General features: G+C 44.6%; 6 protein-coding genes and 1 long non-coding RNA gene across 9 annotated transcripts; 2 read left to right on the top strand and 5 right to left on the bottom strand.

The window, feature by feature from the left end:
• The first annotated feature begins 26,901 nt into the window (after window positions 1-26,901).
• LOC120999540 (angiotensin II receptor associated protein) lies at window positions 26,902-39,163 on the top strand. Its single transcript, XM_040430506.1, has 5 exons — window positions 26,902-27,009; window positions 31,819-31,853; window positions 34,343-34,457; window positions 34,539-34,755; window positions 38,530-39,163. The coding sequence occupies exons 1-5, from the start codon at window positions 26,983-26,985 to the stop codon at window positions 38,622-38,624; spliced, it is 489 nt and encodes a 162-aa protein (XP_040286440.1). The 5' UTR covers window positions 26,902-26,982; the 3' UTR covers window positions 38,625-39,163.
• Window positions 39,164-71,552: 32,389 nt separating this feature from the next.
• MTHFR (methylenetetrahydrofolate reductase) lies at window positions 71,553-97,493 on the bottom strand. Of its 3 annotated transcripts, XM_040430526.1 has the most exons (14): window positions 97,378-97,471; window positions 92,108-92,202; window positions 91,743-91,800; window positions 88,520-88,758; window positions 87,559-87,797; window positions 86,966-87,076; window positions 86,689-86,882; window positions 86,245-86,495; window positions 85,247-85,381; window positions 84,978-85,158; window positions 73,875-74,057; window positions 73,130-73,231; window positions 72,929-73,048; window positions 71,553-72,454 (listed from the first exon to the last, which is right to left on the bottom strand). In XM_040430526.1, the coding sequence occupies exons 4-14, from the start codon at window positions 88,735-88,737 to the stop codon at window positions 72,257-72,259; spliced, it is 1,932 nt and encodes a 643-aa protein (XP_040286460.1). In that variant the 5' UTR covers window positions 88,738-88,758; window positions 91,743-91,800; window positions 92,108-92,202; window positions 97,378-97,471; the 3' UTR covers window positions 71,553-72,256. The 3 variants fall into 3 exon arrangements, with proteins under 3 accessions (XP_040286460.1, XP_040286465.1, XP_040286454.1); XM_040430531.1 differs by lacking the exon at window positions 92,108-92,202 and having other exon boundaries at window positions 97,378-97,413; XM_040430520.1 differs by lacking the exons at window positions 91,743-91,800; window positions 92,108-92,202 and having other exon boundaries at window positions 97,378-97,493.
• Window positions 97,494-97,678: 185 nt separating this feature from the next.
• Window positions 97,679-159,158, top strand: CLCN6 (chloride voltage-gated channel 6). The gene is made up of 23 exons (XM_040430536.1): window positions 97,679-97,759; window positions 113,002-113,061; window positions 116,244-116,309; window positions 117,858-117,923; window positions 118,875-118,941; window positions 119,111-119,217; window positions 119,297-119,423; window positions 134,202-134,269; window positions 134,458-134,516; window positions 139,685-139,817; window positions 139,983-140,096; window positions 143,092-143,258; window positions 143,337-143,463; window positions 147,990-148,119; window positions 148,211-148,364; window positions 148,444-148,603; window positions 149,782-149,888; window positions 150,581-150,767; window positions 151,524-151,681; window positions 153,668-153,824; window positions 153,951-154,058; window positions 154,665-154,790; window positions 158,401-159,158. The coding sequence occupies exons 1-23, from the start codon at window positions 97,679-97,681 to the stop codon at window positions 158,479-158,481; spliced, it is 2,610 nt and encodes an 869-aa protein (XP_040286470.1). The 3' UTR covers window positions 158,482-159,158.
• A 3,701-nt stretch (window positions 159,159-162,859) lies between these two features.
• LOC120999589 lies at window positions 162,860-185,746 on the bottom strand. The gene is made up of 3 exons (XR_005778574.1): window positions 185,734-185,746; window positions 184,471-184,476; window positions 162,860-163,401 (listed from the first exon to the last, which is right to left on the bottom strand). It is a non-coding gene; the product is annotated as an uncharacterized LOC120999589 (long non-coding RNA).
• LOC120999579 (natriuretic peptides A-like) lies at window positions 169,109-173,679 on the bottom strand. Its single transcript, XM_040430537.1, has 3 exons — window positions 173,479-173,679; window positions 171,540-171,863; window positions 169,109-169,224 (listed from the first exon to the last, which is right to left on the bottom strand). Exons 1-3 carry the CDS (start codon window positions 173,593-173,595, stop codon window positions 169,186-169,188), a joined length of 480 nt encoding a protein of 159 aa, XP_040286471.1. The 5' UTR covers window positions 173,596-173,679; the 3' UTR covers window positions 169,109-169,185.
• Window positions 185,747-196,613: 10,867 nt separating the features above from the next.
• LOC120999596 (natriuretic peptides A-like) lies at window positions 196,614-199,855 on the bottom strand. The gene is made up of 3 exons (XM_040430556.1): window positions 199,637-199,855; window positions 198,609-198,897; window positions 196,614-196,815 (listed from the first exon to the last, which is right to left on the bottom strand). The coding sequence occupies exons 1-3, from the start codon at window positions 199,751-199,753 to the stop codon at window positions 196,799-196,801; spliced, it is 423 nt and encodes a 140-aa protein (XP_040286490.1). The 5' UTR covers window positions 199,754-199,855; the 3' UTR covers window positions 196,614-196,798.
• A 60,880-nt stretch (window positions 199,856-260,735) lies between these two features.
• On the bottom strand, window positions 260,736-261,852 carry LOC120999605 (C-type natriuretic peptide 1-like). The gene is made up of 2 exons (XM_040430568.1): window positions 261,760-261,852; window positions 260,736-261,035 (listed from the first exon to the last, which is right to left on the bottom strand). Exons 1-2 carry the CDS (start codon window positions 261,850-261,852, stop codon window positions 260,736-260,738), a joined length of 393 nt encoding a protein of 130 aa, XP_040286502.1.
• Window positions 261,853-288,358: the final 26,506 nt, after the last annotated feature.

The following is a 288,358-nucleotide window of genomic DNA, read 5'->3' on the forward strand; positions in this document are numbered from 1 at the left end:
CCTCTTAGTAGTTTAGAGATAAGGGTCATTAGATGGCACAAAGTGAAAGTGAAAGTGCCAGTCATTCAGCAAGAAAAACAATTACAGTAACTCTTTGTGACAGAACAGCTCAATATTTTTAATAAAGGCAAATTGAAAAAAAAATATTCTAGCCAAAAATGAGTAATATGCAATCATTAAAAAATTGTGTCCGAAGGTGTACATAGCCTTTAAAATGACAGGGCTTAAAGGGGTTCTGCAGTTTGTTTAAACTGATGATCTATCCTCTGGATAGATCATCAGCATTTGACCGGCGGGGATGGGACCCCTGCTGATCAGCTGTTTGAGAAGGCAGCGGCGCTCCAGCAGCGCCGCGGCCTTCTCACTGTTTACCGCTGGCCCAGTGATGTCACGTCACAACTAGTATCAACTGGCCTGGGCAGGGCTAAGCTCCATTCAAGTGAACGGAGCTTAGCCGCGCCCAGGCCAGTTGATACTAGTCGTGACATCACTGGGCCAGCGGTAAACAGTGAGTAGGCCACAGCGCTCCTGGAGCGCCGCTGCCTTCTGAAACAGCTGACCGGCGGGGGTCCCGGATGTCGCACCACCGCCGGTCAGATGCTGATGATCTATCCAGAGTATAGATCATAAGTTTAAGCAAACTGCAGAACCCCTTAAATTTCAGTCCCTGTCCGGCCCTGCTGGCTATTTTAGATGTCACCAAGCGTAGAGCACTTTCATGAGGGGACTTATAGACTATAAATGCTCCTTTGGAATACTACGAAGAAAGGGATGCAAATAAGCTTTTAGCAAGCTCTGCCTCTTATGCCAGCAGATGCAAGGCGGCTATCCTATAAGTCAATGTTCCGCTCTTTAAATAGGCCTTGAGACATGACTCTGATAATAAATAAGCCAGCACCTCATCCGCAGACAGCTTCTTCGGGGTGATTGCCCCTCATCAGTGGAGAACAGAGTATACTGGCTTAACTGGGTGAGAGGCCTAGGATTTGGGGGGTACTATCTCTCCTTACAGAGAGTGCCTTAATCAGCATGAGGAGACATATAGGCCATACATGCACCATACATGGCCATACATGCACCATACATGTTCATGTCTCAAGGCCTATTTAAAGGGTCGAACATTGACTTATAGGATAGCCGCCTTACATCTGCTGGCATAAGAAGCAGAGCTTGCTGAAAGCTCATTTGCATCCCTTCTTCCCAGCTTTCCCTGAAACAGATAAACCTAAGAAAGCTCTGAACGCATTCTTAGTGGCTGAGCTCAGCAGAAATTGCTCACTAAGGGCTCATGCACACGACCGCGACGTGCTTTGCGAGCCGCAAATTGCAGATCCGCAAAACACGGATGCCGCCCGTGTGCATTCCGCAATTTGCGGAATGGAACGGGCCACCCATAATAGAAATGCCTATTCTTGTCTGAAAAACGGACAAGAATAGGACATGTTCTATTTTTTTTTTTTTGCGGCCCCGGGAACGGAGCAACAGATGCGGGCAGCACACGGAGTGCTGTCCACATCTTTTGCGGCCCCATTGAAGTGAATAGCTCTACACCCGTTCCGCAATGCGGAACCAAACACACATTTGTGTGCACGAGCCCTTAGTATTAGGCTATTTGGCATTGAGCTTCCAAATTTAAGAGTCCAGCACTTCATGTCTCAAAGAAGTGACCTGACGATAGATAAGTCTGTGTTGGGATAATTCCACTACATATGAACGATCTGATACCCAAGCCAGGGGGAATCTGCTGTGCTTCACAGACCTAAAGTACCCCGACTATATGAGGGGACGCCGTCAGCTGTGTGTGCAGGATGCGTTCTGGGAGACAATTAGTTATACTGACACCACTGTATCCTGGGTCACAGATCAAAGAGGTGGTAAAGAAGGCACCGCAGCGGAAATCATATATAACAGATGACATAGTGAGACCTGGAATAAATCAAATTACCCCACTCATACTAAATATAGGGTGCCCCCTTCAAATTCTATTCAACCCTTCCTAGTTATATTTGTTCTTGCGGAATCTGGGTGTCAACCAATGAAGCCACCATTACAAGATGCATTGGTGGAAACCTCACCTTTTCAGACTCCTCAATGGCAATTCTGCCTATTAGGCCTCTTTGAGACAAGTGATATGGAGCTTTCTGTGTTTTCTGAGAAGATTTTTTCTTATGGATGTCATCAGTTTTATGCATTTTCATAAACATGAAGAAATACTGAAGAATAAGGGCCCGATTACACAGGGGCAGGAAAGTTGTGTGACATTTCATGTAATGAATGTCAATGAAATTGCTATGAGACATGCTGTGCCTGCGATGCAACAGTCTCAAAAAATCCATCCATCATCGCATTTTTCTGTGACTGTCGTGTTGCAGTCGCAATACCGTATTTGGCATGTCCCATAGTGACACCATTGAAGTACATGACGGGTGTATTGGTTACTTTTCGTTTGCCCCCAGCTCAGAAGCACAACTGAATGGCAGCCTTTAATTCTGCCACAACTGATCACCCACCATGGGAGTCCAGCCCCAACTGCTGAGCCCTCCCATCATCCTCACCTGCGAATATAACCAACTTCAAGTACCTCCCACCGCCACAAACGCACAGACTTGACCCCTTAAAGAGAACCTGTCACCTAGAAAATGCATATTAAACCGCCAGCAGTACCTTATTGCAGCCTGTAGCATGATTATAAAGGTGTCTGTGTCTTTTCTGTACAATGCAAAGTACCTGTACAAAGGTACTGTTGGCGGTTTAATATGCATTTTCTAGGTGACAGGTTCCCTTTAATTCTGTGCGTCCCTCCACATTCCCAAAAAGGTCTCTATCCCCTCTTGTATGGCCAAACTCTACATATCCAGGCCTACTGCATTTAAATGCACTCCATCGGACCTCCAAAAAACCCCAACACCCTTCTCAAGCTCCATATGCCTTACCGCCACTGCCCCATTCCTGGCCATAAAGCGACCCATCACCCGGTTAACTTTAACTCTAGGCCTATTCACAGCCTCCACTGATCTGGCACTCCTACAAACCTTACTCGGAACTATGTCCGACCATACCGTCACCAATTTTGGGAACAAAGCCCACAACCTCAACATGTCAAACTTAATGTCCCTTACGAGTTCCCAAAACCGCCACCACTATAGGAAAAAGTTTCAACAACAGCCCTTTTCAACCCAACTAACTGGCCATCCACCAGCACACCATTGACCCCCACAATAAACACCAAAACCGCAACCCCATGCCGCATCCGAAAACAGCCCAAAATCAAACGAGTCCACCACCTCCCCCATGAATAGAAAGCGACCGTTATAACTCTCCAGAAAGGAGCTCCAAACTAGCAAGTCCGCCCGCAATTCCTTATCCAAACGAATGTAATGGTGTGGTGCAACTACCCCCACCATCGCCCCCGCTAACCTTCTGCTAAAAACCCTCCCCATGGGCATAATCCGGCACGCAAAATTAAGCTTTCCCAAGAGTGATTGAAGCTTGCGCAAGTTTATCTTTTTTAACCGCCGTGCCCTCGCTACTTACCATTTTAAGTCTTCCAACTTATCCATAGGCAGTCTACATTCCATCCTAATCGTATCAATCACTATCCCCAAAAAACTAAATTCTGTGACTGGCCCCATCGTCTTTTCCGTTGCCAATGGAATCCCAAACTCCCCAAACAACATACTCAAAGTGTGCAATAACAATGCACAAACGCTCGTATCCGGGGGCCCAATACAAAAAAAATCGTCCAAGTAGTGAATGATGGATGTGAGCTTGATAAAGACCGTAAAGGAATTGAAAATTTATCCATTGGAATCCGTGGCTTCTCTATTTATCGCTGGATTCACAACCTTTCGCGTCCACCACCGCCCATTGTAAAAATGAGCTAAACGTCTCTAAATATGCTCATGACAAGGAACAACCCATCGGCAAAAAAATCCCCCGTACCAAAAACACCCCAACAAATGCAAACAGTCCGGATGCACTGGCAATAACGGAACGCAGCCTCGATATCCGTCTTTGCTAGTAACGCTCCGTTTCCAAACTTCTTAACCCACGCCACTGCCGCGTCAAATGAGGTATAAACCACTGAACACAAGGCAGGGTCAATACCGTCATTGACCGACAATCCCTTTGGATAAGACAGGTGATGAATAAGTCAAAACCTAATCACCTCCTTTTTTGGGACCACCTCCAGTAGCGATACCCACAAATTCGCTAGCGGTGGTTCCGAAAACGGGCCCGCCATCCTACCTAGCATGACCTCTTTGTTAAGTTTTTCTGCCACTACCTCCGGACAAGGGTGTTGCTAGGTTAAAACATTCGGGGCCTGGGCCCCTGATGTTTTGTCCCAGACCCAGAATGTACTGCCTGCCAGATAGATCCAACTGTATTGCCATCCTCAGGATGGCAATGCAATTGAATCTAATGCCTTGCAAGAGCTGAAGGACCTGTGATGACATCACAGTTCATGTGATCAGTTCTAAATGCAGTAGTAGAAAAAGACCTGTGATGATGTCACCATCATGTGACCAGTGCAGGAGAGGATGGCTCAGCAGTGAAGAGAAGTCCTGGGAAGAAGCTGTGGTGAGGTCTGCTACATGAGGAGGGGTAAGTGAAGGGGTAGATTACTCAGTGTGAGAGGCAGAGCAATTTTGGGAGTTGTAGTTATTTAACTGGGACTGTATGTTAGGGCTGAAGTTATTTACGTGGGACAGTGGGGTGGAGTGATGTTATTTGCATGGGACTGAATAATGAGGGGTGATGTTATTTACATAGGACTGTATGTTGAAGGTGGCTGGGTAGGGGGTGATGTTATTTATGTAAGACTGTATTTTGGAGGGGGCTGTAGATAGAGAGGGATGTTATATACATGGGACTGTATATTGGAGGGTGCTGGAGAGATGGTGTGATGGTATTTACATTGGACTCTATGGCGGAGGAGGGAAACAATATTATTTACATGGGACTGTATGGTGGAGGGGCTGAGGAATTATAATTTCTGAGGACAGTAAACAGAGGAATATAACTACAGTGGGCACTGCAGGGGGCATTATAAATACTGGGGGCGCTTCAAGGCGAGCATTATAACAGTAGGGGGCAATTTAAATACTGGGGGCCCTGTGTGGGCATTATAACAGTAGGGGCCATATAAATACTGGGGCACTTCAGGGTGAGCATTATAACAATAGGGGGTATTATAAATACTGGGAGCACTGTGGAGACATTTTAAATCCAGGGGACATTAAGTGTTCTTATTACTACTGGGGGCTCTATAGGAGGGACTTATACAAACCGGATTCCAAAAAAGTTGGGACACTAAACAAATTGTGAATAAAAACTGAATGCAATGATGTGGAGATGGCAAATGTCAATATTTTATTTGTAATAGAACGTAGATTACAGATCAAACGTTTAAACCGAGTAAATGTATTATTTTAAAGGTAAAATACGTTGATTCCAATTTTCACGGTGTCAACAAATCCCAAAAAAGTTGGGACAAGTAGCAATAAGAGGCTGGAAAAAGTAAATTTTAGCATAACAAAGAGCTGGAAGAGCAATTAACACTAATTAGGTCAATTGGCAACATGATTGGGTATAAAAAGAGCTTCTCAGAGTGGCAGTGTCTCTCAGAAGCCAAGATGGGTAGAGGATCACCAATTCCCACAATGTTGCGCAGAAAGATAGTGGAGCAATATCAGAAAGGTGTTACCCAGCGAAAAATTGCAAAGACTTTGCATCTATCATCATCAACTGTGCATAACATCATCCGAAGATTCAGAGAATCTGGAACAATCTCTGTGCGTAAGGGTCAAGGCCGTAAAACCATACTGGATGCCCGTGATCTCCAGGCCCTTAAACGACACTGCACCACAAACAGGAATGCTACTGTAAAGGAAATCACAGAATGGGCTCAGGAATACTTCCAGAAACTATTGTCAGTGAACACAATCCACCGTGCCATCCGCCGTTGCCAGCTGAAACTCTACAGTGCAAAGAAGAAGCCATTTCTAAGCAAGATCCACAAGCTCAGGCGTTTTCACTGGGCCAGGGATCATTTAAAATGGAGTGTGGCAAAATGGAAGACTGTTCTGTGGTCAGACGAGTCACGATTCTAAGTTCTTTTTGGAAATCTGGGACGCCATGTCATCCGGACCAAAGAGGACAAGGACAACCCAAGTTGTTATCAACGCTCAGTTCAGAAGCCTGCATCTGTGATGGTATGGGGTTGCATGAGTGCGTGTGGCATGGGCAGCTTGCATGTCTGGAAAGGCACCATCAATGCAGAAAAATATATTCAGGTTCTAGAACAACATATGCTCCCATCCAGACGTCATCTCTTTCAGGGAAGACCCTGCATTTTTCAACAAGATAATGCCAGACCACATTCTGCATCAATCACAACATCATGGCTGCGTAGGAGAAGGATCCGGGTACTGAAATGGGCAGTCTGCAGTCCAGATCTTTCACCTATAGAGAACATTTGCCTTCTTGCCTTCTCTGTCTTTCATGTATAGAGAGAACCCTGGTATTGATATATCCCAGTCATTACTGAAATTCTGATTCAACATATTTTTCCCTTAAAATGGTACATTTTCTCAGTTTAAACTTTTGTTCCGTGATTTATGTTCTATTCTGAATAAAATATTAGAAGTTGGCACCTCCCCATCATTGCATTCAGTTTTTTATTCACGATTTGTATAGTGTCCCAACTTTTTGGGAATCCGGTTTGTAGATCCACATTATTTCTATTAAGAGCATTATGGGGGGCCTTATTACTACTGAGGGGTCTGTAGAGAGCTGTATTTATCCACTGGGATAACAATAGGGGGTCCTTATTTCTACTAGGGGCTCTGTAAGGACATTATTAATACCGGAGGGCTCTTCTAATAATGGAGGCACTCTTGGGGAGCACTATCACTGTTGGCGGCACTGTAGGGGCAGTATTACTAATGAGGGCATTCTAGAAAGAAATTACTATTGGTGGGACTATAAGGAGTACTATTACTATGGGGGGCACTCATTTTTCTTTAGGATAGTATTTGGGGGTAGAGAAAAAAGAGGCCAGGAGGGTCACTCCTGTGGCAAAGGGGCCTTGAAATGACCGCATAGGAGTATATTCAGCCTGGTCCCCCACATACAGATTGTGCCGGGCCTGAAGCAGGTAAGTGTGCTTGACTGAGTGGCGGCCCACAAATACCTCGGCTCCTGAGTAATTATCTTGGAGGAAGCCCATTCCTCGCTCTACAGAAAACCATAGCACCGTTCCGGTGCACCGGGAAAGTTTAGGGTCGCCGGGCTGGGGGTCATCCAGGACTTGTTTCTCCCGATCCTCAATTGCTGTCTTGTACTTCCACTGGCTCTGGGCGTGACAGGTGATTTCAAATGGGACCTCAGGATTGAGGTGACCGGACCTGGGTTCAGTCTAGCTGGGCAGCAGAGTGGAAGCTTCGGCCACCTCCGCCGCACCTGCGGGCGTGCGGAATGAGGTCTCGCTGGGCCTAGTAGTAGTGTCGGGGACCACCGGGCGCGGTGCAGGGGCAGCTACGGGCTGGACTGGGGCCTGAGGGAGCGGGACTGCTTCTACCTGATGTTGCGGCCGGGTGGTCGGTTACGGTGCCTCCTGCAGATCATCGTTGGCAGTCGCGGCTGTCTTCGGAACTGCGTTTGGCTCCTTAGAGGACGCGGCTTGTTCCTGGGCCAGGACGTCGGTCGCTGGCGATGGGGCACTTGGCGGTGCAGACACTTCCAATGTCTGCACGACTTGAGTGGCAGTGGTTTTCGCAGGAGCAGGCTTGGCCGTCTTTGAGGACATCTGGGTCGCTGGCTCGGCAGATGCGGAGGGATCCACTGCCTCTGGGATCGTGGCAAGAGTCGAGGGGCTGCTCCTCTGGACGAATTGGAAAACCCGGATCTCCGGTGGGTACTTGTTCCCCGGTTGAGTCATTTCTCCCCACTTGGGTCGTGGGAGCGCCATCTTCTTTGGCTGCTCAGTCAGGATGAGTGCAGGAAGTGAGGGAGGAGCCCATGGGGAGGATTCTTCACTCCCTTGGCTCATATTACAGAGTTCTTGTTGGCCAGTCTTTAGTTTCCCCACTTCTAGGAGGGCATAGTCATCATTTTCGCGCTCTTGAAAGCCATGAAGACACTGAGCCATTAGGGGAAAATTGCGGATTAACCCTTGGAGTGCTGATGCGCACAATGCAGCATTTTCTGGTCCCGCAACAAAAGTAATAAAGTCCATTTTCATGGTTTTTAACACAATTCTTAGGCCTTGGAGTAATGTTAGACACACAATTCGATCCTGTTAGGCACACAATTCGATCCTGTTCTAGTGACGCCAAAAATTGCAGTGACCAAGATACGGGTAACGCTGACGCCACTTATGCAGTGAGCCAAGATACGGGTATTTAAAGTTCTGTATTTGTTCGTGATGCTAATTGCAGCGTGCGTAGGGTACTATCACAGGGCCCTTTCAAGGTGTTATAACGCACGTCCCAGATTAGGAATGCCAGAGTGGTGTAATGGCCTATAATGTCTCTATAGGGTGGTGATAATTGTGTCAACGGTGTCTCCTACCTGGGTACAGCTGGACTCCTGGCTCACTTGCAATAAAATTGAGTGTAGTGATAGTAGGAGTAATAGAGGAATTTTGCAGAATAAACAATGTCAAGACCTTTAGATGAAGTTCAAACGTTTCTTTACTGAAGATAACTTTTATCCAAGCCATATACAGCTTTGGTCTCTGGTACAAGCAGGTTTTGGCAATCATTGGCAGGAATAAATGCTTCTGCTTTATATGTGGGGAGATGTCAGGATAGGACGTCTGCTTTGTAGCTCTGTAGCTGTGGCAGGAATTAATCTTCTGCACTTTTCTGTACCTTCTGATTTGTGGGGACAGACTAGCTGAGGAGGAATGGCTTCTCCTAGGTCTCTGGACTTATCTCACAGATAGATTCTCAGGGGATGCTTTCTTCCTGGAACTCTGGAGATTGTCTGTGGTTCTCTGCTTCTTTTCATCCAGCTGAGGCTGCAGGTGCTCAGCCTGGGTATATGATCAGGTCTCAGCCGAAACAAGATCCTTGCTGTCTTCCCTATGCAGGGGGATCTCCTCACACACACACCCTACCTCTAACAGGGGGTGGGCTACCCTGACTCTAACTTCCTTCTCCACCCCTGCTGCAGGATGTAGGAACAGTCCACACCTCCACAGAGGGGGACTAAGCTGGAATAGTCCATTCCAGCTTAGATATACTAAACTAGAGCTTGTACCTGGCCAATGCATTGCTGCCACCTGCTGGCAAACCTAGAAAATTACAGGAAACAATGGAATTTAACATGGTTTAAGATGCACATTTGTGAAGACATAATATAAATTACATCAGATGACAATATACAGATAGTAGCGGGTAGAGGCGTGTAGCAACACAACTCTGGGGTGTTACACACGGACTGCAGGAGGATGTGTTTAATATATGACGAGGCGTGCACCTTGTCATAAATTAGGGATATCACAACTAGAGCAGAAAGTGTCGGTCTTGATAAATCTCCCCCTATATCTCTCTCCCCAATGGATGCAGATTTAGGGCTCATTCACACGACCGTATTAATGGGTCAGCATCCGTTCTGCAATCTTGCGGAATGGGTGCGGACCCATTAATTTCAATGGGGCCGCAAAAGATGCGGACAGCAAACCTTGTGCTGTCCGCATCCATCACCAGCATGTCCTATTCTTATCCACTATTGCAGACAAGAATAGACATTTTCTATATAGCGCCGGCCCTGTGCGTAACGCAGAAAATATGGAGCGCACACGGCTGGTATCCGTGTTTTGCGGATCCACAATCTGCGGACTGCAAAACATGGCATGGTCGTGTGAATGCACCCTTAGGAAACTGGGAAAGCTTGCTGACGACACTTAGGCCCAGTTCACACAGTGTTTGGTCAGTGTTTGATCAGTGATTTTGATCAGTGAGCCTAAACCAACTGCAGGTCAAAAACCCAGAACAGGAGCAAATTTTCCCATTACACCTTATCTCTGTGTAGGTTCCATTCCTGGTTTCGGCTCACAGTCATGAATGAAAATCACTGACCAATCACTGATTGCATGAACTGTGGTGCCAAATTATAAAAAGAGAGTCTGATACCAGTAATTGAGGGTCTTATTAACATCACTACTCCAGTTTTTGGCGTAAAAAGGTAGCAACATCCCTTTTTGCGACTTTTTAAATGTCTGTGTGACAATATTTTGTTGCATGGATGTTTTTAAGCTGTCCACACCCTTGGGAGTTGTGGGGGTTGGGCTAGCACAACGGCCCTGGCAAACGTAGGCTTCTTGCACACGACCGTATGGCTTTTCCAGTATTTTGCGGTCTGCAAAAAACGGATCCGCAAAAAATACAGATGACGTCCGTGTGCATTTCATTTTTTGCAAAACGGAACAGCTGGCCCCTGATAGAACAGTACTATCCTCGTCAGTTATGCGGACAATAATAGGACATGTTCTATCTTTGAAGGGAACGGAAAAACAAAAATACTGAAACGGAATGAATACGGAGTACCTTCCATTTTTTTTGCAGATCCATCGAAATGAATGGTTCTGTATACGGTCCATATATACGGAACCCAAAAAACGGAACGTAAACGGGAAAAAACTTTCGTGTGCAAGAGGCCTAACTAACATTTACACCTAGAAACAGGTATAAAAGAGGAGTGAAAATGACTCCAGTAGGGGCTTGCCTAGTTTTCACTCCACGGACTGCTGGAGGATGCGCCCTATTTATGATGATGCCTGCGCCTAGTCAGAAATTAGGGGCTTCCTCCGGCAGTGCAGGGACTGTCAAAGATCAGAATAAAAAGCCGGTCTTTGATAAATGACCCCCATTGTTTCCAGAGGTTGTTAGCACTGGGATGTGTGACATGAAGTCAAGACCATGGGATCAGGGGTTTTCTAGACCTCACTGAAGAACACTACCCTCAGCCGATCCCCACCATGAATGGCGCATAACAGAAGACAATAGATAGCACTCATCCTCCAAGTCAGACTGCCGAGCTAATGTCCCTTTAACAGCAGTTACACGGCTCTGACACAGTGATGCACATTTGTTGTGATTGTGGTTAGTTAATGAACAAAAGGCAGCTTTCTTCCTATCAGTCATGGGTTGTGTTAGGCTGGGGGTGAAGACATCAGATGACTTCCTCATATGCAGAGTACACAGCAGTAAAGGTTAACTGTGCCCTGCTGTGTTTTGTATATTTATTAGTGAAGAATATTTAGCAGTGAACCATCACCGACAGTACTGCCTCTGTGGTTAGGATTCCAGAACCTGGAAACAGTCAACAAGCTGCTATTGACAGATGTATTGTTGTGAATAGTGTCTGGATGGAGTAATGTTAGGGTCGTGTTTACATCTGCGGCAAGCTGATCCGTTACAAATGCCGGATGTTCAGGCCATTGCATACGACATCACCGTCGGACCTCATTACAGTCAGTGGGGATCTGGCAGTGAACTATAGAATCCGGCAATGCTGGAACAGCCTGCCGGATCTACTGCCGTAGACGTGAACACGGCCTAAAATAGGTTTGTCCAATCCTATGTAAATAATAAGGGGTTTTGCCACTTCAGCAAATAGCTTTTATTATGCAGAAAAAAGTTTCCATGGTTATGACCACCCTTTCTTGCACACTATATTTTTTTTATTTGGGGGCATGGTTTGTATCTACGTCTTTTTTAAGCAAAAAGCAGATAAAAAAAAAACTGTTCAAATGTTTTGAAAAAATGTCTCTAAAATAAAGACTAAAAAAACATGACATGCTAAAAATTGCATGGCTTTTTTTTCATAGCAAATGTTAAGGCAATGGCATTTTTTCAGGAAAACCTGTTGAAAAAAAAAAGTCTCAAAGATGCCTTTTGATATGCTAAAACTACATATCCAAGTAAGTGTTAAACATTGCCATACTAAATTTGTTATGAGGTTATTGCAGCTCCTCTGGTCACAAATTGCAGGGATGTGAAGGGAACCACAGCAGGGATCCTACCGCTAGTTGCATTACACAGCAGTGCCCTTGTGTTTCCAGCTGTGGACCCCTCTCCCATTATTGGAGAATACCCTTTGGCCCCTTGCAGACGAGCGATCCGGATTATGTCCGGATACTTTCCAGATGCGTTCAGTTAAAAATGCGCGATTTCGCAAGCAAGTTCATTAAGTTTTGCCTGCGATTGTGTTCAGTTTTTATCGCACGGGTGAAATTGATTCGTTTTTCATGTGCGTGATAAAAAACGGTAGGTTTACAAACAACATCTCTTAGCAACCATCCGTGAAAAACGCATCGCATCTGCACTTGCTTGCGGATGCTATGCGATTTCCACGCAGCCCCATTCACTCCTATGGGTCCAGCGTTGCGTCAAAAACGCAGAATGTAGAACATGCTGCGATTTTCACGCAACGCACAAGTGATGCGTCAAAAACAACGCTCATGTACACAGACCCATTGAAATGAATGGGTCCGGATTCAGTGCGGGCGCAATGCGTTTGCATCACGCATTGCACCCGTGCGGAATACTCGCTCGTGTAAAAGGGACCTTAGGCATCTTTCACACAAACGATATGGATTAGCTCCGGATGCGTTCAGTAAAACTCGCACCATTTCACAAGCAAGTTCAGTGAAAAATGCATTGCACCCGGACTGCATCCGGATTACATGCGGATGCAATGCCTTTTTTTAACTGAAGCCCCATTCACTTCTATGGGGCCAGGGCTGCGTGAAAAACACAGAATATAGAACATGCTGCATTTCTCACGCAACGCAGAACTGATGCATGAAGAAAAAATGCTCATGTACACAGACCTATTGAAATGAATGGGTCAGGATTCAGTGCGGGTGCTATGCGTTCACCCGTGCGGAAAACTTGCTCGTGTAAACGGGGCCTTATAGAGAGTTTTTGTATAATTATGATTGCACTATTAAGGCAAATTTACAATTGGTTTCAATGTAAATCTTGTTCATTTTGTGCTCATCCGGACCAGTTACATCTAAGGCCTCATGCACACGACCGTATGTATTTTGCGCAAAAAATACAGATGACGACTGTGTGCATTCTGTGTTTTAGGGAACGGAACAGCTGGCCCCTAATAGAACACTCCTATATTTGTCTGTTCTAGGACATGTTCTATTTTTTTGTGGAATGGAAATACTGACATACGGAAACGGAACGCACACGAATGCGGACCATATGAGAATCCATTCACTTCAATGGGTCCGCAAAAAAAACGGAACGGACACAGAAAGAAAATACGTTCGTGTGCATGAGCCCTAATACAGATAAGTGGTGCCAATTTTTCATGACACCTTCCAGTATGGATGAGCAAATAGACTTCGGATTCGTTTGAATACTATACAGAGTGAGCGCTCAGTACAGTATTAGAATGTATTGGCTCCTATGAGCCGAAGTTATAACTTTGTGAAGTCTCGCGAGACTTAGGGAAATAACTTCATAAATTGATTTCTACTGTAAAAAAAACATTTCCCGAACTCAGGTTCGATTCCAAGTGATACCTAATAACTTCGGCTCATAGGAACCAATACATTCTAATACTGTACAGAGCGCTCGCTCCGTACAGTATTCAAATGAAGTTTAATGTGAATCGACTTTGGATGTTTCATCAGGGGTCGATTTGCTCATCTTTACCTTCCAGCGGCTGATAATGTGCAGCTTCCTAATGTATAGACTAAGGTCAGACACACGTGTCAGACTGAAGACCCCTGGGCGCTGGGATTATGATGTGAGCAGATGATTTTCAGTGGGATTTGCTAATTTTGCGCTTCGCTGATTCTGTGCTCTCAGGACAATTTCATTTTTTTAGTCCAAGGAAGTGAAATCAAATCCAGGTTATTAAAGTCCTCTAAAGCGGCCATTGTATTAACCATTGTATTCATCATTCTATAGAATTTTCTGCAAATACTACAGGGTTTGTCTTTCATCGTAGCTGGTAAACCGTGACCATGTACAAGGTCACTAATATCATAAATAGGACAGCCTAATAGGATTCTGCACATTTAAAGGAGACGTGTCCCTTTAAGGCCTCATGCACGCAAGTTTTGCTGCCGTTCCGTACATTGGGGACCGCAATTTGCATTCCCCAATGCAAGGGCAACGTCCGTGCGGCGGCCGGGACCGATCGAGACCCATTCAATTTTAATGGGTCCGTGATCCGTCCACACTGCAAAAAAATAGAACATGTTCTATTTTTTTGCGGTGCGGAGGTGATAGAGATGTGTGAATTTTATTCTATATTTTGTATCTCTAGGACTATAACTAGTTAACTTTTCTGAAGCTGTTACAAACTATTTCTTCCTTTGTCTCAAGGAGCCTCTCCTCCTCCCTTTGTTCAGTCAACGTTGAGTGCACACAGCTGGGCTGACTTCTCCTCTGGTTATAGATGTATAGGGAAAAAGGGGCAGCCTGCTCCCTCAGAACCAGGAGGGGACAGACGACACTCAAACAGCCTAGACAGCAAACCAAAGAAATCAGAAACCAACTTATCTTATCTGAGCAGGAAAAGCCAATCCTTCACTCCTTGCTTCCACAGCCTGACAGAAGCTATAACCCGCACGGAACACTGGGAGGGGAGTAATTTAAACCAACGACCCCACCCAGTGCACCTGAAGGGAGGCGGTTCTAGCACGACTCCAAAACAAAACAAATGACTAGACACGTGCTGCTAATCTGGCAGACCTCCGTACATAGTCTGAGCAGGGCATGACACAAGTGTTATCTTATCTCCTTTTCCTTCTTAGCCATTAAAATCATGGCATGTGCCTCAGGAAGGACCGCCTCCCTGAAGGTGTATAACCGCCTTATTTATTGTAATAAACATGGTGATTGCATTGACCAGCTTTGTGTCAGCGTGTGTCTTTCCACGCGTGGATATATATTAACCCCTTGAGGGTACCTTGATTTGGAGCACTAGAGTGTATCTTAAATGCTTTAATTAAAGCAACTTCAACAGTTGGTGCCAAACGTAGGGCCCCATATGAAGGGAGCATCAACAGCCGACACATAGGGGCCCACAGAACCTGACGAACAGCATAAAGGAGATGACCGCGGTTTTAGTAGACAAGGTAAGAAAACCCATTTATCTTACCTGCCTCTCTGCTATTCAGTTCGTCACGTCATGTGGTTTAGTCTGCTGTATAGTGAAGCCCTTGTAGTAGTCGGCTGGAATGCTGAAAGTCTGGGGCCTATAGACCCATAGTCTTTATTGACAGATCACTCTGGTGTGTTTATGTGTACATGTGATTGTCTGAGGAGTGAATTGAGCACGGACGGTTAAGACCACAGGCAAAGGAAGGGGAAAAGTGATCTCCTGGTTTGGACTAGAGGGCATTGTAGTGCCGAGGTGTGGGACAAAATTCCGGCTGGCCTGATCAGGGGCGGACGATTGGTCCGCCTGACCTGAGGTGCGGGGGAAGTCCCTGGCTGACTAGTCGGACGTGATTGATAGTCAGATTTGAGCCAACCAGAGGGAGGGTAAATCCTTTGTCTGTGGAGGAAAGAGTTAACCTGTTCCCTTCTCTGTTTTGTGTGTGTCAGCCTGAAACATTGCTGTTGAAATGGGCCAGTCTCATGAAGGAGGAGAATATACATTTATACAGCTCCCCCAGCTAGTAGCCAGGAAAGAGGGGAATAGATATGTGAAAAACTATAAGAAGTTGATGAAGATTACAGGATGTGATATTAATGGAGAATTGAAAGTTAAAATGTGGAAAAGAATGTTACAGAGATAATGGGGGAAATTGAGTGATGAAGGAAAAAAGATGCACGTGTGTACTGTGGGACAAGATGAGCCACCACCCAAAAATGGCGCTCAATAAACAAAAGGTTTCACAGCCCCCCATTGAAAAGTGCCCTCCCCCAATCTGTAGTGTCTGCAGACAAACAAAATCTCGAAGTCTCAGGAAAGTTGGATGGCTCCTTGAGAGATAAGAGTCACGGAGGAGGGGGGCTAATTTTCATCCCCCAGATTTAACAGAGAAGCATATAGTCTGCTAGGCAAACTTTCCTTAGATAAAAGATGCAGGCAATGAAAAGAAAAAAAAAAAGCCTTGGAATGGGGGAGGGAATATGCTGTACAGAGTAAGTAATGTAATGTGTTTAATAACCTTTTGCAAGACGAAGAAAGGTGAAGATTGCTTAATAATTTTCTTTCTTCTTTCCCAAGCAGCTGACCTCCAGCTTTTAACAAAAATCTTTATATATGTGCAAAACCAATTAAGACCACATGGCATATAAGATGATTTGGGTTTAACAAAAATTATTGTATGATTGTAACTTGTATGCTGTCTTGTTATAAGATTTTGATTAATCACAGAGTGAAGACCAGAAGGCGGAAAACAAGGCAGAACAACAACATAGATCATCAGCAATTCTGGGGGTGGTGTGTATATCTGTTTCCAGGAAAGCTGTGTTTGTTTGTGCTGCAAGTTTTATGATGAAACAAAGAAAACTGTGTGGCTGGGATGAAAGCCATAAATGATTCAGTGGAATGTGAGTGGGTGTGGCTTTGAGTTGTAGTTGAGCTGTGTGTGCAATTTATACTTCACATAAGGGAGTGGTTATGAGCTGTTTGTGAAAATGAATGGATGATGGCTGTAGCAAGAAATGCACAAATGAAAAAAATGAGAATGTGTATGGAGTACGATATTTGTTTTTATATAATATGCGCATTGGGGATTTTTATTTTATTTTTCTTGAAATATTCTGTGTTTTTATTGGTGCCAAAAGTGTTGATTGAGCTCTACATTTTTTTAAATTGAAGTCAATTAAATGTTTCTTATGGGCCCTTCATGTGTTCATGTCTGTATTGTCAGATCTGTTCGTTTCGATGTTTGTAGTTATGTGTTATATGTTAAATGTTCTACTGACATCAGATCTGTCCTCATGAACATCTGAAAATAGACTGACTGAAAGAGGGAGGATCACACCGTCTGACTGGAAGGGGTGGACTTAGAGGGGAGGGAGAAGGACAGGGTGGACGTCACAGACAACGACAGCCCTTGTGCCCATCCCCTAGTTACAAGACACCCCCATGAAAGATGAGAAGTCCTTTGTTTCAGTCTATTAAATTCAACATTAGCGAAAGCTGGGTACTTCTGTAAACCAAAATGTAGAGTAACATCAAACAGCATTGGTGGTTCAGTGGTGCCAACCACCGGTAGTGTTCCTCAGCATTGCCCCAGCCCTGATGCCAAACGGCTCATTGAAGTGAGGAAAAAGTAAGTTTGCCACCCTATAATGGTCCTGGGAGATGGACCTGCAGAGTCTGCGGGACCCAGAACCCAGAAGAGAGAGAGAGAGTTGTGCTGTGTGTGGTACTCCTCATCCACAGGAGGATTGCATTCTGTGATGACCATGCCTGGTCACAGTATGTCCCCACAGACACCCATGTTTTTGTCATGAGGACGACACAAAGACAGGTGAGGGGGAAAAAGTTAGACCAAGATTAGGAAACAGACAATCCAGTATCGGTTGTGCTTTTAAACATTTTAGCAGCTTCAAGTCTGGCCCCAATGATAACCCTCACTCTGGGTGATACAGAAGTAGTACCTTTTTTGATTGATACTGGAGCAGCCAAGACAGTTGTGAACAGCAAACATGTCCTCCCCTGACTTAATCTCCAAAGACACCAGTCTTCGGGTAGAAGTGGATGGGAAAGTAGTACACTCCTCTTTTTTAACAGAACCCATCCGTATTAGGCTACTTTCACACTTGCGCTTGATCGGATCCGTTCTGAACGGATCCGATCATATTAATGCAGACGGAGGCTCCGTTCAGTACGGATCCGTCTGCATTAATAACTTAGAAAAATTTCTAAGTGCGAAAGTAGCCTGAGCGGATCCGTTCAGACTTTCAATGTAAAGTCAATGGGGGACGGATCCGCTTGAAGATTGAGCCATATGGTGTCATCTTCAAGCGGATCCGTTCCCATTGACTTACATTGTAAGTCTGCACGGATCCGCACGCCTCCGCACGCCTCCGCACGCGTTCAGCTGTCCGCCTGGACGTGCGGAGGCGAGCGGAGCGGAGGCTGAACGCCGCCAGACTGATGCAGTCTGAGCGGATCTGCATCCATTCAGACTGCATCAGGGCTGGACGGAAGCGTTCTGCTCCGCTCGTAAGCCCCTTCAAACGGAGCTCACGAGCGGACAGCAGAACGCTAGTGTGAAAGTAGCCTTAGATTTGCCCTTCACCGAGAAGTGCTTGCCCGTTGGCTGTCAGCGATAACGCCCCTTGTTGCCTCCTGGGTACAGACTTGCTTGCAAAAGTACATGCCAGCATCTCATATCAGGAGGACGGCACTGTAAAGCTTACAGGTGCCCTCAAGGACCAGGAACTTCGTTTGTTGGCCATTAGTGATAAAACTCCCTGGGCCATGTTTGTAGAGACTTTTTGTTTGAAAAAAAAGGGAGATTGTATCCCCTTTAACACTTTTTTGTACTTTGTGAAAAAGAAAAATGAGAAGAGTAAACCCACTCCACTGTGATTGATTTGGCAAATGTTTTCTTTTTAGCACCACTATATCCAGACAGTAGGTATTTGTTTGCCTTCACACATGAGGGTAAACAGAATACCTGGGTGGTGCTGCCCCAGGGAGCCTAGAACTCACCCAGTATGTATACTGCAGACATGTCACTCCTGCCCTTTTTTAGCTGATCATGGCTGAAAGAAAAAAAAAGAAGGTAACTTTAGTTTTGTTGCATTACTGCTACCTCCCTGGAGTGAAACATTTGACCTCTGAACGTAAGAAGGCTGTGGAGGACATCCCTTTTCCCAGAAACATGAATGCACTGAGGACATTTTTGGGCCCTGTTTATTACTGCAGACCTTGGATACACAAGTTTGATGCAGCCTCGTTATGATTGTTTGTCCTTTAGTCCCTTCCGCCTTATAGAGGAGGTGGTAGATGCCTTTTATGCCCAAACCTGGCAATTTTGTGCTCCCCCACACTGGGCCAATCAGATTATCACATTTAGATTGTATTGTACAGAAGTGAATGGCCATGCCTCAGCTGTCTTCACCTAAGTGCATGGCCAGCAACAACGCCCTGTGGCATATTATTCAGCCAGATTTGGCCCCGTGGCCAGAGATGCCCTTTTCTGCATCAGTAGTTGTACAAGCCATGGTTGATGAAAGCTCTGGGATAGTCCTGAACCACAAAGTGACAGTGATATTACTTTTTTCCTAATGAAAGTACAACCCAAAAATATTTTTGTTGTCCGCTATTTGAGAATACAGTGTTCCATTTTATTGCCTGACAATGTTGCTATCCAAAGGTGTAATACTTTGAATCCAGCCACCCTGTTGCCTCTGGAACAAGGGGGAGGGAAGAGTTAGGGCACTTAACCTTTTATTCCAGAGGAAGAGGCTCACGACTGTTTGCAGATGATGTCATAAGGGATGTGGTGAATCAGCCATTAGGTAATTCAGATCATGTGCTCTTTGTGGATGGATCGAGGTATGGCCAGGATGGCAGGTACTACACAGGTTGGGTAGTGGTGATTAAACATGACACTCTTGGGGGGAAAAAAAAACGTAGTCCTTACCACCACACATGTCTGCTCAAGAAGTGGAGCTAAAGACTCTAAAGATGGTTTGCAGATATGCAGAGGGAAAAACAGCCAACATTTACACTAATTCCAGGTATGCCTTATGGGATGGCCCATGACTATGGGCCCATTTGGAAAGCCAGAGACTTCCTGACCACTTTAGGTAAACCCATCGAAAATGGCGAGGCAGTGAGGTCTCTGATGGAAGCCCTCATGTCGCTAACTCAGTGCTTCTCAATTATTTTCTGTCATGCCCCCCCTAGGAAGAAGAAAACATTTTGCACCCCCCGCGCGACTGTAAATAGTATCATTTGTCTATAAAATTGTAATAAGTACACCTCTGCATAACACTGTATCCTTATTAACGTATAAGAGAATAAAAAAAGAAGTTTGTAAAATACAAAGATTAAAAGCATAAAAATGAGCCACACTTACATCAGTTGTGGAGCAATGGCAATAAGGCATAGATGGATGAATGCCCCCTACAGGTCGCGTTGACGCGTTTCAAAGCATAATAAAAGCCTTTTCATCAGAACACTGACCTTTTTTGGCTGAATCGGCGGTGTCCCCTTTGATGTGTGTTCAATTCCTTTCTTTCAGGCGTTTTTCTGTACAGAGGATCGATTTCCGGGTCTAAAAGTCACACTGGCGGGTTTGGCCAATCAGGATAGAGCATCATCCAGGGTACTGCCTTCTAGTTCGTATACTTTTTCCTCTTCCATCCCCTGGTTACTATTTCTTTTCCCCTTTTCAGTTTTATTATCAGATTTTGTGTTTGTCCTACCTCCTCTCCTTGACCCCTGCTCTTTATGTTCTTTCTGTGCTTCAGCTCTTGTTTTCCCACCTGGTGATGCTGCGGATGTATCTTTGCGACTCTGCCTTGATGACATGCCGGCGTCCTGCTCTTTTTCCTCTGTGAGTGGCACTAGGAAACGGCGTATTGATTCCTGTATGTCTCCACGGGTCCTCTGCATGTGTCACGTGCGTTGGCGGTCACGTGGTCCTCCGCGTCGGGCTGCTACTGGGGCTGCGCTGGCACAATCTCTAGTGATCGCGCCGCGCTGCTCCCTCTCTCCAGCCGTAGAGTTGCTAGGCAACCGATGCCGTGTGGGACGCCGCTTGCGAGTGAGTCGCATAATCCGATCTGGACATCCAATATGACAGTGTTTGCCGAGGTCAAACGAGCCCCCCTTTACGGAGCCTCGCGCCCCCCACTATTTGAGAAGCACTGCGCTAACTTGAGTGGTGGTGATAACAAAAAAAAGTCACTGTAAAACAGACTCAGAGGAGGCAAAGGGAAAAGCCACGGCAGATCAGGCGGCAAAAATGGCTGCCAAATTGCCTAGGCAGACCCCTGCCTTAAGTGGCCACAGCTCAGGTCCCTGAGACCTTACAGAACCAGGTGGGGAAGGAGAAAAGGGACTGGTTGATGGAAAAAGGGGGGACTACAAATGAGGAAGGCCTAATACAGTTCCAAGGGAAACTCTGCCTTCCCAGGTCCCTCTACCTCACGATGGCACAGGCAACCCATGAAATGACGCACCAGATAAAAACTGCTATGTGTGATTTAGTACATTGCGCATGGTACGCCCCAGGGTTCAGCACTGTAGCAGTTAGATATACTGAAGGATGTAAGGTACCCCAGAAACACACATCTTGCCCTTTGTATCTGATTCAACGCTTGCAGTCTACCTTCAACTACCCAACGCGGGCATGTATGAGTATGTATTGATGCGTGATGACTTGTTTTCAGGATGGCCAAAAGCATACCCAAAGAAGCAAAGAAGATTATGACCGAAGTTGTATGCAGGTATGGGGTACCTGAGACCATTGAAAGTAACAGAGGTGTTCACTTCACAGGTGAAGTGATAAAGAAGATAATGAAGGTTTTAGGTGTAGAACAGGCCTTACATGCTTCGTACCATCCACAAATCAGCGGTAGGGTAGGGAAAAAAGGAACTGAACGGGACACTAAAGTTAAAGATTCAAAAAGTTATGAACAGAGTGCCTGCTGGTAGCCCTCTTTTCCGTAAGGTATACCCCTAACCATAAGACAGGCCTTAGTCCCTATAAGGTCCTTTTTGGGTCAGGCCCTAGGACAGGATTGTATTTTGCACAGCAGCTCCAGATGCAACATGATTGACAGATTATGTGATCAGTTTGCACAAGCATTTGATTAAAATATATTCTTGAGTTTTTGCTTAACTTCCAGATCTTGATAAAGTACCAGGAACCCACCCACTTGTGTCTGGACATTAGGTGGTAGTAAAAAGACATGTTAGGAAAGTCCTTAAACCCTGGTTTGATGGTCCATTCCGAGTGTTGATTAACCACGAGTACACCAGTGAAGCTCAAAGGAAAGCCTACTTGGAGTCATTTCAAGAAAGTGTTGAGTCTGGAGACCTGAAAGGATGATGTTTCTTGTTTCCCCTTGTGTGACTGCTGATCCTGACTCAGCAAGGCAGTTGAAAAGGCAACACCAGATAATGACTTCCAGTCTCCCCCCATATGATATCAACACAAGTTAGGGAAAGAACATCTGACTTCCCCGTGCTCAAATCCAGTGTCATGGGAGGCTGTTCACTAGGAATGGCTTGTCATGGAAGCTGGTGAAGAGGATGTCGGATCATTGGGACAGATGTTTAGGTTTAGGGAGAGAATGAAATTCAAGGGGGGACTGATAGAGACGTGTGAATTTTATTCTATATTTTGTATCTCTAAGGCTACTTTCACACTTGCGTTCGGAGCGGATCCGTCTGGTGTCTGCACAGACGGATCCGCTCCTATAATGCAAACGCTTGCATCCGTTCAGAACGGATCCGTCTGCATAACTGTTTTTTTCAGATCTGATTTTTCACTTTGTGAAAACTCAGATCTGACAGTATATTCTAACACAGAGGCGTTCCCATAGTGATGGGGATGCTTCAAGTTAGAATATACTAAAAGAACTGTGTACATGACTGCCCCCTGCTGCCTGGAGGCACCCGATCTCTTACAGGGGGCTGTGATCCGCACAATTAACCCCTCAGGTGCGGCACCTGAGGGGTTAATTGTGCGTATCATAGCCCCCTGTAAGAGATCAGGTGCTGCCAGGCAGCAGGGGCTAGACCCCCCTCCCTCCCTCCCCAGTATTCTATTCATTGGTGGCCAGTGCGGCCCCCCCCTCCCTCGTATTATATTCATTGGTGGCCAGTGCAGCCCCCCTCCCTCCCCAGTATTATATTCATTGGTGGCCAGTGCGGCCCCCCCTCCCTCCCCAGTATTATATTCATTGGTGGCCAGTGCGGCCCCCTCCCTCCCCAGTATTATATTCATTGGTGGCCAGTGCGGCCCCCCCTCCCTCCCCAGTATTATATTCATTGGTGGCCAGTGCGGCCTTCCCTCTCTCCCTCCACAGTATTATATTCATTGGTGGACAGTGCGCCCCCCCCCCCTAATTAAAATCACCCCCCCATCATTGGTGGCAGCGGAGAGGTCCGATCGGAGTCCCAGTTTAATCGCTGGGGCTCCGATCGGTTACCATGGCAGCCAAGACGCTACTACAGTCCTGGCTGCCATGGTTACTTAGCACTTTTAGAAGCATTATACTTACCTGCAATGTCTGTGACCGGCCGGGCGCTCCTCCTACTGGTAAGTGAAAGGTCTGTGCTACAAGCAATGCGCCGCACAGACCTTTCACTTACCAGTAGGAGGAGCGCCCGGCCGGTCACAGACATCGCAGGTAAGTATAATGCTTCTAAAATTGCTAAGTAACCATGGCAGCCAGGACTGCAGTAGCGTCTTGGTTGCCATGGTAACCGATCGGAGCCCCAGCGATTAAACTGTGACTCCGATCGGAACTCTCCGCTGCCACCAATGATGGGGGGGGATGATTTTAATTAGGAAGGGGGAGAGGGGAGGCCGCACTGGCCACCAATGAATATAATACTGGGGAGGGAGGGGGCCGCACTGGCCACCAATGAATATAATACTGGGGAGAGAGGGGGGGCCGCACTGGCCACCAATGAATATAATACTGGAGAGGGAGGGAGGGGGGCCGCACTGGCCACAAATTAATTTAAAACTAGGGAGGGAGGGGGTTAATTGTGCGGATCACAGCCCCCTGTAAGAGATCAGGTGCTGCCAGGCAGCAGGGGGCAGTTATTACACAGTTCTCAGTATTTTCTAACTTGAAGCGTCCCCATCACTATGGGAACGCCACTCTGTGTTAGAATATACTGTCGGATCTGGGTTTCACGATCTAACTCAAATCCGATGGCATATTCTAACATAGAGGCGTTCCCATGGTGATGGGGATGCTTCAAGTTAAAATATACCATCGGATTGGAGAAAACTCTGATCCGATGGTATATTAATAGGGACTCCTGACTTTACATTGAAAGTCAATGGGGGACGAATTTGTTTGCAATTGCACCGTATTGTGTCAACGTCAAACGGATCCGTCCCCATTGACTTGCATTGTAAGTCAGGACGGATCTGTTTGGCTCCGCACGGCCAGGCGGACACCCGAACGCTGCAAGCTGCATTCGGGTGTCCGCCTGCGGAGCGGAACGGAGGCCAAACGGTGCCATACTAATGCATTCTGAGCGGATCCGCATCCACTAAGAATGCATTGGGGCTGTACGGATCCGTTCGGGGCCGCTTGTGAGAGCCTTCAAACGGAACTCACAAGCGGAACCCCGAACGCAAGTGTGAAAGGAGCCTAAGACTGTAACTAGTTAACTTTTCTGAAGCTGTTACAAACTATTTCTTCATTTGTCTAAGGCCTATTGCACACGGACGTTTTTTTTTCCCGTTTACTGGACGTTTTTTGCGTTCCGTATACGGTCCGTATACGGAACCATTCATTTCAATGGGTCCGCAAAAAAAACGGAATGTACTCCGTATGCATTCCGTTTCCGTATTTCCGTTTTTCCGTTCCGTTTTAACATAGAACATGTCCTATTATTGCCCGCAAATCACAGTCCGTGGCTCCATTCAAGTCAATGGGTCCGCAAAAAAACGGAACACATACGGAAATGCATCCGTATGTCTTCCGTTTCCGTTCCGTTTTTTGCTGAACCATCTATTGAAAATGTTATGCCCAGCCCAATTTTATCTATGTAATTACTGTATACTGTATATGCCATACGGAAAAACGGAACGGAAAAACGGAACAGAAACGGAAACACAACGGAAACAAAAAACGGAACAACGGATCCGTGAAAAACGGATCGCAAAACACTGAAAAAGCCATACGGTCGTGTGCAATAGGCCTAAAGGAGCCTCTCCTCCCTTTGTTCAGTCAACGTTAAGTGCACACAGCTGGGCTGACTTCTCCTCTGGTTACAGATGTATAGACTGTGAAAGAATGCTTAAGCCAATTATTTAACTAGATAATACACATGTATACTCACTACCTATAGAAAATCACCTCCTTGAAGTGTCACATATGACGTATGTAGTATTGAGGTTAGGAATAGTGTTGAGCGCGAATATTCGAATCGCGAATTTTAATTGCGAATATCGCCACTTTGAGAATTTGCAAATATTTAGAATATAGTGCTATATATTCGTATTCACGAATATTCTAATCGCAAATTTATCACGAATATTTTGAGAATTTATCGCGAACATCGGCACTTAGCAACATCCCTAGCAACCAATAGGAAAGTTGCCTTTAGGAGTAGTGTTTTTTTTCGGATTGCTGATTTTCGCAATCAAGAAAATAATGACTGGAGATCAGGAATTTTCGAATATATGACGAATATTTGCCCAAATATTCGTGAAATATTGCGAATTCGAAAATTGCCCTTGCCGCTCATCACTGGTTAGGAAAACCACCGTTACAACATGGCGCGGACCCATAGATGTTTACACTCCAAAGTTTATGAGCTAGTGCATACTGCGCAGAGGCCAAGTGTTATCTTATCTCCTTTTCCTTCTTAGCCAATGAAATCATGGCATGTGCCTCAGGAAGGACCGCCTCCCTGAAGGTGTATGACTGCTTTACTTACTGTAATAAACCTAGAGATTGCCTTGACGAACTTTCTGTCAGCGTGTGTCTCTCCACGCGTGGATATTAACCCCTTGAGGGTACCTTGATTTGGAGCACCAGAGTGTATCTTAAATGCTATAATTAAAGCAACTTCAACAGAGGCACGGACAGAAACACCACGGAAGCACTCTGTAGTGCTTCCGTGGGGTTCCGTGCCTCCGTTCCGCACCACAGCTCCGGATTGCGGACCCATTCAAGTGATGGGGGGAGCACATGGCCGGTGCCCACATATTGCGGACCCGCTGTTTGCTGGTGGCAATACGACCGCGGCCGGTGGAACGGCCGTGTGCATGAGGCCTAAGACTGCATCTCTCCGTGGTGCATGGCTGGGAAGTTGAAGGCTTGTGGGCCAGTACATCCCAGGCTAGGAACGGCAGAGATCTCAAGTCTCCCGGAGGTTCAGGGAGTCTCCCTCTATTAGATAGCGGCTCCCTGACACCCGCATGTGAGACAATATATCCCGGAAAGGTTTATCTCAGTCAGATAGCAGAGCAGAGAGATAAGAGAAGTGACAGGACAGAGTTTAGATTACAGGTTGAATTAACCCTTTAGGGTCAAATTGGCTTCTCAAGGAGATATATATGTTAAAGGCATCCCTTCTTCTGTCTCATTCAGTAGCTATAGAACTATTGAGAGAGATGTATTTTTTTTAAATACATTTACACATTTAACCCTCCATTTTAATTATATTATTTACCCCAGTGTTAAATTCACCCCCCCCCCCCCCCCCCCCCCCGATGCTTTAATCATATACATAAATATGATAATTTGGGGCAGGGAAATGAGCCCCGTCCTCCACACCATAGAGCAAAGTGTGCAGATACGGCATATGTTTGGAAAATGTAATAAAAAGTTTGTGAAAGAAAAAAAAATGAAAACCTCCCTGAAATGAGTTTTTGCAGGTTGGGATGTCTGGGAACGGACTAGGTTAACCCATGGTCACACGACCAATGCCTGGATCACACCTACTGTATTCACACAAACATCAATAACTCAATAGACTTTACACTGTCCCTCTCCTGTCAATACCCGATCTCTAGCTCTGTGATACCCGTTACACCCTACTGTAACAGCAGTAACGACTAGCACTACAGGGGGTCAAAAAGAGGGACATTCGGGAGGCATCCGATCGCCATTTCATCCAGTCACACGCATGTACACGGCCGCTGTGGGCAGTATCGGTGAACGCTCCACAACCTGTGCTAGCGCCACAGCAGGACGCCGTCGCCGAGCAACGGGCCCCTGGATCACATGACCCCCGTGTGGCCCACGTGACTTCGCCTTTCCCCACAACTTCGGAGGTCACGTGACGCGTCTGATCATTGCACTCGAGTGCGGAGACATGGAGGTTCCGGCTCTCAACCTGAAGGTACCCGGGGGCAGCCAGTACCAGGGGAGGAGGGGGGTCCCTGCATATATTCCTGTGCTAAGCTTTATAAACCCTCTGTATACCGTATACTGCCATACGCTTCATTATATTTATGGAAGGGGGTGGGGTGTGGTGACTTTTGCAATTTGCACTTTTGCTATAGAAATCTGTAAATTCAAGTACTTTGTGACTTAGAAGTGGCGGGATTTTCTTCTCAACCCCTTGCAGACAATTCCTGTTGTCATTTTGTCATCATTTTTAACTTTTCTTTGACAGTATGTAGACTTTTGAGGGACAAGTCGTGTGTTTTTTATTTTTATTGTCGCCATTTAATGCACTGTATCATCCTATGGGAGGGCACACGACCAGAAGGGGTTAAGAGTTGGGCATTTTTCGTGCAAAGTTGCACGTAAGTCACGTGACAGGATGAGACAAGATTTGCGCCGATAGTCCCATGACCCCACCAGACTCCGTGCAGTCCCAGCCTCATATAGGTAGTGATTTATATAGCAATTGGTGCAACTTTTTTGTCCAAAAAATGATTTAAATATGAGACGGACAGAGGGGTAAATGTCTCGCGTGCCATCTACGTGGGCTTGGATCGCGCTGTTAGGATATTCGCCACACGGTATCGCCAGCTGTCTATATCTCAGGTCAGCATAGGTTTTCGTAGGGGCAGACGATGCAAATGATGCTTTATGTGTTAGGATGTGGTGGGAAATATGTGTACACTTGTATACGAGGCCGGAGCGTCAAATATTCTGGATTATGAGACCATCCTAGAAAATAAAATGTTCACTTTTGGGCCAGGACTAAGTCACAGGTAGACCCTAACTGATCCCCCCATAGACTAACCTAGAAGTCGCTGGAAGACCACCTATAATCTGCTGCCGTGTGCGGTCTCACAGCCCATTATCTCTGACTAATGTCCGATTTCTCGTTTTGTTCTCCTGATTTATCCAACTGTGTGAGTTCAGTCAGACTGAAAGAAATCCAATGTGAATTTGTATTTTCATTGGCGGGACCCCCAGAAAATGCAGTGTGACCCTCTAGATCAGGGATAAGTAACCTCCGGCGCTCCAGCTGTTCTCAAACTACAACTCCCAGAATCCTCCTTTCACTTCTATGGGAGTTACAAGAAGAGCCAAGTATGTGTGTATGCTGGGAGTTGTAGTTTCACAACAGCTGGAGTGCCGAAGGTTGCTGATCCCTGTCCTAGAAGTACGTGCTGGTCATGATCTTCACTGTAGGTTATCGCATGTTTATATTTATATATATTTTTTATATTTAGTCTTTAAACTGGATGACTGCCCACCACACATTTTCCCCCCGGGGTCACCAATCTCCACTACTGACAACCAGAGGCACATCCATGTGTGACTGATATAGAGGTCTCTACGTACACACATTTGCACTGGTGTCTTTTTTGGGGCTGTAAAAACGCCAGAATGGCTACCTGCACACTGGTGTGGGCGGTCCTGTGGAAGATCCGCATGGATTCGTGTGTGTTTCCACACCAAAAGCTGAAGGTGTTGCTTGCGGTTTTGGGCATGGAATTGACGCAGATCTCACCCTTAGGCCTTTTTCCGTTCCGTTTGCGGAACCATTCATTTGAATGGTTCCACAAAAAAACGGAATGTACTTCGTATGCATTCCGTTTCCGTATATCCGTTCTGCTAAAAGATAGAACTTGTCCTATTATTGTCCACAAATAATGTTCCGTGGCTCCATTCAAGTCAGTGGGTCCGAAAAAAATACGGAACACATCCGTATGTCATCCCTTTTTTTGCGGATCCATGCCCACTTTGCCCATGTGTTTACAAACATTACTGTACAAATTACAGTAAGGGTCCATTCACACGTCCGTAAGTGTTTTGCGGATCCGCAAAACATGGACACCGGCATTGTGCGTTCCGCAATTTGCGGACCGCACATCGCCGGTACTAACATAGAAATGTGCTGTCTGCATCCGTTCCGGCCCTATTGAAAATGAATGGGTCCGCACCACGGATCCAGACAATTCATACGGATGTGTCAATGGACGCTAATGATTAAAAATGTTATGTATCCATTTGCGATCCGCCAAAAACGGATCGCATACGGAAACCATACAGATATTTTTTGCAGAACTACGGAACAGAAACAAAACAACGAATACATGAAAAATGTACCGCAAAGCACAGCAAAATACATACGGTTATGTGCAAGAGGCCTTACATTGAAAAGGGCGACAATCGCATCAAAAATCACAAACATAATTGAGATAATTGTAAATCCGCACGGAACAAAAAGCAAAGTGTACATAAGATTTGGCTAATACTTTGTTACGCTGCGGTTTTTCTGCATGAGAATCTGCTTGGAAAAAAACATGCGTAATCCACAACGTGTAGCGAAGTATTCTTTTTGCCAGTTTTTTTATTTTATTTATTTTGTTGCATTTTTCGCACAGTTACTACATTTACTACCTTTTTTTTTATGCCAGGTTTTGTTATAAAGTCACATGACCCAATTTTGTGACTCTTTAAATGCCCATGCTACAATATTTTGTCGCACACTCGTTTTTATGCTTTCCTCGCCACTTGGGAGTGAGGGGGGCTGGGACATTGGCCCTGACAGATTTACTAACGTTTACGCTGCTATGCTGTTATAAGCGGAGGGCCCCAGGGTTACGGTCACCTTCCGTAGTTCATACAATGACTATATTTGCCGCCATTTTGCATGTGCACTGCCACGGACGAACCTCGAGCCTTTTGTTTCTCTTACTTCCTCAAACAGCACATTACAGGAAATAAAACTGAACCTTACACAAGCCAGCGCTGGTTAACGACGGCCCAGTCACTGACCCGGATGTCTGCTCCCACACTGTGCCTGTCCCTGAAACTGCCTGCCGGATCCAGCAATCCGGACGCAAATGGATGGCATTTGTCAGACTGATCCGGATGCGGATCCGTCTGAAAAATGCATTAAAAAACCGGATCCGTCTCTCCGGTGTCATCCGGAAAAAACGGGTCCGGTATTTTATTTATTTATTTTTTGCATTTTTTAAAGGTCTGCACATGCGCAGACTAGAAAACCGGATCCGTTTTGCCGGAACGCTTAATGCCGGATCTGGCACTAATACATTTCAATGGAAATTAATGCCAGGTCCAGCATTCCGGCAAATGTTCAGGATTTTTGGCCGGAGAGAAAACTGCAGCATGCTGCGGTATTTTCTCCGGCCAAAAAATGTCAGAGGGACTGAACGGATTGCTCTTCATTCAGAATGCATTAGGATAAAACTGATCAGTTTTTTTTCCGGTATTGAGCCGCTAGGACGGAACTTAATACTGGAAAAGAAAACCGCTAGTGTGAAAGTACCCTTAGTTATCTGCTTATCTTGGATGACATTTTGGTGCTTTGGAACCGATTACTCAGCTTACAATGGTTTCCCTGGAACCAATTAATATTGTAACTTGAGGGACCACTGTATATGGATTCCCAGACAGACAGAGACTCACTTTGTCATGCTCCACCCCTTCAGACCCCCCCCCCCCCCCCCCTAGGCATAATACAGTGTATCAGATTGATCCTTGGTTGTCTTGGCTCTAGATATTGATGACTTGTCCTTAGGTTAGGCCATCAGGATTAGATTGGTGGGGGTGCTGGGTGTCGCACCCCCACCAATCAGCTGGTCTCAGACATGATTAGGAGCTGAGCTGTCTGCCTCTGGCTTGGTCCACCGAGATCAGCTGAGCAGAGGGGTGGCGGGTGGCAGACCGGCACCAATCTGATATTGGTGATCTATCCTGAGGCTAGATCATCAATATATAGAGCCTAGACCTCCCCTTTAAGAGATTCTATAACAAACAGAAGAGCATTTAGACTCGGCAACTGTTCATCTGCATTGGCTGAGAGGGCTTGGGTTGGCTAATGTGCTTATAGTGTGTTGATACCCTAACGAACAGAATAGCTACCGTATCTTATAGATGCCCTCACATTAAAGGGTCTGCCGGCAAACAAATGCCCTGAAATCCGGGTATTTTATAGTTTTCCCGTTTGTTATACAATTCCTAAATGGCAAAGTGCTAGTCAGCAGCTGGACTGAGCTTCTCCACATATACGGAGGCTCCGTCCAGTCTTATACAGGCAGACGCGTAGCTTTTTCCCACCTTGTGGACCCCAGTGACGTCTGACCCGAGCCCTGTCCGAGCGGCTCATGTGCAGCAGTAGGTCCTCTTCCTGGAGGTTTATACCCTTTGCAGATTTCTAAAGTTTTCTTGTGACCGCCCTATACTATTACTATACTATAGGTTCCTTTAAGTACGTTTCTAAATTGTTCCTCCTTGTAAAGTTACCACATGATGGTTGCAGTCAGAAATCCATGTCCCCTTACACCACACCTGCCAGGAAAAGATAACGGCACTGTTATGACTCAAGAGCTTGCAATCCACAGGGTTTGTCATAAAAGCGTCAGTAGTTTTGTAACCATCATAGAACGGTGCGGCCATTATCAGGAGAGTGAAACAGCACTGCTTCCTATAATGTCTTATGGTCAGCTGTAGATGCACTGACTAATGCTTAGCTTGTACACAGCAGCCAATTGTAACAAGCAGAGCTGCAGTGTAAAGTATGGTAGAGGTAGAGGACTAGTCCTGATGAGTGGAGATGCATTTTACAATACCTCAGACTTCAACAGAGAATGCATCTGTGCTGGCGTCACTTTAATATCTTTTTTTTTATTTTTATAAAATGAATAACCTAAGAGAACAAATCAGATTGTATTTCTCATTTGTAACCTTTTTTAAGTTTCTGTTTCCTCTTGTCTTCCAGGCGATTGTCTTTGTGCACTGGCTGCTGACCGTATTGTAAGTATTCATTCTGTTTATGTTTGAGCAGAGGGCATATGTCTGTGTGGACTGGCGCTGCTCACTGATGTGCATGATGCGGGCACAGTGTCTGCAAGTAATGGAGGGGCTTGTCATCAGGGCCACCGACAGTGTACTGGTCCAGTATGCTCCTATAGTAAGTTATCTGCAAACACTTAAGGCCTTATGCACACAGCCGTATGTTTGGTCCGCATCTGATCTGCATTTTTTTGCCGCTCAGATGTCGACCTATTCATTTCAGTGGGGCCGCAAAAGATGCGGACAGCACACCATGTGCTTTCCGCATCTGCACGTCCGTTCCGCGGGCCTACAGAAAAGAGAGAACATCTCCTATTGTCTGTTTTACGGACAAGGATAAGACCTTTCTATATTGAACTGAAAAAGAAAATGGCAGCATGCACACGGCCAGGATCTGCGATTTGCGGACCTCAAAACGCATACGGTCGTGTGCATGAGCCCTAAAGGGGTTGTATTCTTTTTTTATCCTCAGGATAGGTCATCAATATCAGATCAGTGGGGGTCCGATTGCCAGCCCCCTTCGTGATCAGCTGTTTGAAGAGAACACAGCGCTCGTATGAGCACTGCTTTCTCTTCTCTGTTTACCTGCTCGCCATTGCAACTGCAGCAGTGCCATTCTCTTTAACAGGGCGGATCTGTAGTATTCACTTGAACAGGAAGGAGCTGTCCCATTGAGCTGTCCCAATTGCGACGGCGAGCAGGTAAACAGAGAAGAGAAGGAAGTTTCTCATATAAGAGCTGTGTTCTCTTCAAACAGTTGATTGGCGGGGATGCCGGAAGTCGGATCCCCGCCAATCTGATATTGATGACTTATATTGATGACCTATCCTCAGGATATAAGTGTCACGGCCTCTGTTGTGTGCGCCGTGACACAGTTGCCATGCATGCTGTTGCCTGCAGCAACGTGTTGTTGCAGCATGTAGGTGGCTCCTCCTTTCCCATGGGTCCTTCCCTGTCTGGTGCCGGAGGGGTTAATTATCTGGCTGATGTGGATTTAGGTGTGTCTTGGGTGTGGCCTCTTGGCTCTTTATATGTTGTGTTGTAAGCCTGAGGTCAGTGGCCCTTCAGCCTTTGTGAGAGCTGGGGTGCTGCTCCTAACCTTATTTCAGGGATCTTTAGGGCGACTCTGGGTCTGAGGTTCCTGTGTATGAGCTCACCTACCATCTGGGTCTGCTCATACGGTTAGGAGTCAGGGCCAGGATTAGGGCGGCTCTAGGAGGTGACCTGCTCCCTTTTCCTGGTGTTCTGGCCTAGCTGCTTCCCCGTTTTCCTACGTTATACGGTGGGGAGTCCCCACCGACCACCGTAACAGTATGTCTAGCTAGGAGGCCCTCCCACTGGACAGATGGTATATCCAGGATAGGAGCAGCACTCCAGCTCTCACAAAGGCTGAAGGGCCACTGACCTCAGGCTTACAACACAACATATAAAGAGCCAAGAGGCCACACCCAAGACACACCTAAATCCACACCAGCCAGATAATTAACCCCTCCGGCACCAGACAGGGAAGGACCCAGGGGAAAGGAGGAGCCACCTACATGCTGCAACAACACGTTGCTGCAGGCAACAGCGTGCATGGCAACCGTGTCACGGCGCACACAACAGAGGCCGTGACAATAAGAAAGTGGACAACCCCTTTAACACACGGCGAGATTTATCAAACTTGGTGTAAAGGAAAACTAGCTTAGTTGCCCATGACAACCAATCAGATTCTGCCTTTCATTTTCCAAAATAGGCTCTAAAATAATGAGGTGAAATCTGATTGGTTGCTATGGGCAACTAAGCCAGATTTCTTTACACTTTTGATAAATCTCCCCCTCAGAGTGATGTTTGTGGGGCGGTGCTTGACACCAAAGAGAATTCTTGTCATGCCCCTCCCCCTCGGTCCTAGGCATTTAATGTTGAAAATGCTTTTTTTTTTTTTTTTTTTGGTGCAGTTTTGATACAAAGGGGTGTGGGTTAGTGACAACAGGTCATGGCCTGATGCATCTCTGTGCACCAAAAAAGTGCACCAAAATTTGGTGCATTTTTGGAGTAAAACTACACCAACTTATAGGTGGTGTAAACTTAGACAGTTTTTTGGCGCATGGACAGAATTCTAGCATGAATGTGCTGCAGATTTTACGATGCTCCAAATTTATAAAGGTCTATGTGCCAGAATAGTAAATATGTCTAATATTAAAACTGTGATTCATAGACGGCTTAAAGTGTGACAACTGTTAGCAAATCTGCCCAGTGCCCCAACAATGCCTGCAGTGATAATCTAGAAGACCTCTGCTTGCAGTCAATGAACAGGAACATTCTTGTCACCCAGAGGCCAAAATCCTGTACAGCGATCTGGTTAAACCGTGTGGTTGATGATGATAACAAATGCAGTCCGAAAAAAATGGTGGCATTGCCCAGAGCAGCTGGGAATTCTGTAGGTAATTGTCTCGTCTCTATGTTTGCAGTGCGTGTATATTGCCTAGCTGGCTTCCAAATGCCTATTATCTGTCAAACTTCTCGGTCTTGGCTATGGGCGTCTGGGCTGTGGCGCAACGAGACTCTGTGGACGCCATATTTATGGTAAGACCAGAGTAATGTAAATCCAGATGTTCAGCATGCTCTGCACTGCCATATACTGATCGCTGAATGCTGTATTTGCAGTTTATGGTGGGACTGGTGGTCACCATTGTGTTAGACATCCTCCTCCTCGCGCTGTTTTTTGCTGGTGCAGAACAAGCCTCTGAGAAGACGCCCCTAAGGGACCTTTTTCGATTTAGCGGTGGAATGGCCATCTTAAGCCTGATCCTCAAGCCCTTGTCCTGCTTCTTTGTTTACCATATGTACGTGGAGCGAGGGGGTGACTGTAATATCAATTTAGGTAAGTGTTTGGTTGTATGTTTGTGAGCGTCCATAAGAACCGCCAGGGGATTATGGGTAATAAGATGTTTTACAGCCTTAAAGGGAACTTGTCACCATGAAAATGCAATGTAAGCTGCAGGCAGCCGGTTATAGAGCAGGAGGAGCTGAGCAGATTGATATATAGTTTTTTTTAGGAAAAGATTCAGTAAAACTTGTATTTTATACATTTATATTCCTGCTCATTCTGGGCTTTGAAGTCCAGGAGGCGGTCCTATCAGTGATTGACAGCTGTCTCTGTATACAGTCATAGAGGGAGGGCTGTCAATCAATGATAGGACCACCTCCTGGACTTCAAAGCCCAGAATGAGCAGGAATATAAATGTATAAAATACAAGTTTTACTGAATCTTTTCCTACAAAACTATACATCAACCTGCTCATCTCCTCCTGCCCTATAACATGCAGCGGCAGCTCGGATAGCATGTTCACTGTGACAGGTTCCCTTTCAAGGGGTTTTGTGGATTTATGTTAATGAAGTCCTCCAACTTTTTGATACTTTCAATTCCTCCTCTCCATTTTCAAGATCTGTAATTGCAGTCAGTGAATGAAAACATTTTATACTTATATATACATGTCTTGGTAGCATACACTGGGATACAATTCAGTACAAGAGAGATTAACACCCCCTTCCCCCCTGCTTCTGTGTCAGCTGGATGTGATCAGAATGAGGTGCGACTGCCCGTACGCGGCCATGGTCATGCCCACACATCGCAACTAATGGTCGCAAAATTTTGGGGTAAAATCTTATGCCCATTGGTTGCCGCAAGAGGACGTGGCTTGGTTGCATGTGACCAACCGCACCATGGGGTCGACACTAAATGTAAACCATTAAAGGGGGGCCTTTTAAAAATTGCATGCATCAATATCTACATCATACCTGACCGAAGTAGGTGTGGATATATATATATATATATATATATATATAATTACTTAGGGTACTTTCACACTTGCGTTTTTCTTTTCCGGCATAGAGTTCCCTCCTAGGGGCTCAATACCGGAAAAGAACTGATCAGTTTTATCCCCATGCATTCTGAATGGAGAGCAATCCGTTCAGGATGCATCAGGATGTCTTCAGTTCCGTCTTTTTGACTGATCAGGCAAAAGATAAAACCGCAGCATGCTACGGTTTTATCTCCGGCCCCAAAAAAATGAAGACTTGCCTGAATGCCGGATCTGGCATTTTTTTTTTTTTTCCATAGGAATGTATTAGTGCCGGATCCGACATTCAAAATACTGGAATGCCGGATTTATCCTTCCTGCGCAGACCGAAAAAAATAAATGCCGGATCCTTTTTGCCGGAAGACACCGGAAAGACGGATCCGGCATTTCAATGCATTTTTCTGACTGATCAGGCATTTTTAAGACTGATCAGGATCCTGATCAGTCTTACAAATGCCATCAGTTGGCATACGTTTTGCTGGATCCGGTGACGGAACTGCTTGCCGGATTAGTCTGCCGCAAGTGTGAAAGTAGCCTTAGAGAGACCTCTTTGTATTTGCTGATTTTGATTGACAGCAGGCCTCCACAACATCACTGCACTTGACACTAGTCAGGAGTAGACATGTAGCCCTCAGAATCTTTCAGTAGTGCAGTCTCATCCTTTGGGCCTTTCTTCTGGTAGGTCTGTCTTATGCATCTTCTGACTTTGGGAGGATGTCCATGAACTGGGATCCTAGCCAATTGCTGGAATGAAGTGGTGGTAGAGCCCTGTGGCTGCTCCATTTTTTAGCTTGTGGATCCTTGCCTGTCAGTGACATGTCATCTACCCATTAATATCATTACCCCTCTGCTGTGGACCCAGGTCCTTTGTCTTTCTGTCGTCCCATCACCCAAGCACCAGTGATCTCTACTTACCTGCTGGTAAAAAATTCATGCCCGGTAGTTTAGACCTGAAAAGCTCAGGACATGATTACACGCTGATGTTCGGCCTCTCCTATTACAACTGCTCCACTAGACACGGAAGAGTTTAACCTTCTTGTAGTATGAGTCCTCCTACAGTCCCACTCAGATATTAAAGAGGATCTCTTACCAGACAGGCCCTGTAGTTTTGAGGGGTTAATATGATAAACCAAACGAATGGAAAGCCAAAGAGTAGCCAATAGAAGGAATGGAGCAGCGTTACACATGCTGGACCTCCGCTCAACTCATACTGAGGACACACTACCCCATCCTTGTGATCAGCAGTCAGAACCTCAGCGATCAGACACTTGTGCACCATTTAGTAATTAGGGGATAGGTTTAAAGCTTGGCACAAATCCTTTATATATTACAGTACAGCTCCAAGTATAGGGGCTGAGCGGCAATAACACAGGGTGGACAGGGTGCCGCTGTTCTTGGAAGAAAGCCTCTAGCTATGTTTAGAATTTTGTCTAGTCCATAATAGGTGAGTTAGGAGGCACAACGATTTACCATCTGATAGGAACCAAAGCAGATTAGATCAGGTTTAGGCTTTATGCACAAACGTATTTTCATTCTGTGTCCGTTCCATAAATTTTATTTTTTTTGCGGACCGTATACGGGACCATTTATTTCAACGGGTCCGCAAACAAAACGGAAGTTGCTCCCTGTGCATTCCGTTTCCGTATGTCCATATTTTCGTTCCGCAAAAAAATAGAACATGTTCTATTATTGTCCGGACAAGGATAGGACTGTTCTATTAGGGTCCAGCTGTTCCGTTCCGCAAAATACGGAATGCACATGGATGTCACCTGTATTTTTTGCGGATCCGTTTTTGCGGAGCGCAAAATACATACGATCGTGTGCATGAGGCCTTACCAAGAGAATTATTTGGCAGTATTCACCCCCCTTTGAAGAATCCATGCAGGTAGAAGTAGCAGCCACCTACACTGTTTAACCAAATTGGTTGAGAGGGTCTGGAATAGCGACTTGGCATAATCCACTCACCTGCTTTCTGGTAAACGGCCCCTTTACAATGCTCAATTTTCTGGCAGATTACTAACGAGCGTGCGTACGAACACGGTGTAAAAGGTGCTGCCGATTACCTGATAAATAAATGAATAAACTCTTGTTCATTGGGTAATAGGATTGTTGGTGACACCTAAATCGACATTAGCTGGCAGCAGATTGTGCCGCCTAAACGTCACTCTGCTGCCGGCAAACAATGGTTTTGTATGGGGAGGAGATGACTACGTGTAAATTCAGAGGTCTCCTCTACTGGGGAGCAGGAGATTGTGAGGAGCAGTGTAAGAGTCTTTACATCTAAGACTTTGCATTGTTTTTGTAGCTTCAACTTGTTCTGTCTCCTCAAACACTCTTGATGGCTGAGTCCATGTAAGGTGTAAGTAAAGTTTTTATGTAGGAAATTCAAAGCCTCCCTCCATCTTCCACTCAGTTGTGTGTCCCAGTGCTCTGGCAAGGTGACCCAAACCATGGGGCATCTGCAGTAGGTCAAAAAATTGTATTGGTAAAACCAAAGCGTTTTGGGATCCTACTGATATGTTCCTCAAGTCGTACAATTAACCCTGTAGGATTATAGGTACGACTTGTCTTAACAACTGTGTAAGTATTTGCGGTTGTATAGACATACCAAGCAAATATGGGCCCCATAACAAAATATGGAACAGCTCTTCTCTCTTTCTGATTATTTACAGTAACCCCAATCAACCATTGCAGGTTTGGTGGCTGATCAACTTTGTGTTAACTGGATGATCCGCCCCATGCTTGGAATAATTTTGGCTGCATTGCTTAATTTGCCTAATTTTTATTGCTTTCAGGCTTCCTCACAGTCTCTCGAGATCGAAGTGCTTATCAGACGATCGACCACACGGATGCGTCAGCTGAACAAGACAAACTTCCCTCCCGTTACTGAGAGATCATCTTTGGCCTTCAGACAAAAACCAGTAGGGAGCACCAGAAAATTGTAGAAAGCTGGGACCATTCAGATGTGTGCGCTCATTCAGAGTGATTTTTTTATTGCGACCCGAAGACCACTTTAAGGGATTCTCTTTTGTACTAGTTAAGTCCGCCATTGTTTTGGACTAAAGCAGCAGTCGTGCGTGGGAAATTGTGTTGTGTTTGCTCCTTTAAGAACCACATCCCCAAAAATATCATAACTTCTATTGGGGACACATTGACCCATGTGTATCAGAGTCTGTACATAAGATGGCTTCTGTACTCGTGTAGGTTACTGAAAGGCGTACCAGTAACTGTTGGGAAACCTTCCCAACCCAGCAGCTGGGATATGACGTGGTAGATCTGACTCTGCTCTTATTGCTTTGCAGTTTCCTACATTAGCGACTTGTGTAAAAGGAGACAAGTCTCCAGAGTCCTGCTCCTAGTCTCGTATATGAAACTGGTAATGACGACAACTGTTTCTCATGGTAACCAATAGGATTAGGGCTTTTATTTTCTAAACAGCTTTTACATGGAGACCACCGGTGGTCACCTATGCATGTTACATAATTTCATGTTTTTGTTTTTCAGTTCCTTTTAAATGACCGAATGCATGAGGGTACGACCAAACGGTGCTGCAGTCGAGTACTGCTGCAGTCGTACGGGCTGTGACTGCCTCTAATTAATCTAATGAGGCCGCACTGTTCAGGGGGTCTGTTCTGTTAGCGACCGCGCTGTATTGAGGGTGCTGTGCGGCCATTAACAATACAGACCCACTGAACGTTGCGGTCTCATAAGTTTACTTAGAGGCAGCTGTGGTACTTGACAACAACATGCAGAGTCACAACCACGATGTGACTGTTTAGTGTGGTCAGAAACAAATGCTTATGTGTCGTGAACTAAATTGCTGATTCATTAACAAATTGCCTAACATATTGAACAGCAGAGAGCAGCCATTTTGTGTCTTGAGCTAGTATTCATGAGAACTCGCAGCAGACATTGCATCACTTTCCTGAGGCAATCTAATAACTTATAGTCTACAAGGCCCAAAGGAGATGACTCACCAAGTCTGGTGTAGACGTGCTGTCTAGCATGGGCTAATATTCCCCCAAGGAGCATGCACCTAATGAGGAGCACGGTGTTAAAGAACTCCAAATAATGTGAAAAACTAAATTTTTTACTGGAAAGCCATGGCCCTGTCCTGAAAGAAATGAGAAATGGCATTTGAGTAGAAGATGGGTACATGACGCTCAGAGCAAACCAATTCACTTTATACAATTATGCCAGAAAGCTGTCTTCATAAATCTCCCCCTTGTCATGTGATGTTAACAGAATAACTGTCTCCGCTATTTGCAGACTACGGGTGCATTTTAGGATTATCTTGATTATGATCTATTGATTGACCTTTCAGAGAATGTAAATTGCATATTTGTTACCTCACTGTGCCTTCGGTCCAATGCGGGGTCATGAGCACCGATTGACAATAAATAAGGCCACTCTCATTTAAAGAGACCTTTTAAATGGGCTGATGCAAACTTTAGGGGGGGGCAAAGAAATGTTAGTACTGCCATTCATCCCCCATATACAGGGTGAGTAAAAAGTCTCGGGCACCCTTTTATTTCAGGAACGAATGGGAAAATGAAATATCTGGCTGAGAGAATCTATCTTTTAGGCTATGTCCAGAACATGGCCGCTATTTTGCATAAAGGGCAAATTTTTCCAATGAGAAGGTAAATCAAAGACTAGAATTTTCTCAGAAATCGATTGCCGCCATCGGATTTGCAATATCTCTTGTGGTTCAAAAGTCATCAACACAGAAAGTTCAAAGTTTTGTGCTCAGCAGCAGAGACAACACACTGAACACGTTATATAGCTGTGTATCACAGGGAACATTCCTCGTTGTTGTTGCAACTCTGTGTTAAAAACTTCTGAACCACAAGAGATTTTGCAAATCTGATTGTGGCAATCGATTTCTGAGAAAATCCTTTGATATGCTAAATGACCCCCTTCCCATTGGAAAAATTTGCCTTTGATCCAATACGGTGGCCATGTTCCGGACATAGCCTAAAACAGGCATGCCCAACCTACGGCCCTCCAGCTGTTGTAACACTATAACTCCCAGCATGCCCAAACAGCCTACAGCAGGGCATTGTGGGAGTTGTAGTTTTTCAACAGCTGGAGGGCTGCAGGTTGAGCATGCCTGGCCTAAAAGATAGGCCCCCTCACCCAATACTTGCTGGGGTATTCAGATATTTAATTTTCCTTTTCGTTGCTGAAATAAAAGGGTGTCCTGTGACTTTTGACATGCTGTGTAGATTGCATATTGCTGGCAGCACATTCCTGCTTACATGGGGCTGTGTGTTTCCGATAAAGGCTTATTTTTAATGTTAACATTAAAGGTTCATTGAGCAGTTGATCACTGGTGTGTTTAGATGGATCGATGATCTGCCGAACAAATATTTGCACTAAAGCTTGTCCCCGTACAAGGATCCTTCAGATGCCACAGACGTAACCATTTTCCACGTGATATGACAGTGACCAGCGAACCGCGGTGCTCATAGTGCACTTCACATACTGCCACATATATTACAATAGAAACCTTCAGCTACAAGATTCATCTACATAAAATATGTGACTACTGTAGTCTCGCATGGTGATTTGTTACGTCCTTTGTAAATTTTCTCTTTTGATTGATGCATTCCTTTGTATAATGTTACATAACTATATATATGTATAATATATTTTGTGCCTTTGAAAAGAAATGAGTAAAAATCTTCTGAAATGGAAAATATTCCTGCGGATATATTGATTAAAAATGACGAAGTCTATGTCGATCCCTTAAACTCACGATTAAAGTGAACCTGTCCTCAACTTTGTGCTGCCCATACTAACAGCAGCATAGAGTAGAGACAGGTGAGTTGATTTCAGCGGTCTGTCAATTATAAGTTAAAAGTAAGTGGTTGCCAATAACCAATATCACAATCATTGCAGACTGAGCCTGGAAGAGAGTCACGGCCACCTGAGAAGAGTCATAGTTATTCATGAATTCCTGCTCTCCCTGCCCACCTGCTGATGACTGACAGTCTTCTACCTAGTCTTCTCCCTTTCTGTCTAGGAGAGAACTGCCAATCATCAGCAGGACTCCTCTCGGGTAGATTTGACTCTTTTCTAGGCCTGGACTGAAATGATTATGATGCTGGTTCTCAGCAACCACTTACTTTTAGCTCATGAGTGACACACCGCTGAGATCAGCATTTCTATCACAAATTTATGCTGCCCTCAGTGAGGTTAGCATAACGTTGATGACGGGTTCCCTTTAGAGAAGCACTCCGGGATTTTTATATAGGCCATCTTTTGCGGACCCATTGAAATGAATGGTTTCATATACGGAATCAAAATACGGTCCGTATATGGAACGTAAAAAACGTTTGTGTGCATGAGCCCTAACTCTCAGGGAAGGTCCACACCAGGGTATTACGAATGTATTATGCATCCTTGAAGATAGATTGCACTAAATACAAAGCAGAGTCATTAAATTGAAAAAATCATTCACATACACATAAAATTACAGATTTAATTTTGTGTTCACCCCCCCCCCCCCCTCCAAGAGATGAGTAAAAAATTACAAAAATGAAATACTGCTATCAATAAAAAAAAAAGAGGAAAATGATAAATAATTGTCTATGTATCTTGTTTCGTGTGCTCTACAGAACCAGGATCGGGTGTGTTTTCTCTTCCTATAAATATTTGATGACTATTGTTTTACATTTCTGTAAATTTATCCAAAAAAAAAAAAAAAGTTAAATCAGCTTTTTCAAGTCACCAGAGACCCTGTCCGGATCTCCTAAATCAATATTCCGCATGTCTGGCCCGTGGCTGATAATTACCACATCTCTGGCTAATTCTGACCTAAAGGAAATGTTATCTCGTCTCTTATCACGGGGTGAAATAATAAGGCCACTTGTGGTTTCTCTTCACAGTCAGCTGTCATAACGTCCGAGAAAAACGCTCGTTACACGCCCATTGTGCTGAATATAGCGGAGCGGAACGTCCAGGGGTTCACTAATTATTAGGGCAGAATGAGACAGGCTCATGTTTCTATCCCCATGTTGAAGCTGTTTTGTGTTTATTTTTTAAATTGCCCGTTGTCTTTTAGATAAATCCCTGTTCACATGTGCAGTAAGATAACATAGTAGATGTCAAACACTGAGGAAAATATTCTGCTAAAATATTAGAAAAAACCTTCAGTGCATCAGTTCTACAATTTTAACATATAGCTGTAACCTTTTGCGTTCCGTATACGGAACCATTAATTTCACTGGATCCGCAAAAAAAACTCAGTATGCCTTCCATTTCCATATTTCCGTTCTGTTCAAAGATAGAACAGTCCTATCCTTGTCCATTATGGGGACAATAATAGGACATGTTCTATCAGGGGCCAGCTGTTCCGTTCTGCAAACAACGGAATGCACACGGACGTCATCCGTATTTTTTGCGGACCTCAAAATACTGAAAAAGCCAATATGGTCGTGTGCAAGAGGCCTAAATCTGAGCCAGCCCTTCATTTTACTTGTTAAAAGGTATCTTCTCTCCTGTGGCACTCTGCATTGTGTTGTTCATCTGTTATTCTTCCTGGAATTCTATGAACACTTTGAAAACTGGGTGTAAGGCCTCATGCACACGGCCGTTGTCTGGGTCCGCATCCGAGCCGCCGTTTTTGAGGCTCGGATGCGGACCCATTCACTTCAATGGGGCCGTAAAAGATGCGGCCAGCACTCCGTGTGCTGTCCGCATCCGTTGCACCGTTCCGTGGCAAAAAAAATATAGCATGTCCTATTGTTGTCCGTTTTGCGGACAAGAATAGGCATGTCTACAATGGGCCGCCCGTTCCGTTCCAGAAATCCATAAATACCAGATTAAGTGAAGCATAACTTGATTTTCCTGTCCCCTGATGCAAAATCTGTGCTTGGGCCTCCAACCACATAGACTATTTATAGTAGTACATCTACCTCCCTTTATCGAATCCACTACAGTAGGAGGTTAAGGCATCATGCACATGACTTTATTTTTTGGTCCGTGTCCGATCTGTATTTTTTTGCGGATTGCACATGGACCCATTCATTCCTATGGGTCCGCACAAAAAATAAATAAAGACTGACGCAACACTGGTGCAGCTGTGTTTTGCAGACCACGAAAACGGGTAAATACTTGGAGTCTGAGCATCAGCACTTTGTCATATGTGAAGATTTCCTAGACACAGGGGCAATGTGCGGAGTCATCACATATTAAGCAGGATATGATGCAGCAGAGCTGACAGCGCTCATAAGAAAGAGCAGCCACACGTTGTTGCAGGCCAGGAACTTCTGGGAAAGATTTTGGCTTGGGACATAAATCAATATATGACGGCCTGACAGGAATGCTTCTGTGAGCATCTGCCAACTGACAGCCAGGGCTGGAGGTGCTCATCTGCCTCCTGTAACCCTCCCCTCCTCTCCTTAATACATATTTAAATGTCCACTATTGTGTCTGCAGTCTTTTGTTCTCTGCTATCAGCCACTGGGGTGTGGACACATGGTCACTGATGAAGACTGTTCAAAAAGATTGCAACATGCTAGTAGAAGCAGACGTGACACGTTTCATGGAAAATAGGAAATTGAATTCTAGTAAAGAGCATTTCCCCTTTAAGAAGGGGGTGCAGTAGACTGTTCCTTCATTTCTGCCTGTTCCTGGAAAAAGCTGAGTGACACCCGATATAAGGACCAGCTTTCCCAGACTTCTGAATGGCATAAATGCAGCTCAGCGAGTACTGAACTGCTACACTAATTAATGAAAACTGGGTGACTATGGATGTGAACACCATTGGGGCTGAGGCACGCGTCCGTGATTCCAGCCGAGTCCACTCCACCATTTATTTTTTAGCTACTGTAGAAATGTCCTATCCTTGTCTGCAAAACGGACAAAAATAAGACGTTCTATTTTTTTTATTATAATTTTTTTTTTTTGGTAGGGGGGCTGCGCAACGGACGTGCGGATGCGGACAGCACATCATCTTTTGCGGTTCCATTGAGATGAAATGGTCTGCATCTGTTCCGCTACACAGCAACATGAAGACTGCGGTGTCTCTTTATAAGGCCTCTTTCACACGGGCGTTGCGGGAAAATGTGCGGGTGCGTTGCGGGAACACGCTCAATTTTTCCGCGCGAGTGCAAAACATTGTAATGCGTTTTGCACTCGCGTGAGAAAAATTGCGTGTGTTTGGTACCCAAACCCGAACTTCTTCATAGAAGTTCGGGCTTGGGATCGGTGTTCTGTAGATTGTATTATTTTCCCTTATAACATGGTTATAAGGGAAAATAATAGCATTATGAATACAGACTGCATAGTAAAATAGCGCTGGAGGGGTTAAAAAAAATAATTTAACCCACCTTAGTCCACTTGATCGCGCTGCCGGCATCTCCTTCTGTCTCCTTTGCTGATTGTAGGAACAGGACCTGTGGTGACATCACTCCGGTCATCACATGATCCATCACATGATCTTTTACCATGGTGATGGACCATGTGACGATTGGAGTGACGTCACCACAGGTCCTGTTCCTACAATCAGTAAAGAAGGAGACAGAAGGAGATGCCGGCAGCGCGATCAAGTGGACTAAGGTGAGTTAAATTATTATTTATTTATTTTTAACCCCTCCAGCGCTATTGTACTATGCATTCTGTATTCAGAATGCTATTATTTTCCCTTATAACCATGTTATAAGGGAAAATAATAATGATCGGGTCTCCATCCCGATCGTCTCCTAGCAACCTTGCGTGAAAATCGCACCGCATCCGCGCTTGCGGATGCTTGCGATTTTCACGCAACCCCATTCATTTCTATGGGGCCTGCGTTACGTGAAAAACGCACAAAGAGGAGCATGCTCCGATTTTCACGCAACGCATAAGTGATGCGTGAAAATCACCGCTCATGTGAACAGCCCCATAGAAATTAATGGGTCGGGATTCAGTGCGGGTGCAATGCGTTCAACATCCGCGCGGAATACTCGCCTGTGTGAAAGGGGCCTAAGTGTGACACATGACATGCCTCAGCTGTGATGTTACAATCACAAAAAATCCAGCGCTGTTTGATTTTTGGTCACACGCGACTTCGCCATCATAGACCACAAAGCAGGTGGCTTGCGACTGTGACTCGCCAGCAACTCGGTTGTGTTGTTGATCAAATCCAAAACAGAATGGGAGGACGGTCAGCGAGTCCAAGATGTGCGGCTAGTGACCTGCTATGGGCAGGGGTGCACCTTGTCTTTCTGCTGCCTGAGGCAAAAGCTGAAATGGTGCCCTAACCCTTTCTCCACAATTAAAGCACTCATTGCCCATGGCCATTCTGCTGCCCCCCTCTGGAGCTGCCTGAGGTGATAGCCTCACCTGGCCTCATTGCTATGGGAGGAGACCATGTTTTCTGTCTGCTGTGTGTCCCTAATTCCTCCCTGTATCTCCAGGTATGTTTTAGCGCTTACATACAGAAGGAGAATCACCTCCGATAATCTGGTCCCAGATAAAGGACCCTTTCACACGGTCGAGTATTCCGCGCGGATGCGATGCGTGAGGTGAACGCATTGCACCCGCACTGAATACCGACCCATTCATTTCTATGGGGCTGTTCACATGAGCGGTGATTTTCACTCATCACTTGTGCGTTGCGTGAAAATCGCAGCATCTTCTATAAGTGAATGGGGTTGCGTGAAAATCGCAAGCATCCGCAAGCAAGTGCGGATGCGGTGCGATTTTCACGCATGGTTGCTAGGTGACAGTCTATTCCCTGTATTATTTTCCCTTATAATATGGTTATAAGGGAAAATAATAGCATTCTGAATACAGAATGCTTAGTAGGTGATCAATTGAGGGTTAAAAAAAATAAAAAATTAACTCACCTTCTCCTCTTGTTCGCATAGTTCCCGGGCTCTTCTCTACTTCTCAAAAGATGAACGATCGGCTAGGACCTGTGGTGACGTCAGATCACATGCTCCAATCACATGGTCCATCACCACGGTGATGGACCATGTGATTGGAGCATGTGATCTGACGTCACCAAAGGTCCTTTAGCCCACAGCTCATCATTAAAGAAGTAAAGAAGAGACCGGGAACTACGCGAACAAGAGGAGAAGGTGAGTTAATTTTTATATATATTTTTAACCCTCAATTGATCACCTACTAAGCATTCTGTATTCAGAATGCTATTATTTTCCCTTATAACAATGTTATAAGGGAAAATAATAACATCTACACAACACCTAACCCAAACCTGAACTTCTGTGAAGAAGTTCGGGTTTGGGTACCAAACATGCGTGATTTTTCTCACGCGAGTGCAAAACGCATTACAATGTTTTGCACTCGCGCGGAAAAATCGCGGGTGTTCCCGCAACGCCCGTGTGAAAGAGGCCTAATGGTTTCACACACAGCTTTATGGAAAAATGGTGCTCTAGTTTTTGTTACAGTTTTTTGAGCCATGAATTCCAAGTGTTTTTTTTTTTGGCTGGGGGTGTTCTATTATTCAAGTCCTATAGAGAATTTTTTGGGAAAATGTCTGAAAAAATGCCATAGACCCAAAAAATACAAAAAATAAATAAATTATACTGCATTTTATATTTCATTATTAGCTTTCAGCAAACATACACCTTTTTTGCAAAACGAAAAAAAAATTGCTTTGCGTGAAACCACCCGCAATGATGTTTTTTGTACAATAGATTTCTGGGCAGAATCTACCAATAACTGATGCAGTTTGTTTCTGCAAGTGATAAGCGGCGCCACCTCCATGGCCGTCCTTGTTGTATAGAACTACACAATGATTACAAATGACCTCTGCACACACCCCTGACCATCTCTACATAAAACCTGAACGGATCTGGTCCCTGGTGACTACCACCATGATTTCACTTTCATATCCTTCTCTTAGAAATGTTCCTTATATTAATTGTGGACAAGACCACTTCCTGAAATACTCTGTATTGCTGCTTAGCCTGTGACCCCGCCACCTCACATCATGACACCGTCACATGCCGCCCTGTCCTCAATATCATCATCATCATCATATGATTAGCGTACTCCTCTCCTGAAATATTCTGTGCTGCAGGGAGATACTGCTTCTTCCACTATGAGTATTCAGTCTCAAAGTATGCCAGCAAATTCATCTACTGAAATACTCTGTGCTGCTGTCATTATTCCCATAAACTGATTGGTTACAGCATTCTATCTTCATGCTCGTCACAATTATCTCCACCTACAGGGACATTCTCTAGGGTAAGAACGCCCTAGTGTCAGACAGTCATTAATTTTCCTCTAATTTGGCCTTGGGACAATTTTAATATATACAGGACTGGAGATCTGTATCTTGACTCATGGATAAAAATGATCATGAATGGGTCCAGTATGGAGAGGAGGGGTACAGGTAATGTGAGTGGACATGAAGATTTAGATTGTCCCATACTAAAGGCTTCAATAAAGCATTGTGTTTCTATGGATTTCGAAAAATGTATTTGCCAAATCCAAAATGTTAAATTCTGTAGCAATGTCTATAAAAGCATAAAATTCGATGGGAAAACTTAAAGGGAGTCTGTCACCTATGTTCAGCAGGTCTAACCAATGCTGAGGTACTGTTGTGCTCTATAACTTCATTTAAACCATACCTTTGGTAGCTTTTTTACCAGGGGCGGATTGGCCATAGACCTTACAGAGAAATTTCCCGGTGGACCGATGTCCAGGGGACCGCCTGGGCCCTCGTCACAGCCGGCCAGTGGAAGTTTTTGGGGCTGTATTTTGTGATGGACTGTGGTATTTGGCTCTGTTGGGTTGGTATAATGTGCCACAATATGGAATTGCTGGCCCTGCTTTCCAACAATTTGGACTCGATTGCAAAATGCGGCCACTTTTAGTATTTTTTTTCCAGGGCCAGTATAAGTTCCCAGTCCGCCCCTGTTTATTACCATTCTCGATCCCCTGAAAATGAAGTTTGATATGCAAATACCCATCTGGGTGATATCAGACCCACGTCTTCAATGAGCCCTCTTCTGCCACTTCCCGTAGCTCTGCTCCCTGAGTCTGGTTGTACTGCGCATGCGCCATGCCAATGTTCACAGTAAGTACTACAGTGCACAGCCAGATCCCCATTCTGCCTCTGTACAAGATTTGGAGAGAGGAGAAAGGAGACATCACAGGGGGAGGACAACAGTGACACAGCAGGCCAAGAGAACAGAACTGAAAGCACAAGCGGGAATACTGGCAGCAAAAGTAGAGGAAGGCTTGGTTTCTATGAACGACTGATAACACCCAGATGGGCATTTGGGGCCTTATTTACATATCAAACAAACTTCATTTTCTGGGAATCAGAAACAGCAATTAGGGTTATTGCTGTATATTTAACTTTTATTCTGTCTCCTCTTTTAAATTGTCACTGCCCAGTCTTGAACCCAGGACCTTCTGTATGGGAGCAGAAGTTCTAAGCAGTAAGCCACGGATGCCACTGATATTAAGAGGAGGATTTTCTCTGACTAATCTTCTCTGTATGGGTATGTTTTAAGACGATAAAAGCAGAAGTATAATTATATAATGGCGTAAAATAAGTGATAATCACAAAACTGTCCATTATAGGAGTACAATTAAATAATTTAATTAAACAATTAAATAATAGAAAAAGTGTTTACGTCAAATGACGGACCCCAGTGACTGTAATGCGATCTGTTGGGTTTCTATACCAAAACCCAGCATTTTATAGGATAGGAAAACACAGCATGCTGCTCTATTCTGTCTTGTATGTTTGATGGAATCTGAGACAGATCCTCTAGTTTAGATGTGGGTGAAACCTAACATTGACTTCTGTGCATGTAATCAATCCCCCCATCAGTCACAGTATACTTGCTCTCTGATTGTCACATATGAGGCTCTTTTTTGAAAAGATGATCACTGGCCCATCTTATCTCCTCTGCTCCAAGTTAGACAGTTTTAGTGAAGCCATAATGCTGATGTTTACCAGTGTCCGGATCACAGCGAAAGATCAGTCGCACCAAACACCAAAAATAGTAAAGTCTCCATGTTACACTCTCCTCCTGTCCATATTGGATCTTTATCATGAAAACCTGCGGAGCTCTTCTCTACCGATACCAGTTACACTCTGCAGTAATAGCGACTGTCTAGAGAGGAAGATCTAACAGATTTCTGTCAGATGGAGAAGGGGAAAAGACATTTTCCTCACTGACTGTTGCCATAAACCCTCATCTTTACAGAACAAACCAGTATGACAGACTGCACAGTTCAGGAACATTAGTGAAATACTGTAGGTGGAGGAGATAGATATTTTTTTCCTGGCTTTGCGGGTATTTTCTTCTCTATAAGAGCTCATTGAATTATACCTGTTCACACATGACGTTGGTGAAGCATTTTATATTAAAAACAACAGGAAAAAAGAAGTTTGATGATAAAAAAACAAAAACATTGGTGTCAAATAACACCTGTGTTAGGCCTCATCCCCGAACCACACCCTCTTTTTACCCACATAGCAATAAAGCTACCAAAGGTATGGTTTATGTGAGGTTTTAGGGCAGAACAGTATCTTAGCAATGGTTGTAGATGCTAAACATAGGTGACACACTCCCTTTAAAGTTTAAACATATTATATATATATATATATATATGAATATATAAGATGGCTGTCTAATAGGTTGTACAACTTCCCCATGGGTTACCTGATGAAATGAAAGTCTTGCTCCTAACAATGTTGGCGTCATAGTGAGGATCGGCCGCTGTGACTGGGGGCTCTTCTAAGGTTACCCCCGACTCAGGTTACTTGTTGAGTTGATGGGCAAGAACAATCAATGAAATTCAAACCACGAAATGTCGATGTTAACTTAAACTTTTGACTTAGCAAAGAAGCTGAAATTACGGGCAGAGCACAAAAGGCTCCGGCAACACAAAACCCATCTCCTTCTGAACTGTCACCAAGATGGAGGAGTAATCACCTCTTCTGGAGGAGATCTTCAGGGCGTTAACCACAAGTATTGACATCTGCCACCATTATGCGTGTGGTGGGTCAATAATGATATACAATAAAAATGTTATGAGACAACCCCGCAGGGTGCTGAGGTAGCAGTCACACCAAGGTCTTTCTACCATAAAAGACATCACGAATATAGGATGCTTGCCAAGAATTGCTCTGATATACAGCCTGAGTAAAAGTGTAGATGTGCCGCCAATCACCAGCAGAGGGCAAACACGGATCTGTGATGTGGCACATAAAATCCTTGTTTGGTGGCAGCACATCAGTCTGTGTGTGAACAGGGATCTACTCCTGACAAACAATGAAACTGCATGGGGATGAACAATCGCAGTAACAATCATTTATTCCCCATACAAGAGCAGATGATTACCTCCTATCTCAGCTCTGAAATGGGCCTTCAACCAGTCACTCAAATCTGTCTCACCTGCCAGAAAACTGATCTGCCGCATCAGTCACGATAATGGCAGCACGGAACACAATTCTATTATAGGGAACAGGAAGGTTTTATTTTACAATGTTCAAAACAGATGAGGAAGATGAGAATTAGTTCTCACCTTGCAAAGTATCTGTGGGTGACTCCATCTTGTTCCTGCTCTAAATATGTAAAGAATTGTTATAACATCTCACCCACACACTGTTTCAAGTTCCCCCGCTGTGAGTTAGGTTCGCTTATCTGTCCCAGGACAGATTCTGGAAATCCCCCAGAACTAGGACAAACGTTCTTGTTTTATTCAGGGTCATTCGGCACAACCGCATACATTCTAATATGTGACTGATTAAAACCTATTCTTTTTGCTTACTGCACGTCCACATACCCTATAAGGCTGTTCCGGTAGTATGTGTATGAGCACCAATGTTTATCTTTATGATTGGTTTAACGCTGTTGTTATGCAAACTTTTCTACTGCCTATATAAGGCCAAGCGATAGCATAATAAAGTTAGAGTATTTCTCAGTGATACCTGTGTGTGTGTCATGTTATTGCCGGCTGAGAAATATCTCTCCTGACGTCAGTGACATCAAACCAAGGTGGTCGTAGAGGTCCAGAAAGGTCTAAATCCTTTCAGGTGTAAATGGCCAACGCTGTCCAAATTCATCATATGCAAGAAACCTTTTACACAGACTGACAATCTGCCCAATTATTGAGCGTTTATGGAAACACTCATTCTCAGTAATTGACCTGTGTAAGAGGTGTTGGCGATCATGAATGGTCGATCATCGGGTCATCGTGCCTTTTAGCTGGCATCACAGGAGCTCAGGATGAATGATAAATTTAGTGCAGGGATAGACGCTTTTGTCTAACTTTCTACCATATATTTGCTGACTTCCTTTTCATCAGAATTAGGGTTCATGCACACGGCCTTTGCCTGGCCGTGCCTGTATTGCAGTCCGCAAATGGGTCCGCAATATACGGGCACTGGCCATGTGCACTCCACATCACGAATGCAGACCCATTCACTTGAATGAGTCTACAATCCGGAAGGTCCGGTGGGGTGTCAAAATAATGTTGCAAAAAGTCACCTCTTAAGCCACACCGAATTTCTGCTAAGCCACACCCCTTGGTAGATGAAGTGCAATGGATTATTCTTCTGTGATTTACTTGCTTTATTATACTTGCTTTGCATTCAAAATCAAGAGGCACCAAATGCTATATTTTGCACTTGTTTTTAATTGTATTGGATGTGGTTTGTTCTATATGGAGAAAATATTTCAATAAAAAATAATTGAAGCTCTTCAGAGGAAAGCGGGAAAACTTGAATGCACCCTAATGGTGGTATTACACTGCCTGATGTTGGGGCAGTGTGAACGCCGATGAATGATAAAAAATCCATCGACACTCATTTGTACTGGCCTGACTACAAAGGCCGATGCAAACAAAATGTGGGAGGAACGATTCGTATTCCTATGAAGACTTGTTCCTAATAATTTACTAATAATCTTGCGGCCGAATAGGCCCTTAAAGGCTATGTACACCTTTGGAGGCAATTTTTTAATGATAGCATTTTACTCATTTTGGTCTAAAAATCATTTTTTTCAATTGGTCTTTATTAAAAATATTGAGCTTTATTAAAAATATTGAGCTGTTCTGTCACAAAGGGTAATTGTTTTTCTAGCTGTATGACTGGTACTTTCACTTTGTGCCATCTAATAACCCTCACCTCTTTTTTACTGAGAGGTCATAAACACTTATTTAAGCCACACACTTATCAGTAAGATAAGAACTGAGCGCTACAATGAGTGTTTATAACGTCAGAGAGCAGAGATAAGGAGCCCGTCAGGTGAGCTGGCTGATGGAGCAGAGAGAAAATTCAGATCCCTCTATTAGAGCATCTCATATTTATAATAAAGATTTATAATAAGATTTATAATATTTATAATAAAGACCAATTAAAAAAATAGTTTTTCGCTCAAAATGAGTACAATGCAATAATAAAAAAAAAAATAATGCCCCCTATGGTGTACATAGCCTTTAAGAATAGCAATGTGTATTTATGCATGATGTTAAAACATTGCTCAGGTTCAAAGAGCTTACTATTATTCTAATACAGAATTCCAGAGTGTTCGGTAGATTTACGGCATTTCTGTGAACAGGAATAAAACACTTTTTCATAGACTGTATGTAAATTGCTTTGTTTATGATCCATGTGAAGAGAGAAATCAAATGAGAAGCCAGATGGTCCGGGATTATCCTGAAGTTATCAAACCGAATAGAGACAATTAGCATCATCTTGCTAAGTGACCCATTAAGATATAATCTGTGACCTCTAGTCCACAGGGGGCACTAACAAATCCAGTCAATGGATGGTATTATAATACATCCAGCCTGAGGTATTATAAAACACCTGACAATGGAGATCGGAATCAATAGGAGTAGTCCTGTTAGCACAGCCATATACAGTCAGGTCTATAAATATTGGGACATCAACACAATTCTAAATTTTTTGGCTCTATAGACCACCATAATGGATTTGAAATGAAACAAACAAGATGTGCTTTAACTGCAGACTGTCAGCTTTAATTTGAGGGTATTTACATCCAAATCAGGTGAACGGTGTGTGTAGGAATTACAACAGTTTGCATATGTGCCTCCCACTTGTTAACCACTTCCCATCTGGGCCCTTTGCCCCCTTCCTGACCAGGCCAAATTTTGCAAAACTGACATATCTCACTTTATGTGGTAATAACTTTGGAACGCCTTTATTTATCCAAGTCATTCAGAGATTGTTTTCTCGTGACACATTGTACTTCATGATAGTCATAAATTTGAGTCAAAATATTTCACCCTTATTTATGAAAAAATCCCAAATTTACCCAAAGATTTGAAAAATTTGCAATTTTCTAAATTTCAATTTCTCTGCTTTTAAAACAGAAAGTGATACCTCATAAAATATTTATTATTTAACATTCCCCATATGTCTACTTTATGTTGGCATCATTTTGGAAATGTCATTTTATTTTTTTAGGACGTTAGAAGGCTTAGAAGTTTAGAAGCAATTCTTCAAATTTTTAAGAAAATTGCCAAAACCCACTTTATAAGGACCAGTTCAGGTCTGAAGTCACTTTGTGGGGCCTACATAGTGGATACCCCCATAAATGACCCCATTGTAGAAACTACACCCCTCAAGGTATTCAAAACCGATTTTACAAACTTTGTTAACCCTTTAGGCGTTCCACAAGAATTAAAGGAAAATGGAGATCAAATTTTTAAATTTCACTTTTTTGGCAGATTTTCCATTTGAATCAATTTTTTTCTTTAACACATCGATGGTTAACAGCCAAACAAAACTCAATATTTATTACCCAGATTCTGCGGTTTACAGAAACACCCCACATGTGGTCGTAAACTGCTGTATGGGCACACGGCAGGGCGCAGAAGGAAAGGAACTCCACATGGTTTTTAGATGCCATGTCCCATTTGAAGCCCCCTGATGCACCCTTACAGTAGAAACTCCCAAGAAGTGACCCCATTTTGGAAACTAGGGGATAAGGTGCCAGTTTTATTAGTACTATTTTTGGGTACATATGATTTTTTGATCATTCAATATAACACTTTATGGGGCAAGGTGACCAAAAAATTGGTTGTTTTAGCACAGTTTCTATTTATTTATTTTTACAGCGTTCACCTGAGGGGTTCAGTCAAGTGACATTTTTATAGAGCAGATTGTTACGGACGTGGCGATACCTAATATGTATACTTTTTCTCATTTATTAAAGTTTTACACAATAATAGCATTTTTGAAACCAAAAAATTATGTTTTAATGTGTCCATGTTCTGAGAGCTATAGTTTTTTTATTTTTTGAGAGATTTTCTTATGTAGGGGCTCATTTTTTGCGGGATGAGGTGACGGTTTTATTGGTACTATTTTGTGGGACATACGCGTTTTTGATCACTTGGTGTTGCACCTTTTGTGATGCAAGGTGACAAAAATTGCTTGTTTTGACACCGTTTTTTTTTTTTACGGTGTTCACCCGAGGGGTTAGGTCATGTGATTTTTATAGAGCTGGTTTTTACGGACGCGGCAATACCTAATATGTATACTTTTTTTTATTTGTTTCACTTTAACACAATAATAGCATTTTTGAAACCAAAAAAATGATGTTTTAGTGTCTCCATGTTCTAAGAGCTATAGTTTTTTTATTTTTTGAGAGATTTTCTTATGTAGGGGCTCATTTTTTGCGGGATGAGGTGACGGTTTTATTGGTACCATTTTGTGGGACATACGCGTTTTTGATCACTTGGTGTTGCACCTTTTGTGATGCAAGGGGACAAAAATTGCTTGTTTTGACACAGTTTTTTTTATTTATTTTTTACGGTGTTCACCCGAGGGGTTAGGTCATGTGATATTTTTATAGAGCTGGTTTTTACGGACGCGGCAATACTAAATATATCTATTTTTTTTTTCTATTTTTAATTTTTTTTTTATTCCTTACTTGGGATTTTTTTTTTTTTTACATGTGAAACTTTTTTTATTTTATTTTTTCAACCCTTTATTTTTTTTTTTTATTTTACACTTTTCGTCCCCCATAAGGTCATACAAGACCTCTGGGGGACATTTACTTCACTTTTTATTTTTTTTTACACTGTTGATTTCTCCTGTAACTGGGGCTGACATAGTAGCCCCAGTTACAGGACAAATGCACCCCTATAGAGGCTGTACAGCAGCAATCCTGCGCTGTACAGCCTCACAGCAGGGCTGTGTGAGGTCTCTCAGAGACCTCGATCAGCCCTGCTGCACTCTCCGGTCACGGCGGTCACATGACCGCCGGGCCGGAACAGGAAGCGCACAGCGCTTCCTGCTCTGCAGACACAGCGCTCGGTGAGCGCTGTGTCTGCAGCGATCGTGAAGGCAGGGACACCTGGGCACTGTCCCTGCCTCCTCTCTGGGTTGCCCCGCTGTCAGTGACAGCAGGGCAACCCGATCAGCAGCTGCACGATTAGCGTGCAGCTGCTATTTCTGACAGGACGTTTTAAAACGTGCTGTCAGAAATAGACGTCCACCCATAGGACGTTTATATCCTATGGGCGGACGTGAGGCGGTTAAGGGACCAAAAGGAATGGGACAATTGGCTTCTCAGCTGTTCCATGGCCAGGTGTGTGTTATTTCCTCATTATCCCAATTACAATGAGCAAATAAAAGGTCCAGAGTTCATTTCAAGTGTGCTATTTGCATTTGGAATCTGTTGCTGTCAACTCTCAAGATGAGATCCAAAGAGCTGTCACTATCAGTGAAGCAAGCCATCATTAGGCTGAAAAAACAAAACAAACCCATCAGAGAGATAGCAAAAACATTAGGCGTGGCCAAAACAACTGTTTGGAACATTCCTTAAAGAGAAGGAATGCACCGGTGAGCTTAGCAACACCAAAAGACCCAGAAGACCACAGAAAATAACTGTGGTGGATGAGCTAAGAATTCTTTCCCTGGTGAAGAAAACCCTTCACAACAGTTGGCCAGATCAAGAACACTCTCCAGGAGGTAGGAGTATGTTTGTCAAAGTCAACAATCAAGAGAAGACTTCACCAGAGTGAGTACAGAGGGTTCACCACAAGATGTAAACTATTGGTGAGCCTCAAAAACAGGAAGGTCAGATTAGAGTTTGCCAAATTACATCTAAAAAAGCCTTCACAGTTCTGGAACAACATCCTATGGACAGATGAGACCAAGATCAACTTGTACCAGAGTGATGGGAAGAGAAGAGTATGGAGAAGGAAAGGAACTGCTCATGATCGTAAGCATACCACCTCATCAGTGAAGCATGGTGGTGGTGGTGTCATGACGTGGGCATGTATGGCTGCCAATAGAACTGGTTCTCTTGTATTTATTGATGATGTGACTTCTGAAAAAAGCAGCAGGACGAATTCTGAAGTGTTTCGGGCAATATTATCTGCTCATATTCAGCCAAATGCTTCTGAACTCATTGGACGGTGCTTCACAGTGCAGATAGACAATGACCCAAAGCATACTGAAAAAACAACCAAATCGTTTTTTTTAAAGGAGCCCCCCCCCCCCCCCCCCCCACCCCCCCCCCCCCCCCCCCCCCCCCCCCCCCCCCCCCCCCCCCCCCCCAAGTGGAATGTTATGCAATGGCCAAGTCAATCACCTGACCTGAATCTGATTGAGCATGCATTTCACTTGCTGAAGACAAAACTGAAGGGAAAATGAGCCAAGAACAAGCAGGAACTGAAGACAGTTGCAGTAGAGGCCGGCAGAGCATCACCAGGGATGAAACTCAGAATCTGGTGATGTCTATGCGTTCCTGACTTCAGGCTGTAATTGACTGCAAAGGATTTGCAACCAAGTATTAAAAAGTGAAAGTTTGATTTATGATTATTATTCTGTCCCATTTTTTTTAAGTGGGAGGCACATATGCAAACTGTTGTAATTCCTACACCATTCACCTGATTTGGATGTGAATACCCTCAAATAAAGCTGACAGTCTGCAGTTAAAGCACATCTTGTTTCCTTCATTTCGAATCCATTGTGGTGGTGCATAGAGCCAAAAATTTTAGAATGTGTCAATGTCCCAATATTTATGGACCTGACTGTATTACTGTCCATATAGGAGTAGTATTTAGTGTATTTCTTGTAGATAGATGGTAGTATTATAGTAGTTTAAACTCTTGTACATTAGGGCAGTATTATAGTAATTATATTCTTTTACATAGAAGGTAGTATTATAGTAGTTATATTCTTATACGTGGGAGGAAGTATTATAATGTTATGTTCTTGTACATTCAGGACAGTATTATAGCTGCTATATTCTTGTACACAGATAGTAGTATTATAGTAGTTATATTATTTTACAAATAAGGTAGCATTTTATTAGATATGCTCATATATAGGAGGCAGTATTATATTAGTTATAATATTGTACATAAGAGGCATAATAGTTATATTCTTGTACATAGGAGGCAGTATTATAGTAGATATATTCTTGTACATAGGAGGCAGTATTATAGTAGTCATATTCTTGTACATAGGAGACAGTATTGTAGTAGTTATATTCTTGTACATAGGAGGCATTATTATAGTAGATATATTATTGTACATAGGAGGCAGTATTATTAGTAGTATATTATTGTACATAGGAGGCTGTATTATAGTAGTTATATTATTGTGCATAGTAGGCAGTATTATAGTAGTTATATTATTGTGCATAGTAGGCAGTATTATAGTAGTTATATTCCTGTACATAGAAGGCAGTCTTATAGTAGTTATATTCTTGTATATAGGGAGCAGAATTTTTGTAGTTACATTCTTGTACATATGAGACAGTATTATAGTAAATATATTATTGTACATAGAAGGCAGTATATTTTTGTCACGGTCCCTCCTGTGACAGATGTCAGGAGATCAAAGAGACTGGCTACACATGAGGGAATCTAGCAGCCTCTTTGGTTACTTGCTTCAGTTGTTGTTGTTGCTCATAACCACACCCCTTGTTTCAGGTGTAGCTTAGTGGTCATCACACCTCCCCTATATAGTCTGACCTCACCCTTCTGGCTGTGCGGTTGATAGCTTTATTTGGGTTTTGGAAGAGTTGGTGTGTTGTCCTCTCTGGAGTCCGTGCTCGTCCATCTCTTCAGAAGTTAAGTGTCTTGCTCCTTTGTAAAGTGCTGACAGACTGCCTTTAAAATATCTGCAAATGAAATACTGAGAGGTTTCCACCTTTTATGTCGGTTTCAGTAGTAGTGACTGGAATTCAATTTTATTTCACAGCTAGCCTAGAAATTACCATCCCCTACAACCAGCAGAGGTGGCCATGTTAGATGACCAGAGCTACCTTCTGCCTCAAGCCTCAGCATCATCCCTGCATCATACCCATGTTGCCCCTCACTCCAGTATTATCAGTTAGACAGAATTACATTGTTTACTGGTCTGGAGGGAAAAATTCCCCGACAGTCGCCTTGGAGAAAAACTTGTGTTCTGTCTAACTGCTTGAGATTGCAGAAAATGAGGGTAATTTCCTTAGAGTGAAGGATTCACAGCATCCTAGGTAAGATTGTGTCATTATTCTGAGGAGATGGGAATGCAATAATCTGCGGGAGAAGGCACAGAGGAGCAGTGACAGCATGGAGGATGAGTCTCAAGCTGCAACCATGACCAAGGATAAAATCAAATACAAGCTAAAAGGAAATGTGGTGGGGTCACTGTCAGCCATATTGGAGGCTGTGGAGAGCTGTCTTTAGTCACCAGGTCACCCATCTGCATAGAAGAATACACCATCAATCCTCTGCTCTTAAAGGGGTTGTCCCACAAAAAATATTCTACAGTTTTCAAACCAGCGCCTTAATCTGAATACTTTTGTAGTTGCATGTAATAAAAAATTTAGCATAGTCACTGAGTTCATCTATAAAATGTATCTGTGTAGCGCCACCTGCCTATTTCTTTGACCTGCTCACTGAGAAGGCCGCACATGCTCAGTTTCATCCTTCAACTGCCTCCTGAGCTGTGATAGGGAGAGCATGGACATGCCTCCTGAGCTGTGATAGGGAGAGCTGAGACACGCCCCCTGAGCTGCAGCAGATTGGACACTCCCCTTGAGCTTTCAGCTTGATATAAATCTAGCAGAGCAATGAATGTGGAGATCTCTGGATCCATGTGAGGTACAGGGCTGGTTCTAGATTTGTTAGAAAGCTACACATTGTAATGTACTATATGATGTATGATTTTAATTTTTTACATTTAAGTCCCAGTTCCTCCCAGTTGGCCAGCCCCTAGTAGGTTTCGCTTGTTAATCTTCCTTGACATTGATGTTGAAACGCAGTCTACGCGACACGCTTAGAGCTAACACTTTAACACTCTTCCATTCATATAAAAAAAAAAAATATATATATATATATATATATATATATACAGTGCTGCCCATAATTATTTATACCCCTGGCAAATTTTGACTTAAAGTTACTTTTATTCTACCAGCAAGTAATTTTTTGACGGGAAATGACATAGAAGTCTCCCAAAAGATAATAAAACGATGTACAAGAGGCATTATTGTGGGGGGAAAAAAAAACATTTCTCAGCTTTTTTTTTACATTTGAGCAAAAAATACAAGATGTTCCGCACTGTGGAAAATCTCAGAGGACGTGGTCGGAAGCCAAAAGTGACACCTGTGCTGGCCAGGAGGATAGTTAGAGAGGTGAATCCAAGGATCACCACCAAGGCCATCCTGGTGAATCTGGGCTCTGCTTGTGGCAATGTCTCAGGCAGACAATCCAACGGACACTGCACAATGCAGACCAAGGAGGACGCCACTTCTCCAGATAAGGCACACAAAAGCTCACTTGGCCTTTGCAAAAACTCATCTGGACAAAGAAGAAGACTTCTGGTCTTCTGTGTTATGCTCAGATGAAACAAAAATGTAATTGTTTCCTTCATTTGGCGAAAAAAAGGAGAAGCCTTCAACCCAAAGAACACCATCCGCACTGTCAAACATGGTGGTGGGAACCTAATGCTTTTTTTTTTTTTCAGCCAAGGGACCAGGGAACCTAATCACATTAAACGGCACCATGAAAAAAGAGCAATACATGAGGATTCTCAACGACAACATCAGGCAGTCTGCAGAGAAACTTGGCCTTGGGCACCAGTGGACATTTCAGCATGACAATGACCCAAAACACACAGCAAAAGTGGTGAAGAAATGGTTAGCAGACAACAACATTAACGTTTTGGAGTGGCCCAGCAAGAGTCCAGACATGAATCCAATTGAGAATCTGTGGAGGGAGCTAAAGATCAGGGTGATGGCAAGAAGACCCTCCAACCTGAAAGATTTGGAGCTCATTGCTACAGATGAATGGGCAAAAATACCTGTGGAGACATGCAAAAAGCTGGTCTGCAATTATAGGAAGCGTTTGATTGCTGTAATAGCCAATAAAGGCTTTTCTATTGATTATTGAGAAGGGTATGAATGATTATGGGCAGCACTGTATATACACTGCTCAAAAAAATAAAGGGAACACAAAAATAACACATCCTAGATCTGAGTTAATTAAATATTCTTCTGAAATACTTTGTTCTTTACATAGTTGAATGTGCTGACAACAAAATCACACAAAAATAAAAAAATGGAAATCAAATTTTTCAACCCATGGAGGTCTGGATTTGGAGTCACACTCAAAATTAAAGTGGAAAAACACACTACAGGCTGATCCAACTTTGATGTAATATCCTTAAAACAAGTCAAAATGAGGCTCAGTAGTGTGTGTGGCCTCCACGTGCCTGTACAACGCCTGTGCATGCTCCTGATGAGGTGGCGGACGGTCTCCTGAGGGATCTCCTCCCAGACCTGGACTAAAGCATCTGCCAACTCCTGGACAGTCTGTGGTGCAACGTGACGTTGGTGGATAGAGCGAGACATGATGTCCCAGATGTGCTCAATTGGATTCAGGTCTGGGGAACGGGCGGGCCAGTCCATAGCATCAATGCCTTCGTCTTGCAGGAACTGCTGACACACTCCAGCCACATAAGGTCTAGCATTGTCTTGCATTAGGAGGAACCCAGGGCCAACCGCACCAGCTTATGGTCTCACAAGGGGTCTGAGGATCTCATCTCGGTACCTAATGGCAGTCAGGCTACCTCTGGCAAGCACATGGAGGGCTGTGCGGCCCTCCAAAGAAATGCCACCCCACACCATTACTGACCCAATGCCAAACCGGTCATGCTGGAGGATGTTGCAGGCAGTAGAATGTTCTCCACGGCGTCTCCAGAGTCTGTCACGTCTGTCACATGTGCTCAGTGTGAACCTGCTTTCATCTGTGAAGAGCACAGGGCGCCAGTGGCGAATTTGCCAATCTTGGTGTTCTCTAGCAAATGCCAAACGTCCTGCACGGTGTTGGGCTGTAAGCACAACCCCCACCTGTGGACGTCGGGCCCTCATATCACCCTCATGGAGTCTGTTTCTGACCGTTTGAGCAGACACATGCACATTTGTGACCTGCTGGAGGTCATTTTGCAGGGCTCTGGCAGTGCTCCTCCTGTTCCTCCTTGCACAAAGGCGGAGGTAGCGGTCCTGCTGCTGGGTTGTTGCCCTCCTACGGCCTCCTCCACGTCTCCTGATGTACTGGCCTGTCTCCTGGTAGCGCCTCCATGCTCTGGACACTACGCTGACAGACACAGCAAACCTTCTTGCCACAGCTCGCATTGATGTGCCATCCTGGATAAGCTGCACTACCTGAGCCACTTGTGTGGGTTGTAGACTCCATCTCATGCTACCACTAGAGTGAAAGCACCGCCAGCATTCAAAAGTGACCAAAACATCAGCCAGGAAGCATAGGAACTGAGAAGTGCTCTGTGATCACCACCTGCAGAACCGCTCCTTTATTGGGGGTGTCTTGCTAATTCCCTATAATTTCCACCTGTTGTCTATCCCATTTGCACAACAGCATGTGAAATTGATTGTCACTCAGTGTTGCTTCCTAAGTGGACAGTTTGATTTCACAGAAGTGTGATTGACTTGGAGTTACATTGTGTTGTTTAAGTGTTCCTTTTATTTTTTTGAGCAGTGTGTGTGTATATATATATATATATATATATATATATATATATATATATATAGTAAATATAAGTCTTTAGACCCAAATGTATTGCATCCAGCTTTCCTAGATCCTGTACATCCTGGGAAATCTGACTTTTCACACAACCATATTCATTTTGCAGTCGTCAAAATGAGGATATTAGCCGTGTGCATCCCAAAATTTACACGGGCCCTATTATAGAAATGGCTATTCTTGTATGCAAAACGAACAAGAATAGGACATGCTCTTTAATTTGCAACAGATGACCTCCATGTGCTGTCTGCATTTTTTGCGACCACATAGAAATGAATGGGTTTGTGTGCGATCCACAAAAAAATGCAGATTGGCTGTGGACTGAAAAAATGGTCGTGTGAATGAGGCCTTACTAGCAAGATTTGCCAGTCATTACTCTGGGTTGATAACCATTATAACCACTGTAAGGGTAACTGCACGTGTTATGGATTCTGTATGTTTTTCACTCTGATTTTCGTAAGCCTGGGCTCAGCACGCATGTGGAGCCTGCATGCCCTGAATTTAATGGAGGCCGGTATGTCACCAGTGGAGGTACAGTAGTATTTAGTGTAGGTTCCTGTCCTGAAGAGATCACCTTGATGCTGGTGGACAGGCACAAATAATTTTGTACAAAATGTATTTGCAAGACTCTCACATTTATAATGTAGCATAAGCATCACTACATTTTCTATAGCGAGTATGGCACTTGTATTTACTTTATTATTTGTGTTTGCAGAGCGCTGTTGATTTGTGTTTGCTGTTACATATAAAAATATGCAACAAAAACTGCCATAGTGGCGATTTTTGTGTTTTTATGTGGTTTTGGTGCTGATTTCATGCAGATTTTCTACATACAAATCTGCACCGTGTTCAGGTACCCTTAGGCCCCTTTCACACGAGCGAGTTTTCTGCACGGGTGCAATGCATGACGTGAACGCGTAGCACCCGCACTGAATCCTGACCCATTCATTTCAACGGGTCTGTGCACGAGAGCGTTGTTTTTCACGCATCAGTTCTGCATTGCGTGAAAATCACAGCATGTTCTGTATTCTGTGTTTTTCACGCAGCCCTGGCCCCATAGAAGTGAATGGGGCTGCGTGAAAAACGCATTGCATCAGCAAGCAAGTGCGGGTGCAATGCGTTTTTCACTGATGATTGCTAAAAGATGTTGTTTGTAAACCTTCCATTTTTTATCACGCACGTGAAAAACGCATCAAAACGCATTGCACCTGCGCGGAAAAAACTGAACGCAATCGCAGACAAAACTGACTGAACTTACTTGCAAAATAGTGTGAGTTTCACTGAACGCACCCTGAACGCATCCAGACCTAATCCGCAACGCCCGTGTGAAAGGGGCCTTAGGCTGCCTGCATACGATGCAGATTACCGGTACTTGTTTTTTTTTCCTGCACGGATTTTGTTCAGAACAACCGAAGCCTAATACAGTATCAGCAAAGTGTATGAGATAAGACAAACCTCATGTACACTCTTTTTTTTCTTAGCTGTGGAAACTGACCTGATGTGCAGATTGGGAAATTTGAAACATGTCAATTGTTGTTGCGTTTTTTGTTTTTCTTGAGTGGATTTCACCCCTTTCATTGGAATGCTGAGATCTGCAGAAAATATGCATCAAAACTGCACCAAAAACCGCATAAAAGACGCACCAAGAATGCAATAAATAGGGCAGATTTTCTGCATACAAATCTGCACTGTCCACAGGCAACCTTACAGCTCTCACATGGACTACACCCAGCTTTCCCAGGATCCTGAAATACACATACGTTTTTACAGCAACATAGGAAGCATTACTGTAGAGTTAGGCCTCATGCACACGACCGTATTTTGTTTCCTTGCCCGTTCCGTTCTTTTTGCTGATAGGATGCGGACCCATTCATTTCAATGGGTCCGCAAAAAATGCGGACAGCACACCATCAGTATGTCCGTTCCGTAGCCCCACAAAAAAAAGAGTGCATGTCCTAATTTTTTCTAGTTTGCGGACAAGGATAGGCATTATTACAATGGATCTGCAAAAAAAAAAAAAAAAAACGGATGCCATACGGACGTCATCCGTTTTTTTTGCGGACCGCAAAACACATACGTTCGTGTGCATGAGGCCTTAGAGTGAGTTCACGCACTGATAAACTTTTCCAGAAGTAATTCCACATAAAAGTGTGCAATAAAGTCCACAATGCAGAATCCATTTGAGCTGCATTGCACAGCAATGAATGAAAGCTGCCCTGAAACTTAGCGTCACTTCCACCACAGATAGGCATTCTGCAGACTTCAAAAACTGCAGAATATGCAGCCAGGGGTGCACCACCAATGAGGCTAGGTGAGGCGATCGCCTCATGAAGCACCAGTTAGGGGCAAGAGGGGGGCAGCAGAAGGGCAAGGGTTAAAGAGGACCTTTCACTACAATAAAAAATCTAAACTAAGCATACAGACATGAAAAGCGGCGCCCAGGGATCTCCCTGCACTTACTATTATCCCTGGGCGCCGCTCCGGTATTTTCATATGTTCGGCTCAACTGGGTGGAGCCTGCCGGCTCCACCCAGTTGAGCCGAACATATGAAGATACCGGAGCCTATACCGGGAGAACGGAGCGGCGCCCAGGGATAACAGTAAGTGCAGGGAGATCCCTGGGCGCCGATCTCCATGTCTGTATACTTAGTTTAGATTTTTTTATTGTAGTGAAAGGTCCTCTTTAAGTTAAGAAATTGGCATTGGGGAGTGGGGGCGCCCTTTCAGTTTTCGCCTCAGGCAGCAGAAAGGCTAGGTGCACCCTGTATGTAGCTGATTTTTAGACTGAGTATATGTGGTTGGTAAAACCCCATTCACTCACATACAATGTACTGTAGGTTGTTGTGGAATCTCTGTGCAGATTCCTCAACCGAAATTCTGGCGCAATTCCGCGCTGTAGTAGTCCTATCAAATCAGTTTCCCTTTAAGGTTGGCCTGTTCTGTGTGATTCACATGCTAGTAATGCACAGGGAAGTGCGTTCCGCAGCGGTTTCACTTTCATTGGGTTATTTGTATCAGAAGAGGAACCAAAACCCAGTCAGTACTATCACTGAACACACAAGACTGCACTTCACAATCCAGCTCAGGCAGAAAAGAAGAACTGCGGTGGTCCGACCTCACAGTGTAAAAATATTCTAAGAAAATCCATGCAATGCCAGGAAACAACCACAAGAGGGCACTGAGGGGAAAAAATAAAAAAAAGGGGGTTTTCCAGACTTGCGTAAATAACATTTAGCAACTTTCCGCCATATTTTGTTTCAGTTTCTCAACATTTAAGACATCTGCTTGTTGTCAGTGAATGGGAAAATTTTTGCTCGCATCCAGATGCTGAAACCCTTGAACTAGTTCTTCTCACAGCTGAGCGTTTGTTACATTTGCATCCACAAAAGTCAATCCTCTGTGACCTAAACACATCAGCAGCAACTGCCTCAGTTTGTTACAGTGCATCAGCACAGGTAAAATGTATCGGCCTAAAGAGTCCAGAGAATGGTCTAGACTGGATACAATTGTAACAAACCCTCAGTTGAGAAGGACTATGGTTCATGCACCCGACCGTATGTATTTTGCGGTCCTCAAAACACGGATCCGTAAAAAAATAATAATACGGATGACGTCAGTGTGCATTCCGTATTTTGCAGAACGGAACAGCTGGCCCCTAAGAGAACAGTCCTATCCTTGTCCGTAATGCTGATAATAATAGGACATGTTCTATTTTTTGGCGGAACGTACAGAAACGGAATTCACACGGAGTAACTTTCATTTATTTTGTGGACCCATTAAAATGAACTGTTCCGCATATGGTCCGCAAAAAAAAAAAAAAAACGGAACGGAGACAGAAAGAAAATACGTTCGTATGCATGAGCAATAAGGACTCATGGCCACGAGGGTACTTGCTCAGTGCCCCTGCTGCGGTCCACAAAGCACGAGCACCAGCCACGGGCACTCCGTGCTTGGACACGGACCCATTGACTTGATTCGCAACATATGGCCACAGATAGAACATGTTTTATCTTTTTGTGGTGCGGAGGCACAGGTCAGAAGCCCACATTATCACTTGGTAGTGCTTCCGATCCATGCCTCCGCACCGCAAAAAGATAGGTGAAGCCCTATCTTCGGTCGTATCTGGCAATGGGTCCGCATCCATTATACGGAATGCACATGGCCAATGCCCATATATTGCTGACCAGTGGTTTACGGTCTGCAATATGGGCACCGAGTACGCTTGTGGGCATGAGCCCATAGAATGAAGGATAGTGGGGGTCATCTACAAAGACCAGCTTTTTACACTGGCCTTTGTTTCTCACTGCACTGCCTGAAGATTTCCATAATTTAGGACAAGGGGTGCGCGTCAAATTAGGCGCACCTCTGGCAGCCCATGTGCCTGGAGTAAAAACGACTGCAGCCCCTGACTGGAGTAATGTTCACTCCTCTTTTACACCCGTTTTCAGGTGTATATGACAGTAAGGCCAGAGACGCACGAGGGAGCTGAATGCATTAAATTGGCAGCATGAGGTCCCATTCTGGCCTTACCGACAGGATCACACAGCATTAGGGCTCATGCACACGACCGTATGTATTTTGCGTTCCGCAAAAAACAGATTTGCAAAAAATACGGATGACGTCCGTGTGCAATCTGTATTTTGCACAATGGCTGGCCCCTAATAGAACAGTCCTATCCTTGACCGTAATGCGGACAATAATAGGACATGTTAGATTTTTTTTGCAGAGCGGAAATACGGACAGCACACGGAGTAACTTCCGTTTTTTTGCGGACCCATTGAAATGAATGGTTCCGTATATGGTTGGCAAAAAAAAAAAAAAAAAAAGGAAAGAAAAAACGTTGGTGTGCATGAGCCCTTATACTGACTTATAATGCTGTGTAACCCTAGGCCAGCTGCACAATCCGCAGCGTAGTACAGCGGCAGCTAAGTGTATAGGGTTACACAAACCTCATGTACACTTTGCTGAAACTGACCTTCATTGCAGATTTCCAAATTTGTAGCATGTCAATTAGGTTTGCGGTTTTAGCTGCGGATTTCACCTTTTTCAATGGAAGGGTGAGATCTGCTGCAAATCTGCAATTAGAAACTGCGGATATGCTGCAGAAACGCACATAGAAATTCGTGCAGATCTTAGGTGCGTTCTCCCGCACTCGTGTGCAGGCGGCCTGGATTGTATTACACGGACACCATTAGTGTAAGGGCTCATTCAGACGACTGTAGCCGTTTTGTGGCTACGGAGTGCTCCCTGAATGAACTTGCCCAGAGAAAGAGATACCGACTGGGTGCACAGGTGAATGCATGAAGAGGCCGGCACACTGAAACGAACCCGCAGCGAGGTGGTGCAAGCAAAATGGACTGAGGTTTTTATAACCCTGTTTTTGATGTGTTTTACCTTTTTTCATCCAATAAAAGGACACTTATTTAATATATTCCTGGTTATATATCACATACTGTATATGGATTACATGGACAGTGGAAGTCCAAAAAATCTGGATAAAGAGCAGCTACTAATAATCTGCCATTAAGAGAATGTCGCTAATCCTAAATCACATACCACGCGCACCCCGAAAATAGTCCTCCTTCCACCAGGCATAGACATGTCGCACACATGCCAAAGTTACAATGTAGCCCTAGTCTAATCTCAGATACTGTAAACTACAACAGCAGCGACACCTTCAGGACATAAAGAGCTACTACAAGTCGCAGAGAAACAGACATTTTTTTCGTTTTGGTGCTATACCAATTGAGAAAGGGGAAAAAAAAACAGGTTTAAAAAAAAAAAAGCAGTTGATTACAGCAGGTCTGACAAACGTACTAATTAATCCATGGACAACGGGGTGCTGTTTATGGACAACCCGGCATGGTTCAGCCTTAACCCCTTAATGACCAGCCTGTTTTGGGCAGGATCAAGCTTTATTTTTTCATTATCACTTTCTTACCGATGTAGTCATATGTTGTTGTTGTTTTTAAGGGAACCATTTTGGGTTACACATAACTCAATAACTTTTATCAACTCTTTCGGGGAGGGGGAATAAAAAAAATAAAATAAAAAACTTCTGCTATTGACATTTTACATATATAAACATCTATTACTAACTGAAACGTAATTGCTGTGGGGCATTGCAATTTTATGCATACGAGGACAGTGCTGGTAGTTACAATTTGAGGTGTTACTTACCTTACAAAATGGCAAATATCAAATCAAGTATATAACCAAAAAGAGAAAAAAAAAGAGAAGATATGTATCTATTAAGGCTACTTTCACACTTGCGTTTTGCACGGATCCGTTCAGAAAATACAGCCGTCTGCATCCGTTCAGAACGGATCCGTTTGTATTATGTCTTCTATAGCCAAGACGGATCCGTCTTGAACACCATTGAAAGTCAATGGGGGACGGATCAGTTTTCTATTGTGCCAGATTGTGTCATAGAAAACGGATCCGTCCCCATTGACTTACATTGTGTGCCGTTTGGCTCGGTTTCATCAGACGGACACCAAAGCGGAATGGAGACTGAACTGATCCAAACTGAGCGGATCCTTTTCCATTCAGAATACATTAGGGCAAAAACTGATCCATTTTGGACCGCTTGCGAGAGTCCATGACGGATCTCACAAACAAAAAGCCAAAACGCCAGTGTGAAAGTAGCCTAAACTGGCTGACCTGTTACATGTGCGCTCGGCAGCTGAATGAATCAGTATTGTTCCCATGTCCATATGTCCCCGCATTACTGAGAAAAATGAAGTTTTAATATATGCAAATGAGGTTCTAGGAGCAACGGGGCGTTGTCGTTACACCTGGAGGCTCGTACACTGTCTGTCTATATAATATCTGTGAGGACATGGACCCATACAATTTCCAGGGAGGGCGGATTCCTTGGATTCTATGCAGAGGCCTCACAGCCGGCGGTAACATTCCTTCCATAAGCGCGTCATGGAATTGTAGTTACAAAGGTTGTCTTTCAATTCCTCACCACATTCAGTATCTCTGCTTGCAGTCCCTGACTAAAAACATTCATCGTCACATACAGAGGGTGAAAACCCTGTACAGACCTAAGACTTCTCACAGCTGAGGGTCTGTTACAGTCGTAACCAGCGTAGACAATCCTCTGTAAGCTAAATCCATTAGCAGCCAGAGAGTTTCACACAATGTATGGATTTAGGTAAAATGGATCCGTCTGGAGTCCAGGATTTAACAGGACTGTAGTAAACTATGAGACACACTAGGTCGGTACACGTTCTCAGATACTGTACGAAAACAAGGGTGTCCTCATTCACTGCAGGCAAGCAGAGCCTCCTCCGTGAGGACAATGACTACAACCCCACAAACAATACACACGCTTTTATATACATTGTGCTATAGAGAAGGTAAACTAATAATTAGAGTTCTGCACTCCAATTGGATCCAGTGGGAAGGAGAATACATCCTCCTTTTAGATTTCCTTCCTAATCTTCTGCTGGCTCCGGCTGAAAAACCTGCCTTAAAACTTACTCCAGAAAAACTCTGTGAACCCACCCTGACAGATTGTTGGAAAGAAGGATGGGGGGGGGTTGTTGTCAGCACTAGTACCATAGTTAGGGTGGGTTAACATCAGTTTGCCGTATATACTAGATCAGGCATGCTCAACCTGCGGCCCTCCACTGTTGCAAAACTACAACTCCCAGCATGCCTAAGCAGCCTACAGCTATCAACCTACAGCAGGGCATGGTGGGAGTTGTAGTTTTACAGCTGGAGGGCCACAGGTTGAACATCCCTGCACTAGAGGAAAAAAAAAAGATACAAAAAAAACCAAAAAAAAAAACAGTTCTTGTATCCTGCAGAGTCCGGTAAAAAATTTTTTTTTTTTATAATGGAACTCTATGGTGAATGGATGCCACTGTATGGCATTAGTCTGAGACATCTGTTTAACATATAAGTTTTTTGCATACGTTAACGGATAGGAAAAACGTGAACCCACCCTTGAAATGCTGCACCATATGCCCAGGCCCCTCACACTGAATCTACTTACCTTGCTCCCCCCGACACCTGCGTCACTTCTTGTCCCTGCTCGCGGATGAAAACATCCGGTATCGGGGGGAGGGGGGCGGGGGGAAGAGAGAGGCCAATGGGCAGGCAGCGATGGGGGGCGAGCCTCCCTGGTTTTCATCCGCACACGGGGAGAGGCACGGGTTTCGGGGAGCAAGGTAAGGCTACTTTCACACCTGCGTTCGGTGCGGATCCGTTTTGTATCTGCACAGACGGATCCGTACCGATAAGGCAAACGCTTGTATCCGTTCATAACGGATCAGTTTGCATTATTCATAAAAATAAAATAAAAATCGAAGTCAAAATGGATCCGTCTTGACTTTCATGGAAAGTCAGGACAGATCCATTTGGCTCTGCAGCGTCAGGCGGACACTAAGACACTGCAAGCTGCGTTTTAGTGTCCGCCTCAAAAGCGGAACGGAGACCAAACGCAGTCAAATTGATGCATTCTGAACTGATCCTTATTCATTCAGAATGCATTGGGGCTGAACTGATCCGTTTTGGGCCGCTTGTGAGATCCCTGAAACGGATCTCACAAGCGGACCCAGAAACACCAGTGTGAAAGTAGCCTAAGTATATTGTATGTGAGGGGCCCGGGTGTATGGTGCAGCATTTCGGGGTTGGATAACCCCTGTAATGTCAGAATCGTTGAGTCTAACCACTGGAATTCCCACTGCTCGCTGGGACACAGAATGCCTCCACAGTGAGGGACGAGGAAGGACAGTATGACAGATGGGCGAGTATATGTGCAACCCGCCCTATACAAATCTGTGGGAGAAATAGAATTAGCCGAGTGAGTAATCGCCGGTCAGACCCGCACTGATCCAATATTTATTGCATATTCTGTGGCTAGGAGAGAAATGATAATCGTGAGACAATTATTCTATTGCAGGGCGAAATAAAGTCACATGAGTAAAACAAGCGCCTATCCATAATCTAAATTCATTGTCGGAGAAAATATAGCAGGTCATTTAATACAAGAGCTTAAAAACTGATTTCTGATAACTTTCCTGTAAGAAAGTGAGCTTATACAACAGACAGGAGATCATCTGGTGCCTTCCACAGTATGAAGACTTCACGCACAGGACGGACTATTCCTCAGACACCCACAGACCACTGCCAACTCCCCGTTCCTTTGGGTTCAGTCATGGCAATGGGATGCACTGGGTGTATTCTACAACTTTCCTATACGGCAGACGAGGCTGAGAATATAAATAAGTATAAAGTCTTCTGGAAAGCTGCTAAAAAAATATATAAGAGTCTTAATCTGGAGACCGTAGCGGTTCATATAAACCGTATGCACAGAGCCTCAGCTCCTATTAATATACCCATTCATCCAGGTCACCTGCACCCATAGGACGTACAGGGGTAATTCCTGTAGAGGGGTGTGGAGATTACTGCACAGCCATCTATCAGACCATGATCCAGAAGGACGTGGGGGAGGACCCATACTGTTCCATACTTAAAGAGGTAGCAAGTGCGGTGTCGATGGCCTTACAGTCACTGCTCATTGGGATTATCAAGTTCTTGGAACGTGTCCTCAATCACCTGCCACAAGCAGTTCTCCAGGGGGAAGTCATTGTCCACCAAGTTCACCAAGAAGTAGTTATCATGAATGTACTGGATGATCATGCGTGATGGAGACTCCTCTTCATACAGTTTAGCCCACTGCTCAATCCATAGGGCAAAAGCTTCATCCTGCAGGGGGGGGGGGAAATTGAGTAATTTTGTAAATTCTTATCCTGTACTGATCCGTTACATCCTGTATTATACTCCAGAGCTGAACTCACTATTCTGCTGGTGGAGTCACTGTGTACATACATTACTTATCCTGTACTGATCCTGAGTAACATCCTGTAATATACTTCAGAGCTGCACTCCCTATTCTGCTGGTAGAGTCACTGTGTACATACATTACTTATCCTGTACTGATCCTGATTACATCCTGTAATATACTTCAGAGCTGCACTCACTATTCTGCTGGTTGTTACTAGAAGCCAGCAGCAAACTTGCTAACAGACACACCAGCTTAGATCCTGTAACACAAGTGATTTTCCCTACATCAGATGACTCTTCTCTAAACTCAAATTAGCAAAGCAAACACCTAAGAGGCTGGGAATGCTGGGGGATTTAGTTAGACTTCTTTTCTTAACACACTCCCACCCAGCTTACCTTCCAGTACATAAAGCTGACTGGATCCACCACTGTTGGCTGTATGATCTCACGGCCGGGAAAAATGCCCCAGGTCACGGCGTTTGGCTGCATGTCCGTGGAGTTTGTGATGTTTTCACCCTGCAGGGACATAAGAATACGTAGCCTTTTTGCCGATTCGTCTGGACACCATTAGCATTAGAGTCACACACAAATCCATACCTGTACATTCACTATATGGTAGTTGACACGAGGTTCGTATCTTTTCAGCACTTTGATGAGAGCCGTCACCATCTCACTGGAGGTGAAAAACTCCAAGTACGCCTGTGCAGATAAAGCCATAGGTCATCAAATATACACAACTTACTTAGTCTTACCCAATTATCATCCTACAGCTCTGCCAAGATCTATAATACAGCCTGGACCCACTCAGTGCCCAGCAGATGACAAGACATCTGCTTGTGAAGGTCCACCCAATGGGATTTAGAATGGGTTGGATTTTGACCTGAACATATACAAACAGCTCCCACGTGGAGTAGTAATCACAGTCTGCTTTTACTTGAATGGGGCTGAGCTGCTCAAAGACTAGGTGACATATGAATTGGTCATCATTCTGCCTACGAAAAGCTGAGCGAAGGCCATGGCACTCACACGAGCGCCGCTGCCTTCTCAAAGAGCTGATCGGCGTGGGTCCCAGCTGTTGGACCCCCACCGATCAGATACTGATGACCTACCTTGAGGTTAGGTCATCATTAAGATGAAACAGAGCTGCAATGCCAAACAACCCATGGACTGATGTGGCTAAATTTTTGGAAGGAAGCCATGTTTTTTCTAATCTTATAAGGCAAAAATATCACCATCTTTACAGCTGCCTGCTTGCACTGAAATCTTCCAGCCTCTAAAAGCAACATTCAAGTAATCAGTGGTCATGTCTCCTCCACTTTAAGATTCTACCACAGCTGCCTACCTTCTGAAAGACGTAGCCTCGGCTTGGCCCCCATCCCACTATGGGGTCCGTTGAGGGTTTCCCATTCACATTAGGCTGGGAGTTAATGGTCAGAACCCCCCTTTTATTAACTCTCTCCAGTTGGTCCTTTAGCAAACCGGTTTCTTGAGCCAGGGGGTCATCGTTCCAAGGAAGGCAAGTAACCTGGAAAGTATACAATGTAGCGTTAGATGCCTTCACCACTCACAAAATATAAAAGGAAGACTGGCATATCCTTCAAAGTTGTGTTACATGACTTAAAGAGTTAGTGTACTTACACACAACTTTACATAAATCAATAGTACAACAAGCGACCACGAGAAAGTAAAACTAATATGTTTTAACAGTGAGAAATGCTTAGCTCTAATGTCATAAGCCGTTCCCTTTCTCATCTGCACTTTCCTTCTCCACCTCCCACTACTGACCCCTTTCCCTTGGAGATTTCATTTACTATGCTATTGTACCCGATGCTGATATCATGGTATCTGTTGTATCATCATCTCTCAACGCACGGGGTCTGAACGAGCCACGGAAAAGATCCCAGGTTTTATCACTTCTCCACAAAGACAAAGTCTTCATCGTTTTCTTCCAAGAATCTCATTTTAAAACGGGTAAGATCCCTAAATTACCTCCCAGACGATTCTACCAATGTTTCCACAGAACATATACAGTCAGGTCCATAAATATTGGGACATTGACACAATTCTAAAATTTTTGGCTCTATACGCCACCACAATGGATCTGAAATGAAATGAACAAGATGTGCTTTAACTGCAGACTGTCAGCTTTAATTTGAGGGTATTTACATCCAAATCAGGTGAACGGTGTAGGAATTACAACAGTTTGTATATGTGCCTCCCACTTGTTAAGGGGACAAAAGTAATGGGACAGAATAATAATCATAAATCAAACTTTCACTTTTTAATATTTGGTTGCAAATCCTTTGCAGTCAATTACAGCCTGAAGTCTGGAACGCATAGACATCACCAGACGCTGGGGTTCATCCCTGGTGATGCTCTGCCAGGCTTCTACAGCAACTGTCTTCAGTTCCTGCTTGTTCTTGGGGCATTTTCCCTTCAGTTTTGTCTTCAGCAAGTGAAATGCATGCTCAATCGGATTCAGGTCAGGTGATTGACTTGGCCATTGCATAACATTCCACTTCTTTCCCTTAAAAAACTCTTTGGTTGCTTTTGCAGTATGCTTTGGGTCATTGTCCATCTGCACTGTGAAGCGCCGTCCAATGAGTTCTGAAGCATTTGGCTGAATATGAGCAGAATTCATCCTGCTTCTTTTGTCAGCAGTCACATCATCAACAAATACAAGAGAACCAGTTCCATTGGCAGCCATACATGCCCACGCCATGACACTACCACCACCATGCTTCACTGATGAGGTGGTATGCTTAGGATCATGAGCAGTTCCTTTCCTTCTGCATACTCTTCTCTTCCCATCACTCTGGTACAAGTTGATGTTGGTCTCATCTGTCCATAGGATGTTATTCCAGAACTGTGAAGGCTTTTTTAGATGTCGTTTGGCAAACTCTAATCTGGCCTTCCTGTTTTTGAGGCTTACCAATGGTTTACATCTTGTGGTGAACCCTCTGTATTTACTCTGGTGAAGTCTTCTCTTGATTGTTGACTTTGACACACATACACCTACCTCCTGGAGAGTGTTCTTGATCTGGCCAACTGTTGTGAAGGGTGTTTTCTTCACCAGGGAAATAATTCTTCGGTCATCCACCACAGTTGTTTTCCGTGGTCTTCCGGGTCCTTTGGTGTTGCTGAGCTCACTAGTACGTTCCTTCTTTTTAAGAATGTTCCAAACAGTTGTTTTGGCCACGCCTAATGTTTTTGCTATCTCTCTGATGGGTTTGTTTTGTTTTTTCAGCCTAATGATGGCTTGCTTCACAGCTCTTTGGATCTCATCTTGAGAGTTGACAGCAACAGATTCCAAATGCAAATAGCACACTTGAAATGAATTCCGGACCTTTTATCTGCTCATTGTAATTCGGATAATGAGGGAATAACACACACCTGGCCATGGAACAGCTGAGAAGCCACTTGTCCCATTACTTTTGGTCCCTTAACAAGTAGGAGGCACATATGCAAACTGTTGTAGTTCCTACACCGTTCATCTGATACTCAGGAGGTAATCTTTAGGTGGATACAATCTAAACAAGTAAGATTTGCTTGTTTAAATCCCCCTCCCCCCCCCCCGCCCTTTTTTGAAATATGAGATTTGTAAATTAAGCAAACTCAGGCTGAGAACATTGCAATGCCACTGCCACAGAGGCCCCCTAGAAATGGAAGATGGGTTACTGTAGGTTCTGGTAGACTGTGCGTTGTGGATAGAAGACATGTCCCACAGTCTGTGGCTCTCCATAATTCATTTGCAGCACTTTCAGAGTGCAAGAGCAACATGGCGGATGGCTCAAGCACAGTGGGTGAGAAACAATCATCTCCCATGCCTAAAGTATGCAAGACTGCAGCCAAAGACAAAAAGGAGAAGGTGATGACGGATAGTAAGCAGCTGTTGGTGGGCAATTCCATCATAAGAGGTGTGAAGTTTGAGGAGAATGGTGTTGTAAGAGGTCTCCCTGGTGCTACCGCTAGCAGGGATCCTTAATATTGTTAGGCAAGCAAAACAGGAAAGGGAATTGGATGTTATTGTCCATCTGGGGACAAACAATCTGGCTTGCAATGAGGTTTCAAAGGTGAAAGAAGCTTTTCACACACTTGGAAAGGATATACGGGAGGTTGCATCAACTGTTTCATTCTCTGCAGTTTTGCCTATGCATAACCTTCAGCATGACAGGAAGATGCGCATTAAGGAATTCAATGTATGGCTTGGTGAATGGTGTCAGAACCAAGGGTTTGGCTTTGTGTCTCATGTTAGCTCTTGTTGGAATGGAAAAGAACTGTACAAGAAAGATGGTTTGCATCTTTCTCTCAAAGGAACGAATGTCCTCGGTGAACAGTTCCAAGTATTTGCTAAGGAGCATTTAAACTAGGAAAGGGGGGCAAAAGAGTGATAATCCAGCAGTCCGACTGCCCCCCGGAACAATGCCAGAAGATGCCAGTAGCACAAAGGTTAAGAAATTACAAGCTCAGATTCTTATCTACAAATGCTCGCAGTTTAGGGAATAAGATCAATGAACTTGAGGCTATAATGGGATCTGAGAATATAGATGTAGTGGCTGTTACTGAGACGTGGTTCAAGGGGAGTAATGACTGGGATATATCAATACCAGGGTTCTCTCTATACAGGAAAGACAGAGAAGGCAAGAAGGGGGAGGGGTGGCCCTGTATGTGAAAGACAGCATAAAATCTAATTTGATACAAGTTAGCGAGAACAATTTAGAGTCAGTTTGGGTTACCTTGCAGCTTGATAATCATAAGGTAACTCGTGTAGGTGTGATATATAGACCACCGAGCCAAGTCAAAGAATTAGATGATCTACTAGTTGAGGAAATAGCTAAAATGACATTGAAGGGGGAAGTTATCATTATGGGAGACTTCAATCTTCCTGATGTAAACTGGAAAACCAAAATAGCTAGTTCTGCCAGGAGTACAGATATTCTAAATTCCCTACTGGGATTATCTCTACAGCAAGTAGTTGAGGAGCCAACCCAGAAGGAGGCCATTTTAGATTTAGTATTCACAAATGGGAATTTGGTATATGATATTACTGTAGGGGAAAGCTTGGGATCTAGTGATCACCAGTCAGTGTGGATTAATATAAGTACAGTGACTGAGTCACACCACACAAAAACAAAAAAGTTTTAGATTTTAGAAAAACTGACTTTTCTAAAATTAGATTAGTGGTATACGAGTCCCTATCAGATTGGAACAGTTTCATTGGAGTCCAGGAGAAATGGGACTACTTAAAAGAGGCACTATTGAAGGCAACAGAAAATTGCATTAGGCTTGTCAGTAAAAGCAAAAAAAGGACTGTGGTACTCAGCAGAAGTGGCCAAAATCATTAAAAACAAAAAGATAGCATTTAGGAATTATAAAAAACAAAACAAAACGAGGATGACAGGCTAATTTACAAGATTAGGCAGAGAGAGGCCAAACAAGTTATAAGAGCTTCTAAAGCACAGGCAGAAGAGAAATTAGCTCAGTCAGGGAAAAAAGGCGATAAGGCATTCTTCAGATACATAAATGAAAAAAGGAAACTAAAACAAGGAATTACAAAATTAAAAACAAAAGAAGGAAGGTATATGGAAGAAGATAAAGAACTATCTGACTGCCTCAATGAATAATTCTGTTCAGTCTTTACGAAGGAAAATGAAGAAAAAGGACCTCAGTTAGGAAAGAAGACTAATGAATATTTTGATGCATGTGTCTTTACAGAGGAAGAGGTTCTAAGTCAGCTGTCTAAAATCAATACAAATAAGTCACAGGGGCCTGATGGGATACACCCAAAGCTATTAAAAGAGCTCAGCGGTGAACTAGCAAAACCATTAACAGATTTATTTAACCAATCACTGGCAACAGGAGTCGTCCCAGAAGATTGGAAATTAGCAAATGTTGTGCCCATTCACAAGAAAGGTAGTAGGGAGGAATCGGGCAACTATAGGCCAGTAAGCCTGACATCAATAGTGGGGAAATTAATGGAAACCATACTTAAAGGAGAGGATTGTGGAACATCTAAAATCCCATGGATTGAAAGATGAAAAACAGCATGGGTTTACTTCAGGGAGATCATGTCAAACTAATCTTATTGATTTTTTTGATTTGGTGACTAAAAGAATAGATGGCGGAGGTGCAGTAGACATCGCTTATCTAGACTTCAGTAAGGCTTTCTATACTGTCCCACACAGAAGGCTTATCAATAAATTGCAGTCTTTGGGCTTGGACTCCCATATTGTTCAATGGATTAGGCAGTGGCTGAGGGACAGGCAACAGAGGGTTGTAGTCAATGGAGTATATTCAGACCAAGGTCTTGTTACCAGTGGAGTACCTCAGGGATCTGTTCTGGGACCCATATTGTTTAATATCTTTATCAGCGAAATTGCAGAAGGCCTCGATGGTAAGGTGTGTCTTTTTGCTGATGACACAAAGATTTGTAACAGGGTTGATGTTCCTGGAGGGATACACCAAATGGAAAAGGATTTAGGAAAACTAGAGGAATGGTCAAAAATCTGGCAACTAAAATGTAATGTTGATAAGTGCAAAATAATGCACCTGGGGCGTAAAAACCCAAGAGCAGAATATAAAATCAGTGATACAGTCCTAACCTCAGTATCTGAGGAAAGGGATTTAGGGGTCATTATTTCAGAAGACTTAAAGGTAGGCAGACAATGTCATAGAGCAGCAGGAAATGCTAGCAGAATGCTTGGGTGTATAGGGAGAGGAATTACCAGTAGAAAGAGGGAGGTGCTCATGCCGCTCTACAGAGCACTAGTGAGACCTCATTTGGAGTATTGTGCGCAGTACTGGAGACCATATCTCCAGAAGGATATTGATACTTTGGAGAGAGTTCAGAGAAGAGCTACTAAACTGGTACATGGATTGCAGGATAAAACTTACCAGGAAAGATTAAAGGACCTTAACATGTATAGCTTGGAAGAAAGACGAGACAGAGGGGATATGATAGAAACTTTTAAATACATAAAGGGAATCAACAAGGTAAAAGAGGAGAGAATATTTAAAAGAAGAAAAACTGCTACAAGAGGACATAGTTTTAAATTAGAGGGGCAAAGGTTTAAAAGTAATATCAGGAAGTATTACTTTACTGAGAGAGTAGTGGATGCATGGAATAGCCTTCATGCAGAAGTGGTAGCTGCAAATACAGTGAAGGAGTTTAAGCATGCATGGGATAGGCATAAGGCCATCCTTCATATAAGATAGGGCCAGGAGCTATCCATAGTACTCAGTATATTGGGCAGACTAGATGAGCCAAATGGTTCTTATCTGTCGACACATTCTATGTTTCTATTTGGATGTAAATACCCTCAAATTAAAGCTGACAGTCTGCAGTTAAAGCACATCTTGTTAGTTTCATTTCAAATCCATTGTGGTGGTGTATAGAGCCAAAAATGTTAGAATTGTGTCGATGTCCCAATATTTATGGACCTGACTGTACATCAGCGAGCAGGGGTGTCAGCATGGCCATCCATAAACAACTTCCATTCAAGCATTCTGCCAACATTGCTGACCCTGGCGGTCGTTATCTATTTGTCAGGGGCTCAAATGCGGGTTCACGGGTGACACTGGCAAATTTATATGCCCCTAATAAGGGTCAAGTACAGTGGCTCATTCAGACTCTCAAACTACTTCGTACCTTGAAGAAGGGTGTGGTTATTTTGGGGGGTGATTTTAACGTCCCACTAGAGCCAGAACTAGATTACTCTAAGTGCACATGTATCTCCCATAAACTCCTAGGTCGATTACAGGGAGCTTTGAAACACCTGGGAGTAACAGATGTTTGACGAACACTCAATCCTTCATATCACGACTACACATTTTACTCTCATGTGAGGTCTTCATACCACAAACTAGACTCTTTACTTATGCACTGCCCATATCTCACTTGTCACGATAGCCAGCATTGGCAATATCACTTTTTCGGATGATGCCCCGATCTTTTTTTTTCCATATTTTCTTAAAGGAACTGCCCCAGAGAGAATGGAATTGGCGCTTAAACGACACGCTGATTGCTGACCCCTCAAATATATTGAAGCTTAAAACCTCCTTGGAAGAATACTTCAAATTTAACAATGCCGACCAGACTTCGCCTTCAATAGTGTGGGAAGCGCACAAAACGGTAGTCAGGGGTGAGCTTATTGCCCTAGAATCCCTAATAAAAAAAGAAACGCTTAATGGCTTTGAACACTCTGCTGTTCCAGAGTTCCAAACTAGAAACCTTACATAAACAATCCAAAGCCAAAACTATAGCACAAGAGCTTCTGAAGCTACGCACAGAGCTGAAGCACCTCCTTAATGTGGCCTCGGCCAAGACCCTCCTTCACTCCAAATTTAAAGCAAATGTGCATGGGGATAGGGGTAACAAATTAATGTTGGCTCTGCTTAAAGAGGACCTTTCACTTATAAAAACAATGTGAACTAAGTATGCTGACATATAGAGCGGCGCCCGGGAATCTCACTGCACTTACTATTATCCCCGGGCGCCGCTCCGTTCTCCCGTTATGCCCTCCGGTACCTTTGCTCCTTAAGTTATAGTAGGCGGGTCTTCCCTTGTCCTGTGGGCGTCTCCTTCTCTTAGGCTGCAGCGCTGGCCAATCGCAGCGCACAGCTCACAGCCTGGGAGAAAAAAAAACTCCCAGGCTGTGAGCTGTGCGCTGTGATTGGCCAGCGCTGCAGCCTAGGAGAAGGAGACGCCCACACGACAAGGGAAGACCCGCCTACTATAACTTACAGAGCAAAGGTACCGGAGGGCATAACGGGAGAACGGAGCGGCGCCCGGGGATAATAGTAAGTGCAGTGAGATCCCCGGGCGCCGCTCTATATGTCAGCATACTTCGTTCACATTGTTTTGACAAGTGAAAGGTGCTCTTTAAACGACAGCAATCTGACTCCTTTATACATTCCATTAAGGACACCAAAGGTTCATTGCACAAAACCACCTCAGAAATTGCAAAGGCCTTTTGCACCTTCTACGCTGAGCTATATAACTTACCTCCTTCTGTTCACCCACCTCCAACCATCATCCCGGAGGCCACTAAAGTATTTCTTTCCTCCCTTGATTTACCAATCATCTCCATCTGAGCAATTAATTGCACCCATCACAGAACTGGAGGTGCGCCATGTACTAACCTCTATCCCTTCAAGCCCAGGACCCGATGGTTTCTCCATTCAATAATATAAAACTTTGGGGGATTAGGGTATCCCTGACTTTACAACTCTCTGCAACTACCTTCTTAAAGAAGGCTCCCTCCCGCCCTAGGCGTTAGAAACTCACATCACAGTGATATATAAAGATAAAAAAGACCCATTAAATTGTAGCAGTTACCGCCCAATTTCCCTACTGAACACGGATGTTAAATGGTGGGCAAAGATACTGGCACAACGCCTTCAAACAATTCTACCCAGCATAATTGACAGGGAGCAGGTTGGCTTTGTCTCTGGCAGACAGGGCAAAGAGAACACAATACAACTACTACGTCTGATAACCTGGGCACAAGAATCTCATAAACCTCTCGCACTTCTCAGCACTGACGCTGAAGAAGCCTTTGACTGGGTTAGCTGGCATTTTATGTCGGCAGCATTGTCAAAATTTGGCATACTGGATCAGTTCATACGGCCAATTCTTACACTATACACAACTCCCTCTGCCAGAGTCAAGATCAATGGTACCTTATCCCGCCCCTTCCATATACTTAATGGGAAGAGGCAAGGGCATCCACTATCACCGGCTCTAATCGTAATAGTAATGGAAACCCTGCCTTGTAAAATCAGACAAGATCCACTGATTCAAGGACTTACAGCTGGATCACACAAGCATTTAACAGCTGTCTTCGCGGATGATCTCCTTATCATGACTTCTAACCCACAAACCTCTTTCCCTAGGCTTTTATCCATTTTTAATGAATTTGGCTTCATATCCAATTTTAAAATAAACTATAGTAAATCAATCAGTTGCCCTCAACATCTCCTGTCCCACTTCCACTGTTAATGCACTGAAACGATCCACTCCCTTCACTTGGGTGTCGAAAAGTGTACAATATCTGGGAATTCATATATCAGCAAACCCTAAAGAACTATTCGCCCTTAACTACACCCTGCTCCGGCAATTGACACGTTCACACCTCAACGCTGGGTTCACACCTGAGCGTTTTACAGCGCGTTACTACGCGCTGTAAGACGCTCTACAGGCAGGAACCAATGATTCCCTATGGGCATGGTTCTCACCTGAGCGTTTTACAGCGCGTACGAACGTGCTGTAAAACGCCCTACGCCCCAAGAAGTACAGGAGCTTCTTTGGGGCGTATGGACGAGCGTTCCCGTACATAGACTTCCGGGAATGCGCGACAATGGGAGTTTGCTTGTTTCCGGAGCCGCGTATGGAAACGCCCGATGAAATCGCGCATACAGAGCGCAACAGCGTACGCTCAGGTGTGAACCCAGCGTAAGTCCCTAAAAATCCTGTTCATATCCTGGATAGGTAGGAAAAATTAGCTTAAAACGAACATAGTTACCAAATGTATATATTTACTTCAAGCCCTCCCCATCTGGCTCCTTCATACTTTCTTTTCTGGCATACATAGGATGTTTTCTTTTTTTTTCTTCGAGAGGGGGAGAGGTCTCGCAGAATTGTGTATTCCCTCCTGATGAGGGAGAGAAGATTTGGTGGATTTTGGCTTCCAGACATCCATTTATATTCTAAAGTGGTGCATCCACCGAACCTTTGCACGCAGTTGGAGAGACATCTCCTAACCAACAGGGAGAGACTAACCCTGTGGGGGATCCAACACCACTCATAATGACTCATCCTCACCACTCTTACTGAAGAGCGTGATGGCTGAGTGGTCAAAGATTTATAAGACACAGGAACTTAGGTTCCCTCACCCTAACCTACCTCTGGACCTACTGCAGCCCTATATTCATTCAAATATGACGGAGCCCTCTGGTGTACGGCCTCTCCTAACTAATCTTACGTTCCGTGAGGTTTGTCTGCCGGAAGGCAGGTTAGACTGGGAAAAAATTCTCACCCTCCCCAGGGTACAGAAAGACCCATTCTTACATCTTTTAGACTTTCGGAGGGACATCAGGCGTCTCATCATACCTCCTGCCCCCCACAGAGGCATCCTGGATTGAAAAACTACTGGTTGTAACTCAGCTCCCTAGACGGTTACTATCCCTAACATATAAGGTCACTCCTATCTTCCTTACTACCAAAACTATACTTCTTAGAAGCATGGAGAGGGAGCTCTCAACCAAACTCTCAGACCCAGAAAAAGCTTTTATACTTACTAATTCACATGGATTTAAATAGATGTATTAAAATACAAGAAAATTCATACAAATTGTTAACTAGATGGTAGAAAACCCCGGAATATTTACACATGATCAACTCGGACATCTATGATCTTTGTTGGAGGTGCGGGCTGGAAGTGGGCTCCCTCTCTCATATTTGGTGGCACTGCCCAACCATAAAATCCTTCTGGGCTCAATAATAAACAAAATATGCTCTACGAACATCACATTGGACCCCAAACTGATATTATTATGGTGCCCAAACAAGACCATCACTCCATCCAAACATAACCTCTCCACCATGCTCATTACAGCAGCTCGCCTACTCATCCCATATTTATGGAGGAGTAGCTCTGCCCCTACTACATCAGCCTGGATTGAAAAAGTAGACCAGATCTACCGCTTTGAGGAACTAGCCCACTGGGAAACTCATTCACATGTGACATTCCTGAAAATTTGGAGCCCTTGGAAAGTTTATAGGGAATTTCATTAATAGTTATCTTTCTCCCTCAATTGACGTAGACACGTTTCGGCTCAATGACAAATGTATCTCTATAGTGATCTCCGGTCTCCATATTTGCACCTGGAACCAATGTCCAGTAAGCTCTAGACACGCTTGACCACCATCCCTAAACACAGATTATACCATCCTCTTTTCCATCATATGCCACCAACTGCAGTAGAAGGTCACTCCTTCAAGACGATATCTCCAATGGTTTTCCCTCCTCCCTTCCCACACACATCCTTTCCCCCACACCCCTCCTCGTTTCTGTTCTAACACTTCTACACACCACTCACCTCTCAGACCTAAAAGGTATACACTTGCTCGACTAAGATGAGCTGTTCTGAGGATCTTTGTGATACCCCCACCCCCTCCAAACCTCGAACTTACCTGGAGGGCTAGAATAGCACTTGGCTAAGAGCTCACGGATAGTATGTACTCTCCAATTGTAATAACCATTTGCAATACTGCTGTTACTAGTGTATGACCATATGTTTGTGATATGTTTGATTATATCTTTTAATAAAAATTAAAAAAAAGGCATATTAGTGGCCAGAAATAGTGTTATTCCTTATATACACACACTCTGTACTATTGAATAATGCAAAGTTTATTGATAGGTTAGATATGCTTTAAACTTACTTTGTGGCCATTAGGGTTAGGATTTCCCATTATGTAACAGGTAAAGACTTCAAACACACTCTCCTCGCTGCTCAGCTCCACTCCCCACATCTTCAGTAACTGATCCCGGGGTGACTTGCTCTTCAAGAAGAAGAGGTAATAATCCGTCAGCTCGCCGAAGGCTGGAGAGGAGGAGTTTCCCCTAAAAAAAAAAAAAAAAAGAAGGTTTCTAAGTTTTATTCACATGGAAGGATGAAGAAAATTGCATTTTCTTTGGTCAAGATACAAACCAACGTCCATTGGGGAAGTCGTCCCACTCCTGTGTTCTGTGAATGTAACTCTTAGGTCGAGAGGCCCAGAAGATTGGACGGACGTCTTCTTCTCTCCTTTTGGGGTGAGCGCTTACCGCCCAAGGCATAGGTCGTCTAAAAAGAAATAAACCAGCAACTTACTCCACAAGGGAAAAGCTCTTTTCTAATGGTTCTAGATGCTCTACAAATATCGGTTAGCATGTCTAAGGACAGACAGGTCAAATCCAGAATTCCTATGTAGGCAGAATTGGAATATTCAGGTTTCTGTAGCACAGGGCAGCCACTAGATGGGGCAAACTGAAGACAGCTTTACAGAGGTTGACTGAATTTAAAAGTGTAGCAAATCCACTGGATATACTATGAATGTCTGATAGGTGTGGATCCCACCTCGGGAACCGTCACCTGATGAGAGAGCAGAGACCTTTTCATAACTCTCAGACCTTGTTGGAGGGGCCCAGTACAGGGGACACTAATAATCCATTGAAGTGTATGTTGCAGTCAGGGGTCAACAGACCTCATTCTATCAATGCATATATGGAATATGCAGTGCTATACCACAGGGATACCCTCCAGTGTTAGACAACCCCTTTCCATATGCCCTATAATAGTGTATAGATATCATAAAGTGGTGAATGGGGCCAGTCCATCAGGACCTCTCCATTTTCCATAGTAGACAGCTGCTATAAAAAAGTGAATCCTACTCTGGAGGACTTGGAATTATATGGCCACCCAGTGATTTAAAAAGGAGACCATGTAATATTATATTCACCTTGCAAGATTGCCCTCAGGCTAGTCAGTGGAGCTGGGAGATACAACAGGAATAGAACCACTAGAACCCCCTGCAGATCCTACAAAATTCACAGCTACAGCATTAGAAGGTAAACAATGATGAAACGCATGTGACACTGCTGTACCAATGACATTCTTTCTCCTACAAATACTACATATAGGACATTCATCATGTTCCTGACACTCACCTCGGATCCTCCTGCCACAAGCCGAGACGCCTGAGCACATCTATGGTGGCTACTTCCCGGTTGAGAGTATAGAAATGTAACCCATGCACCAGACCGCTGTCCAGCAGCTCCCGACACATGGACACAACAAGGTCAATACCATAATTCCTAATGGCTGCATCGTTGTCTTTGATTGGCTCAATGACATCAGTGATTTCTTGCGGTACTTCAAGTTTGGAAAGCTTAACCAGCTGTCGTAAGGAACCATAACCCTGAGGGAAGAGGACAACATGTGTTTTTTGGGGGAAGGAAAGCATCAACGTCATGTTCTAATATGTCTGGTTGACACTGGAGACCAAAAGAGATTATCCAAAATGGCCAATGCCTTCCGACACCAACACTAAATGGGTCATGCCTATGAGATGTTTAAGCAGCACAACCCTTAATAAAATAAGATATACACACCTGGATTGGAAATATTCCTGGCAGGATGGGACATGTGATACCGATGGCTCTACAATCCTTCAAGAACTGTAGGAAGTTCTCAGACCTGAAGAAGAGCTGAGTGATGATGAAGTCGGCTCCAGCATCCACTTTCTCTTTCAAGTGTTGGAGATCGGCCTCATAGCTCTCAGCCTCGGGGTGCCCTTTAGGATAACCTGCATAAACAGAGGCAGCCGCATGTTACTTTCACTCCTATACATGAAAGCCATTGTTTATCAGATCTAAGAAAGAGAAATACCAGCAACACAGATATCAAAGTAGTCGTCAAATTCATGGCGGATGTGTTTCACTAAATCGATGGCGTAATTAAATCCTTCTGCTTCTTCCTCCCACTCCTCACCAATGGGATCTAGAACACAACAGAAAAGCTTCACAATTCTTGTTCATATGGTTCAATATTACAATTATACCCTTGTACATAGTGAGGTACTTTAGTAGTTATATTCTTGTACATAGAGGGCAGTATTATAGTCATTATATTCTTGTACATAGAGGGCAGTATTATAGTCATTATATTCTTGTACATAGAGGGCAGTATTATAGTCATTATATTCTTGTACATAGAGGGCAGTATTATAGTCATTATATTCTTGTACATAGAGGGCAGTATTATAGTCATTATATTCTTAAACATAGGGGCAGCCTTATAGTAGTCATATTCTTGTACACAAAGGGTATAATAGCAGCTCTTTTACATAGAGGCAGTATCATAGCAGTTGTATTCATGTACATAGGGAGCAGTATTATAGAAGATATATTCTTGTACACAGGAGGCAGTATTATAGTAGATCTATTCCCATCAGGGTAAGCATAAGTAGTAGTTTAACACACCCCCTCGAAGGGCCATTATATTTTTCAGCCCATTGCGTTTTGCCTTATGAAGATGTCTTGTTATCTCCTCCTTGGTTTGGGTACAACAAGTCATGTGCAGAATGGTCTCCAGTCCACAGAAATTTACAGCTGTACTTGCAATGGTCATTGAAGAGGTTTCTTGGTCTGAGCCAGGGTCGCCAGCAGGGTGCCAAGTCACATCGATGAAGAGGGGCCCCCCAGAACCCATACGATCAAATCTGCAATGAGAGAAGTAATCAGATAAAAGCTTGTATGACCTCCATGAACCCTGACTTCATAATCTGATTTTATTTTCTGATTGCATATTTATTCTATTTGCTGAACATGATTATGGGGGCGGCCATCTTGCCTGAGCAGTTCTTAACAGCAAAAAAATTGCCATGGGCCATAGACACAATGGTCAGGAGGAGACCTAATTTACTTCTATGAGAGAGTCTCCTAGGCATGCTCTGTGACCTGTGCAGAGGTCACTGTACAAGCAAAGAATAGATAAGCTTTCAAAATCATCTACTGTGGATGGAGGATCCTGTCTTATCTGTGCACAGAGGAGATATCTGTCATTTTAATCCTGCCTGTAATGATAAGCATGATAACTGCAGTAAAGTGACCTGTACAAGAGGTACAATGAGTATCTGTAAAGGCAGAACAACATGGGGACAGGTCTGCTCTCCTATTAGCCAAATGTCACACAAATATTGTGCCTTTTGGCTACTAGGAGTGATTGAGAATAAAGCAGATACATAGTTTAGTGGTACAGTGAATTCTTGATGAAAGCACCTCCTCCGCCGCCCTGTCTGTGGCGGACATGCTGCCGTAGGCATATGTTGTCCTTAGCGGCCTTCTGTCAGTCACTGCTGAGAGGGACGAGGAGGCACTTGGGAAGTACTCCTCCCATGAATACACAGAGGTTCCCCCCGCGGTACATGAATCCCTCACAGACCTGGAGATGAGGTTGACAGCACCACTGGCTGTTCGTGGTGGGAAGAACTCCAGCGAGAACCACTTGTCTCCAGCTTCAATGCGTCGATGCATTTTATCCCGCAGCCGTTCATGCCGCTCTACGTCAAGGACTGGAGTGGAACATCGGGAGCTATCCTTGGAGTTATCTGTGCTGCTACAGCTGGTGCTGCTGCCATCAAAGCTGTTTGCCTTCACCATGGTGAGCACTAGAGAACAGACCTAGGGAATCACAAAAATATAAACTATAATATAACTAACAGTCACCATTAGGGGCTGTTCACATGGTGTCTTCAGCCAGAAGAATTTGGTGTTGATTCCATGCCAGAAAGCATCCAGGCTTACCTGGGAACCTATCTTCCAATGTTTTAAATGGGAGGTCGTCGTTTACAACTGAAACCAGAAAGGACACGTCCTTTCTTGGCATGGAGATGGCGCGCTGCTACTGGAAACCATGAGAACCGATTACCGCACTGCTGTCTGGAAGTTTCTGGCACAGAATCTGCACCAAATTCTGCTGTTGAGAGGTTCCATGTGAGCGGCCCCTTATAGACTCCCCAGGGGTTGTCACCATAAAGGGGTTGTCCGGGTTCAGAGCTGAACCTGGACATACCAAGAATTTCACCCAGGCAGCGCCCCCAATATGAGTATCAGAGCATTTCATACTCCGATGCTCTCCCTTGCCCTGCGCTGGATCAAACAGGGCAAGGGCTTTTTTTTTATTTAAAACAACACACTGCCAGGGAGAGGCTTCTGCCCAGCAGTGTTTCTGGAGACACCACCAGCTGTGATGGGCCGGCTTTAGCGCTGCCCTAGCCATTTTCAGGCTGGTGACGTCACTGGGCTAACTGGGAGAGCCTGGTACGTCACCAGATCTCCTGAAAATGCCTTTGCCCTGCGTGATTCAGCGCAGGGCAAAAGGAGAGCATCACAGCATGAAATGCTCCGATGCCAACATCAGAGAGGCTGCCCGGGTGAAAATATGGGTTTGTCCGGGTTCAGCTCTGAACCGGGACAACCCCTTTAAAAGGGGTTGTCCACTTTTTAGTATTGATGACCTAGCCTCAGGATAGGTCATCAATATCAGATCAGCTGTATAAAGAGAAGGCAGTGCTTGTACGAGCTCTGCTTTCTCTGCTCCGTTTACCTGCTAGGCGCAGCAATTGCAGTGGCGAGCAGGTGTAATTACAAGTATGGTGTCCCCATTCACTTCTATGGGACGGCTCTGTCTGTTCAAGTGACTACTACAGAGCCATCCCATAAAAGTGAATGGGGATGCCATACTTGTAATTACACCTGCTCAACGCTGCGGCGAGCAGGTAAACGGAGCAGAGAAAGCAGAGCTTGTACAAGCACTGCCTTCTCTTTATACAGCTGATCGGCAGGGGTGTCTGACACCTGCCTATCTGATATTGATGATCTATCCTGAGGACAACCTCTTTAAGTAGAAAATATATTCAGTCGTGGACCTGGAAATGCTGTACACTTAGGCCTCATGCACACGACCGCAGTTCTGGTCCGCATTTTATGTGGATGGGATGCAGACTCATTCATTTCAATGGGAGCGCAAATGATGTGGACTGCACACCGCGTACTGTCCCCATCCGTATGTCCATTCCGCAGCCCCATGTTCTATACTTGTATGTATTGTGGACAAGAATAGGAATTTGTAATGTATTGCAGGGCTTGCGGAAGGGGAAAATACGGGATGCACACTGCAGGTATCTGCAATTTCCAGATCGCAAAAACCAGATACGGTCGTGTGAAAGAGGCCTAATAAAAAGCTATGAAAATTATAACCTGTAGAGCTAATAAATATGAATGCGAGATTCCAGCAGCGCAGAGATGGAGGAGGATAGGACGATCAGACCCTGGGCTCCAGAATGTTGGATTATTTCTCGTTTTCCGGACTCTGGCATCTTGCGGGTCCTATGAGAGCTGTGCACTAGCCATTGTGATGGACTGATCTCCTGATGCAGGAGAAAGGACAATTTTCCAATCGTTTATCTCCTGGGCTTGTACTGGTGGCGTTAGACTTTAGCCGCAGAGTCATCACATTGCCAGGGTCATGTGGTTCATACATACGTTACTAGTGACACATGGGAACTGTCACTGGAAGCCTCAGAGGAAGCGACCCAGGACAGTTATCTGCAGATATACCGCTCCACTGTGATAACACCAGGTAATCTAGGACTCAGGTGACGTGTCCCACGCAATTAAAGGGAACCTCCACCTACTCACCAGACATGGCCAGGGAGCCACACCTGGACCATGAACCATCTTTTTGGTCTCGGATATGCCAACTTGGCTCTAGCAACCAATCACACTTTATCCATTGCTCATCGCCATTGCCCCAGCCCCTAGAATAGCTCAGCCTATGACCCCCTCCCCCCACAGGACACTGCGGTAATACCAGCACAGGACGGGTCTAATGCCCCAGTGGAACATCGCGATAGGCTATATGTTGGAAGTTTCGCCCATATCACAGACGCCTGCCTTTTGCAGCTGCTTACACTGCAATTCCATAAAACGGTTATTAAAGCAATAGCTGCCATGTTATACAGAATGGTGGAAATCTGCTGCTAGGAGAGAAAATGCCCTAAATGTATTAAATGTCTGCAAAAACATCAGCTGTGCCCCCCAAATATGAAAGGGGTGATAAGAAATGGAGCCCGACTTGGCCAACTAACTGGGACCTGGGCACCTTGCAACGACCAGGCTGCGCCTGCACCCACTGTCATGTCCCTTACAGCAAATTAAAAGGGGTCTGCACCATTTTTTGGCAGCCTGGCTCATGTATACAATAATGAATAGGAAATGTGGACCCCCAACTGCTTACAGCAGTGTAACCCCGACCTCATCATAGAACATGTGTCCTTGGTGTTCACAATTGCCGGTCCCAAAATGGAGCAGAGGGAAGAGGCTGCTATTTAAAGCGCCCGGTGATATCTGATCTTCATGTTCTGACGCCTCAGCCCTGAAATGTTTAAACTGCTTATCTGTGTGGCCCCAGGGACTTCTAAGCACTTCTCTGCTCAGGTATTTGCAGACGTGGAGGAAGGGGGGAAAGGGTTAATCAAACAGCCCCACAGAGAATTATGTAACCTGTTACTTATACAGTATCTGGGCCACAGGTTCCTCCAGCCATAAATGGAAGGCAAAGCTGCCGGAGGCTACACAGGTGCGAGCGAAGGACAATTACTAACCGTACAATCCCACTACCGCGGCGGCGAGGTATTCTCCTGTATAATGGCTCTAGCGAGTCTAGATTAAAAAACTCCCATGTCAGTGAATGGAAGCATCATGATTATGTCTGTATGGCTTGTTACAGTCTAAGGGTCCTTTTTTTTTGGTGCAGATCGGATGCTGACCCATTAATTTCAAAGGGGCCACAAAAGATGCGGATAGCACACAGTGTGCGGTCTGCATCCGTTGGATGGCCTCGCAAAAAACAACAACATGTCCGTTCAGCAGACAAGAATAGGCTTTTCTAACAAAGTGCGGGCGGGATGTGCTGATCTGCAAAATGCGGAACTCACACAGCTAGTATCCGTGTTTTGTGGATCCCTACATCCGCATCAGTAGATCCGAAACGGCCACCAGTGAAATGAGGAAACCCAACATTTTTAGCAGGCAGTCCATGTTCAGCATAAACAGGGGAGTAGCCTGGTGGGAAACAATCTAAAAGGGGTTGTCCTGAGGATAGTTCATCAATATTAGAAAACTGGACAACCTCTTTAAGGTGTTTGAGGACTTGCTTATCGATGACCTATCCAATGTCAGATTGGTAGGGGTCCGACTACAGACATCCCTGCCAATCAGCTATTTATATCAGTTTTAGCGCCGGGACAGGCGCCAAGAACTACACTGCTCCATACACCATATAGTGGCCGGGCCTGGTTACTGCAGCGCTGTTCCCATTTATTTGAATGGCCGCTACACAGTGGATGGAGCTGTATAGTCCGGAGCTAGTGACAACAGCTGACTGGTGGGTGGCCACGAGTCGGACCCTAACAATTTGATATTGATAATCCTAAACAAGTCCTGGAAAACACTTTTAAAAATTGTAGAGACTTTCTACGTAAAAGAGGGACATGAGAAACAGACCCCCCCCCCCCCCCCCCAATTACATCATATGCCCTAATGAGGTATATGGGACTTAAAGGGGTATTCCGGTAGGTAAAAAAGACTGATGCGGCCACCTGCATGCATGCGTGCGGTCGCTCTATTGATTTCTATGGGAGTACCGGAGATAGTGCTCCACTATCTCCGGAACGCCCACCGATCTGATAATTATCCCCTATCCTGTGGATAGGGAATAACTTACCTACCGGAATACCCCTTTAGGCCTCTTTCACACTACTGGGTTTTTTTTCCCCGTTTTGAGGGCTGTTTTTTGCGTTCCATATACTGAACCATTCATTTCAATGGTTCCGCAAAAAAAAAGGAATGTATTCCGTATTTCCGTTGAAAGATAGAACATGTCCTATTATTGCCCGCAAATCACGTTCCGTGGCTCCATTCAAGTCAATGGTTCCACCAAAAAACAAAAAAAAACGGAACACATACGGAAATGCATCCGTAGGTCTTCCGTACCCGTTCCGTTTTTGCGGGACCATCTATTGAAAATGTTATGCCCAGCCCAAATTTTTCGATGTAATTACTGTATATGCCATACGGAAAAAACGGAACGGAAACACAACGGAAAAAAAACAAAAAAAACGGAACGGATCCCTGAAAAACTGACCGCGAAACACTGAAATAGCCATACGGTAGTGTGAAAGAGGCCTTAATGTAACATTTTCCCTTAAAAAGGGTTCACCTTTGTCCAGTGACTACTTCACGCGTGATAATAGACTATACGGTAAAGGAAACATTCAGCAGAGCCCACTGATGATAACAGGTATCCAGATGTGCCCGTTCTGTGCATATGGAAATGGGTTACCGAAGTGAACACTCTTTAGGGTAGATTCAGTTTTTTTGGCGTGGGTTTCTGCGTGGATCCGGTGCCCAAAAACTGTGCCGAAACAGCCTTCCACTGTTTTCAAATCGGAAGCCACGCCGCAGTTCATGCGGCTGAGGATTTTTCCGGTGCAGTTTTCTGGACTGCGCCATGAATGTACACGTCCATCCGTGGTCCGGCGGCAGGAGCCTGCTCATGGTTTAGCTCCAGTCAATAGCGCTAAACCGTGAGTGGAACTGCACCATTCAAAATGAAAACCCACGTCAGAAAAACGGCAGTGGTTTATGCAGCCGATTTCAAAACCCTTAAAGAACACATGTATAGGCACCTACCTACTATCAAACATCCAAAAGTGTAGCATAGGTCAGTAAACGAAGACACTGTGGGGCACACAACCTACCTGCTGATCTGACACTACTCCTCCAAGCAGCTGAAGAATCCGCAAGGCAACCACGAGGCGCTCAGCACCCCCCTGGGGTTTATTTAAGGATCTTGTGCTGCTAATGTGGTTAATAACCAGCGGCCTGACAAGCTGTACCTACAGGTCAGGTACCCGGGAACATCACAAGTCACAGAGCCGCAGGGTGGCAATAACCAGTAGTCACAGCGGGCGGCACGGAATTACAGCTGGTAGATTCCACTACGATATCGTCATATCATTGCATAATCATCAGTGTTACTGGAGAACTAGGTGAAAAGTCAACCAGTTCTGCGGGCCAAGTCAGGTGTGGTCAGATGCAGCCAAACACAATCACTGCCCAGACTGTGCCCACAGCGGGTACACGCCTGCGGCTATTTTATACGTTGATCTTGGGCTCATGTAAGCAGCAGGGGAACATTCATTGCAAGTCTAGACATTGCTCTGTGCTCTCTCCGCTCCTGATGGTTTGCTTCATTACATCAGTCTAGACTGGATTCAACAGAAACAAACCCTCAGCTATGAGCAGTATAAGTCTATGGGCCAGATTTATCAGTAGGATACGCCTCATTTGTGGCGTGAAAAAGTCGCAAACTACGTAAGATTTTTAGCGCAAGGTGCATTTCTCCGCCGGCCTTGCCACTTTCCCGAAAAGGGGGCGTAACCAGAGTGGGGCCAGGGGTTCCACCACAGTTAACATCTATGCCAGTTTTCTGGTGAAGAAGAACATTGAAATCTATGGATGCTGCGCCTCGTCATAAATTCGGCTACTTTCATAAATGTGGCAGTGCAACAGCCCGCCGGAGTTCTCCGGATCTGGGCTAGTCGGATACTGCCGTTCACTGCTGGAGTTCTCCGGATCTGGGCTAGTCGGAAACTGCCATTCACTGCTGGAGTTCTCCGGATCTGGGCGAGTCGGAAACTGCCATTCACTGCTGGAGTTCTCCGGATCTGGGCGAGTCGGATCCTGCCACTCACCGCCGGAGTTCTCCGGATCTGGGCTAGTCGGATCCTGTCGGAGTTCTCCGGATCTGGGCTAGTTGGATACTGCCATTCACTGCCGGAGTTCTCCGGATCTGAGCTAGTCGGATACTGCCGGAGTCCTTTGACTATAATGGGAACTGGCGGGAATCTGGCTGTACCCGGGCAAAAACTGCTGCACGCAGTGATAATCCTGTGCAACACATTACAGTCTATGGTGTCCGGCAGGAACGCGCCACTATCTGGATTGCTCTGCCGCATGTGTATAAGAAGCATTAGGCGCAGCATCCAGCAGCACACCGGGGTATCATAGCCCAGCGCATGCTACTGGGCCATGATAAAGCTCTCCCTGCACGTTTCCAGCCTGTGGTTGTAAAGAAGAATGTTCTCATTTGCTAACAGCAAGCAGAGATCTTGAAACGAGGAATGAAATATACTAGAAAGTTGCATGTTTCATTTATAAAAAAACAGGATAAAATATATAGAAGAAGGCAGGGATCCTTTCCTTGTAGTTGTCACCTTCCCGCCACCCACAGAGGAAGACACTTTAATGTGACTTCTTGCTGCAAAGCAAGAAAATTTTTAAAAGTTTATGGGATATTTTTTTTTTATTGAACACCCCCTTCCCCAATAAGTATAGAAGGATGCCGATTGGATGCATGCCTATAAATCTCGTGTATGAAGTGGCCCTTTAAGACGTAAAAAATCTGTGAGGGCTCATGCACACAAACTTATTTTTCTTGTGTCGGTTCCGGGGTTTTTTTGCGGCCCGAATGCGGAGCCATTAACTTCAAAATGTAAATGTGTGCAAAAAAGATAGAACATTCAACATGTCCTATTCTTGTCCGTTTTGCGGACAAGGATAGGCATTGTTAAAAAAACAAATGCAACACTGATATCACACGGATGTCATCCGTATTTTTTGCGGATCTGTGTTTTGCAGACCACAAAATACATACGGCCGCGTACAGGAGCCCTGATTCTATAACAATCGGGTGCACTCCTACGATAGAAGCACTGAAGAGCAGCACCGCGACTATCAGAGCACCCCGGCGTCCTCTGAGGGTGTCTGGGCCTGTTTTAAGGGGTCACTGACCCTAAATTACCCAGCTTATATATGTACAAGCAGCTAGATGTATGTGCAAGGATCTCAGCACTGAAATAAAGAAAAGATGGAGGCCTCCCAGGTCAGTCGCCTTCATATGGCCAGCAACACAAGAAATGCGACATTTAGATTTACGACCCCTTTAAGAAATTGGGCATTGCAAAATCATGTGTTTTTATAGATTCTTTGGTTTAGTAAACAGGACGATGCCTGGCAACCATGTCCGGCTCAAGCTGCCAAGTTTTCCCTTCACAGAATTGTTTAAACCCACGGCGCCAAGACAAAGAGTTAGGGCTGGATTACACCGACAATCATTGGTCAGATGGGCGTTTACACACTCAGATCTTTTGTTATACTCACCAGCTATTGGTCTCATTGGACAGATATTGGTCAGATAATCTGTGGTGCAATACAGCCGCCAACAAGATCTTAGAGGCAGGTAACTAGAAACCCTGGTTTCCATAAGACCGAGTTAGTCAGTGAGGTCGGTGCTGCCCCTAGATGGGCATTTAAGCAGTTCTGTGCCCCACGACGAGACCAGCCTAGACCCAGGGTATACAGAAGAGGCCGACCTGTGACACCGAGCCACACAGTCTGCAAAACTGGTGCAATGGGTATGTGACAATCCCTACATCTGCACCCACTGATCTGATGACAGCAAGCAGAGGTAGTGGGGACTTGAGACACTAATATATGCAGAGCCTTCCATTAGACCCCTGCACACAACAAAAAATGAAGACAGAAAACCGTGCGCTGACCGCATCCGTAAATCCGTTCTGCAAGAGAGATAGAGCGTGTCCTTTCTGAAAACAAGAATAGACATTTTTAACATGGGGTGGGGGGGGGGGGTCGTGCAGAACGCACACGGTCGGTATCAGAGGACTGCGGACAGCGTGTGCGTACGGCCTTACACAATCATATCACCGCTCTCACACGTCAGTGTTTGATCCGTGATTTCCATCAGTGATTAGAAGCCAGAGCCTGCAGAGATAGGCTATAAGGAAAGATCTGCCTCTGGTCACGAGAAGTCCTCATGCACAGCACAGAGGAGGGGGCGGGGGATGCAGGACCCCAGCAGAGGGACTGAGCCCCAAAATCTCAGAACTGATGTAATGAACCCCCCAAAGTGCAGCTACATGCCATTGTCTGTCATTCATTCATGTCCAAGCAGCTAATCTGTGGAACTACAAGCACCAGCATGCCGCAGATGTCACATGCAGTATGACATGATGGTACTTGTAGTGCAGCAGGGACTGCAGACCAGGATCCAGTGACATTCATCCAATCCCTCGTAGCCTTGACACAGTAAGAGGGGAACGTGCAGCAGCCCCCGTTAAGAGCATTAACCCCCTCCATCCCTGCTCCCGTTCTCACCTCCCTAGCTTCTGTCTCCACACAGCCGACCCACACTCGCTCCCGAGCCGCGGGGAAAGCGCATTAAACCTCTCGTGACGTCATCAGGACACAAGCTGCGGGACACATCACGTGACCAGACAGGCCATCCACTAACACCGCCTCGTTCGGGGCGGGGCGTTTCAGACGTAGCTTGTACGAGATATTAATCACGTGAAAAGATGTGGGCGTGTCCTGCGGGCTGCCTGTAGGGGGCTTCTAGGGACCGCTGGTGTTGTCATGTGACAGTCGCCTGTCTTGGAGCAGGGGGGTTAACAGAAAGATGGCGACGTGCGGGGGTCCGGTGTGCTGCTGCTGCTGCTGCTGCTGCGGGGACCGGGAGAGCCGCACCCCAGAGGAGCTGGTGAGAGTTGGGGAGCAGGACATAGGTGACATGAGGCGCCTCATGTATCAGCATAATGATGGGTTCTTTGTCATCCTCATCCCGCATGACGCCCAAGTACCTTCTCCCATCATGTCAGGCATCAGCCCTCATCACCTACAGCTGCTGTCCCTGCACACATGGTTATACACCTACCTGCCATCACATGCTCATCCACCAGCCCCTGCCCATCACATGCTCATCCACCAGCCCCTGCCCATCGCATCCTCATCCACCGGGCACCTGCCCATCACATGCCCCATACACCTGCCCATCGCATCCTCATCCACCGGGCACCTGCCCATCACATGCCCCATACATGCTCATCCACCAGGCACCTGCCCATCGCATCCTCATCCACCGGGCACCTGCCCATCACATGCCCCATACACCGGGCACCTGCCCATCACATGCCCCATACACCGGGCACCTGCCCATCGCATCCTCATCCACCGGGCACCTGCCCATCGCATCCTCATCCACCAGCCCCTGCCCATCATATTCTCATCCACCAGCCCCTGCCCATAAACCAGGCACCTGCCCATCGCATCCTCATCCACCGGCACCTGCCCATCACATCCTCATCCACCGGCACCTGCCCATCATATTCTCATCCACCAGGCACCTGCCCATCACATGCCCCATCCACCAGGCACCTGCCCATCCCATCCACCGGCACCTGCCCATCATATTCTCATCCACCGGGCACCTGCCCATCACATGCCCCATACACCAGGCACCTGTCCATCACATGCCCCATACACCAGGCACCTGTCCATCACATGCCCCATCCTCCGGGCACCTACCCATCCCATCCTCCGGGCACCTGCCCATCACATCCACCGGGCACCTGCCCATCACATCCTCATCCACCGGGCACCTGCCCATCACATCCTCATCCACCGGGCACCTGCCCATCACATGCCCCATACACCAGGCACCTGTCCATCACATGCCCCATACACCGGGCACCTACCCATCCCCATCCACCGGGCACCTGCCCATCACATCCTCATCCACCGGGCACCTGCCCATCACATCCTCATCCACCGGGCACCAGTCCATCACATACACCGGTGGCTTTGCTCATTATATGCCTCATATTCTGGGACCCCGCTCATCACATCTTCATACACAGTGCACCTGCTCGTCACATCCTCATCCACTGGGCACTTGTCCGTCACATCCTCATACACCTGGGCTTTCCCTATCATGTGCCTCATACCCTGGGCCCCTGCCCATCACATACTCATACACCAGGCCCCTGTCCATCATATGCCCCATACACCGGGCACCTGCCCATCGCATCCTCATCCACCGGGCACCTGCCCATCGCATCCTCATCCACCGGGCACCTGCCCATCGCATCCTCATCCACCAGCCCCTGCCCATCATATTCTCATCCACCAGCCCCTGCCCATAAACCAGGCACCTGCCCATCGCATCCTCATCCACCGGCACCTGCCCATCACATCCTCATCCACCGGCACCTGCCCATCATATTCTCATCCACCAGGCACCTGCCCATCACATGCCCCATCCACCAGGCACCTGCCCATCCCATCCACCGGCACCTGCCCATCATATTCTCATCCACCGGGCACCTGCCCATCACATGCCCCATACACCAGGCACCTGTCCATCACATGCCCCATACACCGGGCACCTACCCATCCCATCCTCCGGGCACCTGCCCATCACATCCACCGGGCACCTGCCCATCACATCCTCATCCACCGGGCACCTGCCCATCACATCCTCATCCACCGGGCACCTGCCCATCACATGCCCCATACACCAGGCACCTGTCCATCACATGCCCCATACACCGGGCACCTACCCATCCCATCCTCATCCACCGGGCACCTGCCCATCACATCCTCATCCACCGGGCACCTGCCCATCACATCCTCATCCACCGGGCACCAGTCCATCACATACACCGGTGGCTTTGCTCATTATATGCCTCATATTCTGGGACCCCGCTCATCACATCTTCATACACAGTGCACCTGCTCGTCACATCCTCATCCACTGGGCACTTGTCCGTCACATCCTCATACACCTGGGCTTTCCCTATCATGTGCCTCATACCCTGGGCCCCTGCCCATCACATACTCATACACCAGGCCCCTGTCCATCATATGCTTCATGTACCGGGCACCTGCCAATCATATCCTCATCCATAGGGCCCCTGTCCGTCACATTATCATACACCAGTCACCTGCACATGGTCGTAGACCAGGCCCTTGACCGTGGCACTTGCTTATGCATCAGGCTCCTGCCCGTGGCACATGGTCGTACACCAAACCGGCACCTGCCTATAATGTTCTCGTACTGCTCATCACACATGGTTATACACCATGCTCCTGCCTGGTCCTCATACATGGGTTCCTCCTATTTCCATATACATTGAGTACCTTTACATCACATCCCTTATACATTGGGCACCTGCCCAACGCACAGGGGCATGTGCCAATCACTTTCTCATGGGCGTCAGGCACCTGCTGATTACATTCTCATATCTGAGCACTTTCCCAACACTCCCTCACATACACTGAGCCCTTGCCAGTAACACTTGTCATAAACCAGGCACCTCGAATGTGGGGAGCAAATAAATTAGTCGGCAAAGCCAACAAAATACCTTTTCCTTACAGATGAATAAGGGCTGACTGCAGCGATTCCAATTCCACTAAACTATAGACCGACTGCAGTGTTTCCAGTAGACTGTGAACTGATCGACTGGCCAAAGTGTTTACCAAAGATGTTGTGATCTATGTTCTGCAGTCACCACTAGAGGGAGCTACAGAGTTTACTGTGATGCCAGTGTGCTGCAGGCACCCAGATTGACTTGTTTGGCCCATCTCGCACTTTAGTGGCATGTCTTTCTGATATTCTCCTGATGTCTAATAGGTGTAGGTTCTACCTCTGGGACCCATGCCTATCTCTAGAACGGGGCCCCCACAGTGAAGGAGAGCTCACAGTGCAAGCGTGGCCACCCTCCTTTAACTTCTATGGGAGTGGTGAAAATAGCTGAGCACTGGCTCGGCTATTTCCAGAACTATCATAGAGGTCCATGAAGAGGTGGCCGCTCTTCATCGATGCGCTCTCCATTCACTTCAATGGGAGTTCTGGAAATAGCCAAGCGTGCTGTCTCGGCTCCTCTTGGAACTCCCATAGAAGTAAGTAGAGAGCACATGCACAGTGCGCTCTCCCTCGCTTTGGGTGGGCCGTTCTGGAAATAGGTACAAGTCCCAGAGGTGGGACCCACACCTGTTGGACAATGGTGGCATATCCTAGTGATATCTGACCAAAATGCGAGATGGGCCAACCCCAATAAGTCTAATGTCTATGCACCAGGTCATTAGACTAATAAACTCACTTCAAGTCTGAAAATTTAAAGCACACTTCTACTTTTAGATAACATTAAAGGATAACCTGCCATGTGTGTGTACATGAGGATTATCACTGTGGCCTTTATATGAATGGTATCTGCCAGGCTCGATCTCTGATTCTTAGCTTTGACTGAACAGGTGGGTGGAGACCAGCTGCTGTGATGTCTTCCCATAGAGTCATAGACTGTACAGATTCTGCTTCCTAACTTTCTCTCTCACACACACACTCAGAAAAGCACCATATAGGACACTACAGAAAAGTACTGATGAGTACAGATGTGAATAAAGCACTTGAGATGAGATGTAAAGCATACTATAAGCTGCAGCAGTCTAGGCTTCTCTCACTGCAACTCGCCCTTCCTATCTCCATAAACATCTATGGGGTGATGTAATCTGATTTTTCAGTGAGCCGAAATGTCTCCTGATGGAATTGGCAGAAAAGTCAGAGATTTAGTTTAGGAAGCGGATGGGGGCAGGAAAAAGAGCTGATGAAAAGGGGAACGTAGCCTTAGGCCCCTTTCACAAGGGCGTTGCGGATTGGGGCCGGATGCGTTCAGGATGCGTTCAGTGAAACTCGCACCACTTTGCAAGCAAGTTCAGTCAGTTTTGTCTGCGATAACATTCAGTTGTTCAGTTTTTTCCGCGCAGGTGCAATGCGTTTTGATGCGTTTTTCACGCACGTGATAAAAAACGGAAGGTTTACAAACAACATCTCTTAGCAGCCATCAGTGAAAAACGCATCGCTCCAGCACTTGCTTGCGGATGCAATGCGTTTTTCACTGAAGCCCCATTCACTTCTGAGAGGCCAGGGCTGCGTGAAAAACGCAGAATATAGAACATGCTGCGTTTTTCACGCAACGCAGAACTGATGCGTGAAAAAAAACGCTCATGTACACAGACTCATTGAAATGAATAGGTCAGGATTCAGTGCGGGTGCAATGCATTCACGTCACGCATTGCACCCGCGCGGAAATCTCGCCCGTGTGAAAGGGGCCTTAGGCTATGTCTACCCGACGACATTTGTCGCGCGACAATTTTTATAATGATAGTCTGTGGTGTCGCACTGCAACATGCGACATACTGATTCGAGATGGATTTTTCTGCGACTGTCGCAGTCGCAGCATGTTGCATTGCGACACCACAGACTATCATTATAAAAATTGTCACGCGACATTTGTGCGACAGAATGTTGCAGTGTAGTTGTGCCCTATCTGTCGCGCGACACATGTCGTCGTGTAGCCCTAGCCTTATACCTATGAAGATTAGTTATCTTCTAAGGAAGCATTCACACGACCGTGTTGGTTTTGCGGTCCGCAAATCACGGATCCGTGTGTTCCGTATGTCTTCAGTTATCTTTCCGTTTCCGCTCCGTAAGTCCGTATAATACGGACGTGGTGCTTCTGTGTGTCATCCGTTTTTCACGGTCCGCAAAAAAATGAAATGGGGTTTTCTAGAATGTTTTTAGTCCATGGGTCAGCAAAAAACATGACATACGGATGCATTTCCGTGTGCGATCCGTTTTTTTTACGGACCCAATGACTTTCTATGGGGCCACGGACCGCAATATGCGGCCAAGTATAGGACATGTTCTAAAATAAAAGGAACGGACACACGGAACGGACAGCACTTGGATGACAATGAAAGGCATTCCGCAATTTTTGGGTCCGTGCATTGTCCGCAAAAATTGCGGAACGGATGCGGAACGGACACGGAAGAAAAACACTGTCGTGTGAATGCTCCCTAAGAGATGGGCCTCTTTCACACTACCGTATGGCTATTTCAGTGTTTTGCGGTCCGTTTTTCACAGATCCGTTGTTCTGTTTTTTGTTTCCGTTGTGTTTCCGTTTCGTTTTTCCATGTGGCGTATACAGTAATTACATAGAACAAATTGGGCTGGGCATAACATTTTCAATAGATGGTTCCGCAAAAAACGGAACAGATACGGAAGACATACGGATGCGGCCATATATAGAACATGTTCTATCTTTCAACGGAACGGAAACGCGGAAACGGAATGCATACGGAGTACATTCAGTTTTTTCACGGACCGTATACGGAACGCAAAAAACGCCCCGCAAAACGAAAAAAAATACGGTAGTGTGAAAGAGGCCATAGAGTGGCACCTAGTGGAGGTACCTACCCTATAGTCAAATGTCTGATCCTTTAAAGGGCTTCTGTCACCAGAATTATTGTAGTGAAGCAGGTTGACCTGTGACAGTCTTGGTCCCATCCCCATCTGAGGCTTTATTTCTGAGAAAACTGAACTTTTAATATATGCATATGAGCCTCTAGAAGCAATGGGAGCATTGGCGTTACCCCTAGAGGCTCTGTTCTCCCAGCGACTGCTGCACCCTCTTCATTTCGATTGACAGGGCCAGGCAGTGTAAAGGTCATCAAGCCTGGCCCTGACTTCTCGTAGTCTCGCACGTTTGCCATGCGCTGCACTGTGCTGACAAGGGTTGAACACCCCGAAGCAGTTGTCTGTAGGTGGGTTTCCATCACAAGAAGGCTTTTGGTTTGACTAATATCCTTAGTCATGCATAGTCTGTTGAAGGGTTGGGCATTGATTATAGGGTAGCTACCTCCACTAGTTGGCACTAGCTTTCTATGTCTTGGAGGAGAACTAATCTGCATATTCTTTGCCTGGCCTATAAGACTGTCTTCACCAGCTGTGCTGCTCACCATAAAGAGAAACAGCTTCTTCCCCCCCCCAATCCCTTATACACCTGATATGTGCTGATTGCACCCCTCACACATGACACTCCCCCATCACGTTGTTGTGCCTGACATCCATCCCAATCCCCGTGTACCAGATACAAATGCCAACACCCAGCATCCACGTGATACTTATCCACCACCATCTTTATATGGCTGGAACCCATACAGTTACAAAAAAAAGGTAGGTGAACCCTTTGGAATTACTTGGATTTCTGCAATTTTGCTAATAAAGTGTGGTCTGATTGTTATCTAAGTCACAATTATAGACCATCACAAACTCAACAGTTGTAACGTCCATGTCTTTATTGAGCTCAGGGGGAAAACAGGGATTGAAGAGCTGTGTTATTGACTTCTCCAAGAAACATTTCACAAATGTAGGTTTCATTGGTGCTTTTCCCATTAAATAAAGGCACACAAAGCCTGGTTACTGACAAATGTATTCTTCTCAAGAAAAAAAAGATTAGTTATGGTGGACTATGCCTTGCTGCAGATGACACGCATGAAGCTGGAAGAGGCTAGAGAAGCATTGCTAAAAACCTTGGAGTACATCAATCCATGGTTACACAGATTATCTGCAGATGGAGAGAGTTCAGGACTGCTCTAGGCTCCTTAAGGTGGGTTTAGATGGGCTGATGGAGCAACCGATAGTTGGGAAGGAAGCGTTCCTTCCAGACAGTCGGCTGCTCACTCAGTGAAGGAGACTGCGCATTTACCTGCAGCGATCTCCTTCACAGTATGAGGATGGGGGATCGCTATAGCAATCCCTCATCCCCAAACAGAATCTTTGTTTCTGGACAGCAGATCGCTGTTTAGACCGCACAATCTGCTGCCCAGAAGTCACGATCGGTGGTGCCTGCATGAACGACAGGATCACCCGATGAAGGAGTGTTTTGCTTGTTCATCGGGGGCACATTTAGAAGGCCAGATTATCGTGAACGACCTTTCACCGGAACTCATTTATTCCTGATAATCTGGAGGATTATTGGTTTGTGTAGATCCACCTTTAGAAGTTGGTAAGATCTTGCCAAGAGCTCAACACCAAATCCTGAGGTACGTAAGAACCCAAGGCTAATAGCAAAAGACCTACAGAAGATTCAACATAGCACTATTAAAAACCACTGAACAAGAATGGTGTTCATTGAAGAATGCCACAAAGAAGGCTGCTGCAGTCCATAAAAACATTGTGACCCATCTCAAGTGGGCCTAAGAGCACCTGGATGTTCCACTGCGCTTCTAGGAAAACTTACGGACAGGTGAGACAAAAGGTGAATTCCTAGGTTTGGTGAAGGCATTTTACAGGAAAATGTGTGGAAAGGAGCCCATGATCTAAAATTGAAGAAATGTTGGGTGACACAACAAGACAGTGACCAAAGCACACACGGAAATTACCTAAAGAATGGTTGAAAAAGAATAAGTCTGGTGTCTTGCAGTGTCCAAGTCCTGACCTTAACCTTCAGAAGCTATGGCCTGACTTGGAGAGGGCTGTGCATGCAAGTCATCTCAAAAATATTGTGGAACTGAAAGAAATTAAGGAGGAATGTTAAAAAATCCGACGTTGTGCAGATCTACAGGAAATGTTTGGTGGAGATGATTGCTGCTAAAGGGGGATTTGTTATAAATTCATAGGTTCACTTACCTTTTTCCTTGCACTGTGGATGTTTTCTCAATAAAAGACATGAACGGTACAACTGTTAGGCCCCTTTCACACAAGCGAGTTTTCCACGCGGGTGCAATGCGTGAGGTGAACACATTGCACCCGCACTGAATCCGGACCCATTCACTTTAATGGGGCTGTGCACATGAGCGGTGATTTTCATGCATCACTTGTGCGTTGCGTGAAAATCGCAGCAAGCTCTATATTGTGTGTCTTTCACGCAACGCAGGCTCCATAGAAGTGAATGGGGCTGCGTGAAAATCGCAAGCAGGTGCGGATGCGGTGCGATTTTTAACGCATGGTTGCTAGGAGACGATCGGGATGGGGACCCGTTCTTTATTATTTTCCTTTTTATAAGGTTATAAGGGAAAATAATAGCATTCTGAATACAGAATGCAAAGTAAATTAGGGATGGAGGAGTTCAAAAATAATGAAACTCACCTCATCCACTTGTTCGCGCAGCCCGGCTTGTCTTCTTTCTTCTTCTTTGAGGACCTGGGAGGAAAAGGACCTTTGGTGACGTCCCTGCGCACATCACATGGTCCATCACCAAGAAAAAAAATGATTAGTTATGGTGATGGACCATGTGATGAGCGCAGCCAGTGACGTCACCAAAGGTCCTTTTCCTCCCAGGTCCTCAAAGAAGAAGAAAGAAGACGAGCCGGGCTGCGCGAACAAGTGGATGATGTGAGTTTAATTATTTATTTTTTATTTTTTTAACCCCTCCAGCCCTATTGTACTATGCATTCTGTATTAAGAATGCTATTATTTTCCCTTATAACCATGTTATAAGGGAAAATATTAAAAGCTACAAAATGACTAAACCAAACCCGAACTTCAGTGAAGAAGTCCGTGTTTGGGTCTGGGTACCACATTCAGTTTTTTCTCACGCGCGTGCAAAATGCATTGCACTCGCACGGAAAAAACTGAAGAACGCAACGCAATCGCATACAAAACTCACCCCACTCGCAGGCAAAATCGCACGATTTTCCCGCAACACACTTGCGTCCTATCAGGCCCTCACACGCGACGCCTTAGTGTTTTATTAGATTGTGTTTGGCTAAAATTGTGACTTAATCACAATCACTCCACATTTTATTAGAAACCAGTGCAGAGATCTAGGTATCTCCAAAGGGTTCACTTAGTTTTTCTTGCGTCTGTATTATGACCTAGATTTAGCCTGCGCGTCTCAAGCCATTACAGGAGCCACCCTTTTCCACCACGCCCTCGTACTCCTCCAGTTTTATGGGATGTATAAAAACATTTGCTACCATCTGCCAGGATTGCTCATGGTCACGCCTTTCTGCCATTAGCGAGGCACAGAGACGGGTACACAGTCGCGGGCAGTGCCAGGTGGACCCGCTGACCGCTGCTGTAATGTTTGACTCGACTGTTTATTCAGCTTCTTTACAGAAGAAGTGGCTGCTGATCTGAGGCACGTGAGTCGTGTGCAGACTGCTTAGGAACAGTATGACGGGTTTCTTCATATGTCACCGTTTTTGATGTTATTTGTGGACTTGCAGGATTTCCACTGTTATTATGGAAAATTGTGGCAGAAAAACCCATTGTGATGGCAATGTGTAAAGAAACCCCGAGGAAAGACCCCCAACCATTATGGCATTGTGTCACATAATAGCAGCCATGGATGTGGTCACATGGTGCCTCCTGGCCAATCAGACTTATAGGCGCACATGATTAGCATACAGAGCTCCCCGGCCTTAAGAGTGCGGGCCCATTGTTCACACTGAGGTGAGGGGTCTTTCTTCACAGAATCACCTTCAAATAGTTTCAGTTGGTTTAGACGGGTGACTTGTTCAATGTCTTTTTGAGGTAAAGAAGGGGCCCCCAGCTTGGGACCCTCCCCATTGACCATAACAGAGCTGCTGCAAATAGTACAGTCCTTATCAAAAGTTTAAGACCACTTGAAAAATGGCAAAAAATCTTATTTTACATTGTTGGATCTTAACAAGGTTCCAAGTAGAGCTTCAACATGCAACAAGAAGAAATGAGAGAGACAAAAGATTTTTGGAGCATTCAATTAATTGAAAATAACGATTAAACTGAAGGCTGTTTTTCAGCTGATCAAAATTTTAGGACCACGAGCCTTTAAAAGGCCAAATCTGTGCAAAGATGTGGATTCATTGTCATTTTCTGTCAGGTAGTCACACGTTGTCATGGCAAAGGCAAAAAAACTCTCCCTTTTTGGACGTGGTCGGGTTGTTGAACTGCATAAGCAGGGTCTCTCACAGCGCGCCATCGCTGCTGAGGTGGGACGCAGTAAGACAGTCATTTGGAATTTCTTAAATGATCCTGAGGGTTAAAAAAAAATTTCATCAGCACTGAGCCGGCAGGGCCGGTTCTAGGTGAAATGGGGCCCTGGGGCGGAAAACAATAAGGCCCCCCCCCCCCCCATGACACTTGCTGACTTTAACGTCACTTGGTAGCAGCACATCTCTCCTTCCCTCCCCCCCAAATGCACATTTCTCCAGTCCAAACAGAACCAGGGCGGGCTAGTACACTGCTGGCACTGGGACGGGTGAGATGGTGCCTGGGATGGATCCAATCCAGTTTAATCAACCAACCTACCAGTAACTCTCCCCCCCCTCCCCAAATGCACATTTCTCCAGTCCAACCGACTCCAAACAGAACCAGGGCCGCAGGCCGGGCTAGTAGTACACTGGGAAGGCCCCCGGACGGGTGAGATGGTGCCTGGGACTAAGTAAGTGAGTGGGAAACTGGGAATGGATGGATAATGGATCCGATCCAGTTTAATTAACAACGTCAGCCAGACGCTAGACGTCAGCCAGACGCTAGACGTGCCTGCCTGTGCCGTGCATGCCGCTGCTCCAGTCTCGAATCTCTTAAAGAGACAAGCAGCGCAGCGCAGGCACAGCGGCCGGGGGCCCCTCCACTCCAGACTCCAGTCCAGTTTTAATTACATTACGGCGGCGCCACAGGCACACAATAGAATTATAAATATAGTAGTAGTTGCGGCCGGGCCGGCGCTGGGGGCCCCTAAGGAGTCGGGGGCAATTTTCCCCCCTTGCCTCTATGCTAGCGCCGGCCCTGTGAGCCGGAGGATCCAATTGGCTGTCCGTCAAGACACTGGACAATCCTCGACCCAAATTAAGGCCCTTACTGGTGCTGACTGCAGCCCAATAACCATCAGACGGTATCTGAGACTGAAGGGCTTCAAAAACAAAAAAACATCTTCAAAGACCTCGTCTCCTTGAACGCCACAGAACTGCTCGTTTGGACTTTGCAAGAGAGAACCAAACATGGGACATTCAAAGGTGGAAGAAAGTTTTATTCTCTGAGAAAAAATTTAACCTTGATGGTCCTGATCGTTTCCAACGTTACTGGCATGACAAGCAGATCCCACCTGAGATTTTTTTCTACGTGCCACAGTGGAGGGGGCGCCATAATGGTCTGGGGTGCTTTTTCCTTCAGTGGAACAATGGAGCTTCAGGAAGTGCAGGGGCGTCAAACGGCCGCTGGCTATGTCCAGATGTTGCAGAGAGCATTCCTCATGACTGAGGGCCCTCGTCTGTGTGGTAACGACTGGGTTTTTCAACAGGACAACGCTACAGTACACAATGCCCGCAGGACAAGGAACTTCTTCCAGGAGAATAACATCACTCTTTTGGCCCATCCTGCGTGTTCCCCTGATCTAAATCCAAGTGAGAACCTTTGGGGATGGATGGCAAGGGAAGTTTACAAAAATGGACAACAGTTCCAGACAGTAGATGGCCTTCGTGCGGCCGTCTTCACCACTTGGAGAAATGTTCCCACTCACCTCATGGAAACGCTTCCATCAAGCATGCCGAAACAAATTTTTGAAGTGATAAACAATAACGGCGGAGCTACTGATTACTGAGTTCATGTTTGGAAGTTGGATTTCTGTTTTTGGGGGGGGTTTAGTTTTTTTGGAGATGTGGTCCTAAACTTTTAATCAGCTGAAAAACAGCCTGTTTCAGTTTATTCGTTGTTTTCATTAAATTAAATTCTCAAAAAATGTTTTGTCTCACTCCCATTTCTTCTTGTTGCATGTTGAAGCTCTACTTAAGATCCAGCCATGCTAAATAGTATTTTTTGCAATTTTTCAAGTGGTCTTAAACTTTTGATCAGGACTGTACCTCCTATGAGTGATCCCGTAATGGACTGTTCCCGCTCTTCCTGTGTAATAGGACACTGTTGCGGCAGTAAAATGGCTCTGGATGTGTAGGTCTCTTGCCTGTTTGATCTGCAGGGGTAAATGCACACGTTCAGAATTTATGTGCGGACAATCCGCACTGAAATCTGCAGGTGTTCACAGGAAAATCCGTGCGGACAATCCGCCTGAATTGGTGCGAATTTTCCACATGCGGATTATAGTCTCTCCATTGAAGTGAATGGAAAAAATCCGGTCAGGAAAAATAAAATAAATTGACATGCTGCTGATTTTAAAATCCGAACTGTAGGTCAAAATCAAAGCTGAAAAAATCTGCTTCATATGTATGAGAATTTAAAATTCTCATAGAATACAATATACATGACCTACGGTGCAGATTTTATGCACGCAATTCTGATCGTGTGCATTTAGCCTAAGGTGCGCAGTCCCTTCCACTCAACCACCAGGAGCTGGACTACTGGTCAATATTCCTTTCAGTATTAAAGGGTCAGTAACTGTTAGGATCCCTTAGGCCAGACCCACGAGCGAGTTCAATGTGAGTAACAGTGTGGCAGTGTGAATTGCCGTTCTGACCTCCGCTCCTCTGACAGGATTGCATGGCATTACAATGATTTATTCCGGCCGTATCATGTTTCTAAAATCGTGGCTCCGCCAAACATGGATACTGGCCGTGTGTGTTCCGCATATTGCGGAACGTCTGGGCCTCAATAGACTAGTCCTATCCTTCTCCGTGATAAGGACAAGAATAGGACATGTTCTTTTTTTTTTTTTTTTTTTTTGCGGGGCCGCGGAACGGAATGCGGCTCGGATTCAGACCCAAGTAACCTTTGTGTGCATGAGGCCTTATGTGTGCAATCTCATCAGAGGAGTGGAGGTCAGAACGGGAACTCACACTGCCAGTTTCTCACATTGAACTCGCTCGTCGGTGTCTGGCCTTAGGGAATGACCTGACGGTGCAACTCGCCGCATGCAGCAGAGCCATGCCTTTACCACACAATCATATGGTCATTGGCAGCCACAGTTGGGCTTGGTTTGCAGGCATGTGACCGGCCGTACCCAAAGTGAGAATTTCTCCGGTAAGTCCACTGACCTCTCTCTAAGGCCTCATGCACACGACCATTGTGTGTTTTGTGGTCTGCAAATTGCGGATCCGTCAAACATGGATGGCGTCCATGTGCGTTTCCCAATTTGCGGAACGGCTTGGACAGCCTTTAATATAACTGCCAAGAATAGGACATGTTATATTTTTTTAGCGGGGCCACGGAATGGAGCAACGGATGCGGACAGCACACGGAGCGCTGTCCGCATCTTATGCAGCCCCATTGAAGGGAATGGGTCCGCATCCGTATCTGTTTTTTTTTTTTTTTTGCGGATCCATTGTAATAATGCCTATCCTTGTCCGCAAACTAGAAAAAATAAAACGTGCACTATTTTTTTTTTGCGGGGCAATAGAACAGACATACTGATGCGGACAGAACACGGTGTGCTGTCCACGTTTTTTGCGGACCCATTGAAATGAATAGGTCCGCATCCTATCCGCAAAAAAAACATGTGCATGTAGCCTAAGGCCTTATTCAGATGTCTGTTTCCTGTAATGACATCTGTGATCGGATGGTCAGTGGCTCATCCATAAAGAATCTGAGCATTGGTCCGTGTGTCATCCGTATTCCAGAGCATCTGCTAGTAGAGGTCCATGAAAAATCACTGACACAATACTGATGCCATCTGTGTTGTGTCGGTGGTTTTTCACTGACCTATAGACTTCAGTGGGCATGTTTGGTCCACATCACGGAGGAAAGTAATGCATGTCTCAGGTCACTGGAAATCAGTGATGTGTGAATAAACACATTAAAGTCAATGTGTACGTGTGCTCTCCTTGGAGAACATGGACCGCACATGCCTGTGATTCACTGATGTATGAATAAGGGTCCATTCACACGCCCACAGTGTTTTGTGGATCCGCAAAACACCCGGCCGGCACCCCAATAGAAATGCCTATTTTTTGTCCGCAGCTGTGGACAAGAATAGGACATGTTCTATTTTTTTGCAGACCGGAAGTTCGGGGCACTGTGTCCTGTCGCATCTTTTCCGTCCCCATTGAAAATGAATGGGTCCGCACCCGTTCCGCATAATTGCGGAACAGATCCGGACGCATTCTACGGACGACTGACCCTAAGGCGTTTTTCCACACGAGCGTTACGGATTGTGTCAAGATCTCTTCAGGAAAAAAACTGATGGTTTTACATGGAAGTTCCGTCAGTTTTTTCCTGTGATTGCGTTCAGTGGTTGCTTTTTTTTTTTTTTTTTCCCGGATGGATTTGATCAGGGTTGCATGCGTACAGCTTCTAGCAACCATCAGTGAAAATCTGGATTCCTTCAATTTTTCACACAAGCCCCATTCACTTCTGGAAGGCGTGAAAAATCCATAGTATGGAACATGCTGCGTTTTTTCCTGAACGCAGAAATGATGCATGAAAAACGCCGCTCATGTACACATACACTTTGAAATGAATGGGTCAGGATTCAGTCCGGATGCTGTGTGTTTGCTACATGCATCACATCTGGACAGAAAACTCGCTCGTGTGAAAGAGGCCTAAGGCCTAAGTGTTCATACAAGACATTTCGACCATCTTGCATTATCTCTTGTCTGCACTGGCTGGGAGGGCACTAGAGAGGAAGCCTTGTCCACTGTGAAGGCATTCAGAATGGCATCTCCGTCTATTTACTCTTTACTTTTTACATAGAAATCTGATTGTTGTTGTGTGGGCACAGCCTATGAAGGAATGCTGATTTGCAGGATTCCTCCAAGACTTCTTGTGACTGATTCCGTTCATAGCTGCAGGACATGTTGTTTGATGGCTTCCATAATGTGCAAACAAACTTGACATTTCAAGTGCTGCCATGTTGGAGCAGTTCCCGACAATCACAGTTAAGTGTAAGTGGCATCCCCCGGGGTATACTACAAGTAGGCACTTGGCACAGGGGCATTACTATGGAAGGAGAAAGCAAGAGGGAGAAAGGTGATCGACCAGGTGACTAAAGGTGGTCTCCATAGCCTCTAAAATGGCTGCCAATAGTAGTAAACTCCTGTCCTTGTAGGAAGGGCAGCTCTGGAGCACAAACTGCTGCTCCCACAAGGGAAGTATTGTGAACTCATTTACACTTGGTTAGGTATTTGAATTTTAAGAAAATATGGCAACCGGTGATGACCGATCAGATCATTCTTGGTTTCATGGTGCGTTTACTGACAATATCTCTACCTTCTCTCCTTATATTTGCCTTTCAGACTATTTTGGGGGAGACGCGTGAAGAAGATGAGGAGATCTTACCCCGTAAAGATTATGAAGTAAGCATCACGGATTTATTAAAGACCCCGACTCTTTACTGTCACCAGCCCCGTGATGCATCACTTGCAGTCTGGCCCATAGTCGGTGGCATCAGAAGTAGGCAGGATGGAGGGCTACCATTCATACAGTGTACATACCTCCTATACAGTAAGTTGTATACAGTGGGATGCGAAAGTTTGGGCAACCTTGTTAATCGTCATGATTTTCCTGTATAAATCGTTGGTTGTTACGATAAAAAATGTCAGTTAAATATATCATATAGGAGACACACACAGTGATATTTGAGAAGTGAAATTAGTTTATTGGATTTACAGAAAGTGTGCTATAATTGTTTAAACACAATTAGGCAGGTGCATAAATTTGGGCACTGTTGTCATTTTATTGATTCCAAAACCTTTGGAACTAATTATTGGAACTCAAATTGGCTTGGTAAGCTCAGTGACCCCTGACCTACATACACAGGTGAATCCAATTATGAGAAAGAGTATTTAAGGGGGTCAATTGTAAGTTTCCCTCCTCTTTTAATTTTCTCTGAAGAGTAGCAACCTGGGGGTCTCAAAACAACTCTCAAGTGACCTGAAGACAAAGATTGTTCACCATCATGGTTTAGGGGAAGGATACAGAAAGCTGTCTCAGAGATTTCAGCTGTCTGTTTCCACAGTTAGGAACATATTGAGGAAATGGAAGACCACAGGCTCAGTTCAAGTTAAGGCTCGAAGTGGCAGACCAAGAAAAATGTCGGATAGACAGAAGCGACGAATGGTGAGAACAGTCAGAGTCAACCCACAGACCAGCACCAAAGACCTACAACATCATCTTGCTGCAGATGGAGTCACTGTGCATCATTCAACCATTCGGCGCACTTTACACAAGGAGATGCTGTATGCAAGAGTGATACAGAGAAAGCCTTTTCTCTGCCCACAGCACAAAAAGTGCCGCTTGAGGTGGGCTAAAGCACATTTGGACAAGCCAGCTTCATTTTGGAATAAGGTGCTGTGGACTGATGAAACTAAAATTGAGTTATTTGGCCATAACAAGGGGTGTTATGCATGGAGGAAAAAGAACACAGCATTCCAAGAAAAACACCTGCTACCTACAGTAAAATATGGTGGTGGTTCCATCATGCTGTGGGGCTGTGTGGCCAGTGCAGGGACTGGGAATCTTGTCAAAGTTGAGGGACGCATGGATTCCACTCAGTATCAGCAGATTCTGGAGACCAATGTCCAGGAATCAGTGACAAAGCTGAAGCTGCGCTGGGGCTGGATCTTTCAACAAGACAACGACCCTAAACACTGCTCAAAATCCACTAAGGCATTTATGCAGAGGAACAAGTACAACGTTCTGGAATGGCCATCTCAGTCCCCAGACCTGAATATAATTGAAAATCTGTGGTGTGACTTAAAGAGAGCTGTCCATGCTCGGAAGCCATCAAACCTAAATGAACTAAAGATGTTTTGTAAAGAGGAATGGTCCAAAATACCTTCAACCAGAATCCAGACTCTCATTGGAACCTACAGGAAGCGTTTAGAGGCTGTAATTTCTGCAAAAGGAGGATCTACTAAATATTGATTTCATTTCTTTTTTGTGGTGCCCAAATTTATGCACCTGCCTAATTTTGTTTAAACTATTATAGCACACTTTCTGTAAATCCAATAAACTTCATTTCACTTCTCAAATATCACTGTGTGTGTCTCCTATATGATATATTTAACTGACATTTTTTATCGTAACAACCAACGATTTATACAGGAAAATCATGACGATTAACAAGGTTGCCCAAACTTTTGCATCCCACTGTATCACATGTACAGGGCCCAGGAGTTTCTCATTACTCTTCAAGCATGCCCCCAGGACTCTCATCTTGGTGCCCCCTCCATCATTGAGTTCTGGCCACCACCTTCCTCTTCTTGACAGCTGGGACTTGACCTTTGGCTGAGTGTCCATGACGGTTCTGGAGGTCTAGAAGAAAACCTGGGGGGCTATTTCCTAGTACACAGTAATTAATCCCACAGTAATCTGAGCAGGTGAACTCTGTTACCACTAGAGGGAGCTCACTGCATACTGATTTATCATTGAGTGCATTGACATCTGTATAAATCCTCTAAAAGCAGCTACATGCTGATTTTTTTATTTGGGGCTCATTCACGCGGTGGACTTTTTTCGCAGATTCCATCAGCGGGAGTCTGTGCTACCATTCATTTGATTGTGGATAATTTCCATGCTGGTTTCCACCGCGTCAGGGAGGGACATGTTCCTTCTTGGAAACTGCTGTGAGTGTCCACGAGTGGACTAGCCCTATGGTGTGGAGCGTAAGCTGTGGGAGGATCCACAGCATGCAAAATGCAAGGCCATGGGAGAAACCTGAGTGGGTCAGCCCTGGATTTTTGCCGCGGTTTTCACAGTGGATTTTCTTTAACGTACCCTAAAAGAGAATCTACCTTTGGAAAGACACCTGCATTAGCCCCCGATGTTGTGGCCTCCCAGCCTTGACCCCTGTTACTAGATTATTAGTTAATTATGGAGCTAGAGCGAAGCACTAATGAATATTCCCTTTTTACATTACTGTGGAGTTCCCCTTTAACTCCATATGACTCATGTTGCTTTTACTGAGCTGCAGAGAAACCAGAGACCTCTTATCCTTCCCCTTTTTTTTTTTTTTTTTTTAAGCGACCTTTTATAATCTATAAAGATTTGTATTAAAAACATTAACACTCCACGTCCTGGAGAAAATGACTGAAAACCATTGTACGGTGAAAATATTGTAACTTGAAAAGCCACTATGGCAGGGCTGGCCAACCTGCGGCTCTCCAGCTGTTGTAAAACTACAATTCCCACCAGGCCCTGCTGTAGGCTGATAGTTGTAGACAGTCTGGGCATGCTGGGAGTTGTAGTTTTGCGACAGCTGGAGAGCCGCAGGTTGGTCATCCCTGCACTATAGGTACTCACGGTTGCCCCTTGAGGCTGTCTTCGGCACAATGCAGGTCTCCAGTTATGGCAGCCTGTACTCTGATTATGGCTCAGCGGACACAGACTGTCCTGAAGCAGAACTTCCTCTTATGAAAACGCTCCCAGTGCATTATGGAATTGCTGTATACTGATCTGTATACTGAAGAGTTGTGTTCTCTTTTCATTGGCTTGTGTATTGTGTTCATTCTTTGGTCTTTGTCTCTCTATGCTGCAGAGTTTGGACTATGACCGATGCATCAATGACCCCTACCTGGAAGTGCTGGAATCTATTACCCGCAAGGTAACACAGCGCAGAACGCGTAGAGGAAGCATCACCTATGAACGGCAATTGCTTAATAATTTTCTAGTACATGTGTTCCTACACAGGAGAATTGCCGTACTAGAGATACTGGGAAGACGTGTAGTATTCAGCCCCCAGAACATATAGGACAGTGATGGCGAACCTTTTACAGACAGAGTGCCCAAACTGTAACCCAAAACCCACGTATTTATCATAAAGTGCCAACACAGCAAGTTAACCTGAATACCAATGTAGTATATCTTCCGTGTACTTTATAATTTAGCTATAATAATCTGCCTACATTCAATACGCTGACCGTGCTGTTCATAGTGCGCCCTGCGCTGATGAATGGCAGGAAAAGTCTAAGGCATACTGGTACACCATAGACTATTACCAGGGCGTGGGTGCCCACAGAGAGGGCTCTGAGTGCCGCCTGCCATAGGTTCTCCACCACTGATCTAGGCTCTTTTACAATAGTGTGAGTAGTATACAGGCGGCCATAAATATCGCCTACGGTCCTAGGCCAGTAACACAGAATTAGATTTCGTTGCTGCTACAATTCTTCACCATCATCATTTCAACATCTCTCTTTGCTTTTGATGAATGGAGTTGTTTCCAATGAGAGGCCAAATAAGGACAAGCATAGATTGTTACAATGTATCTGTGTATTCCTGTAGCTCTGGCCTCTACGCTGATACAGTGTAACAATCCCTCAGCTGACTGAGCAGGACTAGGTCAGCGTGGGCTTTTGGACAGGGATTGATCTGATTTGCGAAGGACAGGCGAAGATCTTGTAAATGACGAGGAACTGGATATACAGGGGTTGTCTCACTTCAGCAAATGGCATTTATCATGTAGAGAAAGTTAATACAAGGCACTTACTAATGTATTGTGATTGTCCATATTGCCTCCTTTGCTGGCTGGATTCATTTTTTTATCACATTATACACTTGTTTCCAGGGGTTATGACCACCCTGCAATCCATCAGTGGTGGTCGTGCTTGCACATTGTAGGAAAAAACACTGGCCTACACCTACTCCCACAGACCCGACCACCAGAGAGGCCGGCGCTATAGTGTGCAAGCACAACCACCACTGATAGATTGCAGGGTGGTCGTAACCATGGAAACGAGCAGTGTATAATATGACGGAAAAATGAATCCAGCCGGCAAAGGAAGCAATATGGACAATCACAATACATTAGTAAGTGGCTTATATTAACTTTCTCTACATGATAAATGCCATTTGCTGAAGTGACACAGCCCCAATGAATCCAATGTCAGGCTAGGTTCACATCTGCGGCGGAGGTTCCAACAGGAGCCTTCATCACAGATTCCGGAAAAAAATGAAAATTTTGTACGGCAAAATGGTGGTCCTCACGATAGACATCCAGCGGACTCCATTATAGTGAATGTGATCCATTGGGAATTGGCATTTGCGGGATCCGGCACTTCCAGTATTGTTTCCATGCCAGAACAGTATACCGGATTTCCAAGCATGTGTGGACGTCGCCTTATTCTGCTGTTCTTTTTTCTCTCTCTACTGACAGAGGTCCCGGCGGTATGAGGTGTTGCGATGGATCATGGTGTTTGCCATTGGCGTCTGCACAGGACTGGTACAAATCTTTTTTGTGTTTTTATTGTTTTTTTTTTGTTTTCCTTTCGATAATTTCCAAAATTATTTGTACGAGCACCACGGCCCCTTCAAACAGCTGATCAGAATGGGAGCCTGGAGTCGGACCCCCACTGATCTGATGTTGATGACTAGGGGTGACCTTGGAACCGAACCCGAGTTCAGTAAAAGGTTTTTAACAGTAGAAATTAATTAATTAAGTTATTACTTTGCGAATACATTCTAATACTGGTATCGCTTGCTCCGTACAGTATTCTAACAAAGTTTTATGCAAATCTAATTCGGATGTTTTATCCATAGTCCATTTTCTCATCCCTATTGATGACCTATCTTGAAGATAAGTCCTCACTCTTATTAAACTGGACAACCCCTTTAAATATAATAACTCTTAAAGGGTTTTTATGACACTGGATAGGTCATCAGTATCTGATCAGTGGTGGTCTGACACCCTGGACCCCCACCGATCAGCTGTTTGAGAAGACAGTGGCAGTTCTGTGAGCACCATGGCCTTCTCTCAGCTCTTCCTAGGCCAGTTACATCACATTCATCGTTCACATGACCTAGGAGCAGTACAGCCCCATAGAAGTGAATGGAGCTGCAATACCAAGCACGGCCACTATACAATATACAGCGCTGTGCATGGTGAGCTGCAAGAAGGCTGGGGAGCTCACAGGGGCATCGGTGCCTTCTGAAACAGCTGATCGGCGGGGGTTCCGGGTGTCAGACCCCCACCGATCAGATATTGATTATCCTGGGGATAGATCATCAGTTAGAGATGGTCTATGTCCCATGAATGTCTTATTAGTTGGGTCCCAGCCGTCGGACTGATGAGATATTGATATGTCATTGATGTTAGTGGAGAGAAGACTCCTTTAATAGTGGCTGAGTAATATGCATTTGTTTTACGTGCTGACATCTCTTTCCACGTGCACAGGTTGGACTATTCGTGGATTACTTTGTTCGCCTATTTTCTCAGTTTAAGTTCCGAGTGGTACAAGACTGTATCCTTCCCCAGAGTTGGCTCCGTGGGGATGTAGTCACACACGTTTTTTCTACTTCATTGGGCACCATTAAGTATACACGCCCATGGTTTTATATGCAGAAGGACCTTCTATAAAGGGGTCAGTGTAACCCATAGCATAGTTAGATGTTTCCTTAACATAGTGCCAGCTGTGGAGGACTGTACAGACCGAGGATGCCTTGCCCTCTCCCTCCTGGAACTACTTGGGTTCAACTTGACTTTTGCCTTCTTTGCAACATTATTCGTCCTCATACAGGTAATTTCTCATAGGCAATAAAGCAATATAACTTTAAGGAACAGAGGGTCATAACTATGTCTTTGTCTATGTTACTTAGCCTGTGGCAGCCGGTTCTGGAATTCCGGAGATCAAATGTTATCTGAATGGTGTGAAGGTCCCTGGTGTGGTCCGTCTCAGGACACTCGTCTGTAAAGTTCTGGGGGTCTTATTCAGTGTGTCTGGAGGTAAGGACGGCAGCATCTCCTGGACCGCACAGGCCACATTAACACAAGGTTATTCATTTAGGAGCAAAAAAATAAATATGGCCTTTATACCCTGAGTATATCTCTCTTGGGTGAGTCTGCAGTGGAGAAGGATTTGGATAATACAGTGCATTTGGAAAGCCTTCAGACCCTTTCACGTTTTGTTATGGTGTTATATTGCATTGACATAAGTATTCACACCCTTTAATCAGGACTTAGTGTAAGCACCTTTGGCAACAATTACAGCCTCCAGTCTTCTTGAGTAAGATGCCACAAGGTAGGGTTGTTTCGGGTATCGAATTTTCGATACCCAATCGATACTTTTGCCTGGTATCTACCTCGATACCAGGATACCAGTCTCTCCCTTCCCCCTGTGCCGCTGCCACCAATGAGGAGACAGGGGCGGGCACTGCGCCACCAATGAAAGTAAATGTTTAATACAAATCCCAAAGGCGCACCCGCCTCTTGTATTAAATGTTATATTAAAATTATATTATCCTTGGTGGCGCAGTGCGCCCTACTCCACAGTATTAAAATCATTGGTGGCGAAGTGCGCCCCTTAGCCTCAAACCCCCCCCCCCCTCCCCCAGTGGCCACAGGGTCCCCTCCCCTCCTCCTCATTGGCGGCAGTGGCAGTTCCGATCGGAGCCCAAGCAGTGTAATCCTGGGGCTTCGATTGGTTACCATGGCAGCCAGGACGCTACTGAAGTCCTGGCTGCCATGGTAATCTCCCTGCTGCTGTGTGCACTATGCACAGGGCAGCAGGGAGAGTGTGAGATCCTATTCACCCTGATAGAGCTCTATTAGGGTGAATAGGACAAGGGATTAAAAGATCCCAGGTTCTAGCCCCAAAGGGGGAAATAATTTCCCAATTTTACATATGAAATATATAAACAATAAATAAATAAACATATCACATATCGCCACGTCTGATAAGTCCAAACTATTAAAATATTTAAAAAATGTCCTATGCAGTGAGTGCCGTAACAGAAAAAAAATATATAAAAACTGTGCGATTCGCCATTTTTTTTGTCACCTTGTCGCCCTAAAAAATAGGATCGGATTGTTCTATTATGGGCCGGAAGTTCCATAAAATGCGAAATGCACGTGGCTTTTTTTCGGTGTTTTATTTTTTTTTACGTGGTATCGAATGGTATTGAGTATCGCAATACTTTTTTATGGTATCGAAACCGAATCAAAATTTTGGTATCGAAACAACCCTACCACAAGGTTTGCACACCTGGATTTGGGGATTTCCTGACATTCTCTGCTGATTCTCTCACGCTCTGTCAGGTTGGATGGGGACCGTCTATCGACAGCCATTTTCAGGTCTCTCCAGAGATGCTCGATTGGGTTCAAGTCTGGACTTCACTCCTGTGCTGTTTTGGCTGTGCTCTTAGGGTCATTGTCTTGTTGGAAGGTGAACCTTCGGCCCAGTCTTGGGTCCAGAGCACTTTGGATCAGGTTTAAGAATATGTCTGTACTTGGGGGCGGAGCCTGGCAGCAGAGCCGGATGCAGGCGTTTTAGAGAGCTCTGCTGCAATCCGGGCTCAACCGAGCTACAAATAGCACAGGGAAGATGAAACAAGCTCTAAACCTGGGGTCTGTTATGATCCCAAGATGGCCGCCACGCGCCAGACATCTCTCCCGGCGGGAACTGATGGAGACTCAGAAGCCGAGGAGGACAGAAAAAGACTTACCTCTATCTAGGAGCTTTATGAAATCTTTGCTAGCAGAAGCGCTGGTGCCCATCCGCAGCGACCTAGCAGACCTAAAGAAAGATATGCATCAGCTCAATGTCCGGATGGACGATCTGGAAACAGCACAGAAAGCCTCACTGGACTTTCATGGTCGTGTAGCAGGCAATTTGGATAACACTCAAGCGCACGTTAACTATCTCTACTCACTGGTTAAAGATCAGGACAACAGAGCACGGCGCAATAGCATACGCCTGAAAGGGATCCCAGAGTCCATCAGCGCAGAAATACTGGCGCAAGAGGTGCAGAGATTTTTCATGTGCCTATTACCTGATCTGCCGACTGACCAATTTGAGATGGACAGGGTGCATAGAGAACTTCGGCCGCTGCCTAAACCCCAAGATCCCCCTAGGGATGTTATTTGTCGACTTGTGCACTTCCAAGTCAAAGAACAACTTATAATCGCAGCGCGGGCGAATCGGTGGGCAGAGATAGAAGGAGTTCTTGTGGCCTTATACCAGGACTTATCTCCCATGACGCTTAGAAAGCGGAGACAACTAAAACCTCTCTTGGAAGTCCTGAATCAGAAGAAGATTACATATAGATGGCTATATTTTTGGTTTACTGATCAATACGCCTCACAGAAAACAAGTAGTCAGATCTCATGCAGACTTGCCTAGAGTGTGTGACGCTCTTGGAATACGTCAGCTGGATATCCCTGACTGGTGCCCCGCACAGAATATCTCTTCATTACCACCTCTACCGGCCTAAGATTCGTGGCAAGTGAACTCTCGCCACAGAAGCATGCGACATCAGGCTAAAGCTTTGACCAGATTCGAGCTGTGTGCCGCGGGAGTGCCAGACCACTGAACGGCGCAAGAAGGGTCAAGTATCATGTACTTTGATATTAATGTGTGAATTGACAGGTTTCCATATACACTTGTCGACCCACACAGCAAGTAAGCATTGTTTGCTTTTCACTACTAGTCTTCTCCTTTACCACAAACGGTTAAAATTCTCCAGACTTGCTAAGTCTACCTTAAGGAATTATATCCTTAACATGTGACGACACCTAGTGGCAGTTATATGTTATTACATTTTGTAAGTTACACACTCAGATTGTTGATAACCCATTACAGCTAGCTCGGGAGGGTGCCCTCCCCGAGTTAACTGACCGGTTTAAGAGTTAATTGCTTTCAATACTTTTTATCAGGTATGTTCTCATTACCTTCAATGACTGATGTGATTACATGTTTAGATCCGTGGAAATGGATCAGTTGTTCCCCTCCCTCTCTTCCCTTGTCTTTCCTACCCCCTATTCCCTCCACCATATACACATTGAGATCTCTAGCTAGGTCTTAGAGATATGGACCTATCTGCTTTAACTATGGCTAGTCTAGAGACTTTCCGCTCGGAAATGAAAAATTTGCTGAACACCAATACGGCAAAATTATTCCTCTCCACAAGATATAAATTTTACGCTCACGGAAATAAGGCCACTAAAGTACTTCTGTCCCAGATTAAAAAAAGGAAAATATCCTCTTATATATCCAATATTAAGACGTCAGAGTCTAACATAGTACGCAAAACCAACTTGATTGCCCAGCAAGTTTGTGACTTCTATAGTCAATTATACAATCTACGAGGGGCCCTTTCTCCAACTAGAAGAGATCATTTGAGGCAAGCTACTAACCGTTGGCTAGATGACCTAAATTTACCAGCTTTAAAAAAAGAACAGGCGTTATCCCTAAGTTCCCCTTTTTCATTAGCAGAACTACAAACTGCTTTAAAAGAATCACCATTACATCAAAGCCCAGGTCCAGATGGGTTCCCAGTCTCATATTATTCTACTTTCAAGGAGATTCTACTCCCAATCTTTTTAGAAACTTGTAATGAAGCGAGGGAGAGGGGGGCCTTCCCTAAAGACATGCTGCAAGCACAGATTTCTATCATCCCCAAACCTAAAAAAGACCACTCACTCTGCGCAAACTACAGACCTACCGTATATCGTTGCTAAATAATGATCTTAACCTCCTCAGGACCGCCGTACGTAGGATTGCGTCTTTGCGGCGGTCCTGTTTCTCTGGGTGGACGCATCGGTGCGTCCTCTCGCGAGACGCGAGATTTCGGGCATTGCCGGCCCGCGCATGCGCATCGCGGGCCGGCAAAAGTTAAAGAAGTATTTCGTCACCAGCCTGCCAGCCAATGATCGTGGCTGGCAGCCTGGCGATTTTCAAAAAATCAAATCAGAAGCCAGATAACAGATCATATTAGTAAATATGATCTGTTATATGGCTTCTCTGCTCCTCTGCTGGTCCTTTTCGTCGGTTGGATCCAGCAGAGGAGCAGACATCACTGTGAGTACACCAAACACTACCCTTAGCCCCAGATCACCCTCCATCACCCCCATCATCCAAATTAACCCCTTGATCGCCCCCTGTCAATCACTTAGTGAAAGACAAAAAGTGATCAGTGTAAACTGTCACTTTTTTTTTTCACTAGTATTGGCTGTTAGGTTTTAGGATAGTTTAGGCCCCTTGGTTAGGTAGTTAGCGATCGGTTAGCGCCCAGCCCACCGCACCGCAGTCACTGATTCGCTGATTAGCGTATCGCTAATCAGCATTTGTACTTTTATAGTATCTGTAAGTGATCAAAACTGATCACGGTCAGATCTATAATAGTATTAGTGTCACTTTAGTTCGCCCTCCACCCAAAACGCAGTGTTTGCCCGATCAGGCCTGATCGGTCGCCCACACGTGCGTTCACCCACACCCGCCCCGCCGCAGTGACAAAAAAAATTTAGTTTTTTGATCACTGCACAATCACTTTACACGCACTGCGGCGATAAAAAAATCAGTTTTGATATTTTTTATCAACCGCAGCGGCCTCCGGTACTTCGCTAGCCTCCCCTTTGTAAGACAGGCTTGCTTTTTTTCTTGGGTAGTCTCAGGGAATACCCCTAAATTTAGTAGTCCAAATGGCAAACAGGGGGTATTCTTCTGAAGAGGCCTACAGGATTCTGACCCAGTCGGATGAGGAATGGGAACCCTCATCTGACGAATCTAGCGGGTCAGAATATGAACCTGTAGAAAGCAGTGGCTCTCTGACCCAAAGTTCGGACGAGGAGGTGGAGGTCCCTGATAGAACCAGGCGTACCCGGCCCCGTGTCGCTAGACCACAGGTTGTGCAGGATCCGTTTCAAGAGCAGCAGAGTGGGGCTGTCGCTGCCGGATCACGTGGTGAGGCATACACCAGCAGCGCAGTCCACCCTGGACCTAGTACCAGCACTGCCGTACAACGTGGTGACGTGGCGAGCACCAGAAGGGCAGTTGAAGCTGGTACGGTGGCACGTGCAGTAGTTACCCCGTCGCAGCCACCGCGCAGACAGGCCCGTAGAGCCCCTAGAATCCCTGAGGTGCTGGCAAACCCTGATTGGCAGTCACCAACTTCAGCCGCTCCATTAGTTCCCCCTTTCACCGCCCAGTCTGGAGTTCGGGTTGAGACGGCTCAGATCGGTTCGGCCCTGGGATTTTTTGAGCTGTTCTTGACTGCGGAGCTCTTGGACTTAGTCGTGGCAGAAACAAATCGGTATGCCACACAATTTATATCCGACAACCCGGGAAGCTCTTATGCCCAGTCTTTCTGGTGGAAACCAGTCCAAGTTTCCGAACTTAAAATTTTTCTGGGCCTTCTCCTCAACATGGGTCTAACTAAAAAGCATGAATTGCGGTCATATTGGTCCACGAACCCAATTCATCACATGCCCATGTTCTCTGCTGCTATGTCCAGGACACGATTTGAGACCATCCTCAGTTTTCTGCATTTTAGCGACAACACCACCTCCCGTCCCAGAGGCCACCCAGCTTTTGACCGGCTCCACAAAATTCGGCCCCTCATAGACCATTTCAACCAGAAATTTGCAGATTTGTATACCCCCGAGCAAAACATCTGCGTAGACGAGTCCCTAATACATTTTACCGGGCGCCTTGGCTTCAAACAATACATCCCAAGCAAGCGTGCCCGGTATGGGGTCAAATTGTATAAGCTCTGTGAAAGGGCCACAGGCTATACCCACAAATTTCGGATCTATGAGGGAAAAGATCAGACCCTGGAGCTGGTCGGTTGCCCTGACTACCTGGGGAGCAGTGGGAAGACAGTCTGGGACTTGGTGTCACCCTTATTCGGCAAGGGGTACCATCTTTATGTGGACAATTTTTACACAAGTGTGGCCCTCTTTAGGCATTTGTTTCTAGAACAAATGCCTAAAGAGGCATTTGTTTCTAGACGGATTTGTGCCTGTGGCACCGCGCGAACTAGTCGCGTGGGCTCACCCCAACGGCTCGTTACCACCCGTCTTGCAAGGGGGGAGAGGGCTGCCTTGTGTAACGAAGAACTGCTCGCGGTGAAATGGAGAGACAAGCGTGACGTTTACATGCTCTCCTCCATTCACGCAGACACGACAATCCAAATTGAAAGGGAAACCCGTGTCATTGAAAAGCCCCTCTCAGTCCACGACTATAATGCGCTCATGGGAGGGGTGGACTTCAATGACCAGATGTTGGCTCCCTATTTAGTTTCCCGACGCACCAGACGCTGGTATAAGAAGGTGTCTGTATATTTAATTCAATTGGCTGCCTATAATAGTTTTGTTCTCTACAGTAAGGCTGCGAGAACAGGATCCTTCCTCAAATTCCAGGAAGAGATCATCGAGAACCTCCTTTATCCAGGAGGTTCCGTGGCCCCATCCACCAGTGTAGTTAGCCGTCTACACGAGCGACATTTCCCCAGTGTCGTTGCTGGTACCTCAACCCAACCGCCACCCCGAAAAAAATGTCGTGTCTGTAGCAGGAGTGGAATAAGGCGTGACACCCGCTATTTCTGTCCTGACTGTCCTGACCACCCTGCCCTATGCTATGGAGAGTGTTTCCGGAAGTACCACACACAGGTACACTTAGCATAGGGATTGCATCTCACAGGACAAGCACACAGGGCTATTAGGGCCCTTTTACTCACAGCTGCTGCAAACCTCTCCTTTCACCTGGGATAAAGTGCATAATGTACTTCGCCACATCTTTGGGCGATTTGCGCTTTGCACATTGTCCCATGGGGAAGGAGAGGTTTGTTCTATAAAGGTAAAAAAAATTAAACAAACAAAAAATTACCGGTAAGTAAAAAAGTTAACGTTCAGTTAAAAAAGTAAAAAAAAAGTTTCTATGTTCTGTTTAACAGTTAATAAATTTATTGCGTTGCGGCCTGGTTTTTTCTTTTTTGTTTTGTTTTTTTTACCTTCCAGGTGGACCAACCGATCGACTAGCTGCAGCACTGATGTGCATTCTGACAGAAGCATTGCGCTGCTGTCAGATTACACGCAAGTCGGTGTATGCGGCGCTGCAAGACGAGATTTCTCCTCTGCAGTAAAAGATACGTTTGCCGAGGCATATGAGCTGAGGAGGTGGCGGTGTTCATATACTTTGGCAAACACTTTGTATATATAAAAAAAAAAAATCCCGGCAAGGATTTATTCATCCACATCGATTGATGTGAATGGAGAAATCTGGTTTGCCAGGGCATACGAGCTAAGTGGGTATGGATGTTGGGCGGAGCTCCTATGTCCTGGCAGACGCCTTTCCCCTCCTTTTTCTTTTTTTGGCAGAGATTTTTTCATCCACATTGATCGATGCGAATGAAGAAATCTGTGCCGTTCATTTTTTTCTTTCAGCCCAGAGGCTGAACGGAAAAAAAAAAAATTCATTACCCGTATGCTCAATATAAGGAGAATAGCAGAAACTCCTAATGCTGGCCATACATGTAATGATTGCGGAGACCCTCAAATGCCAGGGCAGTACAAACACCCCACAAATGACCCCATTTTGGAAAGAAGACACCCCAAGGTATTTGCTGAGGGGCTTATTGAGTCCATGAAAGATTGAAATTTTTGTCCCAAGTTAGCGGAAAGGGAGACTTTGTGATAAAAAAAATCAAAAAAATCAATTTCCGCTAACTTGTGCCAAAATTTTTTTTTTTCTATGAACTCGCCATGCCCCTCATTGAATACCTTGGGGTGTCTTCTTTCCAAAATGGGGTCACATGTGGGGTATTTATACTTCCCTGGCATTTTAGGGGCCCCAAAGCGTGAGAAGAAGTCTGGTATCCAAATGTCTAAAAATGCCCTCCTAAAAGGAATTTGGGCCCCTTTGCCCACCTAGGCTGCAAAAAAGTGTCACACATGTGGTATCTCCGTATTCAGGAGAAGTTGGGGAATGTGTTTTGGGGTGTCATTTTACATATACCCATGCTGGGTGAGAGAAATATCTTGGCAAAAGACAACTTTGTATAAAAAAAATGGGAAAAGTTGTCTTTTGCCAAGATATTTCTCTCACCCAGCATGGGTATATGTAAAATGACACCCCAAAACACATTCCCCAACTTCTCCTGAATACGGAGATACCACATGTGTGACACTTTTTTGCAGCCTAGGTGGGCAAAGGGGCCCACATTCCAAAGAGCACCTTTCGGATTTCACCGGCCATTTTTTACAGAATTTGATTTCAAACTCCTTACCACACATTTGGGCCCCTAGAATGCCAGGGCAGTATAACTACCCCACAAGTGACCCCATTTTGGAAAGAAGACACCCCAAGGTATTCCGTGAGGGGCATGGCGAGTTCCTAGAATTTTTTATTTTTTGTCACAAGTTAGTGGAAAATGATGATTTTTTTTTTCTTACAAAGTCTCATATTCTACTAACTTGTGACAAAAAATAAAAACTTCCATGAACTCACTATGCCCATCAGCGAATACCTTGGGGTGTCTTCTTTCCAAAATGGGGTCACTTGTGGGGTAGTTATACTGCCCTGGCATTCTAGGGGCCCAAATGTGTGGTAAGGAGTTTGAAATCAAATTCTGTAAAAAAATGGCCGGTGAAATCCGAAAGGTGCTCTTTGGAATGTGGGCCCCTTCGCCCACCTAGGCTGCAAAAAAGTGTCACACATCTGGTATCTCCGTATTCAGGAGAAGTTGGGGAATGTGTTTTGGGGTGTCATTTTACATATACCCATGCTGGGTGAGAGAAATATCTTGGCAAAAGACAACTTTTCCCATTTTTTTATACAAAGTTGGCTTTTGCCAAGATATTTCTCTCACCCAGCATGGGTATATGTAAAATGACACCCCAAAACACATTCCCCAACTTCTCCTGAATACGGAGATACCACATGTGTGACACTTTTTTGCAGCCTAGGTGGGCAAAGGGGCCCACATTCCAAAGAGCACCTTTCGGATTTCACCAGCCATTTTTTACAGAATTTGATTTCAAACTCCTTACCACACATTTGGGCCCCTAGAATGCCAGGGCAGTATAACTACCCCACAAGTGACCCCATTTTGGAAAGAAGACACCCCAAGGTATTCGCTGATGGGCATAGTGAGTTCATGGAAGTTTTTTTTTTTTTGTCACAAGTTAGTGGAATATGAGACTTTGTAAGAAAAAAAAATAAAAAATCATCATTTTCCGCTAACTTGTGACAAAAAATAAAAAGTTCTATGAACTCACTATGCCCATCAGCGAATACCTTAGGGTGTCTACTTTCCGAAATGGGGTCATTTGTGGGGTGTTTGTACAGTCTGGCCATTGTAGAACCTCAGGAAACATGACAGGTGCTCAGAAAGTCAGAGCTGCTTCAAAAAGCGGAAATTCACATTTTTGTACCATAGTTTGTAAACGCTATAACTTTTACCCAAACCATTTTTTTTTTTACCCAAACATTTTTTTTTTTTATCAAAGACATGTAGAACAATAAATTTAGAGCAAAATTTATATATGGATGTCGTTTTTTTTGCTAAATTTTACAACTGAAAGTGAAAAATGTCATTTTTTTGCAAAAAAATCGTTAAATTTCGATTAATAACAAAAAAAGTAAAAATGTCAGCAGCAATGAAATACCACCAAATGAAAGCTCTATTAGTGAGAAGAAAAGGAGGTAAAATTCATTTGGGTGGTAAGTTGCATGACCGAGCAATAAACGGTGAAAGTAGGGTAGGTCAGAAGTGTAAAAAGTGGCCTGGTCTTTCAGGGTGTTTAAGCACTGGGGGCTGAGGTGGTTAAGCTTTACGCCAAAATGTTAGCAAACAGATTGAAGAAGTACTTACCAGATCTAATCTCCCCTGAACAAGTAGGTTTCGTACCTGGTAGAGAAGGGAAAAACAACATTATTAGAGTGATACACCTTATGCAATTAGCAAAGCGAACATCTATACCTCTGATTTTGCTCAGTATGGACGCAGAGAAGGCCTTTGACAGAGTGGACTGGCTATTCATGTCTCAAACCCTAGCTAAATTTGGTATTCCACAATCCTTTATTGATGGAGTAATGGCGATGTATCAGCATCCAACAGCAAGAGTCTTGGTGAATGGCACTCTCTCCCCTGTCTTCAATATAACTAATGGCACTTGGCAGGGATGCCCATTATCCCCTTTATTGTTTATATTGACGATAGAAACTCTGTTACAGGCATTCCGACAAAAGCCAGAGATAACTGGGATGACCGTGGGGAAGACGGTACACTCAACAGCTGCATTTGCAGATAATTTCCTACTAATAGTCACCAATCCTAAAGAGGCTTTCCCAGCGATCATGTCAGTTATAAAACAATTTCACGAGATTTCAAAATTTTCTGTTAACTTTTCAAAGTCTACAGTTCTAATTGTATCCCTGCCCGCCCATGAACAAACTATTTTACAAAACGCCAATTCTTTCCAAAGGACGTCAAAGTCGATAACATTTTTGGGAATTGAACTAACCCCTGAGTTTAACCAGTTATTTTGTGAGAACTTCTCATCAATCCCCCAACAACTAGAGGACCTGATAAGCAGCTGGGACATTCCCGTTGTCTCCTGGTTTGGCCGTAGATCCCTTATAAAGACAATACTCCTCCCAAAAGTGCTATATTATCTGCAAGCTTTACCGATCCCCATCCCCAAGCTTTCTTTTAAAAAAGTTCAGAAGATATTTCTTAAATTTTTATGGGGAGGGAAGAAAGCGAGAATGCCCTCGTCATATGTAATTCGTCATCCCATGAGAGGAGGTCTGGGAATACCGGACATATACAACTATCATAAAGCAATCCTCTGTACTAGAAGTTTAGACTGGTTGCGCCCATCTCCAGGTCGGCTAGACATAAGGGTGGAAGAAGCAATGTCGAACCTTCCTTTGAGGTCTTTACTTTTCCTTGATTTAGCGAGAGTGAACAAAATGCTTACAACACACAGCTCAATTACTAAACATACAATAGCCCGTTGGTGTGCACCGGATATGTTACCGAAGCTGATGCCTAATTATGCGACACTCATGCAAGTAAGAGACATTTTGTGTCAGTCGAATTTATGTTTCTGGAATACTTTAAAAGAAGTAGACAAGAAGAGTACGACGTCGATACTGTCCTTGTGCCCGGACGCCGATATGCCATCACTATCAGAACTAGAATCGCACCCTGCCATGGCTCATTGCACTACTTTCCAAATAACACATTGCTACCACATCTTAAAAAAATTGACTAGGGCTTCTGTTTGGGGCACAGACCACACAATATTTGAGAAATTGGCTTTGCAAAAATTAGAACTTAAGAGGAAGATTTCACAGTTATATTCCACGATTATCTCCTTTACTAGCACAGATAGATGCAAATTTATTAGTAAATGGGAAGATGAACTAGTAATAAAATTTGATGAATGGGAATTGCCAAAGTATTAATAGCTCCGGTGAAAGTCTCTAGGTGTGTAAAATTGCAGGAAAATAGCTACAAAGTCCTTACACAGTGGTACTATACACCACAGCGTTTGCACAATATGTTCCCAGAAGTTAGTCCTTCTTACTGGAGATGTGAGGGTGCTATAGGGACACAGAGTCCTATTTGGTGGTCGTGTAATAAAGTACAAACTTATTGGCAAGAGATATGTAAAACACTTTCCCAAGTTTGCAAAGTAAATGTTCTGGCGTCGCCTAAGGCTACTTTCACACTAGCGTTCGGGGCTCCGCTTGTGAGTTCCGTTAGAAGGCTCTCACAAGCGGCCCCGAACGGATCCGTCCAGTCCTAATGCATTCTGAGTGGATGCGGATCCGCTCAGAATGCATCAGTCTGGCAGCGTTCAGCCTCCGCTCCGCTCAGCAGGCGGACCCCTGAACGCAGCTTGCAGCGTTCGGGTGTCCGCCTGGCCTTGCGGAGGCAAACGGATCCGTCCAGACTTACAATGTAAGTCAATGGGGACGGATCCGTTTGAAGTTGACACAGTATGGCTCAATTTTCAAACGGATCCGTCCCCCTGACTTTCAATGTAAAGTCAAAACGGATCCGTTTGCATTATCATGGACAAAAAAAAAATAAAAAATTTGTTTTTGTTCATGGTAATGCAAACGGATCCGTTCTGAACAGATACCATCGTTTGCATTTATAGATGCGGATCCGTCTGTGCAGATACCAGACGGATCGGCACCCAACGCAAGTGTGAAAGTAGCCTAAGATGTGTCTTTTTGGGCTATTGGGGGAATTAAGTTGTTCAAAATCAAAAGAGGTGCAAACCTTGTGTAAGGTTCTTCTTGCATCTGCCCGTCTCCTCATAGCTGTATACTGGCGAAAACCAGACCCTCCGTCTTTACAACACTGGTTTCAGAAATGTGACCAGATCTATCGATTAGAACAAATTGCACATTGGGACGCCAGAACACCTCAACGATTCTCAGACATCTGGGGACCGTGGAAAAAGTTTAGAGGTGTTATGGAATAAATCCTTTGGACATTTTAGATCGTATAAGCTACTTCTTAATGCTATTGTAGGAAGTGAAGAAATGAGATCTCATACCTCTCTGCACTACCCTACATCCTCTTCCCCTCAGACTTTCCTCAAACCCCACCCCAACCCCCCTCCTTTTTTGTTTTTTCTTTCTCATGTTCTCTTGGATTAATCGATACGATGATTGTAACATTGTATTTATGACTATTGTACAAGTTTTTGTATAAGCATATCGATACATGTGTTATTCAGACCTTGTTATATTCTCTCATTGGTATGCAACCTTTCAAAAATAATAAAAACAATTTGAAAATAAAATATCAGGGTGAATAGGACAAGGGTTCTTGTCCCTAAGGGGGCTAAAAGTTAGTAAAAAAACAAACAAAAAAACACCAAAATATTAAATATAAATGAAAAAGAAAGATTTACACAAAAAAAACTACACATTAACAATAAACATATTTATTTTCAGCAAAAAAAAAGAAAAAGAATGTCTGTACTTTGCTCCATTCATCTGTCCCTCAACTCTGTCTCCCTATCCCATTCACTGTAAAACACCCCCACAACATGATCCTGCCACCACCATGCTTCACTGTAGGGATGGTATTGAGCAGGCGATGAGCAGTGCCTGGTTTCCTCCAGACATGACGCTTAGAATTAAGGCCAAAAAGTTCAATCTTGGTTTCATTAGATCAGAGGATGTTGTTTCTCGGTCTGAGAGTCCTTTAGGTGCTTTTTTGCAAACTTCCTTGTGTCTATTACTAAGGAGAGGCTTCTTTATGGCCAGTGTTTCATAAAGCCCAGATTGGTGGAGTGCTGCAGTGATGGTTGACGTTCTGGAAGTTTCTCCCATCTGCAGAAAGTCGACAGGACTTTGTTTTCCGTCTTGCATACGGGAACCAGACGGATTCGTTATGATTCCCATAGACTTCTATTACTAATGACGGATTAAAACAGAATGCCTCTTAAAGGCTTCTGTTTCTGACTTCCATCTTATGGATTCCGTTATTTTCCGTTATAACCATGTTATAACGGAAAACAATGACGGAATCCATAATAAAGTGGTAGGACTATGTTCTTATCACGGGCATCTATGCCCCTTTTGATGCAACCCATTATCTTATTGACCTTGGCAGCAGCTGCCGGACACTGGTTTCTACAGCTTAATTTGCTGTCCACTACATTTCCTAAGTTCTTTTCCATGTCAGTGTTGCCCAGTGTTTTACCATTTAGTATGTACAGGTGACTTGCATTATTCCTTCCCATGTGCATAACTTTACATTTGTCAGTGTTAAACCTCATCTGCCACTTATCTGCCCAAGCCTCCAATCTATCCAGATCCCTCTGTAGTAGTATACTGTCCTCTTCAGTGTTAATTACTTTACACAGTTTAGTGTCATCTGCGAAAATTGATACTTTACTATGCAAGCCTTCTACAAGATCATTAATAAATATATTGAAGAGAATAGGGCCCAATACTGACCCCTGAGGTACCCCACTAGTGACAGTGACCCAATCTTAGTGTGTATCGGTAATAACCACCCTCTGTTTTCTATCATTGAGCCAGTTACTTACCCACTTACAGACGTTTTCTCCCAGTCCGAGCATTCTCATTTTATATACTAACCTTTTATGTGGTACAGTGTCAAATGCTTTGGAGAAGTCCAGATATACGACATCCATTGATTCGCCGCTGTCAAGTCTAGAACTTACCTCCTCATAGAAACTGATTAAATTAGTTTGGCATGACCGATCCCTCACGAAGCCATGCTGATATGGCGTTAATTGCTTATTTCCGTTGTAAAAAAAAATCTTTTTGTTCAAAGTTTTTCATTTTTTCACTATTAAAACACAAAAAAACCTACACTGTGTGGTATTGTTGTAATTGTACTGACTCAGAGAATGGCACAGGTCGGTTTTGTGGCATAGGGAATGCTGTAGGAACAAAACTTTTGTTTTTTTTCCCCAGTTCGACCCCATTTGGAATTTTTTTCCTGCTTCCCACTACATTGTATGCCATATTAAATGGTGGCATTAGAAAGTACAACTTGTCCCACAAAAAAGCAAGCCCTCATACGGTTATGTGAACAGAAAAACTAAAAAGTTTTGGCTCCAGGAAGACAGGGAAGAAAAATTAAGACGAAAAAAAAACAACTTCTGGTATCCAAGAGGTTAAACCCCGTACCTGTCTGTATACTTTGCCCTCTATTCTGCACTAGTGTTTCCAAATGTTCCTTCACAAAGAGACCATGATGTTTCTCCACTCTTTTTCCCCAGGACTTTTTGTGGGAAAGGAAGGACCAATGATTCACAGTGGGGCGGTTGTGGGAGCAGGGCTGCCTCAGGTGAGGACCTCGGAACATTGCTGGTATGTCTTTGATGAATCCACATTCCCTAATTTTATCCGGATGTCAGGAAAACCCCTTTCTTGCCACACAATGTAATAATGGCGTCACCGATGATCTTGTAATGAGGACAGAATTGCTCTCGATCATATCTGAAGGATCTGAAACCTGTTTTGTTATCCTTTTAGTTCCAAAGTATTTCCTTCCAGAAGATCCGCTTTGACTTCCCTTATTTCCGCAGTGACAGGTGAGTTACTACGGGGGAAGATTTCACCTTTATGTTGGATCTCGTTCGCGAATGTGTTACTTGGATTTGTGTCCCTTGGAGGTTGGAACTTTTGGAACTCCACTTTAAGATTTAACCCCTTAGTGACCACCCATACGTGTTTTTACGGCGGTCACTAAGGGGCCATGGGCTGGAGCGCCGCCTTTCAGCCCAAGTTAGCACTAAAATCAATCTCTGTAGCTCCGTGCCCTGAGGGCTCGGGGCAGTGATCAGAGACCGTGACAAGCGGTCTCTGATCACGTGATCGCCGTGATACACTTTATCACGGCGATCACCGAAAATGCCGGCAGCGGAGATGCCTGCACTAAACTTTCTTCCTCCTCTCATGTAAGAGAGGAGGGAGAAAGTCTCCAATGCTAGGATCGGGTCCCCCAGCGCTTCAGGTCCTAAGCTGGGTCCCGATCCTCACACCCACCCCCCCCTTACCCTCAGATGGCGGCCCAGCGCATGCGCAGACTTAAAGCCGGCCGCCGCCGCTCACTGTAAGGTCTCTCTCCTCAGGAGAGGAGAGAGAAGTTCGAATTGTGCCCCGATCAGGTCCCCCAGCACCCCGATCGGGGCAATATGGCCCCCAGATATGTTTCAATAAAGTTATTAGGGCGCCGCCCCCCCCATCTAATAAAAAAAAAAAATGCCACAGACATGCGCACTGGTTACTGTGCTGAAGATCTGCCTTCAGCACAGTAACCATCAGGGACCAATAATAATGGTCCCTGATCATGTGGTCTCCATGATAAACCTATCATGGAGATCACCTCCATTATATTTACAAAACATGGCCAGGACAGGGGCTGTGCTTCTCTCCCCCCTCAGCGCAGTTGTTCTGTGAGGAGAGAGAGATCAGACTTCTGTCCTGGCTCTGTGAATACATACTGTGAAAAAAAAAATGAAAAAAAATCAAATTATAAACTGTCCGTCAGTAACTGGCGGTCAGTGGGTGTCCGTGATTAGGCGTCCGTCTATTAGTTGCGGTCAATTATCTTTATTAGGGACCCGTCAGTCGGTGGGTGTCACTCTGTCAGTGGGTATCAGTCAGTCGGTGGGTGTCAGTCATTTTTAGGGACGGTCAGTTATTTTAATTTCTTTCTGAGCTGTACAGAAAAAAAATAATGGCTCAGAGATTGTTAAGTGCGGAGCAGGCATACGAATTTCTCTGCTCTGACCACTCTGAATCTGGCACCGCTTCAGAGGCGGAAATATTTTCAGATAGCGGGGACTCTGATTCCATCCCCATAGCCCTATGGTGGTAGAAGTCACCACCTCCTCTCATTCTCCACCCAGCGGTCCCGTCCCTTCTGCTACGTGGGTTCCTGTCACTTCATTTTCCCCCCAAGTACCCCAATTTTTATCCACTCCCCAAATTACTGTGGATGTCAGCAATTTTACCCCTTATGATTTTTTTCATTTATTTGTGGATGATAACGTCCTTGAGTTAATTGTGCAGCAAACTAATTTGTACGCCACACAGTTTGCTGTACAAAAGCCCACCTCTATTTATGTAAGACGGTGGACCCCCACAAGTGTCCCTGAAATAAAAAAAAAATTGGGGCTTACCCTGGACATGGGCATTGTAAAAAAAACCTCTGTCCGATCCTATTGGGCTGCGAGTACTGTCCACTCAACCCCTGTGTTTGCAGCAGTTATGTCCCGTAACCGCTATGAAGTCCTAATGCGGTTCATGCATTTTTCTGACAATTCCCAAGTCCCCCCCAGAACTGACCCAGCCTTCGACCGCCTAAATAAATTGAGACCCCTTATTTCCCTCCTTACAGATTTATTCTTGAAATGATATACCCCTGAGAAAAATGTATCCGTTGATGAGTCCCTTTTTAGTTTTAAAGGCCGCCTTTCCTTCCGTCAATATATTCCCTCCATATTCCCTCCAAGCGTGCCAGATATGGGGTAAAATTGTATAAGGTGTGCGAGAGCACAACCGGCTACACCTGTGGTCTGTCTATTTATGAGGGCAGAGACTCCCAACTTAACCCCCCAGGCTGCCCTGAAAATATTGGGACATCCGGAAAAATTGTGTGGGATTTGTTGGCGCCATTCCTGCACAAAGGGTACCATGTGTACACAGATAGTTTTTACACTAGTATACCCCTTTATAAATCCCTCCATGCTGCAAACACAGGGGCTTGTGGGACAGTCCTTAAAAATAGAGTTGGATACCCACAACTGCTGGTCTCCAAACGTTTGGAGAAAGGAACATCCTTCGCCCTCGCAAGTGACCAGCTGCTTGCTGTGAAGTGGAAGGACAGGAGGGATGTCTACATGCTGACCACCTTGCATGCAGACACCACAGTGGCAGTTAGGGAGAGGGGGGCTACGGCGGACAAGCACAAACCAGTCTGTGTGACAGACTACAATAAATTTATGGGAGGTGTAGACCTCTCGGACCAGGCGCTTCACCCCTACCTGGTGAAGCGAAAAAACAGGGCCTGGTATAAAAAGGTAGCAATCTACCTCATCCAGATTGCTACCTACAATAGTTTTATTTTATTTAAAAAGTCCCAGGGAAACCTGAACTTCCTCGAGTACCAGGAGAAGGTGATTGAGAGTCTCCTGTTTGAGTCCCCCGCCCCTAGGCAAGCCTTCGAATCGGAGGACGTTCGAAGGCTTTCAGAACGCCATTTCCCTCACCCCGTCCCTGCCACTACCAGCAAAACGTATCCACAGAAAAGATGTCGGGTGTGTAGCAAACATCACAACCAGGCCTCTGTAATTACCCCTGCTTTGAAACGTACCATACGGTTGCGAATTATTAATTTTACTTAAGACCAAAAAGCGCGGGGGGGTAGGGTTCAGGAATCCAATTTATTCTCATTTTCTGTTTAGTTTGTGGGCTTTCCAGGGAGGGAGGGATCCCTTTGGGATGGGTCGTAGAGCCAATTTATTTTTCCAGACATTGGAATTAATTTTACCTTTTCTGATTTGTTTCCTTACATTTTGGAGTGTGCATCTTCATTTTCATGTGCTCTGTAGAAAAAAATCTGTCTTTAAATTTACACTTTTGTGTAAAAACTGAAAATTACATTTTTTTTTCACCTTCTTAGCATTAATTTCTTTAAAAAACTAGTGGGTCAAAAAACTCATTACACCCATAGATAAATACGTTAAGGGGCCTAGTTTTTAAAATGGGTTCACTTTTGGGGGCGTTCTATTATTCTGACACTTATAAGCCTCTGCAAACTTGGCTTGTTGCAGGAAAAAATATGTACTTCAAAAATGTTAAAATTTATGTTAAAATGTAAAGTCTCCTAAATAAAAAAATAAAAAGTAAAAAATTTTTGTGAGTGCAGCCAAAATAAAGTAAAGATGTGGAAATATATTTCTGATAAAAAAAATATTGAATAGTATTTATGTATGTATATGAAATATTGCAGTTGAAAATAGGAAAATGTGCCAATTTTTACAAATTTTCATAAATTTTCACTTTTTTAATAAAGATGCGCATATTTTATCGGTAGAATTTTACCACCTAAGTAAAGTACAATATGTGACGAGAAAACAATGTCAGAATTACTTTGATGTGCAAAACCGTTACAAAGTTATTCTAAGCTAAAATGACACATGTCAGATTTCCAAAATTTGTCTTGGTCATTAAGGCCCAAACAGGCTTGGTCACGAAGGGGTTAAGCTTATCTTGATGGATCCCGTCGCTTTCACCCCAAATGATCAGCCGTTATGGCTAGGAAAGTCGCTTTTGTGACAGTGTATAACATGGTTACCCATTTATTTGAATGAACGCTATGTAATATTTCATGCAGGGATCATCAGCCCTTCAGTATGGAGCAGCACTGATTGTTGGAGATTATTTCTAAATTCAACCTTTAACATTTAAGTTGGTGTTCCCCTTTAAAGGAAAACAGGCACATGTGGTATCTGCTGTTGTTCATATCTTCTGGCACCCGAAAACTGGTGTAATTACATTTTTTTTGAAAATGGAAAAAAAAATAAAAAAAATATATATATATATATATATATATAATCAAATTGGAAGCGATGCAGCCCAGTACCAACTACAGTGTCCTATCGTATATGCGCTATTCCAGAGACATTATTAAGCTACAGTGCGATGCTGTTTTCTGTATATGTTGAGGGACAATCCCTCTATGACCGCTTTTTCCAGCAAGTGGGTTAGGTAGGTCGGTGGGGCTCATGGAGATGTCCCCCTCCGACGTACACGGCCCCAAGGTCTGGTGTCCCTCCCGAGAGGTGGGGATCCCGGTCCTGATGCTGGCACCTGTAGGAGATCCCTGCTGCGGTCTGCTGCACATTTTCTATGTGTTCCGTTCTATGGTCACGACTTTGAGTATATACTCTGTATGGTTATTATTCACGTGACGAACATAGAGCGGACATCTAGGGCATTCTTCCCTGAACCAAAATGGCGCTGGTAGATGTTATCCTATAGAGCGCATGCGCACTATTTTGACATTGTGATTCACATGATGTTGTTAGTCTGGGCATGCGCATTGAGGAGATCGAGACGCATAGGGAGCATGATGGTATATGTGGGCTCCATGGCTTTCCGAATTTCACTCCTGGGATCCCCATTCAGTATGTCTGCACTGTTTTATGATTCTAATTGGAACACAAGTTCTACATATATTTTGTTCTATATAAGAGGGATGGTATCCTGGTATGATAGAACGTATAACACTAGTCACTATGCTAAACATGCACTTTATAACTGTAACACATGTCTGTAATTTAAGATGATTGTAACCACACCCTGATGGGAGTAACACTTTTTGTAATGCTTTAAATGTGCTCACTTTCACTGTCTCCATGCTTGAGAAAGGCTCGCAAGAGCTGAAACGTCGCAAACTTTGCCATAACATGGGTGAATAAACAGCTTTGATTTTTTCATCACATTTTGGAGTGCAGTCCTGCTTTCTATTTGATTATACTATTGGGGATTGCCGTTGCCCCCTTTTGGACATTGCACCCGCTTGTCAGGTTGGTGCTCCCGTTGGACTTTCTTTTTTTATATATATATATATATATATATATATATATATCTCCAAGGAATGTGACTCCACCAGGGCATACAGTGTGCACTTTTCTCTGGGAGATGCCATTAACGCTTGATATTTGCGGTCTTTTTTTGTTCTCTCTTTTAGGGACAAGAGGGACTTTGTGTCCGCTGGAGCTGCTGCAGGGGTGGCTGCTGCTTTTGGTGCTCCTATTGGGGGGACACTCTTCAGTTTGGAAGAAGGATCCAGCTTTTGGAATCAGGGACTTACATGGAAAGTGGTGAGTAGATGTCGTTGTCTGGTAATATGGGCTTGAGGCGTCTGCGGATCTGTTACATATCTAAATCTCCTTGTCAGTATTGACTGACCCTGCAAGACTAGAGGCATGTGTGCTACGTTGAGAGCTCCATGTAGATCTGATTTCCGAATTCTCCTTTCTTGTCAGCTCTTCTGCTCCATGTCTGCCACATTTACATTGAATTTTTTCCGATCTGGGATTCTGTTTTCAAGCTGGGGGTCCTTCCAAGTGCCTGGTCTGCTCAATTTTGGGGAATTCAAGGTGTGTATGTGCTTACTGTAGTGACATTATCTATAGTTATTTAAAACGGACTTTGCGTCCGTTCCTATAAGACCACGTTTTACACCCACATAGTTTAACAATCTGACATAATTGTATCCCTTCATAGTAACAATGTGTTTTAGGGCTCATCTATGTATCTGTGGCCAGCATTCTGCTGGTGGAGTCACTGTGTACATACTTCATCAATTGATAGACCCCAGGCGGCCCAGAATATGTCCGTAATAAAGTCACCTAATAGCCAGGGGCTATGATGATTCAGTTTGTGGCCTTATTATATAAAACGTAACCTTTATTATTTCTTCTCTTAACATGTAGAAAAGAAAAGAGAAAATGAAAATGATAATAATAGAGCCCTAAATAGTATTAAAAAGAGCAACTGCATATAGTGTTGTTATTTCTTGATATTTATCAGTTTGGACGGATACGGATGCTGGTCTTAGCAGCCTGTTGGCAGTGTAAGTGTTAATTTTCACCCTATCTCTGCCTCTACAGTTGATAGATTGAAGCTCCGATACCCCTGGGGACACAGCAGCGGCGAAACATGCCGGGGGAGCTCCGTTCTGTATTTTAGAATTCCACAACCGCATATAGTGAATGGATCAGCGGGCGCAGTGCAGGCGTCCCGGGGCAACTGATCTAGGCAGGGAAGATCAAGGAAATTCAACCCATAGACAGGCATAGTAGTAGCAGTCGCAATTTGGATAGATACAAATGGCCTAACAGGTCAGCAAGCTATAGACTATTACATGATTTAGAGAGATAGCTGATAGATAAAGCAAATAAAATTCTCTCACGTTCCCCACCTCTGTTTGCTTTATTTTGAGGGGGGAGAAGGAAAGTTCTGAAGATTAGTAATAAAGCGACAGTGACACAAGAATAACCGACCTGTTATTTAGTAACTAAGAAATAGACAGAAGATACAATCTATCCACTATAGAGGCAGAGATAGTGTAAAAATTAACACTTACACTGCCAACAGGCTGCTAAGACCAGCATCCATATCTGTCAAAACTGATAAATATCAAGAAATAACAACACTGTATACAGTTGCTCTTTTTAATACTATTATTATAATTTTTCATTTTCTCTTTTCTTTTCTACATTTTAAAGGGTTTATCCAAGAGTATAAAAATGTCCCCCATATTGATTATACTTATCTGGCTCCCAGCTCCTGGTCCCCGCACCGCTGATGCTGCTTCTCCCTGTGCACAGGTGAAAACATCCTGTGTCAGGGGGGTGGGGGGGTTGAGTAGCCTCCCTAGCATCACGGGTGCGTCCCCGTCCCTGCCTGCAATTGGCTGCTCCCCCCTCTCCCCGACACAGGATGTTTTCATCTGCGTACGGGGAGAAGCTGCAGCGGCATTGTGGGGACAAGGAGCGGCGTGGGGAGCCAGGTAAGTATATTTATTGTGAGGGGCCTGGCATATGGAGAAGTTTTTTATAGTCTCCGATAACCCCTTTAAGAGAAGGTTATGTTTTATATAATCGGGCCACAAACAGAATTATCATAGCCTCTGGCTATTAAGTGACTTTACTGTGCACATACATTACATTACTTATCCTGTACTGATCCTAAGCTATATCCTATATTATACTCCAGAGCTGCACTCACTATTCTGCTGGTGGAATCACTGTGCACATACATTACATTACTTATCATGTACTGATCCTCAGTTATATCCTGTATTATACTCCAGAGCTGTACTCACTATTCTGCTGGTGGAATCACTGTGTACATACATTACTTATCCTGTGCTGATCCTGAGTTACATCCTGTATTATACTCCAGAGCTGTACTCACAATTCTGCTGGTGGAGTCACTGTGTACATACATTACTTATCCTGTACTGATCCTGAATTACATCCTGTATTATACTCCAGAGCTGAATTCACTATTCTGCTGGTGGAGTCACTGGGTACATACCTTAAATTACTTATCCTGTACTGATCCTATGTTACATCCTGTATTATACTCCAGAGCTGCACTCACTATTCTGCTGGTGGAGTCACTGTATACATACACTACATTACTTATCCTGTACTGATCCTAAGCTATATCCTATATTATACTCCAGAGCTGCACTCGCTATTCTGCTGGTGGAATCACTGTGTACATACATTACATTACATTACATTACTTATCATGTACTGATCCTGAGTTATATCCTATACTCCAGAGCTGCACTCACTATTCTGCTGGTGGAGTCACTGGGTACATACCTTAAATTACTTATCCTGTACTGATCCTGAGTTACATCCTGTATTATACTCCAGAGCTGCACTCACTATTCTGCTGGTGGAGTCACTGTATACATACACTACATTACTTATCCTATACTGATCCTGAATTACATCCTGTATTATACTCCAGAGCTGCACTCACTATTCTGCTGATGGATTCACTGCATACATACATTTCTTATTCTGGAGCGATCCTCCTGATCTGCATTCACAATTCTGGTTGTCCTTGGGAATAGTCAGCCAGCTTGTTTGGGCTCTGGTAATACATGGAGGTAGTTAGTTTTTGCCTTCATCAGCTATAAGCAGTACACTTCACACAATGTAAATCACCAGAGCAAGTTCTAGACCCGGAATGAGCTGGGAATGCTGGGAGTGTATTCAGTACAAGATTAGCAGTTGTCATGAATTTACAAATTGATTGAACTACATACTAGAGATAATATCTCTTTGCAGAGATGGACATGGACAGATTGGATTCACATGTAGCAGATTCTCAGCTGTGAGAAGCATTAGGTCAATACAGGCTGTAAACAGAAATACATAATTCACTAACAGCAAGCAGGGATCTTGAAAATATTGTGGGACTGAAATTTGCATAGTTATGGTTAAGCTTAAATCCCCCTGCCCTTCAGGAAGTTCCCTAATAGAGCTCCCCTTTAGGAATATTTGCGGTTAAAAGGCCATTTCCACATGGAGCACGTTCATTAGGCTCTGCTATCCTTTTTGCTCCTAGTGCTCTGACTCGGACAAGAAGTGTCACCTGTGGACGGTGTTGGACTTGGCCTTCTTCATTATCATGGGGGTGGTTGGGGGGTTGCTTGGAGCCACATTTAACTGCTTGAATAAGAGACTAGCAAAATACCGGATGAAGAACGTGCACCCCAAGCCAAAGCTTATCAGGTAACTCTGCCGCCCCGTGCCACAGAGTCCTCCAAATGTCTCTGTATACAATACCATTAAACTTCTCTTCTCTTCCAGAGTTTGTGAGACTCTCTTAGTCTCTTTAGTCACTACCGTCATTGTCTTTGCCTCATCCATGGTTCTGGGAGAGTGTCGGTCACTCACCCCCCCTAATGACTGGAATAATAGCACCGGCGCCATGCAGGTACTTTATATTCATTGGACAGCATGGAAAACACCATTATTCCTGGTCCCGTCTTTCCTGTCCTCCTCCCATCTTTCTCCATTGCTGCATGTAGCTCCAGATGTCTTTAAGTTATCTTCACACAGCCCCAGGTATCCTTCAAAGAAAAGACAACTCTAAAAATAAATACGTAACCATGTGGTGCTACTAAAAACCGGATGGTCCTGCTCTATTTGTAGGAAAGGGCTATGAAGACCCACCCTCCTTCTCCAAACTATGTAGTGGTCAGTCTCGAGGACGGGGGCTTCCTCACTCATCTTGTCCTGATCATTGTCATCCACCTCATGGGGCTCTGAGCTGCTTATCTTTTCCAGTCTGCGTATTGCTAGCTTTCCACCTGCTTGTGCACTCCCCCCTTCTGTGTACAAGTGGTGGTGATAGCTTGTACCTCCTGGGAAATTATAGTAGGACAGTCCCCAGGATGTACCTAAGAGGAGGAAAGCACAAGTGTGTCCAGTTATTTGGTTGTGCACCTCTCACCAGCTGCATGGACCCTCCAGCAGGGGAGAGCTACACGGACCTGTTGTTCACACATTATCTGCTACCATCAGCCCCCTCGATCTTCTGGTGGTGGACCCTCTGGCTGGCTGAGAAGTGTGCTCACATAGATTGTACATACAAGTGACTGCCAGGATAGCGGCATAATACCCCCTGTGACGTTACGTTCAGGGGAGGTGGATAACAAATGATACTTTATCACATCATCTGTGATGTTATGTTTGTGTGCTGAGAGGGACAAGGTGATCAAAGTATGAAACATCACAGATATAGGTAATAGGTAGTTACCTGACCTGAATTATGTTCCTGTGAATTTGACCAATGTGAAATGTATTCATATGTTTTTAATACGTGTATAAAGGATTGATTCAGATACACTACTCACAAAAAGTTAGGGATATTTGGCTTTTGGGTGAAATTTATGGAAAACGTAAAAAGTTAACGCTACAGTGATATTATATCATAAAAGTAGGGCATGTAAGTAGAAGCAGGAATGGTGATTTCCTCATCTCAAGCAATTTATTGAAACAAAAGCACCAGTGGTAGGTATGCCCTCACAAAAAATGTCAGTTGCAAAAACTTATGTGGCCTTGAACATCAATTACAGCTTGACAACGATGTCTCATGCTGTTCACAAGTCGACTTATTGTCTGCTGAGGCATGGCATCCCACTCTTCTTGAAGGGCGGCCCTCAGGTCATTGAGGTTCTGGGGTACAGAGTTACAAGTCTCTGCACGGCGACTCAGCTGATCCCATAGGTTTTCAATGGGATTCAGGTCTAGAGAAAGTGCAGGCCACTCCACATGAGGTCCCCCAGTCTCCAGCAGCCGTTCCATAATGATGTGACCTCAATAAGCTGCCACATTGTCGTCCATGAAGATGAAATTAGGCCTGTGTTGTTCATGCAGAGGCACAATGGCTGGATTAATGATGTTATTCAAGTAGTATGGGCTTGTCACTGTACCATTCACAAAGTGTAGGGTAGTTCTGTATTCACTAGACACACCTGCCCACACTGTAACCCCACCATCACCAAAGGAAAACAGTGGCTGATGTATAGCGCTCTCCTTGACGCCTCTAACATTGTTGGCGGCCATCATTTCTGCTCAGCGTGAATTAACTTTCATCAGTGAACAGCACTGAGGCCCACTGGTCCCTCATCCAACGTAGATGATCCCTGGCCCTTGCAAGATGATGAAGTCTGTGGCCAGGTACCCTTGCAGGTCGTCTAGCATGCAGATCACGCTGATATAAATGGTTCCGAATAGGGCTGCACGATATGGGAATTTTGTGCGATTGCGATTAGGGCCCTAAAAATTGCGATAACGATATGCGATGCAATATTTTAAGGGAATTGTGCTAAAGGTCTATTTGCTTGGATTTTCCCATATGAGCAGCTGACGCGGCTGAGTATGACATAGTTATGGGGGATCTGTGGATGGCACTGTTATGGGGGATCTGTGGATGATGCATTGTTATGGGGGATCTGTGGATGACGCTGTTATGTGGGGGATCTGTGGATGACGCTGTTATGTGGGGGATCTGTGGATGACGCTGTTATGTGGGGGATCTGTGGATGACGCTGTTATGTGGGGGATCTGTGGATGATGCTGTTATGTGGGGGATCTTATCAATAGGGGCCCCTTCATATATAATCGCGGCATTTTCGGGTTGGCCAAATCGCCATATCGCATTTGGCGATTATCGCGATTCAATTATTTTTTCGATATATCGTGTAGCCCTAGTTTCGAATGGACTGACCTTTACGATGGTGCCGAAGGACGTCCACTTCTATGCCTTTCTGTGACTCTTCCAGTCTCTCTGTATCTCTCCTGTAACCTGCTGATGAAAGGTCAGCGGCCACTTCCGTCTGAGAACATCCTGCTTGAAGCCTCACAATGGCGAGGTGCTGTTGATCAATTGTTTATGGAGCACTCCTGATAAGGAGCACTGTTTAAATACAAGTTCTAATTGAACCATGGAAATTTATTGGGCGATTCGGAGAACAGCAAGTTGTGCAAAAAGTACTGAAACACTGAACAGTTGGACATGTGCATTCTAAAGTTTGAGAAGGTCACATATGAGAAGGTCACATTAAGTTCACCTGTAAAGGTTAGAGTACATTTCAGGCTCATACTGAAACTTCACCCACAAGCCACATATCCCTACCTTTTTGTGAGAAGTGTATATTTTACAGGGCTGGTTAACCCCTTAAACAATCCAGCAAATTTTCATTTGAAGTTTTAAATTTGCTGCACTAACACAGAAGCACTCTTGTCCATGCCGCTATGCCTGGTACTGTAGTTCTGCATTGGTTCACTTGAACAGCCTCAGCTACATCTTCAGACATTGCTGTGGTACTAGTGAAGGGGTGTAATGCCAGTAGTGGGCACACAAATGGCCTATCCTAAGAATGTAGAATTCCTGGAAAACCCAGTCATTTTTTTCTTTAAAATAAAATAAAAATGTAAAACGGAGGTAACGTTTGAAGTACTTTGCATTGCTGTTTTACAGATTAATTTCCTGTTGGGTCTCCATTCCTATCTAGAGCTATTTTTATAAGCAAAGAGGTATCTCCCAGGGAAAAAGAACCATCTCACCAGCACCACCTTCTATGAGTCAAAGTCCAACTTTCTAACAAGACAAAGGGAAAATAGCCAAGCCAAATATCCATCCTTAGACAGCTGTTTCGTAGTGCTTGCCCCTCATCATTAAGGTGTAGGGTTCTGACTGGCTCAGTGCGATGCCTTGAATGTGGAGACCAGCTGTGTATAGGGACTTACTGGAAGTCTTCATGGTATGGAGACTTTTTAGCAATGCTCAATGGGAGAAAATGAGTGCAAAGAGGTACCGTATCTCCCAGAGAAAGGAATTTATCCTTGCCATATTACAAAGCTTGTTAAAAAGTTGGAAGTTGACACTTCCACAAGGTGGCACTAGTGAGATGGTTTTCTTACCTTGGGAGATACCTCTTTGCATATGTTTTTCCCATGGAGCAGGGCTAAGTAGTCTCTCTACTCAGCTAGTCTCTTTATAGTGCGCCAGCACCCCGCCTAAGCAGAGCTATTTCCAGAATTCTTCTGGTCGCCCTTTTCCTTCCCCTGTCAGATATATGACCGAAGAGCCCAGCTCTAACTGTGTGACTTGGGGTACTTTCACACTAGGGTTTTTCTTTTCCAGCACTGAGTTCCGTCCTAGGGGCTCAATACCGGAAAAGAACTGATCAGTTTCATCCTCATGCATTCTGAATGGAGAGAAATCCTTTCAGGATGTTTTCAGTTCTGTCACTGAACGGTGTTTTGGATGGAGGAAATACCGCAGCATGCTGCGGTATTATTTCCGTCCAAAATTCCGGATCAGTTGCCGGAATGCCAGATCCAGCATTAATTTACATTTGAAATGTATTAGTGCCGGATCCGGCATTAAAAATACCGCAATGCCGGATCCGGCCTTCCGGTCTGCGCATGTGCAGACCGGTAAAAATGTGAAAAAAAGATATAACTGATCCGTTTGATGACATCCGGAGAGACGGATCCCTTCTTGCAATGCATTTGTAAGACGGATCCGCATCCGGATCCGTTTGCATGCAGATTGACGGCGACGGAACTGCTTGTCGGATCACTGCCCCAAGTGTGAAAGTAGCCTTAGCGTTCCTATATTACAGCTCACTCTTCGTGAACCTGCAATAGCGGGATTTATCTTTTGTTGTGAACGGAGAAGAGCATGTCGTGTAACATGTTACTCAACATTTAATCTTTGTTTTAACTTGAGAAAGTTGAGCTTTCGTTTAAAAAAATGACACAATGCCAAGGAAAAATTAAGAAATCTTGTTGGTCACCTGACCATACAGTAATGTAACCTGTGGCTGCCAATCCTATGCATCTCATTGATGGTCAGAAATGAAGCAAGTATATCACTGGCTACCATTGGGAGCAGTGCGGGTTATCATCTGCTCTAAATAATATCCTGTTTGTATGTTTTTTTTTTAGGTCTCCTCTTCTGATGAAGTCAATTCCAGCATCAAAACGTTCTTCTGTCCTAACAACACCTACAATGACATGGCCACGCTGTTCTTCAATCCCCAGGAGTCGGCCATCTTGCAGCTCTTCCACCAGGATGGTCAGTCTGTAGGACACTGATGTTCCACCATGTTGCATTTGGTCGTCTATAATTGTTGTGTGAAGGGTTCTGTCCCTCTCTTGTGTTACAGGCACTTTCAGTCCAGTTACTCTGTCTTTCTTCTGCTGTGTGTACTTCCTCCTCTCCTGCTGGACGTATGGGATGTCTGTTCCCAGTGGTCTGTTTGTCCCCTCCTTGCTCTGCGGGGCTTCCTTTGGTCGCTTGGTTGCTAACCTCCTGAAAAGGTAGATTATGCGCCAGCAGGTCCTGGTCTGTCCTATGGCTGGAGCTTCAGATGGTAACTTTTTTCTATCTCCGTCCTAGTTACTTGGGACTGACTCATATCTACTCTGGAACATTTGCCCTGATTGGAGCTGCGGCTTTCCTGGGCGGGGTGGTACGCATGACCATCAGCCTCACAGTCATCCTCATTGAATCCACCAATGAGATCTCCTATGGATTACCTATAATGATCACACTTATGGTGAGGAGTAAAGCCACATATTCTGCCTGTTAATTGACATGTATGTAAAAAGTTGCTGCCATGGCGATCTGCCAAACAGTTTGGTATATTTCCTATATACTTTGCAGTTTTAAATTGGGTAGTACTAATGATCTTGAATCATGACATATCCTGTGCTCCAGTAGTATCCAATGCCTCATTTAAAACTCTAGTGTTCTCTTTTGGGATGAGTGACAGGAAGTCAAGAAAGCTTCCTGCCCTCCATGATCACTACTTTGCCTCATATCTCCAGTGTTGGGACCTCCCAAAAAAAACTCACATCCATGTGTCAGCTTCTCCTATTCTAATTAGACTCTATCTACCATAGGTTTTTCTTAGGTCCACCAAGTTGAGGTCACTTGTGATTGAACCTTCCAATATACCTGGTGGCACAGCAAAATATTAGGGAGATTTATGAAGACTAGTCTAAAGGAGACAACGAAGCAGTTGCCCCTAGCAACCAGTCGGACATATTCTTACAAAAAGACGCTAAAGTAATTTTTGTCATTAAGACACAAAGGATCCCATAGCATTGGCACAGGTACCCCATTTAGCCTCCCTCTGCAATAAAGTCTTACGCCAGTCCCATGCCTTTGATGGCATTTGGATGTGTTTTCTACCTGCAATTGTTAAAGGGGTTGTACAGTGTCATGATATTGATGACCTGTCCTCACCCCGCCAAACAGCTGTTTGAAGAGGCCATAGTGCTCGTATCATGGACTGCACGCCGTCTGGCTTGTATCGACGGTTTGGTATTATAGCTGTTCATCCCATTCACGATGGGGAGAAGAAGACCCCCCCAATCTGAGGATAGCTCATCAATATCATGACATGGCACCTTGAACACACTAGTGTCACTGTCATTCATTTCTCAAACCCTGGCCTGTGCTTATGGAGTCAAAGTGTCTCCCTGAACTATTTAAAAAGACCATCCAAAAGACATGTAGAAACGCCTACATGGGCAAAAGATAACACCCCATTTTATGTAATGAAGACCTTAGATGACGATCTAAAGTCTCCCCAATATCTGGAAGGGAATATGAGACTTGTGGATTTTAACCTGTCTGATCAGGAGATAAACGGCGTTCATCCACCGGATAGTCATTTTAAGATCATACTTTGCCTAAGTCACTAAGAATTTCAGTTTTATTTCCACTTAGGTCGCCAAGTGGACGGGTGATTTCTTCAACAAAGGCATCTACGATATCCATGTGGCGCTGAGAGGTGTTCCTCTGCTGGAGTGGGAGACAGAGGAGGAGATGGACAAGTATGGGGTTCATTATATTAACCAGTAGAGGCAAGAAGATTTCAGGGGTTGTAGTGATGTTTTAGAAGTGTGATGCATGTATATATCCAGCCTTATGCCTCATTCACACAGTCAGTGTTCGGTCAGTGATTTCCATCAGTCATTTTGAGCCAAAACCAGGCGCGGCTCTAAACACAGAACAGGTGTAGATCTTTCCCTCATACCTCATGTCTGTGGAGGCTCCAATCCTGGTTTTGGCTCACAATCACTGATGGAAATTACTGACCAAAACACTGACGTGTGAATAAGGCTACATGCACACGAACGTTGTTTGTTTCCATGTCCGTTCCGGTTTTTTTTTGCGGTTAGGATGCGGACCCATTCATTTCAATGTGTCCGCATCAGTGTGTCCGTTCCGTAGCCTCGCAAAAAAAAATAGAACATGTCCTATTCTTGTCTGTTTTAGGCATTGTTACAATGGATCCGCAAAAACAACGGATGGCATACGGATGGCATACAGTTAGGTGCATGTAGCCTAAAGCTTTAGAGGAACGTATCATATACTGTGTAAATATATGTATATATATCTGTATACCTCTATGTAGGTGTGGGGTCCATGGTAGGAGAATGTGTTTGATTTGGGTGGGGGGGGGGGGGGGGGGGGGCGCCGACATTGGATGCTCCCTCAGTAATAAAAGCTTCTATGACCACAGGTTGAGAGCCTGCGACATCATGGAGCCCAATCTGACTTATGTGTACCCCCATACTCGTATCCAGTCCTTGGTCAGCATTCTGCGCACCACCGCCCATCACGCCTTTCCCGTGGTGACTGAGAACCGAGGGAATGAAAAAGAATTTATGAAAGGAAACCAGCTGATCAGCAACAACATCAAGTTTAAGGTCTTCATATGGAGGGAATATAAATGTGCAAATTCCTGCAAATAAAACTTACTGGTATAATGGTGACTAACTTTTCACACAACTTTGTATAAATCAATAGTACAGGTGACCACAGGGAACTTTGTAAGATGTTTAATCTGTGAAAAATGTTTAGTTCTCCTGTTATCAGCTGGTTACTACCCCCCCCCCCCCCCCTCCCCTGCTAATTGCTTTTCACTTTGAAAAATGCCTTTTTCCCCGTCCAGGACGGGATCATCTCATATTGCACATGTGAGTGGAATTTTAGGGAGGGGGGATGAGTGATCAGGTGCATGAGTGAGACAGAGAAGACAGACGAGCAGGACTGCACAACTACATAGGAAGGTTATAGCTCATCAAGTGCTTCATTCATAAAAATACAGGTAAGCGCTTCTCTGTCATGTCCTCCATTATCATGGGGCTGCTTCTAAATGACCTTGAGACAGTTAGGAAGGAGATTCTCCTCTACTTTCTGTGTGCAGTGGATGGCAGCTACTCTCTACCTACCATGTCTGGGAGAAGACCTTCACCATGCACAAAACTGCTACAAAATGCCAGATACAAGTCATATAGTGGCAATAAATAGTGCTGTTCCATGTGTACACACGCTGTACTATTGGCTAATGCAAAGTTTGCTGAAAGCTCAGTGACTCTTTAAGCTTCATGTATATAAGATCGAAGTGATCTGAAAATGTAGAACACCTTTAGTAATCCAGACCATTTTCTTCCTTTGTATAGAAGTCCAGTATCCTGACCCGGGCAGGCGAGCAGCGGAAGAGGAGTCAGTCTATGAAGTCTTACCCATCCAGCGAATTGCGGAACATGTGTGATGAGCAGCTGGCTGCAGAAGAACCGGTTGAGAAAGAAGACATGCTTCAGCAAATGCTAGAGCGGAAGTAAGGAAACGTCATCTGACCTCACTACAGCGCAGCTCTGACCCTTTATTCCCTTCAATGCTGGTAACTGTGCCAACAAAGAAGGGGTGTCCTTTGTCATTTGGGATTGCCGAGACTAAGATAAAACCTATCAGATACCTGTGCATTTTGTATACACAGGCCGCAATATGTATGTCATAAAGAGTCTATCCTATGTATAAAAAAAGACATCGTATAGTACATGACAGTAGATCTCCCCATTCATTGCTCTTCTAGACCCTCTTCAGACTGGCAGTTGAGGGGGCCTGTCCTTTTACTTTCTACCGCAGCTCTCTTCTTATCATAGCTCAGGGGGTGTATCCTTTCTGCTGCAGCGCTCCCTATCATAGCTTAGGGTGTGTGTCATTTCTACCACAGTATCTACCTGTAAGGGTCCATTCACACATCCGTCCGTGTTTTGCGGATCCGCAAAACACGAAGACCGGCAATGTGCGTTTCGCATTTTGCGGACCGCACATCGCCGGCACTATAATAGAAAATGCCTAATTGCGGACAAGAATAGGACATGTTCTATTTTTTCCGGGAACTGAATTGCGGACCCGGAAGTGCATATCCGCATTTCCGGATCCGGACAGCACATAGTGTGGCCCCATAGAAATAAAAGGGTCCGCAATTCCGTTCCACAAAATGCGGAACAGAATTGCGGACGTGTAAATGGACCCTAACTGTCACAGCTTCCAACAGAAGATATGGCTGGTGGCAGTTGAAGGATGGAACTGAGCATATGCGTTCTCAGTGGGATTACGGGAGTGGACTTAAAGGATAACTGTCATATTTTTATTTTATTTGCTAGTTTATTAGAGCTAGGCATGTATTACCTGAGTTAGTCTGTCAATGATTGTCAAAAGATCTGTAATTACCTTATAGTAGCAGCTTTCATTAATGCCTTTCCACTGCTCCCTTAAAAGACCATTGCTATGGCTCATCTGTCTCCGGCTAGGAAGACAGAGGGGCGGTCCTTCACACTGCATGCCTGCATTAGGGTCCATTCACACGTCCGTAGTCTATTGCAGATCCGCAATACACCCGGCCGGCACCCCCATAGAAATGCCTATTCTTGTCCACAATTGTGGACAAGAATAGCACATGCTCTGTTTTTTTTCCGTAGCCGAGGACCGGAAGATCGGAGGCGCGATCCGGAAATGCGGATGCGGACAGCACACTGTGTGCTGTCCGCATCCATTCCGTCCCCATAGAGAATGAATGGGTCCGCACCCGTTCCGCACAGTTGCGGAACGGATGCGGACCACAATTGCGGACGTGTGAATGGAGCCTTAGGCTTCAGAGTGAGGAGGCGTGTCTCTCAGTAATCCAATCTGATTGGCTGGCAGGAAGCTCTGGCTACAGCAAGTTTGTATGTGACCTGAGGGAATGCAGTTTTGGCCTCAGAGAACTGGCAGAGGGGCCATTTTGAGAAGATCCTCATAATGTAGGGTTCAAAACAGCCGTAACTAAGGGGAAAACTCAAGGAAAACAGTGGTAAGTGAAGAAACTAAAGACTGCTTTATGCATAATGCTGCTGCAGCAGTAACATATGCTAAAATAGATTTTTTGATGAAAATATGACAGTTATCCTTTAAAGGGAACCTGTCACCTCCTAAATGCATGTAAACCCGCCAGCAGTACCTCAGGGTAGCCCGCAGTGTGATACTAATCATACTTTTCATCCTGCAGTCCGATGCTGCGTAAGGTCAGAAAACGATCTTTTATCCTCCGTCCGTGCTAATTTGCATGTCAGCTTGAAGTCAAGGGGGAAGCGGCCTCCTTGCTCTAAGTCAAGGTAACCACGCCTCCTCTTGCCTTTGAGTGACAGCCCACAATTCTGCTTTGCTTTCCGAAGTCTCGCGCATGCACAGAGCCCTCTATTTTACTGCGCGGATCCCATGCCCTGACATGGATTGTGAGGACAAATAACAGCTGTAACCTATGGTGTTATTGTGTTTCCAGGTACACCCCTTATCCTAACCTGAACCCTGACCAGTCACCTAGTGAGGAGTGGACCATGGAGGAACGCTTCCGGCCGCTGACGTTCCACGGCCTCATCCTGCGCTCCCAGTTGGTCACATTATTAGTGAGGGGCGTCTGTTACTTTGAGACGCAGTCTGTAAGTTCCCTAATGCTACTGTAAGGAGATATTCCACCTTTTCTCTGCTTTATGTTCATACATCTGTGACTGTCCACGTTTTCTTGGGCCTTTAATGAATCCTTCACGTTGTGTTTCTTATTCTAGAGTGCCAGCCAGTCGCGCCTTTCCCATGCCGAGATGTCGGAGGATTATCCCCGTTTCCCTGACATCCATGATGTCAACCTGACGCTCCTCAATCCACGAATGATTGTGGTAAGGACAGCGGCGCTTCCAGCTGCAGTGATTGCACTTGCATGCTCTGTGTGCCAACATGGCAATTTAACCTGAATACTACAGTCCAATATAGTATTATCTTCCATGTACTTTATAATTTAGCTATAATAATCTGCCTACAGTCAATGCGCTGCCTGTGCTGTTCATAGTGCGCCCTGCGCTGATGAATAGCAGGAAAAGTCTAAGGCATATTGGTACACCATAGACTATTTCCAGGGTGCGGGTGCCCACAGAGAGGGCTCTGAGTGCCGCCTCTGGCGCCTGTGCCATAGGTTTGCCACCACTGTCCTAGTGATATGTCATCCACGTCTGAGATGAGAATAACGTTTTAACGTGACATTCAGATATCGCTTACTTTCAATTGTTATTCCTGGGTCTACCTTGTTAAACAGTAGTATACCATTTTGCCACATGGTGGCACTGTGCCACATGCATTCTCTAGCTAAAATGCATGCCTCTGGAGGTGGGCTACAATTCCTCTTTAGGAGTCTCTGGCCAATGTAAACCAAGGGTGACCAAACCCAAGCTCCAGTGCCCTTTATCCATCCTGTTCTGACATCTCCGCCACTTTCTCTTCCATTGCAGGACGTCACTCCATACATGAACCCATCCCCGTTCACAGTGTCACCAAACACCCATGTCTCACAGGTATTTAACCTGTTCAGAACCATGGGGCTTCGGCATCTGCCTGTGGTGAATGCAGTGGGAGAGGTAAGTGATGTATAGTGTGAAAACTTTTTGCAGTTTAATTTGCCATGAAAAAGTGAAATTGATCACAAACCCAGCTCTGCTACATCTGCTGTTGTAAAATACTACATCACTGAGGTCCGGTTGAATGGACATTCTTACTCTAGAGATTTTAGACATCGCGCATGAAAAGGTGGGGATGATCTTCTTGGATAACGTCATTTCTTCTGTTGGCCAGATTTACACGCTCCAGCTGCCGCATTTGGCCAAAATTACGCCCACCTTCAAAATTTTGCAGCTATTGGCTGCTGCCGGAGTGCTGAGATTCGGCCACATGCAGCTGCCAGCGTGGGTAGACCCGGCCAAAGCATGCTTTTACTGAGGTGAGCTCTCCTAGTGAGCCGTACACCTGTCTTAGGGTTCATTCACACGTCCGTCAGATACCGGCCTGGCATCCTGCTTATTGCAGGAGCGCACGGCGTCATTGGTTGCTACGACGCCGTGCGCTTTGTGCTGCAGTACAGTAATACACTGGTATGATCTATACGAGTGTATTACTGTACTGCGCCTGCGGCACAAAGCGCATGGCGTCGTAGCAACCAATGACGCCGTGCGCTCCTGCACTAAGCAGAATGCCAGGCCGGTGTGGCTTACCCATAAGGCTGGTTTAGGGTCACTTCGTTCATACACGTTGTACTAGTGATAACTATGATGATATATTTTCTTGTTTTTAAAGGGCATCTGTCAGCAGATTTGTACCTATTAAACTTGCATGTTTTTTTTGGCAGCTGAAGGCATCTGCGTTGGCCCCATGTTCATATGTGCCCACATTGCTGAGAAAAGTAGTTTTAATATATGCAAATGAGGCTCTAGGAGCACCGGGGGCATGACAGTTGCAGAGAGAGCAGAGCCTCTAGGTGTAATGACAACGCCCCCATTGCTCCTAGAGCCTCATGTGCAAATATTAAAACATCATTTGTCTCAGCAATGCGGGGACATATGGACATGGGACCTACACAGATGCCTTCAGCTGCCAACTGCACATGTAACCGTTCAGCCAGTGTCATAGGTACAAAACTGCTGACAGATACCCTTTAACTATTACTATTAACGTATTAGTTTTTTTACTTATTCATTCGTTAATTAGGTTAAAGTGGAATGAAATCTGCTTAAAATCTACTTCCCATGGTTGTCAATTTGAAATCACACTGTAGTTTTTTCTAAAGTGGATTTGAAATCTGTCTCATGAGAAAAAATCTGCATGACCCTCATTTTGTAGTGGACTCCACACGTAAACCATGACAGGAGCCACACGAATATTAGTCCTATTGAGTGGGGCCAGTCCGCATATGAACCCACAACAAATCCATGGCAGAAATCTCAGAATTAGCATGCATGCATGTTTTGAAGTGTGCGTACCTCCGGAGGATTAGCTTTGTGCGTCTGTCATAGTTTTACCATTATGGGGTGTATATTGTATGTTACTTAAAGGGGTTGTCCGGGTTCAGAGCTGAACCCGGACATACCCTTATTTTCACCCAGACAGCCCCCCTGAGGCTAGCATCAGAGCATCTCATGCTCCGTTGCGCTCCCTTGCCCTGCCCTAAATCGTGCAGGGCACAGGCTCTTTGGTTTCAATAACACACTGCCGGGCGTAAACTTCCGCCCGGCAGTGTGTTCGGTGACGTCACCGGCACTGACCGTTTTACTGGCTAGGGCAGCGCTAAATCCCGCCCATCAGTGCCGGTGACGTCACCGGGGTCCCTGGCAGCCCCTTGGAGAGCCCCGGTACGTCACCAGATCTCCAAAAAATGCCTTTGACCTGCGCAATTTAGCGCAGGGCAAAGGAGAGCATCGGAGCATGAACTGCTCCGATGCTCATGTCAGGGGGGCTGCCGGGGTGAAAATGGAGGGATGTCCGGGTTCAGCACTGAACCCGGACAACCCCTTTAAGCTCATGACTATGTTGTAACTCTAGCAGTTGATGGTAACCCCATGGTCTCAGGTAGTCTTTTTGTGTATTGGGTTTTGGTTGTGCCAGCCATGGTTTCTGTGAGACTGTGATTGAATTATACACTCACCTAAAGAATTATTAGGAACACCTGTTCTATTTCTCAATAATGCAATTATCTAGTCAACCAATCACATGGCAGTTGCTTCAATGCATTTAGGGGGGTGGTCCTGGTCAAGACAATCTCCTGAACTCCAAACTGAATGTCAGAATGGGAAAGAAAGGTGATTTAAGTAATTTTGAGCTTGGCATGGTTGTTGGTGGCAGACGGGCCGGTCTGAGTATTTCACAATCTGCTCAGTTACTGGGATTTTCACACACAACCATTTCTAGGGTTTACAAAGAATGGTATAAAAGGGAAAAACATCCAGTATGCGGCAGTCCTGTGGGCAAAAATGCCTTGTGGATGCTAGAGGTCAGAGGAGAATGGGCCGACTGATTCAAGCTGATAGAAGAGCAACGTTGACTGAAATAACCACTGGTTAAAACCGAGGTACGCAGCAAAGCATTTGTGAAGCCACAACACGCACAACCTTGAGGCGGATGGGCTACAACAGCAGAAGACCCCACCGGGTACCACTCATCTCCACTACAAATAGGAAAAAGAGGCTACAATTTGCACGAGCTCACCAAAATTGGACTGTTGAAGACTGGAAAAATGTTGCCTGGTCTGATGAGTCTCGATTTCTGTTGAGACATTTAAATGGTAGAGTCCGAATTTGGCGTAAACAGAATGAGAACATGTATCCATCCTCTGATGGCTACTTCCAGCAGGATAATGCACCATGTCACAAAGCTCGAATCATTTCAAATTGGTTTCTTGAACATGACAATGAGTTCACTGTACTAAAATGGCCCCCACAGTCACCAGATCTCAACCCAATAGAGCATCTTTGGGATGTGGTGGAACGGGAGCTTCGTGCCCTGGATGTGCATCCCTCAAATCTCCATCAACTGCAAGATGCTATCCCAGGGATCAGCAACCTTCGGCACTCCAGCTGTTGCAAAACTACAATTCCCAGCATGCTCCATTCATTTATATGTAAGTTCTTAGAAGAGCAGAGCAAGTATGCATGCTGGTAGTTGTAGTTTCACAACAGCTGGAGTGCCGGAGGTTGCCTACCCCTGTGCTATCCTATCAATATGGGCCAACATTTCTAAAGAATGCTATCAGCACCTTGTTGAATCAATGCCACGTAGAATTAAGGCAGTTCTGAAGGCAAAAGGGGGTCCAACACCGTATTAGTATGGTGTTCCTAATAATTCTTTAGGTGAGTGTATGTTCAGGCGACAGTACCCATAGATGGATTTGCCCTGATTAAGCTGTATTGACAGTGGTACGTGTGGGCACTACATACTTATGTGGACCGGGGTGTATGTACTTTTTACACCCTGTATGCCTCTGTTCAAAACCCATTTTTCATTTTTTATTTTTTTTCTCACTATCAAGCAAGCAGGAACGAAGATGCAAAAAAGAAAGTGTGAATGCTTGTTCTTTTTATAATTGCTAAAGTGTACCTGCAGTACCAGATGCTAAACACAAGGTGGCAGCAAACCTCTTCATAAACTTGTAAGTTAGGTTCACTGTCTATAACAGATATCTCTTGTGCTTCCCTCTCGCAGATAGTTGGAATAATAACGCGGCATAATTTAACCCATGAATCTCTACAAGCTCGGCTGAGGCAGCACTGCATGACATCCTGATACTGCCGCTCTCCCTGAACTAGGAACTCATCCAGGAATTGGAACCTTTACAGTTGCCCTGATGCGGGTGGTTGAGCTTTCCAAAGACTCCTAGCGTGGGTTCTGCCATAATGAAGATGGTTTCTTGTAATCCCTCCAGCGCCGGCCCGCTCCAGCTCTCTCTTTCTGCACCTTCTTACCCCCTTATATAAGCTGAGATCATCTTTCTGTTAAGTACTGCTTTATATTCTGGGAGGAGGTTACAGTTTGCATGAGAACAAACTTTTTTTCCATTTTTAAAAGGACCCTCCAACCTACGTACGTCTCAATGCTGCTCCTGGTACGGTTGGTGCCATATGGAGGTGTGTTGATCTAGAGAAATGGCTGAGAACCATCCAGTCCCCACGTGCAGATGACTGGTTATGAGGTCCATGTATCTGTAGTCACGCCAGTCTCTTCGGCCAATGTTCACCTGTCATAGGGATTATATTTTCCTGGCTTGTATCTCTTGGCTGTTATTTTACTTTGTATCACATAATTTGGCCAGTAACTTCCCGTATGGACAGTGACAGTGAAAGTGTTGCTGTCTGACCAAATGTATGGGCAAATGAACAACGCATAGAATTCTCATTTAAAGGTGAAGTCCGGTCTGCATGATGTTCTGGTATGTCATAGAAGAGACCGTTGTTTGCTCTCTATAGAGACTATTCATTAAGGAAACCAGCGGTAGCTGAGATCAGACTTCACCTATCTGACCCTCATACCTGTTTTTGACATCATATATCGTTGACGTAACAAAAGATTCCTTTGACTGGATTTCCCCTTTAAATATAGTGGGCGGAGACTCTAGGTCACGTGGTCATGTATTCCTCCAGAAATGCTGGTATGTGGCACAGATACTGCCGCCAAGTGTACCGCCATTCATTCCAACATATACACATCTGTTTCTGTATTGCAGGATACGGAAACTCGGCTCTATGTAGCGGAGCTCGTATCGATGAGGACGGAAGTACAGCGCTAGGGACCTTTCATATGGTGTTTGTTTCTGGTGCTTTAATTTGCATGAAAAAGGCGCCCGTTTCTATTGTAACAGGCATTTCTGGTGATGTTTTTTATTCAGTGTCATTTCATACATACGTTTTAAGGGGGAGGGGGGGAAGGTCCTATAGAGAGGCCTATGGGGAAAAAGAAATCTAGAGTATACGGCCTTTTGGAAAGTAATGTCACTGACTCCCCCCAAAAAAGCCACAAAACAAATAGTGGCTTTTACTAATAGTGATTTACCAATCAAAATTCAGACACACATTAGATATTTTTTGCCTCTCGCATAACAAAAGGATGCGTGGCTCAGAGGGAAAGGGCTGTGGTTTTGGCTTGGGATGCTGCAAGATGTGCCAAAATGTGGGGACAAAATATTGGCGTAAAGTAAACCAACGAATAGAAAGTATAGTGGTAGACAAAAGAGTCTAAATGTGCACCAAATATTATAAGTTTGCACTGCCGTGTCTTGGTCATACTGTCAAAACATTAGACAGGATTAGTACATCCTTCCCGTTGTATGTAGTGCGCTTCATACTGCACTAGACTTCAAAATAACATCCGGCCAGAAAAAAAACTCAAAACTCCCTGAAAAACGCTGTGTGTGAAACCAGCCGTATACAGGCCCTGGGTTTTATTTGTATCTCTAGTTGGCCAGGAATATTTTGCATATCTCCGCCCACTGTCCTGTTTTCAGTCCCCACTAGATGGCGTATTCCTATGTCAAGGTCTATTCAACACTTCTGCTTGCTATTTCCAGTGGATGGTCCATGGGTTAGGAAAGTTGTCAGACATTCCTTTTATGTCTTGTACCACTGTTAATCTGTCAGACATTCCCTTTATTACTTTGTTAAAGGGGTTTTTCCAGGCTCCACATACTGATGACCTATCTTCAGGAAGTACAGCTCCTCAAAGTGTAGTAACCATACGGGGTTACTGCGGCTCTGCTCCCATATAGTGGCCGTGCCGGGTTACTGCAGCTCTGCTCCCATATAGTGGCTGTGCCGGGTTACTGCAGCTCTGCTCCCATATAGTGGCTGTGCCGGGTTACTGCAGCTCTGCTCCCATATAGTGGCTGTGCCGGGTTACTGCAGCTCAGCTCCCATATAGTGGCCGTGCCGGGTTACTGTGGCTCTGCTCCCATATAGTGGCTGTGCCGGGTTACTGCAGCTCTGCTCCCATATAGTGGCTGTGCCGGGTTACTGCAGCTCTGCTCCCATATAGTGGCTGTGCCGGGTTACTGCAGCTCTGCTCCCATATAGTGGCTGTGCCGGGTTACTGCAGCTCTGCTCCCATATAGTGGCTGTGCCGGGTTACTGCAGCTCAGCTCCCATATAGTGGCCGTGCCGGGTTACTGTGGCTCTGCTCCCATATAGTGGCTGTGCCGGGTTACTGCGGCTCTGCTCCCATATAGTGGCCGTGCCGGGTTACTGTGGCTCTGCTCCCATATAGTGGCCGTGCCGGGTTACTGCGGCTCTGCTCCCATATAGTGGCTGTGCCGGGTTACTGTGGCTCTGCTCCCATATAGTGGCTGTGCCGGGTTACTGCGGCTCTGCTCCCATATAGTGTCTGTGCCGGGTTACTGTGGCTCTGCTCCCATATAGTGGCTGTGCCGGGTTACTGCGGCTCTGCTCCCATATAGTGGCCGTGCCGGGTTACTGCGGGTCTGCTCCCATATAGTGGCCGTGCCGGGTTACTGTGGCTCTGCTCCCATATAGTGGCCGTGCCGGGTTACTGTGGCTCTGCTCCCATATAGTGGCCGTGCCGGGTTACTGTGGCTCTGCTCCCATATAGTGGCCGTGCCGGGTTACTGTGGCTCTGCTCCCATATAGTGGCCGTGCCGGGTTACTGTGGCTCTGCTCCCATATAGTGGCCGTGCCGGGTTACTGCGGCTCTGCTCCCATATAGTGGCCGTGCCGGGTTACTGCGGCTCCACTCCTATTCACCTGGACCGAGCTGTGCTTCCGGTGCCAGAGGTTGCAGCAAACAGCTGATCGGTGATGGTGCCGGGTGTCGGACCCCCACTGATCTGATATTGATGATCTTTCCTGTGGATAGGCCATCAATAGGTGGAGCCTGAAAACCCACTTTAATCTGTAAGACATTCCATTTAGTTGCACTCCTGCTGATCCTAGGATTCATCCCAACCTGCATGTTCCACTTACATTCCAGCAGGCTTTCTTGTGAAATTGTGTGGGAACCAAGTTGTCAGACCCGACTCTACTCATTCTATAAAAAGTCAGGGAGAGGCCTGCAGACCCTATGGGACCCTGTAGAGCCTCGGTCAGAGAGGAGAGGGGGAGTCGGACAGCCAACACTCATGTCTTCACTTAGGACTCTTCCAGTTAATAAGGCCACAGGTAAGGAAACCTTTGGGTGGTGTGAGATCTGGAAAGATTCCACATAAAACTGAGGAGTGGGCTGACTTTCTCTATTAAGTCTGTGCATAATAATTCCTTTGACATGAAACGCGTGTCTTCAGGGCACGGCGATTGCCAGCGTTACTGGAATGATGGATATGCCGGTAATATTTTGGACCAATGCTTCATTTCTTTTCAATGTCAGAACATTTATTTTTGTTAAAATGTCACGGAATCAGTCATCCTGACTTTGAGCCGCCCCAAGCGTTAGGCAGGCGTCTTTTTTCCATGCTGCTAAGGAAATGGTCTTTTTTTTCCGTAATGTCATTTTGTGTGTTTCAACCAGTAATGTAGAAACATTAACCGTTAAAGTCATGACTGTGTCGACTGCTGCAAAGCCTGGGGTCCTTCTATGTCTCCTAAATAGTGTTGAGCGAACTTCTGTTTTAAGTTCGGCGTCTAAAGTTCGGCTTCCGGTTAGCGGAGAATCCCGATATGGATTCCGAATTCCGTTGTGGTCCGTGGTAGCGGAATCAATAATCGGCCATTATTGATTCCGCTACCACGGACCACAACGGAATTCGGAATCCATATCGGGATTCTTCGCTAACCGGAAGCCGAACTTTAGACGCCGAACTTAAAACAGAAGTTCGCTCAACACTACTCCTAAACCTGTGTATGCTCTGTGGCATGAGAAGAGTTAATTAAAGGAACACTCGTGGCAAAACTAAGACATGGTATTATGCCTAGTGCAGCCTGCGGGGGGCAGAGTGGCTTCTCTGTTTGGTGCCCTTTGAATGATGGTTTGATGCTTCGGCCTCACAGGTGCGGCACCAGGCATTACACAGCACGTCACGTGTTCCTTTAGTTTAAACCTTTAAAGTGTAGCTCCATTATTGAACTCCGTTTCACTCGATTATATCTAGATATAAGCTGTGGCTAGATATAGTGAGTGGCTTTGGACTTTTGCTCATCATGTCTTCTACTCCAGTCACATACAAAGCTGCATTCAGAATTACCTAGACACCCCCCAAAGAATTGAAATGAGCTGTTAAATCACTGCATTTTGGGGGCTCATCCACAAAGCAAGCTGTGAACAGACCCTGACCCAGCATGGAACTGTGAAGCTCATTACCCTGAGAATTAAGGCCTGATACATATGACCGCGCTCGGCTCAGAAAATATGGCCCACGTGTCAACCGCATCTCCCGGACCACCTGCGGCTCCACTGACCCAAACTGACTGCATCATAGAGATTTATGATACAGTCACTTCCTATCTGCTTACGGATCTATTGCACTGTGCTCACATGATGAGTACAGTACAATAGACCCACAATCCGATAGGAATTGACTATTGCAAAACCCTATGACGCTTTCAGTTCAGGACATGGGAGCCGCGAGTCAATGCAGCCAACTCATGGGCCAGGTTTTTCAGACCGGGCACAGTCATGTGAATCAGGCCTTAGAGGAAACCAGCTGGAGATGTAAATGCAGCTTTGGTTGTGACTAGTATAAGACATGACATATCCTAGGATGAGCACCTGCTGTAAGATAGCCGTCCATGTTTATCTATAGTAGTGGTCTGTAACCTGTGGCCCTCCAGCGTACCCGGATAGCCGCAGGCTGCCACACTGCAGGGTCACTGGTTGCAGAGCACTCATCTGTATCATCAGGGAAGGGGAATCTATTGCGTGTGGTCAACGCTTTTTTTTTTTTTTTTTACACGCATCATCTCTGCCTTCAAGAAAAATCGCAGCATGTTCTATACTGTGCGTTTTTTATTCGGCCCTGGCTCCATAGAAATGAATAGGGCTTTCGTGAAAAATGGAAGATATCCGGATACAATGCATTTTTCATTGATTGTACCCGCGCAGAAAAAACTGAAACACTGGACGCAATCGCAGACATAACTGATTGAACTTGCCTGCAAAACCATCATTTTTTTCATGAACAGATCCTGATAGTGGATCCCAATTTTATTTTATTTTTTAAATCTTAGCATTTTTTTTATTCTTAAGTGAGATCACATGGTTCACTCACATCCTTGGATAACGGTCTTATGTGATGCTCGCTGCCGTATCATGAGGTTTTAATAACTGGATTCATGCATAGACTATATGTATGGATGGATGTAGCAGAGCTGAACTCGTCATCCATTGGAAAATATATCCAAAAAAGTAATAGCGTGTCTCAGTAGAGACTTTACAGTACAGGGTCTGTCCACTGTGACAATGAAATGGCAGTGGTACTAGGTAGGCACCTGTAAACTGCGCTGTGCTTTCTTCAGAAGCCGCGCGGTCGTCCCAACGTAGCCATCGCAGCGAGGAGCTGACAGGAGACGGATATCACACACTCTGCTGTATGAAGGATTTCCTGCAGACTGTCCGGACGTTGTGCTTCTCTCTCCTAGTGTAACCATATAGTAATATACCACTAATTATTTGTTTGCACTAATCGTCTTCTTCCATTGTATGTGTTCTCATCATTGTATATTCAGTTGTCTTTAGATTTATTTTTGTTCTATTTAATTTGTGATTTTATTTCAGTATTATATTTCATTAAAAAAAAGAAAGTTACAAGGTGTGGATATGCTTCATGTGTCTCAAGTAAGGTGCCTTATGTGCAACTGTAAGATTTATCCTCCGGGCTCATGCACACGACCGCATGAATTCAACACAGATCCACAAAAAATACAGATGACGTCCGTGTGCATTCCGTATTTTACGGAACAGCTGGCCCCTAATAGAACAGTCCTATCCTTGTCCGTAATGCGGACTATAATAGGACATGTTCTATTCTTTTGTGGAATGGACATGCGGAAACGGAATGTATACAGAGTAATTTCAGGTTTTTTTTGCGGACCCATTGAAATGAATGGTTCCGCATACGATCCACAAAAGAAAAAGAATACGTTCATGTGCTTGAGCCCTTAAAGAGAGGACCTGTCCCTTGTCCTGACACGTATTTCTTAGTAAATACTTGCATCCCCCATGTAATAACAATTCTGGAGCATCCAGTTGTCAAGTTTTTGAATGAATTACTAGCAGTCTGCAGTAAGGGTACAGCTGGGTGTTGCCAGTTTGGGGTGTGTCCCTGCGTAGTCTTTCACTGGCAGCACTGATTGGAAAGTGTCAAACTGCAGGGACACATCCCCAACTGGTAATATTTGGTTGGACTTTTATTGCAGACAGCTAGCAATTCATTCATAAACTTCTAGCAGGAGTAATAGAGGAACGTCACAACATATGAATAGATGCTGCAGAATTATTACCTGGGGAATGCAAGTAATTACTGGCGGGTCAGGAGAGGGGCAGATCATTTTAAAGGACAACATTGTAACTAATCCGTCCAGTAACATTAAAAGGTAGGTGTATAAAATGAGAATGCCAGGACTGCAAAATGGCTCAATAGATGGTGATTATTAATAGTAGTGCATCAGATTGGGTCCCAGTGACCTGTGGGGTGGCACAGGGGTCAGTATTGTGCTCTCTTCTTAGTAATAGGGTTACTTATGACCTTGTAGATGGCTGGAGGCCCTGACTGAACAGTTCACTCCCGATAAATGTCTGTTGCTAGGCATGTTTGTTTCATCAGGTGACTGGTGCCACATACACACAGGGCACTTATCAGGAACAAGCATTCCCAATAATTGTCCCACTGTTGACCTGTGTAAAAGGGCCTTTACAACATAGAATTCCCAAATTTGCAGATAAGGGTACCTTCACACTTGCGGCAGAGGATTCTGACAGTCAGTTCCGTCACCGGAACTACCTGCCGGATCCGTCAAAACGTATGCAAACCGATGATGCATTGACATGCCGGATCCGTCTCTCCGGTGTCATCTGGAAAAACAGATCCGGCATTATTTTTTTTTGTTTTCATTTTTAGCGGTCCGAGCATGCACAGACCGCAATGCCGAATCCGTTTTGCCAGGACACTCGGGGCCGGATTCGGCATTTAATGCATTTTAATGGGAAAAAATGCTGGATCTGGCATTCCGGCAAGTGTTCGGGAATTTTGGACGGAGATAAAACGGCAGCATGCTGCGGTATTATCTCCGTCCTGAAAAGTCAAAAAGACTGAATTGAAGACATTCAGAATGCATGGGGATAAAACTGATCAGTTCTTTTCCGGTATAGAGCCCCTAGGAGGGAACTCGGCGCCGGAAAAGATTAACGCTAGTGTGAAAGTACCCTATAAATAAATACTAAACTCTCCAAAGTAAGCAACAGAGAGCAGGAAATCTAATATTGAGGAGGCTGTAGGTTATGGCGGAGAGATGGGAAACGAGGGTCAGTGTGAATAAATGTCAGTTTGTGCAAAATGTACAGTTCTGTACTAAACCGTGAACTGCTGGGTAAAAGAGGAGCTGAGAGAGACTTGGTGAGCGGTGAGCAACCAGCGCCAGCAGCAGCTGCCAAGGCAAAGTATCATGGGATGCACCAAAAGAGGCCACACATTGAATATTGTATACAATTTGGTTACCAAGAGAGACGAAATATGACCCCAAAAAAAAAAAGGTCTTTAAATGCAACTAAAAAACGCAGTTCTTTTTTTAGGATGTTTTATAATTTCTTGTTGGCCGACATGTAACATCTGTCACAGCGTTTTTGCTAGAGAAAAAAAAAAGCAAGCACAAAAAAATGCTTTTTTTTAAAAAAAAAAAATGGTATGAAACCACCCTATTAGGAGATAATTGACTTCTGCCGCATACAGTGGCTTTATTTAAGGAATCCTGTTAGGATTATAGGTAGGACTTCATTGATCTGTCTTTTTTTGAACCTTATCAACTAGGTAACTGACAGCAAACAGGGATCTTGAAACTGGATCTTCTCGTTCAATGATTGCACTTTATCATTTGAACATATTGTAGCTAGCCAACACGTCATTGTAACTCTCCCTGACCCTTTGCCCTTTCCTTGAGGATCTGCTCAAGGTCTTGAGTCTTGTGCCGTTTACCTGCTAAGCTTCTTCCACCCACACATCAATAGAATGACTGATGTTACTTTCCTCAATACCACACGAACCTGGCGAGAACAAAGACCATGAGAGTTCCAACCACTCGTCCAGGAAAAGCAGAGACGTCTTGTAAGAAGCCTGCAGAATGCCCCCTCTTGGATGCGTCACATAGACGAGAGAGATCATGAACCTTCTCCATTCATGTACGGATGTATCCGGGGTACAGAGATAGTGACCACGGCTGCAGAACTGACACCGTGAGGGTTGTAAAAATGGATCTTTATTCCATACAAGACAAATACAAAGTGAATGGGCCCTGGGCATTAACCCTCTCCTTACAGGAGCCGCTCATTGACCCTGGTGATCAGGCTACTCTTATACAAGGTAGAAAAATAAATAGATTTTTGCACATGATTTTAATAATTGAGAAAGTTGTGTTGTGTGCACTGTGGCGACAAGTAGGGATCATGGTCAAAGGGTATTTGCCCCAAAATCAAAGAATTCCCAGTAAATATAACTTTATTTTAGGTATGTCTCAGTGACCACCTATACGGCACTATTAACGCTCCCACAGGGGTAGTCACTCAGCTTTCCCAGACTCCTGAATCTAAAATTTGCCACAATTTCTGCCTGTGACCACTGTGGTTCCTACAGGTATAGTCACCCATCTTTCCCACATTCCTTAAAGGGACTATCTGAGATTTATAAAGACACAGGCTTGCCTTTTCTCTCCAGAATCAGTGTCACTCTTGCCTGTGGCCTGTACTTGTATTCCAGCACAGCCACATTTACGTGATTGGGGCTGAGCTGCAATACCAGATAGAGCCTATGGACCTGAGTGGCGCTGTTTTTGAAGAAATATTAAAAAGAAGTCTGTTTAAAATGTCAGACTGCCCCTTCAAAGTAAGCAGGTTTTTTCCCCCTAAAAGTAGTGCCACATCTGTCCATGGGTTGTTTTTGGTATTGCAGCTTACATTCAAAGGAGTGAATGGAGCTGAGATCCAATATCAAAAGTGTGGTACTGTTTCCGGAAGAAAGCTGCCATGTTTTTCTAATCCCGTACAAACCCTTAAAGGGGTTTTTCTACCGCGGGGCCTTTCTGACTCCCTGCTTGGCTAGACCTGCGGAGGGAATCATACTTACCTGACCACCGATGTAGGGTTTCGGCTCCTTCACTCCACCACTGCAGATCAACGGGCTCCCCGCGTCAACTTCCGGCTGGCTGCAGTGGTGGCGTGTCCCCCATGCATCACCTCAACCAGTCACTGCTGCAGCCCCCATGTCAAACCGGAACGCAGGGAGACTGGTGCTCTACAGTGGAGGGGAGTGAAGGAACCGGAACCCACTGCTGGGATCACGTAAGTACGATTCCCTCTGCAGGTCCGGCCCCACTGAGGGGTCTGCAAGAAGTGCTCCCGAGGGTGAACAACCTCTTTAAGGCTAAGTCTGCTAGGTTGCACACATTTAGGCCCTTTTCACACGAGCAAGTTTTTCGCGTGGATGAAAGGCGTGACGTAAACGCTTAACACCCGCACTGAATCCTGACCCATTAATTTCATGAGGGTGTACATGAGGGTTTTTTTTTTTTCACGCATCTGTTATATATTTAGTGTGTTCTATATTGTGCGTTTTTCACGCAGCCCTGGCCCCATAGAAGTGAATGGGGCTTCAGTGAAAAACGCATTGCATCCGGAAGCAAGTGCGGGTGCGATGCGTTTTTCACTGATGGTTGCTAAGGGTCCATTCACACGTCCGTTGTTTCTTTCCTGATCTGTTCCGTTTTTTGCGGAACAGATCTGGACCCATTCATTTTCAATGGGTCCTGAAAAAAAATCAGACATTGAGCTGACATTGAAAATTAATGGGTCCAGATCTGTTCCGCAAAAAACGGAACAGATCAGGAAAGAAACAACGGACGTGTGAATGGACCCTAAGAGATGTTTAAAAACCTTCAGTTTTTTATCACGTGCGTGAAAAACGCATCAAAACGCATTGCACCTGCGCGGAAAAAACAACGCAATCGCAGACAAAACTGACTGAACTTGCTTGCAAAATGGTGCGAGCTTCACTGAACGCATCCGGAGCCAATCCATCACGCTCGTGTGAAAGAGGCCTTACACCCCCTCCCCCATATGTCTGCATAATTAGGCAGATAAGAAATTCAGGACTCTAGAAAAGCTGGATCACAACCCCCAGAGGTGTCCATATTCATTATCGTCCATTTTCCTGCTGTAGCTACGAAGCCACGGACCAGAATCTTGAATGACTTGACATGTTGTTGTTTTTTGTTTTGTTTTTTCATTTTTGGGGTGACTGTCCCTCTTAGAATGATGAACCGGGCTCCTGACGTCGGCGCTGATCATCTTTTAGTTCTGTACTTGTTGTGCTTCACTTTCTCTTGAAAACTATGAAAAGAAGAGGAGGAGGATGGCGTTACAGTATGTTCCTACATGATGCAGAGACTTACGCCTGGTAAACAATGGGAGGCGAGGATGCCTCGGGGCAGGAAAGCGGGGAAGGAGGCCTGGAAGAATGGGGTTACTTTCTATCCTATGTGTTTTTCTAAGGTTATTGATTTCATCCTAGCAGAGAGAAATACAAGAGTAATGAAGGATATTGATTGTTGTACGTGTTTGGAGGCCTCTATAGAAACAGGTCTATCCACAGAATATTGTGCTCAATGTACAGCAGACACTGTGTGTGTTCTGTAAGGAGCCCCAAGGCATCAGTAAAGATTTCTACCTGTCCTATATTAGGACAGTAATCAGTAGTTCTCCAGCTGCTGTACAACTTCCACAGGCTGGCAGGGCATGCTGGGAGTTGTAGTTTCACAGCAGCTGTAGAGTCATCATTTTGGACTTTGCATAATATATCTGCATGTGTAGCTCTGATTTTCTGACTGGTAAAATTCTGGCCGAGCGCAGTCACCACTAGAGGGAGCCCACTGCATCTGGATTTGCACAGACATTGAATTTAAAAGGGCTCATTCATGCACAGTGAGACCCCATTTGGAGTATTGTGCGCAGTACTGGAGACCATATCTCCAGAAGGATATTGATACTTTGGAGAGAGTTCAGAGAAGAGCTACTAAACTGGTACATGGATTGCAGGATAAAACTTACCAGGAAAGATTAAAGGACCTTAACATGTATAGCTTGGAAGAAAGACGAGACAGAGGGGATATGATAGAAACTTTTAAATACATAAAGGGAATCAACAAGGTAAAAGAGGAGAGAATATTTAAAAGAAGCAAAACTGCTACAAGAGGACATAGTTTTAAAGGGGTTCTGCACTTTGTTTTAACTGATGAGCTATCCTCTGGATAGATCATCAGCTTCTGATCGGCGGGGGTCCGACACCTGGGACCCCTGCCGATCAGCTGTTTGAGAAGGCAGCGGCGCTCCAGTAGCGCCGCGGCCTTCTCACTGTTTACCGCCGGCCCACTGACGTCATGACTGGTATCAACTAGCGTGTGCGCGGTTAAGCTCTGTTTACTTGAATGGAGCTTAGCCCCGCCCACGCTAGTTGATACTAGTCATGACGTCACTGGGCCGGCGGTAAACAGTCAGAAGGCCGCGGCGCTACTGGAGCGCCGCTGCTTTCTCAAACAGCTGATCGGCGGGGGTCCCGGGTGTTGGACCCCCGCCGATCAGAAGCTGATGATCTATCCAGAGGATAGCTCATCAGTTAAAACAAAGTGCAGAACCCCTTTAAATTAGAGGGGCAAAGGTTTAAAAGTAATATCAGGAAGTATTATTTTACTGAGAGAGTAGTGGATGCATGGAATAGCCTTCCTGCAGAAGTGGTAGCTGCAAATACAGTGAAGGAGTTTAAGCATGCATGGGATAGGCATAAGGCCATCCTTCATATAAGATGGGCCAGGGGCTATCCATAGTACTCAGTATATTGGGCAGACTATATCGGCCAAATGGTTCTTATCTGCCGACACATTCTATGTTTCTATGCACATGGCCGTTGCTGTGTTTGCAGTCCGCAAAGTGCGGATCCTGGCTGTGTGAGTTCCACATTTTGCGGTACAGAACGTCCTGGCCTCTATAGAACTTGTCCTATCCTTGTTCGTAAAATGGCCAAGAATAGGACACGTTCTATATATTTTTGGGGGGCAGCAGAACAGACATACGGATGCGGACAGCACATGGATGTTCTGTCCGCATTTTTTGCTGCCCAATTAAAGTAAATGGGTCCACATCCGACCTGCAAAAGATGCGGACAAACAAGTACACCCGTGTGCTTGAGCCCATAACCTGTATGCAGTGAGCACTCCCTAGTAGTGACCGCAAATAGCTACTATGACGGTGTCAGTAGGGAAAGCAGTTCAAAATCTCTACTTACTGTCAGTGAATTTGTATGTCTTCTTTACCTACAGAAGCTAGAAACGTGTACCTGTAATACTTTTCACAGCTGAGGATTTGTTACAATCCTCTGTGAGCTAAACACACCAGCAGCACAAATCTCTCTGCTGTCCTGATAGTTTGCTACAATGTATCAGTGCCTGTAAAATGTATTAGTCTTTTACTAACTGCAAGCAGAGATCTTCAAAATGGTGAGTAGTTGTAGAACTTTTCATTACAGCCCGCCATCAACTCCTATCCTAGAGCTTTACCTTCCTCCATTGCTACCTGTTACTGGAGCTATTGTGAGGGGGCACCAAACCTTTATAAATGACATATTATATTTTAAAGGACCCCCTGATCCTTACCCGACGGCCGCATCCCATGCCACTCTGAGCCCCGATTCTGTCAATCCGAGACCCGAAGCAGTCTGAAGACCGCCTCATGCTCCGGGGGGCGTTCAACAGCTCTCGCAGCTTATTCTTCAGTGGAGAGATTCTATCAGCCTGGGCCCAGGACCCTCTGTTATAGCCCATGTCTGCAGGGGGGCGGGCGGCTTCTCCAGGCCAGGATGGAGCTGCATTTGAAGACTGGAGGGAATCGGATGAATCGTAGTTTCCCATAAATAAGTCTTGAGCTGGGACTTCTGGTTCTTCTATGGGAATCTTATCTTCTAAGCGTTCCAGGAGACCCTACAGTGAAGAATATAATAAGCTTTATTTATATGGCGCCAATATGTTCTGCAGCGTTTTACAATCAGAGGGTATATGCACCGATTATATCAACAATTGAAACCATGGGCATGAGGGTACGGCCACACGGTCAGGTTTCCTGATACAGTTTTGGAAGCCAAAACCAGGAGTGGATCATAAAAGATGACAAAGTATAAAGGACAAATACATTTATTAATTTTTTTTAATTCACTCCTGGTTTTGGCTTCCAAAACGGCATCAGGAAACCTGACCGTGTGGCCGGACGTAGCCCTAGGGTCCTAGCTAACAATCTATGAGAGAGATAGGGGGTGACACAACAGGTACAAAGTCATAAAACCATGTAGTACACAGAGGGCTCCCTGAGCCCGTCCCCAGCTCCTATCTGTGCATGTACAGGTACAAGTACAACCTCATGCACATGGACATGTCCACAAAACAGATCCGCACAAGGGGGTAAACAGTGAAGAGTTAGGGTTATCAACATCCACAATGAAGAGTAATACACCGCTGACGCGTTTCATAACCTCTGACTTTTAAGGAGTTCCTAAAACTACTTCCTAGCATATTCATAAATGTATAAAAAAGCAACATCACCCTATTTGTGGTCGACTATAAAGCAGCAAAGAGACTCAACGAAGAATCTCTAAGCTCTTTTCCTCTAGACTTTCATATAGGAAAAACTGGCACTTTTTTTTTATTATGACTGTATGAGCAAAAACCTCCACCCCAAAAAAGCTTGCAACAAATCCATGAATTTCATTAAAAACATGCCCAAAAAAATGAAGTGTGGGAGCACTCATACTAGGGAATTGTGTCTTTAGCCAGTCTCAAATGCATATCTGCAAGTGGAATGACTAGTTCCCTGAACGTCGGCAGTAGAGCAGACAGGCTGGTGCACTGCCCGGCTCTACTTGCAGTGTTGCCCCCTACTCTTAAAGGCGGTATTTCTAGTAATAGATATAACTCAAGTAACTGAAGCATTATAGAGCACATACTGATTTCAGTAGGGGTTTGTGTGGTGCACATATGCCAACAGTCAAGAGGAAGGATCATTGTAGTGTCTCTCTGCTTATTTATTGGAGGGGGTTCCAGTTGCAGGACCACCATCATGGTTTCTATGAAATGACCCCAAACCATAGCATGCTAATCAATAGCAACAATGTCCTATTATGTAGTAAGGGGGCACACCCAGACACCAGTAGTTGGGTGCAGCTGCAACTTCTAAACCCCCATAGTTGCACTGCTGAGCAATGATATACACTGGTTTGCAGGAACAATTAGCATGAAGACTTTGAACATGAGCTACAAGTCTAGTTTGGACTCTGCCTATGTCATCCAGTTAAATGATTGTCTACTGTCTTCAAATAAAACATTGGGTCATGGCGATGAGTTGTACCAAATGGCAAACTCAGCACTGCTATATCTCTATGTAATCATAGAGCTCGTGCATCAGTCTTCTTGCACCAAATAGGTGAACCATCTTACGTTGTACCCAATGAAAAGCCCAGAATCTACTTCCTTGACCCATTCAGCTCTTCTACATCTGTAAATAGGCTTCTGCATTCTAACATATTTTTGCCTTTGCCTGTCTTACCTTTAGATCGGACAGGTCTGATGATATCATGGAGCTGTAGACTGGACCTCCATGGACCTTGGTCAATGCCAGAAGAAGCAGAAGGCAAGTAAAGTATTCCACAATTGAGGCTCCCATGGCGACTGTTGTGTTCTCTGATCCAGTAGCTGGTCCCTTCGTCCCTTGTCTATCTGTATGTTTGTCTTGTGTACTGTCCGACAACCACAACACTGACTGGTTATATATGTGCCAGGCTGACAAGAGTCTCTCCCAGGCATGAACTCATCCACATTCTATCACTTCCGAAAGATAAAGAGGCTGTTTTCAGGCCAGTAGAAGATTCCCTTTTAAAGTTATCCTTCCCTTGCCATTGCAGCGAGCCCTCCGAAGAGCCAACTTGCCCACTTGACCCCTTGGCTGCTGGCATCCTGACATTCCTACCATAAGAGGCTTCTCACCTCTCTTTATACCTGAATTCTTTCTATGTGTCTCATGGAAAAATTAGAGAATGCAACCTTTTGACCAGTACTTGGGATGAGCATATGCCTGTGGAATGGGGGTGTGACCCAGCTTCTACCAGATGTATGGCATTATTTCCGTACCAGGACGTCTTCATGCATCACATATTGTCAGCTATAGTAGCAGATGACCATACACAGATCTGTTCCATTATGAAGGAGGGGAGGCTAAATGCCAACAAAACCTAACATTTTTAACAAAAAGATACCAAGTTTATAATGAGGGTGCAGTACCGCTATGACCATTAGTTGGTGATAGAGAACCCTCCAAATCGGACAATTACACGTGCTGCAATTTGTATAGTATTAAATAAAGATGAGTGAATTTCCGCTTATGAAATTCGTTTGCGATTTGTTTACTGGTAAAAACAGAATTGCGTTACCACGGACCATAAGGCAATTCTATGACGGAATATATAACGGAATGCCTTTAGAGGCATTCCGTTATTCATTCCGTCATAATAGAGGTCTATGGGCTGCATAATGTTTGTTTTAAAAAAATTTTTATTAGCGAAGCAAAAATAACAACACTGTATGTGTTGGAATCACAGAAGTACTTAAAAGCATGAAAACTGTACAATCTTGAAAAGATGATATCTTACAATGCATATTTGTGTCATGTCGTAGTTGCACAGCTTTATCAGTGCGTTGTACACCTTTAATAAAGACATTTATTTTCAACCATTCCTTGAACATGAATAGTTTCTTCATTACATATAAAATAACGTTACAATAAAGTGAACAGTTGCAGATGGGTAGATAGGTGGTCCAGTGGGTCTATAAACAATTGTATGCTGAGTAGTTAGATGAGATTCCTGAATTTCTTCCAAATACCCCATATGTGTCCAAACTGGTAGGACGTATTGGACTCCCAATGAGCTAATTGCTCCAATCTGTAAACCTAATCACATCTATTAAGCCAATGTGTAATTGCTGGAGAAGCAGTGTCTTTCCAGTTTGTTGCAATTAGTACTCGCGCTGTTGCCAGCATGTGTTGGCACAGGCGTTCCTCCTGTTTGGAGAATGTAGTAATCGGGAGTATCCCCAGAAGGCATAGCTGTGGCGTTTGACTTATCGTCTTGTGGCATATTTTGGCCAACGTCTCACAGACACTGGACCAAAAGGGGGCTATCAGAGGGCACGTCCACCAGATGTGCATAAAAGTACTAGTGTCTTGAAGGCATCGCCAACAGACCGATGTAGTTTTTCTGGAGTGTAATACGACCTTGTAAGGATTTTATAATAATTCTCCTGAAGACGCACACACCTAGAAATTTTTGGGGTGCAAGCTAGTAATGCCCTTATTTTATCTTCAGTAAAGGGTTGTTTTAAGTCCCTCTCCCAACTAGAGATAAATAGGGGCTTTTTTAAAAGTGTCTTTGGGCAGGAGGGATGAATATATTTTAGATATTTTCTTAAGAGGTTCTCTGTTCCCTTAAACCATCTGTTCAAAGCTCGTAGGTTCCTTATCAGTAGGTGTCTGCATCTTTCTGAGTGCATGGAGGAGATGTTTCTTTTGAAAGCTAGTGAGATTTGGGGGTGAGAAGTCTTCCATGTTAGAATCAACCATGTTAGGGTTGTCTCTTAGTATGTCCCAGATTGTACCAGTGTTGTGTTTGCAGGCAGCTGTTAATGTGGACCTAAATTCCAAAGTGGAGTCCCATAGGACATCTCTCACTTGAAGTAAAGGTGTTAACGGGTTTGTAAGCAGGCGGTCTGCCAACCCAGCGTGCCATAGTTTGACCGCATTTCGTGTCAATGGGTTTGAAACTGTTTTGAGAGTTTCATGTTTGTAGGTTGTGGCTAAAGTTAGGGAGTGAAGGGGTATCTTTGACATAACTTGTTCAAGGGATATATCTAGCCTCCCTGGAGTGTTACGCTGCCATTCTAAAACTTGTAGACCCTGTATGGCTCTATAGTACTGGAGAAAATCTGGTATACCGCCTTCTCTGATTGATTTAGTTATTTGGGAGTGGGAAAGTCTAGGTCTGTGCCCATTCCAGAGGAATTGGGTAAGTGTTCTTGTCAGTTGTGTGAAGAAGACCTTCGGGAGAGGTATTGGTAAGACCTGCAAATAATATAAGATTTTCGGGAGAATGATTGTTTTAAGTAGTGATGAGCGGCAGGGGCAATATTTGAATTTGCGATATTGGTAGAATATTCATCATTTATTCGCGAATTCGAGATTATTTTCTTGATCGCGAAAAATCGGCAATGTAATATTCACGTAATACAGGCGTGGGTCACTATAGCTACATTTTTCAAGCTGCTAGAAGTTTCCTGAGACTGGAGAAAATGGTTGGCACGGCAGAACATTACAATAGCTTTAAATGCAGTGTGGGGATCAGCTCAAACAGTGACTTCAGGTGTCATTTAAACAATAGTCTTTTATTTTGTTCAACACAGCCTTAACAAATGCTCGCTTACTTCAGCGGGTAAACAGAAAGAAACACAGTTCATATGAAATGGTATAACTCACAGTCCTCTGTAGTTCCAGAGTTCCACCATCCGCTGGAGAGGGGAAAAATAGGCAATGGCAGGCTTATCCACAGCAACACAGCTACACACCACACAGCTTTACTCCCAGTCTGTTACACTTCCAGACTAGGAACCACACCCCCAGCTCTCCTGGCATTCCTGGCTTAAATAGGCACCTGGCCTGGATACGTGGGAGTAGTCATCCCACCCTGCTCTTTGACTACTCCAATGAAACCCGGCCCGGATCAGCATCAGCTGCAGCTAGCAGCTAAACTACCTCTAGCAACTGTCAGTAACCTAGGGTTACTGACAAAACATTACCGGTTCATTTCACTGAGGCCAGGCACCTCGGTGACACGTATCTATCATCTATTATGGCACCTTGTGCCTTCTCACATATCCCCCCCCTCTGTCCAAAGCCGGGGACTTGGACATCTTTAGCCCCCAGACTGTATACCCTTGACAGGGCGTCTGCATTCCCTTGCATCTTGCCTGGCCTGTGTTCTACTGAGAAGGAGAAATCTTGAAGTGCAAGGAACCAGCGGGTAACTCGGGCATTATTCCCCCTTTTCTCTCGCATCCACCTTAGGGGAGCATGGTCTGACACTAACCTAAACCTCCTTCCTAGTAAATAGTACCTAAGGGAGTCTAGTGCCCATTTTATGGCCAGACACTCCTTCTCAACGATGGCATAATTCCTCTCTGCTGGGGACAGTTTTCTACTCAGGTACATCACTGGGTGCTCTTCTCCATTCACTACCTGAGACATGACTGCACCCAGACCCACATCGGAGGCATCGGTCTGGACCACAAACTCACGGGAAAAATCCGGGGCTATCAACACTGGTTGCTTACACAGGGCCTGTTTAAGCTCTTGAAAGGCCCTTTCCGCTTCTGGGGACCACCTCACCATAGCAGACTTTGTGCCCTTTGTCAGGTCAGTCAGGGGAACCGCTATTTCTGCGAACCTGGGGACAAACCGCCTATAGTAGCCCGCAATACCCAGAAATGCCTTAATCTGCTTCTTAGTTAGTGGACGGGGCCAATTCTGAATGGCTTCTACCTTGTGAAGCTGGGGTTTAATCTCCCCTCTCCCTACTACGTAGCCCAGGTATCTGGTTTCCTCCATGCCTAGGGCACATTTGGCTGGGTTTATCGTAAACCCCGCCTTCCTTAGAGCATCAAGGACGGCCTGAACTTTTCTGAGATGGCTTTCCCAATCGCGACTAAAAATGACAATGTCATCTAAGTATGCCGCGGCATACTCCTTATGGGGCCGTAGTACTTGGTCCATAGCCCTTTGGAAGGTGGCAGGGGCCCCCTGCAAGCCAAACGGCATTCTTACATACTGAAAAGACCCTTCAGGTGTAGAGAACGCAGTCTTCTCCTTAGCCTCTTGCGACAGTGGGATCTGCCAGTATCCTTTAGTGAGATCTAAGGTGCTAATATACCTTGCGGGGCCTAGCCGTTCGACCAGCTGATCTACCCTGGGCATAGGGTAAGTATCAACTGTGGACACTTCATTAAGCTTGCGGTAGTCATTGCAGAATCTCCACTCCCCGTTTGGTTTTGGCACTAACACTATGGGGCTGGACCAGCCACTTTTAGACCTTTCAATCACCCCTAGCTCCATAATCCTCCTAACCTCTTTGGAAATCACGTCCCGGCGGGCTTCAGGGATCCTATAGGGTTTTAAGTTCACCCTCACTTGGGGATCTGTGAGGACCTCATGTACTATCACATTTGTACGGCCAGGGGTTTCTGTGAAGAGATCTGTATTCCTCTGCAGCAGTTCCCTAAACTGTTGTTTTTGGGAGGGGGATAGGGTCTCTGAAATTTTAACAGCTTCGATGGTGGACCCCTGTTGAGCCACCAGGCAAGAAGCTTCAGGTGGGTCTCTCTCCTTCCAGAGTTTGATCAGATTGACATGGTATATCTGGTAGGGCTTTCTCTTCCCTGGCTGGTGTACCCTATAGTTGACCTCTCCCACTTTTTCCACTATCTCGTAGGGACCCTGCCATTTGGCTAGGAATTTGCTTTCGACAGTAGGGACTAACACTAACACCCGATCTCCCGGATTAAACTGTCTTAGACGAGCGGACCTATTATATACCCGGGCCTGTGCCTCCTGAGCCTGAAGCATATGTTCCTTTACAATGGGCATCACCCTCGCCATTCTCTCTTGCATCTGTGCTACATGCTCTACTACACTTTTGTAGGGAGTGACCTCACTTTCCCACGTTTCCTTTGCCACATCCAAGAGACCTCTGGGGTGTCTGCCATACAGTAATTCAAAGGGTGAAAAACCTGTGGAGGACTGGGGCACTTCTCTAATAGAGAACAGTAGGTATGGTAACAGACAATCCCAGTCCCGCCCATCCTTCTCTACCACCTTCCTCAGCATGGCCTTAAGGGTCTTATTAAAACGCTCAACAAGGCCATCCGTCTGAGGATGGTATACGGAGGTTCGCAGCTGTGTGACTCTTAAAACTTTGCACAGTTCCCTCATCACTTTTGACATAAACGGGGTCCCCTGATCTGTAAGAATCTCTTTGGGAATACCCATTCGGGAGAAGACATGGAACAACTCCCGGGCAATATTTTTGGATGTGGGGTTCCGTAGGGGAACAGCCTCGGGGTACCGGGTAGCGTAATCAGCGATTACGAGGATGTACTGATGCCCCCTAGCTGACTTCACCAATGGGCCTACCAGGTCCATTGCTATCCTTTCAAAGGGGACCTCAATGATTGGTAAGGGGACGAGAGGGCTACGGAAGTGTGCTACCGGGGAAGTGACCTGACAAACTGGACACGATTGACAGAATTCCCTAATCTCTCGGTAACACCCCGGCCAATAAAATCGTTGTAGGACCCTCTCAAGTGTTTTGTCTGCACCCAGGTGACCACCTAACACATGGGAATGGGCCATGTCCATAACCATACGTCGATATGGTCCCGGGACTAGTAGCTGCTCTATCACTTCGTCCCGTATCTTGGTCACCCGGTATAATAGATCCTGATTCAGGGCAAAGTGTGGAAACCGTTGGTCGACCCCGGGCTCTTGCAGAACCCCATTAAGGACCTCCACATTCTCTAGTGCCCCTTTTAAGGTCAAATCTCGAAGTTGGGCCGTACCAAACTTTCCCCGGGATACCTCCAAGTCGGGGACATTTTCCTCTGGGGTATCCTCTTCCTCATTGTCTCCTAGCAGGACAGTCAGAGGAAACTCCTGGGTCGCTTCTGGACTCCCACCCACAGGGTTGCATGGGCCTGCGGGGTGATTTGGCATAGCAACCTTTGCCCACAGGTCCCAGAACAGGGGGCAGTCACGACCAATAATAACCTCATGCAGTAAGCATTTCACTACTCCCACATGGTGGGTCAGGGAAGCCCACCCCGTCTCCAGAGTAACCTGAGCCACCGGGTAAACTCTGGTGTCCCCATGAATACATGTGACTCCCAGATTTTTCCCAGGGACCAACACATGAGGAAGAGAGGCCGAGATCAGGGTGACCAAGCTCCCTGAGTCCAACAGTCCTGAGACCAGAGTTCCATTGATAGTTAGTGTACACATCTGGGGTCCCTCCCCCCCTGTGGGTACAGCGCTGCAAGCTGGCTGCGCAAAGAGGGAACTGCGCCGGCCTGCAGAACAGTCCATGGGCTCCGTGGTGAGGGGACACTGGGCTACCATGTGACCCGGGGCCCGACATCTCCAGCAAATGATTTCCCGAGAGATTCCTCTGGGTATGGGTTCGGGCATCCCCCTGGCCTTGACGCGACCCTCTCGAGTAGGCTTGGCCCCTAGTCTCTGACTATCGGAGTCCTTCCGGGCCCCCCAATATGTTGATTTCAGGTTCCCTGGACCGCCCAGGGACTTCTCCATGACATGGAATCTCTCCACTAGTCCCACCAGGTCATCTGCTGTCTGGGGGTCACCCTGTGTAACCCAGCACTGAATGGGGTGAGGAAGGGAGTGCATGTACCGGTCCATGACTACACGCTCCACCATTTGAGCAGGGGAGCAAACCTCTGGCTGCAACCACTTTTGAACCAGATGTAGTAAGTCAAATAGCTGGGACCTCGGAGGTTTGTCCAGGCTATAGGTCCAGTACTGTACCCTTTGGGCTCTCACAGCCAAAGTAACACCCAGCCGTGCCAGGATCTCGGCTTTTAATTTGGGGTACTCTTTAGCGTCCTGCAGGGCAAGATCATAATAGGCCTTTTGGGGCTCCCCAGTTAAATACGGGGCCAGGACTTCAGCCCACTGATCCGGTGGTAGCTCTTCCCGGTCAGCCACCCGCTCGAACACCGTGAGGAAAGCCTCGACGTCATCCTCCAGGGTCATCTTTTGTAAAGCTTCCCTCACAGTCCTCCTGACACGATGACCATCATTTGGAGTGGGAGGAGTTGAACTCTCCCGAGTGCGAACGGCGTCGGTCAGAACGGCCATCTGCTGGATGAGCAGCTTGTTGGTCTCTTGCTGGGCTTGCATAGCGTCCGTATGTGCTTTCTGTTGCTGCAAGTTTGCCTGCACCAGGTGCTTAATCACTTCCTCCATGGCTGCTGGTGTGGGTTGGCTCTGTGTTGCAGCTTTGACCCAGGACATGTAATTCGACCGCGGGTTTATGCCCGCATCCGACACCACTTGTGGGGATCAGCTCAAACAGTGACTTCAGGTGTCATTTAAACAATAGTCTTTTATTTTGTTCAACACAGCCTTAACAAATGCTCGCTTACTTCAGCGGGTAAACAGAAAGAAACACAGTTCATATGAAATGGTATAACTCACAGTCCTCTGTAGTTCCAGAGTTCCACCATCCGCTGGAGAGGGGAAAAATAGGCAATGGCAGGCTTATCCACAGCAACACAGCTACACACCACACAGCTTTACTCCCAGTCTGTTACACTTCCAGACTAGGAACCACACCCCCAGCTCTCCTGGGATTCCTGGCTTAAATAGGCACCTGGCCTGGATACGTGGGAGTAGTCATCCCACCCTGCTCTTTGACTACTCCAATGAAACCCGGCCCGGATCAGCATCAGCTGCAGCTAGCAGCTAAACTACCTCTAGCAACTGTCAGTAACCTAGGGTTACTGACAAAACATTACCGGTTCATTTCACTGAGGCCAGGCACCTCGGTGACACGTATCTATCATCTATTATGGCACCTTGTGCCTTCTCACAGCAGATAGAGTGCTCCAATATATTCGCGATTGCAAAATCAGCACTAATGATGCGAATATTTTGGCACAATATGTGCAACTTCACATTTTAAGAGGTCTGACTACTTATTAGTGATTGGTGCACTAAGTATTGTTGTGAACTTGTGACATCACAGCACTATGTATGTAGCATGTCTGTATGGACAGCAGAACCTATCAGCTACACTATATCACTATCTAACCTACACTGACTATCTCCCACTAACTATCTGTATTATATAAATATAAAGAAATTCCGCAGCACATCCAGATAGTAGAGAAATAAAAAAGGCTTTATTCACCAGGCATGCGACGTTTCAATCCTCTCGATGGGATTTTTCTCAAGCAGTGAGCAGTTTCTCACTGCTTGAGAAAAATCCCATTGAGAGGATTGAAACGTCGCATGCCTGGTGAATAAAGCCTTTTTTATTTCTCTACTACCTGGATGTGCTGCGGAATTTCTTTATTTTTATACTTTGGAGGTGGATCGCCTCCTCAGCCGCTGGCACTCCGACTGCACCTTACAGACAGTGGTGCTGCCCACATTCCTTTTATATAGCTGTATTATTTATATATATATATATATATATATATATATATATATATATATATATATATATAAGCTAACTATCTAATGTAATGACACAGGAAAGCAGAGAGCACAACAATAACACTGCTGTCTCTCTCAGATCTGCAAAATACTGCATACAAGGGCTGCTGGGGAGGTTATTATATACTAAAAGGGTAGGCAACTTTCCTATTGGTTGCTAGGGATGTTGCTAAGCTCAGTCAAATATATTGCAGCCTTCTCATTGGCCCACAAGCAAGAAGGGAGGTTACTGATGAAAAAAAAATCTAGAATATTCGAAATTACGAATATACACTCACCTAAAGAATTATTAGGAACACCATACTAATATGGTGTTGGACCCCCTTTTGCCTTCAGAACTGCCTTAATTCTACGTGGCATTAATTCAACAAGGTGCTGATAGCATTCTTTAGAAATGTTGGCCCATATTGATAGGATAGCATCTTGCAGTTGATGGAGATTTGAGGGATGCACATCCAGGGCACGAAGCTCCCGTTCCACCACATCCCAAAGATGCTCTATTGGGTTGAGATCTGGTGACTGTGGGGGCCATTTTAGTACAGTGAACTTATTGTCATGTTCAAGAAACCAATTTGAAATGATTCGAGCTTTGTGACATGGTGCATTATCCTGCTGGAAGTATCCATCAGAGGATGGATACATGTTCTCATTCTGTTTACGCCAAATTCGGACTCTACCATTTGAATGTCTCAACAGAAATCGAGACTCATCAGACCAGGCAACATTTTTCCAGTCTTCAACAGTCCAATTTTGGTGAGCTCGTGCAAATTGTAGCCTTTTTTTCCTATTTGTAGTGGAGATGAGTGGTACCCGGTGGGGTCTTCTGCTGTTGTAGCCCATCCGCCTCAAGGTTGTGTCTGCTGTGGCTTCACAAATGCTTTGCTGCATACCTCGGTTGTAACGAGTGGTTATTTCAGTCAACGTTGCTCTTCTATCAGCTTGAATCAGTCGGCCCATTCTCCTCTGACCTCTAGCATCCACAAGGCATTTTTGCCCACAGGACTGCTGCATACTGGATGTTTTTCCCTTTTCACACCATTCTTTGTAAACCCTAGAAATGGTTGTGCATGAAAATCCCAGTAACTGAGCAGATTGTGAAATACTCAGACCGGCCTGTCTGGCACCAACAACCATGCCACGCTCAAAATTGCTTAAATCACCTTTCTTTCCCATTCTGACATTCAGTTTGGAGTTCAGGAGATTGTCTTGACCAGGACCACCCCCCTAAATGCATTGAAGCAACTGCCATGTGATTGGTTGACTAGATAATTGCATTAATGAGATATAGAACAGGTGTTCCTAATAATTATTTAGGTGAGTGTATATCACTATGCTCTAAATATTCTCGAATTCTCGAAGTGCCGATATTCACGATTAATATTCGCTATTCGAATTTTCGCGCCCAACACTAGTTTTAAGTAACGATCTGCGCCCAAACCAAGTGACGAATGGAACATCCCATGATTTAATGATGTTGCCAACAATCTGAGGAAGGTTTTTATAGTTTTCCTGATATAGGTTTTTGGAATTTGAAGGTAAGGTTAATACCTAAGAAGGGGATACTTTGCGTTGCCCATTTAAATAGTAAACACCTTTCCAACGTTACCTGGGTTAGTGGGTCTAATGTGATATTTAAAACTTGCGATTTTGAGAGATTCACTTTAAAGTTAGAGTATATACCAAATTGCTGTAACATTGCATGAATGGCAGGAAATGCCTCAATTGGATTAGAAACAAGCAGTAGAAGATCGTCTGCGAACGCAGCCTGTGTATGGATCTCCCCCTGTATCTTTACTCCCTGTATCCTACAATCTAACCGAAAGGCCTGGAGAAGTGGTACCATAGAGAAAACGAACAGGAGCGGGGACAACGGGCACCCCTGTCTAGTTCCGTTGCCTATTTTAAAAGGTGGTGATAACGTGTTATTAACTAGGACCCGGGCACTGGGGCCTTCATACATTGCCATTACTACCTTTATGAAACGATCAGGTATTTGAAAGTTAAGCATGGCTTTCTCCATATATGCCCACTCGACCCCATCAAAGGCCTTCTCGGCATCAGTGCCGAGAAGGACCAAGGGCGTAGAGGTGTGATATGCGTAATGGATTAAGTTGATGATCCAAGTTGTGTTCATTCTACCTTCCCGACCGCTGATAAACCCCACCTGTTCTGCATGAATCAGCCCAGGAAGGAGAGGTTGGAGACTCAGGGCTAACATCTTTGCCAGCAGCTTCAAGTCATTGTTAAGTAGTGAAATTGGTCGATAGCTTAAGCAAGAAGCCGGGTCCTTACCCTCTTTTGGGATAATAGTAATTTGGGCTGACAGCATGTGAGGGTGTAGCGGTTTTCCCTCCCAGGTTGAATTACACACAAAAAGCAGCCTGTGGAGTAAGAGGTCCCGAATGGATTCGCAATATTTATATAGGCCAATATGGATAGGCCAACTGAGCTGCTGTTGAGTTGATCCTATGTATATAGGAATTGATTTTCCTCTTTTTCAGTTGGGAGAGCATAAATTTAGAAGCTTTGTATCCATGTACGTAGTAACGGAATCTAGATGATAGATATATTTTTCCTGTTCTTTCATTAAAGAGGACCTTTCACCGATTCTTACCCTATGAACTAAGTATACAGACATGTAGAGCGGCGCCCGGGGATCTCACTGCACTTACTATTATCCCCGGGCGCCGCTCCGTTCTCCTGCTATGCTCTCCGGTATCTCTGCTCACTAAGTTATAGTAGGCGGAGATACCAGTCCCTAAGTTATGGTAGGCGGAGTCTGCCCTAGCGCTGGCCAATCGCAGCGCAGAGCTCACAGCCTGGGAGGTTATTTTCTCCCAGGCTGTGAGCTCTGCAATGCGATTGGCCAGCGCTAGGGCAGACTCCGCCTACCATAACTTAGGGAACGGAGATACCGGAGGGCATAGCAGGAGAACGGAGCGGCGCCCGGGGATAATAGTAAGTGCAGAGAGATCCCCGGGCGCCGCTCCACATGTCTGTATACTTAGTTCCTTGGGTAAGAATCGGTGAAAGGTCCTCTTTAGGTATATTTTTAAGTTGCGATCTGTGAAGTTCTAACTGGTGTAGCACGTCTGGTGTAGTTTGCCTTTTGTGCAGCAATTCTAGTGTGTTTATTTGGGTTTGCAGCTTTTGAACCTCTGCTTCCCTCCCCTCACCACTGCCTTATGGGCTTTCCAGATCACTTGGGGGGATGTCTGGAGACTCATTCAATTGGAAATACTCCTCAATTTTCCCCGCAACATGCTTCACGTTGTCAGGGTTATTCAAAAGCATTTCGTTCAATCTCCATATCATTTCCCTTCTTGGGGTGTTAGTTAGAGAAAACTGCAGTAAAACAGGGACATGGTCAGATAACACAATCGAGCCAATTGAGGCCTTTTCACAGTATGGTAGGAGTGAAGTTGACACCAGAACATAGTCTAGCCTTTGGTATGTACAGGAGCTGACGAATAATATGTGAAATCTTTGTTTATAGCACCCCACAGTATACAGCAACCCAACAGTATACACCACCCCACAGTATACAGTAGAGCAGTATAGCACTCCACAATATACAGCTCCCCACAGTATACAGCACCCCACAGTACACAGTAGAGCAGTATAGCACCCCACAGTATACATCACCCCACAGTATACAGCCCCCCACAGTATACAGTAGAGCAGTATAGCACCCCACAGTATACAGCACCCCACAGTATACAGTAGAGCACTATAGCACACCACAATATACAGCACCCCACAGTATACAGTAGAGCAGTATAGCACCCCACAGTATACAGTAGAGCAGTATAGCACCCCACAGTATACAGCTCCACAGCTAAGGCAAACTTCTCTTGCAGCAACACTACTGGTAGAAAGGACCTTTAAAGACCTCATAGCCATGTGACCAGTACTATTCCTAGGTTACTGGTCACATGGTGATGATGTCATCTAAGGTCCTTAGAATCACAGTTTGCTGCCTGGAGTGCCAGCAGGCAGGCATGGCACGACCCCATGGACGTAGCTATAGGTGGTGCAGAGGTAGCAGTCGCTACCGGGCCCAGGAGCCTGAGGGGCCCCAAAGACCCTTGTGCCGCATAATAAGACACACAACGCACTGAGGGAAGGGGGGCCTAAGCTGAACTCTTGCACCAGGGCCCATGAGCCGTTAGCTACGCCCCTGCAGCACCCCCTTGTGTAGCTGACAGCCTGACAACCGGGGCAGTGGCCAGGCAGGGCTCAAGGGGGAGATGCCTTGGGCCCCCCAGGACCAACTGGGCCTGGGGCAGCTGCCCCTTTTGCCCCTTGTTAAAGATGGCCCTGCTCTCACCACCGTTTTTCTTTCTGGAGTGTTAACGAGTAGGCCAAATGGGTATAACCACCTGTACGTTATCTTGCGGCCTTGTAGCACGTCCAGTAAAGGTTTTTGCACCCTGCGTTTCTTTAATGTCATCGGCGAGAGATCTTGATAAATTGAGATTACTAAATTTGCATATTTTATCGGCGCTGATGTTCTGGCAGCTTTTTAGTATCTTTTCTTTAGTTTGGAAGCTGATAAGCTTACATATAATCTTACATATAATGTCCCTCAGTGGTTCCGTAGGGTTTGGCGGGGGTTGTAGGGCGTGATGAGCTCTTTCTAGCCTTATTTAATCTGCCATATCCGCGCCTAATAGCTCAGTAAAACATTCCTGTAGCACGAGCATAATGGCGTCTGCATAGATTCTGGAACGCCTTTTAGCCTTAGGTTGTTCCGCATACCTCGGTTATCTTGATCCTCCAGCTGATTGTACAGGTAATTCAAGTGAGCCTGCATATAGTCCATATTGTGTGAGACCACCGTCTCAAACTCCACTATGGCTGACTGGGAAGCTTCCATTGAGTCCACTCGATCTCCCAGGTGCTTTAGGTCTTGTTTAAAATCCTTAATCTCTTGCATTAAGGGGTCCAGCACCTCAGCTAGTAGCTGGCGCATAAATTCTCTTGAGACAGGTTGTTGTTCTTGCGAGGCTGGCGCTGCGGCGTCACTTCCCTCTTCCTCATCTGAGTCTGTGGTTTCAGGAGGTTGGGCAGTTTCTGAGCGCGGCACCATCTTGTCCAGGTTCTTCATGTTCAGCGTGTCGGGGATATAAAGCAAATGCTTTATATGAAAGATAGGATCAAAGGAAAAATTTCAAATGGAATTGATCCTAGAGGTGGACATATAAAACACCTCAAAAAGAGATCATCATTAATTGAATTATATTGTGCAATCAGTAAAATAAGGTACAAGTGTCTATGCCAAAATATAAATAATTTATTATACAATAACTCAGAATACAATCAAAGCTTAATCAATAGAAAAACTCAATAATATGCATTAACACACAGTGATGTGCAGTACACAAAATTAACCACTATATGGCTCTAACACGACTACCAGCGTTCCATAACACCTCTCAAACATAAAAATGAAATGGAAGCGTCTCGGCGACAATTATGAGATATACACTCAATAGTGATAAGGACAGATACGAACCCTTGCTCTGCTCAAACTATGACCAATCTCGGATATCGGGTAGTATTGCTACATAAGTTATAAATTATCAAGCCTGATATGTTCCAATGTCTTAATAGAGATGGAATTAGCAGCTGATACACCGGTGGCAACGACAGTGCCTACTACGCCAAAGATTATGGCAGCTGCAATCGCAGAAATGAACCTCTTTGGTCGTTGACTCGTGGAAAACTGTTCCCTGGTCAGGGTCTTTCTTGTCTGTTCCAGGATTTGTGTAATCCGTTCTTGGGAATAACTGACGTGTATTTGATACATCTTTATCTCTGGAGACTAAATCTCGGAAACGTTGAACTGTCTTTGAACAGAGATGCGTGGATCCAAACTCACGTAGCTCTTCTGGGATCGAATTCTCTTATTTGTCAAGATGAATCCTGTGGTATTCTGCAGCATGATCCCAGATGACAGACCTGGTACAGCGATCGGTTCAACGTGGAACTCCTTCCCCAAGACTAGGACGATGTAGATAACAGGAACAATCTTTGATGCCTTTAATATATTGTATGACAAATATGAGCACATACATCTTTCCACTTTTCTTTTTATCAACCCTACCATAAAACAAGTCATACTACCAATATATCTTCAATTTGGCATAGTTTTCTTTCTTTAACAGAGCAAGTTCTTGGTTCAGAAGTGAGTCAAGAGATTATTAGTTACAAAAGGAAATACATAAGGGTAGGTTAGTACACTCGTTTGTTTATATGATACCGATCCTGGGTTTCCGCCTTTAGCTGGAAAAAAAACGCATGTGTCCCCAAAAAAACGCATGGAAACTGCAAGAAGAAAAAAGAGAAGAAAAAAAAAATCAAGGCTGTATAGAATTATCCCCTGATTATGTGGGAGGATTCCCTGGCCAACTGGGAGTAGTATGAACAACAGGTGTCCGAGATTTGGGAAGCAATTAAAGGAATGGATAAAAATGGAGGCAGAGCAGGCAGACACTTGACCACTGAGGAAGGGAGAGTGAATCTACCCGTAACGCGTATGGTGAAACAAGTGATGTACCTGCATTGAAAAGCCTCCGATAATACTGTATGGCCATACAGAAGAAAATTTCTACAGTAAAGGATTAACTATTCTTATCGTCGAAAGCTGCACCAAAGGAAATTGCGGAACAGAGTGGCAACTCCCGCGATCTTTGGAACTCCCGCGAAATTTAAACCAGCTTGCTGTATGGAGCGACTGAATAAGCCGGCAAATATTTAAAGCTCCATTGAAGCAATAGGGAGACAACAAACGCTAGACGGTAAGCCAAATATTTAAAGTTTTCTTCGATTCAAAGCTCATATCGACCTTAAAAGGATATGCTATAAGAGACTTTTCACATTATCAGGAATCCTGTGGATACTTTATGAACATATTGCGCTCCAAGTGAATACACCTACAACATTTTCAGTGACATTCAGTTTCCCAAATTGGGATAGAGCGCTAGAAGATAATGCCCCCTCTTTCCCAAATAGCATATACTTGAAGTTTTTTGGTGTGATATATATTATTGAATTTATCGACACTATTGAGTGGTATCGAATATTCTATCGAATATTTCAACATTGAATTTTCTACCATTCAATTTATCGAATATTTCTATCGAATATATTTTTATCGAATATAGTATCGATCATATCTACCACAATATATGTGACTGTAATGTTGTATATTATTGCTACATTGTTCTTATAAATTTTATTACTTGTATTTTATGGGGATTTAATAAATATTTTCTGCACATGTCAATTTAGTTGCCAAGTGTATGAGTGCTCGCTCATTTTCCTATTACTACATTTGCCTTTACCTGGAACCTTGATATCTCTTCACTCCTCATCATCCGGTAATCCTTCCATCTTATGAAGTTGTGACCTAGGATGAGAAACACGTAATTGATTAATATGAACCCATTTCTCTATAAATCCATCCCCCTTAGGAATTTTGATCTTGTAGACCACAGGTGAGGTGACAATTTGTCAACGACGACATAGGGTCCCTTCCAGGAAGGCAGGAACTTCCTTTCCTTCACCTGATCCCGGGCAAAGTTATAGATATAAACCTGATCTGAAATCTGGTATTCCTTTTGAGTAGTCTTCGGATCATAGTAGGTTTTGGCGCTTACTGCTGCTTTCTCTATATTCTTCTGGCAAACGCAAAAGCATGCTGAAGGTGCTTGCATAGATTCTCCATATATTGATGAGCTGTTGAAGCATTTATCAAATTGTGATCTGTTGTTCGGTAGAGTAAATGCTGGGGTAACACCATCTTCCTGCCTGTGATCATTTCGAAGGGAGAAAGTTTGGTTGGCGCGCTTGGGGTGGCTCTGATGGCCATGAGAACGAAAGGCAACCTTACATCCCAGTCTTTTCCAGATTCATTGACAAATTTCTTTAGAATGTTGACAATTGTTTGGTTGTAGCGTTCTACTCCACCACTAGAGGCTGGCAGATAAGCTATATGTAGCTTTCTTTTTACCCCCAGTATCTCCCACATTTTCGTCATCACCTCACTAGTGAAATGACTTCCGTGATCAGATTCGATACGTTGGGGAAGACCAAACCTGGAAAATACGTGGTTAATGAGTAGAGAGGCGCACAAACTTGAACTGCATGTTCTGCAAGGCAAACATTCCACCATTACGTGAACAAACAAGTCACAGTTAACATATATATGTTGACTTTTGGTGAAGTTGTTACAGGTCCAATAAAGTCGTCTGGATATCCGACCATGGCATGGACATCCCCCTTTTCATCAGCGGTACCCAACGAGTGGGTGCTTGTAGCTGGAATTGAGGACAGATTAAACATCCCTGACAATATGTGCGAACGTCTTGCAACATATGAGGCCAATAAGTGTAATCCTGTAATAATTTATACGTTAACTTCTCACCTCGATGACCAGCCGTTGGGGAGTCATGGGCGTGCTGTAACATCAAACCTCGGAATGCCACGGGTACCACCCATTGTGGGATACCATTCTTCAAGGTTCTTACCAACAATCCATCCTATAACGAGAATTGGGACTTACCTTTCATTAAAATTCGTAACTCTTCTTTGCCTACACAGTCTTCCACAGTTATGGGACAATTCTGTGGATCTTCAATGTGTGTAAAAAATACCAATGACTGGATCCCCTTTTTGACTCGCGATGAGATCCTCACTAGGGGAATCTTCTCTCCATTGCACCACATTGGCTTTGGCCTCCTTTTGGGCCTGTCTTCTTGTCGTTGCCTCCACTTGAACAGTTCCCATAAGGTCATCAACGTTCAGGACTTCTCTATGGCTCCTTGTTTGGCAAGGGAATCTGCCAAATCATTCCCTTCTTTATCCACACCTAGATATTTTGAGTGGCCTTTTAACTTTTTCCAGTAAATGATGACACCGTGAGCAATAACCATCGTGTCAATCCTACAAAACATTTTACCATACCTGACAGGCTTGTTGTTGCTTCTTACCATGTTAGACCTTTTCCATCCACGTAAGTACTCCACAAAACTGTTGCGAACATAATTAGAATCTGTGATTATAACAAACTCTTAAATACCAGATTCGATAGCCATTTGTACGGCTTTATACTGTACACAGCGGTAAGCTCTGCGACCTGGCTACTTTTGGAACCAATTTTGTACCCCACGGACACATCTGGGAATATATTATTTCACACAACTCCGATACCCGCAACCAATGTATATCCAGTTCCTATATTGGTATGGAAAGAACAGCCGTCTACATATACACATGGTAAGGATTTGCAATACTCTTTTTCATAAGACTTGTTTGGAGATAAAGATTGTTCTTCCAGGAAATCATTTCCTGATGATTCACGTTTATGTCCTGCATTGGTGCAATTGTGAAGTTCAGCTAATCCTTGAGCAACTGGACTCTTATTATTTTGTTTGTATCTCATTTCCAATGGCCATCCCATTAAGGACATCGTCCAGGCGGTTATCCTGCTGTTTGACAGATTTCCATCCTTGATTCTATCACTTTGCAAATAGTGTTGAGCGCGATTATTCGAATCGCGAATTTTAATTGTGAATATCGCCACTTCGAGAATTTGCGAATATTTTGAATATAGTGCTATATATTCGTATTCGTGAATAGTGTTGATCGCGAATATTTTCATTGCGAATTTATCGCAAATATTGGCACCTAGCAATATCTCTAGCAACCAATAGGAAAGTTGCCTGCCCCTCACTGTTGATCGCGAATATTCTAATTGCGAATTTTTGTCGTGAATATATTGCATTGGCAATTTTTGCAATCAAGTAAATAATGACTGGAGATCATGAGTTCGCGAATTTGCGTATTTATGGCGAATATTCGGCGAATATTCGAATATTGCCTATGCCGCTCATCACTATTTGCAAATATTGCAGCAGTTGGTGTGCAGTTTCCCCAAGAATCATGGGGATTCGAAACGTAGTATAATGTTTGGTGAATAAAGAAATACTTCTTCTACAAGAGGAGTGCTGCAGGTTTTCTGTGTCTGGTAATATGACATTTAAATATTAAATGTATACAGAAGACCCGCAGCACTCCACTTGTAATATGGACTTTGAGACTGCAGTCTATTACCGCGGGCACCTGTGACTACAAAATGAGTCCACTTTTAGTATTTTTTCTACAAGAGGAGTGCTGCAGGTCTTCTGTATCTGGTAATATGACCTTTAAATATTAATGTATACAGAAGACCCACAGCACTCCACTTGCAATATGGACTTTGAGACTGCGGTCTATTACCGCGGGCACCTGTGACTACGTTATTACGTGGGAATTTGCTTTTTGGACTGTTGTGCTGTTTGTGTTGTTTGGATTAAATATTAATGAAGCATCATATACACTCACCTAAAGAATTATTAGGAACACCATACTAATGCGGTGTTGGACCCCCTTTTGCCTTCAGAACTGCCTTAATTCTACGTGGCATTGATTCAACAAGGTGCTGATGGCATTCTTTAGAAATGTTGGCCCATATTGATAGGATAGCATCTTGCAGTTGATGGAGATTTGAGGGATGCACATCCAGGGCACGAAGCTCCCGTTCCACCACATCCCAAAGATGCTCTATTGGGTTGAGATCTGGTGACTGTGGGGGCCATTTTAGTACAGTGAACTCATTGTCATGTTCAAGAAACCAATTTGAAATGATTCGAGCTTTGTGACATGGTGCATTATCCTGCTGGAAGTATCTATCAGAGGATGGATACATGTTCTCATTCTGTTTACGCCAAATTCGGACTCTACCATTTGAATGTCTCAACAGAAATCGAGACTCATCAGACCAGGCAACATTTTTCCAGTCTTCAACAGTCCAATTTTGGTGAGCTCGTGCAAATTGTAGCCTCTTTTTCCTATTTGTAGTGGAGATGAGTGGTACCCGGTGGGGTCTTCTGCTGTTGTAGCCCATCCGCCTCAAGGTTGTGCGTGTTGTGGCTTCACAAATGCTTTGCTGCATACCTCGGTTGTAACGAGTGGTTATTTCAGTCAACGTTGCTCTTCTATCAGCTTGAATCAGTCGGCCCATTCTCCTCTGACCTCTAGCATCCACAAGGCATTATCCCCCACAGGACTGCCGCATACTGGATGTTTTTCCCTTTTCACACCATTCTTTGTAAACCCTAGAAATGGTTGTGCGTGAAAATCCCAGTAACTGAGCAGATTGTGAAATACTCAGACCGGCCCGTCTGGCACCAACAACCATGCCACGCTCAAAATGGCTTAAATCACCTTTCTTTCCCATTCTGACATTCAGTTTGGAGTTCAGGAGATTGTCTTGACCAGGACCACCCCCCTAAATGCATTGAATCAACTGCCATGTGATTGGTTGACTAGATAATTGCATTAATGAGAAATAGAACAGGTGTTCCTAATAATTCTTTAGGTGAGTGTATAATAATATACTGGTTTCTGATATGGCAGAATCAAGGTATTTGAAAGCAATGAAGAGAAGATTAAAGGTGGCCATACACATGAGATTCCGTCCGACTGTCGTTTTAAAAAATTAGTGTGAGCAATCGTTCACGATGGCTGACGGCCAAGTCTTGTCTTCAGAAAATGTAACCCGCCATCCTGGAAAACTTCAGCCTTTCATCAGCTGAAACTGCATGTTGATCGCATGATTGGCCGAATTCAGTGCAGCCATTATCTCAGATGTCTGGCTTTACACTGCCGTAATACTTGCTAAATAATTATTTCAACCTGTGCCTAAATAGTGCCAGATAACAGTAGCACAGTGCCTAAGTAATAGTGCCCTACCATTGCCAAATATTAGTGTCATGCAGTATCCATATAGTTTTGACACTGAGGTCCATATAGTGCCATACAGTGATCAAATAATGCACCCATATGGTGCTGAATTACCAGTGCCACTGTTGTACATAGTGTCCTGAAAACTGGACGATGCAGCAACATGATGCTGTGCAGGACACTGGGTACTGTAATCATTGATGTATGAGTGTTCTTAAACTGCAAAACAGTGTTAGGGTACATTCACACAACGTATGAATGGGTCCGCATCCGTTCCGCAATTTTGCGGAGCGGTTGAGGACCCATTCATTTCAATGGGGCCGCAAAAGATGCGGACAGTACAAATTGTTCCGTTCTGCGTCCCCACAAAAAATATAGAGCAGGTCCTATTCTTGTCTGCAATCGCAGACAAGAATAGACATTTTCTATGTAGCGACATGTTTTGCGGATCTGCAATTTGCGGACCACAAAACTCTTACGGTCATGTGAATGTAGCCTTAGCAAAATGAATGAAGTTAGCTCTATTCAAAATTTGAACAGTGTTATCCCCAAAATTATCTGGAGGACTGTCTTCCCTTTTTGTGGGTGGCTAGCAGTTTGGCACATGAGACAACGAAGCACCTGCAGGGGTCATTGCAATTACCACTTGTTAACCCCCTTCCACTTCTACATAGAAAACAGTCCCTGACATATAGCCCCAAAGATGCATATGGTATGTGATGCTCCCACAATTTCCTTCTCAACTAGAGAGAGTTATAGCAATATATTCCTATGGATAAAGTAGGGATGAATGAATGAACAGTGTCAGGACCACTTTACCTGCTTCATATAAGATCACTAAGCTGGCACCAAGGGGAAGGGAGCTGGGAAGCTACTGAGCATGTCAGTCCACCAGATGGATAAACAGTAGGGGGCGCTACCAGAGAGGAAAATGTAATGCAATTAAAATATTATGTATTTAGAAAATACACTTCTATTCTAATAGCCCATTCATTGTATAGTACAACCTTTTGTAGGATAGTTGTATTCATTATGGTGGAAGAGCAGGGACTCACACACTATAGGGACCACCAGTAGTGAAGGGGGGTTCCTGACATTTACAGTAAATCACTTTGTACTGTATGTTCTATATAGCATAGTGACTCTGTTCCCTGTATCAGGACTTAATATTTCACTCCACTCGCTGCCAGGTAAAATCATAGTCTATGCGTCTAATACAGTCGGAACACACATTGAACTAGAGGTAAATCCATCTTGGTTGGTACTGAGAAGCACTAGAATCTCAGCTTATAACTGGAAGGAACATAGGCAATATTAGAAATGGGAATGATTGTCCACATTTTTGGGGAGGTTGTGCTGCCAGACGGGCACTATAGTCTGCTACAGTTTAAGAGCTGAAGGACCTGTGTCTGTGATGACGTCATCATCATGTAATCAGTGCAGGAGGCGGCGGAGCTCAGCGGTGAAGAGGAGAAGTGGTAAGGACCTGTCATGATGTCATCGTCATGTGATCAGTGCAGGAGGACCGAAGTTTAGCAGTGGAGAAGTGGTGAGCCTGAGAAACCTTGGAAGTTGTAGTCCTCTCAGCTTATACTCCCTCTCTGAATTGTCCTCTGATATCCCGTAATAATGGCCTGTGCATGCTGGGAGTTGTAGTCGTCTCCTCTTATACCTCATCCCTGTAATGTCCTCTGATATCACATAATGACAGCCTGGACATGCTGGGAGTTGTACTCTTCTCTTATACTCCCTCTCTGAATTGCCCTCTGGTAGCCCATAATAATGGCCTGGACATGCTAGGAGTTGTAACCTTCTCCTCTTATACCTCCTCTCTGTAATGTGCTCTGCTATCACGTTATATCAGCCTGGGCATGCTGGGAGTTCTAGTTCTCCTCTCATACCCCTTCTCTTCCTCTGATATCCCATAATATCAGCGTGGACATGCTGGGAGTTCTATTCCTCTCCTTTTATACGTCCTCACTGTAATGTGCTCTACTATGACATTATATCAGCCTGGATATGCTAGGAGTTGTAGTCCTCTCATCTTATACCTCCTTCCTGAAATGTCCTCTGACATGCCATAACAACGACCTGAACATGCTGGGACTTGTAGTCTTCTCCTCCTAAACCTCCTCCCTGTAAAAGCCTCTGACAGTGGTATATAGATTACGGTTTCCATTCTGTGTGTTGTATGGTCACGCACTGCCCAGGCATGGCGTCCTCCTTTTTGTGGTTATGAAAGTGGTCACCCAACCTTAATGCCATGTTTTCTAACCAGAGTTCCAGTAGCTTGAGGTGTAACTTGAAGGTTCTGGGCACCAATGTAAAATACGTAACAGGGACTCCAATTAGGATAATCCTCATTTTGGACAGAAGGACCTTTTGGACCCCTTCAGGCTGCAGGGCCCGGGTGCCATCTCTGCACCTACTATAGTTATGCCCTTGCTAATAGTAAATACCATAATAACACAAGTGGGATTGGGACAGATCAACAGTACTTCTTCCCAAATGTCCAAGGAAAACGCTTCTTTGTAATTTACAGACACTGGAGACAGTAGGAAAGTGTGTAATATATTTACTATGATCTATGAAGTGTTAGAAATTACATTTATAAAACATGAAATAAATACTTATAAATAAATAAATATGAACTGGGTCGTCATAAATAGAAAAGTCATGTTTCGGTGAGTCGTCTTGGGAGGGGCCTCAAGTAGCGCAAGATTCCCTCTGCGTTCCCATTGTGTCAAAACCTTCTGAATCCTGTGGGGAGAAAAGGCAAAAGTTATAAAATCAATGTAGAACGTATGTAAGGCCGGCACATAGAGGGGCAGTCCCGTGTGGTGTGGGGGCGTTCCAGCCCAAATGGTATGAGAAATCACAGGATAAAAGCCGCTTCTCCAGTGATTGGGCCCCATTTACCAGCATTGCCTTAAGAGGTCTTGTGACCCACAGCAACCAATCAGAGCTCAACTTTAATGTTCCTAAACTGTAGTGGAAAACATTATTTGCTACGGGAAACAAGGCCACAGTGGCAGCCATCTTGTCTGAACACCCAGTGATAAATGCTACTGTTAATATTGAAATATCCAACAAAATGGCTGACACCAATATGTAAGGAGGTGATTCAAAATGTCCCCTGCTGACCATAGCAACCAGAGTTTTGAATGCAGCGCTAGTCAATGGCTGGTTGCTATGGGCAAGATGGATGCTCAAGTCATGAGGCCCATTGATTGATAGTCACACTTCTGTGGCTGAATATGGCTACCGAGCAACGTGTCAGCAAGGAGATGGGGGAAATCACTGATGAACGGTTTCATCATTTGTGACAGTCCTGGGGGAGGCACTTGATGGATGACTTGGGTGCAGACACCATTAGTTTTTTCAATGCCTTTACATCGGAAAGCTATGATATTTTCTTCTGCTTTATGGCATCTGCTATTGTGAAAAACAGCCCAAATATCCCCAAATATCTATACACAAATTTACCAACGCGGAAACATTAGTCTAAAGATGCGCAAAACTATGAGTGGATCAGGCTGGATGATAAGTCTGGAGCATCTATAGACACTTTCTAATTTTACTTCACCTATTGGTCATCTTTGCGTCATCATTCTGGTGCAATCTTTAATGCGGATTTGGTGCACGCTGGCACATCTTAAGCTACAAACCTTCCTCGGTAAGACACGGCCCCTTGCCGAACAAAAAGTACCTCACGCGCATGGTTCAAAGTATGTGCGCCAGTTTTTTTTGGGCACAAATTAAGCCAGAATTTAGCTTAAAAAAATCTCCCCCGCTATGTCTATAAGCCAATATCGCTAAGCGTAGGTACCTGGATATGAACAATTCACTATTTACTCCTGAGACGTAGTGTCAAAGTATGTTATCACACCATATTCAGATGTAGCAGAGCTGTGTTTGTCATCTTGCTCAACTCATGGCGACACTGTAATGTAATTGTACATAGGACTGCAGGTAAACCTACCACATTATTTAAACTCAACGGGGGAGGCAACGGGGTGCAAATTTGTGCCTTTTTAGCTCTTTTTTAACATCCTCCCCGCAATTACAAAAAGTGGGCAGGAGGAGTGAGCGGGCCACACGTGGGAACTCCGCAGCCCGACTCATTTACCAATATGTGCACCAGTTCCTGGCTGCAGTAGAGATTAGTTCTGATGCATGGGCGCCCTGACATTGACCACAATTATTACGAGGCGTGTGCATCTTAATATTTGTCGCTCATCTCATGCTGGTACAGGACTTAATAAATCTCCCCCCTATGATTTATACCTAGTTCAACTCTGCTACATCTGCATATACTACTAAAATGACTATTCCTAATAGAGACAATATCCAGTACAGTCTTCCGCTGTTGTGACAGTACAAATCCTATCATGTCCTGTTAGGGCATGTTGGGAGTTGTAGTTTGCACTAGAAAGCCCCCCTGCATTGCGAGTCTGTCCATTACACGGATATATGTAATGATTATGTATTCTAATGGCTGGTACTTGTAGTTCCCCAATGACTAGAGAGTAACCGTATAAAGCTCCTCTTACCATTACAGCCCAGTCCACTGAAGGAATCAATCCTGTCAATCCTTCTCCCAAAGCAGCCTGAACCCCTCATCATTTTGGGGCTCTGCAGCGATCTCAGCCCTTTGAGAAAGGAGTCGTTAATGGAGATGGGCTTGCTGCGGACTCCTCTGGACTCAGGTAATTGGACTCCAGCCTCTTCGGGGGTCATTGGCTGTTCACGGTCGTCCTGTCTGGTCTCTGGGACGCTGGGATTGGATTGTTGTAACTCTTCGATGGCTGAAAGTTTATCCTCCAGTCTTTCCAGGACATCCTGTATAAAGAATAAGAATATATCATGTTCTCTAGAATCCCTCTCCTTATTATCAGTGACCTCCAATGTATCCCAGATAGGTTGCACTCAAATACTGCATCGTCCCATTTGTATCGCCTGTCATTCAACAACCTGGAACTACAACACCCAGCAAGCCCAACTCTAAAAAGGCTGACACCCCATACTACTGAAATCAGCATGCTCTGCTCTCTTAACATGCTTACCTTTATACTGTACGCCCTTTATATATATATATTGCTACACTACAACTCTCAGCATGTCTTACCTTTATACTGTACGCCCTTTCTATATATATATATATATTGCTACACTACAACTCTCAGCATGTCTTACCTTAAACCTATGCCATCTGTCCTCATCATCCTATACACAAGGAGTGGTTGTAGAAATACAACTTTCAGCATGCTCTACTTCTATAAAATCTGGAGAATGTATAGATTTATAAGTCCAAGATTAACCTGCTGTGTGCCCTGCATCGTCCATATGTATAGGTGAATAAACGATGCTCATCGTTGGTGTAGAACTACAAGACACAGCATGCCATGCATTACCATGCAGCTCTACATGACCCAGGTAGAAGCAGCGGTCCTCTACATCCAGATTCTCTATACCCTGCTCATTATGCCCTTCGTTACCCTATAAGTAAGACTACTACCCCCATCAATATTAAATTACCTATAGCTAACTAATACAGAAAGTACCGCCATGTAAAGCTTACCTTGAAGGAATCCAGTTCCCTGTCAGTGTCTGGATCAGCTATGGGGTGAGCTGTGCATGAAAGCAGCTGCAGGGTGGCACAGAGCAGGGTGCAGAAGGCAGAAAGCTTCATTTCCATTGTGAGCAGGTGACGGAATAAACTGGTGGCTTCTCGGTGAAGTTGATGATGTCCTTCTAGGTGACACCCTCTCTCTATTCCCCCAGTGATCTGGAGCCTGTACCAATCCCCTCTCCCATTTATACCCCTTCCCTGTGACCTGTTATCTGCAGCCTTATCTAGCCAGCATTTTCCAGACAGCAGAGTGTGCCGGGCAAGTGCAGGGCTGTCCATGAAAGATTCCCATAAAGGGTCCTGCTGGTGGAATGCCCCCCCCCCCCTACTCCTACAACCCCGTTCTCTATCCTGTGACACCATCTCCAGGTGCTAATCCCAAAACCCAACTAAATTAGGAAATGTGTATTGTGTGCAGAGGAAATAATTGATGGCTCCTCGCAGCTTCCAGAGCAGGAAACTGCATCCATTTTAACGTGAGGTCAATCTGTAATTGTAAGCAGTCCATTCACTGTATCCTCATTGACGTCTACGGGTCTTGTCTTCTCTGGAACAAGTAATTAGCAGTTACACCCTGTGGAGAAAACACGGTGACCTCACTTCATTAATGCATCTCTGCCTGGACACAATGAGGCAGATTTACTAACAGTCCGTTCATACAGTCACATGTAGGGCTGGCAGTATAAAAACGTGCCATATTGATCCAAGTGGCTCACCGAGTAAGGGCTCGTTCACATGAACGTATTTTGCGTTCCGTATACGGGCCGTTTCAATGGGTCTGCAAAAGATGAGGACAGCACTCCGCATCAGTTGCTCCATTCCGTGGCCCAACAAAAATTTTGAGTCCTGTCCTATTCTTGTCCGTTTTGCGGACAAGAATAGGCATTTCTATAATTGGCCTCCTGTTCCGTTCCGCAAATTGGCAAATTGCGGAAGGCACATGTGCACCATCCGTGTAATGCAGTCATAGCTAGATCATCCTAGGACCTAGATCATAGATCCTTCTGTTTAACCAACTATTCATTGTATTGTGGTGCAGCTTGTCTCATCTTAACCTACACCACCTTTCCAAAAAGCTACACCCTCCTTTCAAGCTGGAAAACAGATACAGACAAACTATGCACAGTTATTTTTTTTTTTTTTGCTGTCCACATCACCTGCTCATATTTATCTATTTACGGGTGAAATCGAAAATTTTGAATATCGTGCATAAGTCCATTTATTTCAGTAATGCAAATTAAAAGGAGTTGCATTAATGCAGCTTAAAATTAGAATTTTCTGAAAAGGTTTAATATTCTAGGCTCAAAGTGTCACACTCCAGTCAGCTAATTAGTCCATACCCCCTGAGCAAATGGTACCTCAAAATTGTGACTTTGGGGTTTCATAAGCTGTAAGCCATAATCATCCAAATTATAACAAATAAAGGCTTGAAATATCTCTCTTTGCATGTAATGAGTCTATCTCATCTGTTAGTTTCACCTTTTTAAGAGGACCTTTCATCAGAAAATAGTGTGTTAAATTCTTATACGACCTTATGGGGCTGCTCTCACTGATGTCCGGACCCTTTTTTTTTTTTAAATGGACCCCCCGTTCGGCCGCTACGCTCTCCTTTAGTTTCATCGCCTCATATGCAAATGAGGCAACAAAGTTATAGTAGGCGTTGTTCTCTAAGTTCTGGTGGGCGCGGTTATGCTCTCCCTGGCAGCGAGCGCATCCAATCGCAGCGCCCCGCTCTTAGCCAGGGAGAAGGAGCTCAAGTTCTCGCGAGATTCGCGAGAACTTGAGCTTCTAGACATCAGGATCAAGCGCCATCTTGGAGTCCCCTGCGCAGAGCATGGCGCCCACCAGAACTTTATGGAATCGAAGTAAGGCTACAGTACTTTCACATCTGCGTAATGCTGTCTGGTTTTGAGATCTGGCACGGGGTCTCAAAAACGCAGCACAGCGCTTCGGTTTGTCCCCATTCATTGTCAATGGGGACAAAACTGAACAAACTGGAATGGAGTGCACCAGAATGCATTCTGTTCCAGTTTGTTGCTTTGCCATGCAAGCAGCGTTTTTGTGTGCGGCATGGGAAACTGAACATGCTGGATTCAACACCGAAAACCATGTAAGCCATGCTGGATCTCCAAACTGCACAGCAAAAGCGCAGATGTGAAAATAGACGGTCCAATATAATTGTTCGTCCTGAGCCTCCTGGTTACTGAACAGAACCTAAGACCGGAGGCAGGCAGAGGATAGTGGGGAGGTTTGGGCGCACACAGAATTTGGTAAACCAGGTGGCAACTTTACTGATGGGGAAATAGCATACTTGCCAACACGCAGACTTAACTGTTGTGCACAAACTTTTGGCATGGTGACTTTCTGGTATGGACATGCCCCTTTTCAAGAGACTACATAGGGACCACCCTTTCCTCACGCATCTCATGACACCCTATCAGAGCACATACGGGTGATAGGTTTAATACAGCATCGCAGTGCCGCAGTTAACCCTCATGTAGGGCTGGGGTGGTGAAATTAGGCACAGGCATCTTGCACTGCCCACAACCTCGCGGCTGATCCTTTCACAATTCACACTATCATCTCTTTCTCGAGGAAATCTGCCTTGCCATTGCCTACTCAAAGACAGGTGCAACATGCCCAACTAAATATTAATGGGAACGGGGGTCTTCTAGTCACACCCGCTGGTCTCCTCCCAGGTGGGTCAGGTCATCAAAACTTGAATCAGGGCAGCATCCCCCATTCCCTCTACCAACATGGTGCCTGTCTTTCACTTCTCCACTATCACCCCTCCACCATGTTACATATGAGTTAAATAACCTTCCGTTATGTATGTCTGCGACAGGATTGGGCTCCTCTACTCTCTAGTAATGACACAGGTGGCAGGATATGAGACAAGGAGGTCTGTGACAGGGAATGTGTTTTCCATTCAGTGTCCATGTAAAATTAATAGATAATAACAAACATTTGCAATGCACCGACCCCAACACACACTAAGGTCAATTTCATAGGAAGTCATTATGTATATCTTTGGAGTGTGGGAGAAAACCCACGCAACCATGGGGGGAACATACAAAACTTCCTGCAGATGTTATAACCGGTCAGATTCAAAACTAGGACTCTAGTGCTAAGCACTGAACCACCATGCTGGAGAAAGATAGATAGATACAAGATAGATAGATAGATAGATAGATGATAGACAGATAGATGGAGAATAGATAGATAGATAGATAGATAGATAGATGATAGACAGATAGATGGAGAATAGATAGATAGATAGATAGATAGATAGATAGATAGATAGATAGTTACGGTAAATAGATACAAGATAGATAGATAGATAGATAGATAGATAGATACAAGATAGATAGATAGATATATAGATACAAGATAGGTAGTTAGTTAAATATCTAGATAGATAGATAGTTAAATAGATACAGGATAGATAGATAGATGATAGATAATAGAAAGATAGATAGTTATAAAGATACAATATAAATAGATAGATAGTTAAATAGATAGAAATATAGATAGATAGCTAAATAAATACATGATAGATATATGATAGATAGATAGATAGATAGATAATAGATTTATGGAGAGAAATATGATATAGACAAAAGATTAGATAAATCCATTAGATAGATAGATAATATATAGATAGATAGATAGATATGAGATAGATAGATAGAAGATATATAGATATGAGATAGATAGATAGATAGATAGATAGATAGATAGATAGATAGATAGATAGGAGATAGATAGATAGTTAAATAGATACATGATAGATATATAGCAAGATAGATAGTGGATAGATACATGATAGATAGATATAATGAGATTCCAGCCTAGACTGCTACTGATGATTTACACATACATTTGCATTCCTGTGTTGCCACCTAGTGTCCAGGCTGCAGGATGATTAATATTGTTGGAGACACAGGATCTGTGATCATGTGATCACGTCCTGATCTTTTCAGGTCCTCAAGCAGGCAACGTACCCTGCTATCTTATTGTAGTTAAACTTGGCGGTGTCTCCCCCTCAGTGGGCATAGAAGTGGCCAGCAACGGGTTCAGTGCTATATTATATTGTGAGTCCTATGATATGATGCTGACTGCTATGTGTGTGAGGACCAGATCAACAGGAGGGACTCTGGTGCCACCTGGCAGTTCTGAAGTGTGCCCACATGGTGTACCCCTCCACCTCCTCATGCTGGGGCGTTGGCCGTGGTCAGTTCCATGTGCTTGAGAAGCTGTAGCAGTGGAGAGCTCTTGGACAATGCAGCTGAGGCACAGAGGCTGCAGATGGGCAGAGACCCTGAGGCAGCACTGGAAGGACAGGTGTAAATAACAGAGGATTCCGATACTTTCACACTTGCGTTTTGTGCGGATCCGCCATGGATAATACAACCGTCTGCATCCGTTCAGAACAGATCCGTTTTGTATTATCTTTAACATAGCCAAGACGGATCCGTCTTGAACACCATTGAAAGTCAATGGAGGACGGATCCGTTTTCTATTGTGCCAGATTGTGTCAGTGAAAACGTTTGGCTCAGTTTCATCAGACGGACACCAAAATGCTGCAAGCAGCGTTTTGGCGTCCATCTCCAAAGTGGAATGGAGACTGAACTGATGCAAACTGATGCATTCTGAGCAGATCCTTTTGCAGCGTCCCACTCAGGAACACGTGGGCACTGCAAAATAACTTTAAACTGCATTTTTATATTGTCTGTTATTTTCCACTGCAATACCTGTGGTATCCCTGTTCATAGGCTGGTCTGGTGTAATTTATACATCCCACCACTAGATGGGGATAAAACTTAGGTTCTATTTACACTTACCTAAAGAATTATTAGGAACACCATACTAATACAGTGTTGGACCCCCTTTTGCCTTCAGAACTGCCTTAATTCTACGTGGCATTGATTCAACAAGGTGCTGATAGCATTCTTTAGAAATGTTGGCCCATATTGATAGGATAGCATCTTGCAGTTGATGGAGATTTGAGGGATGCACATCCAGGGCATGAAGCTCCCGTTCCACCACATCCCAAAGATGCTCTATTGGGTTGAGATCTGGTGACTGTGGGGGCCATTTTAGTACAGTGAACTCATTGTCATGTTCAAGAAACCAATTTGAAATGATTCGAGCTTTGTGACATGGTGCATTATCCTGCTGGAAGTAGCCATCAGAGGACGGATACATGTTCTCATTATGTTTACGCCAAATTCGGACTCTACCATTTGAATGTCTCAACAGAAATCGAGACTCATCAGACCAGGCAACATTTTTCCAGTCTTCAACAGTCCAATTTTGGTTAGCTCGTGCAAATTGTAGCCTCTTTTTCCTATTTGTGTTGGAGATGAGTGGTACCCGGTGGGGTCTTCTGCTGTTGTAGCCCATCCGCCTCAAGGTTGTGCGTGTTGTGGCTTCACAAATGCTTTGCTGCATACCTCGGTTGTAACGAGTGGTTATTTCAGTCAACGTTGCTCTTCTATCAGCTTGAATCAGTCGGCCCATTCTCCTCTGATCTCTAGCATCCACAAGGCATTTTTGCCCACAGGACTGCTGCATACTGGATGTTTTTCCCTTTTCACACCATTCTTTGTAAACCCTAGTAATGGTTGTGCGTGAAAATCCCAGTAACTGAGCAGATTGTGAAATACTCAGACCGGCCCGTCTGGCACCAACAACCATGCCACGCTCAAAATTGCTTAAATCACCTTTCTTTCCCATTCTGACATTCAGTTTGGAGTTCAGGAGCTTGTCTTGACCAGGACCACACCCCTAAATGCATTGAAGCAACTGCCATGTGATTGGTTGACTAGATAATTGCATTAATGAGAAATAGAACAGGTGTTCCTAATAATTCTTTAGGTGAGTTGAGATAAGATCAGAGTTGAGATCAGTGTGGAGATTAGACAGAATGGTTCATTGATCTCAAGTTACTCTGCTGAGTTTGAGAGAGTGCAGATCTAGCACTTCTACTCAGTTAAAGTTTAGTCCAGAAAGGGACAAAGAAAGGAAAGGATTCACAGCCAAAGGATAAAAGCCACCAACCAGGTATTAAAGACCTTTGGATATTCAGGTGAAGGATACCATAAGAATAAATAGATAGATAGGGGGCACTCGACTACCTGGAACCAATGGATATTCAATACACTGTGATTGTATTATAATGAGTTTAATCAATCAATAGTAAATATTAGGGTTGTCCCGATACCGATACTAGTATCGGTATCGGGACCGATTCCGAGTTTTCTCGGCGGTACTCAGCCGCCGATACCCCGCCCCGATACATAAATAGAATACTTTTTTGAACTAACGCTGCCCTCTCCCATGTTCCCATGTCCCCCCTGTATCCCCATAGCACTTACTTAAGCTTCCATAGCAGGCAGAGCAGACGGCAGCAGTAACGTCACTCACTGACGTAGAGCGCCTGCTCCGCCCACTTTATGAGTGAAGCAGGCGGAGCAGACGCGCAACGTCAGTGAGTGACGTTACTGCTGCCGTCCGCCCTGCCTGCTATGGAAGCTTAAGTAAGTGCTGTGGGGATACAGGGGGATACAGGGGAACATGGGAGAGGGCAGCGTTAGTTCAACTTAATAACTGGATAAGGATTCACGTTTATAAAAAAATACTTCGGTGAGCGGCGGGGCCGGTGTATTGGGGGACACTGTTATGAGGGGGATCTGTGGATGACATATAGCAGTGTCATCCACAGATCCTCCCCATAACAGTTCCATCCACAGATCCCCTATAACAGCACCATCCACAGATCCCCCACCAAATAACAATGCCATCCTCAGATCCCCCCACCCCATAACAATGCCATCCACAGATATCCCACCCCATAGCAGTACCATCCACAGATCCCCATAACAGTGCCATCCACAAATCCCCATAACAGTGCCATCCACAGATCCCCATAACAGTGCCATCCACAGATCCCCCATAACAGTGCCATCCACAGATCCCCATAACAGTGCCATCCACAGATCCCCCATAACAGTGCCATCCACAGATCCCCCATAACAGCACCATCCACAGATCCCCATAACAGTGCCATCCACAGATCCCCCATAACAGCACCATCCACAGATCCCCATAACAGTGCCATCCACAGATCCCCCATAACAGTGCCATCCACAGATCCCCCATAACAGTGCCATCCACAGATCCCCCATAACAGTGCCATCCACAGATCCCCCATAACAGTGCCATCCACAGATCCCCCATAACAGTGCCATCCACAGATCCCCCATAGCAGTGCCATCCACAGATCCCCCATAACAGTGCCATCCACAGGTCCCCCATAACAGTGCCATCCACAGATCCCCCACATGACAGTGCGTCATCCACAGATCCACAGATCCCCCAAAACGGTCACATGACATTTTAAAAAAGTATCGGTATTCGGTATCGGTGACTACTTGAAAAAAAGTATCGGTACTTGTACTCGGTCCTAAAAAAGTGGTATCGGGACAACCCTAGTAAATATAGTAAAATATAATTCCAACCACATTGAATCACATTAAATCACATTATTAAAAAAGGGCGCCATGTAGAATTACATATATCATCTACATAAAATAAAACACTAAATAAAACACTAAATAAAATACTCAGAATAAAATCTATGTTTGCAGATAAAGCTTCCACTCAGCAAATTCCAGATGGTACCACTAGTGGGCAGATTGGAAGTCACTATAGCTTGCCTCACACTATAGCTATAATGGATGAGTGGATTTCAGTCCCCAATAGTACACTTAATTGTATGGGTAATTACTAGTCCACAATGATTGGTATCACAGTCTGTAAGGAGAGGGTCAACAGCACTATCTGGCTGCAAAGTATCGATATTCACCCCCAACGTATAATTGTAAACTGCTACCCAAGGTTCTGGTGTAGCGTTCCGCCAAATATATCAGGCTCCGTATGTTAGAGACAATTGTGTCCGGTTAGGGCATCAACAAGTAAGTCTGTACAAATGTTCAGTACGTTACCCCTCCAGACGACACACGTTATGATTCGATCCTACGGTCTCCATGCGGTCAGGACGCCAGGATTGTGTGCAGGACCTTTCTGCTTGTTCCTGTATTCTCCGGTCACGTGATCGGCTTTGTCCACGTGATCCCGTAGAGGGCGTTGTCGCAGGTAGTATCGAAGGCTGTAACAACTTGTAGCTCTTGTGGTAGTAAGGCGCGCGCCTACTTAATCGTCACTCAGCTGAGATTGGTTGATTCTTTAAAGTCCTTTTAGGTCTTTTAAAATGCCATACGATATCTTGACTCCTTTGGGTCCTGTAGCTGCTATCACCGAACGCGTTTCGGGGTCTGAACTTGCCCCTTCCTCAGTGGTTAAGCAGCATAATGGAAAGGCTATCCTTATATAGGGGGTCTTGTTTCAATGGGGAGGTGTCTCAATTGTTTGGGAATTCTTCAAAATCCGAACTGGAGTCAGTCCATTATGGGGCCAGAACCTCCTGCTATTGGGACTCTTCTATAATCCTATATTAGTACACATCCATACCTTGCTATATATTACATTGGGAACATATAGAGATACAAAGATAGATGATAATGAAATAATGTGCAAATATCGCATCGATAAAAGTATCACATTCATACAGACTATCCTTACTGCGATACTTTCCGCTTTCCTTTCTCTCGATTTTTCTCACGATTTTTTCGCGATTTTTCTGCGATTCACGATTTTCTCCAACAATTTCTTCTATAATGATTCTTTGATAATTTTTTTTTACATCTTTGTAAATAATCACTGAAATAAATTACTCTAAGTATACTTTTAAAACGTTAAAATATTAAATGTTGAAAAAATAATAATGTGGAAAAAATTATTTTAAAATGAGAAGACTACTCATATAAGGTGGGGTAAATATAATATTAGGAGGATACCATAGCCTCCGGCAACCTCACCAAATTACACTGATACAGAAATTTCCGGCTAAGCCTAAATCCAGCCAAGAAAGCCTGGAAACAGTGGATTCGCAGATTAACTCTAATACCAACAAGAGACTGTATTTTGTACTGCTGCAGCCAAAGTCAACAACAGTAAAAGTTGTGAGTTGCATCTTACCACTGTCTACCTCATTATTACTACTATTGGTTGTACCACCATTAACGGTACTGGCGTCACGACAAAAACCATCAAGGGACTCAGCCGCAACAAGCACCCTAAGCACCCCTAACATCAAGGGCACCTCAACCTCCATCTTGGCTGATGCTTCCTACCACAGAGCGTGCCCCGGAGGATTTCGTGCTGTCCACCTCAACACTGTGCTGCCAGCCCAGGGAGGCTTTCTGCTAACCGGGAGTAAACTGATGAACTGTGTGTTATTATTTGGCCCCTCATCGGTCCACCGTGCACCTCACGTGTTGCCCCAGCGCTACTGGCTTGCTGCATATCTTTTCTTGGCGTCACGAACAGGATATTAACCCTTGCGCCATATTTGAGAGACTGTCGCATGTGAATAAGCCTCTTTGCTTTATTGAGAGACTTTTGCTTATTGTGCGCTGTTTTGGGCTACAGAACAGTTTAAATTGCTTGGAAAGTGTATGGAAGTGCTATACTAGTCCCCAGCATAAAAATCGCTGTGTTAAAAGTGAGAAAATCCGACATTTGTGTGTCTCTAAAACGGCTTGCTGTCAGTGAATAGACTGTTTATATGCACTTAAGATGGCCAACGGAGTTCTTGTTTGAAAAGAAATACTGCGCCATCACTGTGGACAAGTTAGCGACACCCCCTAAAGAGAGGGAAAACGTAGTGCCGCCCCCTTATGCAAAATTGTCTGGTCAAGCCAATCCTACCTTTACTGTGTTGTTTCTGCGAGGCTGAACCCTGTATACAAACGCAGCGCCGCCTCCTCTGCCTGTGGCCACATCAAAGGGAAACGCCGCGCATGGGAGGAGAGTGTGACGTGCGTGTATCCCAAAGTATCGCGAGATCTCACACAGGCGAGCTAACGGAGAGAATCGCATTGCCTGCCGTCCCCCAAATAGAGCACACAGTCTGTGAGTACTTCGATTTGCCCTGCTAAGCTAAAGGGAGCACCGCTAGCCAGGAGCGCTACCAGAAGCTCAAGTAAGCGCTGCCTGAGTATTGTATTCAGCCGGTATCAAGTATTTAAAGGGCCATACACCGCAAAATAGCGGTCGCCCATAGCAACGCCGCAAAAAATTGTCGCAAATTGCATCCGATTTACCTAACTGTAATCTACTTACTGTCAGCATGTCTGTACAAGAAGATAACGTGCAGTCTGACCTCCGCGGACCTCCTGCGGCAGCCGCAGCCGGTCCCAGCGCCAAGTTTAATGCCTTTAACCATGCCTTATTATTTTGGGGCCCCCTGGTTCCCGTGATATTCTGGAGAAATTCATACTTTAAGGGACTTTAAAGAGAAAATTCTTGCTGTGTTCAGATTGTACCCTGTATCCCCAGAACAACAGATGGAGATTCTCCTTGCGCAATTGGAAGGAGCTGCTCTCAGAGAAGTGAAATCCTGGCCAAGCTCAGAAAGGAGGACACTGGAGCAGATATTTGAACGTCTCTACACCACCTTTGAACCCAGGACCTGTCAGAGGTCAAGATGAGGTTCTTTAGCAAGAAACAGCAATCGGGTGAGTCACTCAGAGACTGTGCATTATCTTTGCAGGAAGCCCTTAGAGCTGTTGTTCAAGTAGACCCCCATGAGGCAGAGAATCAGGACAAAACCCTGAAAGAGCAATTTATTGAAGGTGTCAATACAGACAATTTAAAGTGCCAACTAAGGCTACTTTCACATTAGCGTTCGGGGCTTGTGAGCTCCGTTTGAAGGGGCTCACAAGCGGCCCCGAACGCATCCGTCCAGCCCTAATGCATTCTGAGTGGATGCGGATCCGCTCAGAATGCATCAGTCTGGCGGCGTTCAGCCTCCGCTCCGCTCAGCAGGCGGACACCTGAACGCTGCTTGCAGCGTTCGGGTTTCCGCCTGGCCGTGCGGAGGTAAGCGGATCCGTCCAGACTTACAATGTAAGTCAATGGGGACGGATCCGTTTGAAGATGACACTATATGGCTCAATCTTCAAACGGATCCGTCCCCCATTGACTTTCAATGTAAAGTCTGGACGGATCCGTTCAGGCTACTTTCACACTTAGAAATTTTTCTAAGTTATAATGCAGATGGATCCGTTCTGAACGGATGAAAACGTCTGCATTATAGGAGCGGATCCGTCTGATGAAACATCAGACGGACCCGCTCCGAACGCTAGTGTGAAAGTAGCCTAAGAATGTTAGCCGCCCAGCATCCAAGTGCTGCTTTCTTAGACTTTAAAGAATTATCTATCAGTATACTGGGAAAGAGTCCACCTACAGAACCTGTTGGATCCGCTGCAGTGCCAGCAACACAGCTGGTCACCCCTGTAAAACCTTTACCTGTCGTCAGTCAGGCAACTCAAGCCCCAATTCCTGACACAGTTGCTGCCCTTACTGAACAAGTCCAATTCCTGACTAAAAGTCTGGAGAAAGTTCACAAAAAAATGGAACAGTGGGAAAAAACATTATTGCTGGAGGATGAGAAACCTGTGTCCAGAAGACTCTTCTCTCCTGACTATAAAGAGACTTACTCTAGAAATTCGGGTGGATGCCCTCCTGACCGCACTAGTACCCCCAAGCGGCTTATCTGTACATACTGTCACAAGCCAGGCCATACTGAAGCCACCTGCTGGCAGTTAAACGAGTGACCCCCGAGGCCAAGGACCACCCCTCGGGAGGTAAATCAATAGGTCCAGAAGATCCCTATTGGATGCCAAGATATGTAGGATCCCGTCCAGAAGTGACACTTCAATAAATGGAGTTCCTTTTGTTGCCCTAGTAGACACAGGATCCCAAGTCACTACCATCCAACAAACAGCATTTGAGAAATACTGGGACCAAAATCAACTTACCCAGCCCCCAGAATCCTGTCTCATAGCCAGTAACGGCAAACCTGTACCAATACTGGGTTATTGGGAACCTACCGTTCAAGTAGGAGGAACTACACTATCCCAACAAGGCATTATTGTAGTACAAGTCAAAGAAAATAACAATAACCCTCCAATAGTCCTAGTCCGACTTTGTCTTCTGGGCCTCCAAGAATTCCAATTATGTGCGCATGTGCCCATACTTATACATTTTCCGGTACGTACATTCTTCTGCGCATGCTCTCCGACTCTATCTCCGGATTAGATTTTAAATGACTCTAGCGTACTGCTCATGCCCCCCAACTCTGTCTCAGGAAGGATTCAGAAGATTCCTGGATATGGATAGAGATTCAGATAAACTTACAAACAGGGGATATTACTTGTGCAAATATTTCTCGTTCCATAGATAATTTGGAACCATCCTTTGTTGTCATGGTATATATAATATATCTACTCTGACCCAATATATTTATTCATTTTGCACTTTGTCCTCGTTCCTGAGTTTTGATGCTTTAGTGGGGTATCCTACGAATATGTGCCATAGTGGTACCATTCCTATATCGGATCTACGTCTGATGGTCTACTCCACAATCTTTATTTTATATATTATTATCTTAATTAGATATTTATTCATCTGATAGTATATAGTATGTTTTATAATCTTTAATATATATAGTGGATAGTCAATTCTTCTTTTGGGATGTTTTAATAGATTCTATAAATATTTTATCCTCTCTTTTAATCTGTAGGTTATAGGAATGACGCTATGGCTCTGATACTCCCACGACTAATACTGAACACAATGGTAATTGGCCTTTCTCTTTTTCCTTCCTTTTTATTTCTTTATAATATGTTATTTTTACTTCAGTATTCTAGGTTTCTTCAGTATTCTGGGTTTATGATAAAATATTTTTCTCTTATTTTTATTTTTAGATAAATGCTGTGAATGAAAAACCTTCATTCAGTCCATAAGGACTCATAGTATTTAATCTATCAATCCAGCGAGCTTCACTTTGTAAAAGTTTTTTATTCAGATTCCCCCCTCTTGGTCCCATGGATATTTTTTCAATTCCCCAGAAACGTAAAACGGAACTCTGGTTGCCATGTATATATTTAATATGTCTAGCCAGAGGGGTCTCTTTGTCTGTTTCAATTGTGCTCAAATGGCCTGAGATGCGGCGTCTCAGCTCCTGTATGGTTTTACCCACATACAATTTGGGGCATGGGCAAGCGGCTATATAAATAACTCCTTGTGTCCTACATGTTATTAGCTGTCTAATTTCGTATTCTTTCTTATCCCCAGGGTTCGTGTATTTCTTGATACGAGGTATGTATTTACAGAAGGAACAACTTCCACATGGTGATGATCCCCTATATCTCTCCCTTGTCTCTGCAGTTCAAGTTTTTTCCCCTGCTAGGTGACTATGAACCAACCGTTTCTGAAGGTAAAGTGCCTATTTGTCTCCTAAACTTGAGTGATCACAGTGTAACATTAACAAAATACCGTCCCATTGCGCAGCTGATCCAAGTTACATTTCATGGATTTTTTATACATTTTATATTGTCTGTTATTTTCCATTGCAATACCTGTGGTATCCCTGTTCATAGGCTGGTCTGGTGTAATTTATACATCCCACCACTAGATGGGGATAAAACTTAGGTTCTATATATATACCTAGGTAGGGCCTAGTTAGTCAGTTGAGATCAGATCAGAGTTAGATCAGTGTGGAGATTAGACAGAATGGTTCATTGATCTCAAGTTACTCTGCTGAGTTTGAGAGAGTGCAGATCTAGCACTTCTACTCAGTTAAAGTTTAGTCCAGAAAGGGACAAAGATAGGAAAGGATTCACAGCCAAAGGATAAAAGCCACCAACCAGGTATTAAAGACCTTTGGATATTCAGGTGAAGGATATCATAGCCTCCGGCAACCTCACCAAATTAAACTGATACATAAATTTCCGGCTAAGCCCAAATCCAGCCAAGAAAGCCTAATTCGCAGATTAACTGTAATACCAACAAGAGACTGTATTTTGTACTGCTGCAGCCAAAGTCATCAACAGTAAAAGTTGTGAGTTGCACCTTACCACTGTCTACCTCATTATTACCACTATTGGTTGTACCACCATTAACGGTACTGGCGTCACGACAAAAACCATCAAGGGACTCAGCCGCAACAAGCACCCTAAGCACCCCTAACATCAAGGGCACCTCAACCACCATCTTGGCTGATGCTTCCTACCACACTACCACAGAGCGTGCCCCGGAGGATTTCGTGCTGTCCACCTTAACACTGTGCTGCCAGCCCAGGGAGGCTTTCTGCTAACCGTGAGTAAGCTGATGAACTGTGTGTTATTATTTGGCCCCTCATCGGTCCACCGTGCACCTCGCGTGTTGCCCCTGCGCTACTGGCTGGCTGCACTTTTCCATTGAGGGGAGGGCTGCCTGTGTCCACAGCTGAAAGACCAGTGTGAGAGACAGGCAGAGGCAAGCTGTGGGTCCTGATAAGAGAGGAGTTGGGTCAGTACAGGAGGGGCGGTGTGGCTTATTGACATTTTTCATATATTAGCCCCTTATTGCCAGCGCAGCCTTTACAGTTTTGTTATTACAACTATTTGATGTGTGCGCCAGCTCTGCCCCATGACACGTGCCTGCACCTTATGCTAGCCATACACATGAGATAAAATGTGGCCTTGATGGCCTCTTTAACATTGCCAAGACGGATCCGTCATTAACTCCATTGAAAGTCAATGGGGGACGGGTCCGTTTTCTATTGTGGCAGATTGTGGCAGAGAAAACGGATACGTCCCAATTGACTTGCATTGTGGGTCATGATGGATCCGTCTTGCTCCGCATTCCAGGACGGAAAGCAAAATACAACATGTTGCGGTTTGTTCTCCGGTATGGGAACGCAACTAAACAGAACGGAATGAATTTTGAGCATTCCGTTCTGTTCAGTTTTGTCCCCATTGACAATGAATGGGGACAAAACTGAAGCGTTTTTTTCCGGTATTGAAACTCAATACCGGAAAACTTAAACGCTAGTGTGAAAGTACCCTTAGGCCTCATGCACACGCAAATTGTGCGTCTGTCCAAAAAAATGGATGCGGCATCCGTTTTTTTTGGAGGATACGTTTTTTTCCACAGATCCCTTGTAATAAATGCCTATCCTTGTCCGCAAATGTGAAAAAAGTAGGACATGCACTATTTTTTTTGCTGTAGGGAAACACGGACAACGGACGCGGAACACAAATGGATGAACTATCAGCATTTTTTTGCTGACCCATTGAAATGAATGGGTCCCCATCCCATCCGCAAAAAAAACAGAACGGAGGCCATGAAAAACAACTGTCGTGTGCATGAGGCCTTAGTCTGACATGTTGCTGCTGGGTAGTTCGTTGTCTGAAATGTGTGGCCGGCTTTACAGGAGATAATGAGGCGTGAGTTCAATCCATGCTGTGGAGGAGTTGTTATAGTGGGTATAGAACCAGTACACTCTTGTTGTTGCATTAATAGTACAGTAAGTGGCACATAACGAGGCTCTCGTGTTCTGTACAATTCTTTGAAATGCAAACCAATCCTGAGCATAGAGTTACTGTTTGATGCTGCTCCTTTGAAAAATCTTGATAACGCCATACACATCACCCAGCGACCTTGGAGACGCCTTGATATTGAAATATGGCATATTGTGGACATTTCTTATTCAGATGCTTCTGAGAAGAAGCTCTCAGGTTGCAGCTTTGCTTGCGTAGGTCACAGTGTGGCGGTGGATCCTAACAACTAAGTTCCTGTCAAGTGTAGAGAAGAATTCTGTTTAATACCTTGTGCATAGAACAAATGGTGTTACTCGGGAGTGATATTATTTTGCTGCTGTTACTACCATATAACCTGTAGGTATAACTTGGGTAGACCGCCCCAAATCTGTATTATAGTATCCAATATGGCTAAAAGAGAAACACATGAAATCTTTCCCCTTATGCAGACCTCGACCACAGTGTAAGGGCTCATTCAGACGGCCGCATAAATGAGTCCAGGTGCTGGGTGCAGTTGCAGTGAAGAATAGGCATTTTCTATTATGGTTGCGGCCATGTGCGGTCCGCAAATTGCGGAACGCATGCGGCCAGAATCCGTGTTTTGCGGATCCACAAAGCACTACGGCCGTGATAGAGATGTGGACTGCATTCTTTGAATTCAGCTAAGAAAGCTCTCACATACTCTCTGATGTCTATATAAAACTGCTGTACTTCCTGTAATAAACAAGAATTAGCTTTAATGCCAGTGTGTGTGTCAGTTATTTTCTTCCGTGCACGTAAAACCCTTGGGTTACTATTAATTTGGAGCATTAGAGCAAACGTGATTGGCCCCTATTAGGGGCAACTTTATCAGTTGGCGCCCAACGTGGTGCTCAGAAATCTGAATCGGCCCTAAGTTTTCTGTTATTACCCCTGATGCCAACTATAACTTGCTCTTACATCTTGATAATATAAATAGCTATAGTTGTGGCAGCGACATGCAGGGCCGGTGCAAGGATTTTTGCCGCCCTAGGCAAGATAAAAATTGCCGCCCCCCCCCCCCTTTATCAGATGATCTGCCCATATCATGACATCACATATGTTCCACCCCTTTCTCAGCATTTAAATTAAAAGAACTGCTATGTTTCCCTTAGGGTTAATCAAGCTTCTTGTAGCTGTCTCCCTGACAGCCGCTAGAGGTGCTTCCGCGATTCTCACTGTGAAAATTACAGTGGGAAGACGCGGAACATAGTTTTGAATGCGTGCGCATGCGCATTCGCAGCTGAGAGGAGGATCGGGGAGAACAGTTCCCAGTGACGGCGCTGGAGAAAGGTAAGTGGCTGAAGGGGTTTTAACCCCTTCAGCCCAGTGGGAGGGGGACACGAGGGTGCCCCACTCCTAGCAACTATATAGTGCCAGGAAAATGAGTTTGTTTTCCTGGCACTATAGTGCTCCTTTACCACCAGTACTGCACAGGGTCTTTTCTCTGCAGGAACAGGCTATAGACACCAGTACCACTACATTAAACTGTACTGGTTCTGGGACTATAGTGTCCTTTTAATGTGAGGTAAATTAGTTTCCAATGTAGAATTAATAACTAACAATTACATAATAAACATATTGCATTGTCTACTTACCACCAGGACAATAAGATGATCTGGTCTCTGGCTGCAGTCTGGCACTTGGTGTGGTTCTGGGGACTCTGGGGACTGGAGACAAACACCAGTGTCGCCCTGGGGAAGAAGAAAGGAGCTGCACTCCAATCCAGGAGCCCACTTCTGTCCCAGAAGGCATTCAGAGGCAGGAAATTGCTGGTGGCTGGCTGCTCGGCTGCTCAGTGGCCTTCCCTTCCTTCTTCGCTCCACCCCCTCTCTGCTCTGCGTGCTCAAGGGTGGGAGGGGTCAGGGGGGTTAAACGTAGAGATCAGGGCGCACAGTGCGCGGCTGTGCGCCCTCGAGCTACCCAGCCTTCCATCCAAGTTGGCAGAGCTCTGCCTCCACCAGGGCCGGACTGGGTATGAAAACCAGCCCTGGAAAAAATGACATACCAGCCCCATAGCATTGTGTAATTATACCAGCAGTCCAGCACAACGTCATTTTCTTGTTTACCCACATGGCATCCGCTCGTGTTAAAGAGCCCTAAGCCCAATGCATGACTACACTCACCCAGTCCTAATAAAATCTGGTCCTACCTCATCCAGGGTGTCGTTGGCGTGATGGTCAACTGGATTCAGAACATTAAGCTGCAGTGGTTCTGGGGACTATAGTGTCTCTTTAATGTGAGGAAAATTAGAGATTAGTGCCACGAATAATATACTAGATTGCCTCCTTACAACCAGATGAGGATGATGATGGGCTCTAGCTGCAGTCCGACTCCACTGCTCTTGTGTAGAACAGGCTCTCTGGAGGCTGTTTGTAACTGGGCTCACAAAAATCAATGTTCTGGGAGAACGGGAAGCATCTCCCTTTTTTGGGGCCCTTTACACAGCTCAAGGTCTGGGCCCCAGGGCCTGACAGCGAGTATGCCCATAAGGTGCACCCATAAGTCCACCTACATGTTCCACCCATGAGTTTGTTCACAGTGGGTGAAGTGTGTAAGGGATGTGTTATGTGTTGCTGTAGAGAATCTAATGTGTGTGCTTAAAGAATGTAGTGTATAGGGATAGCAGTGTGTGTAGATGATGCAGTGTGTGTGTGTAGTGGATTGCAGTGTTTTTTCGTGTAAGGGATAGAAAGAAGTTTGTGTTTGTGTATAAGGTATGTATTGTGTGTTTCTGAATGTGTGTACGGAATGCGTTGTGTGAATCTGTGTTTGTATGAGTAAGGGCTGCAAGGTGTGTTTCTGTGTCTGTAAGGGATGCAGTGTGTGTGTCTGTGTATGTGTGCAAGGGGTGCATTGTGATGGATGTCAATCTCCCCCCCCCCTCCCTCCCTTGTCACTCTCTTCTCCCCCCCTCCCTTGTCACTCTCTTCTCCTCCCCCCTCCCTCCCTTGTCACTCTCTCCCCTCCCTCCTTTGTCACTCTCTTCCCCCCTCCCTCCCTTGTCACTCTCTTCCCCCCCCTCCCTTGTCACTCTCTTCTCCCCCCTCCCTCCCTTGTCACTCTCTTCTCCCCCCTCCCTTGTCACTCTCTTCTCCCCCCTCCCTCCCTCATCACTCTCTTCTCCCCCCTCCCTCCCTTGTCACTCTCTTCTCCCCCCTCCCTCCCTCGTCACTCTCTTCTCCATCCTCCTTCCCTTGTCACTCTCTTCTCCCCCCCTCCCTCGTCACTCTCTTCCCCCCCCTCGTCACTCTCTTCCCCCCTCCCTTGTCACTCTCTTCTCCCCCTCCCTTGTCACTCTCTTCTCCCCCCTCCCTCTTGTCACTCTCTTCTCCCCCTCCCTCCCTTGTCACTCTCTTCTCCCCCCTCCCTCGTCACTCCCCCCTCCCTCCCTTGTCACTCTCTTCTCCCCCTCCTCCCTCCCTTGCCACTCTCTTCTCCCCCTCCCTCCCTTGCCACTCTCTTCTCCCCCCCTCCCTTGTCACTCTCTTCTCCCCCCTCCCTCCCTTGTCACTCTCTCCCCCCTCCCTCCCTTGTCACTCTCTCCCCCCTCTCTCCCTTGTCACTCTCTCCCCCCTCTCTCCTTTGTCACTCTCCCCCTCCCTCCTTTGTCACTCTCTTCCCCCCTCCCTCCCTTGTTACTCTCTTCCCCCCCTCCCTTGTCACTCTCTTCTCCCCCCTCCCTTGTCACTCTCTTCTCCCCCCTCCCTCCCTTGTCACTCTCTTCTCCCCCCTCCCTCCCTTGTCACTCTCTTCTCCCCCCTCCCTTGTCACTCTCTTCTCCCCCTCCCTCCCTTGTCACTCTCTTCTCCCCCCTCCCTCCCTTGTCACTCTCTTCTCCCCCCTCCCTCCCTTGTCACTCTCTTCTCCCCCTCCCTTGTCACTCTCTTCTCCCCCCCTCCCTCCCTCGTCACTCTCTTCTCCCCCCCCTCCCTTGTCACTCTCTTCTCCCCCCCTCCCTCCCTCGTCACTCTCTTCTCCCCCCCCTCCCTCGTCACTCTCTTCTCCCCCCCATCCCTTGTCACTCTCATTCCCCCCTCCCTTGTCACTCTCATTCCCCCCTCCCTTGTCACTCTCATTCCCCCCCTCCCTTGTCACTCTTATCCCCCCTCCCTTGTCACTCTTATTCCCCCCTCCTTTGTCACTCTCATTTCCCCCCCTCCCTTGTCACTCTCATCCCCCCTCCCTTGTCACTCTCATCCCCCCCTCCTTTGTCACTCTTATTCCCCCCTCCTTTGTCACTCTCATTTCTCCCCCTCCCTTGTCACTCTCATTCCCCCCCTCCCTTGTCACTCTCATTCCCCCCCCTACCTTGTCACTCTCATTCTACCCCCACCTCTAGTGTAGCGTGGCCGAGCTCTGTTCGATCCGCGGTACAGGAGCATTTGTTTCCTGTACCCGGCCGGCTGACAGGAAGTGCACACTAAGTGAGCACTTCCTGTCAGTCCGGCCGGGTACAGGAAACAAAAGCTCCTGTACCGCGGACCGAACACAGCTCGGCCACGCTACTTTAGAGGGGCTTCCCTCCTGTCAGTCCCTCTCTTCAGGCTGCGCCCGGGCGGTGCACAATCATAGACGCGCCAGCCCGGGCAGTGCGACAGCCGCCTGGTGCGAGGGAGAGCCCGCCGCCGTACTTTAAAAAAAAAACTTGCGGCAGGACCGGCCGGCCGCCCGCCACTTAACCAACGCTTTTTTTTTTAAACCGCACGGTTCCAGCGCCCCCTGCTAAATTGCGCCCTAGGCGGCTGCCTAGATCTCCTTACAGGTGGCGCCGGCCCTGGCTACATGTCCCATGATGCTTTCCTCAGGCATCACTTAGGGAAGTATGGCCAGATCAGAAGCTATTATTATATAGTGTAGTGATGTGTACAGGATAAGTGCTGGAAGGTGTGTATATCCAACCCAGATACCTCAGCTGGGTGAGATAATTATAATCCAGAAAGCTGCAGGACTTTTAGCAAACTGTAGTTTGCTGAGACAAGTTTGTTTACAGTCTGTTTTGGGCTGGATTCAATTTGAACTGGTGGATAGGTTTGGTAGTGGGATCTGTAAGTCCACACCCTTCCAGTATGGGTGTTGTCCTTTACCTGAGGGGATCGCAGGTGAAGCCTGCTGTAATCAGGTTGGCATAAGTCAGCTCTCAGGGTGTCAGTCTGAGACAGAGAGTGATTTGGAACAGAGACCTGCAGAGTCTCAGAGTGGTCTCAGCCAGGAAGGTTGAGGGGCCACGAGGCTACGTGATAGCCCGAAGTTTGGGGGACCCAGCGACGCCTGTGGAGCGAGGATCGCACGGCCAGAGTCAGGAGGACTACTGTTCCATAATCCCCCAAAAGGTACTGGAGTTCTCACAGCCTGGAGGCTGCTGGACTGTTTGGCTGAGGAAAGCCACATTTGATTTCTGTGTGTGAACAGGGCTCTTTAGGTGCGTCAGAGATACTGTATTTTGTATTAGCAAGTGCCTAGACGGGCAGGTGTTTATTTTGTATCATTTATGTTTGTGCTGGTGCCAAATAAAATTGTTGCTTGAACTTTAATCCTGGTGTCCTGAAAAAGTATGTGGTCCCTGAAAGAAAGGCGATCCCTTACAATAGATTACTGCTAATTGTGAGATGGATGCAGGTGTAAGGCACAGGAAAGGGTGCTGACTGTACCTTGTGCGGCAGCATGCATGTTACAGGCAGTGCAATTATCAGGGTCAACAATGATTATTGGCAATACCCTTAGAAAGCTTCAAAAAACAAGAAGCATCCTGGAGGAGATTCAGTGCCAACAACATAATACATAGAGCTAGGAAGATTTGTAATTTTCCTGGATTGTTGCTATGTAATAGAATAGGCACGTTCGACCAGATATTTAAATATTCAGAAATCTATACAACAGTGACATCAAGATTACAGAGGGTGGGATTAACATAGGAACATTTTATACATTGAGAATCGTCTTCATCACTGGACCCACATCTGTGTATACGGAGAGTAGAATATTTACTCTGAAAGTGTTAGTTACTATAATCCTGATCTATGGAGAAAAATATAACTACTATAATACTGTCAGTTAGGTACAAGAGTATACTATCATACTGTCTGTTAGGTACAAGAATATAACATAACATAATACTACGTTCTATTTAAGAATATAACTACTATAGTGCCCTTATAACTACTATAATAGTGCCCTTATAAAGAATACTATAATAGTTCAATATGAAGAAGAAAACTACTACAATAGTGCCTCCTATGTGCAAGAATGTAATTACTGCAATACTGCCCCTATAAAGAACATAACCCATATAATACTGACATATGAAGAACAATAATACTGCCTTCTACAGTATGTACAACACTGTAACTACTACAATACTGCTCTCTATGTACATGACTACAGCTATCATTACACTGCTCTCTCTATGTGCAAAAAATAGTTGCTAGAATACTGTCTCCTATATACCAGAAAATGAAAAAAGTTATAAATACAAGAGTACTGCCCTTTTTATGCAAGACTATACCTATAATATTGTCCTATGTACAAGGAAAAAAATGCTGTAGTACTCCCCCTATGTACAAGAACATAACTTCTACAATACTGCCCTCTTTGTACATGAATATAACTACTATAATACTGCCTCCAATGTACAAGAAGATAACTACTGATTAAAACATAACTTTTAATATTGTCCATAAAAATGAAAAGCTCAAACACAATAAACATAGTGCTGCTTCCGATTGGTTTGACAGAAGCATTTACAAACCAGCTCAATGATATTCTGAGTGGTTGTAGTTCGTCACATGATACAGAGAGCGCTCATAACGGAGGAGTCTCATACTTGCCCTAAGCTCTTTAGGACGGGTGTCCATATGATGATTGCTATACCCTGACACCATTGAAAGTGGAGCACCTATCCTGAGAAGGACAACCCCAACTGGCACTCATACCTAGTCTCTGCCTAACCTAACCCTAAGAATTTGCTCCTACAAATTTTCCCATGTGGTTATCCTGGTTCATTAGTGAGTCATTTGTCATGAAGACTTTAAGATAGGAGAGTAAAAAATGCAGTGGTGAGTTGCCGATGCTCTCTGTTGCCTTATATTTAAAAATCTCCACCTCGGGGTCTTGGTTAATCGTTCAGCCAATCACCAAGAGGTATGAGCCAGTCGTGGTTTTTTCATGTGCTGCACCAGGCTGATGCAAATCAGCAAACGGAAATGTACCACCTGAATGTACCACCTGAACAACCAGGTTTAATCCTACCTGGACTGTGACCTTTCCATGTTCAACTCCAGTGTCATCTCAGAGAGAGTTTTCAGTTCAGCAGGTGTTGTCACACTCGAATGGACAAAGTTGTCCTCCGACAGTGTACAAAACATTACATTTTCCAAAATGAATGTGGCATCACTACTGTTGTCTGCCTGTCTACCATCATGGTCTGTACTGCATGGCTGCTGCTGTTTCAACTACCGCTGCTACTCCCCTTACTACCACTACCATTATCTTTACTCAACCGCCATTACTACTACTATTATTACCTCTACACAGCCGCACACACATCTGTTCTACTTCCTTGTCTATTCCATGCTGTGCTGCTACTGTCACTATTGTAACCACATGCTGCTATTACCCTACTCTTTCCACACCCACACTATACTGCTGCTGCTCCCAGCTGAATTTTTCCAGGCTCATTCAGACACACTAACACTTATGTATGTATAAATACGAGCAGGTATCTGCCCGTGTTAAGGCATCATTTTTGGACGCTTGTTCAATACAAGAGACTGCTCCTTCTGACATTACTGAGTGTGTTAAAACTCGGCAAGCATTTGCCCCATTAAGGCAAAATATTTGGAACGCTTGTTGAGAACAAGACACAGTTTTTTCACCCGATAACTCCATGTGTGTTTAAACACAATTTGCCCTAAATAAAGAATACATTTTGGAAAGTTTTTTAATTTTAAAAAGCATAACAAGTGTGACGGTGGAGTGTGTTTTCAAGTAGCCTGTTTGTTAGCCCCTTGTCGACACAGCTATGTTTCACCTGAAAGACCAGACCATTTTTTGCAAATCTGACATGTGCCAATTTATGGTAATAACTTTGGAACGCTTTTACTTATTTAAGCCATTCTGAGATCGGTTTATTTTCACACATTGTACTTCATGACAGTGGTAAATTTGAGTCAATATATTTCACCTGCATTTATAAAAAATATCCAAAATTTACCAAAAATTTAGAAAAATTAACAATTTAAAAAATTTCTCTGCTTTTAAAACAGATAGTGATACCTCATAAAATAGTTATCACTTAACATTCCCCATATGTCTACTTTATGTTGGCATCATTTTGTAAATGTCATTTTATTTTTTCAGGACATTAGAAGGCTTAGATTTTTAGAAGCAATTCTTAAAATCTTTAAGAAAGTTTCCAAAACCCACTTTTTAGGGACTGGTTCAGTTATGAAGTCAGTTTGTGGGGCTTACATAATAAAAACCACCCATGAATGTCCCCATTTTAGAAACTACACCCCTCAAGTTATTCAAAACTGATTTTACAAACTTTGTTAATACTTTAGGTGTTTAACAAGAATTAAAGGACAATGATGATGAAATTTCAAAATTTCACTTTTTTGGCAGTTGTTCCATTTTAATCGATTTTTTTTCTCGCTAAGATTTTTGAGACCTGCCATCTCACTGGTAGAGTAATTTTTAGAATGGTAGTGGGTATCAACACATTGATCCAAATATTCCAGACCTGTAATTACCGAGTTTAGAAATAGATCAATGTGATGATCTGACCCTTTAGGTGGCATCTTTCTATTTTTATTCCTCAGAGTGGTAAATGGTCCCTTGCCTCTCTCTCTATCATTTTCTTCGAGTTCTATTCCCAATTCTAAAGGACTATCATTTGTACCTACTGCTAGGTTTAAAGTTTTTGACTGGATTAAAGATTTACATCTATTAATTAGAAAAATCCGTTGGCATAAACTGTTCACACAAACAAAACGTAAAAAAATGTTTAGAATTAGGAATAGAACTCGAGGATCTTCAGGGTGTAGAAGATCTTGCCCAGTTGATCGAAGAAAATGATAGAGAGAGAGGCAAGGGACCATTTCCCACTCTGAGGAATAAAAATAGAAAGATGCCACCTAAAGGGTCAGATCATCACATTGATCTATTTCTAAACTCAGTAATTACAGATCTTGAACATTTGGATCAATGTGTTGATACCCACTATCATTCTAAAGGAGGCAGGAGACAATCATTGGATAGATCGAAATGAGTATGAATTTCTATTCCCCCAACATCCAAAAATTGCTACCTTTTGTGGACTTCCTAAAGTCCATAAGGGGTTACATCTCCTAAAAGGGAGGCCAATTGTCTTCAGGGTTGGAAATATGACTCAAAATGCTGGTATCTACATCAATAGAATTTTACGTCCCTTTGTCCTATCCCTTACTTTGTACATATGTGATACGATGGATCTGCTCAATAAGCTCGGGGGTATAATGGTTGAGGCTGAGGTGTGACTGGCCTGCATTGATATTGAAACCCTCTACACATCCATCCCACACCAAATGGGACTGGGGGCTCCCAAGTATTTCCTTGATACCAAAAGCAATCACTGTCAGGGCCATAGTAGTTTTGTTCTTCGTTTGCTAGAATTTATCATAACTATTTTGCATTCAACTCTAAGTACTACCACCAGCTCAGAGGCACAGCAGTATCATTGTTGTGCTCTGTGCTTTGCTGTGTCATTACATTAGATAGTTAGTTAGCTTATATATATATATATATATATATTGTGAAGGGTAGTTTTCTTTCAGGGGATCATCCTCACAGATACGGATTCAGGACACCAGGTTTCAGGTCAAAACAGTGCATTTATTGTGGCACACCAGCACAAGCAAAACAACAAAATAACAAAATAATAAACACTCGCCCGTCCAGGCTCTAACTAATACATTAATAACGTGTCCCTGCCTCACCTTGCATAAGACAGTTCACACCCGTGATGAGATGCGGCTTTCCTAGCCCAACCTCCAGCAGCCTCTAGGCTGCTCACACACCAGTGTCTCTTGGGGGATAGTGGTCTCTCAGCCCCCTCGGTTCAGACCACACAGAACCACTCCAGCCTTCTGTGTGCAAGTCCCCACCCCTTCTCACTCTGAGGATTCCTTTATCCCCAGGTGATTACTGCACCTGGTCATGCTTCAGACCTGGTGTTTCTGGGGAAGACACAGCAAATCCTGCCATATATCTCCCCTAACAACCATGAGGCCTGTCACTGTCTCACAATATATATATATATATATATATATATATATATATATATATATATTTAATATTACACATTATGGGGCAAAGTTTTGGTTGTTTTGGCACAGTTTTTTTTTTTATAGCATTCATCTGAGGGGGTAGATCATGTGATATATTTGTAGAGCAGGTTGTTATGGATGCAGTGATACCTAATATGTCTACTTTTTAAAAATATATTTCAGTTTTACCCAATAAAAGTCTTTTTGAAAGAAAACAAAATCATGTTTTTTGTCTCCATTTTCTGAAAGCCATATTTTTTTTACATTTCGGGCGATTGTCTTATGTAAGAGTTCTTTTTTTGTGGGATGAGATGGCGGTTTGGTACTATTTTGGGGTACACATGGCTTTTTGATCGCTTGGTATTACACTTTTTGTGATGTAAGGTGACAAAAAATTGCTTTTTTGGCACAGTTTTTTATATTTTTTATGGCATTCATCTGAGGGGTAAGGTCATGTGATATTTTTATAGAGCAGGTCATTATGGACGTGGCAATACCTAATATGGCTTTTTTAAAAAAAATGTATTTCAATTTTACACAATAAAAGCATTTTTGAGTGTTATGGATGCTGCAATACGTTTTCTTTTCTTTTTTCTATTTTGTACAACTTTTTATGTGTTTATTAGGGAGAAGGGGTGTCTTTTTTTCTTACTTTTTATTTTTGTCCTACTGTGGGACAGACTTTTGGGGGAAGGATCCCCCTACAATGCATTATGTCTCAGCACTGCCTTCACACTGCCTTCTAATAAGACTGGATCTCATATGCTCAGTGGAAAGCAACCCCGATGCCTCTGTAAGGCATTATGCTATCTTCCCTGCCATTGGTCCCCGTCACCGCAACATGGGGACCAGATGGTGTTGGGGGGGGAGCTGGAACGCTCAGAAAGCCCCTTGTATGCCGTGGTCAGCGCTGACATACAAGGTTTAAATCCACCGACATTGCTATTTACAGCAATGCCGGTGGATACAGCAGGGGCTTGCCTGTCAACGACTACGGGACACTGCATTGATCACAGGTGCACTGCCCGATTATCTCAGACTAGTACGTCATTGGTCTCTAAGGCACTGGTCGCCAAGGGGTTAACACCGTAAACCATGTGCTTACTCATAGCTATATATGCTAGTGTCACACTGACATTATTTGCTATTGCTGTCATTGCATAAAGTGCTTAAAAGGATGGGGGAGAGGGAAACATCAAAAATTGCAAAAAAAAAGAAAGTCAAGCTAGATTAAAAAAAATATGAGTTCTAGGAGATCTCAGAGTGCCATATACCAATTTTCAGGGAAATCTGAGTACTTTTGGTTCAGGTAGAATTGATTTGTACACAAATCAATTTTTTTTAATAAATTGATGAATCGGACACAAAAACGAATTTCAAGAAGTTTGCCATCTCTCATCTTCAGCACTATAGCATACCAGTCATTTCTTTTATTTTTAATCTAAATTGAAAATCTGTGCTGGTTCATTTCCTAATAAATCTTTATAGTGGTCAGTGCTCCATTTGTCCAATACAGATCTCCAAATCTCTTGATTTCCTTCTCATTACATGATTCAGTTCTGGTTACCTGTAGCTACCACTAGTGGGAGCTCACTACACACAAATGTATACAGCTCCAATTGAACTCAATAATAAACCTCTAAATCTCCAGTGAGATCCCTCTAATGGTGACTACAGATGGACATCTTCCTTATATAACCTCTGTATATGGCTGTGTGAAAGGAAGCAGGTGATTTGGAGCTAAGAATTTGTCTGTGGAAGTGGGGCATACAGCTTAGTATAATTACCATCTAATTCCCACATGCAGATTGGATGAACCTGACTATCTCAGGCTACTGTGCTGAATACTAAAGGCAGATATTTTTTCCCTACTGGATATTCAAATTCAGTTTGTTCTTGCAGGCCTGGGCAATAAGGGTAAGACAGGCAGCTGTCCTTGGTACTGAAAGGGTTACTTCTCATAAACCTCTTATATTGGGATGAGATGCCACCAGCATTATTGTCTCTAAAGCAGTGGTGCACAACCTTTTTTGGTCTGGGGGCTACATTGTCACATCACTCTATTTCAAGGGGCCGCAAACAAAGTTAATCAGTGCTCGTCATTCGTCCCTCATTCAGTTCTATTGATAATCGGTAGCACATTCCTGATTACACAGAAAGATGTGCTCATGATTATCGTACATCCTGATAAAATATGCAAATCAGCCGACAAACGAGTGATTCCTTGTTTATCAGCTGATCAGCGGCACAGTTATAAAGGACAGATATCAGGAATGTTCCTGAAGACTTGTTCCCATTAATGGTCCTGAATATCGTGCAGTGTAATAGGAACGTAGAGATTTCCCGATAAAAAATTATTTTTAACACGTTCCTTCAGCATGGCCCTGAAACAGAAGGTTCACACTCTCCGGCTCCCTGCTGCTCCCGCTGCCTCCATCTTCTGGTCCTGGCGCTGTTTACATCTGGCTGGCTATGGGCAAGGGCGGATTGGTAATGTAATCCACCGGTGGGCCGCTTGCCTTTTACTGCACAGGGGGCCGCCACCCTCTCTCTAATACATATGGCAAGCCACTGGCGGACCTGTGCTGTCATTATCATACACTGTAAGAACAGTGAAGCATGGTTTGCGGCCAGTAATGTGTATTACAGACTGTAACACACATCGCAGGCAGTGGTGGGATTCAGTCTACTCTCTTCGGTTCTGTGAAGCCAGATTACAGCTTGATCACAGAACCGGCAAGAAGCAGTGATCTGGACACAGTCCTGCATTTTTTAAAACATTCTGGCAGTGCTGCCGCTAAGATCCTGATCTTCTTAAGAAAGCAGCACGCTCCAGCACTGCTGTCAGCTAACTGCCCGAAGTTCTTGCTCTCAGTGAGGATGAGACACTTTAGAGGCCGTCTCCTCCAGGGGTGCACCTAGCCTTTCTGCTGCCTGAGGCGAAAACTGAAACAGCGCCCCCCCCCCCCAATGCCAATTTCTTAACCTAACCGCTTTGCCACAATGAAAGCGCTCATTGCCCATGGCCCTTCCACTGCCTCCCTATTGCCCCTACCTGGTGCTGCCTGAGGAGATCGCCTCACCTGGCCTCATTGGTGGTGGACCCTTGGTCTCCTCCCTCCGCTACGATGTTCTAGCTCTTCGCTCCACAGTACTAGCACAACATTTGCCAGTACTGCTTCCTGTTTTCAATTGACTGGCATCTTTGTGTGTCATGCTGCCAAGACCAATGAAGTTGGACAATTAGTCTCAAATAGTGATGGCCGAACATCTGCCGGGACGGTTCGCGAACGCGATCGCGCGAACACGATCAAATGTTCGTGAACCGCAAGTTCGCGGCGGGTCCCATTCATTTTAATGGCAGGCGAACCTGAAAAACCTTCAGCTCATATTTCCAGCCAAGAAATAATTACTAGAAGTGCACAAATAGTCCCACAACATGGACAGTGACATACCAGATGTATTATTCGAATTTGCGAGCTCCATTCATTATTTTTTTCAATGCAAAATATCGGCAATATAATTTTCGCACTATACAGTACCCAAATGCACTATAAAGAAAGTATATTGGTATATAACACCCCGATTCAATTAGTTTTTGGGGGGACGACTGGTATATCACAACAGTAGAAATTATTTGTTCCAATAACGCTTGTCCCTCTATATACCTGCAGTATCGCAGCAGAACCGCACACAACTGCCGCACAATACAAATGCACTATAATATACTTTCTATGTTAATAACATTGTACAAGGAAGGCAATCCATTAGAATATACATAAAGATAAAACGTAACCTTTAATAATGTTACTATGAGGGTCCATTCACACGTCCATAAGTGTTTTGCGGATCCGCAAAACACGGACACTGGCAATGTGCATTCCGCAATTTGTGGACCGCACATCGCCGGCACTATAATAGAAAATGCCTAATCTTGTCTGCAATTGTGGAAAAGAATAGGACATGTTCTATTTTTTTGTGGAAACTGAAGCACGGATGCGGAAGTGCAGATCCGCAAATGCGGATGCGGACAGCACATTCTGGCCCCATTGAAAATGAATGGGTCTGCACCTAAATTATTATAATTAGTTCCCTATATGTGTTGGATAGTTTTATTTAACAATATGTATAGTTCCACATGAATGGGGTGATAATTGTAATGGTTTTGGTTGGTGTGGGCGTTTTTTCTTTTATGTATTTTATAATTTTTATTTTTACTTATTTTTTTAAATATATTTCTGCTACAAAAAGACATTTGGGGACACTGACTTTTTTATTCTGCACATTTTCCTTTTTTTCCTGTCATTTGTATTTATTTCGGTTTTTTTTATAATCACTTTATTATTTATTTTTAAAATATATTTTTGCCACATACTGTATTTTTCACCCTATAAGACGCACCGGCCTATAAGACGCACCTAGGTTTTTGGGGAGGAAAATAAGAAAAAATATATTTTGAACCAAAAGGTGTACTGTGTGTTTGGTGGGTTTGGAACTAATGGTGGTCTGTGGATGGCACTATTACAGGGGATCTGTGGATGATGGACACTGTTATGGGGGGATCTGTGGATGACGGACACTGTTATGAGGGGATCTGTGGATGACGGACACTGTTATGAGGGGATCTGTGGATGACGGACACTGTTATGGGGAGATCTGTGGATGACTGACACTGTTATGGGGGGATCTGTGGATGACGGACACTGTTATGGGGGGATCTGTGGATGACGGACACTGTTATGGGGGGATCTGTGGATGACGAACACTGTTATGGGGGATCTGTGGATGACGGACACTGTTATGGGGGGATCTGTGGATGGCGGACACTGTTATGGGGGGGAATCTGTGACGGACACTGTTATGGGGGATCTGTGGCTTGCACTGTTACAGGGGACCTGTGGCTGGCACTGTTACAGGGGGGATCTGTGGATGGCACTGTTACAGGGGGGATCTGTGGATGGCACTGTTACAGGGGGGATCTGTGGATGGCACTGTTACAGGGGGGATCTGTGGATGGCAGTGTTACAGGGGGGATCTGTGGATGGCACTGTTACAGGGCGGATCTGTGGATGGCACTGTTACAGGGGGTATCTGTGGATGGCACTGTTACAGGGGGATCTGTGGGTGGCACTGTTATATATGTGCCATCCACAGACCCCCCACCCCATAACAGTGCCATCCACAGAACCCCCCAGCCCATAACTGTGCCATCCACAGATGTCCCCCATAAAAATGTCATCCACAGATCCCCCGCCGCCGCTCCGGTATACAAATATAAGATGTCTTATTCAATTAATAGTTATTAAACATGCCCCATCACTCCTAATAGTACCTTACATCCTAACAGCTTCAGTACAATGCCGGCAGGCAGACCGGGGGGCCGGCGCATCCCTCACTGACGTCACTTGTCTGCGCCGCCTGCTTCATTCATAAAGTAGGCGGCGCAGGCACATGACATCAGGGAGTTACGCTGTCGCCCGCCCGGCCTGCCTGCCTGCATTCTACTGAACGGGTTAGGATGTAAGGTACTATTAGGAGTGAGGGGGCATGTTTAATAACTATTAATTGAATAAGACATCTTATATTAGTATACCGGCGGGGCGGGGCTATAGTACACTGACTGCACCGCCCCGCCGCTATTGCTGGCCCCCAGCTCCTCCTCCCAGTCCCTCCCCGAGTCCCCACTCGCTCGTACATCGCAGCTTGCGATGTAAAACTGCCAGCATTCGCCCCATAAGACGCAGGGGCATTTTTCCCCCATTTTGGGGGGAGAAAAAGTGCGTCTTATGGGGTGAAAAATATGGTAATATGTCCCCAAAGAGGTCATAAAAAGAACGTTGGGGGACTGAACAAATTTATTTTGCACTTTTTCTTTTTTATTGTTTTCCTTTGCTTGTATTTTATTTACTTATTTGGCTTTTTTTTGCTAACATTTTCTTTTCTTTTTTTCTTTTTAAATATATTTTTACAGCACTGTATGTTCCTCAAGAGGTCCTTAAAAGACCTCTGGGGGACACTGACTTTTTTTTTGTGCACCTTTTGTTTTCCTTTTATTTGTATTTTTATTTTTATTGAATTCTAATAAAAAAAAAAAAAACTTTTTATATATATTTGCCACATAATTTGTCCCAAAAGGTCCATAAAAAGCCTATGGGGACACAGATATTTTTTTTTTGCACTGTTTCCACTGTAACTATAACCCAGTTACAGGGGAAACCAGGATACTGTACAGGGAAGAGCTGATCAGGCTATGCACTCCTCTGCCCGTGACACCCGGCGATCACGTGATCACCGGGTTTAACCCCTTAAGGACTCAGCCCTATTTCACCTTAAGGACTTGGCCATTTTTTGCAAATCTGACCAGTGTCACTTTAAGTGGTGATAACTTTAAAACGCTTTGACTTATCCAGGCCATTCTGAGACTGTTTTTTCATCACATATTGTACTTCATGACACTGGTAAAATGAAGTAAAAAAATACCAAATTTACCAAAAGTTTTTAAAAATTGCAAATTTCTAAGTTTCAATTTCTCTACTTCTATAATACATAGTAATACCACCAAAAATAGTTATTACTTTACATTCCCCATATGTCTACTTCATGTTTGGATCATTTTGGGAATTATATTTTATTTTTTGGGGATGTTACAAGGCTTAGAAGTTTAGAAGCAAATCTTGAAATTTTTCTGAAATTTTCAAAAACCCAATTTTTAGGGACCAGTTCAGGTCTTAAGTCACTTTGCGAGGCTTGCATAATAGAAACCACCCAAAAATGACCCCATTCTATAAACTACACCCCTCAAGATATTCAAAACTGATTTTACATACTTTGTTAACCCTTTAGCTGTTCCACAAGAATTAATGGAAAATAAAGATACAATTTCAAAAGTTCACTTTTTTGGCAGATTTTCCATTATAATAATTTTTTTCCAGTTACAAAGCAAGGGTTAACAGCCAAACCAAACTCAATATTTATGGCCCTGATTCTGTTGTTTACAGAAACACCCCATATGTGGTCGTAAACCGCTGTACGGGCACACGGCAGGGCGCAGAAGGAAAGGAATGCCATACGGTTTTTGGAAGGCAGGTTTTGCTGGACTTGTTTTTTTGATACCATGTCCCATTTGAAGCCCCCTTGATGCACCCCTAGAGTAGAAACTCCAAAAAAGTGACCCAATTTTAGAAACTACGGGATAGGGTGGCAGTATTGTTGGTACTAGTTGTTTTGGTTGCTCTATATTACACTTTTTGGCAAGGTAACAAGAAATAGCTGTTTTGGCCCCGTTTTTATTTTTTGTTATTTACAACATTCGTCTGACAGGTTAGATCATGTGATATTTTTATAGACCAGGTTGCCACGGACGCTGCGATACCTAATATGTATACTTTTTATTTATTTATGTTTTACACAATGATTTCATTTTTGAATATTTTTTTTAATCATGTTTTAGTGTTTCCATAATCTGAGAGCCATAATTTTTTAAGTTTTTGGGCGATTACCTTGGGTAGGGTATGATTTTTGCGGGATGAGATGACTGTTTTATTGGCACTATTTTGGAGTGCGTGTGACTTTTTGATCGCTTGCTATTACACTTTTTGTGATGTAAGGTGACAAAATGGTTTATTTAGCACAGTTTTTATTTTTTATTTTTTACGGTGTTCATCTGAGGGGTTAGGTCATGTGATATGTTTATAGAGCCGGTCGATATGGACACGGCGATACCTAATATGTATACTAATTTTTTTTTACTTTATTTGGGGAAAATGAAGTTTTTGTTTATTTTTACTTGAAACTTAAAATTTTTTGGGGGGAAAACTTTATTTTTTCAACTTTTTTTTCACTTTATTTTTTGTCCCACTTTGGGACTTGAACTTTTGGGGGTCTAATCCCCTTTACAATGGATTCCAATACTTCTGTACTTTACAATGGATTCCAATACTACCTGCGGTTTGCTGCGATCGCCGATGCGGGGGGTCACATGACCCCCCCGGCGTTGTGACAGGATGCCCGCTGAATGATTTCAGCGGACATCCTGTTCCGATTAACCCCCGCCGCAATGTAGTTTTAAAGTTAGGACGTACCGGTACGTCCTGGGTCCTTAAGGACTCTGCAAACATGGCGTACCAGTACGTCCTAAGTCCTTAAGGGGTTAAAATGCTCAGCGCAACACTCAACTATCTGTGGAGAAGGCAGAAGCCCTAATAAACCTCTTCTGCCTTCTCCTCGGCTGCTCCACTGTCACTAACAGCTAGGGATCCAACCTGCTCCTGCTACAGTGCAGGAGCAGTAGCTGTAATCCGGCAATTGTGCGGCGTTCTGGGCAGAAATACAGCTGATCGCACGATTATCTGTATTTCTGCCCAGCAGGATGGGGGCCGCAAACGATGGCTCTGGGGGCCACATGCGGGCCGCGGGTTATGCACCCCTGCTCTAATGTATCCTATAGTATAGTTATATGAGGTTAATAAAATGAGCGCCTGGATGATTTATTCACCCTTATTAAATAGCATATTGCGCTATAATTGCTGCTAAATTATTAAAGGGACCATATCACAAGGGCAGGTTCACTTTTCATTAGACCATTTGTGCACTGTTGCCCTCTACTAGCTCCTTCAGGGGTCCCCTAGGGGTCGAAAGATGGGATTTGTCTTGTTATTGCTTGAAAACAGGGTTTACAGGACCCTACTTATTTATATGGAGAAAGCATTTAAATCACTAAAACAGGAGGGCAGCGAGGAAAAAAAATTTAATATGTAAAAAACAAATAAAAGCAGACAAACTAGAGACCAAGAGATTAATTGCCAAAGAGAGCAAAACTAACCATAAAATGTTCTTCAATTATATAAATGGTAAAAAGTATAAATCTGAAGGTGTCGGCCCTCTACAGAGTAATAAGGGGGAAGTTGCAGAGAGCGATGAGGAGAAAGCAAAGCTATTGAATATTTTTTTTCTCCACTGTATTCACTGAGGGAAATAAACTGTTAGATGAAATGCAGAATGTAAAGATAAATTCCCCATTAAAAGTGCCCTGTCTGACCCAGGAAGAAGTACAGCGGCGTATTAAAAAGATTAAAATAGACAAATCGCCAGGACCAGATGGCATACACCCCTGCATCCTGAGAGAATTAAGTAATGTCATACCCAGACCCTTATTTCTGATATTTAAGGACTCTATACTGACAGGGAATGTTCCACAGGATTGGCGCATAGCAAATGTGGCGCCAATATTCAAAAAGGGTCCAAAAACAGAGCCCAGAAACTATAGGCCGGTAAGTTTAACATCTGTCGTGGGTAAACTGTTTGAAGGTTTTCTACAGGGGCGTACATAGAAATCATTGGGCCCCATAGCAAGAATCTAAATTGGGCCCCCATTCCCCTTTTATAGCCCCTCCCACTACCCATTCCAGGCCTCTTTCTTTGTACCATGAACTATGCTTGCTGCTGCTTTTTATAATGTATGCCATCAGGGCCGGATTGGAATTACAAAACAGCCCTGGCAAACAAAAGAGGTATAATAGATGCAGTGTGTAAGGATGTATAGTATATACAGCAGAGTACTGATATGTGAGGTACGAGGTATAATAAATGCAGTGTGTACAGGTATATAGTATATACCGTAGTGTACTGATATGTGAGGTACAGGGTATAATATATGCAGTGTGTACAGGTATATAGTATGAACAGCAGTGTACTGATAATGTGAGGTACGGGGTATAATATATGCAGTGTGTATAGGTATATAGTATATACAGCAGTGTATTGACATTAGGTATGAGGTATAAATTACAGCTCGTACCTAACATATCAGTACACTGCTGTATATGCTATATATCTGTACACACTGAATCAATTATACCTCTTATCTTACATATCAGTACACTGCTGTATATACTATATATCTGTACATATTGTATCTATAATACTGTGTAATATATACAGTGTGCGTATATCAGGGCTCCAGATGGCAACCAAAATGGTCGCCAATGCGACTTAGAATTTACAAATGGCGACAAAACTTTTTAGTCATTTGCGACTAGACCCGCCGCCGCAGCTCTGCAGTTGAATACAGTGGCGGGACACAGGAGATGATAGTCTCTGCCCCACCGCCGATGTTCTTCTCAGCAGTGCAGTGGAGAAGGAGTCTCTTCCCCTGTGCTGCTGCCGCCGCCGCCACCAAGAAAAGAGACGGGAGGAGGAGGGGAGGGGCTGTGGCCACTGCGCCACCAATGTTTATTATACTGGGATGTTGGGGGGGGGGGCGCACTGCGCCACCAATGAGATAACTGACCTGTTAATACAAATACAGGAGGCAGGTGCCGGAATCAAATAGCCGGCACCCGACCTCTATGACAGGAAGCTGCGATCCGCTGCAGTTAACCCCTCAGGTGATTTCAATTATTATTTTATTTTTTAACCCCTTCAGCCCTATTTTACTTTTTAACCATGTTATAAGGGAAAATAATTACATCTACACAACCTTGAACCCAAACCTGAACTTCAGTGAAGAAGTTCGGGTCTGGGTACCACAGTCAGTTTTTTATCTTGCGCATGCAAAACACATTGCACCCGCACGATAAAAACTGTACAACGGAACGCAATCGCAGTCTAAACTGACTGCAACTGCGTACCTACTTGCGCGAGTTTGCCGCAATGCACCCGGGATGCATCCGGAGCCAAAATGTGACGCCCGTCTGAAAGAGGCCTAAGGCTACTTTCACACTTGCGGCAGTGTGATCCGGCAAACAGTTCCGTCGTCAGAACTGCCTCCTGGATCAGCCGATCTGGATGTGACTAAAAGCATTTGTGAGACACATCCGGATGCTGATCCGTCTCACAAATGCATTGCAAGAATGAATCCGTCTCTCCGCTTGTCATGCGGACAGACGGATCCGTCTTGTATCTTTTACACATTTTTACCGGTATGCGCATGCCAGCACTAATACATTCCTATGGGGAAAAATGACGGATCTGGCATTTAGGCAAGTCTTAATTTTTTTTCGCCGGAGATAAAACAGTAGCATGCTGCGGTTTTATCTTTTGCCTGACCAGTCAAAATGACTGAACTAAAGACATCCTGATGCATCCTGAACGGATTACTCTCCATTCAGAATGCATTAGGATAAAACTGATCAGTTCTTTTACGGTATAGAGCCCCTGTGACGGAACTCTATGCCGGAAAAGAAAAACGCTAGTGTGAAAGTACCCTAAAATATTAATTTTAAATCCCCCCTTTCCCAATTTTACATATAAAATATATAAACAATAAATAAATAAACATATTACATAGCGCTGCGTCTGAAAAATCCAAACTATAAAATTATTTAAAAATATCTTCTATGCGGTGAGTGCCATAACAGAAATAAATAAATAAAAACCATGCGATTCGCCATTTTTTAGTCACCTTGTCACCACAAAAAATAGGATAGGACTGTTCTATTATGGGCCGAACGTTTCATAAAATGCGAAATGCACACGGCTTTTTTTGTGTTTGTTTTTTTTTGGTATTGAGTATCGCAATACTTTTTTATGGTGCCGAAAGCAAATCAAAATTTTGGTATCTAAACAACCCTACGCTGATCTGATCGGCGTAGCGTTGTCACGATACCAGAATTTTGATTCCGTTTCGATTTGGCGACTAAATGGTCAGTTATACATTATGGTCAGTTATACATTATGGTCACTGTGTGTGTGAGGTACATGAGGTGTGTGAGGTACATGGGGCCTATGAGGTACACGAGGTAGTGGTCACTGTAACTGTCTGAAGTATTATACATGAGTGAGCAATGAGTAAAAACAGTGCATGAGGGGGAAGGGGTAAATGATGAGAAGTGGAGGACCTCCTCTTACCACTCCATTCCAGTCTGTATGGATCAATGAACTTCAAATACTTGCTCTTAGGGGTTGAAGGACCTGTGATGATGTAATCACAGGTCCTGGCAGATGTACCTCTTAAACCTAGGAACTACACCATTTTTGGTGCAGTTCCTTTGCTAGATCCTGCAGGACCTATGATGCTGAAGATGATGTCATCACAGGTCCTGGCAAATGCACTATTCTAACCTGGGAAGTACTCTTTACACTGTGCAGTTCCCTTACAGGTCCTGTGTTGACATCATCAAAGGTCCTTTAGCTTTAGAAAGATAGACCGGAGCAATTAGGGGGCTGGGCCTCTTCTCCACTGCAGGCCCCTTTTACTCAAGGGCCCCATAACAGCTGCAAGGTCTGCCTATATGGTAGGTATGCCACTGGTTTTCTAAGAGATGCTATCTTGGAGTACCTCAATGAAAATAAAAAAATAACGCCATATCAGCATGGCTTTGGGTGGCCACTGGCTTTACCCTAGAAAGCCGAACCTCACCGGCCACGCCCTAAACCACGCCCACAATGCCCCAAACCATGCCTCGAAGGCCTCATGCACACGACCGTTGTGTGCACCCGTGGCCGTTGTGCCGTTTTCCGTTTTTTTTCGCGGACCCATTGACTTTCAATGGGTCCGTGGAAAAATCGGAAAATGCACCGTTTTGCAGCCGCATCCGTGATCCGTGTTTCCTGGCCGTGAAAAAAATATGACCTGTCCTATTTTTTTCAAGGCCAACGGTTCACGGACCCATTCAAGTCAATGGGTCCGTGAAAGAACACGGATGCACACAAGATTGGCATCCGTGTCCGTGATCCGTGGCCGTAGGTTAGTTTTTATACAGACGGATCCGAAGATCCGTCTGCATAAAGCTTTTTCAAAGCTGAGTTTTCACTTCGTGAAAACTCAGAACCGACAGTATATTCTAACACAGAAGCGTTCCCATGGTGATGGGGACGCTTCTAGTTAGAATACACTACAAACTGTGTACAAGACTGCCCCCTGCTGCCTGGCAGCACCCGATCTCTTACAGGGGGCCGTGATCAGCACAATTAACCCCTTCAGGTGCGGCACCTGAAAGGGTTAATTGTACTATCATATCCCCCTGTAAGAGATCAGGGCTGCCAGGCAGCAGGGGGCAGACCCCCCCCCCCCCCTCCCCAGTTTGAATATCATTGGTGGCCAGTGCGGCCCCCCCCCCCTCCCTCTATTGTAATAATTCGTTGGTGGCACAGTGTGCGCCCCCCCCCCCTTCCTCCCTCTATTGTAATAAATCGTTGGTGGCACAGTGTGGGCCCCCCATTGCCCCCCCCCCCCCCCCTCTATAGCATTAACAACGTTGGTGGCCAGTGGGCAGCCCCCCCTCCCCCCCCCCCTCCCCCCCATCATCATTGGTGGCAGCGGAGTTCCGATCGGAGTCCCAGTTTAATCGCTGGGGCTCCGATCGGTAACCATGGCAACCAGGACGCTACTACAGTCCTCGTTGCCATGGTTACTTAGCAATAGTACAATAGTAGAAGATTAATACTTACCTGCTGCTGCGATGTTCGTGTCCGGCCGGGAGCTCCACCTACTGGTAAGTGACAGTGACAGGTCTGTGCGGCGCATTGCTAAATGAACCGTCACTTACCAGTAGGAGGAGCTCCCGGCCGGACACGAACATCACAGCTCCCAGGTAAGTATGAATCTTGTACTATTGCTAGTAACCCGCTGCCACCAATGATCGGGGGGGGGGGGGGGGCGCAAGATGGGAGGCCGCACACTGGCCACCAATGTTGTTAATGCTATAGAGGGAGGGGGGCCAATGATTGCCACCAACGATTTATTACAATAGAGGGAGGAAGGGGGGGGGGCGCACACTGTGCCACCAACGAATTATTACAATAGAGGGAGGAAGGGGGGGGGGGGGGGGGGGGGGGGGGGGGGGGGGGGGGGGCACACTGTGCCACCAACGAATTATTACAATAGAGGGAGGAAGGGGGGGGCGCACACTGTGCCACCAACGATTTATTACAATGGAGGAAGGGGGGGGGGGGGGCCGCACTGGCCACCAATGATATTCAAACTGGGGAGGGGGGGGGGGTCTGCCCCCTGCTGCCTGGCAGCCCTGATCTCTTACAGGGGGATATGATAGTACAATTAACCCCTTCAGGTGCGGCACCTGAGGGGTTAATTGTGCTGATCACGGCCCCCTGTAAGAGATCGGATGCTGCTAGGCAGCAGGGGGCAGTCATGTACACAGTTTGTAGTATATTCTAACTAGAAGCGTCCCCATCACCATGGGAACGCCTCTGTGTTAGAATATACTGTCGGAAATGAGGTTTCACGATCTAACTCATATCCGACAGTATATTCAAACATAGAGGCGTTCCCATGGTGATGGGGACGCTTCAAGTTAAAATATACCATCGGATTGGAGAAAACTCCGATCTGATGGTATAAAAGGGACTCCGGACTTTACATTGAAAGTCAATGGGGACGGATCCGTTTGAAATGGCACCATATTGTGTCAACGTCAAACGGATCCGTCCCCATTGACTTGCATTGTAATTCAGGACGGATCCGTTTGGCTCCGCACGGCCAGGCGGACACCAAAATGACTTTTTTTTCATGTCCGTGGATCCGCCAAAAATCAAGGAAGACCCACGGACGAAAAAACGGTCACGGATCACGGACCTACGGACCCTGTTTTTGCGGACCGTGAAAAAAAACGTTCGTGTGCATGAGGCCTAACCCACATGAAGCCACGCACCACCTCTGTGAGGCCACGCCCCCATCACCAGCTGGAAATACACAGGGGCGGAGAGGGTAGAACTTTCAGAAGGTGAGCTGGGGGCAGCCCGGGGCACTTCTCTCCCCCTCAGTCAGCCAAAAGGAGCCATGTCTGCGGCTCTAGCAACTGACTGGGGGTGAGAGAAGTCTCAGTCAGTTGCTGCAGCTCACGCTCAGACAGCGCAGTGCTGCTCTCTGAGCGTGAGCTACTGCAAGGGTGGACATCCCTGTGTCCGTCCAGGCACTGCGCCTGACGGAGGACAGGGAGCCAGAAAACTGGACTGTCCGGCCTAAAACCAGACGTCTGGCCACCCTAGCATGGCTTCATGAGGGGTCGGTCTTGTCAAACTAATTTAATAAGTTTCTATGAGGAAGTAAGTTCTAGACTTGACAGCGGAGAATCAATGGATGTCGTATATCTGGACTTCTCCAAAGCATTTGACACTGTACCACATAAAAGGTTAGTATATAAAATGAGAATGCTCGGACTGGGAGAAAACGTCTGTATGTGGGTAAGTAACTGGCTCAGTGATAGAAAACAGAGGGTGGTTATTAACGGTACACACTCAGATTGGGTCACTGTCACTAGTGGGGTACCTCAGGGGTCAGTATTGGGACCTATTCTCTTCAATATATTTATTAATGATCTTGTAGAAGGCTTGCACAGTAAAATATACATTTTTTCGGATGACACTAAACTGTGTAAAGTCATTACCATGGAAGAGGACAGTATACTAATACAGAGGGATCTGGATAGATTGGAGGCTTGGGCAGAGAAGTGCCAGATGAGGTTTAACACTGACAAATGTAAAGTTATGCACATGGGAAGGAATAATGCAAGTCATCTGTACATACTAAATGGTAAATCACTGACATGGAAAAGGACCTAGGAATTTTAGTGAACAGCAATCTAAGGCTCCATTCAGACGTCCGTAGTGCATTGCGGATCCGCAATACACCCGGCCGGCCCCCCCATAGAAATGCCTTGACTAAAATAGGACATGCTCTATTTTTTTCCAGAGCTGCGGACCGGAAGATTGGGGCCGCGCTCCGGAAATGCGGATGGGGACAACGCACAGTGTCCGCATCTCTTCCGGCCCCATAAAGAATAAAAGGGTATGCACCCGTTCCGCATAATTGCGGAACGGATGCGGACCCATTCTACGGACATCTGAATGGAGCCTAAGCTGTAGAAACCAGTGTCAGGCAGCTGCTGCCAAGGCCAATAACATAATGGGTTGGATCAAAAGGGGCATAGATGCCCGTGATGAGAACATAGTCCTGCCATAGTCCAAATCACTAGTCAGACCACACATGGTGTACTGTGTACAGTTCTGGGCTCCTGTGATCAAGGCAGACATAGCAGAGCTGGAGAGAGTTCAGAGGAGGGCAACAAAAGTAATAACTGGAATGGGGAAACTACAGTACCCTGAAAGATTATCAACATTAGGGTTATTCACTTTAGAAAAAAGACGACTGAGGGGGGATCTAATTACTATGTGTAAATACAAACCGGATTCCAAAAAAGTTGGGACACTAAACAAATTGTGAATAAAAACTGAATGCAATGATGTGGAGATGGCAAATGTCAATATTTTATTTGTAATATAACGTAGATGACAGATCAAACGTTTAATCCGAGTAAATGGATCATTTTAAAGGAAAAATACGTTGATTCCAATTTTCACGGTGTCAACAAATCCCAAAAAAGTTGGGACAAGTAGCAATAAGAGGCTGGAAAAAGTAAATTTGAGCATAACGAAGAGCTGGAAGACCAATTAACACTAATTAGGTCAATTGGCAACATGATTGGGTATAAAAAGAGCTTCTCAGAGTGGCAGTGTCTCTCAGAAGCCAACAGGGGTCAGTACAGAGATCTCTCCCATCAGCTATTTATCCCCTGGACTGTGACTGTGACGAGGGGACATCCTCTGCATCTGGAGGAAAGAAGGTTTGTACACAAACATAAAAAAGGATTCTTTACGGTAAGAGCAGTGAGACTATGGAACTCTCTGCCTGAGGAGGTGGTGATGGTGAATTCACTAAAAGAGTTCAAGAGGGGCCTGGATGTATTTCTGAAGTGTAATAATATTACAGGCTATAGCTACTAGAGAGGGGTCGTTGATCCAGGGAGTTATTCTGATTGCCTGATTGGGGTCGGGAAGGAATTGTTTGCCTTCCTCTGCATCAACTTGCAGGATAACAGGCCGAGCTGGATGGAAAAATGTCTTCTTTCGGCCTTATAAACTGTGTTACTATGTTAGGTCTGCAAGGGTCATGTTACCTCTCTTGCCTTTCACAGTGGATTCCAACATGTGGCTCTCTAGCTGTTGCACAACTGCAACTCCCATCATGCACAGACATCTGGTGTTGCTATCATTTATCAGTTTGCTGCCATAGTCCTGTTTTTAAATGCCTTCCTTGGCCACAGCTGAGTGACTTGTCGACCCATCGCACTCACAACTACCACTCTCCCCTGGTAACCATCACTCAGGGCATATAAGCTACCAGCCTCCTCCTCCTAGAAAAGCAGATGGATGGAGAAGAGCTAAAAATATTGTGCCCACACTCCTGAGCATGCTCTATCCTATCTCTTCCTTAGTCTCTGTACCTTGACACATCTCTACCAGTGGCTGCCACCCAGAGCTCTGGTTACTATGCCTTTTGCTGCATTATAATTATTCTGGAGCCCTCAGGACACGTTAACCGAGATGTCTGCCAGTGTGCCTCTGCCATGGGGCCTGTGGAGTGCCCCCAGGACTGTTGTAACTCTGCAGAGAAGACATCATTGTCTGGATGAAGGGACAATTGTAACACCCCAGTATTGTTACCACTCCTATGCCCTGCTACTATCTCTAATGGGCTAACCTGAATGTCATCTTATACACTGCTCAAAAAAATAAAGGGAACACTTAAACAACACAATGTAACGCCAAGTCAATCACACTTCTGTGAAATCAAACTGTCCACTTAGGAAGCAACACTGAGTGACAATCAATTTCACATGCTGTTGTGCAAATGGGATAGACAACAGGTGAAAATTATAGGCAATTAGCAAGACACCCCCAATAAAGGAGTGGTTCTGCAGGTGGTGACCTGACCACTTCTCAGTTCCTATGCTTCCTGGCTGATGTTTTGGTCACTTTTGAATGCTGCTGGTGCTTTCACTCTAGTGGTAGCATGAGATGGAGTCTACAACCCACACAAGTGGCTCAGGTAGTGCAGCTTATCCAGGATGGCACATCAATGCGAGCTGTGGCAAGAAGGTTTGCTGTGTCTGTCAGCGTAGTGTCCAGAGCATGGAGGCGCTACCAGGAGACAGGCCAGTACATCAGGAGACGTGGAGGAGGCCGTAGGAGGGCAACAACCCAGCAGCAGGACCGCTACCTCCGCCTTTGTGCAAGGAGGAACAGGAGGAGCACTGCCAGAGCCCTGCAAAATGACCTCCAGCAGGCCACAAATGTTATGTGTCTGCTTAAACGGTCAGAAACAGACTCCATGAGGGTGATATGAGGGCTCGACGTCCACAGGTGGGGGTTGTGCTTACAGCCCAACACCGTGCAGGACGTTTGGCATTTGCCAGAAAACACCAAGATTGGCAAATTCGCCACTGGCGCCCTGTGCTCTTCACAGATGAAAGCAGGTTCACACTGAGCACATGTGACAGAGTCTGGAGACGCCGTGGAGAACGTTCTGCTGCCTGCAACATCCTCCTGCATGACCGGTTTGGCATTGGGTCAGTAATGGTGTGGGGTGGCATTTATTTGGAGGGCCGCACAGCCCTCCATGTGCTCGCCAGAGGTAGCCTGACTGCCATTAGGTACCGAGATGAGATCCTCAGACCTCTTGTGAGACCATATGCTGGTGCGGTTGGCCCTGGGTTCCTCCTAATGCAAGACAATGCTAGACCTCATGTGGCTGGAGTGCGTCGGCAGTTCCTGCAAGACGAAGGCATTGATGCTATGGACTGGCCCGCCCGTTCCCCAGACCTGAATCCAATTGAGCACATCTGGGACATCACGTCTCGCTCTATCCACCAACGTCACGTTGCACCACAGACTGTCCAGGAGTTGGCAGATGCTTTAGTCCAGGTCTGGGAGGAGATCCCTCAGGAGACCGTCCGCCACCTCATCAGGAGCATGCACAGGCGTTGTAGGGAGGTCATACAGGCACATGGAGGCCACACACACTACTGAGCCTCATTTTGACTTGTTTTAAGGACATTACATCAAAGTTGGATCAGCCTGTAGTGTGTTTTTCCACTTTAATTTTGAGGGTGACTTCAAATCCAGACCTCCATGGGTTAAAAAATTTGATTTCCATTTTTTTATTTTTGTGTGATTTTGTTGTCAACACATTCAACTATGTAAAGAACAAAGTATTTCAGAAGAATATCTAATTAATTCAGATCTAGGATGTGTTATTTTTGTGTTCCCTTTATTTTTTTGAGCAGTGTATATTTATTCCAGGTCCTCCACACTGTGCATTTCTAATGTTATGTAACTGTTTATTACAGGTAATGTGCCTGGTTCACCAGAAGGTGGCAGAAAACACGGCAGAGCTATACTTAGATAGAATGGAACCTTCCATTCCATTCTAACCCCCCTCTGGAGAGAAGTGGGCGAGTACTACTTCCCCCAGGAAGGGTGGGGCAGAAGTTCCAGTTAGTCTAGCTTACCCCCAGCTAGGAGAAGGGTGTTCAGGGGCACGTCTCTGCTGGACGTCACCATGCCAGCCATAGCACCCCAAGCACTGCTGGCCATGGAGGCCAAAGCTTGAAGCCTCAAGAGCCAGGAGGAAAGTTCCCTGGTATAACCTAGAGTCAGACTACAAAGTGAAATACAGCATACAGAAGAAGCTGAGTTATACAGCCAGCCTGTCAGTACAGCAGAGTCAGAGAGTAACAAAGACATAGCAGAGTTGAGTTTGGCTGCCAGTTTAATGCTAAAGCCTGCTGGAACCAAGACAAAGCCTGAAACTGTTTGGAGAAACATTTATTCAAGTAAAACTGCCATTGAACTTCATTTCAAGGTCTGGACTCAAGTTATTTCTTCCAATCCTTCAATTATTCCCCCTTTTTATTGCTTCGGAGCCAAAGCCTGGGGTCCAGCCGTATCTAGGTAGGAGCACCATGAGACACATAAAGAGACATTTTAGGCCGCACTACACCACTCGGCATTTCCTACACCTGGGACGCGCAATATAGAGGGCCCTGGGGTGCGGCCGCCCGTTGCACAATTATCTCCATATTAATGGACTGAACCTAATTGGTGAAAAGAGATTCATTTACTTCCAGCGGAATAATAAATCCTCGATCCTCTGATGTCAAATTATAAGAATTCTGAATATTGTCTGAAGTACAAATGTGGCAAATGTCAGGCATTAAAAAATGAAAGGAAAGTTGACTAATCCAAAAGTGAAAAGGCCTTGAGCCGTCTTCAGTTTCTGTGAAAGTTGGGTAAGTAGATAAATATTAAAAAAGTAATAGGGCACACCTGCATTCAGCTACACATGGAAGGTTTGTGTAGACAATGTATTTTATTCAAACCAAAATTGTGTATTGTAACACATAAAATCGTTATTAAACATATAATTGCATGCTATATAATACTCAATAATACTTATAAAATCAATCAAATCTATATGTAAATAAGAAAAAAACTGAAAAATAAAATCATATGCAAGATCCTAGAGAAATAAAGTCCTAATGAGTTCCTCGATTTAAATATCACTTCCTATAGCTCTGTATATCCATATAGCATTGTTCATCCAGCGAGTCTAATCGCCAAGCTGTTTATCACAGTCCGCGGTATTCAGAGTTTAAGGGCAAAAGTCATGAACTAACTTCAGTATAATCAAATAGAATCTTTTGATGTAGTCACTTGTATTTCTTTTAATTAGATCGTTGGTGTCTCAAATACCTCTGTCCGCATATACACTAGCTCGGCATTAGATTTTACTCACGGTTCTGTAGAGTTATGCCGGTCGTGCTGCGACTATCGTGGCGTCCCACGTGTAGTACGCTTGGTTGCAGGAAGTGGTATAGCTTCCAGGGGGGAGGTTCAGGGATCTTTGGTAATCACTTGCAGGAGTGCCGTCTTAGTGATTTATGTGATGTAGTTCCTGCACAGATGCTTTAATCAAGCGGCAGGTCCAGTTTCACTACGGCTATCGATTTTAGATTTTATTGCGACAGGAGGCTCTCATTGTGCATAACTTTCTTTACTACTCCCATTAGCAGCAAGAATAAGTATTACAACAGGTGAAAGAAGTTTTTTCAAAACAGGTAGTAAATATGTAAATGAGGAAGTCCAGGTAGCCAATCAGTGATCCTCTTAGTGTATAAATCATGGTGTTGGTATAGATTCTGCCTCTTTCTTGCTGCTCCCAACCAAGGAAAGATATGTATTAGTAGTTTCACCTTGTTATATATTAACCATTTATGTTTTTAAATGCATAAAATGTAATTTCATGTGTTTATCTTCTATATTTACATGCGGTGCTTCACTGGCGCATTTCCCCAGTCAGGCACTGTATCCTCAACCACCGTTTGTCACTGCGGTAGTGCGTCTCCTCACTAACTTAATAAATCTTCCCCTGCGAGCTTTATATACCCAATTCGGCCTTCCACCCATTACTGTACCCTCAATTTTACCTCCGTTTCCTCCTTCAGTCCCCAGGCACCGTTTCCTCCCATTCTAAGCCGAAGTCTCGTGTATCGCGAGATTTCGAGCGCTCCACTCTCTGGTCTGTGAGGTGATTGCGCGCGCTTTTCAAATCACCTCAGCGCAGCTAAATCACCTCACAGTGACAAAGCACGTCGGTACAGTTCCTCCTCCTCACATTAAAACGACTGTTACATATATACACATATATACACATTCTTATATATATCTACCTCTTCTATCTAATTGTAAGTATATTTTATATATTTACTGTGCATGCATTCAGGGACTTATACTGGTCTGTATACATTTATGCTGACTAAGTATGTGTACCTGAATGCGCATTCTTGTATTCATACAAGTATAAAACACTGATTTTTCTACCCCTTTTTCTCTTCCATTTCATATCCACTTATTTAGCAATATGAATCCTTCTGAGGAACAAACTAATACCCAATCCATTCAACCCATTCCCATTGGATATGAGGTATTAATTTCGGATTCTATCCAACAAATGGTGGATCAATCCGTCTCAAAATCGGTATCTGTGGCAATACAGTCAGCCATGGTATCCATTCAGGACTCCATTGCTAAATCCCTTTCACTAGTAGTAAACCAAAGGTCCCCTCAAAATTTTCCATCTACCCCGACTGACAACTTCCTCTCTGCGGAAGATTCAATTACGGAGCTGGCCAAAGGTTTTAAACAACCGGGCAAAACAGCCAAAAAGAGAAGGTTTTCAGAAGACCCAAAATCCCACACACTGGGAAAGGGTCAAAATTTTAATGAATGTCCGCATAAACCATGCGGCAAAGGTAATGGTGGCGAAAATCCCCACAAAGGACCCTCCACCCGGGAGGAGACTACCAATAGCCGGGTTATGACAGCCAGTAAGAGGGCTAAGTTCATCTCTTACAAAGAAATATCTTCCTCTGCATCATCAGATGATTCTGATTCAGTTCTGAAAGACGAACTCCCATTTTATTATGAGGATGACTATCCCGAGGATCCTGAAGAATCCCCTTCAACCAGCCAAATCCCAGAATCTTTAATTCTAGATAGTCAGGGTATCCCTTTCTTTAACCCCGACGAGATAAAACACCCTAGATCTGGAGAATGGGTTCCCCAACCTCAAATTTCAAAATTTCTGATGCACTGGGTCAATAAATCCCTGGATAGATCCTCCAAAAACAAATTAAAAGCAGAATGTCCAAGACCAACTTTACCACATAAAAAATCCTTAACTCCTGAACTAGACCCTATCATTTTTAAATATTTAAATAAAACGGGTAAGAACCCCAAAAGAGGTCTGGACAGATCTTTTAAACTTTGCCAAGACAAACTTCTAGATTTATTAGGACCCCTCACAAAAATATTAGATCTATCAGAGCAATCCGCTATTACAGGCCAACCAGTAGACACGTCGGTCCTTCGGGGCTGGGCCCAAAGAGCCATCTGTTTCTTTGGAAACGTTAACTCCGCCCTGAGTGCGGAAAGAAAACGCAATATATTAATGAAATTAGACCCACAACTCTCTCATCTGGCCAATTCAGACCCTGATGAGTCGGCTGAAGGCTTCCTGTTCGGAGATTCCCTTATCAAAGAGATAGGGAAATTTGTTGAAGTATTTTCCTCCCTCGATAAGGCCAAAACATCCCTAAAGAAAGTGGGTCAACCCAAAGTTTTTGGCAGGGCTGGGAAAGGCAGGGGCCGCTTTCCCAGCCGAAATTCACAATTCAGACAAATTCAGCAGGCTCCCTTCCAACCAGACAGACCTTATACCTTCACACCATCCACTACACCATTTTTCCCTACCAGAGGACGCCCGTGGAGAACCCGAGGCCAACGAGGTTTCCCTAGATCCAGACCATCATCAGGTAAGCTCTTCTACCCCAAATTATTCCCACATTCCTCTAGGGGGAAGACTGAAACATTTTTTCCAAACATGGTCTTCTCTAACCTCAGACTCATGGATCCTGAACACCATCTCAGGATATCAGATAGATTTCCAATCCTCTCCCTCACAGAACCACATTCCTCAACCAATACATTTCTCCACTCTAGATCAAGACTTCATAGAGTCAGAGATACTAGATCTTTTCCACAAGAGAGCTATCATTCAAGTACCTCCTCTATCCCCAGGTTTTATCAGCAACATCTTTCTAGTAAAAAAGAAAGACGGAGGTCACAGACCGGTCATAAATTTGAGAACCCTCAACGATTTTGTGACTTATCATCACTTCAAAATGGAGGGAATTCACCTTCTCAGGGACCTATTACTCCCTCAAGACTGGCTAATAAAAATAGATCTGAAGGACGCGTATCTCACTGTACCCATACATCCTCTCCATCAACCTTTTCTACAATTTTTATGGAACAACCAAAAATGGCAATTCACTTGCCTTCCATTTGGCCTATCATCAGCCCCTTGGTGTTTCACCAAATTAATGAAACCAGTGATATCATCCCTAAGATCCCGAGGGGTACGCCTAATCATATATTTGGACGATATCTTAATTATGGCACAATCACACTCTTTAATCCTTACCCATTCACAATGGACCATTTCTCTTCTAACCAGTCTGGGTTTTCTAGTCAATTACAAAAAATCCATACTATCCCCATCCAAAGAAATAGAATTTTTGGGATTCAATATCAACACCGACTCTGCTCTACTGAGTCTTCCTACCAAAAAACTCACTTTGATTCGAAGAGAAATCCGTTCAATACTAAACAAACATCTAGTCTCACTACGAACCATTGCACGAATTGTGGGCCTCTTGTCGGCCTCCATACAAGCAATTTTCCCCGCCCCATTACATTACAGAGCCCTACAGCGTCTAAAAACTCAACATTTAAGGGAGGGCCTACAATATTCGGACAAAATTCCACTATCCTCAGAAGCCAAAGAAGAACTTCTTTGGTGGCTTCAACATATTCAGACATGGAATGGGAAGATGATATTCAATTCCCTACCAGATCTGATTCTAGAATCAGATGCCAGCCTTTCGGGATGGGGCGCTCGTTGTGGTCCTTATTCCACAGGAGGGAAATGGTCAGGTTCAGAATCTCAGCTACACATCAACTGTCTGGAATTACTAGCCGCCTTTTTCGCCATGAAAAGTTTCGCGAAAGACAAATCACACTGCTGCATCCTTCTACGTATGGACAATATTTCGGCAGTTCAATACATCAACCGTTTCGGGGGCACTACCTCCAAGATTCTAACCGACATTGCCAAAGAATTTTGGCACTTCTGTCTAGACAGGGATATCATTTTAAAAGCAGAATACCTTCCAGGTATAATAAACTCAGTTGCCGACTGGAATTCCCGATACCTTACGGATTCCAGCGACTGGCAATTGAACCCTTTCATCTTCAAACAAATCAACAATCTATGGGGTCCCCTCCTCAGAGATCTATTTGCATCACGACTGAACACCCAACTTCCCACCTTCTTCAGTTGGCGCCCGGATCCAGAAGCCTTAGCCTTAGATGCTCTCCGCCAAATTTGGCCACAAGGACGTCTTTACGCCTTTCCCCCCTTTGCACTAATATCCAGAGTTCTACTTCAGACAATCACTCAGAAATCCACACTAGTGATCATCACCCCATGGTGGCCGTCTCAAACATGGTTTCCCACACTACTCAGTCTGACGATAGATATCCCGAGAATTCTTCCCTCTCCCCAAGATCTGCTCCGAGACCCTTCGGGTCACCTACACCCTCTAATCCTATCGGGACACCTAACACTAATAGCTTGGCTGATCTCAGGCAACAAACAATCGACCTCGACCTTTCACAATCTACTATTGACATCCTCTCTGACGCATGGGCCCCGGGTACCAAAAAAGCTTATAGATCAGCCTGGAAAATTTGGCTTCATTGGTGCACTCAACGGAACCTGGATCCCATTCATGCACCTATTACCCACATATTAAATTTTCTTTCTGAATCTCTTAATATGGGGAAAGCTTATAGGACCATAAACCTCTATCGTTCTGCAATATCATCGGAACATGCCCCTATTAACTCAATCCCCGTGGGCAAACATCCCATGGTTTGTAGACTTATGAAAGGTATTCGCTTTAGAAACCCCCCGAGACCTAGATATCACTCCACTTGGGACGTTACCTCCCTTCTAAATCTTTTTTCTACGTGGGAAGATAATGAACATCTCTCACTAAAATTACTCTCTTTTAAAATCACAACCCTCTTATGTCTCATATCCATTAAAAGGGTTTCAGACGTTAGAGCCTTAGACATCTCCCACAGATTCTTCACACCTAACGGTGTAACCTTCCAAATCACCAGAAGAACCAAAACCAATCTCCATACGGTATCTTATCCGGCCTTTCCTTCTAACAACAAACTATGCATTGTCCGTTGTTTAAAAACATACGAATCCATGACCCAATCTTTACGCTCTCCTCAATCTTCCCAACTCCTTATCTCCTTCTGCAAACCACATCTTCCAGTATCTTCCCCTACATTAGCAAGATGGATTAAACTAACCATGCAAATGGCAGGAATTGATACAGCAATCTTTGGCCTACATTCTCTTCGAGGAGCGGTTTCCACTAAAGCATTCCAAAAAGGAGCTTCCCTCTCTGAGATTTTGAAGGCCGCGGATTGGTCTTCAGAATCCACTTTTAAAACTTTTTATTTTAAACCGGATTCTCATGTATCCATGTCTATCATATAAACTACATTTGTGACTTTTGATATACATTTAGCTTTAAACTTGCACAATGGGAGCCTCCTGTCGCAATAAAATTGGAGATTTACCTAGCTATTGTAACGGAAAATATGGATTTTATTGAAGACAGGAGGCGAGCATTGTCCCCCCCTATTAACCCAACCCTAATTGTATATATATTTTCTCTTTCCATAGCATACTAGAATATCTTCAATTTCCTCAATCCTTCAGCGACCATCGAATGTTCCTGTTATTCCGGTTTTGTTCCCTCCAGATTTATTCTACATTCTGTTTATACTCAAGATCCATTTAATTCTACTTACTACATCTCAAGCCATCAAGAAAGAGGCAGAATCTATACCAACACCATGATTTATACACTAAGAGGATCACTGATTGGCTACCTGGACTTCCTCATTTACATATTTACTACCTGTTTTGAAAAAACTTCTTTCACCTGTTGTAATACTTATTCTTGCTGCTAATGGGAGTAGTAAAGAAAGTTATGCACAATGCTCGCCTCCTGTCTTCAATAAAATCCATATTTTCCATTACAATAGCTAGGAAAATCTCCAATTTTTCCTACCAAATTTTCGATACCGATTCCTCTCCTTATAGTCGACTTGAAGCGCTTCAATATCCCAGTTATATGCTTGATTTCATGGGGTTATCCTTCACCATACGCGTTTTGGAGTTAACTAAGACTCCTTCCTCAGTGGCCACTGAGGAAGGAGTCTTAGTTAGCTTCCATTTTCACTGCATCTGTTGCTTTCTGCTTCAAAGTGAATCCATCAGAGAGCTGGTCTGATGGCTCAGTCACTTTATCTCTGAACTCCTGACCGCTAACTCATTAAACTGATATGAATTTAACTATAATCGGTATTTATGAGCTGCCAGAAAAGTACAGATAAGAATTAAAGACTGAACCATCAGAGCAGCTCTTAGATTCACTGTGAAGCAGAAACCAATATTCTGCAGGTAAACTGAAAGTGAAAGCTGCAAAAATATATATTTTTTTCATTATTTTAGCTTAAAGTAAGCAGAATGTAATGATAAAAAATTGCCCCAAACAGTATGCAGTAAGATCCTAAGCTCCCTCTAGTGGTGAATGCAGGCAGCAAGAATTTCATCTTTTCCTCTCTAGATGTCTACACAAAGTATTTGGTGCTCTGTCTCACTGACGCAAAGCTAGGACCTCTTAAGGATATGGGAGCAGATTCACTATAGTAGTGCACTTTGCACTGTCTAAGAATACCAATCACAGTCTTAATATTAGACAAATTTACTAATCTGGTGCATGGACCTTTGTAAATTTGAAGTATTGTAAATCCTGCACCTGATTTATACTAGAACTTCGTATGTGTGCCAAAAGAAAACAATCTAAGTTTACACCACTTATAAGTAGACATCGTTTTACTCCAAAAATGCACCAACATTTTGGCGCACTTAGCCGCATTTAGGGCACGTCCCTTTCCAATGAAGTCATGCCCGTTTCCTGCAAAGCCATGCCCCCTTGTTGGTGCAGTATAAAATGCTTAGAAGAGTGTGTAAAACAGTTGGTAAATCAGATGTAAAGCATGTATGCTAGTTTTTTGGCCCAAAATGCGCCAAAAAATGCAGCATTTTCAATAGTAAATCTGCCCATAGTGTCAAAAGTAAATATACATTTTTGGGATAATGGATGTTGGCATGCACATAGATGGCATATTGTGAGTTCTGGGAAACGTTATTTTATCAATGGTTCGTCAAGGTTCTCAGAGAAGAAGGGGGCATCATGAAGGTCTTCCTTCTAAGCCAATATCCTAAATCCTTAAAGTGATTCAAGGACTCATTAACTAAAGATTGGCATTTCCAACACCAGTCTTAGTATAAAGCCCACTGGAGGAAGATGCGACCAATTCATTATTATAAATTATTATCTTCTGCTGTCCATGCACCAGAAACTGAAACCTATCCCATCTAGGAGCTAGTTATAATTGATGGCAGTTTTTTGTGTAAGTATTTTCAATGTGCTAGGACAGGTCATAGTGGCCCGTCCTTTAGTTAAGCTCCACCCACTTAAACATGTTGAGGAGTATAAATATATTTTTTTTAAATTGCACAATATGTCATTTGTGCCAAAGGTTGTGACTTTTTAATGTCAAAACCCTGGAGTAAAGACTTTGAAAATTACCCCAATGTGTTTTCTGGTAAAATGCTACACATACATTGCATATACCTACCTAGTCAGTTGACACAGTTCAGCCTGTCTGCAGCCACCACTAGGGGGAGCTTACTGCAAAGTATTTTACCATTCAGTTCAACTTATGGACCATACATGGTGGTTACCCTAGTGGTGGCTACAGGCAGAAATAATTGTAGTTTTAAACTCTATGTCTTTGTGGAGGATTTAGAGCCCTGTATCAGAAAAATGGAGCTCACGTTAACCATGAAAGACACTGACGAAGGAAGCCCCTCCTTATAACGAGTGATATAGTTGCGAGCAGGACAAAGATCTTTATAATGCCCAGTTCTTCTGGAACCTGATAGACCCCTGGATGAAATGTTGGAGTTCCCCAGAACCCACTTGGCGAGACATTGCATTAATATAAACAGTATATCTGTTTGCATGATCTTGACCTCAGCAGCCAAGAAAGCAATACTTATTTATTTTGCGCTGTAGGCAGTGGGACAGTTCAGTGCTACAGGCAAAAGCTAATGATGTTACAAACTGACAAAATAAACAATGTATAACAATAAACACACGGGGAGGAAGAGGGGAGAAGGCATCGAGGTTGCCCGTAACAAGATTTGTGTTTCTTAATGTTCAGATAATTGTCCTATCGTGGACTGTGCGTGATCCTGGACTTACTGGACCTCTTGTATTATAATCCGATGCCATCAGCTATCATCGCCATTTATCAATAAAAGATTTTTCATAAGTGGAAGATTCTTGTTTTTCTGTTTGGTTGACTCATACATTACAGGAAGAAGGTTAGTTGTAATATTAGCGTGGCCCTGATAATGACAAATGTAATATCAGGGATTTAAGGTTTAAAGGGGTTGTGCCCTAATTTCCAGACCTCTCAGACTAGCTGACCGGCGTTGGTGATTAGAGATGAGCGAATTTCATATTTAGAAATTTGTTCACGCTTTCTTTGGTGGTAAAAGCAGAATTTAATTATGGATTCCGTTACCACGGACCATAACGCAATTTTATGACGGAATGCATAACGGAATGCCTTTAGAGGCATTCCGTTATGCATTCTGTCATAATAGAGGTCTATGGGCTGCAAAACGGATCCGTCCCGTTTCCGTTGTGCAGGGGAGTCCTCTCCTGCGTAACGGAAATGGAACGGATCCATTATGTAGCCAATAGACTTCTATTATGACGGAATGAATAACGGAAAGCCTCTAAAGGCATTCCGTTATGGATTCCGTCATAGAATTGCGTTATGGTCCGTGGTAACGGAATCCATAACGCAATTCTGTTTTTACCACCGAACGAAGCGTGTACGAATTTCATAACATGAAATTCGCTCATCTCTATTGGTGATCATACTTATCTGAACGTGCTGGATCCCAGCTCATTCGTACCCTGGCCTCCACTGCTTGTTTCTGGTCCTTCCATGTATACTTCCGGTTTGACGCTGCTGCAGTCAGTCACTGGCCACGCAGTGATGTGCTCCCGTTGTGTCATTTGACCATTTGACATGATGCCAAGGGGAGCAGCGGCCAGTGATTGACTGCAGAAGTTTACATAGAGGAACCTGAGACAAGCAGCAGAGGCCGAAGAACAAATGAGCCGGGACAGCACTGGGGATCAGGTAAGTATGATCACTAAAACAGGTCTCACCAATCTGAGAGGTCTGGAAGTTAGTGCATAACTTCAGTAACTTAGAGAGGGCTGTTCAGACCAGGGTGTTTTAAATCACCTATAAGCTCTATTGGCAGCTGGGATGAGGGCACTAGCCTAACAGTGGTAAAGGAGAACCCTAGCACTACATATATGGTTCAGGGGAGTTCTACATAGGAGCAGTCTGGCACTTCATGGGGGCAGTGCTGTGTACCACTGCATGCAAAGCACAACCAAAAACTTGCTGAAACCTATTTACTGAGGTTCTTACATGGAAATATACCACATCAAACCCCTGTACTTCCATTGATGATTATCTTAGGCCCCCTTCAGGGTGCATTGCGGGAAACCCGCGCGAGTAGGCACGCAATTGCAGTCAGTTTTGTCTGCGATTGCGTCCTGATGTTCAGTTTTTTCCGCGCGAGTGCAATGCGTTTTGCACGCGCGTGAGAAAAAACTGAATGTGGTACCCAGACCCGAACCCGGACTTCTTCACTGAAGTTCGGGTTTGGGTTAGGTGTTCTGTAGATTTTATTATTTTTCATTATAACATAATGGCATTGTTTAATACAGAATGCTAAGTATAATGTCAATTGAGGGTTAAAAAAATAATAATAATTAACTCACCTCATCCACTTGATCGCGCAGCCGGCATCGTCTTCTTTCTTCTTCTTTCAGGACCTGCAAAAGGACCTTTGATGACATAATCACGCTCACCATGTGAGCGCAGGTCCTGCTGAATGAAGATAGAAGGATCTTTTATCTTCATTCAGAAGCCCCAGTGAAGTGAATGGGTCCGGAATTAGTGCCGGTGCATTGCACCTGCGCGGAAATCTCGCCTGTGTGAAAGGGGCCTTAGTGGTGAGAGGGCTGATATTTCCTACTTTCTGCTCATAGTTTTAGTAAATTTCAAGAGAATGTTTAATCATAAAATGACATATTGTTTAAATCACGTTTTTATGTTAAACTTTTTTTTTTTAATTTTTAATTTCATTTTATTTGAGTCACTATATTAAAAAATGTGCAGTTTTTGGACGAATAATTTGTCAAGCATTCCTGTTCTGTACAGGTAATGTTTCAGTAGTCATCTTATTATCATCACAGTCAGGATTACAATGACTGATATCACCGTTGCATAGATAACATAGGATCCATCATTCACAATTGGTGATATCAAAACTTATCTCCTCCTTCCTGATCTCTGCACAGGCCACAGGGCATGCCTAGAAAACTCTCCCATAGAAGTCAATGAGGTCCCCTCCAGACCATTGTCTCTATGGCCCATGAAGTTGCTCTAAAAAGACGGGATGTCGTGACATCTTTTAGGCCTTGTATTTTAACTTTTCTTTAAAATATAGTTAGTGTCATGGAAAATATGAAAAATACATACATATATGTATGCCTGGACCACATTTGCAGAATACAGACTTCCATAAGCAGCATTTGTATGTGTAATTATCTTGTCAGCCTCACAGAGCATTCAGAATGGCCTTGCCAGTTTTTTTTTGGGTGGGGGGGGGGGGGGGGGGGGGCATTCTAGGGACAGCATTTCAAAGCAAATGCAACCATCCAGAAACATAAACAGAAGGTGGATCACCCGGGATGAGTCATTATCAGATGATGCATTTAATTGATATCCGGAGAACATTCCCACAGTTCACCTGATGTGAGTGATGAGACCCAGGCCCTGCAGCTCACATCCTTACACTGAAAGATTAGGATTCTCCCTCTTATATTGCCAATTACTTAATTAAAAAGAGACAAAAGAAATATCCATCCCTCATTCTGACATCTTCACATTATACAGGAACAAAGGAAAAAACGTGATTTCAGCTGCAGCCCTCTCCGTCTGCTGGAGCTGATAAACCCAATCCTTCTCCTGACATTTCAAGTCACATTTTCTACTTTTTTATGTTTAACCATAATTTTTATTACTATATTGCCTTTTCTTTTCTGGAAGCCCCTTACGAGGGTGTACCTACCACAGAGGGACTCCACGCCTTGGCTGATTCCATGCCCTTTGCTACTGGATGGCAGGAACCTTTGTAGGACTTCCCTCTACCGCCAAACTGCATTGTTAGAACTGAGGGCTGGAGAATTGGCCCAAGGGCCATGGAAAGGTTTTGGAAGGGGAAACAAACACTAGTCTCTTCTTTACTAGGTGTACCACCATTATAATAGGAGCCCAGCTGATCTTTGTTATGGGTCCCCTCTATTGAAGGTAGGTCGCTGGCACCATAGACAGCAGTCTAATCAGTTCCCAACTAACCATACTGCCTTGTAGGGCTGGTGCCCAATATCAAACATTTCTTTATAAAATTCTTCTTTTTATCTTTATGCAGATATGGACCCCCGTGCAGCATGGGTAGGATGTCACCTGTCAGTGTGCAATCACTCCACCACTTACCCCCCTGGGTCCATTGACAGGGCCAGGCTTCCTCTGCATCAACAGTGCTGGCTATGAAGTCGTACACCCGTGCCAGTTGTTCAAAGTCTAGTGCCTGCTCTTGACCTGGCATTTGACGTCCTTACTGTGCATGTGAACCGTGAATGATTGCTGCAGGTGCGAGATTTCGACGGCCCTGGATAATTATGGGATTAAGGACTCGTTCACACGAACGTGTGATGCCCGTTGCCGTATTGCGGACCCGCAAAACACAGGCACTGTTCCGTGGCCATTCCGCATCACGGATGCGGAGCCATTCAAATCCAGAGATGCGGAACAGAAGAACGGAGCAGAACACTACAGAAGCACTACGGGGTGCTTTCTGGGGTTCCGTTCCGTGCTTCCGCACCGCAAAAAGATAGAACTTGCTCTATCTTTTTGCGGAACGGAAGGATCGCGGACCCACTCAAGTGAATGGGTCTGCGATCCTCATGCGCCTGCCCTACGGATGGTGCCCGTGCATTACGGACTGCAATTTGCGGTCCACAGCAGGGGCACGAGCTTCACACGTTCGTGTGAACGAGCCCTAAGGGCTCATGCACACAACCGCGCCGTGTTTTGCGGTCCACCAATTGCAGATCCGCAAAACACAGATGCCATCTGTGTGCATTCTGCTATTTGCGGAACAGAAAGGGCCGCTGATTATAGAAATGCCTATTCTTGTCCGCAAAATGGACAAGAATAGGACATGTTCTATTCTTTAGCGGGGTCACGGAATGTCTGCATCTTTTGTGGCCCAATTAAAGTGAATAAGTCTTGGATGTGGACCTCCAAACAACGTTCGTGTGCATGAGCCCTAATACTGAATATTAATGATAATTATAATAATGAACATTGGTGGTATAGGTAGGATATTGTAGACCTCCCTGGTGGGCTAGGACCCTGAAAGGGGTAATGCTCTTTTTCATTGTCATCTAGGTTAAAGCAGGGGTTAATACCAGGATCGCTGATAGCTTAAGATGTTAAAGGGGTTAATGATTATATCTTTGGGGGTCCGTAGTGTCTGAGCATCTTATCAGGAACAGTGCTCAGAAGTGTCTGCTGTACTGGGCTGGAAATAATAATGTATCCAAATGTCACATAATACATCATGCCCTACATTTAAGAAGGTCTCCGGGCTCTTTCCTATGGGCAGCAGTTAAAGTAGGGAGGAGGCAGCAGAGCCCTGGGCCTCTGGAGAGACAGAAGGTGGATTTCAGCCTACCTCAGACTCCAACAGACACTAGAGTCACTGATCCAAGCTGTGACACTTTGAAGGAGAGCTGCAGTGTAAAACATGAGGGAAGATATGGCAGCAGCTAAGCTCGTGACAGGAAGTAGATTACAAAATACATTAGACTCCACTAGACAGTACAGGTGAGTTGGAGTCGCTGGTTGTGTCTTAAGAGAACAGAAGCGCAGCCAGTTACCGGCGAAGGTTTGCATTTTTAGTGTCATGTTCCTTTAAACAGAAAACGGGACTACAAACTTGGAAACAACTTTATTGACACATCAACAAGTTACAATGTACAGGGCTCTTTGGGGAACAGAGTCCAAAATAAATGTCTAGTTATGGGTCTGCCAACATACGACCATTCTGTGTGGCTTGGAGAAAAGACAAAAGCAGTGACCGGGCGATGGTAGAAGCACGATGGACATTACCGGCAAATAACAGAGCGTTGGTTGAGGAGCAGGATAATGACCAGCACATGGAAGTCTGAGGGAAGATGGGGGAGACAGGGGAACTATTATAGTATTATAATAATTAGTGCAAATACTGTAGTAACAGTGGTAACCGATGGCAACCATATCTATAGATTACCCCCGTGAATCTCTTAAAGGGCAACCATCACTTCCTTTTGCCTTGGGTAGAAGACTAGTCTAGGACACTTGTAATAAAGATTAGTTCTGCTATATTCAGCAAGTTTGGCTCTGTCAACTATGCAACAGGACACATAGGGGGTCATTTATCAAACTGGTGTAAAGTAGAACTGATTTAGTTGCCCATAGCAACCAACCAGCTTCCGCCTTTCATTTTCCAATGTAAGGTGGAATCTAATTGGTTGCTATGGGCAACGAAGTCAGTTCTACTTTACACCAGTTTGATAAATGACCCCTATAGAGTTTGGCTCTGCTACATCTGACTAACATAGCTTTAGTTTGGCTCCGCTCGGCAATTAACAGTAGAAAAGTTTGAGATCCTCCTTTATTGAAAAAAAATAAAGAAATAAAAAAAGACCCATCTCTCAAACTTCTCTGCTGTCCCCTGGTGAACGCCTAGGCCGGGTGTGTGGAGCCTGCTGTGAATTGCAGATGTCACATGATATAATGACATGCTGGATGCCGGCCTCTGTGGAACATCATTAGTGATGTTCTCGTTGGATATTAAATCCCTTCATGACCCCGCACTTAACCCTTCCCAGCAGGGGCAGCTGAAGGGCACCGCATGTGTCAGCACCCTGGACAGCGGTAATTACTGCCAGGCTGTCAGTTACTGCTGGAAAGGAACAAGTCTAATAGATCAAGGGGACAAAAGAGATAAAGGGATCTGGATGTTACGCAGGAGTATGTCCAGAAACTGGCAGCGGAAAATACCTCCAATAATACTAAACCAAAGACTGATAAATCCATAAAATGTTCCTATCTATCATCTATCTATCTCCTATCTATCTATCTGTCTATTATCTATCTATCTATCTGTCTATCTATCTCATATCTATTCTATCTATATATATTTATCAATCTATCAATCTATCTATATCTATTATCTATCTATCTCTATATCTATATCTATCATCTATATCTATTTATCTATCTATATATCTATCTATCTTCTATCTATCTCATATCTATCTCTATCTATCTTTCTATCTATGTAACTTGTTCCTCTCCTATGAAACTACAATGCCCAGCATGCTCTGACTACTGTAGTATATTGAAGTAACCTCATGGGATTTTAGACCAACTCACCGTGATGCTTCAGCAGCCAAGCCCACTGAGTGCCCCTATCCTGTCCAGCTTTACCCCAAAGCATCCCCTCGAAAAGCCCTTCTTGCTCCTTTGCTGGAATCTTCTGGAGGCGCCTGCGGGGTCGCTGAGCAGCTGCTGCAGGGTGATTTCATTTATGTGGGAGCCTTCCATTGGGTCAACCCTGTTTTTGTTCCACCGGTTGTCAGGGTTCAGCTGGTCCAGTGAGTCAGTCGGTACCAACTCCCCATGGTCACTTTCATCAGACCCATAAGGGCGGTCAAAGTTGTCCTCCAATAACCTGGACAAACTCTACAAGAGCAAATGGTTAATATGTGCTATCATCATCAATGTATCCTGTACAGATGTAGCAGAGCTGACTCTGTCCTGTGTAAAACCACAGATGTCGCATGATTCTGAGTTATGCTGAATAACAAACTCAACAACTACAGCTTACACGCACAGCTCTGCTGCATTTGCAGAAAGAAGAGTCTGAATAGAAGACAAAATATTAGTTTTAGTCGCGGTGGGGGAAGGGAAGCATCAAAAAACAAATTAAAAGAAAGTGCTGGTCCACAGCAACTGACAGTTTGATCACCTTGATGGATGCAATGATTAGGGGCAACAACGATGCTTTATCCTCACCTCCCAGTGCTCTCCATGGTATGGAATTACGTATTTAACCCATTGTGACCCTGAAATTTGTTAAAGCTGTAGCAAAGAGCAGTTGCCCATAGCAACCTATCAGGTTGCTAAACATGAAATCTGTTTGGTTGCTATGGGCAACAGCTCCTCTTTTCTCTTAAACTCCTGGTCAGATCCTGGACACATTTTATTGTCTAAGGCAGTGGTCTCTCCAGCTATTGTGAGAGTACAGCTCTCAGCATCCCTTCATACTGTCAGGGGATGCTGGCAGTAGTGGTTTCACAACAGCTGGAGAGCCACAGGTTGGACAATACAGGGACTACCTCTTCATCATATTCTTCTCTGATGAAAACGATGTAGCCTACAGCATGACATGAAGCATGGCTCTCACCTGCAGGCTGCTCATCGGCTTGGCTCTCACTTGCTCCTTGCAGAAAACGAGCATCATGAGTAATCCCAGGCAGGCGCTGCGCTTGTAATGCATCTCCCTGCTTCTTCTGCCCTTGTGGAGTCTTCCAGGACTGTGCTATACTCCTCTCCTTATATCTCATGCCCCACCAGGGATGCCAGCCCACTCACACTATACCCATTGGCTACTTCTCTTCTTCGGACAGAATTTTCATATGTCCTATGTATTATATCAGTTGTATACATGAGATGATACTATGTGACGTGTGTGTTTTATATGGTTTCCTCCTGGTCTGCAGGCTTAATTATGTCTTTGCTTTGATATTCTGTATATTGTCTCTGTCTCCTCTCCATCCTTCTCTCTCTCTCCTTTTCCCTTGTCTCTGCTCCAGGTATGGTTTTAGGGGGGTAGAAAGCTGGGCACTTGGGGCCCCCAGGGGCCGTCATCCTGAGAGTTTAACATATAAATCTTTACTGCCCTGAACTACCAGGGACTCTACTATTTACTCCACCACTTCCCTAAACCATCACTACCCTAAACCACTATAGGCTTTGTTATTAACCCTACAGATTACCATTAACCCTCTCATTACTTTGGCATTGTATGGCAGTACTATATGAGCTCAAAATAGTGGTTTTATATACAGGTAATTTGAAACTAAGAGAGAAATTGTCTAGAAATATGAAATCATGGGGCCCTACTCTACTTGTTGCTCAGGGCCCCATATTTTATCAAACTGGGTTTGCTCTTCACCAAGATCACCTGTATTCCACCCTCATCCCTTCTTCTTCTCCATAAATCTTGATTGTTGATACAGGGCTTAGGTAAATCTGAATAAAATAATAACCAAGCACATCTAATAGAGACTGAGTTAAAATTATATCCAGGAGCATGAAAAGTAACCATGGGACCCACAGCTAAACTACCATGAGCACCTTCAGGAGCAAGAGAGGTCAGGAAAAATATATATATATATTATTTACTTCCTGCTGTGTCCAGACCTTGGACAACTACAACTCTCAGTATATGTGCCTGAACACCTTCATTAATTTTTTTCAATTATGTGATAATGGGAGTAATTAGATTGATATTAGTTCATCAGATCAATTTATAGTATCCAATCTTTTTCTAATTTGATTTACAAATGTTCTGTGCTTGCAAATCTGTGGCTACAGTACAGGGGGATGTGGTAGTTTATAAAGTGGAGAATAAAGAGAAGCAAAATGTGTAAGGTAGAGGAAGATGGGCAGAACATGTGTTGTGGAACAGCAGCATGATGTAAAGGAATCAACGTGGAGGATCAGAACATGCAATGGCAGAGCAGAACATACTGTATGACATTGTAGAGGAGAACATATGATGTGAGCAAGAAGAACATGCAATGTGGTGGAGGAGAAGACTTCTCAAGAATGTTTATTCAATTTGCTGCTGATCTCTGGGCATGTCCCTGCACCTGTGCAACTTCACTTCAACATGGTGAGCTGATTCTTTGCATTTGTTGAGTGGAAGAATATACAATATGGAGAAAAAGAACATAAAATGGGGAGTAGAAGGATATATAATGTGGACAAGAAAATACAATGTGGAGAAGAAGAACACATCATGTGGAGGAGGAGAAGAACATACAATGTTGAGGAGAACATACACTGTGGAGAAGAACATGAAATGTTGAGGTGAAATTAAAGTGTGGAGGACTAGGACAAATAATTTTGAAGAAAACATACAGTATGAAGGAAGCGAAGAACACAATGTGGAAGACAAGAAAAAAATAATATGGAGATGGAGAACATGCAAATTAGAGAAGGAGAATAGCATACAGAGAGGAGAAGAACATATAAAAGAGAACAAAGCAAAAGTTGGAGGAGCTAAACATACAACATGGAGGAAGGGAACATGGAATGCCCAGGAGCAGACCATGTAATGAGGAGAACATACAACAGTAAAGAGAACATACAATCTGTAGGAGAACACATATCAGCAGATTTACTATTGCAAATGTACCAGACTTCTGGCTTACAGACAGGGCTGGGACAAGGCCATTTGGTGCCCAGGGCGAAGATGGCAAACTGCGCCCCCCCCCCCCCCCCCCCCCGTTTTTAAGAAAGAATCAATGTTGTTTCAAAACAAGAATATACTTAAAGCAATAGAACAAAGGACTGTGGGACTTTGAAAGTCACAGACACTATAAAGTTCCCCCCCATCATCATGTGCCAGTATAAAGTCCCCCCCATCATCATGTGCCAGTTTTGTAATAAGCCCCCCCAATGTGCCAGTAACACTATTGTAAAAAAAAACAAAAAAAAAACACTTATACTTACCTAAGTGTCAGCGATGCGATGCAGCCTCTTCCTGTGTCCCACGCTGTAATGTAAGGCTCAGGCGGCACGATGACGTCATTGCGCCGGCCTCTGATAGGCTGCCGGCCTAGTGCCTGCAGCCAGGGGCGTACATAAAAATCACTGGGCCCCATAGCAGGAATCTAAATTGGGCCCCCATTCCCCTTTTATAGCCCCTCCCTTTGTTCCATGAACTATTCTTGCTGCTGCGTTTTATAATTTATGCCATCAGGGCCGGAATGGGATTACAAAACAGCCCTGGCACACAAAAGAGGTATAATAGATGCAGATGTATATTATATACAGCAGTGTACAGTTATGTGAGGTACGCGGTATAATAGATGCAGTGTGTACAGGTATATAGTATATTCCCTAGTGTTCTGATATGTGAGGTACAGGGTATAATAGATGCAGTGTGTACAGGTATATAGTATATACAGCAGTGTACTGATATGTGAGGTACGGGGTATAATATATGCAGTGTATACAGTATATACAGTAGTGTAATATGTGAGGTACGAGGTATAATAGATGCAGTGTGTACAGGTATATAGTAAATACAGCAGTGTATTGACACCTCGTACCTCACATATCAGTACACTGCTGTATATACTATATATCTGTACACACTGCATCTATTATACCTCGTACCTCACATATATAGTATATACAGAAGTGTACTGATATCTGTACACACAGCATCTATTATACCTCATACCTCACATATCAGTGCACTGCGGTATATACTATATATCTGTACATATTGCATGTATAATACTGTGTAATATATGCAGTGTGTGTGCATGTATGTGTGTGTATATATATATATATATATATACAGAGCAGTGTATTGATGTGACACATAGAAGGTATAATACTGTAGATGCAGTGTTTATAGAAATATGTGGTCAGTTATGCATTATAGTCACTGTGAGGTACATGAGGTAGTGGTAACTGTCTGAAGTAGTATACATGAGTGAGCAATGAGTAAAAACAGGGCATGGAGGGGGGGGGGGGGGGGTAAATGATGAAAAGTGGAGGACCTCCTCTTACCTCTCCATTCCAGTCTGTATGGATCAATACAGAGCTGCTTGTGAACTTTTAATACTTGCTGTTAGGGGTTGAAGGACCTGTGATGATGTCATCACAGGTCCTGGCAGATGTACCTTTGAAACCTAGGAACTACACCATTTTTGGTGCAGTTCCTTTGCTAGATTCTGCAGGACCTGTGATGTTGAAGATGATGTCATCACAGGTCCTGGCAGATGCACTGTTCTAACCTGGGAACTACACTTTACACTGTGCAGTTCCCTTACAGGACCTGTGATGACATCATCAAAGGTCCTTTAGCTTTAGAAAGGTAAACAGGAGTAATTAGGGGGCGGGGCCTCTCCTCCACTTCGGTGCCTGCCTGCAGCCTATCAGAGGAAAGGGAAGGGACACGCCTCTCCCTCCCCTGCACCTCCGCTGGCACAGACAGTTTACAATGGAGATGAGCGCAATGGAAGCGCTCATCTCCCTGTGCCCGGCGGCGGCTGCTCACTTGGGGGGGGGGGGGGTCATTTTAGTTGGGGGGGCACATGGGGGGGCACAGCATGATGTAGGGGGGGCCGTGGCCCCCTCTGGCCCCCCCCTGGCGACGCCACTGCTGCTGGCACTTCACCTGCGCCCCCCTCCTGTCCGCAAATGGTAGCGCCCAGGGCACCCGCTCCTTCGGCCCCTGCCTTGTACCGGCCCTGCTTACAGAGGCCATTCACCACATTTACTAAGTGTCTCAGACACTTTTTTTGCATGCCCAATGAAATGTCACCAGGATTTGTACTGTTGAAGTTTTAGACATCATTCAGTAAAGCTTCCCCATTGTGAGTTTAGGCACAACATGCAAAGTGAAAGAGCCCTGCCCCTAGAAAGTAACGAGCCAATATGAAGGGTCAGAACATGCAATGGAGGATCAAAACATACAGCATTGAGGAAAAAAATGTATGTGTATTTGCCGAACTCACAGTGTGACAATGTGAAAATGAAGAACAGAAAATTCAAGGTCCAAGGTCGAAGAGCAGAGCATACAACCTGGAGACAATTATTAAACCTTCTTGTCATGTGTAGAGTCCAACAATCCAGAACTTTGTCTTTTCTGAATGTCCTGGATTATCAACTCATTGTGGTGCAATGAGGCAGAAGTCGGAAGCTTCTGAAATCTGTTTGCTTTATCATGATATAAAATATCTTTCTTTTATGTCCTCAGGTGTTGTGTGTCAAAGTGAATTTATTATTAACATAGTACATCTCTAAGGCATTCCTCAAGGAGATAAGAGATTGATGGCAGCCAAAGAAACTACTCAACATATGAAGACAAGACCTATCTATGTTCCTAGTAACGTGGTTGTAACGGTCACGTACACACACACACAGGGTGGAGGATAGTGACCACTGCGCTCCACCCTCACCCCTGGCCCTGCCTACTTGCCTCACGAGTCCTGATGACAGGGGACAACTGGACGGCAGTCCCTAACTTAGTATACGTGCGGGAAGGACAGACAAGACAAATAATGGATAGTTAACGGACCGGGTCAAAACCAAGAGGAGTGATAAGCAAAGAAAGGTCAGGAGAAGCCAGGGTCATAAATACCAGGAGAGTCGAGAAGTACCAAAGGAGTCCGCAAAGAATAGTCAGGTGGAAGCCGAGGTCAATATACCAGGAAGGGGGGGGGGGGGCGTGGCCTGAGAGCGCATGGAGTAGGTCGCACCGCACTGAGCTCCTGCAGATATCCTGACTTTAGAGTGGTAGCAACCCCCTAAATTGCTGATCCTTCCTTACCTGGTGGTTGAGAGGCGACAGGAGGGTGCTGTGGTAAATTTCTGAGCGCCGACATGCCGAGGAAGTCCGGTAAAGGGCCGCGATCCGACAGGCCAGAGGTGAGCCGGCATGGCGCCGAGGAAGAAGAGGGGCCGGCCTTACAGCCCAAGCTGAGCCAGACTGCGGCCGCAAAGCTGAGCAGGTTTGCTCGCATGGATAGCGATGTGGGAGACTGGGCCGAGGGAAAGGAGATGGACGCTCATACCTCCTCTGGACAGGAGGATGGATCCACCGATGGGGAGGCCCTAGATGCGGTGAATTGGCCGCCATTAACCCCTGCACGGCCGGCAAAAGACGCGGTAGGCCCTAAAGCTGTGGTTGATGCAGAGCCTACTTTAAAAGATATCATGGCCGCTGTGGCCAGTTGTAACAGCACACTGAAGGTGCTTACAGTGCAAGTTGGCAGCCTGAGGTCGGATGTGTCTTTAATTAGGCATGACCTACACAAAATTTCAGAACGCACCTCTGAATTGGAGAAGAGGGTGTCCACCATTGAGGACGTTATTCAGCCTTTGCAAATGGCGGCAAAAACAACTGCTAAAGATATAGCTGCTTTATACGCCAAAACAGATGATCTGGAGAACAGGTCCAGAAGGAATAACCTGCGGATTGTGGGTATGCCAGAGAAGACGGAGGGGGATAATGCCACCGAATTTGTGGAAAAATGGTTGCATCAACTATTTAATGAAAAAGGTCTATCTTCCTTATATGCGGTGGAGCGGGCGCACAGAGTCCCCATGCGGCCGCTTCCGCCTGGCAGACCTCCCCGTCCCATACTGACGAAGATCCTGCATTTTAAAGACCGGGACACTATCCTGCGGCAATCAAGGGACAATGAGGAGATGGTCCTGAATGGGGTTAAAGTGTCCATATTTCCGGATTATTCCAACGAAGTGCAGCGGAGGCGAAGTAGATTTATGGATATAAAGAAAAGGCTGAGAGCTCTACAAGTCCAGTACGCTATGCTGTTTCCTGCTAAACTGCGTGTGGTGGCATTGGGATCCACCAGATTTTTTGAAGATCCGGAGGAGGCGGCGCAGTGGCTGGACGTCCACGAGCGACAATTGAGAAGTGGAGCCCTGGACACTTGAAGGAGGCAGATATATGGTTTCATTTGTTCACTTTATATATGCATTTGCACTCTAGGATTGCTTTAAATGTTGCACCAGTTAAGGAGTGTATTATGTAATGCTACCACATGGTAGTTCCTGAGGAGGGAGCAGGCGGTAAAGAAAGTAAAATGTATTTCTCAGATGTGGGGAGGATTCTCTACCTGAGGAAATGTGTTATAAACTGTTATGTTTATTGTAGGTTGGGGGGCAGGTTGCTCTCGGATTGCCCTGTTTTAATGTGTGAAGTGGATACTGAGGGGACAGTGATCCCCAGTTACAGTAACCTGACTATGAGAGGGAGGGAGGGGGGTGGGGGGGGGGGCAGGGAGAAGGTTGGGGGGAAGGGTTAAGGTCTTGAACTATGAGCAAATGTTGTCCGAGTGGGCTGTGAGATTCAAATATGGTTTGATGTTTTACCATGTCACAGGTAATTAGAGTCTTAAGTTGGAATGTGAGAGGGATGGCGGATGCACGGAAAAGGCAGTGCATTTTTCAATACTTGGGACGGTTTCAGCCGGCTATATGTTGCCTTCAGGAAACGCATTTGACTGGAGAAAATTTACACTGGATGAGTAAAAATTGGGTGATCTATGCGTTACATTCAACTCATTCCTCTCATTCTAGAGGTGTAAGTATGATTGTGCATAGTAGTATTAGGTATGAACATATGCAGGATTGTGTGGATGCTGAGGGTAGATATGTGTGTGTTGTGTGTAAGGTGGATGGAATACAGGTGGTGCTGGTGTCTGTGTATGTGCCTCCACCGTTTGCTTCCCCATTAATAAGAGAGATCATGGGCTTTGTGGCGGACTTCCCTGGATTGCCGTGGCTATTGGTAGGGGACTTCAATTGCACGTTGAATGACTCCCTAGATAGATGCCGGGTGGAAGGAGCAGGTGGTTCACCGGGGAGTGCGGCTCTCAGGAATATTTTGGGTGAAGTAGGAGTACAGGATGTATGGAGATTGCGTAACCCAGATAAGCGTGAATTCTCGTGTAGATCAGCCACGCACCATTCGCTATCGCGTATAGATTTGGCCCTTGTTAACGACATAATGCTACCATTGGTTAAGGATGTCGTTTATCATCCTCGGTCGTTGTCGGACCATTCTCTGGTGCAGATTGACTTGTGCCTGGGGGTGCTCAGACAGGGACCGAGGCTGTGGAAGTGTAATTCTCATTGGCTGAATGTGTTGGGTGACCTGTCTGGGATTTCTCTGGAAATTAAGGAATTTTTTGATATCAATACAGGGTCGGCTTCGATACCAGGTGTATGGGACGCCATGAAAGCATTCCTGAGGGGAGTTTTGATGAAAGAAATTCACAAGCATAAATCCAGATCCAGGGAGGCGGATGTTAAGGCGCATGTACTAGTGGCTGAGGCTGAGAGAGAGTTTAGTAGATCCCCCACCACGGTTAGTAGTGAGGCGCTGGCGGTAGCTCAGGAGCAGCTGAGATGTCATTTAGTCCAGGCCGCAGATAGAAAGAGAAGCTTTTATCGTCAGATCTTTTGATGAAGGAGAGAAGGTGGGTCATTTGTTGTCGGTGGTCTCGCAGGCCCAGAGGGGCTCCTCTTGCATTCAGGAACTGAGAGTTGACATGGGGAACAGTAGCCAGGACACAAAAGGAATATTAGATATTCTAAAAAGCTTTTATGTATCTCTATATACTTCCACTGGATCTAGTTCTGATGAGGCTCTGAATGATTTCCTAGGGGAGGCACAGTTATCGGTGCTGTCAGAAGAGGATAGAGAAAGGCTGGAGGAGCCGATTACACTTGAGGAACTGGAAGCTGCACTTGGGGACATGGCAAGTGGTAAGGCGCCTGGAGCTGATGGTCTCCCAGTAGAGGTATACAAAAAGCTGCAGGGGATATTACTCCCTGAATTACTTAAGGTGCTTGAGCACTCATTGGAGGCAGGTTCGTTACCACATTCGATGCAGGAAGCTATAATTGTGGTTATACCTAAACCTGGAAAGGATCCTAAAATACCGGATTCCTACAGGCCAATTTCACTTCTCACGGCTGATGTTAAGCTCCTGGCGAAGGTGTTGGCGAACAGGCTGTCCAAGGTGATTCTGACCATAGTACACCCGGATCAGACGGGGTTTATGCCAGGGAAATCGACGGCTATTAATCTTCGTAGGCTGTACACTAGTTTAAATATTCCGGCGGATAACAGTGGAGACAGGGCCTTGGTTGCGCTTGACGCCGCTAAGGCGTTTGACAGTGTGGAATGGAGGTATTTGTGGGGGGTCCTGAGAACTATGGGCTTTGGTGAGCGGTTCATTCAGTGGGTACAGGTCCTGTATTCTAGTCCTAAGGCGAGAATTAGAGCTAATGGAGGGTTGTCAGATTGTTTTCCCCTTGCCAGGGGCTCCAGGCAGGGATGCCCATTGTCGCCCTTATTGTTTGCTCTTGCAATAGAGCCGCTTGCGGCGCATATTCGCTTATCAACAAGTATAGAGGGGTTTAGATACGGCGGGCTGCACAATAAAGTGGCTATGTACGCTGATGACACTCTACTTTTCATGGGCGATACTGGTGCGTCCCTGGATGCGGCCATGGCATTGATTGACAGATTTGGTAGCTTTTCTGGACTTCGGATAAATTGGCAAAAATCCTCTTTGATGCCAATTGATGGGCAGGCCCTGGCAGGCAGACAAGTAGATAGTTTGGTGCCCTGGGTGGATAAATTTAAATATCTGGGATTGCATATAACACCGAGGCTATCGGATTTTGAAGAACTTAATCTGTCCCCATTGCTGGCTACTTTTAGGCTTAAAGTGAGGTCATGGTGTAGACTCTTTCTTTCGGTGGTAGGTAGAGTTAACCTTTTAAAAATGGTTATGATGCCCCAGTTGCTATATGTACTGAATAATGCTCCCGTATGGATCCCTCTGGATAGATTCAAGAAAATTCACTCTATATTTAGAGATCTTACTTGGAAGTATGGGCAGGCTAGGATCAAACTGGAGACATTACAGTATTCTAAGTTGGAAGGGGGCCTAGCTGTCCCTAACACATGGATTTATTTTTTGGCTTCCCATTTTAAGGGATGGATTGATCTGCAAGCACCGGACATGACTGGGCAGATATTGCAGCATTGGCTGGGCAGTCGTGACCTCATGGGCATTCTGGAAGGCTCAGGAATGCATGCAGGGAGGGAAAAACTCCCTCTTATTGAACTTATGAAAAAAGTTTGGGCAAAAGTGAAGCAGCTAAGAGGAGTGGGTGGTAATAGTGAACTTTCTCCTATTGGAAAGAACCACTTGTTGCCAGAACTATTTGCCATACCAGGACTTAGGAACTGGGAAACTTATGGAGTGACGAGAATTGGCCAATTAATTAAGGACAAGATATGTAAGTCATTTCAAAACCTGCAGCAGGAATTTAATATCCCTAGGGAGTGGTTCTATAAATATCTTCAAATAAGGCATGCCCTTGAGGTCACGTTGCGGAAAGGATGTGAGATAGCTCAAATGGAGGTGGTTCATAAGCTTGTTCTTCCGACAGGTGGGGGAAAAAGAGGGTTAATATCACAGGTGTACGCTCTTTTACTGGAAAAATTCTTAGAGGGGTATCCGCTTTCAAGAATGAAAAAATGGGAGGCTGACGTGGGAGATATGTCTAAGGATAAGTGGGAAGATATATTGGAAGGAGTCCCCAAGGTGTCCTTGAGTGAACAGGGCAAACTGTCCCAACTATTTATCATACATAGAGTGTACAAAACACCGGTGTTCCTAAAAAAGATAGGAGTGAGAAGTGATGACAAGTGTCCAAAGTGTATGGAAGATGGTGCAGACTTGTTGCATATGCTGTGGTCTTGTCCAGTAGTTGGTAATTATTGGGAGGATATTAGGAATATGATTAATAGCAAACTGACATTGAAAATTCAAAAAGATCCTAAGGTGTGTATTCTTGGGTATGTGTCTGAGACTGGAGAGACTGAAACGGTTAAGGTAGCTGTGGGGAGATTGCTATATGTGGCCAGGAAACTGATTGCTATGAGATGGATCCAGGGAAGTCCGCCTACACTGAGTGAGTTTGAACGGAAGGTGCATGACATGCTGATACTTGAGAAAGGGGTGTATGTGAAGAGAGGGTGTCCTCAGAAGTTTGACAAAATGTGGAGTGAATGGTTATCTCATACTCATGTGGTTATATAGGCTCGTGATGGTCAAGACCAGTTGTTAGGGTAGGGGGGGTTAGGGCAGGGTGAGGGGGGGAGGGATGTTGGGAAGGTTAAGATATTGGTAATTCTATGTCCAAAATATTTGTTTTAGCATGTGTACACGTAATATATAGGTACGTGATAAAACTGTGTGTTGGTATCTCTATGATTACTGTTGTTCACTGATTCCACACGGTGGATAAAGTAAAGAAAGGAAAATACAACGTATTGTTTTATGGTATACTATGTATTTATTGTTCAATAAAAACGATTTGATTTAAAAAAAAATATACCAGGAAGGATGCGCAGTACAGGAGGAGCAGGCAAAGGATCGTCAGGGAACAGGATCAGGTAAGTACACAGGTATCCAACAACTGCCAGGAACATAAATTAACAGGCAACCTGTGGCCAGCAGGCTGCCTGTATTTATAGTGGGGAGTGAGGGTCATGTGACGTGGCCAGCGTCACATGACTGACAGACCGACCAGTCGAGCACCGAGTGATCAGCTCGGTGCTCAAGGAAGACCTAGGAGCAGGGAGCCTCCCAGCTAGCAAAGCTGCCCTGGGAACGAGGTCAAACACAGATCCTCGCTCCCAAAGCTAAGCAGCAGGTCTGCGGCTGATGGGAGACCGAGTGTGCCTTCGGCACCCCGTTACAGTGGTACTGGCATATAGCATATTGGGCCTAACAGAGGACCCACAGTTATGCAGAACACATGTATGTATCATTATACAGGGAGTGCAGAATTATTAGGCAAATGAGTATTTTGACCACATCATCCTCTTTATGCATGTTGTCTTACTCCAAGCTGTATAGGCTCGAAAGCCTACTACCAATTAAGCATATTAGGTGATGTGCATCTCTGTAATGAGAAGGGGTGTGGTCTAATGACATCAACACCCTATATTAGGTGTGCATAATTATTAGGCAACTTCCTTTCCTTTGACAAAATGGGTCAAAAGAAGGACTTGACAGGCTCAGAAAAGTCAAAAATAGTGAGATATCTTGCAGAGGGATGCAGCACTCTTAAAATTGCAAAGCTTCTGAAGCGTGATCATCGAACAATCAAGCGTTTCATTCAAAATAGTCAACAGGGTCGCAAGAAGCGTGTGGAAAAACCAAGGCGCAAAATAACTGCCCATAAACTGAGAAAAGTCAAGCGTGCAGCTGCCAAGATGCCACTTGCCACCAGTTTGGCCATATTTCAGAGCTGCAACATCACTGGAGTGCCCAAAAGCACAAGGTGTGCAATACTCAGAGACATGGCCAAGGTAAGAAAGGCTGAAAGACGACCACCACTGAACAAGACACACAAGCTGAAACGTCAAGACTGGGCCAAGAAATATCTCAAGACTGATTTTCTAAGGTTTTATGGACTGATGAAATGAGAGTGAGTCTTGATGGGCCAGATGGATGGGCCCGTGGCTGGATTGGTAAAGGGCAGAGAGCTCCAGTCCGACTCAGACGCCAGCAAGGTGGAGGTGGAGTACTGGTTTGGGCTGGTATCATCAAAGATGAGCTTGTGGGGCCTTTTCGGGTTGAGGATGGAGTCAAGCTCAACTCCCAGTCCTACTGCCAGTTTCTGGAAGACACCTTCTTCAAGCAGTGGTACAGGAAGAAGTCTGCATCCTTTAAGAAAAACATGATTTTCATGCAGGACAATGCTCCATCACATGTGTCCAAGTACTCCACAGCGTGGCTGGCAAGAAAGGGTATAAAAGAAGAAAATCTAATGAAATGGCCTCCTTGTTCACCTGATCTGAACCCCATTGAGAACCTGTGGTCCATCATCAAATGTGAGATTTACAAGGAGGGAAAACAGTACACCTCTCTGAACAGTGTCTGGGAGGCTGTGGTTGCTGCTGCACGCAATGTTGATGGTGAACAGATCAAAACACTGACAGAATCCATGGATGGCAGGCTTTTGAGTGTCCTTGCAAAGAAAGGTGGCTATATTGGTCACTGATTTGTTTTTGTTTTGTTTTTGAATGTCAGAAATGTATATTTGTGAATGTTGAGATGTTATATTGGTTTCACTGGTAAAAATAAATAATTGAAATGGGTATATATTTGTTTTTTGTTAAGTTGCCTAATAATTATGCACAGTAATAGTCACCTGCACACACAGATATCCCCCTAAAATAGCTAAAACTAAAAACAAACTAAAAACTAATTCCAAAAATATTCAGCTTTGATATTAATGAGTTTTTTGGGTTCATTGAGAACATGGTTGTTCAATAATAAAATGAATCCTCAAAAATACAACTTGCCTAATAATTCTGCACTCCCTGTAGTATTATGTCATCATTCCACACACAGGTTACTGAGCGCTGAATAAATTAGAATATCATTTAAAAGTTAGTTTATTTCAGTAATTCAATTCAAAAAGTGAAACTCATATATTATATAGATTTATTACACGCAGAGTGGTCTATTTCAAGCTTGTCGATGATTATGGCATATGAAAACCCAAAAGTCAGTATCTCAGAAAATTAGAATATTGTGAAAAAGTTAATATTGTAGACTCATTGTGTCACACTCCACTCAGATAAGCAACACAAAACAACTGCAAAGATTTCCTAAGCCTTTAACCCCTTCTACCCTGGGCCAGTTTTCACCCTCCTGCCCTGTCCATTTTTTGCAAATCTGACATGTGTCAGTTTATGTGGTAATAACTTCGGAACACTTTTACTTATCCAAGCCATTCTGAGACTGTTTTCTTGTGACACCTTGTACTTCATGACAGTGGTAAATTTGAGTCAATATATTTCACATTTATTTATGAACAATTCAAAAATTTACCAAAATTTTGGAAAACATTGTAATTTTCAAAATTTCAATTTTTCTGCTTTTAAAACAGATAGTGATACCTCATAAAATAGTTATTACTTTACATTCCCCATATGTCTACTTTATGTTGGCATCATTTTCAAAATGTCATTTTATTTTTTAGGATGTTAGAAGGCTCAGAACTTTAGAAGAAATTCTTAAAATTTTTAATAAAATTTCCATTTTAAGGAACAGTTCAGTTATGAAGTCACTTTGTGGGCATTACATAGTAGAAACTACCAATAAATGACCCCATTTTACAAATTTCACCCCTCAAGTTATTCAAAACTGATTTTACAAACTTTGCTAACCCTTTAGGTGTTCGACAAGGATTAAAGGAAAATGGAGATGAAATTTCAGAACTTCACTTTTTTGGCAGATTTTCCATTTTAATCCATTTTTTTCTGCAACACATCAAGGATTAACAGCCAAACAAAACTCAATATCTATTACCTGATTCTGCAGTTTACAGAAACACCCAACATATGGTTGTAAACTGATGTAAGGACACATGGCAGGGCGCAGATGGAAAGGAGCGACGTATGGCTTTTGGAAGGCAGATTTTGCTGGACTAGTTCTTAGACACCATGTCCCATTTGAAGCCCCCCTGATGCACCCTTACAGTAAAAACTCCCAAAAAGTGACCCCATTTTGGAAACTACATGATAAGGTGCCAGTTTTATTGATACTATTTTGGGGTGCATATGATTTGTGATTGCTTTTTATGAGGCAAGGCAACCCAAAAAATGGCTGTTCAAGCACATATTTTTTTTTTTTTTACAATTTCACAAGTTAGATCATGTGCTATTTTTATAGAGCAGGTTGTTACAGACGCAATGATATCAAATATGGCTATTTTTTGTTTGTTTCAGTTTTACATAATAAAAATATATATTTTTAAATCATGTTTTTGTGTCTCCATTTTTTGAAAGCCATATTTATTTTTTATTTTTTGGCCAATTGTCTTGTGCAAGGGATAATTTTTTGCAGGAAGATTTGCCATTTTTATTGGTACCATTTTGGAGTATATATGATTTTTTGATCATTCAGTATTATACTTTTGGGGCAAGGTGAACAAAAATTGGTTGTCAAAGTTTTGGTTGTCAAAAATTGGTTGTCAAAATTGCCGTCAAAGTTTTTTGACGGCATTGACTTTAGGGGTAGATCATATGATTTTTATAGAGCAGGTTGTTACAGACGCAGTGATACCTAATATCTATACTTTTTTTTTATTTATTTAAGTTTTACACAATGAAAGCAAAAATGATGTTTTAGTGTTTCGACTTCCTGAAAGACATATTTTTTTATTTTTTGGCTGATTGCCTTATATAGGGGATTATTTTTTGTGGGATGAAGTGACAGTTTGATTGGTACTATTTTGGGGTACATATAACTTTTTGATCACTTGTTATTGCACTTTTTGTGATGTCAAGTGACAATTTTTTTTTTTTTTGCCACAGTTTTTATTTTTTTACGGCGTTCACCTGATGTGGTGGATTATGTGATATTTTTATAGAGCCGGTAGTTACGGGCGTGGCAATACCTGATATTTTTCAGTGTCTCCATTTTCTGAAAGCCATATTTCTTTTCTTATGTAGGGGCTCATTTTTTGAGGGATGAGGTGATTGGTACTATTTTGGGGTACACATGACTTTTTGATCGCTTGCTATTGCACTTTTTGTGATGTTTTTTTGCGGTATTTATCTGATGGGGTAGATTATTTAAGATTTTTATAGAGCCGGTCGTTACACACGTGGCGATACCTAATATGTCTGTTTTTTTTTTTGTTTTTTTTACAACTTTAGGAGAAAGGAGCGTTTGTTTTTCACGTGAAACTTTATTTTTTTATGATTTAAAAACACTTTTTTTTAAACTTTTTTCTACTTTATTTTTGTCCCACTCTGGGACTTCAGTTTTTGGAGGTCTGATCCCCTCTACAATGCATTACCGTATTTTTCGCCCTAAAAGACGCACTGGCCCATAAGACGCACCTAGGTTTTTGAGGAGGAAAATAAGAAAAAAAGTTTTTTAACCAAAAGGTGTGCTTTTGGTAGGTTTTGAACTAATGGTGGTCTGTGCATGACACTATTATGGGGATCTGTGGATGGCACTGTTATGGGGGGATCTGTGGGTGGCACTGTTATGGGGGGATCTGTGGGTGGCACTGTTATGGGGGGATCTGTGGGTGGCACTGTTATGGGGGGATCTGTGGGTGGCACTGTTATGGGGGGGATCTGTGGATGGCACTGTTATGGGGATCTGTGGGGGGCACTGTTATGGGGGATCTGTGAATGGAACTGTTATGGGGGGATCTGAGGGGGGCACTGTTATGGGGGGGAGCTGTGGATGGCACTGTTATGGTGGGGTGATCTGTGGATGGCACTGTTATGGGGGGGTGATCTGTGGATGGCACTGTTATGGGGGGGGTGATCTGTGGATGGAACTGTTATGGAGGGGGATCTGTGGATGGCACTGTTATGGGGGGTGGATCTGTGGATGGCACTGCTATATATGTGTCACCCACAGATCCCCCACCCCATAACAGTGCCATCCACATTTCCCCCACCCCATAATAGTGGCATCCACAGATGCCCTAATATACCGGAGCTAAACCTGTGGGAGGGGTCGGTGGCATGCAAATGCGGTGGGGCCGTTGCGGTCACTGTACTCCGGCCCCGCCGCACACTCACTTCCTTAATGCCTAAACCTTTTATAATAATAACTTTAATTGAAGTTCCAATCCCTAGCCCCATCTGTACTACTTACTAAATGTCCTGTAGCAGGCAGAGCAGGCGGGCGGGCGGCCGTAACTCACTGATCTCACATGCCTGCGCCGCCTACTTTATGAATGAAGTAGGCGGCGCTGGCACGTGACATCAGTGAGTTACGGCCGGCCGCCCGCTCTGCCTGCTACAGGACATTTAGTAAGTAGTACAGATGGGGCTGGGGATCGGAATTTCAATTAAAGTTATTATTATAAAAGGTTTAGGCATTAAGGAAGTGAGTGAGCGGCGGGGCCGGAGTACAGTGACCGCACCGGCCCCGCCGCATTTGCATGACACCGGCCCCCCCTCCAGCTGATACATCGCAGACTGCGATGTAAAATGTATTGTAATGCATTGCCTGTTTTACTGTAATACACTGACAGATGCCTAGGAGACACAGCCAGGGGCTGCCTACTTACCCATTGGGTCCCCATCACCGCAGAGCGGGGACCGATGGAGACCCTGACTGACTGCAAACACCTTCAATGCCGCGGTCAGCCAATGTAAAAGAAGATACTGGCGGATACAGCAGGGGCCCGGCTATCACTTGTGCGTTGCATGAAAATCGCACCATGTTCTATATTCTGCGCACATTGCTCCGGTGCTCACCCGTTCAGCATGACGTATTAGTACGTACTATTACTTCATATGTCGGGAAGGGGTCAAAGGCTACATACACCATTGGAGGCAACTTTTTTTTATTATTATTGCATTTTACTCATCTTTTTTTTCAATTGGTCTTTATTAAAAATGTTGAGCCTCTTTCTCTGTATAGCCTTGAGATTCTTTAGTAGCATGAATTGTATTTTTACTGTTTTCCATCAGACAGTTCAGCTGACGGTTCCCAATCTCTGATCTCTGACCTCCTAAACACTCATAATAGCTCTTACTGATAAGAATGTGGCTTAAAAGAGTGTTTATGACCTTTTAGTAATTTAGAGATAAGGTTTGGTAGATGGCCGGCACAAAGTCACAATAAAAGTACAATTCATACAGCTAGACAGTTAACCCTTTGTGACAGAACAGCTGAATATTTTTAATAAAGACCATTTGAAAAAATTATTTTTTTAGGACAAATGAGTAAAATGCAATAATAAAAAATTGCCCTCAAAAGTGTACATCACTTTTAAGTGGTCCCTCAGGCTGGTTCAGTAGGCTACAAAATCCTGGGGAAGACTGCTGACTTGACAGTTGTCCAAAAGATAGTCATTGACATCCTCCACAAGGAGGGTAAGCCACAAAAGGTTATTGCTAAAGAAGCTGGCTGTTCACAGTGTCCAAGCACAATAATGGAAAGTTTAGTTGAAGGAAAAAGTGTGTTAGAAAAAGGTGCACAAGCAACAGGGATAACCACAGCCTTGAAAGGATTGTCAAGAAAAGGCCATTCAAGAATTTAGGGGAGATTCACAAGGGGTGGACTGCGACTGGAGTTAGTGCTTTAAGAGCCACCACACACAGACGTATCCAGGACATGGGCTACAACTGTTAAATTCCTTGTGTCATCCCACTCATGACCCAGAGACAATGTCAGAAGCGCCTGACCTGGGCTAAGGAGAAAAAGGACTGAACTATTGCTCAGCAGTGCAAAGTCCCATTTTCAGATTAAAGTACATTTTGCATTTCATTTAGAAATCAAGGTCCCAGAGTCTGGAGGAAAATTGGAGAGGCGCACAATCCAAGTTGCTTGAGGTCCAGTGTGAAGTTTCCACAGTCACTGGTGGTTTGGGAAGCCGAGTTATATGCTGGTGTTGGTCCACTCAGGGCGGACATACTGCCTGTGCAGCCAGTTCAGCTGCACAGGGGCCCAGCGTGGGAGGGGGGCCCATTCTAAGCGGTGGCAGGGCCAAGGTAAATGGAAGCACTCATCTCTCTATATTCAACTGTATCCCCGTTCCTAGGCCCCTTTCACACTGGCGAAAATTCAGCGTGGGTGCAATGCGTGAGGTGAACGCATTGCACCCGCACTGAATCTGGACCCATTCACTTCAATGGGGCTGTTCAGATGAGTGGTGATTTTCACGCATCACTTGTGCGTTGCGTGAAAATCGCAGCTTGTTCTGTATTCTGCGTTTTTCACGCAACGCAGGCCCCATAGAAATGAATGGGTCTGCGTGAAAATCGCAAGCATCCGCAAGCAAGTGCAGATGCGGTGCAATTTTCACGTATGGTTTCTAGGAGATTATGTAAGTAAATTGATAAAATTTACTGTATTATTAACATGGTTATAAGGGAAAATAATAGCATTCTTAATCCAAATGCTTAATAAAATGTGGCTTTAGGGGTTAAAAAAATAATAATAATAACTCACCTCATCTTGTTGTTCACGCAGCTGGCATCGTCTTCTTGCTTCTTCTTTCAGGACCTGCAAAAGGACCTTTCATGATGTAATCGCGCTCACCACGTGGTGAGCGCGGTGACGTCAGCGCAGGTCCTGCTGAATGAAGATAGAAGATTATGTCATCAAAGGTCCTTTGGCAGGTCCTGAATAAACAAGAAAGAAGAAGATGCCGACTGCGCAAACAACAGGATGAGGTGAGTTAATTTTTATTTATTTTTTTAACCCCTAAAGCCACATTTTAGTAAGCATTCTTTATTAAGAATGCTATTATTTTCCCTTATAACCATGTTATAAGGAAAAATAATAAAATATACAGAGCACCTAACCCAAACCCGAACTTCAGTGAAGAAGTTCCCCCACACTGCCCTGTATAGTAATTTCCGCCACACTGCACTCCCATGAAGTAATTTGCCCCCACACTGCACTCCCATGAAGTAATTTGCACCCACACTGCACTCCCATTAAATATTTTGCCCCCACACTGCTGTCCATAAATTAATTTGCCACCACACTGCACCCCTGAAGTATTTTCCACAGATTCTATGTTCCACAGATTCACAGTTCTTATGGTAATGGGCTCTGGGGATTGAACTTCTTCTCCAGTAGGAATCAGTGGCCCCTTATCATTTGAGGGTATTTTATATGGAACAGCTTTTCACCATATACTTTGTACAGGCCTTTTACACATTTATATAGGTCAATCATGTTCCCCCTTAGACACCCCTTCTCAAGACTAAAGAAATGTAATTCTTTTAATTCCACCTCATAACTAAGACCCTCCATGCTCTTTATCAACTTAGTCACCTTTCTTTTTGACTTTTTCAGCTCCAGGGCATCCTTTCTGTGAACTGGTGCCCATAACTGAGCTGCATATTCCACAACTTTGTAAAGTGGTAATATTACGTCCCTGTCCCTGACAAGTCCATGCCTCGTTTGATATATGACAGTATTCTGCTTGCCTTAGAAGCAGCTGTTTGACATTATATGCTTTTATTTAGTCTATGATCTACAAATACACCCAAATCCTGTCCTTATAGTGGGGGTGAGTAGGTAAGCAGCCTGTAGAGCACCAACTCCGGAATAGGGAAGTAGCTCATATGTGTGGATTCATTTCTGAGAGTCAGGATCCAGATATCCCTCTACTGTCAGAGAATTGGGAAGTAGCTTCTAGAGCACCAATTCTCAAGATCCTGCCCAAGAGCTGGGAAATATAGCACCTATTCTCCATAACCATACTGAAGACACTGCCAAAAGGTGAGGGATAGCTGCTCCGACATCATCACCCTCTAGGCCAGTATCATCTAAGCGCTGAATTGCAGCCACCCACCCGACAACCATACTTCCTCAGCTGGTGCCAGAGAAGATTTCCACTAAAGTCTGCTGCTACTGTATGTATTTTTAGTTCTACGTTGCACTTAATAAAAAGGACTTTGTTACGTTTAACTCTGGCCTCATTCTTCAGTACTATAACTTTCACTGCAACGGACCCCAGGGAGCGACGGCCTGAAGTACTGTAGGACACTGTGACACTATAACACTACATCAGGGCCACTACTACTCCCATCCGCTACACTGGCTCCTCAGAGGCTCGTTGCAACTCTCCCAGTGTTACTCCTCCTAGGACATATGGTGCATGTAGATCAGGGCCGGTACAAGGCAGGGGCCGAAGGAGCGGGTGCCCTGGGCGCTACCATTTGCGGACAGGAGGGGGGCGCAGGTGAAGTGCCAGCAGCAGTGGCGTCGCCAGGGGGGGGCCAGAGGGGGCCACGGCCCCCCCTACATCATGCTGTGCCCCCCCATGTGCCCCCCCAACTAAAATGACCCCCCCCAAGTGAGCAGCCGCCGCCGGGCACAGGGAGATGAGCGCTTCCATTGCGCTCATCTCCATTGTAAACTGTCTGTGCCAGCGGAGGTGCAGGGGAGGGAGAGGCGTGTCCCTTCCCTTTCCTCTGATAGGCTGCAGGCAGGCACCGAAGTGGAGGAGAGGCCCCGCCCCCCAATTACTCCTGTTTACCTTTCTAAAGCTAAAGGACCTTTGATGATGTCATCACAGGTCCTGTAAGGGAACTGCACAGTGTAAAGTGTAGTTCCCAGGTTAGAACAGTGCATCTGCCAGGACCTGTGATGACATCATCTTCAACATCACAGGTCCTGCAGAATCTAGCAAAGGAACTGCACCAAAAATGGTGTAGTTCCTAGGTTTCAAAGGTACATCTGCCAGGACCTGTGATGACATCATCACAGGTCCTTCAACCCCTAACAGCAAGTATTAAAAGTTCACAAGCAGCTCTGTATTGATCCATACAGACTGGAATGGAGAGGTAAGAGGAGGTCCTCCACTTTTCATCATTTACCCCCCCCCCCCCCCTCCATGCCCTGTTTTTACTCATTGCTCACTCATGTATACTACTTCAGACAGTTACCACTACCTCATGTACCTCACAGTGACTATAATGCATAACTGACCACATATTTCTATAAACACTGCATCTACAGTATTATACCTTCTATGTGTCACATCAATACACTGCTCTGTATATATATATATATATATATATATATACATACACACACATACATGCACACACACTGCATATATTACACAGTATTATACATGCAATATGTACAGATATATAGTATATACCGCAGTGCACTGATATGTGAGGTATGAGGTATAATAGATGCTGTGTGTACAGATATCAGTACACTTCTGTATATACTATATATGTGAGGTACGAGGTATAATAGATGCAGTGTGTACAGATATATAGTATATACAGCAGTGTACTAATATGTGAGGTACGAGGTGTCAATACACTGCTGTATTTACTATATACCTGTACACACTGCATCTATTATACCTCGTACCTCACATATTACACTACTGTATATACTGTATACACTGCATATATTATACCCCGTACCTCACATATCAGTACACTGCTGTATATACTATATACCTGTACACACTGCATCTATTATACCCTGTACCTCACATATCAGAACACTAGGGAATATACTATATACCTGTACACACTGCATCTATTATACCGCGTACCTCACATAACTGTACACTGCTGTATATAATATACATCTGCATCTATTATACCTCTTTTGTGTGCCAGGGCTGTTTTGTAATCCCATTCCGGCCCTGATGGCATAAATTATAAAACGCAGCAGCAAGAATAGTTCATGGAACAAAGGGAGGGGCTATAAAAGGGGAATGGGGGCCCAATTTAGATTCCTGCTATGGGGCCCAGTGATTTTTATGTACGCCCCTGGCTGCAGGCACTAGGCCGGCAGCCTATCAGAGGCCGGCGCAATGACGTCATCGTGCCGCCTGAGCCTTACATTACAGCGTGGGACACAGGAAGAGGCTGCATCGCATCGCTGACACTTAGGTAAGTATAAGTGGTTTTTTTTTGGTTTTTTTTACAATAGTGTTACTGGCACATTGGGGGGGCTTATTACAAAACTGGCACATGATGATGGGGGGGACTTTATACTGGCACATGATGATGGGGGGGAACTTTATAGTGTCTGTGACTTTCAAAGTCCCACAGTCCTTTGTTCTATTGCTTTAAGTATATTCTTGTTTTGAAACAACATTGATTCTTTCTTAAAAACGGGGGGGGGGGGGGGGGGGGGGCGCAGTTTGCCATCTTCGCCCTGGGCACCAAATGGCCTTGTCCCAGCCCTGATGTAGATTATTAGATAGATACATAACTTTACATTTATCCACATTGAACCTCATTTGTCAAGTGGATGCCCAAACACTCAGAAAGTTCGAGTTAGCTTGTAGTTCATGGACATCTTCAATCTTCAGCAGTGCAGCCTGAGCATTGGGGCCCGTAACATCAAGAAATCATATCTCAGATATTAGAAAAAAAGTTCACACTTTAATGTGTGTTAAAAATCTTTGTTTTCAGCTAGTTCGCAAATAAATACTGAGGAATTCTGACTTGTAACCACTATTATTTCCATCATAAATACTAAAAGCCTAACCGAACTCTAATAAGGCCAGTGCATTTAGAGCATCGTAAGGACAAGGGACAAGCTGCCAAATAAAAACAGTATTGCTATGTACTATTGATGTGACATCACAATGAAGTTCCTTAGCTCCAGGTGGAGATGGTGGAATCAATTCACCAGGTTCTAGAATCTCAAGATTTGGAGAAGCTTTGATGCTCTATTTGTCGGCTTATAAATGACTCACGATAAAATGTCTATGAGGAGAATGCAGGGCTAAGCGGACACAGAAAGGAGCTGTAGTGATTCCCCTGTTAGGAAGTGCAGATGTTGAAATAAAACAAAATCACTAATTAGAGAGACGCAGTCACACACAGCACATTAGAGCAGATGGTCATTTCAGCAACAGAGAGGCACCATGAGAATAACCTGAGCCCAGAAGCAGGCAGGGGGTGGGTCTGATGAGAACCAAAATTACAAAGTGATATTGTTTCTAAGAGGTTCAAAGACAGAAACAAGTTCAACAAAGTAATAATTGTAATTCTCGATACCATAGTCAAAATACTACTCGAGGCAACCCCCCCCCCCACTCCACTCCCAAGAACGTGAAATAAAATATAATCAGCAATATAGTATATTTAAAGGAGTTGTCCAGTTTGGAAAACCCATTTTCAAATACACTATTATGGCATTCTGAGTAAATTGAGGTGGGTCCTCTGATCAGGATCTTCATCACTTGGCCGGAGTAGAGAACAGTTACTCAAATCATATCTATCTCTGGGAAACCTGTCCGGTCCTGTATTACTTAGACACCCATTGATTTGAATGAGCAGTGCATAATGGTTCACCCAGGGGAATAAATTGTGCTCAGCTTGAGATTGCCCGGGTGGAGAACTCCTATATGTAATTTCTATGTTCATCTTAGTCATCATTATCACCACGTCAGCCTACTTATACTTAGCATCAGATAAGATGGTGACATGCAATGAAAATCGCAGAGGAGGACGTAGGAACTGTCTGTTCTCATCTTATTTTCCCATGTTATGATGTTACAATAATGTTATTCATTAATTATGGTCATTAAATGATTCATATATTTGGTTACGTCCAAAAAACAGAAGTTTAAGGAAATGACGTCCGATCCTTATAATTGCAGACGGTCACTAGGTTTGTGTTTTATCTTCAAGATGGTTGAGAACCCCTTATCATACTTAAGGCAACATTAACCAATCCTATTATTTCACTACATGCCTTACAGATTTTGGAGATGGAAAGAAAGCAGCAAGTTTATACAGCATGGCAAAATCAGTTCCGCTCTTACAGTGCCAGTCACTAAGCCTCCATCATAGTGCCAGCCAAAGTGCTCCATGAGTCACCATATTGCCTACATTACAGTGCCAAACATAATGGCCCCAATACTATGCCAGAAATAGTATCTCTATAGCTCTATCAGCCACAATACCCTGTAATGCCATAATGTCAGCCACAGTTTCCAAATAACCCAATGCCCCAATATCACTGTCAGTCACAATGCTTCCATAAGAGGTCCAGCCACAGTGCCCCATACCACTCACAGTGTCCACATAGAACTGCCAGCCAAAGAGCCAATGTCACAGTGCCCTTCAAGTACCCTTATTGTGGTATCATCCACATTGATCCACACAGGCCAGCCGCAGTCCTTCATACAATGACTCTTGATGTCGATGCTACTAGATAAAGCAAACATAATTAGTACCTTAAATTATGAAGGTCTAATCAGAATCCTAATGCTCCATACACATTTCTGGACCAGTTGAGACTTGACAGGACTGGAAATGGACCCATTGAAAAAGTCCAGAATCTGGGGCTCTACTGCTGAACCACGGACACTTTAGGGCTCTAGTTATTGGTGCATTGACTGGCTGTCAATGTTTTGCCAATATGATATATAGAAACCAGCTATACATAATATTTATTAGATTATTTTCTGCAGAGTTAAGGGGTCAATAATTATAATACATGCAGATCACTGTGTAGAGATTTGTGACACAATGCTGCAACCCAAATAATATAGAAAAATGGGAGGGGGGTACAGCAGGTGGCCTTTGGAAATACTGAACTAATTGGGTTCTGGGCAAGGCCATTGCTAGAGTCTCAAAAGATCTGGGACCCAGGCCTCAATGCATATGTGCCAAATTCTCAAACCAACACCCCTTCCCTTACACACACTGACACACACTTCCTAGTACTAAAAACATATTTTACTTGCTGGATGGACATTACATTCAGCGCTACCAAACATACAGGACTATATAACATCACATACTTATCACATTCAGTTTCTCCCAGGTGGCTTCTCTTCTGATGTAGAAGTTCTCTTTGCTCTTCTCCATTCAGCCATGATGACTTCATCCAGCCACGTCTTGTCTCTGCAGAGTTTACAGAGTTAAATATCCTAGTTTCTTGACTATTCTATCATCCTCCCCACCCTAATGCCCTACCAATATTATCCTGATGCCCCCCCCCAATAATGTGCCCACTGTACTCCCCAATGCCCTTAAATACTATAATGCAGAGATAATAGAACTAAACAGATAGTGCCCCCATATTAATATAAATGGACTCCCACCAATAATACTAATTCTCTCCCAGAGTGCCCTCTTTAGTAATATCCCCTACAAAGCCCCCAAGAATAATATGCCTTCCTAAAAGTGCCTCCAGTAGTAATAAGAACTATTTGTAGTGTGCACTGTTATAATAAGGCATCCTATAGAGTCCCAAGTAGTATTAAGATCCCTCTATAGTGCCCCAGTACTTATAATGCCCCCTATAGTATACTGGTAGCTATAAAGTTCCTGTACACATAATGCCCCCTATAGTGTCCCCAGTTGGTAAAATGTCCCCTTATAGTGCCCAGTAGTTAAAAAGTCGCTGGTAGTGCCCCAATAATTGTAATGCCGCCTATACTGGTCCCAGTAGTTAAAATGTCTCCTATAGTGACCAGTAGTTATAATGTCCCCGGGGGTGCCCCCGCCCTTGTAAGCAAGTGCACATACCCAGCAAGGAGTCAGAGATACTAAAGGTATATAAAGGCATGACAGTAAAAAAGTCCCTCCCAGAAAACACCAGACTAAGTAAGTTTGCAACATGTGTAAGGTAGTTGAAACTGCCTCATACAAAGTTAGCAAATAACAGGTGCAGCGAGCTGTAGGGGAGGCGCAGGGAGGATGGGAGTGGTGGTTCTGGATCTGAAACAGGTATTAGTACTCACAGTTCACAAAGTTTGGATACCTTCCGTGTGCATTCCATATTTTTTTTTGTGGTAGTACTCCCTCCCTGGGGCCATGCAGTGAATGGAGGGCGCACCTTTTCTTCTCTCGGCGCACTCCCTGGGCTGTTTGGGGGCAGGAGGTTAGGAGCAGGGAGGCAAAGACCAGGCCCAGTTTAGTGTTGACAAAGAACAGTCTCTTTACTGAGGATGATGGGTGTTGCAATACAACAGCAGCAACAGGCACAGTTCCAACACAGTATAGTCTTCTCCCAATAACTGTGTATGGGGAACAACAATGATGGTAGGAGTAGTTACTGATCACTTTCTAAACACTTTGCTATCCTTCCAAATTGACCTAGGGCATGTAAAACTTTCACAATCTGTACTGCAGTTCCCACAGCAGGTTGCAGTTCCTCAAATCGACGACCAATCCTTTATATAGATCTATCTATCTATCTCTACCTATGACATACCTCCCAACTTTTGAAAAGAAGGAAGAAGTGCACCGCGGCAAGTTTTTTTCCGCACTAGGCCACACCTCTAACTTCGCCCAAAACATAACTATACACCTATTCCCACTCAGTCCCCTAAATGCACTCACATAGTCATTATTCCCCCTTTATGCCACCACACAGTAGTTATGCCAGCATTATGCCTCCTTCACAGATTATGCCCAGATATGTGCCGCCTCACAGTAGCTATGTCCAGATATGTGCCCCTCACAGTAGTTTTGCCCACATATGTGCCCCTCACAGTAGTCATGCCCTGATATGTCCCCTCTCACAGTAGTTATGCAAAGATATATGCTCCATCAATTATGTGCCCCTTACAGTAATATGCCCAGATATGCACCCCATCACAGTAATATACCCTGATATGTGCCCCCTCACAGTAGTTATGCCCAGATATGTGCCCCTTTCACAGTAGTTATACCCACATATGTTCCCCCT

This window comes from Bufo bufo, chromosome 1 (assembly GCF_905171765.1).
Source record: "Bufo bufo chromosome 1, aBufBuf1.1, whole genome shotgun sequence".
Taxonomy (NCBI): Eukaryota; Metazoa; Chordata; class Amphibia; order Anura; family Bufonidae; genus Bufo; species Bufo bufo.

What these genes read in the sequence shown, in the direction of transcription:
- LOC120999540 (XM_040430506.1), top strand. Translation starts at nt 26,983, where the DNA reads ATGGAGGTTCCGGCTCTCAACCTGAAG. An exon ending in CACTGGCTGCTGACCGTATT is followed by an intron (nt 31,854 to 34,342) that starts GTAAGTATTCAT and finishes CTATGTTTGCAG; the next exon opens with TGCGTGTATATTGCCTAGCT. An exon ending in CTGTGGACGCCATATTTATG is followed by an intron (nt 34,458 to 34,538) that starts GTAAGACCAGAG and finishes CTGTATTTGCAG; the next exon opens with TTTATGGTGGGACTGGTGGT.
- MTHFR (XM_040430520.1), bottom strand. Translation starts at nt 88,737, where the DNA reads ATGGTGAAGGCAAACAGCTTTGATGGCAGCAGCACCAGCTGTAGCAGC. An exon ending in TATAATGGCCCTTCGAGGGG is followed by an intron (nt 87,077 to 87,558) that starts GTGTGTTAAACT and finishes GTTGTGTTCTAG; the next exon opens with ATCCCATTGGTGAGGAGTGG. An exon ending in ACCATATAGTGAATGTACAG is followed by an intron (nt 73,049 to 73,129) that starts GTATGGATTTGT and finishes ATGTCCCTGCAG; the next exon opens with GGTGAAAACATCACAAACTC.
- CLCN6 (XM_040430536.1), top strand. Translation starts at nt 97,679, where the DNA reads ATGGCGACGTGCGGGGGTCCGGTGTGCTGCTGCTGCTGCTGCTGCTGC. An exon ending in GCAGCTCTTCCACCAGGATG is followed by an intron (nt 148,120 to 148,210) that starts GTCAGTCTGTAG and finishes CTTGTGTTACAG; the next exon opens with GCACTTTCAGTCCAGTTACT. An exon ending in ACAGAGGAGGAGATGGACAA is followed by an intron (nt 149,889 to 150,580) that starts GTATGGGGTTCA and finishes CTATGACCACAG; the next exon opens with GTTGAGAGCCTGCGACATCA.
- LOC120999579 (XM_040430537.1), bottom strand. Translation starts at nt 173,595, where the DNA reads ATGGGAGCCTCAATTGTGGAATACTTTACTTGCCTTCTGCTTCTTCTG. An exon ending in CAGACCTGTCCGATCTAAAG is followed by an intron (nt 171,864 to 173,478) that starts GTAAGACAGGCA and finishes TCTTCACTGTAG; the next exon opens with GGTCTCCTGGAACGCTTAGA. An exon ending in GCATGGGATGCGGCCGTCGG is followed by an intron (nt 169,225 to 171,539) that starts GTAAGGATCAGG and finishes TTCTTTTCATAG; the next exon opens with TTTTCAAGAGAAAGTGAAGC.
- LOC120999596 (XM_040430556.1), bottom strand. Translation starts at nt 199,753, where the DNA reads ATGGAAATGAAGCTTTCTGCCTTCTGCACCCTGCTCTGTGCCACCCTG. An exon ending in GGGAACTGGATTCCTTCAAG is followed by an intron (nt 198,898 to 199,636) that starts GTAAGCTTTACA and finishes TTCTTTATACAG; the next exon opens with GATGTCCTGGAAAGACTGGA.
- LOC120999605 (XM_040430568.1), bottom strand. Translation starts at nt 261,852, where the DNA reads ATGCATTACAAGCGCAGCGCCTGCCTGGGATTACTCATGATGCTCGTT. An exon ending in AGCCGATGAGCAGCCTGCAG is followed by an intron (nt 261,036 to 261,759) that starts GTGAGAGCCATG and finishes TTGCTCTTGTAG; the next exon opens with AGTTTGTCCAGGTTATTGGA.